The sequence below is a fragment of the Plectropomus leopardus genome, chromosome 7 (assembly GCF_026936395.1).
Source record: "Plectropomus leopardus strain MGB_pleo_1.0 chromosome 7, ASM2693639v1, whole genome shotgun sequence".
Lineage (NCBI taxonomy): Eukaryota > Metazoa > Chordata > Actinopteri > Perciformes > Serranidae > Plectropomus > Plectropomus leopardus.
Window position 1 is genome coordinate 33,772,650 of NC_142182.1, and position 237,351 is coordinate 34,010,000.

Consider the following 237,351-nt stretch of genomic DNA (forward strand, 5'->3'; position numbering starts at 1 on the left):
CATGGGTCTTCTACACAAACAAACAAGAAGACAATGGCGAACGCACGCACGAGACTACGACTTTGGCAATTCTTCAATAAAATGGAATAAATGAATAAAAAAAAAATTTGTCTCTCACAAGTCTACCAACATTACAGAAAGTGCAACTTCAAAATGTTGGAGTACCTTTGTAAGGATGCTACTAAACTCTGCTAACCACAATTACACATTTAAGGAAAAAAGTGGGACACTTCCAATGATCGTGTTTAGTGTTTGTCGATCTTCATGGTTCCCTATAAAATTACTTAAAATTGTCAGAACATAGTATTGATTGAAAAATCCTTGGCTCCAAAATGAGATCTACAATCTTTGGATTTCTCACGATAACCTCTATGAAGAAAAACAAAAACGACGCAGACACACCATGTTTGTAACAATAAACTATTTTTTTCAATATTTACATCTGTACCTAATGTGCAAATTAATAATTTAAAGTAGTGTAAAACTCTTAAAGGAATACAAAATCATATCTTACAGTCCTAACATGGTGAGAGTCCATGAACTTGTCACATAGAAACAAAGAGGAGCAACACTGCAGTGTGTACAGGAGAGAGGGAGAGAGACAGAAGCGAACCCAGGGAGCAGTGGACATCCTTGGCCAGGACACACTTAAGTTAAGGACAGCATGGTACATTATCCAAGCATCACCAGAACAAACAGCAACACAAACACTGCGTCTTTACAGTAGTCATGTCGAAATGAGCAGAAAGCACTTGGAGGCCCGGGGTTTCACAAACCCCACTGATTGGTTAAAGCACTGATGATCACAAAGGCTTGAGGTGCTCTTAGCAGCAGGTGCTTCTTTTTAACGGCCTCTAGATATGGAAGAAGAACAGACAATCTCACACTGGACCGGTGACACATCTATAATGCAGGTCACCACATAGTGCTAATAGCATGATTGCACACCGTGTTTTGTGTGTGTGTGTGTGGTGTGTGTGTTTGTGTTTGTGTTTGTGTGTGTGTGGGTATGTAGAGGGGAGGAGACACGTAATCACACGTCGGACAAATACGCATCGGCCTGCTCTCGCTACCCACTATTCTTCTCATCTAACACATTGACTGAATAGTTGACAGGCGACTCGGAGAAACACACCATAAACACTGCATATTTGAGAAGCAATTTGTCCTATGCACATTTTTGAAAAATTTTGTTGTTTTTTTTTGTTTGTTTTTTTTTAAACAGAAGCCAGTTGGCAGTGCTTGTGGTCTCAAGGAGGTCGACTACGGGCTAAAAATGTGAAATGATATCTTACACATTATTTTAAGTCCAATTCAGACACAGGAAAACCTTGTGCCGTGGTGAGAGCGAAGGTACACTTAACAAATGAGATTTTACATTTTCATCCTAACCTGACGTTACAATCTATAATGCTTACACATTTTTTTAATTCCTGTAGTTCAAATTTGTTTACAAAAGCACACCGTGACAATCCTTTACAATTTACAAGATACAGTTAACCTACAGTAACTATATTATTGGTGCATAGACAAAATTGGGAGAGGGTGTAGCAAAAATCACCAATTTATTGCTTTAAAGTCTAATATTGATCTCCCGTTAAATTTCTTTTGATTGCAAAACAACTACAAATTTTCCACAGAGATTTTGAAGAACCAAGCAGAGGTATTGCATTCAAACTGATTAAAAGAGCTAAAATGTTCCCTCCTGATGAACTCTTTTTGAAAAATAAACAACTTTCCCTCACATAAAGAAAGTTACATCACAGAGAGATGACTTTTACTCTAAAACAAGTAAAAGACTAACTTTGATGAGACAGAAAACAACCCCAAAAAACAAAAAATAGCACAATTTCTGGCCAAAGCTGCTCACTGTGTCAAGTTCTGCTTCCCCCATCATAAAGTAATCATCTTTACTAACAAGGGAAGGGTGACAGGAATACAAGAGCATTCTTCAACAAAATAGGAAAAATGTTTGCCATCATGTTATTCTAAATGCAGAGTGCAGATGGTGTCGTTCCCTCAAGTCTCCTGCGGCCTCGCTGACAAGTGGCTGAAGTGGCTGTGATGGCTATGCAGGCCTCTGCACTTTGCTCTCCCTCTCCCTGCGTTTCAGCTCCTCTCTGTAGCAGTAGGAGCAGTAGTTATCTGTCTCTGGCCTGCCGTAGAAGGAGCAGTTCTCCCTCTTGCAGCGGCGCTGCTGAAAGCAGTACAAAGGGCTTCCAGAGCTCCGCCCTTTGGTTTTGTCTTGGTTGAGCCAGGTGTGAGACGAGTTGTCCTCATCAGCAAACTCCAGGCAGTCCTGAATGTCTCCCGCATCGAATCCGTTGGTGTAGGTGTGGGACTTGTGTTCGCCGGGCATGTTGTAAGCCAGGGTCTCTATGGTGTTAACAGTGCGGACCCCCGACAGGCGAGCGGGGCTGTAACTCTGGGAAGAGAGTGTGCGGTTCTGCTGGGGGTAGGTGGCACATGTCTTTAGGGTGCCCACCACGGGCTTATAGGGGTCATCTTGGAAGATGGAGGATTGCATGTTGACATCTTGTAAGTGGATCACACTGTGCCTCTGGATGGGCGGTGTATGGCTGTAGTGGGCGGACACAGGAACGGGCCCAGGTCTCTTAGCACCAATACTGGGGGAGGAGTAAGGCGCAGGGGCTGGGGCTGGGTGGGAGACGTGGTGGGTTGGCGGGGTGGGAGGAGGGACTGGGACAGAGACAAGAGGCGCTGCAGGAGTGGGACTGTTCCTGCCCTGCATCTTGAGGCCCAGCGGGGGCTGGGAGTTGTGGTTGTAGGTATGGGTGTGGTGGGGTAGGACGGGAGAGCAGCTCTCTGGGGGTGAGCTGTCCGACCTCTCCCTCTGGAAGACACTCTCATGCTCGGGCTTCTTCGTGGGCGCCTCGGTAGCGGCGGGGGGCTTCTTCTCAGCCTCCTTCCTCTTCTGCTCCTGCTCCTGGCTGAAGCGCTCCTGGGCATTGGTCAGGTAGTAGCTGATCATCTCCTCGTGGAACTGGTGTCGATGGCTGGTGAGCAGGAGGCCTGCAAAAATGAACTTGCGCTCCCCCTGCATGGCGGCCCGCAGGATGTTGAGGCTGAGCTTGACATCGGTGCTGTATTTCCAGTTTTCCAGGGTCTTGTCTCTCCCTGCACTGTCCTGTCTCTCAGTGGGGGAGGAGCTGGAGGGTCTGTCTCTGTCTGTAGGCGACGGACTAGTGGCCTTCTCAGAGGAAGTGGAGCTAGCTGACTGGCCCGACTCCTCCTTGTTTCCCTTGGTTGTCTTAGACTCCTTCTTCTTTGTCTTTTCCCCTCCGTTTTCCCCGTTACGACCTGAGCCAGAGTTAGATTTGTTCATTTTGCCGTGCACAAGGCCACCCAGGCCTCCCATGTTCTTCTTCAGCTTGATTCCCAAGGTTTTGCTGAAGCTACCTAGTTTGTTGGCTACAGAATCAGCCCGGCTCTTGTCTTTGTCCTTGCGCTGCTTGTCTTTTTCCTTCTCTTTGCTGGGCTTGCTGTTGTTGACGTTGGAGTTGCTGCCGACAGACTCGCGGTCAGAGTCCATGGACTCAGCCAGGGACTGGACATCCTCACCTGCAGAGGCTGTGGGAGACTCTGGCTGAGCCAGGGGAGCCTGCACAGAGATACATGTAAGCAGCAATGAGGAAAACACAGCACAAGCATTAATGTCTCAGGGACATTTCTCAGGGACTGCCAATCTATTCCAGACAAATTCACCAAAACAACATTTAAAAACAGAACTTTGTTGCATGATTGCTGGTGAGTCATAATCAGTGCAAACACATGAATGCCTGGATTATTTCATCCTGACAGTAAATAAAACTGATTGATTGGACCCTGTGGTTTCAAGAACATCTGGACTGAGGGAGTCCCTCTAGAGCTAAATTAACCATGACGAACAAGAAACACATGTGAGAAACAGTTACCCTTGTTTCAGATGGAATTCGGATCCATGTTACATTCATGTAGTTGTGCAGCAGGTTGAGTTTGGCCTCCAGAGACAAGATGAGACTGTGAGAGAACATGTATCAACAGTTAACAACAAGCAGTTGTATTACACAGATGACAGTTGACAAATTTTCTTAAAAGAACATAATGGCAGGTATAGCATGTTTATCATAGACCGTATAATAAAGATGGACAACATTAAGGGAGGCCAATTATCTCGATGGCCCCCTGGTGGCTGCCTGCAGTATAGGTCACAAAATCTGCTACTCTAACTTAGCGGATGGGACATAAGCTAAACTAAAAACTCAAAGTACATGCCAAATCAATTTTTCCAGAGGATAGTTCCCGACATCTAAGGTAGTTCTTGTCACCCTAACGTTTTTTCAAGTGTTTATTTAATTCATGTGATGCTATTAAAAGCGGATATGACCTCATGATTGACAACTGTGTGTATTTATACGTGTAGCTACCACAGTAGCTACACGTTTAAATAAAACTGACAGTAAAATATTTTCTAAAAATCTGATCAGTGGCGCTGTTTGCAATTGGAGTCAAAAGCATGAACCTGCTGAATCTCACCACTTGTATAACGTAGAGCCCCTACATAAACTACACCTGCAATGCATCAAGGGTAATATAAAGAGTATTAGGTAGCGGCTTGAGCATCCTGTCTCTGTCTCTGTACATTGTTCATACTGCAGCTTGTTGCAGGCTAAGCTAAACCCCTGACTGGCAGGAATGTGAAACAGAAACCCTTACATAAACTCTTTTCTAAACTCAGAGAGGGTGTTGCTGCTTTAGCGAGGCCTTTCCTGGGAAACCCTATGGATGACTGACGTGACTTACAATTTGTTCTCTCTCTGCTCACGCTTTGAAGTGACCTGAGCCCGGAGCCCATGATCAGAGTTAAATCCCCCCACATACAACCTTGTGGGTAGACTAACAGAACTGCCCTGGCCTGCAGTTTTTACTCTCACACGCTTCGTGGGGCTGCTCTCCTCGTCAGTGCCTCGGTGTGCTTTGCTGATAAGCATCAACACCCCCGTGATATACTATACAGGACTTACTTGGCTAGCTTGGTATTATCATTGTCGTCCCTCCCCCACTCCCAGTCCCTGCCAGGGTCCACGGCAAAATGGAGTGCCAGCAGCTTGTGCTCCGAGTCGGTCAGAGGGATAACAGCTGGAAGAGAAGAGATTATCAGGAGGTTAGTTTGGTCTAGTTTTACTGCTGGAGACTAGGTTGCACGCTAGCTTTTCTCTCACAAGGCCACTGTGGTGTCAGAGCTACAGTGACACCATGATGACACACTAGAATAATGCCATGTTAATTATCCCAGATGCCTGTCAGCGGGGGTAAAGTATACTGTGGGTGCATTCTATCTGTCATCCATTTTTTAGGCAGAGAGGCAACTGTGACCAGTGAGCGTCACTCACGCTGACTCATCCAGACAGACAAGGGCCCCAGACGGCCCCTTTAGCTTTTATTTGTTTGTCCTCCTATAACACAGACTGGTCCCTATCCTGACTCTCCAAGCTACTGTAATGGACTGTCTAGTGAGGTGGAACTAGCCTATCTACCTTTTCCAGGTGGAAGAAAATTAAATTTTTGATATTTTTCAAACTGGACCCAATTTTCCCATGTTTTATGTCTGAGTGACTTATGGGAACAACCATTTTTTAAATTGGTCCAGTATTAAGAAAAAGTGTGGTTAAGACTGTTTTATAAACTGGACTGACATCAAACAAGCGTTTAACCCTCTGAAACCTGAGATTGGATTTCTTTAAAAAAAAAAATGGCAAAAAAAAACATGATGAGCAACTTGCCAACAAGTTTCCTGCAAGAAATTAGTAAATGGTGACCAAAACAATGACCAGAAAATTAGCTAGGGTTGATTATTTGATATTATCCAAAACCAGGGAAAAATGAGCAGAAAACTACATTTTTAAATGTTTTTTTGTTTGTTTGTTTTTTATTCTAATTTTCTTGTAAACTTTTACTCATTTCTGGCAAATATTGTTTGGCTTTTTTCAGATAATTTTCTTGTGACTTTTAATGAATTTCTCATGCAAATTTTTGGACCATCTATAGTTAAATTCTGCAAATTTAACAAGCCAATTTGCTTGGTTTTCAAAGGGTTAATCCTACTCCCGCTGGACTTCTGACCATTACCACCTGTTCCCAAAATGTGTGTATTCTACTCCCTTCCTTTGCCGTAGTTTGCATATTTGCATATGTATTTTTGAATCTTGAATATATTGCCACCCTAACCTGCTCAAATGCAAATGTTACTAACATTCTGTGTCACCTTTTCAGGTAAATTACACTTCAGAAATGGTTATCATTACTTTTATCATCTTTCATAGAGTGTGCATGGAATTTGCAACAGCTGACCTCCACCAGCACACAATAAAGGCCAGTAAAGACACAGGTTGGTTGTACTACAAGGAATCAGCAGTTTTGTTTTGAAAGCCTGCAAAGTTAAAACCATCCACCCCTGTGAGATATATTGTTGCATTTTGGGTGTACTTCAGGGCAATAGTGCAATGTGTGAGAGAAATCAAAAGTTTTTCCTACCATTCATTTGATGTATAGTTTCTTTGTTATTGTCTATTTGCAAAAACTTGGGAGACCTGAAAACAAGACTTCTCCTTGAGTGAGACTTTTTTTTCTATAATGTTGTCAGACACTTTAAACAACAATCTGAGCCTGTCAGTGTTCTCTGGTGATGCGGTATTGTCCCGAAGGATTACACTGCAGCCACTAAAACCAGCCACAAATATATGGGAAAGCAGCGCCCAGGGTGAAATATACATAAGTGTCCCTTTAAAGAAAAAGTCTGGTTCATTACAATTCTGGTTGTAGCCGCTCTGGAGCCTTCAGTTGTATCATATGGTACAATCAAAAGCTCCAAAGCGGCTACTAAATTGGACCTTGTGGTGAGACTGTTTTGCTTCCAGGGTTTTGCTTTTGTTTTGTTTTGCTTTCAATCTCAACTTTTGAACCTACATGGAGAAAATATCCATTAAGTCCTCACAGGAAAACTGGAACTTGTACATCAGCATCTGTGACAACTCCACTTAAGAAGCTCATGTGATTCAATGAAAGCTAAAGAATGGCTACTAAAAGGACCTTTTGGTGAGACTGTTTTGCACTGTTTCCAAAGTCAGTAATTAATTATTAATTCTCAAATGGGACTGACTTACATGGCCAACTTTACTATCTGCACTGATAACACTGTACTCACCAGAGACCTCGCTGAGATTTGGGAACACAGTGACATTGCTACAGCAAAGTCCAAAAGGGCAAGAGAAACGACAGGCTGTAAACAAGCCAGCAGTTTAGAGAGATTATCTAAACCACTTTATTTGGGGGTAAATCCAAAGTGAGGCCAGAAATAATCCCTGCAGAAAAACTATGCATGCACTGAGTATGTAGAGTCAAAGTTGAAGTAGGAAGTCAGTCTGTAAACCGTGATGAATGTTTAGAGCTGATAGCATGTTTGTCTTTGTTTTCTCTTCCGCGTATGCTAACCTTGGGGTCAGAATTCTCCTTAGCCATGTCCCAGACCTCTATAGTGGGTGCAATGTTACCATCACAAGTAAAAATGATGGCCAGCACTATAAAAATGGGTCCAAAACTGCAGCCTTTCCTTTGCTAACACTCAAGGAAATGGTGGTCTGGCATGATGCTGCTTGGATTTACAATAAACTGAGCAGCTCTACAGTTTATCAGGGCTGTACAAGATGATTTAATTTAGTACTAGAGTGCAATCAGACACAGAAAAAGAGGAGTGCAGAAATAATTTCATTCATACACCGCTGATATGATCAGCTACTTACAAGCAGGAAGAGGTTTTCAACATTAATCACAGCACACAGCACATAAAACAGACACCCACTCGGTGCTTCCTCTCGTGGGAGGAGGCGTGCTTACAGTACGTGCACAGCGCGGGCTTGTTCGTGTGTGGAGTGCATGGCTGCCTTTCAAAAAACAAGAGCGGAGAGGAGAACTAGCTAGACCCCACTGGCCCACATGACAGCTCTCCTCAGGCTGCCTAGTGTGGGGGCTGTTGTCCACATGACAGCAGAGAGAGGCAGGCTGTTCGGGCCGAGGACATTCCAGCCCTCACTGTCAGCCCCAGATGGAAGATACAGTCTCCTCCCTGCCTCATCAATTCTTCCACTGCCAATGGGCTGCTCTCCCCGGCAGGCTTCATAGCGACGCAGGCACCAGCAGCCACGGCCCCTCCTGTGTCCCGGATGAAACTGCAGGTCAAATATTTACTCTGTCCCCCTTGTGTTTTTTTTTTGAGTGCCTATGTGCAAGTGCAAAGTACACTATTAATCATGAGGAGTGTCAAAATAGTGGTGGTACATGCATAGTGGTGATAAGTTCATGGACCAGAGTTAGTGCAGCCACGCCCATGCAAGCACATTTTACCACTTGAAACCTGGATAGACATCACTTTTCTTGCGCTGCATTCAGACACCCTAACAAGTATTTAAACCTTTGGAATGAGATGAGCAACTTGGCAAGAACTGTTCCACCACCTGCAGGAAATTATAACATTTGGGAAATTATTTTTAAAGAAGCTATGTAAATATTTCCAACAACTATATTCATAATTACAATAATAAAATTTGCATAATATGTTCAAAAAAATTACAGAATTGTTATTTAAACACTTTATTCAGGATATTTTCTTGTTTTTGTTTTCTTTTGCTTTATTTTTCCTTTTTTCTAATTTCAAGTAATTTTCATGTCCTTTTTTTTTTTTTTACAAATTCTTTTCTAATTTTTGGGTCATTTCTTCTTAAATCGCTCATTGCCCTTCATCTATATTTTTGAAAGTCATGAAGCCAGTTTGCTCAGATCTCAAAGGGTTAAAACTGCAAACATGACCAATTATTATTATCTGACACCATTAGTCACCAAGCAAATAGATCTAATAAGCTGAGTAAATATATCACCAGCAGCCATGCTGGCAAACTAGATATGTCCAGAGAGTCTTAAAATGTCAAGGTTGCCTTTGCGTCATAACTGCAAATTGCAATGCATTCTACACCATCTACCTAAAAAAAAGCATGACTAATGCCTGTAGCCACAGAGACAAACAATAATGAGAGCAGTGGCATGGCAGCTCTGAAACTGGGAGGGGGAATAAAAAGAGCATTTTTCTTAAAGAAAGCGTCTTTCCTCAGACGCTCTTGCCCAGAAACATCCTGTCATAATCATAAACACACACACAGGACAGACAGACGGCAGTGAACCAGCTCCCACTCAGTTCCCACTCGGGTCATGCAGCAGGCAGCCGAGGTCTGTGAGGTGGTGTCCTGGCTCCCACGATGCAGCTGTCCTCCTTTTCTCGCCATTCCAAAGTGCTGTGTGTGCTGTTGTTCCCAGCTATGGCCCCGGTCCAGATTCAAAGATTCAACGCTGCCAATTGAGCTCTGGGGGACTAAAGTGTGCTGTAATGTATTTACTATCCCAGTTGGCAGCCTTGTTTTGTTGTCCTTGAATGACCGATTCCCATAGCTTATGCATAGATGACATCATAGCCCTCCGCGGTATGCGAGGTGTGCACTCAGCAACATAGCTGCTAGCCTGCCTCGCTCTCCTCAGTTTGGATCAATGATTCAGGCGGGATACAGGGGGACCTGGGTGTAACCTGTGAGGAAACAGCTGTTGGAAACGATGTAGATAACCTTTCTAAGCATGTATTCATATGATTTGATTAAACACAAATGTTTCTTTTTTTTTTAGTTTGTGCAGAATGAACATGTCAGGTAGATCATGCTTTATGTCATGAGAGCAGGAAGAGAGAGGGCCCGTGCTCCTCTTCCACCCCCTTTAGAGGACAAAGACGCCCGCTACAAGCTTTTAATTCATGGCAGGAACAGAGAGCCAATGTTTCCTCTGTTTGCAATTCAAGAACAATTTGTACCGTCTGGAAAATGCACAAATTTGAATTCCTGACTTTGGTCACTCTGCACAGCTGCAGTTTTAAAGGACCCAACTCACCAGAGTAAACAGCAGTCATGCATATAAACAAGCCGGAGTTTTTTTTTTTTTCTGTGCCACAGATTTTAACAGCGGAATCATGGTGGTAATTACAAGAACATCACATTTTAAGTAACACGTAAAACCACAACAAATGGCATTTTAATTCTGGCTGCCATATTGATTGAATTAGCCCGCAGCATGAGGAGTAATACACTGGCTGTCTTTAATAGATAGAGAAGTGAAAACCTGGCCAGAGCTGCATGGTTACACCGCGCTGTTATGTAGGTGGTCTTTGTGTAAAAGACGACTATTTACTTCATTCGAATGGGTGTTAGGGGGTTGATGACGGGATGCCAACGAAAACCTGGAAGTGTTTTGGTGCTGGGACCAGAGCTTGAAATAGCTCCGGAGTTTTCTTTAAGAGGGCCAGTTCATACTCATACATCGTTCAACCACAGGAGCACAAACAAGCTGATAAAAGAGATGGCCGACGGCGTGTACTGAGGAGCCAGTCATTATCACACAGCAGGTGAGCAGCAGTGGGCTGATGGAAAACATGTGCACAGGACTCTGGGTTCACCTGACTACCTTAAAAAAAAAGAAGCAAAAAAAAGCAAAAAACTTGACTGCTCTTTTGGGATGTGCTCAGACAGAAGAAAGAAAGTTTTGATCCTTTGCAGTAACCTCGGACTTCAGTCGCCCCTCCCTTGTTTTTTTTCAGCATCCACCATCAATATAGCACCGGCAGCCATGCCAGCAGGCCAGAAAAGGGTCAGTAGCGTGATGTGTCAGTGTGATTTAGAATCACATTACATAGGAGGGGGGTGGGGGACGGGACTCTGCTCTAGCCCCGCATACAGAAGAAAGAGCCAGTATTCTAACCCAGCCTCTGGCACCTGAACACGCACACGGCCTCTCGGATGCTCTTCCCCATGCTGAGGGAGACCAACCCTCCACCTGAGACATCTACACATTGGCCTGACTGTCAGCAGAGAGGGTTGCTGGGGCCCCCAGCCCGGGACCCTGCCCATATGTGGTGGTGTGGTGAGGGCTTAGGGGGCGGGCTGAGGCTACCCTGCCCTAATTGGCAGTGGAAGATTAGGTCTGCCTGTCTGTCTGACCCTCTGTCTCGCATCTGTTCACAGATATAAGCCAGTATGGCTGCACTGTACCACTCCTTAACCCTTTAAGGCACTGCATGGCTTTGCTCCAGACTACATCTCAGAGGTGCTTTTGGTTTATGAACCAAGAAGGCCCCTTATATCCTCAGACTCTTCTTTTTTAGTTGTTTCACAGAGTACAACTAAAACATTTAATTCTGCTTCTAGCTGTTATGCCTCATTAGTCTGGCTTTTATGTATTGTCTTACCATCAAAATTTTAAGATTTATACTTATTCTATTTTCTTAATATCCATTTTTGCGTATTTCATATGTTTTTGGTTCTTTAATCAAACTGTAAAGCACTTTGAATTGCATTTGATTTGTTTGAAAGGTGCTATATGAAAAAAATCTGACTGATTGATTGATTGATCAGATGCCACAAGCATTTAACCCTTTGAAAGACAAGAAAATTGATTGGATTTCTTTTAAAAACATGGTGAAAAAAACATTATAAGCAACTTGGCAAGAAGTGTCCGACAAAATTTTGAAATAAGTAAACGGTGACCAAAAAAACAGCAGCTGGTCTAAAAAAAAGACCAGCAAGTTAGCTTTTGGTGATTATTTGATATTATCCAAAAACAGGAAAATGCCTACAAAACTACATTATTTATCATTTTTTCTTATTCTAATTTCCTTGTAACTTTGAATTAATTTCTTGCAAATGTTGTTTGGCTTATTTTCACATTATGTTTTTGGAACTTTTTTTTCTTTAATTGCATGCAAATTTTTGGGCCATCTCTTGATAAGTTAACAAAAATATGTACATTACTATTTATATCATACAAAAACTAAAACATTTTACATACCCTAACCTTAACCCCTAACTCTTATTCAGGGCCAGCCCTAGACTTTTGGGGCCCTAAGAGGAGTGTGTGTTCACATTAAACTGAATTAATATGTTAATTCAAAATATTAGTTCATACATAATGTATAAATAATTTGTAAGCAATTAAAGACTCAAAGGAGACTTAATAGCAGTAACATAATCAAACACAGTATTAATTGGCAAAAATACAAAATGTCATTTTTTTAGGAAGATACTTTTTTGTTGTTGTTGACTCTTGTTTATTAAAAAAAAATACAAATTCTAGACCAGGGGGCCTTAAGCAGTTGTTTATATCGCTCAATGGATAGGGCCGGCTCTGCTCTTATTAATAGCATGCAAAAATGTAAAACCTCTTTCGTACATAAAAAGTGTAGTCAAACATAACAGGAGCAGCACTGCTGTATAATATGATTCATCCCATGACACACACACACACACACACACACAACACGCTACAAGTGTTTTCATAACATCCTGGAGAGAGAGAAACTGCAACAAAATGCACTCTGATCCTATCACAGGACACAGTGTACCAGAATGACAAAGTAGAGCCTTGCAGTGGTGTTGTGATCCAGCTACAGTGGGTTCTCTGGACATATGCACCATCTGGTGGACAAAACGAGAACCCTCCTCTGCCTCACTTAAAAAAAAAGAAGAAAAACTCAAATAAAAGTGGGAGTGCTGAATGTGCTGCGTGGAGCAGGCCAGCTTTGATGTGCTGCTGGCATTAAAGGCAATGACTCCAGGGCAGGGATCGCAGGTTAGTAATCATGTCTGTCTGCTAGTCTGCAGTGGTCGTACCCAGAGTTAATGACTAGGTTGGTGTTTACGCGCCGAGAATAGTAAGCTCAAATGCTCATACGAAAAAGCACGAGAAAAGTAGGAAGACACAGAGAGGAAGAAAGAAGCAGTTTGCGTAAGAGTATCTGTGTTTGGGGTGAGAAAAAGAGGCAGAGAGAGACGGTTGGCCGGCAGCCCACGCAAATGACAAGTCTGTTCCACCCACTGAGTCAGATACAGAGGAGCGCTGCGACTACTGAGGCTGGTTGTCAAGGAGATCCACTCTATTTGTCAATTAAAGGAACTCCATGTGAGGACTGCTCTGACCTCGAGAATAAGCGACGCATCCGGAGTGGGAGCGCTGGCATCTGAACATGCAAAACAAGACAATAAACACTCGGAGCTGAAAATTGACACTGCTTTGCCTCAACGTAACAGAATCAATATGCAGCACCACATCACACACTCGTGTGAGAGAGGGACACACCTACTGCAACAAGCTTAATTCAAACAGTGACTTCAGGGAGGGACAGTTACACGCAGGCTTGAGTGATGTGATCAATGCTCAGTTAGTCAGAAAGAGCAGCCTGCTGTCCACTTTCTCTGCATGTTGGCCACTCCCTTGTTCCTGCTGCCAAGCAGCCTTTTTTAATAATGGATCACAGGTAATTAGACTGCTGTCTCATACATTATTCACCTCGAAAAGGACAGGCAGACCTCTCGTCCTCATTCTCGCAATCTACCCACTTAAAGTTAAAGCAAAGACTGCCTAAATATTACCTAACTAATGCACATTACAGCGGGTGACACTTTGGATTTTTGAGAAGAGGAGGTCAACAAAAGGTTTGCACATCTGATGCCACCATCTTTTTCTGTCGGGATTATGTAAGTGGTTTTGCGGTAATGCGCAGTGGTATACCTTGCTCTCGCTGCTGGTCTCTCTGCTCCATGGACACCAGTGCGGAGAAGTGAGCCTGATCGTAGGCCAGGACCAGAGGGGAGCAGTGACAGCGGCTCGGAGGCACCTCCAGAGGCAGATAGAGCCCTCCGAACGGGATGGGAGCAAACGCTGGAACAACAAATCTACAGTTGGTACATTGTCTAATATACAATGTAACAGTGTTTCCCAACCTGGGGGTCTCTATGCCTACCAGGGGTCATCAACGCTTATGGGGGGTCTTGATTTTAAGAAAACTTAACCCCCTCCACCCCCCCAAAAAACAACAAAAAAACAACCCAGTAAGCCTATATTTCAACATTTCATTATTTCTAGGGAGGAAAAATTAATAAGATAGTTGTTTAAAATTTCAGGCTATTATTCAACACTAAGCAAAAGTAAAAGTAAACAATTAAAAAACCAAAGAGCTAGATGAACAATGGCAAAAAATCAGGGAGAAGAAAAAATTGAAATCTTAAAAAAAAAGAAGGAATGTGTTGGTTATTCTGGTTAACTGTAGAGTTTATCAGCTGTTCTTTATTGTTATTGCTATGCATTGATTATATTATGACGAATACACAAAATACTTAATAACTTAGTCAGGGGTCATGCGTTTACTCAGTGATAGAAAAGGGGTCTCTTAAGGGAGGGGTGTCCAAACTTTTTTGAATGGGGGCTGGATTAGATATAAGGCTCTGCATTGATAAGACTCTTAATAAATAATAAATAATAAATAATAAAATACACACCATGACACAAGTTGTGATTTGATATATTGCAGTAACAAGGTGATATATCGTGACATTTTTTAAAATCTAATTTTGAGGAAAACTATCATAAAGACCACTCCACCATAATGCATTAATATAAAATTGGTCCGAGGACCACGACTGGCCTCTGGACCAGACTTTGGACACATATGCCTTAACCCTTTGAAATCTGAGTGAGTGTCATAACTTGTCCTTGTGCTGCTTTCAGACGCTGTTCACAAGTATTAAACCTGAACAAATTAACTTGATTTCTTTCAAAAATGTGAAAAAAGGAAGGAGCAATTTGGTAAGAAATGCTCCAGAAATTGCGAAAAAATTTGTAGACAAATGCTGGTCTAGGGAAAATGGTCTAGGGAAAAACAATATTTAAAATTACCATAATTAAAATTTTTAAAATGATGTTGCAAAATTATTATAATTTTTAAGCACTTTTTTCTGTTTTTATATATATGAATATATATATATATATATATTTTTTTTTTAAATTGCAAAATTAATTGCTAATTTTTGTGTCGTGTCTTCTTTTCGCTGTCTTCTTCCCATGTTTTGAAAGAAATCAATCAATTTTTCTCGTGTTCCAAAGAGTTAAGGAAAAAAGGTTGGGAACCCGTGCTGTAGAAGATGATGGAAACATGAAGTGGGCCTACCTTCTCCTCCTGAGTCTCTGAGCATCGTGTCAGCCACCACTACAATGGGCCTGCGCAACACATGGGCCAGCACAAACACATGGAACTCCTCCAGACTCTCATAGACCGGATCCTCGGAGTTATCCACCCTGCAAAAAAACAAAACCCCATGTAACACAGTGGGATCATGGGACACTATGACAATTTCCTGAATTGGTATTTACGGATGCGAAAACATCTGCCAAAACGGTGTTAATCATGTGCCTGCGTAATCTAATCTGATCTATTTGGGTTCATTTTGTCCTCTGGCTACCTTTAACACACGCGTACAAAGATCCATCTGTTGGTACATGTGTTTGAATGAAAGAGAGTGAGAGAGAGGCAGAGAGGCAGAGAGAAGGCAGAGGCAGAGCTCTCAGGCATGCAACCACCAGGGAACCAGAGGATGTGCAACAATTAAGTTGTCAGCCACACAAACAGCCATGCTGCCAAATTCACTCTAATAAAGAGCCTCTTAATATGGGAATCCCACTCATCCTATTTAGGGGCTCATCTCACACTAGGACCATCAAACAGCCCTAACCTGATTACTGTATTACAGTCAAACTCAATGAGAGGTTCAACCACCAGAGTAAATGAGTAAATTATGCTCTTTAATGGAATATTTTCCTGTAATAGAGGGATTCGCACTGGTCAGCGCAGGGGAAACGCAGCTAATTACTGTGCAAATGTTTGCCACCGAGCAGGAAATGTCTGCTGTTAAGGAACCATTTGTTTGCTTGTTTGTTGTCTGCTCATGAAAACTCATTAGCTCCGTCTGCGTAGTTCCTTATTGGTACACGTCTACAAAGTGATCTGGCTTTATTAACAAATAATGTGTGGGGCCACATATAATATATTTTAAACAACAGGCCAAGGTCCGTTTAAAATTGGTCCAGACTTTGGACATGTGTGCCTTAACCCTTTAAAACCTAAAGGGTCAGAATTTCCCTTGTGCTGCTTTCAGATGCCTTTCGCAAGTATTTAAACCTTGAAACTTTGAAGAAATTGTTTTGATTTCTTTCAAATTTGAAAAAAGCAAGGAACAACTTGGTAAGAAATGTACCACAAATTGCCAAAATTACCATAATTACACTTTTAAAATTATGTTACAGAATTATTAGATTTGTTAAGCACTTTTTTCAAGTCTTGTTTGACCCATTTTTTTTAGTTAGTGTTTTTTATTTTTTTAAGTTCGATTTCTTTCAAAAATAAGGGTAGAGGGCAATAAGCAACTTAACAAGCCATGGACCAAAAATTAGTAAAGGATTTCAAGAAAATTACCTAAGAATAAGCAAACACAAAAACCGAAAAAAACAGACAATAAAAATGACCCAAAAAGTACAGATTTTTTTTTTTAAAAGTATACATTGTTTTCTGTAACATATTTTTAAATATATAATTTTAATAATTATTGAATATCATGCTCTGAACGTCTTTTCCTATTTTTTTTATTTCCCCCTTTTAAAATAATTATTTTTTCAGGTCTTTTTCTCATTATCTTTTACTAATTTCCTCCAATGTGTAACATTTTCTGCCAAGGTTGCTCACTGCCTTTGTCCCATGCTTTTGAAAGAAATCAAATCAATTTGCTACGGTTTCAAAGGTTTAGTCAGCTTGTAAAAAGTGTCTAAGTGCAGAATAAGGAAACTGATGTCGATCGAGGTTTAAAAGGGTAAATGTTCAGGTAATTTTCTTGTACATTTGACTAATATCTTGCTAACTTTTAGTCAATTCTTCTTTCATTGCTCATTTCCTCCTTAACATATTTTGAAAGAAATGAAGCCTGATTACTGTACTCCAGTTAAACTTAATACAAGGTTAAAACCACCAGAGTAAATGAGTTAATTATGCTCTTTATTTGAATATTTTTCGGTAATAGAGGGATTCGTACTGAACATGTTAAGGCTGGGGAAACACAGCAAATTACTGTGCACAGGTAACACAGAGACTGCTGCTGTCACATGAAAACAGCCTTTTCTTGATTTGTTGTGAGGCTTTTCCAATCACCACCGAGCACAGACAACGGGCTTTAATCACACTTTATGTAATTAAATAACATTTCAATCAACAGCAGACACCTCACTGTGTTTTTCTGCCCATCAAAGTTCTCCACCAGGTCACCTGCTGTGTATGTTTACTTCAGTCAAAATGGAAACAAGAGGCAAGCCACAAGGTTTCTGTGCGTAGGAGGAGGAGGAAACTAGAGTTAGTTTCCGATCTGCCTCTGTAGCCTGAGATAAACCCACTCTTACACTTGTTTATGCAACACGGGAGGGGAGGAGGGCGGAGGGGGAATCGCATCCCCTGCTGCAGCTAAAAGCAGCAGCAGCAGCCCCACAGCGGGGGGGTGGGCTGTTTCAGCAAAAATGATTCATACTGATGGCAGCCAGTAGATGGCACAGTATCACAAATTAAGGAGGCAATTTAACTCAATTTAATGAATTTCATTTCTTGATGAAATAAGGGCAGAAGGCAGTGAGCAACTTAACAAGACATGCCCCGAAAAATTAGTGAGAAATTAGTGAAATATTCCAAGAAAATTACCTAAAAATAAGCAAAAACAAAAAAAAAACCAAAAAAGTAATTAAAAAAACCCAAAACAGACAAGAAATTGACCCAAACAGTACTGAAATATGTAATAAAAAAGTAGACTTTTCCTGTAACACAGTTTTAAATATGCAAAAACCTTTTTCTGAACATCTTTTTCCTATTTTTTATTTCTCCTTTTCTAAAAACAAAACAAAACAAAACAACATAGCCCAAAAGTTAGCATGAAATTAGTAATTTATTAGAAAATTACCTGAAACTAAGCAAAAGCAAAAAAGTTAAGAAATGAAAGTCAAGAAAATGACACAAAAAAGTACTGAATTTTGAAAAAAGTGTATATTTTTTCAGTTTCATGATTTTTGATTTTAAATATACAATTGTAATAATTTTGAGAATAATTTAACTTAACACTGTCACTAATCTGGTTTTTTTTGTCACCTTTTACCAATTTTTTTGCAGTGTGTGGGGCTTTCATTTCCTGCCAAGTTGCTCACTGCCTTTTCCCATGCTTTTGAAAGAAATCAAATCTGCTCTGGTTTCAAGGGGTTAAACAACTTCTAAAAAGTTTCTGGACGCAGTACAAGAAATCTAATGTCGATCTAGATTTCCTTAGGTTAAAAGAGCAAATCGTGGGCCTGCATTTGAATGCACCGGACATTCAAACGCAGCAGGAGAGTTGTTATGTGAAATATGGGACGAGAGCTGCACAACTCGCTGTGCTTTGTTCCGCTCTCCATCTTTTACAATCATTATGGCACAATCATTGCTTGATTCTGGCTTTTCTTCTGCTGCTTTCAAACACCTTTGACAAGTAATTAAACCTTTGAACCCTGAGCAAATTGCTGCGATTTCTTTTAAAAACACAGGGGAAAAAACGGCAATGAGCAATTTGATGAAAAGTGTTCTACAAACTGCAAGAAAATGACAGATTTAGATTTAGAAAATCATTTTTAAGAAGCTAGGGAAAAAGTACTTTAATATTTTGTCATTAAATTATTATACATTTTTAAGCACTTTTCCCAGGTCATTATTGTGTTTTTGTTTTGTTTTTTAAACTTATTTTTTAGGTTATTTTCTTGTACTTTTTACTACTTTCCTACTATGTTTCTGGTCATTTCTTCTTTCGTCGCTAATTTTCCTCTTCCTATATTTTTGACAGAAATCCAGTCAATTTGCTCAAGTTAAAAGGGTCAGCATCCCTGAATTCACAGTTAAGATTGTTTTTTAGCGATCTGTAGGCCGAACAAGTATGACACAAAGGACAGTTTTAAGGTCAGTATCATTTTATACAAACTCAAAACTTCAACTTGTTTTTATGTTATACATTATTAAGTTAGCGCCACATAAAAATACCTTTAATTGTAGAAGCAAAGCTACTCAGTATAGTGTGTTTGTTGCACGTGATTTCATTTGAAGATTGATGCAAACTGTTGCATGTACTGTTTTTTGTTAAGCCGGAACATTTGTTTGTAGAGTGAGCTTACCCTCCACTGGTGTTGCCGTTTTTGCTGAGGTGAGTGCGAGGCTCACTGGAGGCCAACTTCAGCAGCTCGTTCCACTCTCTCTCCCACTCCTCCTCGGTGTACACCAGCCCTGACTGTACAAACACACGGATGGAAACTCTGATAAGCATGTGCTCGTGCTCACCCACACAATCCTTATTATTATTCATTTTAATCTGCATCTACAAGGTGATCTCCTGAAGCTTTATGCATCCAGACAACATGTGAGTGTTACATCTGGATGGTTTGATTTAAAAAAAATACAAAAAAACAGAGAGGAATTGGGGGTAATTAGAGAGAGGTGGATGACACGCAACAAACCAGGACGCTGCGTTTACATGCGCCTCGTCTTGGATCAGTGGGACACCAGCACGCCCCAGGCATTTTTAAAACATGAGCATCTGGACTACTTCTTTGCCTGAGCTATCTTTGGTGACACATTTTTTTCTAACAGATTGGCAAATACTTTAATCCACGAACATCAAGAGAAGGGAGAGGAAGTGCAGAGGATTTGACAGCATTAACACGACTACTAATGGTATCGTAGTAAGACTGTTTTCATGGCCACCCAGCGAGGAAGATAAAATCGACTCTTGTTAACAGATTTAAGGTGTCACTCATCCCTTCGCTTGCTCGTACGGAGTTATTGAAGTGTCATTAGAGAAAGAGGAAGAGATGCATTTACTCTTCCAACCTCCTTGTTCTGCTGCGTCTGCTGCCACCTCCACCTCCTCTTCAGAGCGTCTCTCTCCGCTCCGCTCTTCATCATGGTGTACAGGGATTTCCTCAGCATCAGGTCTCTGTCATGGAAGCCCCACATCCCTGAACGACACAGACGCAAGACACCGTTACTGCATGTTAAGACTGAGGACATAAAACACGGCCATTATGCCAAACTGTACAATCTTACTACGCTGTAAAGTTTGACAAATTTACTGTTAAAAAATCTAGGAAACATATTGCCTTAAAAAATTTAAGTAAATATAACTATTAGTCTTAATTTAGGATTACTTTACATTCATGTACATTCACATATATGCGCAAGCACAGATAGGTACACACACAACTATTCCAAACATATACACATCAGAGACAGACATAAAATATATGAAAACAATCACACAAGCACAGACACACCTCAGTATTTGCTCACTCATCCAAATATTGTTTCTGGTATTCTTTTTGTTTATTTACTTCTTCTCAAAAAGCTTTTTGTTATTTTAATGTCTGTGTGACTATGTATGTGTGTAATATGTTTACATATGTGTGTATACATGTAGGTATTACTGAGTGCCCTTTTGTTAATTTACATTATTAATACTTCCACAAATGTTAATAATGAATTACAAATTATCTCCACAAGGCAGCTTTCCTATAATAATCATTAAAATTTGTCCATGCATAACTACAGCTTATCTACGTACTTTTATTTTCTATATGTAATTAATCTGTTCTCAACCCAATTTCCCTATGTGTATGTCATCCTGCTGCCTCTGTCTTTGTTATTGCAAATAAAGCTAAAAAAAAAAATGTTCCCTTTATTTCTAATTATTAAGTTAACTTAAAATTTTATTATATTTACTTAATTTTGTGAACTTGTTGCAACTTAAAAATGAAAAGTTTAATTAATTCGACCCTTCTAAGTTTTAGCAACTTCAGTAAACCAAGTTTACTGTATTATATATATATATATATATATATATATATATATATATATATATATATAAAACTATATCTGTATTCTACTGGCTACAAACTACTCGATCATATTTGTATTTTCTTAAACATGTTAAGAAAACAGAACTTGCACATCTCCTAACTTCATCATCGGCAAAATCCTCTTTGTGATGATAAAGGTTTATTGAAGCTGCTAACACTCAGAAAGAACAAGGTCATTTTAAGTTGCAACAACTTTGCAAAATTAAGTATAATTAAATTAAATTAATACAGCTGCATTTAAGTAAACTTAATAATTAGGTATAAACATAAATTAAGATTAACAGTTCTTTTTACATTTCTTTTTCAAGGCAATCTGTTATAATGATTATTTTGACTATTTTGAAGATCAACTTGTCAGATTAAAAAGTGTAAGACGACCTCAGCTTGTCTAAAAATGTTTTTGGTCATCCATCAAAGGGCCTTAGTTGTCTCACTGTCAGTGTAGATTACATTAGCTCTGGTGCTCCAGCCGTCCTCACACTGGATAGTCAAAAATCTCTCTGGGCATGGACTTAGATGTGCTGTCAACCCCCTAAACCCTGCAGCTGACAGTCTCCTGCAATCTATAGTACAGACAGTTATGTCCCTCCCTTTCTTGCTCCCTTCGCTCTCTAACTCCTCATTTGTCACTCTGCAGCACCATTACTGTTATTAGACAGCGACTTGCACAGGTATGGATGATATGGTCATATTAGACATACTGTAGAGTACACCAGTGGCTCACCTAAAGAGGCAGCATGCAGAAGGCAGTTCCCGTCCCCTGTGGTGGCCAGAGGAAGCAGCTTCTTACAGCTGGTGCACATGGTGGACCACCAGTTCAGACGACCTGCACACACGCACAATATAATAATGAATTGTGTACAGAGGGCAGCAAACACAACATTTAGCTTAATTTCTTTTTTTAACCAATTCTTGCTTAATTTACTTTGATTGAAAAACACACAAAAGAACTGGTGATAAGATCCCACAGTCAAAATCATTTGTGTGGTCAAACATAGTGTGTCATTGGGCTTCAACAGCCCGCACTATTTATCGCTAACTCAGAAAACAGGAAATTGCCTACATGGCAAAGACTGTCCCATAATTTGCAAGAAATTAATAAAAGGTGACAAAAAATCACCTAAAAACTAGTTTTATAAAACGATATATATATATATATATATAAAAATTATATATATAAAAAAAGAATAACTTTATATTTACAACTATGTTACAGGAAAATAAAATAAATCTATAAAAGAAATACTTTTTTCAGCACATTTTAGGTTATTTTCTTGTTTGCCATTTTTTTGTTGGCTCCATTTTTTTCAGGTAATCTTCTTGTAACTTTTTTTTTTTTTTTTTTTTACTAATTTCTTGCAATTTAATTGGACCATTTCTTGTTAAGTTGTTTATTGCCCCCTCCCAATGTTTTTGAAAGAAATCAAACAAATTTTCTAAGGTTTCAAAGTGTGAATGTTTTTCAGTGTCACAGCACTGGTGCAGGTACCAGTGACAGCCAGCTGACAACAATTAGCCAACAAGCTTTACTAGCCTAAATAGCTGAACTTAGAAGGCAATAAATAACCTTTTGAAATGTTATTAAATTGGCTTGATTTCTGACTTTTATTTGCAATTGAATTAGCAAGAAATAAGTAAGAGTGCAAAAAAAGGAAGAACCCACCCCCGTAAAAAACAAGGGAAACAAGACTTGAAAAGTGTTTCGAAATATGATTATGCAGCATAATTTTAAATATGTAATTATGATAATTATAGATATACTTTATTTTTCCCCATAACATTTTCCCTTGCTTAAAAAAAACCAACATTTCTTGGAACATTTCTTACCAAGTTGCTCTTTGCATTTTCTCACATTTTTGAAAGAAATTGTTCCACTGTTTAAATACTTATGAAAGAGGTCTGACAGCTGCACAAGAAAAGTGATGTCACTCCAGGTTTTTAAATGGTTAATACAGGCCATCCCTCAAATATCCAGCAGTTTTTCCACGCACAAACAAACAAACACACACACACACACACACACACACACACACACACACACACACACACACACACACACACACACAAACCCCCTCAATATCTTCCTCCTCAGTGTGACTTTTACAGTATCTCCAGTTTCTGCTCCGTCACCGCCCTGCCAGCGTCCCTGAGGGAGAGGCTACTTCCTCACAGCCCTGAGCTCGGCACACTGCTTTACTGCAGGCAGCCTCGGCGCTCTGAGCCTGGGGTGATCTGACGGCATCATTTATTTAACAACAGTAAACACAGAAGAGGCTCTGAATGATTTACCCCTCAAAATGCAGATGCAAAATGCATTTCTTACTTTTTTTTAATGCATTCACAAATTAAATTAAATTTTCTGGAAACTACTATTACATCCCGTGTGTTTAACATCCAAGAATGATTTATATACTGGTTGAGATTTAATCACCTATAAAGTAAGGCTAATACACAAGTGGTTGTACTTTATTTTACCTTAACTGCAGAGATGCATATTTTATAGAGGAATTTGTGATGCATATAATTTGGATTAAATTTATGACAAGATTTTTACGCCTTTAAATCCTTCACTTCTAACTAGCACTTTAACAGGCAGGCACGTATAAATATTTTTGAAAATTGTTTAATTGCCATTTTCTTATTTATATAGGCTAAAATAACAGAATTTTATGATTTTTTGGTCCAAAATATGACCTTTAGTTTCATAATTGCAGTTTGTATCTCCCAAGATATATTGCCCATTTAAGGTATAAATCTAACCCCTTAATGAATAGTACATGTGCCAACTTTTTCAACATTTTATAAACAATTAATTGGCTACTTTCTGTCATGTTTTGCATTAAAAAAAATTAAAAGTGAAAAAAATCCTGAACAATTGCTATTTACATACACTATGTTTTCAACGATTGAAACAAATTTTATCTTTGAATAAACAACAACCTATTCAAATTTCTATTAACATTTAAGTCCCATTCTTATGCCATCATCTTCACTATGGTGTCCCTACATTAGCAATATCCTAGCCATGGAAAGTCGTGGTTAGTGGAGTGGTGAATTTCTCTGGTGCAGCAAACCAAATTGGTATAGCTGCCTTGAAATCCTATGGACCATCAGGTAGAAAAACAATAAGGATTCAAACCTTAATATTGATTGATTGCTGATTTTATACCCTTATCTGGGCAGCGTATCCTCCAGGATACAGACATTGAGTACTCAATTATTTAAGTTGTGATAATGCAAACCATTATTTTTCAACACGAACATATAAAATTACCCTTAAGACACATTTCTAAAACAATATTCCCCTCAAAATATAATAAACAAAAAAAAATATACCTTATGGCCAGTGACAAAAGATTACATTTTGAATTTTAATACCAGTGAGTATATTTTTGAATGTTGGCATATAGTCACATGACCTGAGCAGTTGACCTGTCTCCCCCTTCAGTGTTTCTCATGATAAAAAAGAGCACCAACCTATGGCCCCTCCCCTCACAGCCCGTCAAGTGACCGAATCTCTCAGGAAACAGAAACCATTTAAGGGCTTGAGATCAGATCCTCTGGTCACTTAACACTGTTAAAAATGCATTTATAAGACAGATTCCCTCCTATTTATGTTCATGAAATGCAAAAATATGAAGGTCAATATAGTTAACTGTCCAAATGTTCTTGGTTGACTGTTCCCAGATTTTGAACAGAATTAGGTGAGAGAGGCTTTACGATCTCTGCAGTCTCTGTGTGGGAAAATCCGCAGGAAGATTTGAAACTTCACTAACTAGTTTCTCCCCGTTAGTTCAAAGCTTCAGTCGGGAGATGAATCCTTTGGGATCCCGGATGCTTTGAATTAGTTGTTGTCGTCTTGCTTCCAGATGATGCTGCTTCTCTGATCTCTCCTCTCAGTCTCACCCTCCACGTCTCTGTCTACACTACTGGCTTTCACTGGCATGTCTCATTGCGGCTCCTTTGTGGGCCTCCTGCGTTTCAGCGTAATATAATTAAAGAACACACTGAAATGCATGAGATTCTGTTACATATCTCATATCAGTAGTAGGAGAAGTGCTGCAACAGAATTATGTGGCATAGTACTCACCGGCCTGCTCCAGAGCCATCATGGTGGACTGCTCGATCAGGTCTCTCTCTATGAAGCTCCTGAAATCCTCGCTGTAAACGCTGAGGTCCGGCAGCTGGAATGTGTAGATGGGCATCTCAAGAGGGAACTGCTCGCTCGTACACTCGTTGGCCACCTGAAGCCGCGCCAGGGAGACAATGGCAGAGCTGGCGTGGGAGATCCCGCGGGACAGACGCTTCTCTACAAGTGGAAAAGACAGGAGTGGATGAGTGGGAAGCCAGAGGAAAACTGTTGAGGTCATCGGTGGTGGCGACATAGCACTGAGACGGCCCCTCGTACCTTGTGCATTGTCCTCCTGCTTCTGTGCACACGGCCTGTCGATCTTGCTGACGTGGGTGGGCGTGTCACGTGTCTCTGGCTGCTTGTAGTAGCGGCCCTCATTGAAGACCTGCGGCAGGTTGGCAGTGTGGACCTGCCTGAGCTCCTCATAGTCATTCAGAGCAGCACTGAGGTCCCAATTTTTACCTGCGGAACACAAACAAAAGCTCTGGTTGCCTGCACATTCACAGTGATTATAAAAATCAGGAATTAATGTTGCTCATGGTGATTTTTTCTGATTTTCCCTTAAAAATATCCTGACTTGCTAAACAATTAGAGTGATGCACCACATATTATGTCCTCACGCATCAAAAAGTTGTTTTAATCAACAGGACACGGTTCATGGCTGTTTACAGTAAACATTTATCTCATGGGGAAAAACTCATAATATGCAACCAATAGCAAAAAGAGAAAAGCAAAATGGGGGTAAAATGCAAAAGATCTTTGCATTTTCACTGCATCTATTCCCATCTTTTTAAATACTCAGTATAATTTAGGACTGTCAAAAATCTTGTACGGATATGCTCTCAGCATGTGAAAACTGATGGACCAACAAATGACATAATAGTGGTTGGGTAGGAAGAGTGTAAATTAAATATTATGTAATATCATTGTGACCTGATGCATACTTACATATGAATATGTACTAGGGCCTTTCTCTCCCTTATTTTCTTACTTTCTTTTATTATCTTGTGATGTTTCACATACTGAGTTGATTGTAATGTATCATTTTCCTTTATTTGTTAAAAAAGACAATAAATACAGTTTTAAAAAAGTAGAGTTTAGCTGTATGAAGCACTTTGTGTGAGAGTTTGTTTGTATAAGAAGTGCTATACAAATAAAGTCTGATTGATCGATTGATTGATAAATTCACAGTACTTTAAAAAGTTTAAAGGTCCAGTGTGTCAAATTTAGGTGGATTTAGACTCATCTAGACTCATCTAGCTGTGAGGAGAGCAGATTACAACCAGCTGAAACTTCTCCTGGTTAGATTTCCTTCAGTGTTCATTGTTCAGGAGGTTTATATCTGCAACTGAATTATCCAAAGAATTATTTTCCTCTCCAAAACAAATGGACCAGGTGATTAAAACCTCCAAAAATACTGAAAAAATAAACAAATCAGTTTTTATGTAACAAATCAGTGTTCCACTCGTGTTGTTTGGCATGTCAGAGACAGACCACTAACCTTGCACCTGCTAATGTGTGCTCACTTTTTTCTCTGATAACAGAATGTGTGCTCACTTTATTTTATAATCCAGATGTTCAGGAGGTTTTAACTTTGAGCCAAAGTAGCCACAGAGGTCTCCTCCTCTCCAAAACAAATGTGATTGAAACCAGCAAAAACACGGAACAAATCAGCTTCAAGTTAAAAAAAAATATATTTGTTTTTCCAACGCTGCCATCGCGGAGAGGCTTCTAACTACAGTGGCTGATACGAAATTACCTTACCAGAGCCACTTCTAGAGCCAGTTTTTGGTTTGTCCATTCTGGGTTACTGTAGAAACATGGCTGGGCAACATGGTGATTAAGATGTGAACCCACTCTCTATGCAGATATATACGGCTCATTCTAAGGTAACAAACAACAAAAAATATTATTTTCATGTGATCATACACTAAAGTAAACATACTTATTATATCATATTCTGTTACAGCCAATATATCGCCCTAAATCCCAACTAGAGCATTAAATAATGAGCCCCAACAGTAATATAATATTGATATAGCTCATGTGTAGCAATGCAATACACTGCTGTTAAACTGCTGAGTTAAACTTGCTGCATCATAAGGAGAATAACTGGAGACTGAGGCTGGGTGGCGATAGCGAGGGGAGCCAGATCCTTTAGCAGAGTGACAGCAATATCCTGATGTGCAGGAGGGACCCACACACTGACTGGTAACACACCATCAACACCCACACACAAACAAACACACACAGACCCAGTTGTCTCCTCTAGGTGCATTCTCTCTAACAAAGATCCCTCCCAGGTCTAAAAGACACAAGCCACGCCTCATTCTTATTATATCTCAGCGTGTCTTCTCATGATGCCACAGGAACTAAACAGTCACTCCAAAACTCACATCGACTGCAAACATTCAGAGGCGTGTAATCTGAGCGTGTTTACCAGACAGGGTCCATTAATGGACTCCCTGTCTAAGAGACCTGGAGGAAGTTGTCCTCTTCCTGACTTCCAAACATGATGATTCTCGGCAGTCTGAACATGAGACCCGGCACAGACAGCCGCCATCTCTCACGCTGATCGATGCAAAACTGATTCGACTTTACTGAGCTGCACAAATCCAGGAATACAACTTAAGGTCCAGCAACAAAGCCACTCAGCACCTAATGCATGGTCTTTAAATGCTTCTGCATTAGCCTCCTATTACTGTGGCATTGGGAGGCGTTTCAGCTCCTTCATTTGTAATGGCTGTCGTCAGCAAAAGGAACACTGATAAATTCATCTGCAGTATGAACATGTATTATCCCCATCTATTAGAAACACAGCAGCTTCACTGGACTCCCTTCTTTTCCTTAAGGACTTGGAATCAAACCAGTTGCATAAGAAGGTTTTTACATACAGTGCAGTGACAGTAAAAACAGATCTTTAACAGATTTTAAATGTAAAGGTTGAGTGTGTAAGATTTATGAAGATATATAGGCAGAAATTGAATATAATATAATGACTATGCTTTCTTGAGTGTATAATAAACAAGAAATAACAATTGTTCTGCTTTCTTTACCTTAGAATGAGCTGTTTGTATCTACATAGGGAGCAAGTCCTTGTCTAGGGAGACCGCCATGTTGCAGCACCATATTTCTAAAGTAGCCCAGAATGGACAACCTGGCTTCACACGGGCCACTGTACTTAACGGCTCCTCTGCAACGAGCGGCTTTGGAAAGATACTGATTTCTTTAACTTGAAACTGCTTTATTCAGAGTTTTTACCGCTTTAAATCACCTGATCCGCTTGTTTCGGACAGGAAGAGACCTCTAATTAATAATAATAATAATTTGGCCACCAGTAAAAGCCCTCCAAATGTCTTAACTGATCTGAGAAAAAATGTAAAGCACACATTAGCAGGTGGTGGGTTAGCAGAAACAATGACTTGTAATGTGAGACTGATTTAGTCAGTGTTTTGACCACTTTAAATCACCATGTCTGTTTGGAGAGGAGATCTCTGTGGACGGTTGACTAAAAAACTCCTAAACATCTGGATCAGAAAAAGGTGAGCACACAATATCGGGTGCTTGTTGCAGACGTGGCGAACGGTGTGAGAGAAACACTTTTTTGAAACGTGAAACTTCATTATTCATTGTGTTCATCAGTTTTGATCACCTGGTCTGTTTGTTTTGAACAAGAGAGGGCTGCAGATAATTTGGCTCATGTGAAAAAAAATCCTGAATAATGATCAGTGAAGGAACCCCATCTGGGAGTTCACACATGAGAGAAGATTCAGCTGGTTACAATCTGTAATTCTCTGCTAGATGCCACTGCACACTTGCTCTATACACAAAATCACCAAATTATTAACCTATTCCGTAAGAAGTAAAAGCCATCACCCCCAGAGCAGAAAATGTCCTGGTTCTCAATAAATGTGACATTCTTCAGTACATAAAGCAGCCTCTAGAGGGCAGCACCACATGTGACGCTGTCACATTTCTCTGTCTGCCTCTCTGTCTGCTCCTCACACTGTCCTGACTCAGACCAGAGGGACACAGAGCAGCTGATTGATGCAGGGCTGAGAAGCTAAGCTAACACCAGAGAGAAGCAGCAGGCGTGATACTGAAATAGGACATCCAGGCCCCACGTCTGTCTTGTCTTGAGTGCAGTGTCTTGTTTGGTGTCTGTTAGTGTCACAAGTATGCCCCTGTGGCTTTGTGCCAAAGCAGAATCAGGAAATAAAAAATGACTGAGAGGCAGGGAGAGACAGACACCCAACACTTTAATTTTTTTATCAGACTAGACACCCAATGCATAATACACACGCAGAAACAAACAAAATATTCCGGGACACACTCTACGAGGATTTCATCCCCTAATGGAGGTCTGATTTGTGTGGAGCATGCTTTTATTCCTGGAGACAAAACTGCATCTGCATTTAGAGTTTAGCATCTCTTTGCTGCACTTTACTGGAATGCAACGTGAAGCAGTCTGATGCTGAAATTGCTACCGACTTGGAAACAAAAACACAAACATCATTTTTACTGTCTGCAGACATCGACGCCAATTCAACTGACCATCAACCAGCTTTCTGTTGCTGTGTGCACTTTTGCTCTCTTGTTTTTTCCCCTAAAGTGGCACTGTATGTAAGCTATACAAGTGCCAGCAGCACTCTCCTCCTCAATGAGTTCCAATGAATGGGCACAAAGCTCTCCCTGGGGAGTGCACTTGTAAAACCGTCACACTGGCCTCTAAATCAGCGAGCTGGCTCGCAGTTGCAGGCCCCACTCCTCTCCTCCCCTCCTTTGTTTTCTTTCTTTTCTTTTCCCCTCATTTCCTCTCCTCTTCTCCTCTTCTCTCCCCCTTTGCTCACTGAGGTGTGACTGCAGCACCTCAGCGAGCAGCAGATCAAAACAGAAATTCCCACGTATTGAGTCTACTACATGCAACAGATTGGTTGACAGTAGAGATGCAACGATCTATCGGCTGAAAATCGGACTGAGCCGATACTTGCATTGTTGACTGCCGTCGACCTTTTGGCAAATCAGATGACTCACTGATGACAGTGGCTGTTTTTTGTTGTGTCAGGGCTAAAAAGCATTGCTCGAGACTAACAGAGTCCCAGGGACAATAGGAAACGTGTTTGGGACGAGCAGAGATCCCAAGACGCCGTCAGGACAAAAGGAAACAGTAAGCTCACTCTCGATGCATCAGAGGACGCAGCCCATTGTTTCCCTGTTGATGCTACAATGGCAACATTCACATGAACACGAATATTCTTCTATTTTTCCAAATATGACAATATTCTGAATCTGATGCAGGTCCTGTAAACAACATTATCTGTTTGAATTTTCCAAATTAGGCCTTATTCTGTATTTAGACTTTTCCCTTTAAGAAATGAGGGATATGCCGATATTAGGTATTAGGTATTATTTAGGTCAGGACTACTGGACAAAGTTAAACTATAATGCTCTCATGATTTGTTCAAATGTGATCTTGTAAAATTTGTTTTTTGGCAAGAAACTTGAATAAACACACACGGAGGAGGAGTTTGTTGATATTTTCAACAACAACATCAAGAACAATATAAACAAATTTTAGAGAGGGAATTATGATATATTAAATACAGTAAAAAGGCAGTTATTTCAAGAGATGTTTTCCCAATGAAAACTTGTTTCATAAATGAGTATGATTGCAATAGCACTCAGAACTACAATTAAGAGCTACAGGACTTTTAAAAAGATTGGTGATTTCTTACTAAAGATTTTTTTTTGTTTTTCTGGCACAAAAGGGGTAATCAATAACTAAAAGTAAATTAATAACCAAAAAATATAATAATAAAAAACAGTCTATTGGCCAAATTGCATTGGCCCAGAATGTCACAATCGATGCATCCCGAATTGGTAAGCTCCAATCTTGCAGGTGCAGGACAGTGTTGGTGTCTTACCTTCCAGCAGGTCTCTTGCCAGACCCGGTTCTGCCCCCGTGGACCGAACAAAGTCTGACAGGACCGCGTCCATGTCCAGAGTCATGTGATCATGTGTGTGCGCTGCCCAAGGTGCAGCGGAGGCCTTGGTGGACGCCAGCCTTCACGTTCTCATCTGCAAAAACAGACAATGGTACTGTAAATCCATTTCGGCCACACTTTTAAAAACCCATCACTCACTAACCCCTGGGAGAACACAGAGAACTGGATTGTCCCTCTCTCGTAGTCTAATCCCAGCCAGCAGTCTGGGCCTGCTTGCACTGATGTGTAATGCTTCATAGGGCTGAGAGTTCATAGTTCTGTGAATAGCACTCCACTCCCTGCGCTCCTCCCAGCTCTTGCTAACAGTCATAACATAATATCCAGCAGCACAGATGTAATATCAACAACACAGCCAGAGGTCGTATCCAGGACACACCTGCCTATCTCCAAAGCCTTTGGCCCACCGCCCATGATCATAACAACACTAACCCTCTTCCTGCCACTGAGTGTCAACCAGGGGCTTCTGGGTATGATCCAGCATCTTAAACCACATCCGCACTCAAACCTGGACAGCAAGGAAGGACGCCTGACGACTGTTTGTGGAGCCGTTCTGATGTTATTTAGTATGAACAAATGATCAACAAGCGCTGCCTTGTTAGGTCATAAACAACACTTCTCACATGCACGAGCGCTCCCTCCCTCGGCCCATGGAATGAATGAGTCCATGCATAGCTCTCATTCCACTTGAGGCTGTGTGGGTGACGGAGGAACGGAGTTTGGAGCATTGTCAGTGAAGAAACAAACACCCACACGTTTGCAGCTCTGACAGCGGCCTCTGTGAGTGCACCGGAGGTTTGAAGGCTGCTCAGGTCTGTGGCTTTGACCTAAAGAGGAGTGATAGCCTGCTGGAGACTTTCAGGTTCTCTGCCCACGCCTGAGAGCAGTAAGCAGAGGCTCCAGCTCAGTGTGCCACATGACATGAGTGTCCATCAGGTTTTGGCTCACTGCTGTGAACCGACAGACACTCCGATCTGGAAACAGAGCTGATGCAAAACAATTGCTGTTGTGTTGTGTTCACTATAACAAATTTTCCTGTAAAATTACGAAAAACTACTAGCAGCTATAGTTGCCAGAATCCTACAGTTATTTTACAGTTATTTTACCATAAATGTAATCAACAGTATATTTCTGTTAAATTTATTTTAGTATTCTACAGATGAAAGTGAGGTAATTTCAAAAAACATTACATTACTGTTAAAAATTTGTATAATTTATACAGTTGTTTGTTGCACTAAACATTTCTGCTAAAATTACATGTAGTTGCTTAAATTCTTCTGCTATTTTACAGTGTCAATACCATAAATGACTACAACAGTGTATTACTGTTAAATTCATTACAATAGTCTACAGTAAAATGTGAGGTTAACAGTGTATTATTGGCTTTAAAGTGTATCAAGATTTATAGCGGTTTACTGTAATTTAAAAAAAAAGGAGATAACTGTTAGAATTTGTCCGTAATTTTTACAGTAGTAATAATGACTTCAAAAAGCATCAAGATTTACAGTTTTACTGTAATATGAAAAAACTGAAGACAACTGTTAGAATTTGGCTATATTTTTACAGCAGTTTGTTACTGTGTGTGACTGAAGGTGAATACAACATCATGAAATCATTAACTGACCATGACTGAAAAGTCAGTATCATCACATGAAAATTAAAAACTCACAAAAACAAAAAAAAGACTGAGCCTTGCTCAACTGTTTGCATCAGAGAGAAAAATATCTTTGTTCAAGACCCAGCAACTTTAGTCTTTATCATATGCATTATTAATGAGTCAAAGCTGCACTTAAGCTGTAGTTTAGCTGACCTACTTACTGTCAGCCATTTGCATTGTGTGGCATGTGTATTATTGTACTGTGAGAATCTGAGCATGTGTAAAGTACAGGAAACACAGGTTGGTCAGTAGAGCGGCAAAAGTTTGTCAGAGACCACGAGATTATGGTTGATGTATGTTGTGTTATTATCAGATCAAAAGTGACCCAAAATGTCTCACTGAAGAGGACTGTTGTCTTTCTAAAACATCAGCTACATGGCTCCTTATAACCTAAAAGAAAGTCCAGCTTGCTTGTTTCAACAGTAGCACATCTCTTACAGGAAATCATAAGACTTGAAAGTCAGTCTGTGAGATATTTGACTCCTTTGAAGAACAAAAAAGACAAGATATGTGCACATAATCACACTCTCTACAGTACAGAAGTTCAGCACAGAATAAGAGGCTGTCCACCAGGTTAGTGTCACACTATTGCAGCTGAGAGAACCTTGAGTCTAGTGGTGCGGAGCGAGACACAAAAATAGCTGAATATTAAAAGTCATGACCTCATACTTTCCCTTAAGAACAGCCTTATTCAGATCTGTTTCCCCGTGGGAGGTGGTTATGACTCAGAAACACCCCTATGCATATTTTTCTATCTGACGTAAAGCCTGGGACTGTCCAGATTCCCTTTAATCATAATGACAATATGCATATTTGTGAAATGCATGATGTATCGCACATCTATAAAATATAAAGGCATTATAGCTACACAAAGAACTAGACAAATATCTACTTTAATGGCGGAGGCTGACATTTATCTACTTTTTTTTCAAATTTTAATCAAATCCTACAAAAAGACCAGAACCAACAATGTGTTTATTCATCTATTAAAACTTTCTTACTCCCCTATGATGTCAGCTGTGCGCAGTCTCAAGCCTATTTCTTCCAACCAATGGTATCTCTTAAAAAAACACTATATAGTTTAATTTAAAAACATCATCTCCATAAACAATTGGGCAATGTAGTTTTCTGGATGAACCTGGAGCATTGGTGGAATATAAGTACATTTGATTAAGTACTTTACTTAAGCACAGTTGTAAGGTATTTGTATTTTCCTTTAGTGTTTTCATTTTATTTTACTTGTGCTCTACAATATTTTACAGGGAAATACTGTACTTTGTACTCCACTACATTTATTTGACAGCTATAGTTACTGGGGCAGGGTATAGGTACTCCACAACTTAAACCTTTAAACTGAAATAACCCAGCACCGAGTAGTATTGAAACTTTTCTTGTCAAACAATAACTGCTGTATATCGTTTTTATATCCACATCTAGAAAAAAATGCTTATCTATATGGTCTTGCTTGCAGCCAATCACTGCAAGCATTCTTCAACTTTATGTGACGCGTGATCGATCCACTCCCGCTGCAGCTACAACCCACTCAGTTTGTGATGTGGTGAAACTGAGCACGATGTATTTGACAGAGTTGGAAGCAAAGTGTGTCAAGATGCCACAAAAACATTTTAAAGTATGGCTGCACTACACGCCTCTCCATTCACATGATGGGTATCGAATGAAATAGAAAAACGTAAGGTATCAAATGAAGTACTTGGTACCAGTTTCATAATGATTAAGATCTTATACTTGCAAAATATACCATAAGCTCATAAAATAAGACACACTGGGCCTCATGCAGCAACATTCTCTTAAATTTCTCTCATATTTTATCTTAATTTTCTGGTAAGAGAAAAAAACAAGAGAAGTCAACTCCAGATGCACCAAACGTTCTGAAACTATCCAAATCTGCTCTTACATAGGCGTGCTCAATGCTGAATTCACACAGTTTTTCCATCTGACGTGCAGTGTTGTACAAGTGGGAAGTGGCATGAAATTAAAATATTTACGTAAAGTTAAAGTTCCTCAGATTTGTACTCAAAGACAGTACTTGAGTAATTGTACTTAGTTACAATTCAGTACTGGTCAGCAGAGGGACGCAAAGTAACTGAGATTACAGTCATTTGGATGAATGTATAGTAGTATTTCTTTAGCTCTGAAATTTAATAATCCAATCATTTAATTACCCTTAAAGGTTTTCTAAATTTAATGAAATGATACTAATGCATGTTCCTCAAGTATAAAACTTATTTTCCCTTGTGCTGGGCAACAGTTTGTGGTCTGTGAAAATGAGGTGTTTCTCTTATCTTGGTAAGCGTGCTCTGGACCAAAGTGGAATTGACCAAAAATAGACCACAGTGCATGTTCAATCATAATGAAGGAACATATCATGCAGTGCAGCAGTGAGGCCCATTTGTGTGTTTTTAATAATTTTTGGACAACAATGGAGATCTACAGCACAGAGTTATAAATCAGTCTCTGCCTCCACAAGCAACACTTGATGTCAGGATCAATTCATTGTTGGTTTCGGTCTTTTTATGGGATTTTTTGTTCATTTGTAAAAAAAAAAGAATACCTTCAGCATTATCCTATTTAAAGGTCCCATGTGTAGGAATTATGGGGAATTATTCAATTATTCATCTTTCATCAGTTTTAAATCACCTGATAATAATAATCATTGTCTTTTCATTCAGGTCCTCTTCTATGGAGGCCACCATGCTTCTTTACAGTATCCCAGAATGGACAATCCAAAAACTGGCTCGAGATAGGGACATTTGTGTTTTATGGGGTTTTTTTTTTGTTGTTGTTTGTGTGTCGGCCACCATAGATCTCCTTCTGTAACCTCACCACTAGATGCCACTAAATCCTCCACACTGGACCTTTAATGCAATTAAGCATCTGTCAGCTACACTATGGATGACTGTGATTTTAACTTCCTCCTGTGAGTTGTTACACATACTTTCTGTAATTTCGCTGAGGGTTGTTTAGAAGCCATCTGATGACCACGGGACTGTCAGGACCAGATGCAGCTCTAGTCCATGGCTTCAGGGGCAGCCGAGGAGAGGAAGATACCGGGGACTCGGAGAACCCTGAAACACAGAGCGCATATTGAAAGTTATCACCCTGACGCAGAAAGTCACGGCGTTTAGTTCTGAGTGACTGAGTTCAATTTGAAGATGCTGTAAAAAAACACGACCGACACACACCTGTGATTGCATTAGTTTTAATATGCAAAATTACCCCTCATGCCATTATGTTCATCATGTGTCATTTAAAAACCACTTGGTCTACTGACAATTCATCAAAATGACTCACTAACTGAACAGCCAACATTAAATTATTGATTGAAAATTAAAAACTTCAGTGTGAAAAAAAGTGTGAAATTACATAACTTGATGTCATGCTTGAGCACTTTTAGAGCCGGGTTTGACTCTGCCTTGTGATGTGTGTAACAACACCTGTCAGCTGTTATAAGATCCCACTAAAGCTGCTTCATTTCTTCTTTATTTCCTTAAACAGCTCAAACAGCCTGAAGTTTAAGTAGCAGCAGCATCACTTTTTCAAAGACTCCGCCTTCTGAAGGCGTAATCACATTTTCAGCTCCTCACTAAGATGCAGGTGTTCATGTGAGACCAACACTGACGCGGTTAAGAAAGTGCTAGCCTCACGATCTTTGCTTTTACGTAACAAACATGCTGATGCCAGTAAAAGGCGGGTAAGGTCACTGCTGGAGTTGTTGTGTTCCAGGAAGATCCTGCATGATGCAGAAGGTAGAGAAAATTTCATGTGTGGAGACAAACATACATGGAAACAGTGGGCAAACAACTGCACAGAGCAACAAAGGAAAGTCAGAGGATAATCTGCAACTGTCCCCAGTGGATCACACCAGTCGACCTTCTCTCCACCCCTTTCAGCAGAACACTGGCAAGTGCTGAGGAGTTAGCGTCAAAGCCTTCCTGAGTGGGACTGAAATATCTTTCAGTGGCATGCATAATTCACATGAACAGTAAAAATGTTCATATACTGCACGTGTCCTCAGTTTATCTATCACAGTAACTTTAAACAGCATTGTGCATTACCTTTAAAATCAGAGCAATTCCTCACTGAAAATGACAGCGAGTTGTACAAATTGAAATATAAATTTGAAAGCAGTGTCTCTCACTAGGCAGGTTTCCATTACAGATTTACACAAAACTTAAGCAATATTTTTGAAATGTCAATAAAAACACAATTGTGAGATGACTGCGTTTCCATTGAGTGATGTTATGTGACTTAATCTCTCGCAATAACATTCCAAGAAACATGGCGATTGATGTTGCAGAACTATCGAGATTCTTATGTTTTCCAACTGTAAAAGTTTGTACCCTCTACATCAAAAAAATAAAATAGTTTTAACTAGGGCTGTCAAACAATTAGTTATTTGAATAGCGATTAATTGCAGAATGACCATGGTTAATTGTGATTAATCACATTTTATTACATGCTTTCAATTCTACTGTTTTGCATTTAGAACAGATTTTTGAATATAATATTCCATTTCTGCCAATAGATGCCCCTAATTTCCACACGCATATGAATGCTCTTTTAGAAATATTAGTAATGTTGAAAGGCTATTTTAGACTTTATAGATGGTTACCTTCATTACAAGGCCAGATATGTAAGATTTCTTACTTAATTTCTTATTTATTTATTTATTTGCACAACTGTAAAACAGGCATTACTTCTTCAGCCACTGATGAACATGTAAGTGATGGTTAGAAGAAATGTAAACAGCGGCTGAAAATAACCCCAGAATATTCCACACAAGTAGAAGTTACTTAACTAATATTGCTGTCCAGTAAGAGTGAGATTACTTGTGCAGTAAAAATAATTATGCAGATGCTATAGAATAGAAAGCTTGTCTGGGTAACAGTCATCATGAAAGGCCCATGCAAATTTAAAGGTAAAATCACATTACACTTAGCAGATGCTCTGCAGGGAGCTCAGTGTGTTGCTCAAGGACACTTAGACACTCGAGGGGCTGGAGATCAGACGACCAGCTTCACAATGAATGGCCAGAAGTCTCCTGTATGAAATCCAATTCTCCTCGTTGCGTCAAACCATACTCTCAGTTGCTATACAATCCATTCATTGGTGAAAAGTAACTGATCACATTTACACAAGTCGTTATGTACCTAAAGTACAATCCTGAAGTACTTCTACTTTGCTGAGTATTTCCATTTCATGCTACCTCATAGTTTCACTTCCTTTCAAAGAGCACACTTGAACTTTTTATTCTGATACACTTATCTAAAAGCTATAGTTACTTTTTGGATTGAGCACTTTTACTTTTGCTACATTAAGTTCATTTTTTTAAATTAATGTTTTTATTTATTTAAATGTAAACAAACAATGTTATTATCTTAAGCTGTACAAAATCAAGAGGTCTGTGACAAATAAACATTTTTATAACAGCCCAAATAAACATTTCATTACATACAGTTTATAACTGGTACCTTTGTAAATTCACTTCAATGAAGTGTTGAGTGTGAGACTATTTCAATTCAAGTATTAATTAATAATAATTAAATCACTGTTACTTAAGTTAATGGTTTGAATACTTTGTCCATCACTGACTTCTTTTATTTTAAGTAAGTAATTGAGAGCAAATATTTTATATTGCAAAAATCTTTGAGGAAAATGAAGTAGAAAAGCAGATTTAAGAGTTTACCAAAAAAGTATGTAGAAATGCGACTTAATTATAAGTTGTACACACTGTTTGTACACCTAAAAATGACTCAGAGTGTTAGTGTGAACAGACAATGCTCACTGCAGGCTGCTGTATCTTTGATCCTGTGGTCACAAAAGCAACACTTGAGACGACAGGAGTACACGTGTGGCGATGCAAACAGTTACCGCCTCTGTCTCACTCAAGTTTCTGCTCTCTTACAATCTTTATTACACTGCTGAGCAGCAGATGTGCTGCAGTGGTCAGAGAGCAGAGTCAAATTGTGTCTTCTCCTTACTGTATACGCAACAGCACTCACACACTGCATCGTTTGCCTCCCATGGTCCACTGACCCATGAGCATTCTGCCTGCGGTCCCTCCATAACTGCAAGGGCCCGTTTGGGACACAGAAATTGTTTCTTAATCATCTGCCAGGAAAAACACTGGAGGATGTTCCACTGAACTCTCCTCCAGCAGCACTGGTCCACAGACACTTGCAGCCACACGGTATGCTCAAATCATTTGTAAAATCAATTTCAATTTCAATCAATTCAAAATCCAAATTCAGCCTCAAGCATTAGACAGGACATAAATGAAACGCCTGCTTGATACATGCAAGCTCAAAAGTGTTTTTTAAAATAAATAACAGCCATAATTTGGATGTAAGCACAAAAGCAGAACCGATTATCATAAATGAGCCCCCCAGGGAGCTGATGAATGTACCTCGCTGTTAGCGGAACCTTGCTGATGTTTTTAATTTTAAGGAACAAAAGATATATTTTTATTGTTTTTTATAAGTGATTTAATACCTATTACTACTATACTAAATCAGTTATTAGCAATTGACGATCAAGTTTTGCACTTAACACCACAAGACAACAAACCTGTGAAGTCTTGAGTTGCTGGTTAATATAATTACTGTCTTACAGAAAAAAAAAAACTTTTGTGGGCTTGTGAAACTATAAAAAAGTCTTACAACTACAGCTGTTTTTGATTTTGTTTAAAAAAGAATTAACTGCAAAACCACACTACACTATGCTCACTTATGCTGTACAACAACTCACCACCCACTACTTCCTTTTTTATCTTTAACGCAATTTGAAGCTTCACTACTGTACTTAAAACCAGCAGTTCACCAGTTGGCTGATCAGAAACCGTGGAAAGACTTACTGTGAGCAGATCTAAAGAACTCAACAATGAAAACTCAGAGCCTTAACTGCGTGAACACTTCAGAGTGCATCACACCGATCACAGGAAAGATGATGCACAATCGGTTCCCCCTCATCACAAGATAATGTCCATCTTTACATGCAAATGTGCAACAGGCTATTTTTCCATGATGTACGTGGACAGACGTGGTCGTTTCACAGTAATAGGCTTATTATAGTGATAGCTGAGATAATTTTCTCCATAGTGAGCTGTGATCACCCACATGCACAGCAGATACACAGCAGGTGGGAGGTGAACATACTGTACAAACACTCTACTCTTTGCATTGCCTCTCCTCTGTAATATGGTCTTATACGCGCACACCAAGGTTAGCAGCAGTGTATCGGCCTACATTTGCAGCTATTCTCCTAAATAAGCTTTTAAAGGGCAGCTTCTGTTTTGCAGCTGCAGTTGTGAGTCAAGATCAGAGTACACTTTAGTGCACGAAGTGGACTGTATGCTACAGCATAATGCTGCTAAGGAAAAATCCATCCGTTGGGGCAGGCATACAGTGTGCTAGCACAAAATTACGCTTGTGGTCAGTTTTTTCTGTATGATTGCTGAAAGGTGGCGCAAAATATCTATGAATAAACACTTCAAAGAGCCTGTTATGATATCACAACATGATCTTGAATTAAAAATAAAGTCCATAAAGCCTGCACTTGTCAAAATAAGTCACATTGTCTGGGCCACTGAATGAAAAAAAATGCAGGATATTTCATCAATAACAGTGTTTAGAGGTCGAGGAAATAATTGATACAACAAAGCATTGCCATATTTTGTGTGGTAATATTGTATTAATACAAGGATGCAAAGTATTGATTTGATTTTTAAATTGTAATTGCTATTATTGCAAATACGAAATAAACTTTGGTAGCCTTCTAAAATAATGAAATCAGCTGCTTTTTCAGCCCACTAGATACATTTTGCTGCAATAAAAAATGACTGAAGTAATAAACTTTATCTTTAATGTTTTTCTTTTTGAGAGAACAAAATTATTTAGTTACTTGACTTTTTTTCCTTTGGGGAAACTAATTACATTTGAAAAATTATATATATATACACACATATATATATATATATATATATATATATATTGGTTATTATTAGTAAGCCCAATACGCAGGGTATCGCAAAACATTTAAAATACAATAATATTGTATCGTGACTATATTATCTTAATAATATCGTGGAGCCTCTGCTGATTTCCACCCTATTAGAGTTTAAATGTTGTGGTTTTGAGTGTGTAGTCTCCATCTTTACATCAACTGATATATACAATCAGTTGCTGAAGTTATTTTTTTATTTACAAATTAATGGAGAAAAATTTGCACCATGAGATAAATAAAGTTTTTCTAATTTATATAATTTACATCCCTCATTATAAAAGATGAAAGTCGCTCACTAAATTCTAAAATGTAATGATGGTTTTTTCATCTACCATACTCTAACATACTATATTGTTGCTTTAGACAGAGAGACCCAGAAAAAAATCTTAAATAAAATCAGAGACTTACCAAAATATTGTTTTCTGAAGACCAAATCATCATGATGCTGCACTAACTACAAAAAAAATCTGAGTAGACAACTGGCAATTGATTTGAATTGCGGAGATATGTGAAATAAAAAAAATGTGTTTATTTGTATTTTGATTTTCAGCTGCATAACGTTTAAATATATATGGTTAAACAAACTGGTTCTATCAATCAGACATTTCTGCTGTGCTTATTTTATGCACTATGCTGCGTCACTGGCATCATTTATGGATCAAATACACCAGCACAGTAGCGAAAGTTAAGTAATGTACTGTGATGAATGGGCCCAAAGTAAAACGAATTTTAGCCACCGAAAAAAAAAAATCTGAATTTAGCCTTGCTCAGTGTTTGCTCAGTGTTTTTTTATGTTATGTATGTGACGTGGGGATTTTCTACTCAAAAGTTATTACAAACAAACACTGTGATTCTGTCTATATAATCACAAAAGACAAACTATGTGCTTACTTCTGGTTACTCTCTCAGCCAATCAGGAAATTACTAGAAAACAAACACTGTGGCTCACTTTATTTCAAATGAAAACTGTAACATGAAAAAAAGTTAGCTCTGAAATATATACAAATTTCTATGAACAAAGACTGAACTGAACTGAACACACAGCAAATCCTGTCATCAAACCCTCCCCTGCTGTAACACCAGCCTGTCTTGGTTTGTTTAGTGTGGTGATGAAGTGTACCTTTTTATGAAGGCCAGATGTCACACACTGATGAGAGCTGCTGAACCTGCCAGTGGCAGAACATCTGGTGTCTGCCTCTGACGCACCTCCAGCCAACAGGCTTCCCCACACTGTCTTATTTTCAGTATATACATTTGGACGGAAACAATCATTTGACTGAAGGAAGATTGATCTACGAACGTTCCGTTTTTGCTTTTCCTTTATATCTTATCAGTAATTGTTCTGGATTGATTGCTCTATATCATCAGATTCAAGCTTTTTGTTGATCTTGAATACATTGAACTATCTTCAGATGTGATCGTTTCTCTGCTGATTGCCGATTGTATGATGTATCTTCAAAAACAAAACTTACAAATCTCATGTGATTTCTAGCATGACGTTCACACAGGAAGCGGTGCTCGTTCAGATTTTTTTTTTTTAATGTAGCTTTTCACATTATCGTTTAAAATGTGGCCAATATCAGACTGTGAACTGGTCGTGGCCCTGACGTGGCCTGCATGCCCAAAAAAACAACAACAAAAAGACTTCAGGGGTTGTGTGTGCCACAACATTGTGCAGACCACAGACCTATATGTTGACCTATATGACTTTGCCAGAAATGCAAATGAAAAGGCGAAAAAAAAATCAGATTTCTAAAAACATAGTGCCTTAACCGCAGTGACAGAATTTAAATATAGCGCTTTATTTCTGTCATTTAAGCTGCGATTCCACCTTCGACCAGTGTGGGTTGCAAAGGCAGAGTGGTGCTGTGTTATTATTTATTGACTCCACAGGCAGAAGAAGAAGCAAATCAACGTAATTTATAATGTATTTTATATAAAACGCGCACAGGCAGTGGGTGAATGATAAAAAGTGGCTTCATCCATCTCTACCTATGTCAATTTTCAATGCCAATGTGCAATTTTAGATCGATTGGGCAACCCATCCAGGAGAAAAATGCATGCTGACAGACAGACAGACAGACAGACAGACAGAGACAGACAGACAGACAGACAGACGCACAGATGGACAGAGTTTTCTTTATTTTATAGTAGGATGTCGATCTTGAGCGACATAAAAGTCACATTGAATTTCGATATGGGTCGCATAGCTGTCCAGACTGAGGTCGCATTTCCAAAAAAAAAAAACAGCAGGCCCCCCCACAGGTTCAGCAGCACTCATCACTAGCACACATTCATACACTCACAAACACACAACAACCCTATGCAACTGACTAACTTTGCTATTACACGTGCCCCATACCATAAGGCCTTGATTGTCTTTGTTTTGTAATTATTTTATTTATTTATTTATTTATGTTTCCTCCCTCTTCTATGTTGCTCTCATTTGTTTGTGTTTGTCAGTTTACAAACCTGTCATGTCACCCAGTGTGTTAAGCTCTGTCCTGTCTTGTCTGTTCTCCCTGTCTTGTATTGCTTTACGAAATAAAAACAAAGATACATATATAAAAATCATAATAATCAGATCTGTATCTGATGTAGAACCACATATCAAAGTGGTCCAAATCTGATCTGAAAAGATCAGATTCCATGTGATTTGTGCAGTTCACAGTCATTAAACAATCACATCTGGGTCACAACAGGGTGAAAACATCAGATTTGGGCCACTTGGACCCGCAGCAGGAATGTAGTCTAAAGGCTTCATACTGAAACAGTACATTCATCAGCTCGTAGTGGTAAATAAAAATGACCACAGAATGTGGGTGATTAAATAAATGAACAACAAACAACATTTATGAATGACAGAGTTGATCTGAGTGACTGATTCAACGCTTATTGTGGAGGACGAGCTCACTCCACAGCCTCTGAGTTTAGTAAGTGGCACTGGTCCAGAAAGTCAAAAGGACCTTTGAAACCTGAGCTCGCTCTACAAAATAGTGGCAAGAGACCTGTCCAGCGAGGGTTGAAAATAAGATGTGGGCTTGTTGGTTAAACACAAATTAAGTTACTCAAACCTCAAGTGATCCTTCCTCTGCTGAACAGAATATTTTGGATTCTTCAAGGCAGGCAGAGAACAAAATCTGACATTCTGGCTCGGACACACGACTCTGACGGGCCAACTGTGGCTTCATCGCCAGCGTGTGAGCTGAGCTGCAGTTAGCCGGGCCAAGCACCGACAGGCTCAAACTGCTGTGTTCAACACTGGCACACACGCACACCCTATGATCCCCGTCTCTGAAGTGCGCGAGGGTGTAAATGAGCGTGCGTGTGTTTGCAAAAACACTAACCGTTGCATGTTCGCTACTCATTGTGCCCTCGGTGTGTTTACCACTCTCAAAGCCAACAGAGCAAGTGCTTCCACAAAGGGCTGCCAAAACACAGTAGACAGCTAATAAAAGATGGCATTCATTCTTATCCAGTACTTATTCACATGCCTGTGCGCAGCAAAATGTCAAACCACCCTCTCAGCTACGGTCAGAGAAGAAAAAGGCTGGATTCCTCGAAACAATGGCTATTTGCTATTTTAATACATGATGAGGAAACACTAAAACCACACAGTGTTGTTGCACAGCTGTTATTGATGTCATTGGATGATTAAAGGCAGAAATACAGCCATGTAAAAGCACCGTTAAAGCAGACTTTGGGTAATTGTGTGCCAGAGAAACAAATGAGCACAGTTCCACAGAAACACATCATTTCCACCGCGCATCAATACTGAGTAATCAACACAATCCATTAGCGTGCTTCATAACACAGCAGACTTAAGTGGCATGGAAAATTCATGTAATGGGATATTATAATGTCTTACCAAACTACAAACTAAGCACTTCCACTATTTCAAAGTCCTTGCTCGAGAGCACAAGATTCAATCAGTGAATTTCAATGCAGGGTGGAAGCACCACTTGCTATTCAGCCTTCATATCAGTCAGTCAGCCTCAATCTCTGGCCCTCCTCCTCCTCCTCCTCCTCCTCCTCCTCCTCCTGCAGCCACAATGCCAAGCTTGTACTCATGATTGTGTATGTGCCTCACCAGTGCTCAGGGCAGCTAACATGTGCGTGCTCATACGCCGCCATCTAGATGATGTTATAGGCCGGCCTGTGGAATGCATGACGTGTTTCAATCAGTGCCAGGGACGACATATTCAAGTTAGGGCTCTTCACCCCGCACCGGCTCATCAAGTTAAGCCAGTTTGATTTTTGAGAGCTCCATCTGCGTCTGTCTCTCTCTCTCCCGTAACCACCTGGGAGTGTGCCGAGTCCCCCTGCATCCCTCCATTATGCCCTATTCAGTGGGACTTCCCCTGCCTGCAGGACCCACAGACAGCCTTTATTCGCAGTGACCTCAGAGCACCCTGACACCCTGAGAAATCAGCTGCTGCAGCCCCAGCTTTCAGTGGAAAGGCGACCAACAGCGAGGAAGTCAAGGAGGTGGAAGGTCTAACTGCTGCATGTCAGTCAAACACTAACCACTTCTTGATGTGAGGTACGAAAGAGAGTGTAAGACTTCAAAGTCTTGACCTCTAGACGGAGTCTGAAATCAAGCCATGCACAAACGCTCACACAAATACTTTCTCTTTCTTCGCTAATCCTTCTCTAAAGTTAAGAAAAAGCCAGACGTCTGTGCAGCGGCCCCCTCGCATGCTGCGAGAAAGATGCTGCTGGAAGCAATAATGTCACTTTGCATCTCATTGCTGCTCTGCACACTGCCAGCACAGCATATGCATGGAGTGGAGAGTTGTTGTCAATATGCACTAAATGCATCATCGCATTAATATTTGAGGCAAATTTCAATTAATGCTGCGGTGGACAGCGTGAGCACTGTGCTGTGTATATACCTGAGGGACATCGGTCTTAGCATTTCAGCTTTTGTAAGAAAGTTTTAGAAACTCAGGCATGGGGGGGAATGTCCAGAAAGTATCAGAGGCCTTTTATCTTCACTAATTTACACCATAAATTGATGCAGAAAAGGCAAATATAGGTAGAATGCAGGAAATTAAGTGTTTGATGTAAAATGTTTTCAGACAATGTATTTGATTATTTACAGATACAAAAAACAGGTTTCATGCCATATTTCCTTGAAGCAATAGGGATATAAAATACAAGTTTCATCACAATATAATGTTATATTTTTAGGGCAATAACGCAATATTCACTGATAGCACAGGTGCAAGTTTGACTTGATTCAATTCAGCTGCCTGTGATTAATTTGAGACAATATTACTAAATATCCTCAATATCTTTGTCTTGGCTGCTTACTATTGCCTGCCTGTTGCTAGGCTGCTAGCACTGTTTGAATGTTTAAAAAGGAGGTGCGCTTGAACGAAAATGGCGACACAGATGCGTCATGAGAATTTCGAAATAAAATGCATCTAAAAAGATGACAATAAAATGTCATGATGTTGTTTTACTTTGTATCAATGAATCGCTATAATTATTTTAGTTTAGTTAATTTATCAAAAGGACAATGTGCAATGACATTGATCATTTACAAGAAACGCAACACAAAAGTCAGCACGGAAGACACAAAAACCATGGTTAAAGTGACCAATGACCAATACTATCCACTTTTTAACATCTCGAGAGCAACTGTTATAATCTGAAATACTTTCTAAATTGTTGTCAGTGATAGACAAAGTATGCAATTTTATTACTTGAGTCAAAGTAGGATATTCCTGGTAAAAAATTACTCCAATACAAGTGAAAGTTGCTGAGTCAAATTATTACTTGAGTTAAATCACTGAAATACTTGCTTTAAAAAACACTTCTGTATTCAAAGTACTTAGGAGACTGAAATGAAGTTTGTGTGCGGTACACAGAGCAAACATTTAAAACGATGCAAGTCATTATTTCTGGTGGAGAATCTTCATCTCCATCTGCTGCTGTAGCCATTACTAACACCTCATAACCAAATATAACCGCAGGCTGATGACCTCTCCTCTCCACCTATCTATGCCAATGAGCTGCCAACCTAAGCAGCAGAGAGGTACGCCATTTCAACAAACAATCCACACCCAGAACTGCATGATTACAGTTTATTGACTTTTGTGTGTAAGAAAAGAAAAAATCATCCGCTGACTTTAAAATCTAATGAGCAACAAGAGCCTTTGTAGAAATGTAGAGGAGTCAAAAGTAAAATATTTGTCTTCCAAATGTAGTGGAATCAAAGTATTAAGTTAAGTTAAAAAAAAATAAAACTAAACTGGTTTTGAGACTTTGGGTTTTTTGGGTTTTTTTCAGCATAAAATAATCAAGTAATTTAAATATACTGAATACTGAACTTCAGTAAATATACTTTGTTTGTCTTTGATTGTTAGGGAGCCTATTCCATTCTTTGACGGCCTTGTATTTGAAGGCTGATAGAGCGAAAGTGCAGTCACCCCCCGAAGCTGAGCTTGAGGCTCTGATCGTTTGATGCAGTTTGTTGAATTGTTACATCCCTAAAAAGCAACACTCAGTATTTAAACTACAAGCAAAAAATCCTTTTAACAAAGCAACTGATAATTCTTCTGTCTGACCTTACAGTCCAGTCAAACCTTCGGTTCTGCAGCTCAGCTGTGTGTGCAGCATGCACCCAAACAAAGAGCTGGTTGCTGAGGGGCACAGAACAAGATCGTAACCCCTTAAAATGTCAGTCCTTCCAGCCCCCCCCCCCAACCACACACAGCGGCCAATACTTCCTTTCCCAACTGGGACCTTTAGGACAGAATGCCACAAGCAGACAGCTGTGACTACAGACTAAAACCTCACCAAAGAGGAAGGTTCCTGCCTTTCTGCTGATTTGAAGAAAACAACAAAGAAAGCAAAAAAATCATGCTGTGGATATAAATTACACACTTCAGAAGCCAGTGTAAGGTCAACTCTTAAGGCCCGCTTTAATATTACTCACACTCGTATCGTTTAATTTTTCACCTAACATCAGTCCTAATCAGAAATTTCAAATATTCATTTATGTTCAGAATTTTAGCTGTTTAAATGCCAGGTTTTTCTCATGATGCCACTATTTTTTAGGTGTAAAAAACAAAAAAAGAATTATTTCCAACATAGTACATGCTAAGTACATTATTGGGGTGTTTTTTTCACATTTTTTTCAACAATTAGCATCTGCATTGACTGTTACAGTGTGCCTAGTGGAAATAGCATATATTTTCTCTATATGCCAAATATGATTAAAAAAAAAAGAAAGAAAAAAAAGGATGACACTGTGCGGCAAATAGTAAAAATTTCAAGGCAAAAGCCCAGAATTTTTTTAACACGGTGCATTTCAGACTTATTGTAGGAGCTGAACAGGAAATTCCAAGATTAAACAAAAATACTAAATTTATGCCATATGCATGAACACGGCCAAAATATTGAAGAATGAAAAGCGCATAAAATGTGCCAAACAGTCCCTGAGGGTTAATGACATAGATGAAAAGGGGGACAGAAGCTAGAACATACCCAGAAGAGACATAAATCTTCATCATCATCATCATCACCATCATCTTCAAATCCCACGTGAGATAAACAGACCAACTAGCTGCAGCCAGCTGGTGTTTCCTATTTGAGTTTGTGCTGAGGGAGGGTGTCTTCTCAAGTGTTGAACACACAGAATCTTTTGCTTGCTTCCACCGTCCTCGCCAGCTCAAAGACCTACATGTAGCTTGAAGATATCTCTGTGATAGCAGATAGGCTCTATCACCGGCAGGCCAGTGAGATTTAAGGGTCTGCAGTTATTGCACATGTAACCTAGATTTTTTGTACATCTCTGAGCCCAAAGGATGTATACAGTAGATTATAATGATTTCTCCTCTGAATCTACATTTCCTGTTTCAGCAGTGAAACACACACACACACACACACACACACACACACACACACACACACACACACACACACACACACACACACACACAGCCACATATAGCTAAGCTAAGCAGCTATACAGTACTTTATGTTCTCTTGTCAACCTGATTATTTCATTTTGGTACTATGAAGAAAAAAAAGTAATAGTACTGCAACGCACTGCACAATGTCAGGTTGGCTAGATCACTACAGTGCTAGCTTTTTTTTTTAACAAGCGTCTGAGATGTAGAGATATCAACAAACTAATTGTGTTCAGCTGAAACTGCTTCAATCATAGGGCACACGACACCCTACAGTGACCCCCAAATACAAGAATTTCATTATCTCCACAGATGCAATAAGAAAGGAAAGACAAGAACGAAAGAAAAAGAGATTGTTTTGACACCTGTTATAGCTCAGACTCTGCATCTCACAATACCTGTATTGTGCAGTGTTGGATTGACTCGGTGCGTGGGAACACTCAAGTAGGTGGAGAGGGCAATACCACATAACCTTGTTCTTCATTTAGTATCCGAAGAAAAAGATATGAAAAGCCATAAACCAGTGGGTTCCTGAATAAAACGTGCTTTCTGATTGTACCACAAGAATGCTGTTGTGATCGTTCAACACTTTTGTACCATAAATACTCAATGGTACAGCCCTTTTTCAGTAAGCGACTGCTTTTGGGGAGTACTTAAGTGAGGTGTTAGATCCACTAGAGGTCAATATGGTCAATGGGTAAGGCAGGTCTTTAGGATACCAACATCTGTGTGGCAATTTATAGCAGTGTTGTCAAAAACAGGATTTACGTATACATAGTCATTCTAAATATTTGAAATGGTAATATTGATACACTGGTCACAGCTACTCTTTACCACTCTTATTATCGATGCTTACTACAATCGTTCTGCTGTTTACTGCCACTTGCTGAGAAAAAAGAGACATTGTCATGTTATGGCCTTTTGATATTAATGATTTAATAGAAAAATGATTTTTTATGCCCCCCCCATGTCAATTTTACCCATTTTTAAGGTATTGTATCCAAATGCAGGATTCCATTAACTCTCAAATTGAAATTGTAAATATAAGATATGCCTCATGGAAACATGTCATTATCACATAAAAACTTTTACGCTTGCATGAGGTGGTATTTCAGGCAAATCGAAAAAGCATTTTGGCTTTTATAGATCACATGATGCTATGGCTATGTGCTTGTCGGTAGGAACCGGCTCCCTTGGCCATGATGCAGCAGGAGCTAAAAGAGGTGTTACTGCATCCCATAACTCTACAAAAGTTCCTTTGTGAAACTGTGGACCATCAACTCCCAGAAATCCCTCATATGTGGCCGCTCCCACATGTAAGTGGCTGGCCTTTCCATTATCGCTCACATAACACGCCTATGTCGCCTTGGATTGGAAATAATGACGGCTAGTGTGGAGGCTGCAACAGAAATAAACCTGCTAGTGTTTTGAACATCCATCACCATGCTTCTGTTTTGCAATAATAGAAATTGCATTAATTTATGGGTGGGTGGAGTTACTAACCAAGTTTCAAGTTTCAAAACGGGTGTGCCTGCCTTTGTTTTTCTCTGTAGTGTGCATTACTCAAATTAAATCAAACACATTATACATATAAATGCATATACACACCCTGCAAGCCATTTCTTCAGCAATATATTTGCTAACTGTAACATCTGTACTATTTGTGATTTTGATTATGCACTTCTGAGGTTGGCTGAAAGCGTATGAAAGAAGCCACTTGTTTTATGTACTATATCAACGAATTATTGTGTAATATAGTTTACTTGCATTTTCAGAAACATTTATGTTTACTGGCTAAAGGGGAAAAATCTATTTGCATTTTCCCTGAAAAGCAACTCCCAAGGAAACAAATTCAAAATCATTGAATAGAATATTAACCTATGACATTGCCTCTGGGTTTACTGGACATGCACAGATACACAGTTGTGCATTTATACATAAGTGAGGCACCTTTCCTGCTAAAAAGGAGCTTGAAATGCCTGAATTTGGAATCAACTCATCCCTTTTCGATTGAAAAAAATATAGTCTTTGTTTGGTACATGGGGATAATTTGAGAATATCCAAGAATGTCAACATCCAACTTATATCTAACCATGATCCGTGTATTCTCACAACAGAAAAATACTCTGAAGCAAAAACAAACAATCTAGCAGAGTACTTTGCGCAGACAGACAGACGGACTGGAATCTAAAACAATCCGAGCACTATATTAACACAGCTTTACCAAGTAAAACAACAGGACTGTGCACTTCTTAATTGTGTGGTCTTACATTTTGAAACCTTTTATGACCCTAAATTCAACCGCAGAACCCCAAGTGCTTCCGACACTTAGCTGTGGTCAGTTTGGCAGAAGGAACAACCATTAGCTATCCAAATGGAACTGATGCTAACTGCAAAATCCAAAACTGTGCCTGCCGAGGATACTTGACCTGAGCACAAGTCAGCAGTTAATGGAAGCTGCAAAAGAAGTATCAATACTATGTAGCTGATACATGTGACATTTACTCCCATTACCCAAGACCAGGACAGACTTTGAGACCCCAAGAGTAGCATTTATTCATCAGACGTCAGTTATTCTTTTGAGAGTTGAATGGATCCAAGCCTGTTCCACAAAATCACAAAAATCTTTGATATAAACTTTTACGTTGCCCTCTTGAATAAAAAAAATAAAATAAACATCTTGGGCTTAGTAACTTTGTCTATGTTCTCCACACTGGCCTCAAGTGCACCCACGGAGACAGCACTGAGTGGGAGTGGGTGCATTGCGGAGGAAAGATGTGTCATACTCAGGCCAGTATCAGCAACTGACATTTATTATGTTGTAGCGACTGATGATCCAAAACAAAATGATATTTCTTTTTAATGGTTCAAAGGATTTTCTCATGAAAAAATGTTATAAAGAACCATCAGAGACAGTTAGTTTAAAGGGATATTTTGCCAGTTTAAAACCGTAATAACAATGTGAGAGGTATGTGGAAATGAACTGTGGAAAGCTTCCTTTTATTTTACCAGCGAGTATTGCTTTTTTCTTGCCTAAAATGTTTTCAGAAACATATTTCAGTGCACTGTTCAGCTGTAATACAAAAATTTGTGACCAGAAAGTGGATGCCATACTGTTTGCTGTATTGTAAAAACTGAGGCTGAAAAAAACTTAATCTTAGCTTACTGTGAACTGTAACTGTAACTGTACAAACTGTTATTGGACAGAGCATTTGGGAGCATTTTTTGGTCAGGTGTGGCGCAGTGCATTCTGGTTGTAGTACGTTTGCTAAGACAATGAATGTTTTTGGCTACGTTCTGTGATAACATCTCCATGTAATAGTTCTTATTGCTAGTGGCAGAGTCCACCATTACAACTGCTGCTCAAGTAATGTTTACTGCCCCAAGAATTCTGGGACCTGTAGAACTAAACCCCACTTCCTGTTACAAAAAGTAACCATTGGTATTGCTCAACTACAGGTCAAATCTTTTGTAAAGGAACCTAAATGTTTTTTTGACCACAGCAGTTACAGACTTGTCAAGCTGAGCATGGTGTACCAGCGCATTCTTTCCAAAAGCATCGTGGGATGCAGATGCACTGTATGTTTTATTTCCAACATATCTGATAACATTAACATCAGTCAAGCTTAGAAATTTCCAATAACTACATCTACATGTCAGTGACCTCACATGGGGTCGGGACCCCACAGCAGAGAAAGTATGTGGGTGGAGGGATGGCCAATAAGCTTATGAAAGTGCGTGGGAGAGGCAAACAAAAAGGAGTGGGAGGAATGTAGCTGCAGGGTAAATAATCAGAGCAGACCTCCACCACATATTCTTCTGAAATAAACACAACTTTAAATGTACAATATGTGCAACTGCATGACTGCTAACAAGGGGTGACGTCAAAATAAGTTCCCTGCAAACCTTTTGTAAGATAGTGTACAGAAATATAGGCTAATGTACTTCTTGGCCCTCTTGAGTCATCTCACATCTTTTTGTCATCCTTTTGCCAGAAAGGAGATGATGGGATGGGCAAAGGAAGACTTAAGAAGGGCAAATTAACTCACGTTATGGGTTTTGTTAAACATTTGATGAGATGTGCTGCATCTTATGGAGTTAAGATAAAAGAGAGGGCAGTGACAGTGACAGACCGCGGAGCATTTATTTTCTCTACTTAAGAAAAGGAATGACGTAGGAAGCAAGAAGAGCGCCACTGCTCCCCTTTTCACAGGGTGGCGTCAAACCTGTGTTTCGCTCGTAATATCTCCTTCAACAGAAATAAACGGAGACAAAATGGAGATACAATGAGTTTCCACAAATGCAGCTGGCTTTTGCAGAGAGGCCTGACCTCTTTTTCTGAATGAATGAAAATGACCTACGCTGTGGGCCTGCATGAATCTAAATTGAGTCACCAAGGGTATCCTGTGCAACAGTGTTCTGTTTGATTTAGAAACTGCTCCCTTGCTGATTCGAGGCAGGACAGGGGATGGCTGTGCCCACTGGGCCTTGTGGGGAGAACGTTACAATGGCAGACGTCTCCAGCAGCCAGCCTGCTCCCAGACTCTGCACCAGCCACCAGACAAGTGGAGCAACACAAATGCAATTATGTGCAGGAGGCGCAGACACACACACGTGTGCACACGCACGTATACACAAGCTATGTCTGTCACAGACGACATCTTCTTGGCAAAACATCCTACTCCTGTTGCTACCTGTGTCACATTTGGATAAAGACTGAGAAAAAGCCGTGACACAGAGACACAAGCCGTGGTCTCTCTCTGTGTGAGAGTGTCAATAGGTGGGTTTCCATTAACCCCCAAATTGCGCAAATTGAAATTGTGAATATAAAATACCTCTAATGGAAAAAAACCCTCCCATTTATTACAAAAAAGTTTTTATCCTTACATGAGGTGGTATTCCACATGATTCTAAAAAGCCATATTTTGTAATACTTCAGTGGAAACACTTTTTTGACTTTTATAGGTCACATGATGCTATGGCTATGTGCTTGTCAGTAGGAACTGGCTCCCTCATGATGCAGCAGGAGCTACAAGAGGCATTATTGTATCACATAAGTCTTCAAAAGTTGAGGGGATCATCTGGAAGTTTTGAATCCAAAATTTCTCTGTGAAATCGTGGACTCCCGGAAATCCCTCATACCTGGCCGCTCCCACGTAAAAGAGGCTTGCATTTCCATTATCGCTCACATCGCATCGCCATGCTTCTTGGAATGTTATCCCAAGAGGAGAAATCACATAACATCACTCAATGGAAACGCAGTCATCTCGCAACTGTGTTTTATCGACATTTCCAAAATATTTAGTTTTGTGCAAATCTGTGATGGAACTCTCTCTCTCAGTCTTGATCACAACACCTTTGTCGTAGTTCACTGTCTGAAGATGTGCAACTGTAAAAAAAAAACTGTAAAACTCATCTCAAAATTGAATTCAATTTGAACTCCACTCGCCGCTATCTCTGTTACACAAAAATAATAACACATGTTCTATAGTGTCTTTGTAATACATATGTATTAAAGAGTCTTTATACTGCAATAAAAAAAAGCGAAATTTGAACATGGGCAGTGAGAGTTCATGTAGCTCTGTGGTGTAGCATCGTCTACTAAAAAAGCAGCATGATATTTTGTTAAAGAAGGAGTCTGTAACATTCAGGAGGATGTAGTGGTATCTAACAGTGAGGACTGCAAATAGCATCAAGCTGAAACTTCTCCCTGTTTGAATTCCTTCAGAGTTTTTTGTTAAGGAGGTTTTTAGCAGGAATTATCCACAGAGGTCTTCTCTTCTCCAACACAAAAGGGGCAGGTGATTTGAACCAGTAAAAACACAGAATAAGGGGTGCCCCGCAGCTCATCTGGCAGAAAGTGGGTTCAATTTCACAGTTAATAATGAATCGATTGCTAATTTTACCGATTAATCGATTAAAGAAAGTGCTTACTATTTGCAACCCTATTTCCAACCTGTAGCCCTTCGCTGCATGTCATTCCCTCTCTCTCCCCCTTTCACATTTAAGCTATCCAATATATAATAAAGGCAAACCACACCCCAAAAATAAAAAAAACTGAATGAAGCAGTATTATGGTTTAAAAAAATCAGTGGTTTTCTGATGCTATGGTGGCTGACGTGAAAATGCAAATTGCCTTGTCTAAAGCCAGTGTAAGGTTTCATTAAGGTAACGAAAACACAACAATTCTCATTTTCAGGTGATTATAAACTAAAGAAAACACACTTATCATAGTGTACTTCTGCCAATATATCCCCTTAAATCCTAAACACCAGACCTTTAAATGTAAGTTGGAAGTATCAGCCAATATTTAATTCAGTGGCTTGTGTTTAACAGGTGCATTTTTTGTCTCAGTGTCTGCATTCAACAACTTCCTCAAGTGTCAGATAAAAAACAGGACTAGACTATGCTCTGAGAGGTTCATTCCTACTTTTAGAAATCAAATAGCAGCCATTATGATTGATTTCTGAAGCCGGTACGCTTTAAAAGTGCCTTAGAACAGACTTCCTGTGATGAACGTTAGATACTGGCTTAGGGAAAACTGTGTGTATTCAATATTAATGGCAAAGAACCCATTTCAAAGGAGGATTTTGGTTTAGGAGCTAATGTCGCTTTCAGAGACAGCTGATTTAAAACATATTGTTCTTTAGGACAACGCTACGGGTGAACGAGGACCATGTTTGTGGGGGCGTTTGCTTGACTGACAGGTGTCTCGGCTTATCAGTCAGCCGCAGTGGTTGCCTTTTCCTTGACCCACCTCAGCCTCATCTGGATTTCCTTACTGTGGCTCAGTTTAGGATTTTCTGGCCCCAGTGACATGACGAAATGACAGCAGCCTAAACTCCAGCCATCCAAATGTGCTCTCAAAAACATATAGGTCCCTTCAGACCAAGCAATGTAGGATCCCTTATACCTCTTCGGTGATTCAGACATCACAAAGATTAAAAAACAGCGCAAGCTCTGGCCTTGCAAACACTGTCAAATCTAGATTCACTAAAACAAGGGTCATAAATCATGGTTAAACTGTTTCTGCAGTAAACTTATTACTACACTTCTGTGGTTGAAACCTTTCACCACAGCATGAAAGGGACTACTGGTGTAAAGATTTATTACAGCCCTATGGCACAAGGCTTACAACTGGGGCTGGGCAATATGTGCTGAAAACTACATTGCGATATTTTTAGGCTATATCTAGATACATGATATCTATGTTTATAGTTTTTAATCTCCTAAAAAGCACCTAATTCATGCAAGAACTGGGGGAACTTGGTGTTATTTGATATGATCAAAAACAAGAGGAAAATGTATATTATATGTCATCTTTTAATTAAATATTCAAAATAATATTACAGAAAGAAAAATCATTTTTAGAACTTTCATTGATGTCTTTTTATTTGGTTGTTTGTTTTTACAATACTTTTATTATTTTTTGCTTATTGTATGGTAATTTTCTTTTTTTACTAATACTAGCTAATTTTTGGTCCACTTCTTTTGAAGATGCTTGTCGCCCTTCCATGTTTTTGAAAAAAATTAAGCCAATTTGCTCAGGTTTCAAAGGGTTAAAAGCCTGTCCCAAAAATAAGCCTGTTGAGTTCACTGATTTAAGCAAATAATAGCTCAGGCTATTAACTGACGCTTTAATATAATATCTTTATATTGCCTAGCCCTACTTACAAGTTCATTTTCCTGTGATTGTATATTTCATGTACCGACATATTCACAAACCCATTTTAGAATAAACTGGAGACAATTTTACCAAAAACATATGTCCAACATCAAGGCCAGTTCACAGACTCACACATGACCACAGTTCAGTGACTCTGAACGGTCCACCCTCCCCTTATTTTGATGTGGGAGAGGAGCCCCCGTGCCTGCCTCCATGGCCTCCGGCTGACCTGCCTCTGCCTGTAGACAGAACACTTAACATTGTTACCCAACCTGTAGAGACGTCTGAAGAACGGGGTCCACTTCAAAGCCGTGCAGTGATTGGGCCATGATTACCATGGCACTTGACTCATTTCATCTCCTCTGAAGGACTAAACTTTGGGGGAATCAACCATGGAGACATGGAATTCTTTCCAAAGGGAAACAGCAGATTGAAGCCCTCATTTGCAGTTGCATTTCAGCTCTTGCAAGATGATTGATTTTGATCATCTTTTTTAGATTCCAATGATACAAGAGGAGAAACACACCATCGCAGCCGGCTGCAAAATATGTATAAATGTGTTATTCTAATAATGCAACCAGTGTTTTGACACAAAGATAGCTTTTTGAAGTAGCTAGTGGGCACAGATGTTTGCAAAGGAATGTCATTTTGAATCAGTCGAGAAGCACTTTGATAAAGCGGCACTGCCACACTGACATGAAAGCCCAACTGGGTTCAACAACAACCGTCATCTCTGCTCTGCTTTTCTGTAGCTAAATGCCAGTGACAGGAACAGAATTCACTGTGGTAACTGATCAGGTGCCAAGCGCCCTCTCCCCAGTGCCCTGCTGCACTGAAGCCCTCTGTGGAGCTGGCATGGCCTGGCTTGGCCTGGCCTGGCCTGGCAGCTACGGGGCCCTGCTTTGTATCTCTGCCTCGTCTATTCAAAGCCGTCTCCAAATCAGACACGACTACTGTCAGCTGCCCGTCTCGTAAGTGAAGCCTTTCGGACAGGGTTAATAGGTGGCGGCATAAGTTGTAAGACAGTTGATTTGATGGAAATCATCTTCCAAATGGCCAAAAGGGAAGCATGTTTATTTCACCCATGTTGTACCCAGCTCAGATATAATCTGATATTAATGATAGATTAAAGGTATTATTATGTAGGTCTTTGTCAGGGTGAGTATGGTTTTAAAAATATCACTGAAATGAATTAGTGGCCTCTCCATCTTTACAGGCAGGCGTAGTTGATATATTGTGAACCAGGCCAACAATAAAAGAAAGGTATGTATAGGCACCAGAATTAAACCAGTCAATGTAAGGCTTCATATATTTTAACATGAAACTGCTGTGATTTACTCTGAAACATATTTATTCCATCACCATCCTGCATGTTAAGCCATCTGCCCCAAAACACACTGTTGATGATTAATATTCAAAAGAAGCAGCCTCTATAGCCCCAATAAGCTAATTTGTTTTAGGATAAGCCACCATCACAAAAACATACCCAGCTGTCTCAGATGTATTTTAATTGCCACTGTATGTTCCCACATCACAAAGGTCTGTGACTAAGCATACAGATTGTACATCACATCCATGTTTACAGCATGTAACTCTCAGACCCCGGCTCTCACCCCGAACGATCGATGAGATTTTTGGGGCCTCGATGCATTTGCTGTCGACCTAAAATCCAAAAAGGTATCCGCACGGAACCTGAAGTTGAATGCATCGAGGCACGTACTCGCATAAAGGCAGGTGCACCTGTCTGCAGTGGTAGCCTATTGTGTTCACTATCAAATGAGCCATGAATCGGCCCGTCGCGCTGCGTGTGCAGAGGATAAACATTAAAAACAAGTCTGTCTCTTACCGTTCTCTTTTCAGTCATTACTCCCCATCCTCAGGTTTTCAGTCCAGACCTCTGACGAACCGTTAATTCCTATCAGGGCTGTCTCACTCTCTCCCTCTCTCCCTCGCTCATCCCCATGTCATATTTCTCCGCTGCAGCAGAACAAAGCCACGCCTCCTCCGACAGCCGCGTGACGTAAGCCGGCGGAGCCTTTTTGGCTCACGCCCTCGGATACACATCCGGGAAGCAGCCGCGAGAGGCCGCTGTGCCTACACAAAAACAAATCACAACAACTTGATTTTTGACCCGAGTCTGAGGCATATATGGCTTAAATATCTATAATAATAAAATGTGAAGAAAACAAATGCCTGTTATATTTTAGGTCTGAGTCTTAAATCACAGTGAACTGTTGAAAATGTCATAGCAACTAGCCTGCGGTGCTGCATTCATGTGATGTAGGAGGGTCGGAGTTTCCACGTTGGGAGGTCGTTCGTGTCCTTTGAGGTGGTAAAGTGGGAACAACATGGAAAATACACAGAACTTGTGTTGCATTTCAGTGCGAAAAACGCTCAAACAAGATGTGTTTCTAGGTTATTTATATTTTTATATATTATTTTATTAAATGTAGGTCACTCTACATGGACAGCAGTTAACATTGATACCACATTACGCTTTACATGTAATCAAAATTTGATATTTAATATGTGAATTAATAAAAAAGTTTCTTACCATTGACCAAACATTGACTTTTGGCCACTATGTTTATGCATGTATGATGCCAAGTTGTCAATTCGTGTTATATTATCAATGTTAGTATACTCGCTTGGCATGCTTTATAGTTAAAACAGTTGCTTGCTGCAGCTAATAGATGCCAAAATGTGCAACTACTTAAAGTAAATAATAGCACCAAAAAGTACGAAATGTATTTTTTACCGTCAAATGTTGACAATGTTTTCATGCATGTATCTATTATAAATACTTTCCGCCATTTCTGCTGCCCCGCAACGTCATTCAAACGTCACAACTCGGCAACTCGGGTAAAGCTCGGGTATCGTCGAAATATCCCAATATCCCACTCGGAATTAGGACTTTAGAGGGTCGTGCAGGTGCTCTTAACTCGTAAATTCAGCAAATACGATATTTCCAAACAGCACATGAAGGATGCAGTACACATTGTTCTTCCTACAAGAGATGTAGTTCTTAAAAAGTAGCTTAATGTTAGGGATTGTTCTTTATTTATTAGAGGGGGAGTAACTGGAGTGTGGCTACATACTTCCTTGAGGCCCCTAGTGACTGGTGAAAAATACAAGACCCTCCCTCCAACAGGACCCACAATGGGTTTTTTTTTCCTCATCCACTTGACCAGCATTTTTCAAAAATATTCAAATTATACTAAAACAGGAATTCAGCTAACTGGCATACATGAAGAAAGACAGAACACAGGGAAAAACTGAAAAAAAAACCCTGTATATAATGATAAAGAAAACATCACAGATCAATGAACATTTAAAATGTCACAGTTTAAGGTTACACATATGTCTTCTGACAAGAAATGTAGTCCATAATAAAGTAGCCTAATGTCAGGGACTGTTCTTTCTTGGCCCTCCCTGAATGACTGAGAGAATGACCTCCACTATAAATTTAGGGTTCCCACACATTTTCATGGACAAAATTTAAAAACTTTTCTATGACTTTTTGAGGACCCATAGGCTATTTCTTCCTCTCCCCACATGCCCAGCCTTTTTCAAAACTGGTAGCCTAGTGATTTTCACTGATTCCCTGACTTTTTCAGCCTGGGAAAATGTGAGTTTGGAATTCCATGACTTTTCTAGGTTTGACATGAACCCTAAACATTAGTTATTTGATTTTAAACTTACACTTTGATAACTGAAAGTTAAACTGGAAAGAATAAACAAAATGTGTAATGTTGAGGGGCAAAAAAAGGTGTTTCTCTCTCTCTTCTTTGTTGTGCATGCCAATTCGTATCAATTTCAACCTCAGATTTGGTTATGTGTTTTTGGTCCTCTGACACATTATGTGTTTGTCACACATAATGTGTCAGAGGACCACTGGAAAATTGAAAATGTGATCATTTCTGTTTTTGCAGTTTGTGGGCTCGGATAAATGTAATTTTGTAAAAAAAAAAAAAAATCAATACAAAATTCACCCATTTGAAGTTGTCCTTTGCTTAAAAAAACAACAAGCAAATGTCGTCTATGAAGTTTTTTTTTCTCCTTTTTCAGATTAAAGATTCCAATTTAGCCTAAAAGCAGACATAAGTTAGAACGGAGCGAACCGTGCATGATGGTACGCTACAATACACCTGACAAGCAGCATTTATTTTATTCTTATTATTATTATTACTAGAACTAGCCTACCTAAACATGACCTAAATATTAGTATCTTTAGTCTAGTGTTGCTCTATATCAACCACAGACATTTTGAAGCCTACCTGACAGCTAGTGGCAGGTGCTACAGGTATTTTAGTGTGTTATCAGAACCGGAACATGCCTTTCGAAAGCTAAAAACAGGAGCCGAATGATGTGGAAACAATTCCATCAACGCGTTTTGGGAAAATTATGACCGCTGTTATTGATTTTTAATGTAATCAATTCACTCTAAATAGTCTATCTATCTTTAGAAACACAGAAACAGGGCTGCTCTGTCTTTTTCCTCCTCGGATCATTCACTAAATGCTAACCGCAGTCCGCGCGCATTGTCCAGTGCTTCACTTGAGCGAACTGGTCCTGCAAGTACTTTGAGGGCTGGAGTCTCAGAGCTCCACATCGATCTTCCAGCGTACCTGCTGCACGGATTCAGCGTCTCTGGACACCGATTGTTGTTGTTTTTCTCACTTCCAGTCAAAGTCCTCGAGAACAGCCATGAGCTCCGTCTCCGCGTTCATACTCTATCTCTGCTGTGTGGGATTTATCGGATGTAAACCTTCGTCTCTCTGCCCGAGCGGACAGTTTCTGCTCAAGAACCAGTGTGTCCTCTGCCACCCCACCTGCTCCGAGTGCGACGGCCACGAGCTGTTTGAATGCACTACCTGTGGAGTTGGTAAGGAAAATTCCCTATAGCCTATGCGCACTTTAAACGCAGCATAAAACATGGATCTCTTTTCCAAAGGTAAAAAAAATGCGAATAATATATGTTTTCAATCTTCCTTGTAATATGCACTTGATTCACCCTAAAAGGGATTTAACAATGTTTTGCACAGCCAAATTCTGCAAGGACAGCACATAAATCACCACCAGCTAAACAAGGCTTTATCATAGTAAGACTTTTTTTCCCTTTCTTAATTTATACAACAGCCTGTAACAATAATCCACTATACAAGTTAGGTATACAAACAAAACAATAGCAAAAAGCCAGGGGGATATTTCAATTTAAAAAAGGCTATTATACAAATGTCAAGTGACTTGATAACCCTTTTGTTTGAGGAATCAGTGAGCAGTTTCAAATAATGTTCAATATCTTCCTGAAAACCGACAATATTAGGTTTTTGTATTCCTAAACTTATATTTCTGTATGAAGTACTAAAACCATTACCAAATTAATTATTAAAAATGCTTTGTCTTCTTTTCTTAGGCAACTGAGAAACCCAAACACTGAACTTTACCCAAATAATGTAAAGACAGACAATATCTTTGCCATCAAATGCCAAAATTCACATCTACATTTTTCAGAATTTCCATATGAGCTGTGCAAATATGAGCCAATGTGTTGTTTTGTTTTTTGTGTGATTGTTTGCTTTTTGGCTGCACAGATGCCTGATTAAAAAAAAAAACATGTCACAGTCTCATTAACGTGGCTGAGAGGGAGGTGGAGTTTTTTTCCTCCAGAGCAGCACTATTTAATGGTTACCAAAGCAAAGCTGTTGAAAGGCTTATGTATTAGATGATGGGCGTTCAGCTCTGGTTTACCCTTGTTAAACAGTCACGGACTGGCTGTAGCGCTTGTTGATTTTTCTGTCACAGGAGCACTTATGAAATAGGTAAGAAATGAAGGTGTGATCATATTTCTCCCGAGCTTTCACAATGTAATCTGATCATGTCAGAATGGGGCCTTTGTTAATCAGAGGGAAAGGAAAAAAATATCCCCTTGGGCTACAAGTATTGCTGTTGCAGTTCGTTGGGCTTAACCTGCAAAACCTGCAAGTCTCTTTCTCTCACACACACCCTTTTCTTTTAATACATGCATTTTGACACTCCCACAATAATGCATTTCAGTTTTTATTGACTCTATTTTAGTGTTCATTGCTGTTATACTTCCTTTGCTGAGTAGATTTTACAGCAGTTAGTATTTGATCGCAGTATGTATATTTGTCTGAAGTTCTTTGTGAAGCAACATCAAAAGCCAAAAATCTCTATCCTCATGCTCTTGTTTCTCTGCACGCTGAGTCTCTGGGAAGTGGAAGGGTTAGAGAGGCAGCAGCAGCTTGTGGCCCCTCTCCTCCCTGTCTCACACATCCTCTGTGCAGCACTGAGCAGATGAGACAATGCTGTAACTCAGCTGCTCGCAGAGATGCCTCAGGTGCCACAGCCGGGCTAGTCACAGGTGGCAGAGTATTAATCATTAGGGCTAACACAAGACTGTGTCTCTGCCCACAGCTCTGATATCTCCTCTCTGATTGCCCTTGTTTACATTAGTTGGAGCATCCTGAGGTGATCTCAGACTGTGATCTGTTATTTGTGGGCCTGCAGCAGTGGCATGTCCAGATTTTTTTTTTTAAACTGGGGTGGCCCAAGAGGGGCACTGGGTGGCATGAAGTATGTGTGTCAACGTAGCTTTAGGCCACTTTTAGAACTGCCCTTCTATAATGCAAACGTTTTTCCTCAGTGTTTAAAAAAGAATCCAAATTCATATGATACAATTGTGAGCAGGGCTGTATGCACGGTTTTAGAAACATTGAGCTGCCAAGCCTGCAAGGGGGGTTTCGGGGGCATGCTCCCCTGAAAATTTTCCTTGATTTAAATATACGCATTGAAAGACCTTTGGAGAGCAAAAATTGGATAACAAAAGCTTTAAAACCATGTCAGTGGGCAGTAGCATAAATCATACAGGATACATAACTTGTGGGGGGGTCTGAGGGTGCTCCTGCAGAGAAAAAAAAGTAATTTAAAATACATTTCCTGTATTTCTACACCACCTAAATTAGTTAGATGGAGGGTTCAGAGAATAGCATAATAATTGACCCTGTATGAGAAAATTAGAGAATAATCACAACCAGAGGGGGATTTTATCATTAGTCCCCCAAACTAAAGGGCCCAAACAGTTATTTATCTACTTTGATGGTTAAATGTGAAAAATACTGAATAGTCTTACTGGTTGAACTCACTGTTCCCCAAAAATAACAAACAAAATTCCCCTAAAGCTCCCTTTTAAACAAGACAACTGTACACTTGTGAAAAATACAGAGGTCCTGACCTTGGAGACCTCAAAGGTAGGTAGGGCCATGACTGTGAAAACGATCCTCGTGTGGATCTGTAAAAACAAACACACGAAAACACTGTAGTATGCATGCCAGGCCTGTAGTTGACGATGTAACTTTGTAATGACACACAGTAGAAAAACACCATGTGCATGTGCAAAGTGCCGCTGTGACGTCACCATTCTCACAGGATCTGCACATTGCCAGTTTACATGATGACAGAAAGGGTGGCGTTTTAAAGGATTACACCCTGGAACACAGTTATAAAAGTTTGCATTTTCAGGCCCCCAAAACACCGTTGTGGTGTGAACAAAATGCCAAACCGCAACAAAAGTTTAACGTTTCATGCAGTAACTGTTGCCGTGTAAACAGTCCCTTAATTTGCCATTTGTTTTGTCCCCACTGCTTTAATTATAACATAATGTCATAATGTTATTTCTGTGTCTTACATTCCTGTTTATAGTTTAGTTAAAAAAATGACTAGACCAAACACAACACAAAAGTGACACCACACAAATGTAAAATAAAGCTGTCATACTTTGTTCTTAAATTGTTATTCCAAAAGTAAATAGTAAAGTAGTGAGAATAAAGTGCCAACAAAATTGAGTGAACAAACAGTTGAATCAGTTTATTTGTATGTAAAATTAGTCAGGTTAGATAAGACTCCCATGTTTAGGACTGAATTGCACCTATAAAAAAATTCAGTTTACTGATCAAACAGGTCAAACTGACTGGTCAGACAGCCAGTCATAATGGGGTGGCCATTCAGATTTCATAAGTTGCCGGTGTTGCCCCATGTTGCTCCTTAGACATGCCCCTGACCTGCAGTCAACATCGTGGGCTGCAGACATCAGTTCATGTGGCTTTTTTATGGCTGTGACATCTATTTATTCAGCCACTATTGTCTGTCTTTAATAATTGCTCCTCAATCACATGTTCAGCCACATGACATTATTTCAATGAAACTGTTTTGATTTCTGCAACACGAGTTAATGCGATAATGCGTTGATGCCGCTGAACTTTCACACAGTTGGCAGCATGTCCTTTCGTCTTTCTTTCATCCCATGCAAACATCAGGCCCATTTGGCTCCTCCTCTGTATTTATATTTGAGAAAATCATTGATTTCCACTTTCATAAGAGTGCAGATTTTTGAAAAAAGGTTTTTTCCTGGCAGGGGTTGTGTATGGCTAATGGTATCTTCATCAGGAGGAAATAGAGTGGGCTCTATGTTAACAAGTCCCCTGTGTCCTCCTCCTCCTCCTCTTCCTCCTCCTCCTCCTCCTCCTCAGATGAAGATGGACAGGAACGTTTCCTCCACCAAGGTCGCTGTCGGACACACTGCCCCCGGGGACTCTATCCTGACAGGGGTCACTATGCCTGTCTGCCCTGCATAGCCAATTGTGAACTTTGCACAGATGGCAACATATGTGCCAAATGTCGGGAACACTACAAACTCCAGAATGGCGTCTGCCAAACAGCGTCCTGTGACATAGGTAAACGTAAAGCACAGTTTCAGAGTTGGTTGAAGCTCAAGGGAAAGACATTGAGTCTCATTTTGTTTTTGCTCTGTGTGTGTGTGTATATGTGTGTGTGTGTGTGTGTGTGTGTGTGTGTGTGTGTGTGTGTGTGTGTGTATATGTGTGTGTGTGTGTGTGTGTGTGTGTTTTTCAGGGCAGGTGCAGGATCCTGATACAGGGGAGTGTATTGACTGTGAGATGGGCTGCAAAACATGTTCCACAGGTAAGTCACACGTTGTATCCTGCAAACAACGTCAAACTGTTCCCATCCAAATGTAAAGTGGATCAGCTGTTTAAAAAAAAGTGGCTATAACAGTGCACAATGTAGTTTGTTTCTCATTTTGAGTCGTAATAAATCCCCTCCTTTTTTTGTTACTTTTGCACAGAGGACCCTGAGATCTGCAACAGCTGTGTGGAAGGCTACTTCCTGTGAGTTTTTTTAAAATAACATTTTAATTATCTTTCAGTAAGTGGACTTTTCTGTCCCTCCATATTTTCATCTGTAAAATCAAAATATCTTTAGGTATTATCCTACATAGCTAACATTCAATGTTAAGGTTGTCAATAACAATAATTTTTAACAGATTTTACTGTTATATTCTCAATTAACTGACAATTTGTTTGATCTAAAAACAGCCAGAAATAATAGGGAAAAAAACACTCACTGCAATGTCTCAGAGCATAATTTGTCATATTTTAATTGTTTATTTTGTCCAACCCTTAGCCCTAAATCCAAATTATGTCCATTTTCACAATCATGGAAGACTAAGAAACTAGCAAACATCCAAATTTCAGAAGGTTAAGCAAGAGAAATGTTGGGGGAGTTTTCTTTCAAAATAATTAACACAACATAAATCTATTATCAGAATAGTTGCTGATTAATTGTTTGTTGATTGACTAACAATTTCAGCACTATTTGCCACAGTAAAATAAATCTTTATTGTCTTTTTGACATAAAATTGACAGAATTTTGCAAAATTGTTTCTTTATTATTCTTTTTGCCACTTGTTGGACCTTTTTTGTTAAGTTGGTCATTGACTTTCCCCTGTCCTTTTGAAAGAAATTAAACTAATTTGCTCAGGTTCCAAAGGGTTAAACAGGTTTAAAAAGTCACCTGAATGCAGCACAAGAGAACTGATGTCAATCCAGGTTTCAAAGGGTTAATCTTGAAATTGTTTTGATTTGCATTGCCTTTGCCATGCCTCATAAAGAGTCAGGTAAATACATATACAGTATGTGAGGGCAATATATCAAACCTTTCCATAAAATGTTTCCTTTTTTTTTCACAGCACAAGAATGTACACCTGTATGTACCTGTATATCTGTTTACAGCAGATTATCACTTGGACACACTGTGTGACAGGCTGCAGAGGCAGAACAGACCTCCAATTGTGTACTTCTCCCCTGAGTTTAGGCCTGCTGGTATTGTGTGAGTCGGGTTACCTTCCACATGGAGTCATACATCCACTGTTACCTGAGCCTGGGTTTGAACACAGGAGAGTGTTCTGAAGTAGAGCAAGTATAAGTGGAGAGCACAGCCAGTATCGGGTGTGATTATATAGGGTGCACCATCTTGACTTCACTGACCGCTTGTGTGAATCACAGCGGAGGAGGGTTGAAGGAAAATCAGCTGCTTCACTGCACTCATGTCCTCTTACTGCTGCTATATAGGTTCAGTGAGATACTCTTCTGCGGTACTTGTGTTACTTTTACTTTAACACTAATGGTTTTAGAACAACAGGTCGTCTCTGTAATTTCTGCGGCTGCTGCAGCACCTATGAAAGCCAATAGAGCATGTGGCTGGTCATGGACTGCAGGAAGAGCCTCGGCCTGATAGCAAGTGACAGGAAAGAAAATCCAGTCCTGAGGTTTGCCTGTAATGACAAATGTTTAAGTCGGGCAGCTTTGGCATTACTGTGAATTTGTGGAGCCAATGTTGTTCTCGAAGAAAACCCTGCCCGTTGAAAAGAGGCACAGCATGATGGATGCTTGGTATTTAATGGCATTTATCTTCTTCTCTATGGGACTAAGTGCAGCTAACCAAAAAAAAATAAAAAATCACTCTCAGAATGGTTTTACCATGTTTACTCAAGCTCTTTTAACTTTAGGGACTACTATTTTATTTATTTTCTTTTTTATCATTATTAGCATTTTTTTTAAGTTAAATAAACAAATACATACAAACCAATAACATACAAAAAATGGTTAACCAAGACAATAAATAAATAAATATACATATATAGATATAGATATAGATACATAAAGAGTGATATAAACAAACAGACAACATAACAACATATACAAACAGACAAATAAATAATATATATAAATATATATATATATAGAGAGAGAGAAACAGGAAGGACAATAAATAAATAAATATGCATAAGTCAAAATAATAATAAAAACTCATTCACAGTCTCTATCACAGACAAATCATTCAAAATTCACCAGTTGGTAAATAGAGTAATTTCATGTTACAGGATAAGTTAATGTTATGTACTTTGTTATGTTACGTACCAAATTGGATATTATGAGTTAGCATGTGAGACAAATAGAGAAGAAAAAATGGGGGGAAAAGTTCTTGATATTACATGTTTTATGCATTTCTCCCATCTTTCATTCACAAGATCTTTGCATTTATGATTATTTAAGTTGTCATTTTTAAACCAATTTAGTTTTATTTGTTTAATTATTGCTACCCTTATCCTTATAAACAAATAGGACTCTATTTGATTTATTTCCTAAATAACTCAAAAGAGTAAAAATCCCAAACAAAAGTTGCTTTGGAAATGCTGATGTGCTCTCCTGGAATGGATAGTCTTAATATTTGCACAGAGGGATTCTTAAACATCCCGCAGATTCTTAAGCAGTGCACTGTTTCCAGGCCAGAGACAGAGCCTGCTCTGCACCAGCTGCTATTGTGAGAGGAAGTTGATGGATGCAGCGTGGCGCCTCCAGCTGTTCCTTCTCAAACAATCACCCGCATCTTAGCACCAAATCCACGGCAACGCAGCAGGAAGTGCAGCTCAGGCTGTCAGTGGTCACATTCTCCCGAGTGTGTAGGGAGGTGGCAGGAGAGACAGCAGAGGAGGTTCAACTATATAAGTCAGCGGCTTCTTGCTGTTTGGATTATTTCATTTAGAGTGTAAAGTCTGTAAAGACGGAGTTTAATGTTTAATGTGACATCTCAGTATCTTAGCTCCTTTCGGCTAGATTTTTTTTTAGGCCAGCCGTCTCATGTTTAATAGCTCAGTTAAGCCTCGGAGGAATGATAGGACAGGTTAATGACAGAAATCTGCCCATGCCTCTGGGCTACAAATAAAACACCAATTAACTTTCTGCCTTCAGAAGAGAATAGAGCCTTGATAAGCTTGAAGAAAAGCAGGCTACATTGTGTTTTTTTTCTCTCTGTGTGCTGTCCTTACTGATGTTTGACTGAGTGCACCTTTTGGCCGAGGACTCTATTGAAGTCAACAATGCAGCTGCAGGTGTGCTGCAGACTGGCGTGGTGCATGATTGCCTCTTGCATGTGGTGTGTTTTGTGTCTGGTTTCGGTTCAGCCGGCCGTGGGCAAATCCTGCAGCAACATCATTCTCCATTCACTGTAAAGCTTTCAAAGTGATGTTAAATCATTATAGTTTTCATCAGGTCTTTGATTTTTTTCAATTGCTTTGTTCTGCATGTTTGCTTTAGGAAAAAAAAGGCTTTTTTGTCAACCAATTATTGACTGATTTCACACACATAGATAAAGCCTAGTTTTAGATAAAAGGTTTTCTAATTGTTATAGATTATCACTAAATAAATACACTTAATGGCGTTTTGATTTCAGTTTTGAGTTGACCTTTTTTTTCCTTTATAGTTTCAGACATCAGTGTCGCCGGCATTGCCCCCAGAGCACCTATGAGGACTGGGGCAGGGGTTTGTGTCTGCCCTGTCCAACACCATGCACAGACTGCAGGAGTAACTCCCGCTGCCTCGCCTGCAAGCCTACTTACTTCCTCAACGGTAATATTTGCAAAGATTTATCATTTCTATGTATATTTTGTGGACTATGAGCATACAGATTCAGGCTTCAGACCCTCTTGTACACAGTACAAGTAGAGTTAGTCATTTTTTAATATACTCTTCTATCACTGTGTATGTGAGAGTGATCAGTCATTTTTGTTAAAGACGAAAAATGGCACTCTCAAGTCTTCATTTGGATTGCAAATCATGTCCGTGTCAGCAAATCTGTAACATGAGATATGCAAATGTATGGTTTATGCAAATAAGGAATTAGGATTGTGTTGTTAGGTTGTGTTCTGTATATGGGCATCCAAAACAAATGCTTGGAGACTGTGTGTAAAGCCTGGAGCTATTTAAACCTTTAAAACCTGTTTGATTTCTTTCAAAAACATGGGGAGAAGACAATATCAACCTTACAACACATGGCCTGATAATTAGCACAAAAAAGTAGTAAAAAATAATATGCAAGAAAAGTACCTGAAAATAACGCAACAGAAAAAGTACCAAAAAAAACAAAAACAAAAACAAACAAAATATATATATTTGTTCATGCTTTTTCTGTAAAATTATTCTAAATATAAAATTATTGTAATTATTAATCTAGTTTTCTGGGTATGTTTCCCTTTTTTTTAATATAATTTTCTTATTTCTCTCCCCAAAAAATCAGATATTTATGTAATTTTCTTGTCACCTTTTACTAATTTCTTGCAATTTTTGGGGACTTTTTTGTCAGGGTAGTCAAATCCCTTTTTAACCCATGTTTTCGAAAGAAATCAAACCAATTTGCTTAAGTTTCAAAAGGTCAAAGCGCTTGTGAAAGGCGTCTGTATGCAGCACAAGAAAACTAATGTTGATCCAGGTTTCAAGGGTTTAAAAAAAAAATACTAGAAGTGCACAATCACACTATCGAGGTGATTTTCACATGTACAGGTACATGCAGTTTCTCATGGGGATGAGACTGCACATTGTGTCAGACAGCATCTATCACAGATCATCAGCTTATTCCCTCGTCTCCAGCCATAAGGTCCAGTTAGAAAAAAACGAAAAAAAAAAAGGAAAACTAGGTCATTGTTTGTGCCTGGGCAGTTGGATGGAATTTAGAGAGAGAGAGAGAATGTGGACAGCCGGACAGAAGAGAAGGATGATAAAACTGTGGACTAAATGAAGCGATGAGCAGATCTTTTCAGAGACCACATCAGAGCCATTTTGCCACTTTGCATGTTTATTTCATTGGTATTTAATGGCATTTATCTTCTTCTCTATGGGATTAAGTGCAGCTAAACCAAAAAAAAAAAAAAAAATAAAATCAAATTTATTGATTTAAAAATCAATTTTAGAATGATTTTACCATGTTTACTCCAGCTCTCTTAACTTTAGGGGCTACCCATTTTTCTTTATTTTCTTTTTAATTATTATTAGCATTTAAGTTAAATAAACAAATACATACAAAACCAATAACATACAAAAATGGTTAACCAAGACAATAAATAAATAAATAAATAAATAAATAAATAAATAAACATATATAAATTATAAATTATGTGTGTATATATATACACACACATATATATATATATATATATATATATATATATATATATATATATATATATATATAGAGAGAGAGAGAGAGAGAGAGAGAGAGAGAGTGAGAGAAAGAGGAAGGACAATAAATAAATAAATATGCATAAGAAGTCAAAATAATAATAAAAACTCATTCACTCATCCAAAACAAATGCCTGGAGCTATTTAAACCTTTGAAACCTGTTTGATTTCTTTCAAAAACATGGGGAGAAGACAAGCTCAACCTAACAACACATGGCCTGATAATTAGCACAAAAAAGTAGTAAAAAATAATATGCAAGAAAAGTACCTGAAAATAATGCAACAGAAAAAGTAAAAAAAAAAACTAAACAAACAAAATATATATATATTTGTTCATGCTTTTTCTGTGACATTATTCTAAATATAAAATTATTGTAATTATTAATATAGTTTTCTGGGTATTTTTCCCTTTTTTTAAATATAATTTTCTTATTTTCTCCCCTTTTTAAAAAATCAGATATTTATGTAATTTAAAATATTGTCATATTTTAAAGGGACAGTTATTCTATTAAAATAACTTTCTTTTTCTTCTTTTCTTGCAAATTTCAGGTACTTTTCTTCATTCTTTTAAAGATGATTTCTTCTAAATTTTGGAGTAATTCCTTCTTTAGTTGCACTTTGCCTTCTCCCTGTGTTTTTTAAAGAAACTAATCCAATTTCTTCAGGTTTCAAATGGTAAAAACAATAAAATTTTACTACTTTTAAACTTTCTGTTACGCAAATGAGAATTTTCCAGCATTACCCTCCTGAAATGATTGATTTTTCAGTAACAAATATTGATCAGGTGTTCTTGCAAAAGATGCCACACTCTCACTGAAACTTCCCTAAATAAATACAGGTTAAAATGATGTAGTAGTAAATTATTTATAATCTGCTATATTGTCTCTGTTACATTTTTCAAGACCTCTATTTGCTTATACAGATGAAACGTTTTCAGAGAAAATAACTTCCTCTCTATACTTCTGTGCCGTGCCAGGAGGTGACTGTATCAAACAGTGCCCGCCTCAAACCTTCAGTGACTCCACTGGCTGGCTCTGCCAGTCTTGCCACAGCTCCTGCCAGACCTGCCATGGACCTCGGTCCACTGACTGTGACCTGTGTCTTGGTGGGAACTCTCCTCTGCATGGACAGTGTCCTCTGGTCAACTGCCCTCTGGGACAGTACTTTGATGGTAAGAGGGACAACTGTTATAAGGCCTCATTTCACTGTTAATGTTCATGATCTTTCTCAAAATGCTGTTTTTGATTTATCAGAGACAAGACAAGGTGAAAGTATTTAAGGCACATGTGCATCCGGTGACAGTGGAGTCACATGATGATACTGAATTACATGACTTGACTGATGGAAGTAATAGCTTTTCTCCTATGGGAGGTCAGAGCAGAGGTCAGTATGATGTCCCTGGAATTTAGAGCAATTCAGTTACTTGCTCAAGGACACTTTAAAATGGTGCTTGCCGCTGAGGTGGGGGCTTGAACCCTGCTGAAGGACATGTAGGTTGAAGGACGATCTCCAGCTCACTATGTCACCCTGCCGCACACTTACTGCGACGCTTCTCTTTCAAGAGCCATTTGAAAAGGCCTCTCTGCCTCAGAGCACAGCGCTCTTTAACTGCTCTGCCTTTGGTGTCCGTGTCAACAGCACTGGAATATAGCACACTCGATTGTTGTCATACAGACAGGGGAATCATGCTGATCATTTACATTTCTGCCTCATAAGTTTGATTATTTACATCGCTATTTGGATCAGTCAGTGGGCTGTTCACTGTCAGTTGTTATTCAGCCAAAATTTTTCTAAACTAACAATTGTTAACTAATTATAAGTATTTAATTTTTAATCAGATGAGCAATGTGTTGCACAAGCATAAGCGAGTTAGATGTTTATAAAGCCGTTTTATGCCTTACATGGATTGGTGGTAGTATTCAAGATCCTTTACTTAGGTAAAAGTACTAAAACCACCCTGTGAAAATACTCTGAAAAGTCCTGCACTCAAAAAGGAAAAAAATTCAAAATTTAAAATTATGATCAAAATTGTTTAAAAAACACCCACAAAACTCAATTTATTTTTTTAAAATCAAAGTAAGAAACATTAAGAAAAAAACACCAAACTAAAAATTATAATTCTAAATTAATTATTATTATTATAATTATTATTTAAATTTAGATGATACCCCCTGAAAACTCTGAATTATTTTTTTATTAATTTTATTAATATTATTATTTTTTTTAATAAAAGAAAGTAAAAGACTTAAATGTTTTTCAAAATAGCTGACAATTAATCTTCTGTGAATCAGTATTTTTATAAACTGTTTGGTAATTTAATTTATAACAAACATCCTATTTTATTAACGCTTCCTATATTTATGCAAAAAAACATCTTAATCTGTAAAGTAACTAAAGGTATCAGATAAATGTAGTGAAGTAAAAAGTCCAATATTTTTCTCTGAAATATTGTGGAGTAAAAGTATAAAGTAGTACGAAAATAAAATACTCCAGTAAAGTACAAGTACCTTGAGTTCATACCCGAGTACAATGTTTTAGTAAATGTACTTAGCTAAATTCCTTCACTGTTTATATGCAGTCCCTATACTGTTTATAGTTTTTACTGTAAACGGGGTATAACATAAGCATCAATAGTTTACATGCAATAATCAATCACTGTGGCATATCCCCTGTAAAAATGTATTTTATACCAGCAGTTAGCCTACTTAAACTTTTTATTTTGATAAAATATAAATAAAACATTTCTCACACACAAACCTTCACTTTAAACTAGCTGTAAACGTGGTCCAAGAGACACAGTAGCGGGTAACTGCAGGTGACACACACACCAGTGCATCCATCATCTGTGCCTCAGCAGCACTGTACTCACAGCTTATTATGCTTCCCTCTACAGGTTTAAGTGGGTAAACCTGTTCACAAGTGGGTGTGCACAAGTGGGTGTGCTGAAGTGCTCACAGGGTTTGGATATCTGTCTATGCTCTGTCAAGTGTGATGTGTTTTTATTGTATGAGACATGGTTACTCTGGTTTTTTTTATTTTTTTATTTTAGGGAAATATAGTGAATGCCACACCTGTGATGCATCCTGTAAGACCTGCTTTGGTCCACAAGCACTGGACTGTTCGACATGTTTCAAAGGTATGTATATGTAAGGTCATGACAATAAATTGAAACATTATTTCAGTTTATCAAATTTATTTATCAATAACATTAACTGCTGCACTTTTGCACACAGAATTTTTTATATACGACATCGTATTTATTATTCGATATTTTGAGTACTTTTTAGTATTTATATTGCATGGTGCAAGTTTTTTTTTCCTTTCGATAATTACAGATGTGCCTTGTTATGTGTGGTTAGCTGTGAATGAACTGCCATAACAAATGCCTGTGAAGGATTAATAAAGTATCTATCTATTTATTTTATCTCAGTTCTCTCTGTGCAATGTGTGTGTGTGTGTGTGTGTGTGTGTGTGTGCGTGTGCATGTGTATGTGTGTGTGTATGTGCATTTGTTGTGTCACAGGAAGTTTCTTGGGCCAGGACAGTTCTTGCGTAAGGCAGTGTCCATCTGGCTCCTTTGCAAACCCGGCCACTCAGCTGTGCGAAGACTGCTCGCCAAACTGTGAGGCGTGCGTGGACACCAGTGATAACTGCATCAACTGCTCCAGAGGCAGCTATAAACTTTTCCTCCACCAGGGGAGGTGCTGGTCAAACTGCCCAGAGTAAGCAGTTGGATACTTGCACTTTTGTGATGATGGTGTGTTCTTGTTGACTATATATTTCCCTTTTTTTATGCTTTAACAAATTTCCTAATTTCAGAGGTTTCTTTGAGACAGCAGAGGGGTCGTGTGAGGCCTGTGACAGCTCCTGTTTGTCATGTGATGGGATTAAGTCCCAGTGTTTGTCCTGTGCTGATGGCTACTACTTGGAGAGCGGATCGTGTAGACTCAACTGCTCGCTGCGGACGTATCCTGCAGATGACGGCACCTGCAGACGCTGCCCTCCCCACTGTGACGTTTGCTCAGATGACAGGACCTGTTTCAGTGAGTTATTGGCTGTGTGTGCAGCATATTCCGAATGCATCGCATTTTAAAATGAAATCCTGAAGATTTACACTTTAACCCCCCCCCCCCCCTTCAATATCATTTCAGAATGCAGTTTCCTCTACCTGATGTTGAACGGTGCGTGTAAGGCCAGTTGTCCCATGGGTTACTATGAGGACATGGAGGAGGGCCGCTGCAGTCAGTGCCACCCGACCTGTGGCAGCTGCTCGGGGCCCCTGGCAGACGACTGTGAGACCTGCTCGACCTTTACCCCCAAACTCTATAAGGGTGCATGCTCCAAAGACTGTCCCGTCGGTACTTACTATGAAACTGAAGCTATGGAATGTCAAGGTGAGCCTCACAAACATACTGCACGTGTGACTTGATTAGATTTTTAACCCTTTGAAACCTGGAGTGACATGACTTTTCTTGTGCTACTTTCAGATGCCTCACGCTAGTATTTAAAGCTTTGAAACCGAGCACATTGGATTTAAAAAAAAAAAACATGAGAAAAAAAGACAATGAGCAACTTGGTCAGAAATGCAAGAAATCAGAAGATTTAGAAATTTTTTTTTTTTTAAAACCTAGGAAAAAATTCCAAGGGAAAAAAGGAAAGGAGATGGGGGGAAAAAAAACTATATTTAGAATTAATATAATTATGTATTTACAACTTCACAGGTCATATCCTTATTTTATTTATTTAATTAATTTATTTATTAGTAATTTTCAGGTAATTTTCTCATACTTTTGTTGTACAAATTTCATGCTAATTTTTGAGTCATTTCTTCTGTCATTGCTCATTGCCTTCTTTCCATTTTTTTTGAGGAAATCAAGCCAATTTGCTCAGGTTTCAAAGGTTTAAGCAGTGTTGAAAAAACAGGATAACATTGTGTTTTTTTAATTATCATGCACTTTATGTCATTGCCCTTTTAAAGAATACTTCACCTTCAAAATAACCATTAACATATCAAGTTACGTGTCGCATTAAATTTGTTAAGAAAACTTCTTTTTTTTTCTTCATGAATAGAATTAAACAGGGTCTGTGTTTAACCCTTTGAAACCTGGATTTCTTGTGCTGCATTCAGACACCTTTCACAAGTATTTCAACCCTTGAACCCTGAGCACACAGATTTCTTTCAAAAACATACTGGAAAAAGACAATGTGCAACTTGGCAAGAATTTTCCTGCAAATCGCAAAAAATTAGATTTTTTTTACTTTTAAAAAAACGTGGAAAATGTCAACAGACATATATTAATAATGATCCTAATTGTATATTTAATTTTTTTGCAGAATTATTATATGTTGAGCGTGCATGTGTGTAGAGCTTCGCTTGTGCAAAGCTTTAAGTAAAAAGGACCTATTTGTAATCACAAGCCACCCAATTCAAACAAATAGGGGGGCAGTATTTCAGTTTTAATCTTGCCTCATCTCATAACAATAATGCCAAGTGGTTACAATAAGGTGAACTGGTCGACATTATTTCAGTCCATCTACTACTGTGTCAATACAACCACGATTTCCAAATAAATAGAGGCAACTCGTAACTGACAGCAGAGCAAGAACACAGCTGGTCAAAATAAGGCTGATATCTTATGATCTTCACTTTTGGCATTTGTGTATAGTTTACTTAGCTCAGTTTTAGCAACTACAGAAACAAGAAAACAGTTACATCACACCATCTGAAAGGTTTATGGTGAACTGTAAGCCTGCAGTTTGTGCTGTCAGTAGTTACAACTAAAGATCTGGTTTGGTAAATAACCAGCTTTTAAGATTTTGCTCACCAGTCCTAAAAGAAACGCTGTGAGTTCAGCATCAAACTGCATCTTCTTACTCTCCAGTGGTTGTAAGAAAAACAGAGCAATCAGCATTTAGGGTTTTATGGCCAAAAATCCAGATCCTGGATAGTGCTTAAGGTTAGAAAGGTACAAATGTGAGATCCAAAATCCCAGGTGTCCTTGCTAATCAGAAGCTATCGGGTGCAGCTGTGATGTTCTCCTCAGCTGCAGTAATCAGCCTGACTGGGAGGTTTTACAGGGAGGTCAATTTATAGGGAGTCACTTGCTTATGCGTCTCCAGAGAGTCAACACCTTCAGTTAGCTTTCTGTGTTTTTTGTTTTTGAGTGGAAATCTGGAATTCAGTTTCCCCTTTGTTCACTCCTGCTTCTCTTTGGTTTTGGGACCAGTTCTTTTATTTGTCTATCAGTTTGATTGAGTTTTATTCCCAATTCCACCTTTTAGAAACCAAAGGGCTTGATTTTACACCCTCATGAACATGTGTTAGGTTGGTTTCCAGAACCCTGACCCATGTTCTTCAGGTTTTGTATTTGTATTCAGGTTTACTATTTCCACTAGGTGCACTGTCAGTATCAATGTTGCTGCAAATCACTGACATATCCCAGGCTGCCCTTATAATTGCACTACAAAGAATCTACTTAGCATGAAGAAACTCATTTTTTTATGGGGATTTTATCACCTAAAAACACAGTGGCATCATGGCAAAAAATGGCATTTAAAGGCTTAAAATTCTGAAAATTAATAATATTTGATATTTATGATTAGAAATGATGTTGTTTAAAAAAATTAAATCAATGAAAGTAGCGTAAGTAGCATTTTGTATGCAGAGCAGTATGAGTGTGTATAATATGAAAGGTGGCCCTAAGGGTTATTTAAAAAAAAAACTAAAAAAAAGTCATTTTGAAAATATTTTGTGAAAACAGCAAAAGTCAACACTACAACGTGGCTGCAATATCGATATTGTGTTATTAAGTCAAAAATATTGTGATATTTGATTTTTTTCCACATTGCTCAGCCCTAGCTGAAAGAGATATGTATTTACATAAACTGAATCAAAGGTGGCAAATATAAAAATAGAGCACACTGAAAATACTCAAACCATTTTTCTAGAATGGAAATCCAGCATAACAGGAAGATTGTGCTTTGGCTTGTAAAGGTTTGATAAAACTGATCTGAAAAATCACTGGAAACCTTTGACAAAGATTATGTTCGTAACAGTCTGAAAGTTTGCTTATGCTTATTAAAGTACTAAATCACAAATGTCTAGAACCGCAACACTGCTGTGGATTATCTCTGAGGGCCATTCTGACTTAGACATAATAGAAGACAGTATTTGCTCAAGATGATAATCATTCCCCACTTAAACATGAAAGTAATCACACCTTCTTTAGTAAACAAAGACATCTAACTGACGCAGTCTGATTTGTTTGACTATGTGCAGAGTGCCACCAGACTTGTATGAGCTGCTCTGGCTCCGACGCAAACCAGTGCACCCAGTGTGAGAAGGGACTGGTGCTGGATCCGAACACGCTGTTGTGTGGTGTGACAGGTGACACAGACTGCCCGCCGAGGACCTACCTACACGACGACCAGTTCACCTGCATGGGTTGCCACCGGCACTGTTACTCATGCGAGGGGCCGGGTAATGACGAATGCCAGACGTGTGCCGTCCCCAAATACCTTCACAGTAAGCATTTTCTACCTGATCGTTCAGCTGCATGCTGCTGTGGTTCAGGGTATAAAATCAATGAAAATCAGCAGATAAGCTGATTTTTAAAAAGTGCATTTATCGTTTAACCATGTAACAAAGCAAAACTACACATCTCCGTACTATCAGCTCTTTATGGACTCAGTAACAGGTTCATGTTTAACTTTTATGACTGATGGAATTTGAGCTTTATAGTAGTTTTGTCAAATAGTTACTAGCCCTCAGTGCACCCTGAAAACTCTCTGGAAAAAGGCTAAACTGAGAATATTTCACAATTTCAGTCCCCCTTAAAAAGCCGCATTAAATTGATCGACAGTAAACAACAACAGCTGAATGGACTGTTGGCGGAAACACACATGTAAGGCCAAATTTATATATGCTCGCTAACATGGAAAATTAGATTTGAAAAAGTTGTTACAGTTTCAATTCTGTGGAGCCTCCAACATGTTTTGTACAGGAATAACTTTTGATAATAAGCTGTACGCACAGTTTTAGTTTAGTCAACATAAGGCTACTCAATATCATTATTACAAAACTCAAATTAACTCAACAGCGCCTTTAGGGAATTTAAAATTTAGGACAACTATCGACTTAAGGATGAACTGAATAGATTTTTGTGGTCATAGGCCAAAGTTCAAGATCACTGTGACCTCGTCTGTCTCATTATAGTGAAAGTGATATCTCAAGAACACCTTGAGGGAATTACTTCAACTTTGGCACAAACGTTCACTTGGACTCAACGATGAGCTGATTAGAATTTGGTGCTCAAAGGTCAAGGTCAGTGACCTTCCATTTGTCTCATTTTGTGCAATATCTGAAGATGGCTCTGGAGGACTGTCTTCAAATTTGGCGCAAACATCCACTTAGACTCAAGAACCAACTGATCAGAATTTGGTGGTCGAAAGTCAAAGGTCACAGTGACCTCGTACATCATGTTTTGTTTTTGGCCACAACTCCAAAAACCCTCAAGAACCACCTTGGCACTGTGTCAACTGAATAGATCTTCTGCTTTGATTAGTGTAAAATATATCTTAAATTTCCCTTGACTAGAATTTTAAAAAATCTTGAATCCAACCCTCTTTAACTTGTCAAAACCATGGTGTACTAATAGAATGGGAATGGAACTTTCCCTCTGTGTGCTTTTTTTTCCCAGACAGCACTTGTGTGAGTGAGTGTCCGGCCGGTACGTACGACACAAAGCAGGACGCTGATGGAACAGAGCTGGGACTGTGTTTACCTTGCGATCGCGCCTGCTCTACCTGCACCGGACCATCGTCTAAAGACTGCCTCACCTGCTCTCCAGGATACCTGCGTCTCCTTCAGCTCTGTGTCACCCATTGTCCAACAGGGTACAAAGCTGAAGGCTCCATCTTTGTATAGACCACACAGTATTTACTTAGTAATGAAATGTGACCTCTGTTAATGGTCTGTTGACTGTCTCCTCGCCCTTTATCCCCTGATACAAAAAACAAAGAGCGTGTATACATCTGTATACATCTGACTTGATAATATTGTCTTTTCTACAGGTATTACAGAGAGGGCTCACACTGTGAGAAATGTGACCAGTCCTGCAAGCTGTGCACAGGACCGGGGCCCGAGTCCTGCAGGGCCTGTCTGCTTCCTCTTCTGGAGCTGCAGGGCACTAAGCTGTGCGTGGAGGGCTGCCCGCACCGCTTCTATCAGCTCAATGACGTCTGCAAACAGTGCCACACCAGTTGTCAGACCTGTACAGGTACAGATAATGGTGCTCCTGTGTATAGCTCCGATATGAGTGATTTCTCAATCATTACATCTTGTCCACCTACAGTCAATATTCTTCCAGTGTGTCAATATTAAACGTTCACTTCTCATATTATGAGTTTGTGTGTGTTTGCAGATGCCTCACCTCAGGGATGTGTGACGTGCGACTGGGGCAGCACTTTAAAGGACAAAGTGTGCTACCCGCGCTGTGAGGAGGGGCGATACTTTTCGGAAAAGGTGTGTTCTCCACCACGAATCATTCACCATATGTTCTTACTCAGCTTCTTACCCTGGGTGTGCCAAACTTACAATAGTTTGGGTAATTTTACACAAGAAATTATTTAAGTTTTTTTCTGGGCTCTTTGGTTTAGACTCAGCTAGAAGAATTTAACGTCACTGGTCAGAATGTAGTGATATTTAATGATGATGTTTGCTTGTGTTGCCAGGCAAATGTCAATAAAATCAAACTGCAACCAGACATTTCTGATAATGCAAATCTACTTTGAAATCTAATTGGAAGAACTTTTTCAAATATTGACTAAGAATGTTTCTTTACCTTGAATTGATGCTCAGGTGATAATGAATATTATTTATAATTATCATAATTATGAACACAATAAATTACTCATAAAATTCTGATATTTCAACTAATTTTTCACATTATTTTAAAGTAATTTTAAAGTTTAAAGTGCTATCAAGAAATCTCTGCTCCAATCTGTCCACACCTAAAGTCTACTACTGCCATGTTTTTTCTTGTATGTGCCCAGTACAACATTTTATACATTTTTTACCACTGTAGGAAACATGTGAGCCATGTGACAGCTCATGTAGGCACTGCAGCGGCCCCAGACCTGACCAGTGTCTGACTTGTCACCGGGATTCTGCTCTCCATGCTGTGGAGAACCGGTGTGCCCGCTGCTGTCAGGCTGGAGGGAACGCCACAGACTGCTGTGTTTGTGACAGCCGCTCAGGTAGAGACCCTACCTGTCACAAGAAACACACAATTGTTTGGATGTCACCATGTACTAAACAATTTTTCTTTGGTTCCAGCTCTGTGTGTGGAGGCCCCCCAACCCAAGTCGGGAGACGATGAGGGATCAGACCTCACGATGTCATCCAGAGCTCTGAAGCACACGTCAGCTGGCTTGCCTATCGCCCTGCTGCTGGCGCTGGGGCTGGCTCTGGCTGTGTTTGCATTGGTCAAGGCCCACGCCAGGAAGAGGCTTTGCTGGGGCCAAAGCTATGAGAGACTGAGTGGCAACGCCAGCATCAACATGCCCCACGGCGTCCCTGAGCCGGACAGCGGGGACGAGGTGGACGTGGTGTACACCAGTAGAGGAGGATCGGTATATCGACGCTATAGCTTCATCCATGAGCAGGACACAGATGCGGACCAGGATGCGGATGAGAGCACGTGTCTCAATCAGTCTTAGATACATCCTGAGCTTACAGAATCTAAAGAATGTGTTGTGGATGCTCACAATATCAACTGACAGGTGCATTTCAAAATATCTATTGTTTAGGAGAGAATGTAGTAATATTTTGCTTTGTGTTGCTTTTTCAGCTCTGGCTACTCTCCAAAGTGCCCAAATCTGTACAATGCACAGTCTTAGATGAGGGATTTGTGAGTAAACAGTGATAAAAAAATACATATATGTGTATATGTATGTATGACTTTTCTTTTTTTTTTAAACTTGATATGAATGATATATTTGTTAAACAATGAACGATCATGTGAAATGTAATCGCCATGATTTGCTGTAAATAGGCATTTAAATGAAATAAAGTCTTTTCTACTTGATCTCCTTTGGCGCACCTTGAAAACTGGCTGCATTATGATGGTTGTCCTGAGAGGTCCAGTTTAAAACCAGAGTATCATAAAGTGATATAAATGGCACAAGTTTCTGCCGAGCAACAGATGGAGGCTATGATAACTTTATTTTTATATATATAGCACCTTTGAAAACCAAGTTTACAAAGTCCTTTGACAAACAAAGCAAAGCAGAAATGGGATATATAGATAGCGATACGGGATGCCAAAAAGCCCTATTATACACAAACAAGATGAAACAAGGGTAGGATAAAACTAAAACCAGAGGACAAATAATGCAAGATGCAAGATGTAAAATGTCAATATAATAAAATACAAAGACATAGACCAAAAACAACAACAAGCAATAAAAGCAATAAAACCACAAATAAAAGTAAATAAAATTAATAAAACATAAATTAAAAAGGTTAAATAAAAAAATATAAATATAAATACAAAGAAAAGAAAGACAAAGAAGAAAGAAAAAGAAGAAATTCCACTATTATGTTTAGCATGCATGATACAAAACATTCCATTTTAGCAGAAGTTTTGACTTTTGAGTGCTGGTTGCTCTACTTGCTTTTACACTCTTATTTTTTATGACTTTGCAATATGCTTTTATTTTGGTTTGTTTTTATCTGTTTTCAGTATTTTTTTTACAGTTATGCTTATATCTTGTAGCACTTTGAGATTTGTTCCAAATCTAACATTACAAACAAATCTATTTTATTATTATTATTATTAATGATACCAACTGATGCAAATTTGCTGAAACAACCCCCTTTGTTGTGTTACATCCTATTTAGGATACTGTATACTCAACACATTCCTTACACACCTTATGTTTGACACACCCACTCAGGGGCCGATTCCACTTGTGCTTATAAACGAGGTCGAGTCAATCTGTAACTTGCATTTAAGACAAGGCCACCTGAGCTGCAGTCGCCTCAAGAGAAGAAAAATGGCTTTTGCAAGGTTGTGTAACAGACAGATGTTTAGGACCCTCACCCTTGTCCTCATGGGTATGTTCCTGTCTTTAGTTCTTTGGGCGACTGGCTCTAACAAGCAGTCATTGCCTGATCTCAGAATACCACAGCAGTTTTCTGATGACCTGCCTGGCTGCATGGTTATCATCAGTGGAAACGTAGAAGGCAAAAAAGGTCAATTAGAAGCTCTTCTGGGATCCAAGAAAAGACAAAATCTTTTATTGAAGGATTTCTACTTGAATGTGACACAAGACTGCCCATCTTACATCGACAAGAGAGGATTTATTACAACACCCCTCAGTGAGGAGGAGAAGGATTTTCCCATTGCTTACTCCATGGTGATCCACGAGAAGATCGAGATGTTTGAAAGACTTCTGCGAGCTGTTTACGCTCCCCAGAATGTCTACTGTGTGCATGTGGACCAAAAATCCTCTAAGGAGTTCCAGAAGGCCGTGGAGGCGATTGTGTCCTGCTTTCCTAACGTGTTTGTAGCCAGTCGGTTAGAAAGAGTAGTGTACGCCTCATGGTCCCGCGTGCAGGCGGATTTGAACTGCATGAAGGATCTGCTAGAGTCGCAGGTCCAGTGGAGGTACCTGCTCAACACATGCGGGACGGACTTCCCCATAAAAACCAACAGAGAGATGGTTCAGATGCTCAAGTTTCTCAACGGGAGAAACAGCATGGAGACAGAGGCCACGAATGACTATAAAAGAGGCCGCTGGCTGTATCATCACAATGTGACCGACTCCGTCATCAGGACGGACGCAAAGAAAAGTCCTCCACCTATCAGCAGCCCCATGTTTACTGGAAATGCATACTTTGTGGTCACTAGGGCCTTCGTGAAACATGTCATGGAGGACAAAGAGGTCCAGCAGCTCCTGGAGTGGGAAAAAGACACATACAGCCCCGACGAGCACTTGTGGGCCACTCTACAGAGGATGCCCTCTGTTCCTGGGTCAGTGCCCGCCAACAGCAAGTACGATGTGTCCGACATGCAAGCCCTCGCCCGTGCTGTGAAGTGGAGCTATTTAGCGGGAGATGTAAAAAAAGGAGCGCCGTATTACCCTTGCACTGGTGATTACAGGAGGGGAGTGTGTGTGTATGGAGCTGGGGACCTCCCATGGCTCTTTCAACAGCATCATCTCTTTGCAAATAAGATGGATCCCGAGGTCGATGATATCGCTATCAGATGTATGGAGTCAGTTCTGCGTTTCAAAGCTTTAGGCCATGACCCGCTGTTAACAGATTCCAACGTTTTATAATGTTTATAACCATTTAAAGTGTGAAATATAGACAGTTTTGTTGCTATTCTTGCTGCTAGGGCAACAGCTTTGTGCCTTTTCACTTACTGTCAGCTGCCAAAGAAACTATAAGTATTTTTATAGTTAATAATTATAGTTTCCTTGTCAGCTACAAAGGAGAATATAATCGAACACTAAAGTCATGAGTCAGTGACAGTGTTGGAGGAGCGAGGCAACGAGGTGGGCACAGCCAGTTACACAATAACCCTTCAAATGTTTGTTATTTCTGAAAAAATCTTTCCATCAGATTTAAAAAAAAAACCCATTCAGTGATACTTACTGATATTTTTTTGGTAAATATCTAAACATGCACATCTTTTTCCTTGTTATTAGTCACCAAACACATCATGGCTCTGTTCGGAGATGAAAAACAAGGACGTATATATTCAGATTAAAAAATCATCAGTGAGCATCACCAGGGGCGTAAATATAGTCATTTGCACTGGGTGTCCAGAGGGTGAGGGGACCCATAGAGAAAGGGAACCCTCCAACAAAATGTAGAACAGTCAAAAGGGCATATTTTCTAATTCAGATTTAAGAAAATAGAAAGAAAAAGACCTGTGTTTAAGGAAAAACTCACACACATATTTGTTTTTCTGTAGAATATTCAGTAGCAATCCATGACAAAAAATGTTATAAAGCTTATTCTACATAACCTATAAATAACTGTTCAAGAAAATGAATTATTCTTTATTTTCTTTGGTATTTCTGTCATGTACATACATGCAATGATGATTTCTGGGTAATATGTTGGGATTTAGTGGGCCATTTATCTATATCTATTTTCTATATTATCTATTTGTTCATGTGACGAGACAATAGGGTTATACCACGGCTAGTTTAAGCATTAGTATAACTAGTAACCAGCATGCATTGGGGCCCATTGTCGCTACCTTATGCCACTGAGCATCACATAATGTGTGTTTTTTAATCTGGCGGGAGGATTTTTCACATAAAATTTAAACAACAACAAAACTTACACCAAGATATGGCTCCTTGAATGCTTTCGCTGACATCACTTCTTTCCGTTATATTTCTTTAGCTCCAAGGAAATTATAATAGATATATATTTATAGATCCCTTGGTCAGCTACTGCATTAACAACATTCCAACAGGAGATACATCTGAACCCAGTCAGAATGTTTAGATTGTCAAGTTTGAGATGATCTATAATGTATGACTTAAGTCAACAGTCAGTACTTAAGAACAGGTAAATATATAATAGTAATGTATTCTATATTATATTGTTATGGATTCTTTACTGGAATGTCTTGAAATACTGTTTTTTCTTTTAACCCTCTGCTTGATTTCTTTCAAAAACATGAGAAGATGGCAATGACCAACGGAAGAAAAACACGACCCAAAAATTAGCAAGAAATTAGTCAACAAGAAAATGACATTAAATTTATTCTGATTACTTGGAAAAAGTGCCTAAAATTATTGTAATTTTGTTATATAATTTTTAAATAGGTAACTGTGATAATTGTGAGTTTTTGAGTTTTTCCCCCAGCATTTTTAAAATCATTTTCTACATCTACATCTACTAAATTCTTGCAATTTGTGAAAAATGCAATACCTAAGTGCTCATTAATGATTTTTTTTTCTGCATTTTACTGAAAGATATCAACCCAGAGTTCAAAAGTTTATATACATGTGAAAGGCATCTAAAAACAGCACATGAAAAGTGATGCCACTCCAGGGTCAAAGGGTTAAGTTATTTTTTTAAAAAAGTAGTGTGGTTTTTTTTTTTAAAAAAAAAAAAACTGTGGCTACTGTTGTTAGCACATTGTTACAATCTTAAGTATTTTCTTGTATTCTTAACATTTTTATATTATTGATCAGGGTATTGATATGAATCTTGTAATTTCCCACAATATTCTTGTCCTTTATTTATGACTTCCACAAAATCTGTGTTTGTGGTGCCATCTTGTGGAAGCCATACAAAGCAAAGCTGGTGATTATTATTTAAATATTGTCAAACCATACTTGGTGTCAGGTCACTATATGTTTTCAGTACTGCCATATACATCTATTTATCTTATTACATGGGAAAACTGGTTCTAAATGTTATTAAAAAAAACACAAAACAATGATGTGGATCCATGACTTTACTTGGAGAAAATGTTACATTAAGACCTACATCTTTGCTTTAGATTGTTGCTCTCACAAATGTCCTCCCTCCACAGGTCAGAGGGCAAGTGAGGGGCAAAAACATAAAAACTTTATTTTCCCCAGGCAGGATTTTGATAGAGAACGTCAGCAGTGAACAGTGAAAAAAAAAAAAAAAGGTGCTGTCAAAACTTGTTCTATGAAATGCCATTCAACGGGTCAGAGACCTAAAATGCAGTTTTAAAATCAGAGCAACCATAAAAATATATTAATTTCTCTCCATTGTCACCTTTTGAATATAAATATATATTTAATGTAATAAAGCAGAACATGCATCGACCATTTGTAACAGAGTGCCTTAAATAACGTGTAGATAAACCAGTAACTAGAGAACACCAAGAAGCTAAGTTTGACATGATATACAGGCAGTAAATAATAAAAATAATAATAAAAAAAAAGATTAAAAACGTTTCAGACAGCATGTGGAAAAAACGCTGAAGATCAAGCTGTAAAAGTTCCACAATGTAACAGGCAGCACAGTTTCAAGAAGGCACTTTCTTGATGCAAAGGGCTGAGTCTCCAGTCATAAACACAAGAAACACTCTCCTCCATGTCTTGCAGTGCGAGCCAGGGTCACTCTGGAACTGCAGCAGCTGCGATATCCACTTTGCCGTGCATGTCCTGGTCGATTCTGTGGACAAATTTGACAGCCATCAGACATCTGTGAGACTGGGGTCAGCCACCTAACAGGGCTATGATATCTGATGACAAAATCAGGCTACTACACTACTCATATACACACTTATCACATAATAACATCCTGAAAAGTGATAATTACCTTTATACCATTACAAAGGCAATTCATTGTGTGAGAGAATATTTCTACTTCACTGACTTACCGGACTTATTTTCAGCATTCAAATAAATAAATGCGTAATTTGAAACACATTGTGCCTAACATCATCCATGCTCATTTCACTAAAAGCACCGTACATATCACCACCAATATCAGTTGTATTATTGTAGTTATTTCTTTCCTTGAAACCTTGCAAGACAAATGCACTGTGTACTTAATATGTACTGCTGAACACCAAAATACATGTAATGGCACAGGCTGCCTTATTACCACCAGCACACAGTTGTGAGAATACTGTATGTAGACTCTTTGCAATCTTTATATCTTAACAATAGCCATGTGATCAGTGCAACCATTGTGCTTAAAGCTCCAGTGTGCAGGATTTAGGGGGATATATTGGCAGAAATGAAATATTATATTTCCTTTAGTGTAGAATCACCTGAAAAGAAGTATAATTTAATGAGACGTTAGATGTCTAGGGAGCAGGTTGTTGTCCATAGAGTCCCTCATATTTCTACAGTAGCCCAGAACAGACAAACCAAACACTGACTCTAGATGTTTGTGCTTCGGCCCCTCTGCAACAAGCCAAACAGCATCGGAAAAACACTGATTTTTGACATTTTATTCAGTGTATTTACTGGTTTAACCCTTTGAAACCTGAGCAAATTGGCTTGATTTCTTTCAAATACATGGAACGAAGGTAATGAGCAATTTTACCAGAAATAACCCCAAAATTTGAAAGAAATTTGTAAAAAGCCCACAAAAGAAAATGTACTGAAATTAAAAGAAAAGTAAAGATGTAATTTTAGATAGTTATAAATAAAGCATTCTTGATATTTTTCTCTAGTCATTTGATGATTGTTTTAAAGCTTAAAGTTTTAGGTCATTTTCTTGTCATCTTTCAATATCTTTTTTTTTGCAATTTGCATTTCATACCAAGTTGCTGAATGACTTTTTTCCATGTCTTTAAAAGAACTTGAAGTTTTAAATATGGTGTCTGATTGCTGTGCAAGAAAATGTATGTCCATCCAGATTTTAAAGGCTTAAATCAAAGGAAGAGAACTTTGTGGATAATTCGGCTCCTGTTAAAAACCTCATGTATGTTTGGATCTTAACTTATCAGAGACATGGGCAAGCACACATTAGCAGTTTACTTTTTTTAATTTTATTATTGCAAAACTGCTTTATTTAGTGGTTTTAACGTTTTTAATCAGCTAGTCAGTTTGTCTTAGTCAGGAGACTTCAGATAATTCTGCTCCCAGTAAAAACCTGAACAGTGAACCCTAAAGCAATCCTAATTGGGAACTTACGTTTGGCACATGGGAGAAGTCTGCAATCTTCACTAAATCCGTTTCCATTCTGCTCCTTTAAAATGTGACATTTTTCCGGCAGTGTTTGAGGTTGTGGTGCATTTGTCTTGCAAGTTTGTTTATCAACTTAGAAACTCATGCACCTAACAACACAAGTGCAACTAATTGTGGCAGTGTTGTATTTGCACAATACCGAGTCTCTCCTACAGCCCTGTGGTTATTACTTTTCGAACATGCCACAATATTTCTGCACATGTACAACCACACACTCACTACTTATCAGCAGTGAGCAGACGATTTGTGTGTGCATGAGAGAGGCTGACGAAAGGTTTGTGGTCATTTCTAAACATCAGCAGGGAGTGGGTTTGCAGTGAGTCATGCAAAGAGCCGTGAGAGTGGACAAGCAGAGTGCTGAGGGGAACCATGTGAGGGCATGGTTACAGTGCGACCACAAAACCACAGTGACTAGGACCAGCTACTTCCCAGTTCTTCTACTTCATTCAGCAGCACAAACATGAAAACAACTTACCCAACATCAACCACATCAAAATCTAAACCTGTTTTTTAAAAAGGACACATGCATGTAAGTGCCACTTGGCGCCTCATGTGAAAACAGCACCTCAGGTATAAAATGAGCTTCAGAGGTACGTTTTAAACCACATACAGATAGCTGATATTATTTTGAGGTGATAAATAGAGAACAAAATTCAACAAGAACTGACTTTGAAATGAACTTCACAGAATTGGCTCAGAAATAGGATTCAGTTAAAACAATCACCAAGCCACCTATTTTTGGAAACCAATCAAACAGCTTCTCAGCATGCTTTTGAGGGAACATCCGAAATCTACTGAGAGGAAATGTGGGACATTTTGGAAAGGGAAAGTTGCTAAATTTGTGGCCAGAAGGTAACAGCAAATCGTCCAACTCCAAACACGCGGGACAGAGTGAGGTGTATTGGTGCATTTCTGGAAGCCAACAGATTATTTTGTTGTTAGTTTTGTGAAATGCAAAAAAGAAAAGAAAAGAAAAAAAAGCTGAAACTGACCCTGGGTGAAAGTGCATATACCTTTTACGGCTTTTCTTATTTTTTTCTTCGTCAAACCTTAAGGGGGGGGGCAGGGAAAGGGAGTTAAGGAAAGGAGAATTACACAGCCAGCAGCATCCAGACATCCAAAAGAGACAAAACATTTGATGAGATGCATTCGTGCTGATGTCTTTTTTTAAATGCCACGAGGAGATGAGAGCCGCCTCAGGTTAAGCCACATCACAGAAAAATAACAGCATGAGCCGTTTCTCAGCATGAGCTCAATAGTTCTGCACATCAGCAAAGGTTAATACAAGGAAACGATGAATGTATTCTTCAATAACTGATATAGAAGACGTTTCTCTCAGTAATGTTGACACTTGTTGAACGTTTTTAAGAACTTAAGATAGTGCACAAGACTATATTATACTCTAAATGTGTATTTATATTATGTTTTAATCACATTTTCTGCAAATTATGTTTATTTTACCTTGTTTTCTTATATTGTATGGTATTGTACTGTATTGTGAAACACTCTGTAACTAGTTTAGAAAAAGAAAGAAAAAGAAAATGTTTACATAGTTGTCATATGCATTTGGATATTTTCTGCTTCAGAATGCATACACTGTAAGTAAGGCAATTGTGTTCATGGGCAGAGAGTGTCCATGATTTAAGAAAATGACTGAATATTAGGGTTTTGAAAGAAGATAAATTGTGCAAAATATCAAGTGAGTCAGAATCTTCACCACCAACATCTACATCTACGTCTACACTAACCACACAAGAAAAGCAGAATGCTGCTGCAGCACCACCTACAGATGAAATGCAACCCCATTTTACAATCAGTCAGAGCTGATACTGAGTATGCACAAATTATTACTAGAATACCTACATGAAGCAATTAAAAGAAAAACAGGAAAACATATCAAAGTATATATTTTCTTCTTTTACGAATCATTGCTATTTTTTACAAAGTTTAATGGCAATTGGATGACATCTGTGAAAAGGAAGAAATGGAAGGTGACCTCTACAGGTGTGGTCATGGGTTATTTATTTCCTAATTCTAGTGAGCAGCCATGTATTGCTCCACTGCACAGCTGGAAAATCTGCAGTCACCTGGCCGAATTTCTATGGAAACAAAACAAGTCTCTCGTCATTTCCACCAAAGAACCACACTAATATGTAACATGAATTTTTAAGTGTCAGGATTGATCACTAGCATCTTTTTTATCACAAATCAGATAATCAGACAGTTTTGCCTTTTGTATGGACTTTTGTCCTTTATTAACCCTTTGAAACCTGAGCAAACTGGTTTGATTTCCCTCAAAAACATCACTGGAAGGTAACAAACCACTAAACAAGATATGGCCCAAAAATGGGCGAAAAAAATGTTAGAAAGTTACAAGAAAAATACCTGAAAATTTACTTAAAAAAGGGTAAAGAAGAAGAAAGAAAAAGGTAAAAAAAAAAAAGGTTTCATTTTTCCTTTTTTTAAAAAAAATAATTTTATATAAATAATGGTCCCTTCTTCTACTTCTTTTCACCTTTTATTAATTTTGTGCAATTTGTGGTACATTTCTTGCTGAGTCGGTGATTGCCTTTCTTCCCAGTGTTTTAAAAAGAAACCAAACTAATCTGCTCAGGTTTCAAAGGATAAAGCAGCACATAAAAAGCGTCTGAATTCAGCGCAAGAAAACTGAAGTAGATCCAGGTTTAAGAAGGTTAAAAAAAAACTGGAAAAGTGCAAATGTTTTTAAACAGAGCGTACTTACTGTTTGATACAATCCGGTATGGACACATATTCCATTGGAACCAGTTCTGCGAGGTCTGTCAAGCTGAACACATATTTGATTTTCTGACTAAATTTGGAGCTGTGAAAAAAGAAGCAAGGAAATGTCAGAATTAAAGGTTATTAAGGAAGATTTTAATGTCATTATTCTAGCAACTTTAAACATTAAAGTCACCTTATGAAAGGTTTTGTGAGTGCCAGCAGGGTGCGAATAAACCAAGAGGGATGGACTATTATCAAAGACTTCAAGTTCTTTCTTAATCTGTACAAAAAAAGGAGAGAAACCTTCAACAATTCTATTCCATGACCATCTGTTGCTTCTGTATCTTTTGTTAACTCACTCACCTCCTATCAATCTGCTGATAACATTTTCTGAGCCAGCCGACGGTTGGCATCTTTTTCCGAGAAGTCGCCCCATTCAAATACACAATCATATAGTTCTCTGCGACCAAAAGCTCCAGTGTGCCGATGACATACCTGCAGGAAAATTTCATTAGCGCTGCTCCTGAAAATGTTCGCTCATGAGGCCAGAGGAAATCAAATAAACACTCACTTGAATAAATTGTCCATGATGTATCTGTAATTTGGTTGATTGCTCTCAGGCATAAAGCACACAGCGAACACAATTATGGCATTCAAACCATCTCCATAGTAACCTGCAGTGGAAAAATCAAACATTAAAAACTGATGTTTCAGGAGAGAAACACTATTTTCATTGTCAGAATGGTTTTTATGCATCATATTTTGTGTAAATACAGACTGATCAAACACATGTGATGCAGCTTGTTCATGAAGGATCACAGATGTTCTTACAGTGCCTTGCAAAAGTATTCTATTTTGTTGCATTACAATCTGTAATTTATATGGAATTTTACAGTTTTAATTTGTTTTTTTTTTTGTAATGGACCTAACCAGAACAGTCGAAATTGGTGAAGTGAAATTAAAAAGAAAATGTTATTAAAAATTCTGAAAAATAAAATAAACCTTGCTCAGTATTGCTGCAAACTCTGGGGCCTTTCAGAACAGATGTATACCAACTAAGGTCATGTGACATTCAGATTGCACACAGGTAGTCTTTATTTAACAAATTATGTGACTTTTGAAGATGATTGGTATTTTTCATTTTTCATTATTTTATTTTTCTGCCTTTTTTTCCCCAACATGACCTTTTCATTTTACTTCACTAATTTTGATTATTCTGTGTAGGTCCGTAACAAAAAATCCCAATAAAAATCCATTTTAATTACAGGTTGTATTGCAACGAAATAGGAAAAACACCAAGGGGGGTGAATAGCTTTGCAAAGCATTGTACATAATTGTATTTGTATGTGTGTGCCAAATTTGACATAATGCTGCTGACCTCCATGGCTGATAACCCTTTTATAAGGTTCAATGGCCTTCATGTCCACTCTGTGTTCCTGGTCTCCGATTCGAAACACCCTCCAGCGTCGTCCCTCCTCCCTCTCGTCCGAGGCGGAGTACTCCTGCACTGACTCCACACCTTTCTGCAGTAGCTCTGTGGTTTTCGGCTTGGGAAGATCATCTAAAAAGGAGGGGAGGCAATATAAACTCACAGCTTGGATGCTACGCCCCCTGGATGTGAGGGGCTGTCTGGTGATGTCAACCTAAATCTGTTTTAATCAAATCATTTATTATTTTTAGATCACTCAATGAACTTTTCAATCACATGCATTTCAATCAACATGACATTTGTTTTTTTTCTTTTTTTTGTACCTGGACAGCATGCTTTCTCTCTCAATCAGCACCGAAAATCACATCTCAACTTCCATTTCTCCCGTCACTTAAAGTCAGCATTAACAGTGACCTGATTAAATTTCCTTGGGGGACACCCCTGCTACTGTTCCCCTCATGAGACACTAATGTGTCCAAAAAACACTGCTGAAATCCCAGTGGACCTCTGTGCATCTTTTGTGGATGTAAAGCTGCATGATGTGCACAATGTCCAATTCTGCACATCATGCAGACTTGAAGCAGTGTGGTGTACATCAAGCATGCAACAAACAGAAATTAAGTGAAGTGCAATCAAATCACATCAGAACACATTTAATGAGGATCTCTTAGATTTGGTATTTTACAAGAACAGGACGCTCACAAACACATTAATTACTTGTTGTTTCTTCTTTAGAGCACTGTATGATTTACATATAAATATTGAGCATGGGAATGACTAGTAAGATGTTTATGAAATCTGAAATCATCAATGAAATGAATCATTTAGAATCCCGCGATGTAAGATTTAAAAATCCAAATGTAATGTATCTCCAATTTAAGGCTGAATTCATGATGCTATGGATGAATTTATTGTGTCATTTCTTGTGATGCCTTGTAAAATCTGACACAATGAATGAGTCATTACTAATGACGTGTGTAATGTAAAATGTAAAACTGGCAAACATCTGAGAACTGTAGCATCACTGTGCAGATTAAACCACTTCTTAACTGACAAGTTGATTGTTTTCTTAAACATGGGAAAATTTCAAGGAAAGGAAAAATGACATGCACAAAAACGTCAACTGAAAATGAAGTGTATGAAACACAAAAACCTCCAAATGATTTGTTTGAACAACTGAAGACAGAACAGAATCTGGACGATAGGAGCTGATTGACTCATGGGTGGCAGAGTGAAACGGGGGGGGGGACACCTTACCACAAGGGAGACAGAAACCTGTTGCTGGCCTGCAGCCTGTTTCCAGGCTGAGAATGGAAACAACTCTTCCAAGTGAAAAAGAGGAAGGCAGCAGTGTGGAAACACAAAAACGACAAAGCACATTTTCACTACACTTAAGGCAGTCAGCTGACGACCCAAAGCTGTAAAGTCAAGAAAGGAAAGTGCCGATAGAAAACCACGAAATACAAGACTGTTCAGATAAAACACTTGCTTTATGTTAGAAGCCAAGAAATACACAAGTGTCAAACTTTTCATCAATACATCACACAGGTGTGGACTTCATGTGGGTCCAAACTGAAAGCATCTTTGCATCTCTCACTTCATCTAGTCAATCTAAACTTTACTCTTTGAACGTTCAGTATTAAAGCCTCTGGGAGCCCAAATCACAAAAATATAATATTAATTCTTATAAATATAAATATATAATATAATTCTTAATATCTAATTTAGGGTCATACGCGCATAACAAAAAAAGCATCAAAAGTTATCAGAAATTAGTCTCAATACAAATTTGAAAACTTTCAATTTTAGTTTTTTCACAGTTTTCTGAAGCTGGGTTGATTTGGGCGCGGTTATCCCCATTCATATTGCGTAATATGGATGTTTGTCGTGGAGAGGAGAGACAGTTGACAAAGATGGAATACAAGGAGGTGTCAATCAAATTGTGATCTGCCACGCCCACACAGTCTGGAGAAATGCTATTATCCTCAAAATGAGCTGTTTTCAACTTGGTTTTCTAATAGTTGGGAACATTTATTTTCAATCAGATTTTTGTAGATACTTAATGAGACACTCAACTATAATATAAAACGTGCATTCTTACTATTTCAAGCCACGTTTCCAGAGGCTTTAACAAAACAAACAGGTTAACAGGGTTAAATTAAACTACGTATTAACATTGTTGTCATTGTAATCACATGATATCAAGTTCTTACCTTCCCATTCAAACTCGTTGCTGTTGTCTGAAGGTGTGTCTATGTCATCGAGGTCCAGCTCTGTGCTTTCATCCAGCTCGTCAGAGAGAAGGGAACCTTCACTGCGGTCGAGAGTCAGACTGATGTCCGGAGCAGCCAGCTTCTTCTTCGCCTTCTTGCCGTGGTCCATCGCATAGCCTAGGAGAGATGCATAATCATGAGTGGTTATACTGTTAGTCTGAACAATTGAAGGTTAGTTTGTTTAAATCTATTATACTGTATTACAATAATCAGTAGGTTCTGCCAATACTAACATGAGGCTTCTTTTTAATTGGCGTTACAAAAGTTAGGTGGTATAAGACAGTACAGTCTCTCTGTACAAAATCCCCTCTTTGTGTTCCTGTGCCTCCACAGCAAAGAAAACAGTCTGAGTCTAATTGAACTTTAGTATACAGTTTCACTGCATTCATGTGATGTGGGAAGATCACAGTTTTGGTGTTGGAGAGTCATTTGTCTGACTTTTTTGTGTTCATGTGTTTTGAGACGGTACAGTGGGAACATGGAAGGTACAAAGAAGTTGCATTTTAATGCCAAGGACGTTTAAACAAGAGGTTGATAGCCGTTTCCAGTTTACTCATGACAACAAGGAGCAAATAAAACAGATAAGGGAAGCTGTGATTTTAAACAATTGTATTTTAAACCACTAAAATATAGCTTTACCTGAGTTGTTATCAGGGTTTATGCTAAAAAAATAACTGATCCAGGTCACTCTACATGGACAGCAGTTAACATTAATACCATATTATACTTAACATGTGATCAAAAATTGATATTCAATACCCTAATTAATAAAGAAAATTCAGCAGTGACTTTTGCCCACCACGTTTATGCATTTATGACGTTAAGTTGGCAAATCATGTTTTAAAATATCTTCGAGTTGTTTTTTCAATATGAGGGGCTATTCACGTAAGCATGATGCAGCATTATGCACAACAGAAATGAATGAAGAGTAATTACAGCAACTCTCAAAATACATAAACATTTGGGTTTTAGCATAGACTTGAAAAATGTGAACATGTCCTTTAATATCATGAGGCCATGCACAGTTTGCTATTCTTTTTTCATTACCTGGGTCTGTCTCTTCAGAGGTTCCTGCAAAAAGCTCATCTTCCAGCTCCTCTTCCTCGGGCAGGGGCCTAATAATCAAACAGCAGGTGATTGTGCCTTCAATGGAATTATGCTTCATGCAACTTTCAAAATGCAAACATGTGATACAAAGCTGTGACCAATGATCAATAATGATTTACGACATTATGAGCGACAATACCGTGGAAAGTCCTCATCCTGCCACTCTTCCTTCAGCTCGACTCCTTCCATTCGTAGGCGAGCTTCTGTTGTGGCCACTGACTCCTGGCGCTCCAGGCTAGTAATAAAAACACAAAGACGGTTAAGCCATTTTTTATGTTTAATGATATTTAATTGCTGAAAAGGCTCTCTTGTACTACGAGTGTATTAAGATCAAGAGCAGAGCCAGCAAAGATTATCCGTGACAAACAAAAACCCAAACACATAATAAGCTGTCTGACAACAGCTGCTTGTGACTTGTACAATCCTCAAAGGATTATGGGAGAAATGCAGACCAGGAGTCGAAGGCGATTTTTGTTGTTGGGTTAATTTGTCTGCATATAACACAAAGTTAGTTCGTGGGTATGGATAGTGACAGTGATGGAACGCTTTTAGTTTGTTTATACACTTAACTAAAGCTGCACAAAAGCAGTTATGCACTCTGCAAATAAGGTTGGGGATATCTGTGTTATGAATAGGATAGGCTATGTTTAGAAATTGCAACACAATACTGGAAAAGTGTATTTGATTTTAAAGGATTCAATGCCATTTTTATAACTTTCTCAATATTTGATTTGTATGAACTGTACTAATGTGTAATGGTTATAATTCATTCCCCATGCGAGGCCAACAGCAGCCTTCACTGAGTCTCTCTGAACCTTAACAGGGCTCCTGCAGCTTACGGCAAGTTGGATTTAAGACTCTTTAAATTTTTTTTAATGCCACTTGGAAAGAAATTTAAGACCAGTTTTCTATTACCTACCTTATCTAATTACCAAAACTGAAGGACAACTTTATTTTGCCCAAATGTTCTTTGTGATATAAAACATTGCATTTTTTTGCCCAGTGAAAAAGTTAGATTATCTACATCAAATGCTGAAAAAACAACCTTTTCATAATGGAAAACATGGAAGACAATCAACATATTATCACATAAGTATCTAGTTTAACAACAAAAGTGGGAAAAATCTGGCATTTCTTGGCAAATTTGTACTTCTCGCTCTGCATGTGAGATTCCACTGCTTAGATTCCCATCATGACAACTTCAAGGGGAGAAATTTATTAAATTATTTAACAAAAATGGATGTTACCAATTCATTTTGATGTTTTAAAATTCAACGTCAGAAAAAATAATTCTGTGGATCCTATTCCCCATGTACGAGCATTTTGAAGACTTCTGAAAGATCAACTTAAATTATTTCAATGCAAATTAAGGCCTTATTTTAAGATTGATGAATTTAATGCTTTTTAAGATACATTTCTTTTAAGGATTAGCAGGTACTCTGCCTTTATAGGTTTAAATAGGTTTATTAAATGAATGTAAACAGATTCAACACTTTAACCTCAATTTATGTATTCATCTCTCTACAGAAGTATTAGTCTAACAAGATCTGTTTTGCAGTTGTCAGAGATTGTGAGTCATGTTCTGTTCATGTCAATTGCCTAATAAGTTTAACGACAACTTTTTCCACAAAATACTCAAAATGAATACAGCTTACTCATCAGTTTGCATTACTAAAGCCTTTAGTCACAATGCACAGAGCAGGGCAGAAGTAACATGGAATTAAACATGTCCCATGTCACTATTGCAGGAACTGTTTGCGAATATAAACACAGTTTTAGGTGCATTTTTATCTCCACTGCTTGACACACTGTTGGAAGTATTAACTGCAATCGTGAACACCTAGCCAAAGTTTGGTGGAAAGGCTCCCTCTGACTTTAAAGGTGAACCTTAAATTCCAAAAGTTACTATATAATAGTGATTTGTAACAGCTTTTCAAGCACTGTGGTTAACCCAACCGGTAAACTTAATATCATATCAAGTCAGTGAAAAAAGTGCTTTTCAGTATTTTTTTTTTTAGTCATAAAGAGTGAAATGAAGTTATTGCATTTTTAAAGAAACCGAATACTTGATTTGATATGATTTTATATTAGCAGATGTGATGCTGTACACAGCATCTAATGTATGTCACACACACACACACACACACACACACACACACACACACACACACACACACACACACACACACACACACACACACACCTGTGTACATGATATGTTGACAGGAGTATAATGTACTGAATTATGGACCCCAGGAAGATTAACTGGTGTCAGCTAATTGCAATCCTTTTGAATAAATAAATAAATAAATATGTTGCAGCAGCTACTGGACAGGTGCTTTGTGCTAAACAAAATATAATTCTGTCCTGCATCTTAATTGAGAGTCACCTCGCGAGTTTCAGCTCACAGCTGTCCACATAATCAGATCACTGGCTCCTTGAAAAGCTTACAAGCTTGTGTTAAGGGCTTAGTTTATAAACCATAAGGCTACTCACTAATGCTGATCATGGTATCTGTATCTTTGCTGTACAGAGCTCCCTTTGATGCATTAATCACATACACGACTGTATTTCTGCTCGCAGACACAAAAAAATTCCTGGCATTTCGTACTCAACATTTCAAAAAGTTTAGCTGTTTGCTTATGTATAGTGCTAATCCTTACATTACATATGAAATCCAACTGAGAGAGGTTGAAGTGCCACCAGAATGTGGTTTCTTGAAAAGAGACTCTTCCAGTCAAAGTGCACTGGAGACAGAGCTGCATATATGTGGAATCAGCCACATTAGGTAGTAAAATGTAAAAGATCCACGACAGTGAAAAACTATTTCATAAAGTTCTTAGTGGTGAGTTGAATTAAAGTGCTGGTCAGACTGGAAATTTTCACCTACATGTTTAATTAGACGTTATTATTTATGGTCATCAATCTTGATGGGAATACCATTTCTTGTTAACATCTTTGCAGCATGAGTCTCTTTTTGTCAACAACTTTTTCAGTGCAGTATCCACCCCCACAAACTCTTCTGACATCCCATCTTTATGATGAAAAGGGAGGAGAACCATAACTATACCAATACTTAATTGCAAGCTGGTTGGACCCACAGCAAGAAAGCCTTGAGTTCATGGTCTTGTTTGCAACAGTCTCTATGATACGATAATCTGTCTCTGTAAGATAAAGATCTGGGTGGTCTGTTTTGGCTTGAGTGAAGCACTCTCCGAGTTTAAATTTCTAATTCTTCTGTCAATAAAACTGTGAATTACTCCATATGAAGATTAAACAGCAGAAACACAATACATAGAAACACCTTGCCCTTTCATACACAGATCAACACAGTGGGCATTTCCAGGCAGTTAACCCTTTGGAACCTGAGCGAACTAGTTTGATCAGAATCTGAAACATGGTAGAAGGCAACTAACAAGTAACTAAAAAAGACATGGCTCAAAAGTTGGTAGAAAATTAATGAAAAAGCTACAAGAAAATTATCTGAAAATAAGCAAAAGAACATAAAATATATTAAAAGTAAAAAAAAGAAAAAAAAAAACCCACAATAACAAAAAAAATACCTAAAAAGTGCCGGGGGAAAAAAATCAGTATTTATTTATTGTTTGTATTTTTTTCTGAGACATAATTTTAGATATAAAATGCCTGTAATTAGATTGTGCAGCTGATTAGATTAAATTGTGCAGCTGTCTGCAGCTGTTACTTGCTATAACCTACAGAGGCTTGAGATAATGGCAGTTACACCTGTATAATACCACAAATAAAAAAAAAAAAAAGATAATAGCCATGCAAAACACTACATCACAAAGGCTATGGTTTCCAATTTTTGTTTAGATTGCGCCTCTTAAGTGTTGATCTATCTCTATGGCAATTTTTAACATCGTAGTCTGTAACAAAATAAGATGACATTGTACTGGTGATCCTGTTATTGTGTCCATCCCCTGTACAATGTTCAGGAAATACATGTCATACCAGCCTCAGTCTAGCCTCTACTCTTCCTGCTTTTCTGGCTAAGCTACAAATACAGGAAAATGTTAAAGGGTTTGAAAAGGATATGCCCTTCTTTTTTTGGTATTAATGTGTGTTTGTAAGTCAAACTACAGTACTGCGATCACTTGTTGCTAAAAAAAAAAATCAGGGATGCTGCCTTTGTCAATTACATTCCCAGTGCTATAAACACTCAACCTATAGACATCGGAAAAGCCAGTCACCAAATATTTTTTAGAAGCTAAAAATGCATCTGTTCACTCAAGCCTTTAACTAGCTCTGACTTTTTGAAACTCTCCTTTTTACACTTCAGACTGCTGCAACTCTATTTTGTTGTATCTTTCTGGAATGTATGATTTATGGTGTTATGTTATGATTTAAAACATTTTTTTGTTTTGTTTTGAACTGTTTTAAGTGTCACTTTATGCTGAACTGCCTTGCTGGCCTGTTTTATGTTTGTCTATTTTCATGTGAAGTACCTTCATTGTAAAGCACCTTGTGCTGCATTTCTTGTGTGAAAGGTGCTTGAATTTATTGTTATTATATACTTGAAAGCCTGTGTAAAGTCATGTTAAACAGTTAACTGGAATGGAAGGTCTTCATTTGAGGAGCTGAACACAGCAAATGGTGGCAATTAGCACTGACTGGTGTTGGCAATAACACTGCTGGCCTTTCTAACAACTTTCTAATCCAGCAATGTGGAAAACACTGACAGACACTTGAACAGAGGCAGTCATCTTGCTCAGGTGCTGGAGTCTGGGAGTACAGCATTCTTGCAATTGAGACATGAAACAAGACACTAGCTTATATTATTGGGCTAAACATATTCATTATACAGACCTTCCGATAGGTCCCGGTGGTGATCGTGGCTGCAGGAGGCTCACCGGGGACGAGCATGTTGCTCCCGGCTGTGTCTGCTCATTGTCTGGAGTTGTCCTTTCCTGTGGCGTACCTCTTGTTTTGGTCAGACTCTCTTGAAGTGCCTCTTCGCCATTTTCAATTGTAGAAGCGGTGCTATTTTCCAATTCCTCTAATTCCTCCTCGTCACCTTCTCCAGACACTCCAGAAGATGACGGACTGGATGTCTGTCTGTTTCCCAGCTGCTCATGAGTCCTGCTGGGTGTGCCAAAATCTGAGCTGCTATTGTTCAAACTCATATCACCCTTCAGCACCGCTTCGCTCTCAATCACATCCGATGCCATGAGTTTCTCCCGATGCCCTTGTGGAAGAGCTGATCGGAGGGAAAGAGTCAGGCAACGAGAAGTTAAAACAGCGATTTCCTAGTTAGCCCAAATCAGTCAAAGAGCTGAATGTGAATTACACAACTTCTTTAAAAGTTTGTGGCTAGCCTGCTAGCTCTCGTCCGCTACACAGCCCAGCCAATAGGTCTTGTTATTGTTGACAGCTAGCTATGCCAACTAACAGCAATCTTATTAACCAAACTGTGTTAAATGTCACACGGGGTGCGCAAATAGTCACCTTTTCTAAATGCGTCACAGTGCGTGAACTCGGGAGACCAAAAAGTACGCTAGCTTTGCATAAGTAGCGGTGCGCAGTGATCCTACTTATCAATTTCCTCCCTTCCTTCCTCCAAGTCAGAATGTTCTCCTGCGGACGTAACGTTAGTCACGCTAGCTCGTGCGCTACAGTTAGCTAACTAGCTGGCTAACTAACTTAGCCACAGCAAAAGGCAAGCTAATGTTGTCCATTTAGCGCCGGCGTTTATCTATAATATCCAACCAGTTGTCAACTACGACCCAACGATAGCACAACCGTTCTGTGGACGTATCTAAAGTATGCAGTCGGTGTCCGCTGATTTAACAAGCCGGCTCCACAGATACAAGTCTCCTCAACAGAGGACTGCTGTTTGCTAATAATGTTAGCCGGAGAATTCCGTTGTTACGTTTTCAGCTAGCAGTTAGCAAGCTGTGGAGTTGCCAGTTGTGTTTCCCCCAGGTTTGTATCTGAACTTTTTGCCTTCATCTCTAAAGCACAAAATACACACCAAATTATTATGATACACTTTTATTTTGGTGCATTATTTCTACTGTCTAAATGATAATGTTTATGACTGCCTCATCTTGCGAGGCAAAATGTTATTTTACTACTCTAAAATTTCACCTCTGTTCAGTGTCTCATATGTTGAAACAACCAAAACAAAATTGACAAAGTACTTTTATCTCCAAATGTATTTAAAATGTGTCTTATGGCTTGAGAAAGAGGCTTTGATAAAGGTTAATAGATAATACACGAGTCTAATGTTTCTGAGTGCTCAATGGAAAATGAGCAAACCTGGCACCCCTGCCAGATTTGGCTGTTCCGTGAACTGCAGGGGTGTCGCTGCAGAATCCGTTGATGTGCTTTGCAGCCAAAACTTTCCATTTCATCTCCTAAAAGTTTAATTTACATTTTCAAGTTTTAATCTATTCAACATAATTTTCAGTTATGTCTGTATTATCAGTTATAGGCTACTTGTTGAAAGTTGTAGTGGGTGTGTTACAGAGGTGGACAATAATTTAAGCAGACACATTTCCCGAAGTAGTCTAGCCAACATAAATACAATGTTGATGTATTGTACATAAATACTTCATATTGTGCGTTTTATACTTGTACTTCATTTTATTCCAGAATGAGGTAACCTTGTGTAAATTTCACTCCACTCCATTTAAATACAAGTGACCAATTAAACCAACGATCAGTTTATAAAGTAGGCCTGAGATGCTTTTTTTGTTGATTAAACCATCCAACAGCTGCCTACACAGTAGACTTATATAAGAAGTGGAAATTAGCTCAATTTGGACAAGTTACAATCTTAACATGCTGCTTACAATTATTAAATCAATATGAATAAATAGGCCAAAATAATATTATAACATACAGAAAGGGTTTATTTTCCATAACAAATAGGCTACTTTTGCCTTTGGTATGTAAAAAACAAACAAAGCTTTTTCATTTATTCCACATGAAGACAACACATAAAACATAAAACACAGAGGAGATGCTCTCAATAAATTCACATACTAACTATTTATTTACACAGACTATTCAATGGTAATGTTACTTCCCAGAAAGTATTTATTGATTCAGTGTATAACTCCCACTTTGCCGTTTACTCTCTAAAGAAAAGAACACAAGAAATAAACAAGTATGACAAAAAATAGAATATAAACTCAAGTTGAAAACAAAAACAAAACAGAAAGAGAAACGAACCATTAAAAACAAACAAAAAGCAAAGCAAAAGCAAGGAAAAAAGAAAAAGTAACCTTTCATACTTTTATTTATAAATTCTATTGCTTACACTTATATGATTTTGCTTAAGTGTTTTTTATTTTAAATGCAGGACTTTTATCAATAAGTTTGCAGAACTGCTACTAAAGTAAAAGATCTATCCTAAGTATATCTTCTTCTTCCTCCATTGGTCTATTATTATGCCCGTCATCATTAGTAAACCTAGTTGTAGTTGTGTGTTTTCTCAACTTGCAGCAGCAGTCCAAAACATTTTTGCCTTCATAAGCAACCCTAGTTTTATTTTTATTATTTCTTTTATTAGAAGAAAGTGAATATAAGTGTCGCACTCCCAGTGTATTTTTTTCAAGGTACAAGGTACAGGGTAGATTTTTTTTGTCATTTTTCTTAAACGTGGTTTAAGAGGAAATTAAATTAAAGTTGACCCTAAATCCTGCTACATCTTTTTGGCGTTGAAGGAGGAATAGAGGAGTCTCACAGCCTGGGAAAGAAGCTGCTCTGTAGTCTGGTGGTTCGGCAGCAGATACTTGTGTATCTTTTTCCAGATGGCAGCAGGGTGAACAGACTGTGTCTATGCTGGCTGCTGTCTTTCAGTATTTTTTGGGCTCTGTGCAGACACCTCACTTCACAAAGGTCAGTGATGCTCTGCAGATGGGAACCATTGATGTTCTGGGCAGTTTTAATCACCCGCCGTAGAGCCTTCCTGTCCTGGGCCGTGCACTAACCATGCCAGTTCGTGATGTTTCCAGTCAGTATGCTTTCTATTGCTCCTCTGTAGAAGTTAACCAGGATGTTGCTCTAGAATTTAGCCTTCCTGAGTTTCTGTAGAAAGTAGAGCCTTTTCTGTACTTTTTTAACCTGGGTGGTGATGTGTGATGAAGTTCTCAGTGGTAGTGACTCCAAGGAACCTAAAGCTGTTCACCTGCTCCAACTCAGCTCCACTGATGTAGACAAGGGTGTGTGTCTTTGCCTCCTTCTTTCTAAAATCAACAATCAGCTCTTTAGTTTTACTAACGTTGAGCAGTAGGTTGTTCTCTGTGCACCACTCTGCAAGATTGTTGATTTTCTCCCGGTATGAACTCTCATCGTCATTTGTAATACGGCCAATGATGGTGGTGTTGTTCGCATACTTCACAATAGAGTTCTCCTGATGTCTGGGAGTGCAGTCATGGGTGCACAGTGTGAACAGGAGGGGGCTGAGCACACAGCCCTGGGGGGCTCCGGTGTTGAGCACTAATGTAGAGGAGGTGTGACTGCCAATCCAGATTCTCTGGGGTCTGCATGTGAGGAAGTCCAGTATCCAGTTGAAAGAGTTGTACTGAAGCCCAGAGTGTTAAGTTTTCCAAACAGCTTTATGGGAGAGATTGTGTTGAATATTGACCTGAAGTCAACAAACAGCATCCTGATGAAGCTGTTCTTATTCTCCAGGTGAGTGAAGGCTGAGTGAAGAGCAGTAGAAATGGCATCCTCTGTGGATCTGTTGGTTCTGAAAGCGTATTGGTGAGGGTCCAGGCTGGCATGGATGTCGTCTTTGATGTGCTGGAGAACCAGTTTCTCAAAGCACTTCATCAGGATGGGGGTAAGAGCCGCAGGGCGATAGTCATTAAGACTAGACACAGCAGACATTTTAGGTACAGGAACAATGATGGCTGTCTTGAGTCAGGAGTGAACAGTCTCTTTTGAGAGTTAGTTGTCAGTTGTCAGTTATAACAATTAACAACAAATAACAGTTGTAAGTGTGTACAGGTTGGTGTTATTAACTAGCAATTAATGCTTTTTAAGTGTGTGGACTTGTGCTGTCATTGTAAGTGTTTCATGGATTTTTTTCTCCCCTTTTCTTTCAGATGGCTGTGGATGAGCATGCACAGGTATGTTGTATGACGTGCCACATCATCACATAAGATCAAAAAACATATTAGACTTTATTTAAATACATGAACTACATTATTATTTGTGGTTAATTATACAGTGTCCATCAATAAATGGCAGATCAAAAATTTAACAATTAAACAATTAGCCCACCCTAGTCAGGTCAATGAATCCCTACTTCACCCTGCAGTGACTCATGTTTGCCACTAGATGGAGGCAGATGCCTATTTAAACACTGCAGTTTGGGGAGGAATTCACTGATCAAATTCCACCAGAACTCAAACCTTTGTGAAATGCAAACTGAATCAGAGTCTGAGGTGTAATGAGGAGAGGTTTTCCAAATGTAATTATAATTACAAAAGCCAAATTTGAAGTTTCATATCCAGATGGTTTCCACATTTTTCTGAATTTTGTTGTGTCTGGTAATTCAGGTAAAAATACAAGTCTTTTTTATATGGTGATATTCTCAAATTCATGTTTGCAGTCGACCCTCAGGGGAGGCCTTATCAATTAATATTTCTGGAGATTATAGAGCATGTCAATCTATTTAGTTTTAGGAGCTTTCAGCAAACTGAACTGCAACAAATGCGCTATAATTTCTCTTTTGGGGATAGTAATAATTGCCATTTTACTATCAGACCTCATGGTTTAAAAAAAAGAGCCATAGATTTAATATAATGATGGTGCCTGGTTAATACCTCCTCTGTGTGCAGCAGATCATTCAGTGTAATTTCTAATTAACACATTGCTATTTACTCTGTTGGATCATTAGGCCTCATCACAAAAGGATAATCCAGTCAAATTGAGAGTTTATGCTTCCCTTCCGCCTTCCACCATGGTGCTGTTTGCTAATGAGTCATGTTGTAATTATCTAACAAATTAAGACAAATGTTGCGTGTTTAGCCAAGACAAATGTATTGAGCAAAGCTTTATTCGCACATATATCACAGACAGAGGAATGTATCCTGAATGTTTCTTGTAAATTAATTCACATTTATACTTTATTAAGTGAAACAGAAAATACAGAATAACAATAGCATTTTTATCATTCATGATTTTTGATATACTTTTAATTTCTCCTTATCCTTGATTTATTTTATTTTGATTTATTTTATTTTGTTTATTTATTTATTTTGTTTGAAATTGTATGTTAGCAGGTAAAATATGATAAATGACAATAAGGAAACTTTTAGCAATAATTAATCAGAATAACATACTTTCAAGACCGAAAAAAAACCTGTGCAGTGTAGCTTTAGTGACATTTTCACAATTTGAATGTTTGTTTAGCATGGTTCATTACAATAAACCCTATTCATCAAAACACATTTTAGTGTCAGGGAGCAGCTGTTGTTGCTCATACAGTTCCACTGTAGCCTCAAAGTTGGTTTTTAAAGAAAGTAACATTGTCTGATGCAGGATATATATCTCCTTTTAAAAGTAATACAAGAACTCCAGATCTCAATGCACACGCTGTAGCAGACCCCTCCTTTCATGATGAAAGCAGGGATGAATGTTGGGATCAGAGATGGAAGCTGTAACCTATTTGTGAAGCCGAATCATTAAGGAAGGTTCTTCAACCAATTTCCATAAGTGGGGTAGCGGGATGTATTTAGGCTACTCGAAGTATATCACTAATGAGAAAAGACAAAAAGGATTCATGTGCATGTTTTATGCAATCTCTTTCTGGGTGTAGATGGATAATTATTTATGATTGCAAAGCCTAAAAGGGAGGCAAAAAAGATAGCAACTGCAAAGAGACTGGTAAAAAATTTAAAGAGGAAGTTAAATGAATATTTAAGGGAAGATGAAATATTTAATGGAAACAAATGAGCAAAACATTTAAAACGGTATGATAAATAGTAGTGAGTGCCATTAAAATGACCCTCTTAATTTGTGCTATTTGCTGCAGTAGCCACGAGGTCTCATTCAAACTCATAATGGTGCGAACTGAAGACTCCGACAACTGTTTTCAACACGCCAGTCATTATATAAGGACACTGTGTCTGTAACCCAGGGCTGACCTCATAGCTGAGAAATATTAGCCTTTGATTCAGTGGAGTTTGTATTGATGCCAAAAGGCAGAAACAATTCATGTTTTATTGACCTTCTTCAAGTTGAGGTTAGGGTTCTGAAAAAAATACACACATAATGACATAAATTGTGAATATGGTTGCATTTAATTTCTCCAGAGACATTCTGCATTAGGGTTTATGATAACATTAGTACTTAAGCTTGATACACATTTAGTAAATTTTCACCTGCCAACATCAAAAGAAAAAAAAATCTGGAGTATGTACCGGCATAGTTCATTTGTTTTCCAAATGCGAAAATGATTAAATCAGCAAACAAATAATTATTCAAGTCGATGAGGACAATTATCTCAAAGACGCCTCTGAGACTTGGATGTGCATACTGAATTGATTAATTATCCTGCTAAAGATAATTGAGTGGAGCCAGATCTTTGATTGCTTCCTTTCAACAGACCCTCGCCTCCATTTTGTTCTCAAGAAGAATATCATCTCCACTATCGTTCATTATAGGTGGTCTGTATGCTCACAAAAATTATGGCATATGACGTGTGTGATCTTCCTGTATAGGGGGTCATAGGTCAAGGGCGGCACCCAAAATCGAACATGACGGAAAAGTTATTAAAAAATCTAATGCCAACAGTCAGCAGGGGTACCACCAGTTACATCATTAGGCATGACGTCTGAGGCTTTAGGCACCAAAAGTTTTATAAATAGTCCTGGATCTAAATATATAGGCTATATATGTTTTAAAATATAAGAAAGGGCCTAATAATAAAAACATATCCTGGATCTAATAATCTGTCATTAATAATGTACTTAGTTACATTAAAATACATGATATTAATCTTTGAAACCTGGGTCAACATCAGTTTTTTTGTGCAGTGGTATGACGCCTTTCACAAGCATTTAAACCTTGCAAATCTAAGCAAGTTGTTTTGTTTTCTTTTGAAAATGATGAGCTACTTAGCATGAAATGTCCCGCAAATTGCAAGAAATTAGTAAAAGGTGACAAACAAATTATCCAAAAAAGAGAGAATGAAAAAAGTGATCATCACAGTCTGAACAGTGGAGTGTATGTTGAGAGCATTGGAGTTATAGAAAATGAAAAGGCAAAAGCTGTTCAGGGTGTAGTTAAAAAGAAAGAAAAAGGGATAAGTGGCATTTTTATTTATTGTTATTTTTGATCTAAGCTGTTTATTTCTTGTTTGTTCTTGTTTTTGTAAGTACAATAAATATAAAAGAACCCCCCCCCCCATCCCCTCCAAAAAAAAACATGTTGGGGGTGGGGGCCTGCTTAGGGCACCCAATCTGCTAGGTTCACTACTGGATGTGAGGGACTTTTAAAGAGCTGTATTTTAATTTTGTAGTTGTCGTGCTCTACTTTACTCCTGAATCATAAGGGACAAAAATTTAAAAATGTCCATGGCTAGAAATCAGGGGACGCTCATCTCTTCTTCTCATCTCATGAACCTCAGGTTTCTACATTATATTCTAATCTTTATTAAGCCCATTAAATGTATTAAAATATAGCAGCGGACTGAACTGCATGTCCAAGTTCAACTTTGTCAGTGACGCTGTGTCGTGCCCTCACTAACCCATGGGCAGACTATTACTTACTTCTGAGTCAGACAGAGATCATTACCTCTGTGAATGATGGCAAGGTAGCCTGAGCCCAACAGCTTTATTTCCCAGCTCAACTCGGCGGACGCAGGCCATCACATCCTGTTAACAATTCCATGGCTTCACCATAAAGATAAGCTCCCTCAATCAGCTCCGTCTGTCTCCATCGCCACTGAAGGGCCATCAGTCATCAGTGGCCGGGATGGGGCCCCTCCATATTCACTCGTGATTGACACCGTTTAGACGATTCAGTCAGAATCACTGGGCTGTTTATTTCCGCCAGTGTACTGTTTTTCCGATTAAGACCAGTTCATGAAATATTTATTGTTGATATCAGCATATTCGGCTTTGTGCGATCAGTCTTTTCACTCTGTGCAAATATTGGTCCATTTCTTGTGGAATCTCTCAAATGGCGAGATGAATTAAGTCAGAGGCTTTGACATTTTAATCAGAGTGAACATGAGGAGCCAATTGTCACTGTCAAACCGCATGAAGGTCATTTCAATTGTTAAGGATCTGCTTGCCATAACATTTAATCGTTACGTCCTAATGATTCGTTTACATGTGAGATCAGGTTGATATTTTATGTATAAGCACACATTCTATCCAAGGCCTTTTATTCTATTAACCTGTCCTGTCTTTATTAGATCCTTTCCAAGATAATTCCCATATGGCTTAGCCTTTGATAAATATGCTTTTAGGTCTTTCTAATTAATGCATTCCGCCGTGATTTTCTTCACTTGTCACCCACTCTTTAACCTGATAGCGGAGGAACAGACTTTTCCTACTCAAATTAAAGGTCCTCTGAGACGCCGTACATGTGTGATCTAATGATGTGGTGTGCTGTACAACCTGGTATCTTATCTTGAGGGCCTTGTGGAAATGTTTTGAGTAGACATGAATTATATGACCTCACTGTTATGGATTGTGGATATATTCCAAGCAAACATGTTTTAGTTTATTGTGTCTGTTCTCAGAAAAATTGCTTTTTTCCAGTTTGATTGCCTTGTGAATTTTGAGTTTTTTAATCAATGTCTGAATGTGTTACAATCAAATATAAAAAGCAGATATTTGCTTTGTGGTTAGGTTCTCATAGCGGCTGAAATAAAAAGTGTTTGTTGCCATACAGCTGATAGTGTTTGATGATATGTATCTGGAGACTGTGTCTCTTTACATTGATTTGAATATAATCAAACAAAGCCACATTTCATGCCATGGCCTGGTGTTGAGACAGCAATTCTGAAGGAACACAGGAGGATCGGCCTCCACTAACTAACTCTACTATTTCCAAATTAATTAAAGCAATTCAGCATTTTTAAGTGCACTGCTCAATTTTTCCTTTTACTGCCAGCATAATTGCAGTTTCCAGCCATGTGACCAAGGGACCATTCATAGGTATAATAAATGGGCTAAGGTGGTGATTAGCATTTACTTTTGGCCATTTTCAGAATTAAAGTTGCTTAATGAGAGAAAGACCAGCTCTACTCTTAAGTTATTAATTTACAATATAATATGTTGCATAACATCTATAATGTTTTTTATTTGACTTCATTTGCAGTAAAACTGCGTTACGCAAATGTCATTTGGTTTATCTAGCTGTCACCTATAACTGTAAAATGTCACTATGTGACTAAACAGGAAAATGGCTTTAAAGAGTCATTACAGGATTTGTTGTCCATTCATTCAACAAAGGTGCCTAAAGTCTTTGTACACATCCACACTGTAAAATCTGACAAGTGGATCTTACTTAAAATAATCTTGGAAACCACCACCAAGTAAATATAACTGTAAATCTTTATTTATGTTTACTTTATATCTAATTGTTATGTGTACTTGAAATGTATCTGTATTTACTTAATTTGTTAAAGTTGTTGCAACTTAAAAATGACCAGTAGACCTACCTTGATCTTTATTCTTACAAGGTAAAAGGTAATTTTATTGTCACTTTTCTTTAACATATTTTCAGAAAAAATTAGATTTAAAGTGGTCCAAAGTCCTGCTATATCTTTTGGCATCGAAGGAGGAGTTGAGGAGTCTGATGGCCTGTGGAGAGAAGCTACTCTGTAGTCTGGTGGTTCTGCATGAAACATGACATTTTTGTCGGGGTTTGACCTTTTTGTTCACACAAAGGTGTTTTTAGGGACCTGAAAATGTAAACTTTTGAAACTAGGTTGTAGGGTGTAATCTTTTGAAAATGCAATGGCGTGTAAACTGGCAGTGCACGGATCCTGTGAGAACAATGATGTCACGGCCACACTGGCATGCAGGTGGTGTTTTTCTGTGGTGTGTCATTACAAAGTGACACCGCCAACTACTGGCCTGGCATTCATACTGCAGCGTTTTTGGTTGTCTTTGTAGATCTGTGTACACGAGAATTGTTTTCGCAGTGTTTTCATATAAACAGATTTTTTTAAAAAAATGCAAAGGAAAGACTTTTCCATTTTTAGTAGGGCTATTCTTGTTTAAATCAAGTTAGTCTAACTTAAGTGGATCATCACAAAGAGGATTTTGCTAATGATGAAGTTTGGAGATCTGTGAGTTCTGTTTTCTTATCATGGTTAAGAAAATACAAGAAAGACTGGTGAGTTTGCAACTGATAGAATACAGATATATAACACAGTGTACTAGATTTACTGAAATTGCTAAAAGTTATAAAGATTGATTTCATTCAACTTGTCATTTTTAGGGGCCAACTTCACAAAAAATAAAATAAATATGTGTAAATTGTAGCTAAACTTTACAGTTAGATATAAAGTGAACATAAATTGAGATTAATAGTTACATAAACTTACATTTTTCAAGGCAGTTTGCTAGATGTTTTTCAAGTAAAATTAACTTTTGAGATTTTACAGTGCAGATCAAAGGTTGTCAGGGAGGAACAGCTCAGGTTTTTGGATGGCCTGTAAGAGTGTTGAATTTACTGACGAATAAGACAAACAAATGAGCATTTTATTGATTTTTATTCAGATCATCCAAAAACTGGAAAACAGATTTTTATTACAGCTGGCAACAAAGAATCAAATATGTAATTGTATGCATTTTACACCTGTCAGATACTGTAGGTTGGTGGTACTCAACTCATGGTCTGTATGCCTCATCTGGCCTGTAATATGATGCTGGCTGGCCAGCCGACCATTGTCAAATTTAGAAAATAATTTGTTTCAGAAGGGTTTTTATCTGTTTTGAATGTAATAAGGTTCCAAAGTGCATTAAAAACCGATCAAGAGCTTTTCCACATTGCTGTCCAAAGAGAGAGTGATAATAACATTTAAAGGAGGTCTGTTTATAATATGTCCATTCAAATTAGAGAAAAAAAATGAAACTGGGATTTTCCTCACCCCAGTTTGTATATCTTCTGATTTTATTGTTGCATCCCATTTAGACTGAGGGCATTCTGATTTGCAGCACTTCTGAGTAGGGGTCGACCAATATTGGTTTTTCAGAGCCGATACCGATACTATATAAGGAGGCCGATAAGTGATATTTGGAACCGATACGAATTAACAATACAAATGAAAATCTTTCCTTCAATATTTAGAATTTGGAATATATCAAACTCCAATACAAAACTTTGTTAAATGCCTTTATCAAATGTTTAATCAGAACTGAAACGTTCCACATCAAATACAGCAAGTTCCCAGCAACTTTTTTTTTCTAAAGTAAATATATGTAAAAAATGAATGAATAAAAAAAGCTCCCAGAGGTTTTTCAAAATAAAAGTTACTCCTATACTGACATTTTCTTTGCACTTTTTAATTAATTTTATCAGCGATCATTAAAATAAACGCCGATACAGATTAAAAGCAAAATGCCAAATATGGGCCCCAATAATTTATTCAGGGTAAGTTCAGTGTCAGTTGTGGTAATAGCCAAATTTTGGTTATGTTACGTTATTGTTACAATACTAAGTAACTGAATACTGCCGTAGTCACGTAGTCTGCATGATGTATACGGTATCATATTCCTCAAGGTACAGCACCATCGATACAATAACAGTAAATTTTCCGTTGCATCAGGTTCACCGAGGACACTCGTCATAAAGACCAGCACACTACTTATAATTCAATCAGGAGTTATCATATTATTTAGGCAAAATAGAATTTTGACACTTGACTGAGCTATCAAACAACCTTTAGTACACCCATTGTCAAAACGCCAAAAATGTTTCAAAGTCAAAGATTGATCAACCCCTCAGCCAACATGATACTCTTTGAAGCACCCTTTTTTATGTAGTGTGTCAGAAAAGCCTACCGGTAACTGTCAGTGCATCTTACATCCAGTGAGTGATGAGAAAAAGCAAAAACTTATAATTACTCTTTCTGTCACTTTTTTATGATAAATGTTTAAGTTACCATCCACACAAAACAATAAATATAGTGCACAAAAGCTTCTATTTTTCCCCCTCTCTGGCTCCAAGCCCTCTAAAGAATTTATTCACCATTACAGCCAAACAGTGTAACTACAAAAATACTTTTCCTTGTCTTTTAAAAAAGATGAAATATTTTCTCTGCTATGTAATTCTCCTCTCTGTATTTCGAGAGATACTGACCTAAAAAGGTTGATCAAAGACTGTTGGAACTCTACAGCCTGCAGCAACCAATAAATTGGTCCATTCGATGTTTTGCACTGACAAATTATTCTCCAGAGTACTAACATTCTTGGTAGCAACTCAATTAGCTAGAGACAGATGTAGCAAGAATTCACATTTATGTTTTATAGACCTTTCAATATTTTATTATTTCAGTGCATGTTGTCACGGACCCTTTTATGTCACAGAAATGATAACTATTTGCTAATTCTCACATAAAGTGATAGTTGTTTTGGTGCGTATTGCAGATTTGTGAAGAGAGAAACTGCACCCTGTTTAAATCCCTTCAGGCTTTTACACAATGTTGGAATGGCCTTGAGCGTCCATATGCTTTAAAGTGGCTGTTAAAAGCCAATATTTCTTATTATCGCTGAGGGGAGACCAGTCCCACTCGCTGTCAATGTAAAGAGAAATGTCGACAAAGGAAAGTGGAAAAATCATACCTAGGAGAAAAATCACTTATTAATGTAACACTTTGTGAAGTTTATATATTTAAACTTTATGAGTTCAGCTTATATCTGTCTGTCTTGTGACGTGATAGCTGTATTGTTGATAACTGAATGAAAGACTGCAAAAAATGCATTCCCGTTATTCCCATTAGTTTGAGCAAATAGTTCTGAAAGAATGACTTTTTTTTGCTTTTTTTAATGGTACCATTTTGAAATAAGTCAGTACTGCATATATTATTTCATATAAAGCAGATATAGTTGCTATTCAAATAAAATATTGTTTGAGTCACAGGACTAATTATCAACATTATCATGTTCTCTTTTTTAATTTTTTTGAGTGTATCAATAACATATTTTCTGAAGTGTGCATAATACAAGAAAATGACATTATTTGCAAAACATATAAAAAACAATCAATATCAATATCACTGAGCGAACCTGAAGAAGCTAAAGGCAAAACGTGTTGCGTCGTCTCTGAATAAAGTCACAGTAAACAGTGTGCACAGTGGTCGATTGTGTTTTTCATTTTAAATGGGTTCCCTTGTATTTCCTGGTGGAACATTTTGCAGTGTATTTGAAAAATAGAGCTTTTCAAATGATAGTGATAAACATACTGCGTTTGAACATTAAAACATGTTCTACTACAAACTAAAAATACAAGCATGAACTAGAAAATTAGTCTATTAGTGAGAAAAGACTGTAGTCATAGTGCATGAAAACACTGCATTTATGTTTTGAAAAGATCTACCTGGTTTTCTTTGCACAAGGGAATATAGTGACATTATTATGCATGGCTCCCTCTTGTCTATGTTTGGGCGTTTGATGTTAACCCTCAGAAACACAGCTGACCTTTTGCACCAAACCATCTGGTTAATAGTGAGCGATCTCTCTGCTGTTCAAGCATCATTTAACTCAGAAAGACACAAAAACAGCACAGTTCAATAAAGATGTGTAAAAGCATTCAGAAGAATTTGGTTCATAGAAGAGATTTGAATCTAGATATTTTTATACAGGCACAACTGTTTATAGATTTAACATAGTGGATATAATTCTTCAGTGTGTTGAGTGTGTACTCATCAACAGCATAAATATATGATTATACTCATGTTGTGCAAATCAAACATCAGGGATTACCACCTTATGTCAACTGAGTTTTGACACACTGATCATACATTTTTCTAAACATGCTGCACGCAGCGACAAAACACATGGCGAGCTTTCTGTTATGCAAATATGAAATGGAGCCAGAGCACAATAACAGCTTTATAGTCTCACTGTACATTTGCTCAGAACATCTGAGAATACCAGACTGCATAATTAACTGCCAATGAAAAATGTTCCCTCGAGTCGAGTCTTCTGCTTTATTAACAAAGTAATGCAGTTATTTTTAATTGGCCATTTCATTGTAAACCAAATTAAATAAAATGACACGGGCACATTTCTGAAGAACAGGACAGTGTTGTGTTCTTTTGTATTTCTAATGACATATGGTAATGCAAAATGTTCCTCATAAAACATAAAGAATATGATCTAAAAGGTATTGTTAATAACAAGTGCTGAAAAAATTACCTTTATCTCATATACACACAAATACAGGCCTACATTATTTTGGTGCATGACCTGTGTATTATTATAGATAGATTGTGTATTTGTATGTTATGGTAACACAGGAGTTTTTATCATATTTAGTATAAACGTGTAGATTTGTGTGACGACAGGGCTATTTTGTGTCTGTACACTAATATGTCATGAATATTATATATTTTTGAAGAGAATTCAATAATGTTTTTGATTCCTTGATATTGTGTATTGTTGAAATATGGGTGTTTTTTATTATGTTAAGTATAAAACTATTGATTTGTGTTGTGATAGGGCTTTTTGTGTCTGTATGGTGATGGGACATGCATATAGTTTTGGTGAAAACTCAGCTGTATTTTTAATTTATTTATAATTTCCCGAGAGGTTTAAATGGTTTAGTATAGTTCATTTGCAGACAGTTAAAAACTGCATACAGTCAGTCAGTCATTTTCTGTAACCGCTTGTCCTCGTAAGGGTCGCGGGGGGGCTGGAGCCAATCCCAGCCGTCATCGGGCGGAAGGCGGGGTACACCCTGGACAGTTCGCCAGACTATCGCAGGAAACTGCATACAATCCAGATAAATAAAAAAAACATAACATGTGTCAGGAGAGATCAAGAAGCCAGAGGCTTGTACAAACGGACCCCCCTCAACTTGAAAACAACAACAACCAGTCGGTAAAGATTATTCCAATTATTCCAATAAAAACCAAGAAGTACATAGAACCAATACAAAGTGTAAAGGAAAAAAGGAAATGTTTATATATATTCACAAATCCAGAAATAATTCATCATTATGAATTAAATATAATGATAATTTTCATTTAAATTATTTTTTAAAAATTATGAGCTCTTAAAAACATTCCATATCTGTACGCCAAGATATCTGATAGAGAATAATGGCCATGTTTGTTAGCTGTAATTAGTGCTTTACCATTTATTGTTTTGCTTGTGTGTGACAGTTTGATTTCACATAGATGCAAGTGATATTTAAGATGTGGTGGAACTATGTTAGCTATATTCTACTTAATTTAATGCACACCAGCTGCCTGCAATATAAAGTCACTGAGTGGCATTCAAAACATGATCCAACAGTTGCAAAAAGCGAGTTGCAGCACTCGTAACAGTTTGAGTTGGAGTTGAAACTGCTTAATAATTTAGATCAAAGTAAAAGTTAAAAAACTGAGAGCAGAAGGTGCCCTTTGTGGCACCACATGAAATCTTCTCGCAGCATAGCTTAAAGAAGACAACCAGAGGGTTGACGAGCAGTTGCGAGGACATCAAACACTTCTGCCTCCTATTGAAGAAATACCAGAGACTCTTTGGTTAGTGAGCCTGTCTTTTTAGCTGGCAGAGATTTCAGAGTGGGTGCTGCACTTAGCAGCAGGGAGCCACCAGTGGAGAACTACCTGGATGGCTTTTCTAACCACAGACCTCTCCCAGAATGGATCATTAGCATTGTGCCAAAGATGGATGGCAACTTTCTGCACGACTTGCTGGCCGCCAGTGTAAGAGCAGGGCGCAGGCTTTCCTCTGGTCCCTTGGCCTGCCTGCTGACCTGCTCCTGGGTCTTAGTTAACATTCAGGGGGCCCTGACCTGAAAAGCAGGCTTGGCAGCAGAACCAAGGTCCCATCCTCCCAAAAGAAATTAGAGGTGGTAATCTTTCAGGAACAACTTGCTAACCTTCCCAGACCATGTAAATGCAATAGATGCAGCTGATTGTGCTGCTTCGCTTTTGCAACCCCTCTGTGTCTCCCTGTCACCGGCCATGCCAGGTTGTGTCCAATTTATATGTGACAGTGCTAAGGTGACAAATGACAGCCCAGGCTGAAAGAAGGTTACATTTAAACACAGCACAGGTCAATGGGGTAGATGGCTGAATGCTAAATCATTGTCAGGGAAACTAATGATACGACATTATAAGACAACAGGGCGCGGTGAGAGATAAAGTGTGCGATGTCGTGCTGATGCTATAATCAACCAATGTCTGCTTCAGCTGCACATTCATCTTGATTTTGCATAGACATTCACATAGTCTGAGTGGAAACACTGAGGAATCCCTACAAATAGCTAGTTATGTAGCTGCATCTTTTTGTGTGGCTCAATAATACCATGACATTATGGTTCTCTGCGACATTATTATAGCCAAAAATATAACCACTCTAATAGAAATGAATACTATTGGGAGTTATTCCAGTTAATTAAAACACAAAATACACTTTGTAAAGCATAAGAAACAAATATTTAATTCGTTGTCTCTAAGAGCTGTTACACCTGCTGCAGCAATTTCAAAAACACACAGGAAGTGTGAAGAACAAACACAGAAAGAGCCCGGGAACCGAAGCACGAGTTGTGGCATCTTGACAAGTCTTTAAGTAATTCTTACAAGAACAAACACCCCTAGGCTCACTTGCTTCATTGCTTAAGTCAAAACAGAGAGTATATACAGCCACTCGGCTGCCACAGAAATCCGGTAAGGAGTGCCCTCTCTTTAAGAAAAAAAAAGAAAAAAAGAAAATTTAGGTCATTAAATGGTCACCATGAGGAAAAATATTGATTAATAAGTTGTTAAAAAGTCAATATGAATCTAATTATACTAACATTAAATTACATAATTGTATTATTTGGATTTATTTAATTGTAATCTTGTCATTTCCAATACAGTTTGTTTAAATGATATGAATACACACACCAAAAATGTTTTTTGAATTTCAGTATATATGCGATTTTTTTATTAAAAGGAAAAGACAATGCGGCAGCTAATAATAACCATTAGTACAACCTAACTCCATGTAGCTGGAGGTTATGTGGACATGGAGTGTCCAGGATCTCAAGGACGGCTCACACTCCCAGATTAAACAACATTCACTCTCTGTCAAATGCCCAGCTCCCAAAACTGCCAAGCCAGAGGAAAATGAGCCCCCACACGACCCTCGCTGTGGATGACAGGATAAAACACAAGACAGTTGTGCCTGAAGGAGACTGTGGATAACGAAATAATCTTTAATCTCTGTCCCTTCGAGGCACTTTCAACACCTGTTATTCTTGATGGCATTGTGAGAGAGGGCAGCTCGCAGATTCATTTTAAGCCTGGTAATTATTACACTAATTATTCACTTTGGTGTGGGGTGATTACCAGTCCTCGTTCAGGTGAATACACGTCCGCTTTGCACACCAGCTGAGGCCGGAGCAGCTCGGTGGAACAGTTGTTCCACTCCTTTTTCCCTTGCAGATATTTGACCTCTTGTCATGTTTGCAATCTGTACTTTGGGGGGAAGGGAGAAAAACAGCCAGAAACTTTTAATTGCTCAACAGAAACGGGAGTGAAAAGCACAGGTTTGGCCATCTGTTCAGCCCACACCATCTCTTTAGCAAAGAAACTTCCTATTTAAACAGGTTGCATGTTTCCACTGTCCTGTGTGATGGATCTATTGGGGCGTTTATAACAGCAGAGTTGTTGCTATGCTGTCCTACAATGAGACATTATTTCTCTTAAATTAATGAGTACCCATAGTATTTTTTTCCACCCTTTATCAATAATTAATGAATCAAGACATATTCTTTTCTTTTAACGGGATGCATTTATAATCACACCCCGGGGGTTCAAAAGCCTTTAAGACAAATATTTCTGCTCTTTGACTAGATTTAATTCAATTAGTAGAAATACAACATCAAATACTATGCCTCCATTAACAGATCTTTCATGTTAAAAATGAGTATCATGAATATTGCATCTGTGGTCATATGAAAACAATTATTCTCTCATGCTGTGGAGATACAAAAAAACTGCATAAGTAATTCCCTTGTATTGTAGGCAGTTTTTAGATGTGACAGATATTAACTGTGGGCTGTAATCATATATCGAAGGCTGTTTTAATATAAAATGGCACCTTAAATGTGTAGCACAACTATTAGATGATAAATACCATCAAAATAATCAATTGGGAGTGAAAACAAAGCATGTTACAGTTAAAGTTTTGGTGTGAAATGTTTTACATCTAGACAGGGCCGCCCATAAGGGGGTAAAAATGGAAAGCTTTCTGGGGCCCAGCCACTAAGGGGGGCCAGCATGTTATTCTCAGATATACACAATGATAACCTAATTTCATTTGTACCAGAATATTCACCATTACTTGCAATTTTTTGTTTATTAATTAACGAAGGAACAATAACCACGAGTCCACATTTAAACTAATGTAAATGCACCTGAGTTAGCTGGGGAGACGGTTTTCGTCCCTTGCCTGATGTTAAAAGGTATCCTAAAATAGTTTTCAAAAAAATACAATATAAAGATACAGTATGTGCAATGGTTAAGACAAACAACATTAAGATAAGAAGGCACAATGTGTAGCAAATGTTACTCAAGCATGTACAAATTAAGAATATAAAACACAAATTGACAATATGAGCTGATAAAATGAGAAAATCCAAATAGCAGATGATGCAGACAGAGTATGAGCTTAGACATTTTTACATTAGGTCAAATTAGCCTAAAATCAGTGCTGACATTGTTGGTCAAACGACAAAAAATATAGTAATGTAGTAAAATGTAGCCTGTGAAAATGGTTTGAGTCATTTTTTTCTGGGTTTTTTTGTAAGAAAAAGTTGCAAAAAACAACAACAAAACAAAACAAAAATGCACTGGATCTTTTCAGGGCCCCAGCCATGAGTGTGGGCGGGCCTGTTTCGAGATCATCATCTTGCTAATTATCAATATTCTATATTATTGTTATTGTCAGCAAATCCCAATAGGACCAAATCTAACAATGTGTCACGTAATCTTTTAGTAACTTCCCTATACCCTGTCTGTGGCCCTCATTCTCATGCCCATTCATTTGTAATGAAGAAGTAAATGTTAAAACAGGTCTCAGATATTAACTTTATTCTTTAAAAAGCTGAACATTTTGCTAAATCAGCTGGGCTCTGTCATGTTTTTTACTCAAACGGACATGAATTGTATTTTTCTTTGGGACTAGTGTGAGTCATTTATGGCAACTGAACAGCTGGTTGGAGTGACTCAAAATAAACTGCAGTCCCCATACGAATCACAACAAAGGAACCTTTAAGTCATAAAACCTGAACAAACTGGCTTGATTTCTTTCAAAAACATGGAGAGAAGGCAAGGCTTAAGGCAATTTAAGAGGAATTGACCCAAAAAATAGCATAATCCAAAAAAATTACCTAAAAAAAAAAGGGAAAGTTAAAAAAGAACAAAAAAGCCAAGGAAATGACCACAAAACAGTGATTTATTAATAATGATGATTTTGTAACATACATATATTTATAAACATAGTTTTTTCGTATAGCTGTTTTTGAATCAATAATTTTCTTAATCTACTAGTTTCTTGCACTTTGCTGGACATTTCTTGCCAAGTTGCTGTAGAATTTAGGGGGATATATTGGCAAAAATTGAAAAATATTTATCAGTATGTTCTGTTCAATGTATAATCACCTGAAAGTGAGTATTGCTGTAATTTTGTCACCAAGAATGAGCGATTTATATCTATATATGGAGAGGGTCCTCTCCCAGGCAGTCCGCCATGTTGTTCTGCAGAAGCCCAGAACAGATAAAGCAAAAACTGAGTCCAGATAGCGGCATTTGCGTTTTTGCGTCAGCCACCGTGTTTCTCCTACATGCCTGTCACATGGGAGAAGGTTCAGTTGCAATCTGCAACCCTTACTGCTATAAGCCACTCAATCCTGGATCTTTAAGCCCACAAGGGATGCAGTTTATGCAAAGATTTGGATTTACAGTGAAGTTAAGAATTGAAGCATAAAGCATCCACAAGTTAAAAAAATAGTAAAGCTTTAGGAAGGAAGGAGGGGGAAACGCTCACATAGTTTTTTCTTATTAAAACACAGTTATAATCAGCTGAAAAATAAATAAAATAAATTAAATCAGTGATGTGGGTGTTGATAAAGTCTTTTATGCAGTAAAAGTGTGAGAGAAATCTTATCTTTAAATGCATCTTTTTAAACTTGCATATTCAGTTTGATCCCTCTTCAGTCTGATCCAGTCACACTAAACCTTTGTACATAATGATTTTATACACTGTCAGTTTGTCTTGTTAATTTAACTGATCTGTTGTTACACTGTTGTTGTTTTTTTTAACTCTGCCTTGTAAGACCTTGAGCATTTTGAAAGGCGCCTAAAAATAAACTGTATTATTATTATTATTATTATTATTATTATTATTAAAAAAGAGTCGAGTGTGATTTGAGATTTAAGCAAATAGCTTTGCATCCATCTTCAAAAGCAGTTACATTTCTCCCTACAAAGCAAATACAGTCATTAAAATCATATAACTACAGAGAATGCAGGATACACTATTATTGATGGAAAATACAACTTGATGTGACACACTCACACATGATCTGACATCACACATCCACCTACTACTAACCTTGAAGAAACTCAATAACAAAAAAAAAATCTTTTAAAAGTTAGAAAAACCCGTAAAAAGAAATGTAATTCTTTGCCGGGCCTCCTAAAGGTCAGGTTTCACAGTCTCTGGAAGCACTGCTGAAATCTAAATGCTCTGCAGCACCGTGTCTGCTGATTGCTTTACTCTCTAGGCAATGTCAATTTTGCGAAAGTACTTGCAGATTAAGTCGGCAGGACGTCAAGGGCCCTTGTAGAAGCTGCTGTCTTGTCGTAGCGAAGGGTCCGAAAGCCCTTGTCTATTACCGGAGACACCCCAAGGACAGATGTTTTAGGCTTAGGGGGGTGATGGAGAATAATAGCACATTAGATTCCTAATGTCTCTCGGATGCAGGACTCGGGGGAGACAGAACTCCTGGGTAATCCAAATTCATCTCTCTCCTTTGCTCTGTCTCTCTCCCTCATTTCCTCCTTTACTTGCTTCTCTTTCTTCGAGTTGGGTCCTGTCTGCCTCTTGAGGTGCTGAATCTTAGCCCGAAGCTACAAGCTTACACAGTCCATTCATCAAAAGCATGACCCCTCTCCAGTGAGGGACAGGATGCTATGGACTAATGAACTCAGTGCGTGGTATGTGTGTCATATCTCTACATGTACATAAGGGAGGAATCCTTTATTTGTTACAGGCCATCGCAACACATTAAACACATAGGCATCATACTTCAACACAAAGAGGAGAGTCCACCTCTGTCTGGTGTGTTTGTCCTTGTGTTGGGTGTGAAATTAGTCCACAAAAATAGTTATGTTATGTAGTTAGTGTGATAGTTATGTCTTAACCCTTTGAAACCTGGGAAATTTGCCTTGATTTCTTTCAAAATCATTGGAAGAAGAAATGATCCAAAAACTAGCAAGATATTAGTGAAAAGTACCAAAAATACCTGTAAATTTGCCAAAAAAAAAGGGGGGGGGGGCAGCAACTGACCTGAAAAAAGTGCTTAATAAAAAAATAAAATAATTATAAATATATTATGTTAAATAGAAATATAGTTTTCTTGACATTTTTACTTGCTTTTTTCACATAATTATTTCTAACTCTACCAATTTTGTGCAATTTGCGGGACATTTCATGACAAGTTGCTCATTGCCTTTTTTCTCATGTTTCTGAGAGAGATCAAACAAATTTGCAAACGGTTCAAAAGTGTCTGAACGCAGCACAAGAAAATTGATGATGATCCAGGTTTTAAATGGTTAATGGCCAAAAGTATCAGATAAACCTATATGTTTTAGTGTGAAAAAGCTCCAGCAGGGACAGAACTTTTGTCATTTTCCAACTCTTTTTTCCTACAAGGTCTTTCAGCGTGGTAAATATATTGCCATAAAGCTAATATGTAATGAACAGCACTGTGGTAACATTCCCCTCTGGAGTTTTTTATTGTCATACATCATATGTAAATTGGGGATAAAGGGATTTTCATTTTTTTGTGCTGGCGTGAATGTACTAAACACATGCTCGTGATATGAAATCCCTGCCCCCACTCCCCTTTGCTCACCACCAGTGTGGAGCCCCCACCCCCATCTTCCAACCCCAGGCCAAGGGTACACCTTGATGAGTGAAGAGGGAGGCTAATTCAGTCCTCCGGCTTAATTAATCCTATGTCTTATTTGATGAATGGCTCCCAAATTGTGCTGTAATAGTGGTATTTTTTCGTGCAGGGGGCTAAGTGTTGACACGAAGCTAGGAGAAAGTCAAAGTCGGGACTTCCGAGAGGCTCGACTTGGGGCTTTGTTTGCAAAGTTGTAGTCCTCTGTGGACAGTTTAAGCCCTGTCCTCTGACGTCAGGCCAGCTGCAGAGTGATGATGTGCTGCAGGGAACGTGTGGATTTCTCCTCGCTAAGATCACTATAGGAGTCCACCGCCTTTGTCTCACGCTGGGTTTGTCAGTTTTGACAAACATGATTTGTTGTCTGTAAATACACACAGCGACGCTCTTTTTCTTCTACATGAATATCTGCCTCAGGGGGGCAACACATTACAATGATGAATCCCATGTTTGACTTTCTAATGAGAGGTGCCTAAACTATTGAAAACCAACACTTTTTCTTTATAACGAATCTAAATGTGATGCTAAATTGTCAGCAACTCAGTTGTTTGACCAAGGTTATAGCTGATCCCAGGCCCGATTCTAGACTGCTTTAAATGGCGTAGGAGATGTTGGTGGGTAATATGAATTATTCTTTAGGCATGCATACTGAACTGTTTCATGTTTTTTATCCAAAGCTTTCTAATAAACAAGCTCAATTTTGTCCCCTTTTATATACTGATACTCAACTTATGGCCCACTGGTCAAATCTGGCCCCCATAGGGTCAAAGGTGGCCGCCTAATAATTTTCTAATTCGCAGTAAAAATAATTGATTCACAGTGGGAATTGTTTCTGTAGTTTGAGTACAAGTATTAGAGTTTGTTTATCGAAAAAGTACCAGTGGAGGATCCCCCACGAAAAGTCCTAAAATCAGAGAAAGGTCCTAAAATTTCAGAAAGGTCATAAAATGCTTGAAATGGCCTAAAATACGAGAAATATCTGGAAATGGCCTAAAATACGAGAAATATCTGAAAATGTCCAAAAATCTTAGAAATGTACTAAAATCCTACAAATTTCCTAAAATCCAAGAAACATCCTAAAATCCTTGAAATGCCCTAAAATTCGACACAGTTTCTGAGAGAAATTTGCGAAAGTTCTAAAAATATCCTAAAACCCTAGAAACCTTGCTAAATCTGAGAAATGTCCTAAAATCTTAAAATGTCCTTAAATCCTACAAATATGTTAGGGCAAGTTAAGTTTTCTTGCTTAAGTGACAGCAACTGCTCAAAGTGAGAATTTTATGGGGCTTATCTCAGGGAGTGGTGTTAGTGAGGTACATGCAGATTTTTTTGGGGGAGCCAGTTCTCATACCTAGAATCGGCCTTGGATGAACCTGAGACATGCCATATGTCTGCTTAGAAGTAAATTTTATTGAACAATTTTACAATTATAGGCCCAGCACGACAATAACAATTATTGTGATATGTAAACAATTTTTTTTCTTTGTTGTAAACGTGCCGTCAGACCATATGATATCAGTCCGCCCTCAGATTCAGGATGCCTGCTTTTGCCCCGTTTAATATGAATCTTTTAGTCACAAAGGCTTCTGCTTTAAGTATGCATTGTCCTAACAGTGGTAGCACTTAAAACTAACGATGTCATAAATTTTTCTGCCTAATGTGGCAGGCGTAAAAGGGAGCTTTGGCGGGTGGGGTGAGGGTCTGGTGATTTGAGAGGAAGGATGATGAGATTCGGTGGCCTAGCCCAAGCAATGAACTTGATTAAACTAATCTCATCTCTATCAAAGCATCACTCTGATCCCCCTTGTCCCATTATTCATGGCAATGGGATAATTACACTGAGATGCATGGGGCCAGACAGACAGCACAGTGACACGGGGGCCCTCAGACCCTGGGCTATGCCTCCACTACTATGTGGCCTGTTCATTTTAAACACAGATTAATTATGGTCAATGGGATGGTTCACATCTGTCACTCTTAGTGAGAAAAATGGAAATGATTGCCCTCAAGATGATAAAGGATGTATATTAAGTCATCTGCTTGTTGGAGGTTCAGTAGGGATGAATACAATCAGCATTTTGATTTTGACATCAGGACCATGAGTGTCAAAATAATGTGGAAAAACGGCAGCAGTAGATGTGATAATGTCAATGTTTACAGCCGTTGTAAGCCAGAAAACCCACAACCCTGTCTCCGAAGACCAAAGTATGCAGAGATAATGACAACTAATATTTCGTGCACCTGAACATACTTTGTGCACCTGTGTGTGTATATATATCTACAGTTCTTTTTCTTCTGAGGTTAGATGTGAACAAATTTTAACTGAAAATGCCAGATCTAAATTCATATGTATTAGGTCAATTAAATACAACAGGTAGTGTTGCAGTAGTATCAGATATTTTTTTTACCATACAATCCTCTTTGAAAATATCAAAGTTTTACATATCCTGGTATTAAACTATTATTATTTTATTATTATTATTATTATTATTATTATTATTATTATTATTATTATTATTATTATTATTATTATTATTATTATTATTATATCAATTACATTGATCATTACATTTCTGGTTAATTTCCTGATTAATTTCCCAAAAGTTTGTGACTTTAGAGTCAGGAATTTGGGAATTTTTTTGCACAATTTCACTTTAAAAAGTGTACCTTTTTTGCCCGATATAAGACAGCATTGTCAATTTTTTACACTCTGACATTGCGTCCACTTCATGGACATATTATGAGACAATGGGCCCCTGGGCACAGACATGCAGAGGGCCCCTCCACCTTCCATACAGGAGCAAGACACACAGATTTTAAATTGTTGGGCCTTTTTTTTATATTTTGCATTTAGTAGTTACAACTCTCTGTGGTATTGTGTCTCTTTTAGTGATTCTGTGTCTCCTTGTAGGTCAGTTTGCATCTCTTTATGGTCGCTTTGCATCTCTTTGTGGTCATTTTGTATCTCTTTGTAGTCAATTTGCATCTCTTTATGGTCCCTTTGCATATCTTTGTTGTCATTTTGTGTCTCTTTGTAGTCAAAAAGGTAGGTCTTATGGCATGTTTCGGTTAAATGATGCCCAGATGATTGAGTTGTAATGAGACTGTTTTATGGATTATTTTAGCTTACTCTAGTGTGCTACAAAATGCTTCAAATCACTTCTCTGAAAAAATGACACAAACCATGCGAGAAACATGTGAGAACCATGAGAAATATGAGCTCCAGCATTACATGTTTAGCAGCTTTTAAAGAGAATCCCAATGCAATTGTATTTCTTAATTGTTACTTGTGTCTACAGTGTGTAAAAAATGTAAGTCCTACATTGAAAAGACAACAACATTTATTTAGTTTTATTTCAAACTTCATTTGGGGTCATTTTTGACTCCGAGCGTGCAGAATGATAATATCTATGTTTATGCTGCTAAAGCATGCTTCAATATATTAAACAAAAATCCTGTGATTCTACATACAAATATTTTCCTTTTCAAGTAAAATGTTTTTAAATTAATAATACATAAATAATTGAGTAATGCAATATTTATGTAATCAACTCAGAGGTGTTTGTGGTACAGCGCCAACGCCTACACACATCAGTAGTTTATACTGTGTGCAATCTTTTCAGGCACTTAGATTCACTTCCTCTGAGTGCCTTTTTTATTTATGGAGAGTGTAATAAAAAATAAAAAATTAAAAAAACAAGTGAGACCTTTTCCTTTACTTCAAAATAAATATAACCCAGAGCAGCTTAATTGCACAGAGTGTGTTTTAACAGGTTTTGTGTCTTTATTTTAGTTTTTGTTTGGATGGCTGCGTCAAACACACAACGATTCATTTTTGTTCAGCATGTAGTGAGAGGTGATTTTACTATGTTTAGGGTCCCCCGGGTGTACACACACACACACACACACACACACACACACACACACACACACACACACACACACACACACACACACACACACACACACACACACACACACACACACACACACTGAGTTCCGTACACCCCCAAGGGACTCCTGCGGGACAACAGGGAGGGCTGAATAGACACAAGCAACAGACACCCAGCCACTGTAATTGTCTCCTGGAGTGGTGTATGCAGTCAGTGAGCTCTGTTCTGCCTCGGTCAGAGCTGTGTGGCCCTCAGTGCTCGTCTGGAGGTTGTTTTTACCACCACAATGATTGGGCTTCTTCCCCCTGCAAGCCCTTAGGATGTTTTTCTCCAGTTCAGCCTTTCAACTGTGTCCCAGAGGACCAACATCAAGTCACTGACAAGTGACCATACCACTTGAAACTAACAAGATTACTGGCTGCACAGTGCACTGGCATTCATTTTCCATCTTGCTTATTTTTGAAGTCTCCATTACCTGAGAAGACATTGTTTTGTGGTTAGAATACAGATCAAAACCCGCTCCACAACAAGATGCGACTGTAAAATAAAGGTTTATTATAATAAACAGGCCATGCCCAGATGTGTGCAGACATGTTTATTCTCTTCTTCAGGGGTTTATGTATTGAATTAAAAGTGCATATTAATTAACACCCCTTTCTTTGTGCAGTAATTCTTTCTATTTGGATTTGGTCCAGCACAGTAAACATGCTCTCAGATGCAAATGTTTATTGCCGTGTTGTTTGTAATAGTCACCTTTCATTGAACCAGCATTTTACATGCTGTGACACAACAGTTATAGATTGCACATTAGGAATATTTTAACTACAGGAATTGAAACTTAAATGAGAAGTATACTTTTAATACAACATAAGTTTATTTTATAATTCCTATTGTCTGTTTCACTCAGGAGTTCTGGACACATGGCAGCATCACCAGAGGCTACTGGGACAGATGATAAGGTGAGTTGTAAACATATCACAGTTTTTACATTTTTTTTAACAGTTCATTCAGAAGTATACAGCATATTAATTGAAATTATTTCATTGTTCCATACTTCCTACACAGAGACAGGGATAGGCTTTAAGGGTAAACTTTAAGCTTTGTCCGTTTAGCAATTTGCCTCCCTGTATTTACATTTTTTGGCACTGTATCTGTGACATATACATACATCACCACACACTCCTAGCTGTTCATAAAGGTTGAGAAAATACAAGTTTCAGATGACTTAAATACAAGTCAAATCTTAACTTAAACATTAAAATTAGTTACTTGGCTTACTTGTCTTGATTAAGGACAGGTTTTGCATTGCAGAGATACACTACTTCTGCGTTTGACAGGCAGTTTACCGGCATGTCTTCCATTACAGATTTGCGCAAAATTAAGCAATATTTTCAAAATGTCGATAAAACATTACGTTGTGTGTGACTTTTCCTCTTGTGATAACATTACAAGAAGCATGGCGATGGATGTTCAAAACATTAGCAAGTTTATTTCTATTGCAGCCGCAACACTAGACGTCATTATTTACAATCCAAGGGCATGTAGGCGTGTTATGTGAGCGATAATAGAAAGGCAAGCCCCTTATAGGTGGGAGCTTTGAATCTAATATTGCCGTATAATTTCTTTGTCTTGTATCAGCAAATCTCAGTCTCTTCCTCTATTTACACATACTGCACCATGTTTTTTAGAATGTCACGTGACTCTTTGTTGTATATCATGTGACCTAGATATTATCAAAAAACGAGGGGAAAATGTCCATATATTTATAATTCTCTTAATCATATCTTTACAATTATGTTACAGGAAATAAAGAAAAAAACCCATTTCTTTAGCACTTTCTTGTGGTCATTTTCTTTTTTTTTCCTTTTGCTCATTTTCGGGTAATTTTGTTTTTTTTAAACTTTCTTTTTTTTTTCCGCTTCACTAAATTCTTGCTAATTTTTGGCCCATTTGTTGCTTAGTTGTTTGTTGCCCTCTACCTATGTTTTTGAAAGAAATCAAGCCAATATACTCAGGTCACAAAGGGTTAAGTAAGGGATGTGAGTACTTCTCCTGTCACTGCCTCTATATGTGATTTATTCTTTTAAAATGAATTTACCAGCTAAATCCCAGACATTGTGATGTTTTACAGCACTTTAGGCACATTGCATAAAAACCCACAAAAGTCCCATCACCGGAAAAGTGTGCCATTTCTATATTCATTCCATATTCCAAACAAGAGCAACAAACTCTCCTTCAGTAACAAGATGAGGGCTATGTATGATTAGCTCCACCTCAGCTATAACAGCACATATGCTTTTTTTTGGCTGGTTAAGTGTGCTGTACACATTTTTACTTAGATCATGTCTTAAGTAAATCAATATGTCTGTCAAGCATGGCCATTAACAGCAGTGTCCTTTCATTCCCTTTTTCTCCATCAAACCACACTAATCCTGATTTACACAGTTTAAAACCTTGGCCACATCCCTTACCTTCCAAGGAGATAGGGTAATTAAATTGGTACTTTTTACAAGTCGTACTCAATAAATCTGAATAAATTAACAAGGCATTACTAAGACTGCTACATTAAATTTGCATAGTGTGTTTAATGAATATGCAACTGCAAGTGAAAAGGTCTGCTACTGTGAACTCTTGAAATTAGCATAACTACTTCCAGCATGTTTCTTAAATAATGCTCTCATTTGCACATCACTGAGTAGGCTAATTCTAACTTCAGTCAGTGTAGCCTCATAATTAAGACTCTTGCTTTAATTTTTAATGAAGTTTATGTTACATCAATCCTGACAGTAATGAGAGGGACATGGAAACAAAAAGGCTGCTAATAATTAAATTCACCAACCAGTTTGAGGCGTAGTAATTCCTGAGGAGAAATTACATGACTAATTATTAATTTGATATTCATACCATTCCATGGGTAGACTCACATAACTGCTCATGCTGGTGCCAGTTATGCTGAAATGCAAAATGCCTTTTCACTGCCCCCGTGACTGGGAGGTCTCACATGGATTTTAGTGCACAATTAATCATGTTGACACTCACGATTAAATGCTTTTTTATTGGTCTCGATTTATTAGGCCATATTACCTGAGTTGGTTTTAACGCCTGTTGAAGTCTGTCAGTGAGATGAGCACATAAACTGAGTAATGATTGAATAACGGTGCTGATTTGAGAGCAGTTCAGTACGGGAGCTGACTTTCAGCACTTTGATTGAACCATGAAAATACTAACTTTAAAGAAGACTGTCTCTCCCTCCCAGTCATGGCTGTTAACTTTCAGCATTAAGAAGTTTGCTTAAATATTCCAAGACTGTTTGTACAAGACTACGTGACTTACAACTTTCAGAAAACTTTGCACATCAAGAAGGTAAGAAAAAAAAATACTAGTCCAAAATGCCTCAATAAAGAAACTGAGACCTAAAATGTTAACCTTTATTTTCTGTTTTTTTATTTATTGCTCCGTTTTCTGTTACTTTTTTGGTTAGAATTTTGGGATTTATTCTACTAATTTTCTCCCACCTGTTGGCCTAGAATGAGAAAAAAAATGAAATGAGAACGCACAAAAAAAAGTGCATTTTGAACTAGAGAAAATGTAATGGGTACAGCATAGGCTTTATTTACATGAAAATTATTAACCAGGATACCAGCAGGTGCATTTCTGTATTCCAACTAATATGCTCAATGAGTGATCGAATATTACAAATATTAACAAAGAAACCAAACTTGCACAAACTGCAAAACCTGACAGAAAACTAGATCCAGGTCTCAACAATGAACATCATTAACACTTACCCACTTGCCCAATGCATGTAAACTCTGAGTTGGCTCATGCAGTAGTCTGTTCAGGCAAGTGAAGGAAGGTAGTCTCCGCACATCACGTATAGGTGAAAGGCTACTGAAAAAACATTGTACATGTGAAAAAAAAGATAACGCCTGCACACTTACTCCATGCCAGACAGTTTTATTCAAGATAATGTTTCAATATACTTGGATCCTTGTCAGGTGTTTGAAAAGATGAAACCTCACCTATTGGGCTTATCAGTTCTACAGTGACAGGTGTGGTTAATCATCACCACTCAGGGTGGTAAAAAGATTGAAAATCAACATTAAACTAATCACATAGAAAACAGAAAAAGTACATAAGAAGGGAAAAACAGTGATATCAAAGCCAATTACAAAACAAAGATTTTTCAGTGGCTAAAAACAAATCTAGATTTTTTTTTTATATTAAATTTCATCTTTATATCAAAATACTTTATATTTTGTGCACAGGAATTACCTTTTCCCTCATGGTCCGGCAAGTGAAAAATAAATGTGATGTCTAACTTTAATGTAACATTAACTAGGGGTTCTGCCAATTTTATCACTGAAGCAGAGCTTTTCCAGCTTAGCTGCATGCCTATGGTTCACCACCAATCATGGAACAGCATGTGGGGCAATTGTATCAGTGTGTCCATGGCTACTGGGTGTCTGTGGCTTTTGCTGTTTTCCTTTAGCTACGGTGTGCGGCAGTTTGTATGATTAAATATGTATATATATATGTGTGTGTGTGTGTGTGTGTTAGGTATGTTAAAATACAATAAAAGTGGACAGGCAGGATACAAATTGTGGAAACATATGCAGAGGTTGTAGTTTAGTGTCAAGACTGTTAAGTGGATTAGTAAGAGATATGCAGTATTTGTCAGATAAAAAAAAAAAACAGCCTTTCAAAGAGAAAGTGGACAAATTTTTACCTACCCTCCAAATTTCCTGGGGATTTTTTTGAGATCAAAACATGATTTCAGTGTGTTAAAACATACTGTGTAATTATCAACAGCTATATGAAAGAGATGTAGTGAGAAACAGAGATACTTTTGATCAAAATTGTTCTACATGCAGATCCTCTCATCTTAGTTGTCAAGACAACTGGATATTCAGCTGAAAGTTAATTATTTGGGATTGTAATAGCTTTGGTTTAGGCAGGGGAACTGAACATTTCCCCAGCTGATAAGGCTGTTAATACTCCGTCTGTGCCTACAGTAGCTGTGACCAATAAAGATTTCTCCCGGCATGCAGCGGCACTTGACATTTCATTGGATTCTTCCTGCGCTTTTTCCATCAGTGCATTATAATAGCGCAAACCTCAACTCCACATTAAATTTGTTTGATAGAAATGTAATTGCATTCTTTTGTGTGCATGCAGTCTGTGTGTATTTCCCATCTGTAATTCAAATGCTTTGTCACACGTGGAGTACTTGCTCCTAAACAGGTCAGAGTCAACAACATTATTTTCAAGTGCAGCCCCTTAAGGGTCTAGTAATCATCACCACAGTTCATCAGCTCTATCTCTACTATCCTTCAAAAATAAAATACATCTTCTCGTATATCAGCCACAACGCTGATTCAAGAACCCTTAATCAACAGGATTTCAGGCACAAAAATACATATTTCTCTCCAGATATTAGCCATGCTTTCCAAGGTCTTTGGCCGCCAGCTAGGGGTTGCATCCTCACACTGACAGTGTCAAAGCAGTCTGGTGGAATAATGACGCTGAGTCTGCACTGTGCTCCTCCTAATGAGCATGCTTTTATAGATGCACAAATATTCAAGCCTCGCCTTAATTAATATGACAAAATCCTTCCACGGGGTTGTTTCCTGTGCCCTTTTGATTAGTTGTGGATTAACAGGACCTTTATGTTTTCCTCACTGCACTTGTGTTTTCAGCGCAGGTTAGCTCCCCTATTACTAAACAAATGAATTAGTGCCTGGAAATGTGTCATGCATATTACCTTTCAGCAGGAGGCACATTGAGCTGGTCAACCATAAAGGGGCAGTGCAAAGCGTACCACGCAACATCGCTTGTTTGCATTTCTCTTTAAAGCTCTTTGTGATTTACTGGGAGGCTTGTTTATGCTTAGCAATGCAAATGCAAGTCTTACAGCAGCATATATCACACACCAATTAAAATATATCAATAGAGGTGGCACTTGGTGATTGGTCATTGTGTTAGTCTCCCAGCAGCAAAGGACTGAGCGCTGCCTTGGTGGCTGCAGCCCTGTCTTGTAAAATGCAAACACTCAGGGCCGGTCCTAGATTGTTGGGGGCCCGAAGCAGGATTTGATTTGTGGGCCACCCTCATTGTGACATGTTGCCATTTCATATGGCACTGATTGTGTATTGTAAATATTAGTTTAAACATACATGATATACAAATAAGCATATAAAGGCAACGCCATCTTTAACCCTTTGAAACCTGGGCAAAGTTTCTTTATTTCTTTTAAAACATGGAATGAGGGCAATAAGCAACTTAAGAAATGACCAAAAAAAAAAGTAAAAGAAAACTACAATAAAATTATCTGAAAATTAACAAAAATGAGATGTAAAAAGTAAAAAAAAAAACCCAACAACAACTAAAAACACCAAAATTACCTCTAAAAGTGCTGAAAAATTGTAATAACCATTTAAAATAATTTTAAATATATAAATGTATTATAATAGGAAATATTGTTTTCTGGATATTTTGCCCTTGAATTTTTAGAAATAATTTTCTAAATCGGTTAAATTCTTGCAATTTGCACAACACTTCTTGCAAAATTTTCAAAAGAAAATCAAATCAATTAGCTCAAATGTAATAAATACTTGTGAAAGGTGTCTAAACATAGCACAAGAAAAGTGATGCTGATTTGGGTTTCAAAGACTACAATAAATACAGTATTGTGACTTGCTCCATAATTTTTAGTCACCCTGACACACATTTTAGTTTGTACACATTATGAAAGAGGAGATTCTTTGCTTCTTTGCTTAATTATATTTGTAGTTTTTGTACTTCAAATATAAAGCAAAATATGTCACATTACATAATGACCGTCATCTGGCCATAATTCTGAGAAAAGGGCCTTTAAAGTTAGTAGTAGAAACTCATTGGCCTTCCAAAGTGTGAGCGTATGCTGTCTCCTGTGGGGAAAATTACACAGAAAAGCTTGGAGATACTTTTATTTTGTAGCCAGCAAGATAGAGAAAACAAGCATACCCAACAACACAGTGTAGTAAGATGAGAAAATACTGTTTCTGTTGGAAGTATTATGGTCCATTTCACAAACAAAGTTAGCAAACACAGTTAGCAATGGACTTCACATAACAATATTCACAATTTAGAGTAATTTTATGAAAACCCTTTTAATTCCTTTAATCATCAGACCCTTATAGAATAAAGGAATAAATAATCTAGACAGGGACACATATTCAGACTTTATGACACCTTCAGATGTAGGGAGTCACTTTTTTTCCATCTCTTTTGTTTATCATGCTGGTAAATCAGAAAATAATTGTACTTTGGGGCTCATGGTTTTTGTAAATTGAACAGAACAATTGAATTGTAGAGAATCTATTCAAGCTAGCAATGTGTAGCCACTTTAAAATTTTCACTGGCCTCCGTGTCTCAACAGGTTACTAACCCTGTTTTCCGGCGCGTTTGTGATGATCAACATTACAAACCCCAGGAACAATCAATCTGAAAACAGTATGCACCGTTTTGCTTTGGTTTCTGGGTTGATTGACATTTGAGTTTTCTCTCGTGTTTGTGGGTGTGTCAGAAGCGTTACCCAATCAAGAGACGCTGTAAAATGGGTCAGGCATTTGAAAAAAAAGCAGGGGACTTTTGTTTTTAATTTTGGCAGAGGTGAGGGACATACAACTTGAAAATGTAGTATTTTATATTTGTTTTAAATAAAGAAGCCACGCCCCCGCTACCCCCCTCTTCTAAAGTACAGTCCCACGACCCCAGCAAAGAAGCTAAGTGATATACTGCTGTGGATGGGGCGGCAGCAAATCATATTTTAGCCATCAAAAACACAAAACAAAAAAAAACAATATAATTTTAAGTGTACACTATATATAAATATTATATAATAAATATTTTTCTTCTACAACAGTTGACAAAGGCAGCGGTAGAGCAGTGTACGATTCAGTGTAGTAAATTTTTCCCAGTGGAGTCTGGTGTTTTTGTGTTTTTGATTTAACAGCTTCAATCCCTGTCGGTAAGGGCTGTTTTATGGCAAGTTAACTGATATTGTTTTTTTTGTAGGTGGTTGGCGGTGTTTGGTTCAGCCATTCTGGGCTACTGTAGAATCAACATGGCGGACGCTGTGGAAGAGGACCCCCTAAACAGCTCATTCTAAGGTAACAAAAACACAATGATTCTTAGTTTCAGGTGATCATAAACTCATGAAAACATAGCTATGAGTATAAACTGAATTTCTGCCAATAGATGCCCCTAAATCCTACACACAGGACATTTAAAACAACCAACCAACATTTGCCTCTAAAATAAAAGCCACCTTAGAGATCAGATCAGGTCAGACAGCCCAATTTAAGCATTCAATTTTGTCTCTCTTTTGCTTTGACAACTGGATGTCCACACACAGATTACTTTAGCAAACTTTTTTATTAAAATTTCCTGTGATCTTTTAATTCCATTACCTTCCCCGTGGGTGTCCCCGGCATCAGCCGTGTGTTTTTGTTTACGTGTGTTGTAAACACTCCTGTATTGTTATTGTGTATTGTGTTGTTCTGGTCTTTGGCTGTGTTAGCCACATCCTTGGAGACCAGGCATTTCCCTGATGTATAAGATAAAAGCCAGAACAAAATGCCCCTCATTTGGTCCCAGTTGGTTAAGCGTGTTCTGATCACTGCCAAGGTCTGGATGAACATGAGCCACACAAAGGACCGTGCCTTCCAACCACACAAGCTCACAATGAAAAAAATAAAAAAAGGGTTTTGCCTCATTTAGACGTCTTACACGCAAACCCCCAAAGGAGAGACGTGTTGGTGGCGTTGCTGAGGACATGTCTAACAAACAACATTGTCAACTTTCTTTGAATTGATCCCACAGTTCAAAGCTTTTTATCCTCCACCATCCCATACTTAACAAACTTGTAATTAATGAGGCAAACAGTCAAAGTGAATCAGTGTTTTTCACCATTCATCCACCATGAAAAGATAATAGAAACACAAAGGGAGAGGTGAAGGGGTTAAGGTTAAACTGACAACACTGACCTCATCTTAAAGTGAATCAATATATTGATTCATTTATACTCCTCAGTTAACATGTTAGCTGTCATCGGGATGTGTTGTTTATCTGTGTTTAATTGCAAAGGAACTTTAAAAGCCTCTTGAACTAGAAATTTTTGGTTCTAAAAATGTTCTGAGAATGATACAATGTAATAAGGGTTGACAGATTTATCGGCCTTGCCAATTATTGGAGCTGACATTTGGCATTTTGCAGGTTATTTGTTTCAGCCATTTATTTTAATGATCACCAACAATATTTATAAATTAAAAAGTGCAAATAAAGCATCAGCATGGAAGGAACTTTTATTTTGTAAAACCTCAGCGAGCTAATTCTATGTATTAATTTTTATTCAAATGTTCACGTGTCTTTATAAAACAACAAAAAACTGCTGGAAACTTCCCTATATGATGTTGAAAGTTTCAGTTTTGATTAAACATTTGCTAAAGGCATTTGAGGTTTTGTTTTACTCCATATTCTAAATATTGACATAAATGTTTAAATTTTTATTGTAAATTCATATCGCTTCCAAATATCAGTTATCAGTCTCATTAACTACTAATAATCGGTATCGGTCAACTCCTACAATGCAATCTATGTGATCTTTTAGTAATATTTTCAGCAGAAAGTTTTCATTTAGTTCCCAGAATGTTCTTCCTAAATGTAGGGGTAACATTCTCCAGCTGAGCCACAGAGGAGCAGTAAGAGTTTCTTTCTCAATCTTTCTTTCTCTGCTCTCACACACAGACGGTGTGGCTTTTTGTGCCTCAGGGTTATTGGATATTAGTATTGATATTAGGCCTTTTGTCCCCGTCGAATGCTAACACATTCTCCATAAACATCAAAAAATGTTAACATTTTTTGTTAACATATCACATTACATTACATTTTCATAAAAAAATTGTCTGTAATCTCAGGCCTCAATAACAAGTTCTGCATGTTGCTTTGAAAATGTTCTTTCTTTGTTCCCATGTTGTTCTCTTAACATTGTGGGAATGTTATATAAAGAACATTCCATGATCTATCAGCTCTCAACATCACTAAAACATCCTCAGAATGCAGTTGTAATGTTACATCTTAGTTAACATTTAATCTTACAATAACATTATTTGAAACGATGGACATCCTTAAAACGTTCTTTGAACATTTAGACTAAAATGTTTTCTTTAAAACATTATTGCAACTTGTAGGTAAGGTTAGCCAATGTTGTGGGAACATCTCCTGCTAGCTGGGTCCCTCTCTAAGCTTAGTACACCTCCAATAACATGACTTCATCCTGTGATCATAGTTGTACAGATTCATGCTTATCCACCTCAAAGCCTCGCACCTCATATTTTATCCTCTGTGAAAGGTAACTCTTTGTATGTGACTGAACTATGTTAATTCTTTTTTTTGCATAATACCGCTTTAATCTTTCTGCTTCACGGTGAAAGTTCACTCTTCTGTTGAGTTTGTTGTTAATATATTATGATCTTACAATGCTTAACATTGCATTATTCTCTCATTTCTAACAATATATACAGTAACTGAGAATTATTGTTCATATGAAACTAGTTTATTATGCAGCGATACATAGTGTAGTTGTAAGGGGTTCTGCATTTTCTTCTCAATATTGAAATGGACTGTCATATTGTTATTCGCTTTCCTCCTCTCATCTTTCTGCCCAGCCACTTTCTTTTTCCTCTTTGCTCCTTCCACCCCCTTTTTTTTATATATATATATATATATATATATATATATATATATATATATATATATATATATATATATATATATCTGTCAGCTGGCTAAGTATCATGCGTAGTTTAATAGGATGATTTGTTGTTACGGAGTCATCTGTCACCAAAAGCCAAATGATGAAATGAGAGTGTGAGCGGCACTGTCTTGTCTGTAATGAATTATGCAGCAGGTCAGGGGCCTCTGTTTTGGTTACAGTCGACAGCACAAACACGGACCTCAGGTAGTACACTCATCAGTCGTGCTGTTTCTAACCATATGGAGTCAATGAACTGACACAGCCCTCCTACACACACACACACACACACACACACACACACACACACACACACTCACACACACGCACACACACACATGCACATGCTTCACATGCACACACACACGCACATGCTTCACATGCACACACACACACATATGCGCCTGCAGATAGTCTCTAGCAATACAGATAGATACAGTACCATCTGTATTTCTAAGGTACAGGATAGATAGATATGTTTTACATTGTCCAAAATTGTCAAATTTACTTTTTTTTTTTTTTTTTTAAAGGGGACTATTAGATATACTAGTAGATAGAGAGATGGATAGATAAACCGAGTATCCTCTTCAAGAAAATTTTGAACATCAAACACTTAATTTCCTACTTTCCAGAGAATTTATCAGCACCAGTTTATGATGTAAATGCATTTATACCTAAAATAAAATGAAATAAAATAAAATAAAAGATCTCCAATACGTTCATGTTTTTATATGGGGAGAGAGACAAATGCACATGCTCAAAATATTGAGAAATATTGAGTAATTGCTCTCATGCTACATAAGATTATATAAGATCATCAGCAGAAAAACCAAAAAAGAGAGACACCAGAGCCTGTCCCCATCTGATGGTCACGGAGTGAAACTGCTGCCTGAGAAAAAATGTCTAAAAAATAAAATAAAACAAAATAAAACAAAAATTAGAAACAAATGTGTCCTGTATAATAGTAACAAATAATAATAATAATAATAACTCAAATTGGGCCTATAATGGTCAATGTCTTCCCTTTTCATGTCTTCCAGCGTTTAATTGGATGAAACTATTCCCAGACAAATTGAATTAGATGTTCCCGCCTCTGTACAATTGAGATATCTGTTACAGATGATGTGCCGTATAATGAATGCCTAATTTATGTAATTAGACCATTAAGCATAATCCGAGCATATGTTGTAAATGCCCTGAGGTCTTCTTCCAGGTACTCCCTCTGATATCACCCAGAAACAGCTAATGGAGCGGGCTGCTGCGAGGACCATAATCCCGCTGTTAGATCAAATCAATAGAAAAAAAAATTACAAATTATGCTTTGAATCTGATTTTTCGTTCTTTTCTGGTCATAAATTCATATTCAAAGAGGGCAGCGTGAAGTTGGCCTTTAAGTAGAGCGAGCATCCCGTCATATAGGCTAAATTTGCTCTTGTGATAGCCCTCTCTGTCTGCTAATTAATTGTCATTCTGCTGAATATTCATACCTTATCATAAGCGCGTCCTTAATTGCACCGTAAAACATCTCTGGGGGCTGAAATCACCACGGACTTAATTAGCAGCCTATTGGTTGGAGAGTCACACAGTTCTGCAGCAGACAACAAACTACACCTGCTTTCAGTTAGCGTGTGTTTTAGAGGCCAGGTTAAAAAAATTAAAATAAATAAATAAAAATCCCCTTTAATCTACAGGCCTGCTCGCGATAATCTGCGTGACAACAATTGGAAATTGCGCTAATTTGCTCCCATAATTCACCAGGATTATAAATGTTTGTCTTGAAAATGCGAATTTGTTCACCTCTAGCAATGATTTGTCTATTTATGGGTTGATTAGTGGCCTAAACACACAATGCCTGCAGTCAGAGCTTCAAATATTCAGTCAGCAACCTGCTGTAAAACCTGGGGAAAAAACAGGTTTTTAAAATCACAAAATTAACATTCATGTTATCTTAAAAAACGTAAATAAATGTTAGAAATATTAAATCTTTTTTTTAAAAAAACATTTTTTAAAAAAAATTTCTATTAAATTATTAAATCTTAAAAAAGTTACAACCCAGTTTATTTATTTTTTTATTAAATTAACTTGAGCCCTTCCTAATCATTTAAATTTCTCTTAATCGTTACCTGAAAGGCAGATTTTTTTTTCTTCTTCATTTTTCCCTCCCTCCTCTTTTCCGCAGGTCTGGGTGGCAGCATATCTCAACTCGATTCAGTGTGACAATATTGTTTGGCTATCATTCGCTGCTTTAGGATGAATGGCATCGATCCTCTTTTAACAACATTTGTTTCCTATTGTGTTGTGGGGTGCAGCAGAGGAGGGCAGACGTGTGAAAGTGGCTGTTTGATTCTCTTTTTCATCCCCATGACCTCAGCTTTTGTGTCTCGTCACCCTGGGAATGTCACGCCTCACTACTCTACTTTAAGATGTTTCAGAAAGTGCCCTTTGTTTTCTCTCCTTTTTTTTTTTTTTGAAAGCTCACACAAAATTGTTCTTGGGGTCCCCCCTCCTGCTATAAAGGATACTTCAGGCTGAGGCACGGTTCACAAGTGCAATGCAATTTGGCTTATCCCAACCTTTGTTCGGGTTTCTACAAATGACCAAACATAGTGCAGACTTGATCTACTGCTGCTTGAACTCGGGAGTTTGGGGAGCAGCTAAAAACCCTATTCAGATTCAGAGTCATGGTGGTATTTTCAGTGTGTGCATTCGACGGGGACAAAAGGTCTACCAATATCCCATAACCCTGAAGCTCAAAAAGCCACACCGTCTGTATGTGAGAGCAGAGAAAAAAAAGAACGAGAAAAAAACTCTTTCGACTCCTCTGTGGCTCGGCTGGTTAATGCGAGTGTTGCAGGTTAACTTGCAAAGCGCTAACTTGGCGTGGCAGCAAGTTTGCAGTGCAAACATGAACAAATAAAAGTGACAAAGATCAGCCATTTGTATAGGAAAATCGTGCGTAAAAATGCTTTATGGCATTCAAAGGATTGCGATTTAAATTGCTCACATTAATCATATCAGAATTTTTGCACGTAAAAAAAACTACCTAGCCCCTTTGTGCACGGACATAGTAATGGAAGATCCAATAATATATATATATATATATATATATATATATATATATATATATATATATATATATATATATTTTAAATGAAAGAATGGATGTCAGAAGATGTTTGGCACTTGGCAGCGTGTTGTCATTATCCGCGCTGTTTGGGATGGCTGGACGGAGCCACTTCCTTTTGGACTTAAACCTTTTCAGTTGAACATTAATGGGAAATGACAGGTGTTAAAAGGCACTCTGCAGAAAAAAAATAATGAAACTGCAAACTGGAAATCTAAGACTTAACAAAATAGGCTTATTTTTCAGTTAGAATATATATTTGTAAACATCTGGCCTTTTATAATACAAAATGTAAAACTGTGGAATATTATAAAACATTTACTATATTTAAATAACATATTTTCCCTCTTTTTGTATTGATTCGGGGTTTGAGATTGTTAAACAGAGCAGGGAGGACGCTGTTCTTCAGCATGCTCCTGTTTCTGGGTGAAAACAGCTCGGTGTCCCCCCGCAATGCGATTCTTTTCGTAATCCGTCAGACCGGTGATGGGGTGCATTGTGGATTTATGGGGGGAAATTAGCATAAATTATGAGCAAATCTGCGTGTGCGTGTGTGTGGTCCCTGGCATTGCAAACCCTCCAAGCGGAAAGGTGGCCCTGGCCAAAAAGCTTGAATAGCAATAGCTCAAAATAGGCTTCCCATTTGGTTTTCACATTCATATAATTGACTTATGGATATTTTATACAGTTTTCACCACACCATCCTCAAGGGTTTATTTGCATTTCTGAAGTAGCTTTGGAATCTTCTTTTACATAAACACAATGGACCCGATTGCCTCATGAAGTTTGAGTTTGAACAGCGTTTGTTTGCATTGTGTTGATGTTTTCATATCGTCTACTTCCTCTGCGCAGCTCTGGGCGAAATTAGCAGAGAAAAACTAATAGTCGGCTCATCAACAAACTTGCTCGTGGCGAATTATTTTTGTGTGGCATTTGGTAAACAATATTAGGCTGTAATTAGGAGAGAAAAAAGAAAAGAAAAATGTATGTTCCCAAAATCAGTTTTCATTCAAATCCTCCGCATCACGAAAAACAGTTGTAGAATGGAAAACTGCACTTTTACGCACATAAACGGGTATGTTTTTAATATATCAATCATTAAAACACACATCTGCATTAATAAAAATGCCAGTTTGTGACAAAATAAAATCACAACATGCCGAATAATTTTTCATGTCCGTTCACATTCCTGTGAATTCTGCAAAGTCCTGCTGAAGAAGTATTAGCGCATACCTTCACACACTGAGTGCCATCGCAGTTCAATTCCGGTTGCCGAGCCTTTTCACCCCCTTTTTCTGTCTTCAAATGGAAATGATTTCCATTGGCCCAAGGTGTCCATGTAAATAGGTGTAAATGAAACCAGATTATGCCTTCCTCCCAGCCCCCTCCTCCCATGGCAATTGTCATGTGATAGCAAAGAGGTGGCACATTAATGGAGCGCCTCTACAGGGGTCTTTTCTGCTCATGTCACTACATAAAACTATCAGATGGTTAGAGGAAGGCCATGGAGGCATCCACTTAGCTCGTCTCGTCGAGGACGCCAAATGAAGTCTATTCAGCTCTGCTAGCGGGACAAGCTGACTTACTTTGCGAGAAAGACCCACAGCAGCCGTCACTCCATAAATGTGCACCGTCCGCCCGCCTGCACACCGCACAGGCGCCCGATCTGGCCGTTTTTACGCGCAGCGCAAGTTGCCGGCGTTGAAACTTTCCTCAGTTTTCATGAAGAGTGGCAAGCTTTCACCAAGGAATTAAGGGAAACTACTTTTTTAAAGTTGTTTTTTGAAAATATCGAGGATGCCTCGCCCTGGGAGAAACACGTACAGCGACCAGAAGCCCCCTTACTCCTACATCTCCCTCACTGCCATGGCGATCCAGAGCTGCCCGGAGAAGATGCTGCCTCTGAGTGAAATTTACAAGTTCATCATGGATAGATTCCCTTATTATAGAGAAAACACCCAGCGGTGGCAGAACTCCCTGCGACACAACCTGTCCTTCAACGACTGCTTCATCAAAATCCCCCGGCGCCCGGATCAGCCAGGTAAGGGCAGCTTCTGGGCTCTGCACCCGAGCTGCGGGGACATGTTCGAGAATGGAAGTTTCTTGAGGCGCCGCAAAAGGTTCAAAGTGTTGACTTCATCAGACCACTTGGCCCCGAGTAAGCAGTCGGATGCTGCCCATTACCTCCAGCAGCAAGCCAAACTGAGACTGAGCGCCCTGGCAGCCACTGGCACGCACCTTCCACAAATGTCCACCTACAACCTCGGAGTGTCCCAGTCCTCAACTTTTAAGCATCCGTTCGCAATCGAGAACATCATCGCCAGAGAGTACAAGGTGCCAGGGAGTCTGGCGTTCTCCACCATGCAGTCCATGTCCGCCGGGTACCCGCTGCACAACCAGCTGACGACGGCGTGGCCCCACATGTACAACAGCAGCGTGATTGACACGGCGGCCCCAATCTCCATGGCGAGCAGCGACTACAGTGCCTACGGCGTGCCCCTCAAGTCCCTGTGTCATGGGGGACAGTCCTTACCGGCGATCCCCGTGCCAATCAAGCCCACCCCGACCTCAATGGCCGGGTTCTCCGCGTTACCTCCACACATCCCCGCGTTTCTATCAAACTCTCCGCAGTCTCTGAGCCCGACGTCCCCGCAAACAGCGACCAGCCAAAGCAGCCCCGCGACCCCGAGCGAGACTCTGACGAGCCCGTCCACACTGCAGTCTGTGGCTGTGCACTGACCACATCAGCTGTCCCCCCAACACTGAACGAACTGCTGGCCGGCTCCCGGGCCTTCTTTACCAATCCCAAAGTTTCTATTTTCTGTCGTCGGAAACTATCAAGGCGAGTTGCAGTTGCATATCGAATTATTTGTGTATATGTGTTGAATGTGTCGCTTTAAATTGTGTCCTATAGGAGTCCAGCACAGAATCGCACAGCGAAGTATTGCTCTTGAAAAAATATAAATTATTTGATAGTTCTATTTTTCAGTTTGTTGTGAAATATAAAGCCACTGATGGGGATCCAGGGGACGGTTTGTTTTTTGGCACCATCAGCTCTGATTTGCTTGCAAATTCCCGTGGCAGTTTTTTTTCCTCTCCAGTTTTATCAAATAGCAAAACTTTTGCACCGTTTCTGTGTGACCACTGTAATGTCAATGAAATTGCGAGGCAATGGCTCTGTGTTTTTGTTTTTTCTTTTTAATTCCGGAATGATGGGTAAGGGTATACCAAATAGGAATAGGATTTAGATTTGTTCTTACCATCCCTGTAAAAACAAAACAAAAAGAAAAGCAAAATGAGTGATCAAATCTTTTTTCAAAATGGAAAAGTATTGTGAGACGTCCTCAAAATGCAAGATGTGAATATTGCAAATAACTGATACTGAAATGTTGTAAAATGCACTTTTTAGTTATACGTTTTTAGATATCTATTTTCCAGAAAATGTTCTGTGAAGCATTTAATTTAAAAGGCTGTGGTGACCATGTGTATCAGATGCTGTAAATTTGTATTTTTGTTTTGTTTTTGTTTTTTAGGTAAAGGCATGCATTCTAAAAATTTGTGTTGGTACTGTTGTTGTTATTGTTGTTGTTTTGTTTTGTTATTTTTTGTTTTATTTTATTTTTTGCAAGCATGCGTGCTTTTGAAAAGTGTGCAAACAGTCTGCAATGAATTGGAAAAAATGGTCATCGAAATATTTTCTCATTAAAAGTGAAGTAAACAATCAAAAATGTTTCAGAAGATTCTATCCCTTTTATTATTATTATTATTATTATTATTATTATTATTATTATTATTATTATTATTATTATTATTATTATTATTATTATCGTGTCTCAGATAGCAGTTATAAGGCTATTCAATTGGCAGAAAGTATTTTTTAAATCGGATATCACGTCCATTTTTCATACAATAATAATATTATGATGAAATGATAATAGTAACAATGATAATATTGATGATAATCAAATAGTCGTGTTGTATTGAGACCTGTAAATGATTTCAGAGTGTGAGAGTGGCAAAGCAGCATTGAGAAGAGAAACGAATCGTGCAGTCGATTAGGATGCATGGAGTTGCGATGCCATGGTCACAGCGCAGACAACTGGGCTCATTCATCAAGCTGTAGGCTAAACACAATTAAGCCCAACAATAAACATTTAGAAAAGCTGCACACAGTGTCCGAATTCATGTTGTTGCATATTTCCGACTTCAAATGTCACAGACGGCAATTAAACAAGTGCATGTTGATTTTTTTCCCCCCACTTTTTTTTTCTATTCGGGGGAAGTTTGTTCAACAGGTTTATAAATACATACGAAATTATCTTCAAAATGCAAATACCTTTATTATTTTATTCGATTTGTTTCCAGAATTAAATAATAATAATAATAATAATTACGCGCTTTATGTGGCTCCTCTGATAGAAAGCTGAAGCCCATTTCGGGGTATTAAACAAATACATTAGAATTCCGTCACTTTATGCAATCGAGTAGATCAAATAAAGGGTCTCGGGCCACTTCATTCTCCCTCATTCACTTGAATTGAAAGTGCAAAGAATAGCAAACTTAGACTGGGCCACCAATGTAGATTTAGCCTTTTTTCAGCGAGACAAAAAGACTGATTTTTCACAAACACATTGCTGACTGGGGAACTAGGAAACGAGCTGCAAGACCCTTTTGGAATTTAAATCCACCCCTCCCCCATGGACTGTTTGGACAACAGTGTTAGTTTTTTTTTTTCTTCTTCTTCTTCCCACTTTGCGCATTTGTGTGTGTAACATTAATTCTGACTCTGGATGATTAAATGTATTAAAGCTGCTACGGCAGATTACAAGCTTTAATTTTGAATCTGATTAATTTATTTCTGGCTGATCGTAAAAACAACATTTCAACCACATTAACAAACATATATTTCATTGGGCACATTAAAAAACCCAACAACTGAAAAAGAAACCTGTTATAACCATAGACTATACTACACATTTATACTTGTGCAATTCTTTTGTATTCATATGAATTTCAGTGTATCTCTGTCTCATTTGGTGTGTATTGCAGTTATAAATAAAATGTTAATGTAAAATATAAAGACTAATGTCTGAAAAGAGCTTTTGTGAATAGGTCATGCATTGTAAAGTCCTCCCAGAATGTGAAATGTAAAAAAAAAAAAAAACCCTAAGTTTTTATTTGTTGTATTATGTGCTACTCTAGAGCAGAAATATTAAATCTGCAACGTTAGTTATGTTTTTAAGACACAATGCACACTACCTTCAATGGCATGAAGTCTAGAAAAAGGGTGTCGTTTAGCTTTTGTGCTCAAAATGTTGAAATGAGCAAATTCATTTAAAAGAAAGAAAATGTGAAACCACAGGTTACAGGTGGGAGAGACAGGAAATACATATTATTTGCTATAGCTCATTTGACAGCCATGAAATCAAAATAAAATATTTGGAAAACTTGTTTTTTGTTTTCTAAATAAAACCTTTAAACAATATCTGTTTAACACTAGAAGCTTTTTAATCTACAAACACAGTCCTACAGGTTTTCCTCCAGGCATTTCTTTCCAACCATAATGCAAATAAAATGTATTCTTGTTATTTCAGTCCATAACACAGATGATATGTTCCATATTGTCAGTTGCATCACTTGTATAAACCAGAGTCTGCATTGTCCTTGTTCCCTCAACTATGTTCCACTTAGACAAAGAAGAAGGTCATCTCAGGCAGGGGATGAAATATAGACCACATGCAAAACCCCAATGTTGTAGTTTAATTAAAATAATTCATTAAAGTGGAGGCCCAAGGTAATTAGCATGTATAATTTATGATTTGCTTAATGCATTCAGGCAGTGGCCTCCGCAATAAACTCAACTTAACCTCAAGTAGGGAAATGATACGGACAGGGTCCTGTTATTTACTATGTGTTTATTGTTTGGATATTTGTCAAGAGGAAGCAAGTGTTTCATAAAACCCGTGGCCGTTATCTGGCTCCCACTGCACACAAACAACTTATTTGTTTATGAGTTTATCTTGTGGATTTATGCTCACTCATAAGAGGAGCTGTCACGTTGAAGGAGAGATATTGGGAATTGCCCTCACCTTTTTTTTTTCTTTTTTTAAAAAAATTTTTTTTGGCATATACGTTCACAGTCATCCTGCTGGTCACTTGGAAAAATAGTTCATGCTGGCTCTTTAAACTGACAGAATGAGGACGTGGACAAGGTAGCTCCTCTCCCCACAGCAGACAGACTGTCAACGCTGACTTTTAGAAGACGCAAAATAATCAGTGATAGACAAAACTTGCATTAATTACACTCTGCAAATGTGTCAATCCTTGACAAGCCGTTTGACATTTTGAAACATGGCTAGTGGCTATATTTTATTATTTCTTGCAAGTACATGTAGTTTTTTTTTCTATAAAAACAACAGAGTAAAACAAATATTTTCAGATGGAGCTGTGGATCATGGTAAACAGATTTATTTTAGTGGTAAATAGAGCAGCGCGGTGCTCTCCTGATGGCTGGAAAAAGGAGCTACTGAATGACAAATCCTTATTTTCAGACACTTTTATTTGAGAAACGATCCTTCTTTTGAAACCTGTTTTGATATATATGTTTTTAGTAAATTGTATCATTTATTAGATTTTGTAGCCCTTGTGTTTTATTTGACATAACAATAAATAAAATAAAATAAAAATGAAAATAAAGATAAAATACTCTTCTACAAGTGACCTCCTCACTGTGAACATCATCATTATGAGACTACATGGTTAACTCATCAGTCATAATGTGTGACTCCCAGGTTAAATACATTACATGGCTGTGTCAGAGGGCAAAGGGCAGGTATAGTGGGCAGCTGCAGGGAGAGGCAGGGGGATGCAGCCGCAGTATTCAAGGCTGGCTCAGCCAAACACCCATGTGTGCATGAAATTAGAGTGTCAACATCTGATTCATGCTGCTGGGTGGTGACTGTGAAACAAATTATGTCAGCGGGTGGCAGCGGCGAAATTCCACTGAGCTGCAGCAGACAGTGGCTGCCGTGGAAGTTACAGCAGGCCATAGATTGTGTTTTATAAACTGGGATGCAACTTTTTTTATGAGATAAATGCTCATGCTACAGCTTATTGCAAAAAAAAATTAATGAGAATATATTTTTTAAGGATTTGCAATGCATTTTCTGAGGGGCAGAGAGTGAGATTTAAGCTCTCTTAATGGAAGTGGGTGTCATAAAGGAGTTCTGCTGGTTCCAGGAAATGGGGTGATAATTGTGATTCGAGATAAGGATGTATATTGTCATTGACAGGGTGTGAGGTGCAAATGAGGGAGTTTCTACTCTAGCTATTGTCAGCAGCAAAACAAGTTTTTTAGATAAAAAAGGCACAGGCAGGAAACATTTAATTTCTTTATATGTAATTTTAAGAGGAAATACATTTAGCAAACAGCAAAACAGATGCTTCCTCCTTCTATTTCATCCCTTTTATCTCTAAACTCACATACATGTGGTACTCGGTTGCAAAATAGCTTGTTGTTCCACATTCCCCGATTCAGAACTGAACTAGGAAAAAATGCCGTTCTCTTACAGTGCACCTTATACATAAAATAATCTGCAAATCATTACAGCTATTTAAATGCCTATTTCAGATCTTGTTTTAGAGTATACATGTTTTTGATCATACTTTTAGACCATAATGTTTGTTATCCTGTAATTTTTTATTTAATTTTTTTTAGCTATTTACTTTGCTATTATTGTTTTTTGTTTTGCATGCATGCATGCATTTATTTTATATTTTAACTGTTATTTGTTTGATTGTTTTTAATGTCCTTGTTTGTGCTCAGCATTATTGCAAATGAGGCTCACCCTCGATTGATTTCCCGCGTCAAAAATAAAGTTTGCTGTTTCTCTTGATGTTTCTGTTTTCTTTCTTTATGTTCACTGTTTGGTGTTTTTCCCCAATCTGAACAGAATATAGAGATGTTGCACAGATTGTGATTTTAAACTGTATGAATTAAACTGACTTGACTTAAAAACACGAAATGTGATATTCTTCTGGCTGGTTGTGCAGCGACAGTCGCTGACACATTTTTCACCTTACAGTATGTGATGCAACACTTTGCTGTCTCTGTACATAGATGGATCTCTTGTTATTGGCTCCTGAGCGCTGGGCGGGTTGAGGCAAGGTGAGACAGACGAGCAGCAGAAACTCATTCATCAAATTATAGGCTCCAGAGTCTGTCAACCTCAACCTGCAGCCATCACATATGACATCTGACTTACACGTGCTTCATTTTATCTTAAAAGTGGGGTTAGCAATATTAAAATGTGTAATATTTGGGATTTTTATCCACATACTCTTATTCCATTTTTTAAATTACTGATCAATCTATTCCAGTGTTTAATTTGGCGTGCCTGTGAAGGGTGTGTTCATAGCAAAAGCGTGTGCTCCGTCCCAGCTTGTCCTGTCTAGTCTTGTAATAATTATGTTTAAATTTAAAGAAGTCAGAGTTCGACCAAATGCTTCTGTACGCAGAATCTCAGTGTGGGAAGCCGGCTAAATACAAACACGCTGCTTTAATGAAGGTACTTAACAGACTTGACACGGCAATGTTTTTGCTTCTCGAGTGCTTTAGCTGTTAGGTGTTAGAACTGTAACAGATTCTGTGGATTTTAGCAGCCCGCTGTTTCCCCTTTTAAATGTGGGACGAAAAGCTAATTTATCACCTTTCCTTGGGATCTTATCATACCCTCTCCAGCCATAAACTAACACTTAGAGAGGACTTCAAAGGTGTGCTAGGTAGCAGAGGTGAGAAAAAGGGCCCACATCCACTTGGGGCCAGTTCCTTCCAGAGATGAGATGGAGCTGATTAGCAGGAGTGTGCAGCGAGCCCCGTGGGGGCAGCAGCTGGAGGAGCACTCCCCACGGGAGAAGGGAGAGAGGTGTGAGTTTTGACAGCTCCTGTCTCTCCCCTCTGGATACTACAGGGTCAGGGCACCCTCAGCGGGCTCGGGCTCTGCACTGGATAGGAAGTCAGCAGTAATTGCCATTCAGCCAGTGGGACAGAAACAGAGGCAACAATAACCAGTGAAGAACACACAGCCCATTTCCTCTTTGTCTTGATGTGTTTGAGGAAGGATGCTACCTCCTCTTCTGACAGAACAAAGCTGTAATAAAGTTCCCGCAAATACAATCTTGCAGAAGTTGCAAGAGGAAGACGCATCTTGCTGGTGTTGCTGTGCACTAGGGGCCTTTTCCTACCCCGGAGTAGGCCCAGATGGCTGCTTGTTATTGCATAACAAGGCTGTATTGTCTTGTTAATGTAACTTCATGTGTCTTTGATGTAATCTCATGTTGTTGTGGCCAGTGTGAAAATCCCCTATCAAGTGCATGATCCAGCACTGCACTCATTGTGCTCGTGATAATCTCCTGCATTGAAATTCCACTTTGGTCCTTTGTTTCTTTGTTAGCGGACACAATGTGAGGTTAATTAGCAGCCACTGGTAACCTCTGCGTTCCTGGATCCTTCATCACAGCTGAAGTGTACTCTTTGCTGGCACTGACAAGACCAAACACAAGGCCTGGAGCCAAATGGAAGTAAGCAGAATACAAACGCAGCAGCAACTTAATCCCTTTCAAACTAACAGGCCATAGTCATAATATATCATATCATGGGTTGTGATTGCACTGATGCTGTTACCTGCCCGACGCATGCTACTGCTGCCATATTATAAGTCATACTTCTACTTTTATCACACATTCAATTATTGTTGTCACATACATGTACTTTAACATATGCATGTTAAATATATACAATCATTAACTACTCATATTAATATCTGTATTTGTTGCTGTTGTTACTGTGCATATCTCTCTAAGAGCTGAAAAAGTAAACATTTTAATAATAAAAAATAGTAATAATATGACATAGAAAAATGCCATAGTTTAACATGTAGAAAAAACTGATAATAAAGTCATAATTTCAAATATCAAAAAAGTAATTGTACAGTTTGTCAAAAAACGCCATACTATAACATGACAAAAACCTGTTAAAAACGTTCTAAAGTCGAAAAATGTTGTCATATAGCATATCTACAAAACTGTCGAAAAAGTCATTGTTTAAAATGTATGGTGTGCGATGTGAAAAAAATTGCTGGAAAAGTTGTCTTTTAAAATCTCAAAAAAGTCATAGTATTGTCTTTCAAAAAACGCCATAGTAAAGCATATAAAAAAAACCCCTGCTGAAACAGTTGTCCCATCAAATGTCAAATGAAGTCATGCTGTAGTATTCTAAAAACGCCATAGTATAAGTATGTCGAAACACAACTGAAAAACTCGACATTTCGAATGTTTAAAAGAATCACAATATACAGTAGTATGTCAAAAAACAGCATACTACAGTGTGTCAACAAAACTGCTGAAAAAATCAACAAGGCATGCAGACAAAAAGCCACAGCATATCAAAAAACCCTTGAATAATGTATCCTTTCAAGTGTCGAAAAAAGTCATAGTGTAGTATGTCGAAAAATGCCACAGTATCTCATTTCGAGAACAGTGTTGAAAGGGTCAATGTTTTAAAAGTCAACAAAAGTCATAGTACTGTATGTGGAATAAATGCCATAGTTATAGCATGTTGGAAAAACTGTTGAAAAAGTGTATGTTTAGAATTTTTAAAAAAAAACATAGTATATACGTCAAGATACACCATGGCATGTCAAATAAACTGTTGAAAAATGTAAAATTTAAAATGTCAAAAAAGGTTAAATGTAGGAAAAAGTCACAACATAGTATGTTGAAAAAACGCTAAAATAATTGTCATTTTGCATGTCAAAAAACGCTATGTTGAACAAACTGCTGAAAAAGTTGTCGTGCTGAAGGGTGAAAAAAGTCATAGTACTGTATGGCAAAATAACTGCCAAAAAAACCCAACATACCATACAATAGCATTTTGAAAAAAACGCTGAAACACTGGTTTTAAATGCCGTAAAAAAGTTATAGTACAATATAACAAAAAAGGCGTAGTGTAACGTGGAAAAAACTGCTAAAAATTTGTCCTTTGGATTGTCAAAAATAGTCATAGTGTAGTATATCAAAAACTGCCATAATGTAAGTGGTTAATGTTTCAAATGTTGAAAAAAGTCATAGTATAGTATGCTGGATAACACCACTGAATAACATTTTGAAAAAACTGCAGAAAAAATATTTGATTCAGTAATTGAAAAATGCCTCACCATAGCATGCCCAAAACGCTGCTGAAAAAAGTCATGGTATTAATTGTCGTGAAATGGCATAAAATAGCAGGTCAAAAAAACTGAAAAAGTGAATGTTTTGCATGTCAACAAAAGTCATAGTATAGTATGCTGAAAAAACTGCTGAAGAAAGATTTCAATTTTGAATGTTAAAAAAAACATTAAAGTGTAGTATATGGAAAAAAAACCATAGCATAGCATGGCGATGCTACTTCTGAAAAAGTTATCATTTCAAATGTTGAAAAAAGTCACAGTGTATTATGTTGAACAACGCCATAGTATAGCATGTTGAAAAAAGTCATAGTTAATATGTCAAAAAATGCCATAGTATTGCAAAGTGGTTCCCAGCTGGTCTTGCCAGTGTTGGGCTCCAAATTTTTCCTTAGTCATTAATTCAAGAATCACACATTAGATAAAGTAATGCATTTTCAATTTTATTACTCTGAATGCAAACAACACATTGGCTTAGAACACAAAGAAATAAAACATACTGCAAGAATACACAGAAACTGCAAGTCACAAAACACGCTGACTTTTACAAACTTGCCACTTTTTCGAGTCACAGAATGGACTGCGGCCAACCAGTTGGGAACCACTGGTATGACATGTTAAAAAAACTGCTGAAAAAGAGTTCCTTTCGAAAGTCCTCTCTCCTTCTCTCTATCATATTCACACTGCACATCACTGTTTGGCTTCTGTTCTAAATCGTCTTTGTAGCCTTTGCAGATGGATCATGGGTTGTGGTTGCGCTGATGCTGTCATCTTGCCCAACGCCAACCACTAATGCTAAGACTATTAGTCATACTTCTACTATTATTACACATATAGATATTATTATCACATATATTTTACTGTATGCATGTTTCATGTAACTGTCAATAAACTGCTATTATTAATATTCGTGTTTATATAACTGTTGTTATCATCATCATTGTTATTATTGTTGTTGCTGTGCATCTCTTACTCTCATTTTCAATTTAATTTAAATTTATATTACTTTTTAGTGAGACTGTACACAGTACTATGTTGCAAAAATATGTTAATATAATCCGTACAAAAATAAACATATATGTATATATACACACACACATATATATACACACGCATACATACAAACAAACATATTATATATGTCTCATATTGAATGTTGACACAAAGCATGTGTTTTGTGTTTGTTTCTCTCTCTGTGTGTATGTGTGTGTGTGTGTGTGCGTGCGAGTGATATACATCTGCTGTATAAGTAATTTAATATTCTGTAAGGGCAATGAAGTAACAGCTAACAACAATATATTGATACGAAATCAGACTTATCAATTGTAAATACATGATGTCTATGTATCATTTTGTCAAATTGATTACTATAGTTTTATTATTAAATAAACAAAGATGGCTGCCGGTAAGATGTCTTATGTTGTTCTGTTCTTTCAATCCGTCAAATATCTCATCAGAAACTTAACATCTAAGCAGGACAGAAAGTTTTTTAGCTTCACAAGACTATCAAGCTTCAAGTTGTGGGGTTATTTTCTGCAATTCTTGAAGTTTTGGACACTTTTTTATGATATGTGCTTGACAACAATAGCAATACTGGATTAACCTGGAATGTGAGTGAATAATCAACCAATCTGAGTGAATAACCAACCAAAAGAAATGGCAACAAAGAAATTAGCTGAGGACATGGAACAAGTGAAAAAGTCTCTGAACTTCATGTCTGAGGAACTGAGTAAAGTGGCAAAACAGCAGATGGGCCTACTGAATTTAACTGATGAAGTGTGTCAACTGAAGGCTGTGATCAAAGAATCAAAGACAAAGACAAGAAAATTGAAGAGGTTGCAAGAAGAGTGGAAGATTTGGAATGATATACAAGAATGGATGACTTGATGATATCTGGGCTGCAGACGACCCACCGCACCCACACACAGATCACAGCAGGTGATAAGGAGGGTGAGGATGCACCAAGAGGTGAACTGCACTCACTTGAGCAGCAAGTGTTCAACTTCTTCAACAACAAAGACATTCCTTTAGTCAGTAAAAATATAGCAACTTGTAACACCTTACCCCAAAAACAAAACAACAGGCCATACATCATTCGATCTTTGAGCCGAAGACACAAAATTGGTGTGCTATGGTTTACAAAAAAAAAAGCTGAAGGGCACAGGGGTATATGTGAATGAAAAAGTCAGCGTTTCAAAATGATGAAAACAGCCATAGTGTAGAATGTCAAAAAACAAAATTGAATAACATGTTGAAAAAACTGCTAAAAAGATGCATCCTTTGTAATAGATGCATAATAGATGCATCCTGTCAATAGGCATAGTGTCTATGATTTTTTTTATGTCAGTGTGGACAACATACTATACTATGGCATTTTAACACCTTCTTGGACGACATACTATACTATGATGTTTTGTATGCTGTTTTTGAATGACATTGTGTAATATTTTTATTACACATAGTATGGTATGACGTTTTATGCCATTTTTAAGCCGTACAACAGTATGAATGTTTAATGTTATTTTGAACGACATACAATAGTATGACATTTTTATGCGATTTGGACGACATACTTCAGTATGAATTTTTTCATGCAATTTTAGACAACATACCTCTGTATGTAGTTTTTATGGTGTTTTGGACAACATACTATGCTATGATGATTTTATTCCAAATTTTTTTTATAGTGCGACTGTTTTATGCTATTTTAGACAAAATATTGTAGTATAACATTTTTATGTATAGTATGTCAAAAAATGTCAAATTTTGCCAACATATTATAGCTTCTCGAGGCATGTCATAGTATACTAAGATAAAAAAAACAACCAAAAACGTCAAAATACAGCATGTCAAAAAATGGATGAAGACAGCATAGTATAGTATGTGGAAAAATGTCGAATTTTTAAATGCTGAAAAAACAGGTCAAAAGACATTTTATAATTTGTTGAGGTATTTCATAGTATAGCATTTAAAAAAAAGGCCAAGTACATCAAAATATCACGTGTTGAAGAAATGGCTGAAAACGAAATAGTCAACATGTCAAAAAAAGTAGATAAGGACCACATAGAATAGCATGTCTACATGTGCAAGAATGTTGAAAAAATGACCAAAAAAATCCCAATGTAGTCTGTCGAAAACAAGACTGAAACACCATACTAAAGTATGGCGAAAACTGTCAAAATATGACGTCCAAATAACAGCTGAATACCGCATACTATAGTATGTCGAGACACGTTATAGTATAGAATGTTGAAAAAATGTCCAAAACATAATTATATAGCTTGTCAAAAAAATAACTGAAAACGGCATACTAAAGTATGTCAAAAAATATGTAAATATGACATGTCCAAAAACCAGCTAAAGACCACATAGTATAGCATGTCGAGACAAAAACGTCCATAAAATAGCATGTTGACAAAAACGACTGAAAATGTAGTATGGTAGTATAACTCTGTAGTATGGCAAAAAATGTCAAATATGACAGTGTCCAAAAAAAGGAGGAAAACCACATAGTATAGCACGTTAAGACACGTCAAAGCAAAGCATGTCAAAAAAACAGCCAAAAATATCACAATATAGGACACTGAAAAAAGAACCGAAAATACCATACTATATTATGGCGAAAAATGCAAAAATGTGATATGTCCAAAAAACTGCTAAAACCACAATAAATAGCATGTTATAACACGTCACAGTATAGAATGTCAAAAAAACGTCCAAAAACATTCTTAAATAGTGTGCCGAAAAATTGACCAAAAACGGCACACGTATGTCAAAAAAATAAAAATGACATGTCCAAAGCATAGCTGAAAACCAAATAAAATAGCATGTTAAGTCAATATAAAATGTTGAAAAAACATTTTTTTTAAATCATAATATAGCATGTCAAAAAAGCACTGAAAAAGCTGTACTATGTATGTTGAATAATTTCAAAATATGAGGTCCAAAAAACAGCTGAAAACCGAAAAAACCCTACTATTGTATGACAAAAAAAAGAAAATATGTTGTCCAAAAATAAGATGAAAACCACATGAAATAGTATGTCATGACATATCATAGCAAAGGATGTCGAAAATATCGCCAAAACAATCATAAAATAGCATGACAAAAAAACAGCCAAATATGCCATACTATAGTATTGCGAAAAATGTCAAAATATGACATGTCCAAAAAACAGCTGAAAACCTCATTAAATAGCATGTCGAGACACGTCATAATGTAGAGTGTTGAAAAACGCCCAAAAACATTGTTAAATTGCATGTCGACAAAAAAAAAACCAACAATACCATGGCAAAAAAATGTCTAAATCTGACAAGCCATAAAATAGCATGTTGAAAAAATGGCCACAAAAGCAAGGCTATATTATGGTTAAAAATGTCAAAATTTTTATTGTCCTACAAACAGCTGAAAACCTTTTAATATAGCAGGTAGAGGCATGGTATAGTATACAGTGTTGACAAGATATTCCCAAAAGGACCCAAACCCCATAAAATAGCATATTAAAAAAATGACCACAAGAGCAAGGTCATAGTATGGCGAAAAATGTCAAAATTTCACATCCTACAAACAGCTGAAGACCATTTAATATAGCATGTAGAGTAATAGTATATAATAGTAATAGTATATAGAGTTGAAAAATCATCCCCAAAAGGCCCCAAAACGCATATAATAGCATGTTGAAAAAATGACCAAAAAAGCAAGGCTATAGTATGGCAAAAAATGTCAAAATTAAACATGTCTGAAAAACAGCTGAAAACCTCTTAGTATAGCATGTAAAGGCATGTTATAGTATACAGTGTTGCAAAAACTGCAAAAAAAAATGGCCCAAAACCCCATGAAATAGCCAAAAAAAAGCATGGCTATAGTAAAGCGAAAAATGTGAAAATTTCACGTCCTAAAAACAGCTGAAAACCACTTAGAATAGCATGAAGAGGCATGTTATATTATACAGTGTTGAAAAAACATCCCCAAAAGGCCCCCAAACCCATAAAATAGCTGGGTGAACAAATGACCAAGAGAAAGGTTATAGTATAACAAAAAATGTCAAAATTTGACATGTCCTATAAACAGCTGAAAACCACTTAGTATAGCATGTAGAGGCATGTTATACTATACAGTGTTGAAAACACATCAAAAAATGGCCCAAAAACCAATAAAATAGCATGTTGAAATATGACTAAAAAAGCAGTGCTATAGTGTGGCTAAAAATGTCAAAATATCACATGTACTAAGAAACACAGAAAACCACTTAGTATAGCACGTAGAAGCATGTTATAATATACAGTGTTGAAAAACATGCAAAAACGGCTCCAAACCCCATAAAATAGTGTGTTGAAAAAAATGGCAACAAAAGCAAGGCTATAGTATGGTAAATAATGTCAAAATTTGACATGTCCAAAAACCATCTGAAAACCACTTAGTATAGCATGTAGAGACATGTTATAATATACAGTGTTGAAAAAGCATACAAAACTGCCCCAGAACCCAATAAAATAGCATGTTGAAAAAATTACCAAAAAAGCAATGCTATAGTTTGGCGAAAAATGTTAAAATATGACTTGTCCTAAAACTGCAGAAAATCACTCAGTAAAGCATGCAAAGGCATGTTATAGTATACAGTGTTGTAAAACATCCAAGAACTGCCCAAACAAGCCATAAAATAGCATGTTGAACAAATGACCAAAAAAAGCAACGCTATAGTATGGCAAAAAAATGTGAAAATTTCACATGTCCTGTAAACAGCTGAAAACCTCTTAGTATAGCATGTAGAGGCATGTCTGAGTATACAGTGTTGAAAAAACATCCCCAAATGGCCCCCAAACCCGTAAAATGGTATGGTCAAAAATGTTAAATTTAAACATGTCCGAAAAAAACATGTTATAGTATACAGTGTTGGAAAAACATCCAAAAATGGCCCAAAACCCCAGAAAATAGAATGTTGCAAAAGTGACCAAGAAAGCAAAGCGAAAAATGTCAAAATTTTGTGTGTCCTAAGAACAGCTGAAAATCAGTTAGTATAGCATGTAGAGGCATGTTATAGTATACAGTGTTGAAAAAACATCCCCAAGGCCCCAAAACCCTTAAAATAGCATGTTAAAAAAATTACCAAACAAGCAAGGCGAAAAATGCCAAATTTATTCTATTTATTATTAATTTATATTGTTGAAAAAAACATCTGTAAAGGGCCCCAAAACCCATAAACAAAGCATGTTGAAAAAATGACCAAAACAGCAAGGCTATAGTATGGCGAAAAATGCCAAAATTTTGTGTGTCCTAAAAACAGCTGAAAACCACTAAGGGTTGCATTTAGAGGCATGTTATAGTATAGAGCGATGAAAAATATCCAGTAACGCCCCAAAAACCCATAAAAAAGCATGTTGAAAAAATTACCAAAACAGCAAGGCTATAGTATGGCGAAAAATGCCAAAATTTTGTGTGTCCTATAAACAGCTGAAAACCACTTAGTATAGCATGTAGAAGCATGTTATAGTATACAGTGTTGAAAAAACATCTGCAAACTGTCCCAAAACACTTAAAATAACATGTTGACAAAAATGACCAAAAAAGAAAGGCTAAAGTGTGGCCAAAAATGTCAAAATTTGGCGTGTCCTATAAACAGCTGAAAACCACTTAGTATAGCATGTAGAAGCATGCTATGATAAACAGTGTTGACAAAATATCCCAAAACAGCCCCAAAACCCATAAAAAAGCATGTTGAAAAAATGACTGCAAAAGCAAGACTATAGTATGGCATAAAAATGTCAAAATTTGACATGTCCTAAATATGCTGAAAACCACTTAGTATAGCATGTAGATGCATATTATAATATACAGTGTTGAAAAAATATCCAAAATGAGGCCAAACACCCATAAAAAGCATGTTGAAAAAGTGACCAAAAAAAGCAACACGAAAAATGTCAATGTCCTAAAAACAGCTGAAAACCACTTAGTATAGCATTTAGAGGTATATTATAGTATACAATGTTGAAAAAAAAAAAAATCCCAAAACGGCCCCAAACCCCATAAAATAGCATGTTGAAAAAAATGACCAAAAAAGCATAGCTATAGTATGGCAAAAAATGTCAAAATTTGACATGCCCTAAAATCTGCTGAAAACCACTTAATAAGTAGCATGTAGAAGCATGTAATAATATACAGTGTTAAAAAGACATCCCCAAAAGGCCCCAAAAACCATAAAACAGTATGTTGAATTTGACATGGCCAAAAAGCACCTAAAAACCTCTTAGTATAGCATGTAGAGGCATGTTATAGCATACAGTGTTGGGAAAACATCCAAAAAGGGCCCAAAAAACTATGAAATAGCATGTTGAAAACATGACCAAAAAAAAGCAAGGCTATAGTATGGCAAAAATATCAAAATTTGACCTATCCTAAAAACAGCTGAAAATTACTTAGTATAGCTTGTAGAGGCATGTTATAATATACAGTATTGAAAAATATCCAATAACGGCCCCAAAACCCCTTAAAAAAGCATCCTGAAAAGATGACCAAAAAAGCAAGGCCATAGTATGGCAAAATATGTAATAATTTGACTTGTCCAACAAACAGATGAAAACCACTTAGTATAGCATGTCGAGGCATGTTATAATTTCCAGTGTTAAAAAGACATCCCCAAAAGGCCCTAAAACTCGTACAATAGCATGCTGAAAAAAATGACCAAAAAGCAAGGCTTTAGTATGGCGTAAAAATGTCAAAATTTGACATGTCCTAAAATCTGCTGAAAACCACTTAGTATAGCATGTAGAAGCATGTTATAATATACAGTGTTGAAAACATATCCAAAACGGCCCAAAACCCATAAAAAAGCATATTGAAAAAATGACCAAAAAAGCAAGGCGAAAAATGCCAAAATTTTGCGTTTCCTAAAAACAGCTGAAAACCACTTAGCAGTTAGAGGTATGTTATAGTATACAGTGTTGGGAAAAAAATCCAAAAATGGCCCAAAAACCCATAAAAAGGCATAGTGGAACAATGACAACAAAAAAGCAATGCTATAGTATGGCAAAAAATGTCAAAATTTGACATGTCCTAAAAACAGCTGAAAACCACTTAGCATGTAGAGGCGTGTTATAATATACAGTGCTGATAAAACATTCGCAAAAGGCCCCAAAACCCATAAAAAAGTATGTTGAAAAAATGACCAAAACAGCAAGGCTATAGTATGGCAAAAAATGCCAAAATTTTGTGTGTCCTAAAAACAGCTGAAAAACCACTAAGGATTGCATTTAGAGGCATGTTATAGTATAGAGCGTTAAAAAAAAAAACATCGAAAATGGCCCAAAAACCTATAAAATAGCATGCTGACAAAATGACCAAAAAAGCAGTATGATGAAAAATGTCAAAATTTCATGCCCTAAAAACTGCTGAAAACCGCTTAAAATAGTATGTACAGGCATGTTATAATATAGAGTGTTGATAAAATATCCAAAAACGGCCCCCAAAACCCAAAAAAAGCATGTTGAAAAAATGACCGAAAAAGCAAGGCTATAGTATGGCCAAAAATGTTATAATTTGACAATGTCGAAATACAGCCAAAAACATCATAATATAGCATGTTGAAAAATTGAACAAAAACACCATAGCATAGTATGGCGAAAAAAAGTCAAGATGTGACATGTCCAAAAAACACCTGACAACCACATAAAATAGCATGTCAAGACACTTCATGGCAAAGGATGCTGAAAAAAGGGCCATAAACATCAAGATAAAGCATGACAAAAAACTGACCAAAATGCCACAATATAGAATGTCAAAAAACTTGCTGAAACAGCTGAAAATAACATGTTGAGACATGTATTAGTATAGAATGTCCAAAAAATGTCCAAAAAGATCATTATGTTGTATGTCGAAAAAAATCAAAATATGACATGTCCAAAAAACAGATGAACATCCCATAAAATAACATGTCCAGACACATCATAGTATACGTGCCATATTCAGTAATATCACAATCAGTGCCTAAACTGAGTGAACTGTATGTTTCAGTTGTGATCAAAGTGATGTACTGCATGTGTGTGAAATAAAGAGACCAAGTCTGTTTTCTGACATTCAGTGAAATGACTACTGTATTTCAAAATCCTCACATAAGGTATTTATTAGAAACTGCATGAAGACAAAAACGGACACTTGTTGGATGTCAGTATGAATCAATGCTGCATTGTGTCATGGTAAGTCTGCAACCTAAAAAATGACATAATATAGTAACTCATTAAATAACTAATTGATATGTTTGATAACAAAATATAGGCTATTATTCAGTTGTTACTTAAACACAACACACACAAACAAACAAAATAACATACACTTCAATATCAAAACATGTCAGTACTCTTTAATGGACAAAGTATGTTATTACATCACAGTTTTTTAATTACCTTAGATTTTACTTTTCTTTACCAATATTCCTTGATTTCGACAGACACATCTACAGATACTGGTTTTACCTGTTTTGGCACAGCTTCACCTGATTTATCGGAAAAAACGTCAACTTTACAGGCCTTAATTTATTCAGCAATATCACAATCAGTGTCTAAACTGTATGAATCTACACCCAAATGATATTTTATGGCATAAATAAAATAAAATATCTGCTGAAATATGTGCCTGCTATGCTGATATAAGGGCCATATGATGTTGAAACGGAAAATTCAGTATCGGCAGAAACGTCTGTTGAAAACACGACTAATATGAGTCAGGCCGATAATCTGCTAAGTTCTCGGCAGGGAAAATTCAGTATCGGCAGAGACGTCTGTCAAAATGCACGACTGATATTTGGGTCAGGCCAATAAATGAGGATATATTTTCTTGGAACAGATAAATCAATATCAGTAGAGACATCTGGCATTTTTCTGTTGAAGTTTCTTGCTTCATATTGACAGTTAAATATAGTTTAAGATGATTTTTTTCCTCACTTTATTTAACAGTGAGAGCCACAAAGTTCAACCTAATGGTGGCTTCATTCCGCTTCATCCTGTGGGGCTCATGTACTGTGTGTATATTAAAAATGTTTCCACAGTCTGTATAGAGGATGCTCATATGTTTCATTTGTGATCAAAGTGATGTACTGCATGTGTGTGAAATAAAGAGATCCAGTCTGTTGTCTGAATTTCAATGACATGACTTCCATGTGTTTATTTCAAAATCCTCATTTAAGACATTTATGAGACACAGCATGAAGACAAAAATGGACACTTGGGGAACGTCAGTACGAATCAGTGCTCAGTTGTGTCATGGCAAGTCTGCTACCTGAAAAAACAACATAATATAGTAACTCATTAAATAATTGATATCTTTGATAACAAAATATAGGCTATTATTCAGTTATTACATAAACACAACACACACAAACAAGTTAACAAAATACCACACACTTGAATATTAAAACATGTCAGCACTCTTTAATGGACAAAGTATATTACCTCACAGTTGCTAAATTACCTCAGATTTGACTTTTTTATTTTACTGGTTTTACCTGATTCAGGTAAAAAAACTCGACTGGTTCCCATCTGCAGAGCATCAGTGACCTCGGTGAAGTGAGGTGTCTGCACAGAGCACAAAGGATGCTAAAAGACAGCAGCCACAGTCTGTTCACCCTGCTGCCATCTGGAAAAAGATACAGAAGTATCCGCTGCAGAACCATCAGACTACAGAGCAGCTTCTTTCCCAGGCTGTGAGACTCCCCAACTCCTCCTTCAACGCCAGAAAAATGTAGCAGGATTTAGGGTAAAAAATAAAATAAATATATGTAAACATATATATGTATATGTGTGTGTGTGTTTGTGTGTGTATATATATACACACACGCACACACGCACATAAAACACACATATATACACAAAATATATATAAATAAATATATATATAAACATACATACATATTTTCAAATAAATGAATATATATGTCAAAAACATTGCTGAAAATTGTTTTATATGTTGAAATAGTATAGTACGTCAAAAAATGCTATAATATAGTATGTCAAAAGAACATTTGCTGTTTCGCTTGTCTGATAAAAGTAATAGTATAGCTCTTCAAAAAACACAATAGTATGGCATGTCAAATAAACTGCTGAAAAAGTTATGGTTTCGTATGTCAAAATAAGTCACTATATAGTATGTCGTAAAACACCATAGCAACTGTCAATGTTTTCTTCACATCAGTTATTGCTCTCGTCATTGTTTCCTTTCTCAGATGGAAAACACACAGAGGGGAAATTTCACGGCGTAATTTTCTGTTTCTTCTGTGCTGCAGAAGCTCTCAGCACAGTGCATTTATCTGCAATATTGCCCTTCCGCCACTTCACTTCTACCCATTCCCTGGTGGTCTAATTTATGTTAAGTCACAAACCTCCCCTATGGCTGTTTTGAAACGCTCAGAATGGAGACTGTGTGCTCCAGGTTTATGCCAGCACCACAATCCCCTGTATAATTGTTCTCTATGGGAAAGCACATCTCAGTGAAACCATCTGCAAGTCCATGGGGCAGTTTCCTAAGAATGAGTGGACTTCTTAGGGGGTTCCACTGCAATCCAGTTTCTCTTGTGAAGCAAGTAATTAATTCAAATCTCAGAAAGTCAATAGCTGCCCGGATCACAGGCACGAAGCACACAGCTGCTGATACCTCCGAACACACTGCTTGTCTTCTCAGGAAGTCGCCAAACAAAAAGGTCACAATGGGCGCACACACCCGTACAAGGCTCAGATAACACACGTTTTTTCACTGTGATTTTTGTGTACTCCCGACATAAGTTTGCACACTTCATTAATCCAAATTGTAGTGATGATAAGAGTCACCAATACTCTTGGGAAATGGGGTTCTTTATGAATGATGTAATATGCTGTCATTAAACACGCTTTCAAGGTTCTGTGGCTCCTCTAGCTACAATTATTTTCGCATGCATTGATTAGTTTGTTCATGTTAAGTATGCAAAACATCGGCATAGTCTTGGTTTTCTCAAATAGTTGATATCATCTTCACATAGGGCTGAGTTCCTCAATATTGTGTGCAAAGAAGCTCTACTTTTTGTGATGATGCATTAGAAAAAGTGGTGTTCTTCTCATTTTCCACTTTTTTTGGGTCATTACATTCATTAGCTAAAGCACAGAATGATGAAATGTGATGAAAGAGCCAGGGCAGCACTTTAAGAACCACAAATGAACATCACTCTCCTGCTGCAGCCATCTTTCTTTTTGGTAAGCTGTTAAAATAGAGGAATTATTAATGCTTTGTGTCTCCACATCTACAAGGTACAAGGTAGATTTATAAGTCGTCTTTTACACATAGTTTAAAAAATGAAATAAAAACCATATTAATACTAATTATACAAACATATATGTGTGTGTTTATATGTATATAAATGTATTATTTATTTTTGTGTATGTATGTATGAGATAGGTGTTTTATCTGCTATTTTGTAATGTTATTATTAATTTTAATTGTACAGATTGTATTTACATGCTTTAGCAATGCTGTATTGTATAGTCATGCTAAGCCATTTAAACTGAAACTGAATTGAAAGTAAGAGTAAGAGCAACAACAATAATAACAATGATGACTATACAATAGTAATAGAAATATGAATATTAATAATAGTAGTTTATGATAGTAACACATTACATGTATATGTGTGTATTTATAAAACACATTTAAAAACAACATAATTGACCATGTGCTGGATATCAATAAATCGATTTAAAAAAAAAAAAGTAAGCATAAATATTGTAAAACATGACATAACAAAAAGTTTACAAAAAGGCAATAAAACCACAATTGCTAATTGCAATTGCACAAGTGCTAATTCTCATACAAGTTCTGAGAAAAGCCAAAGACAACAAATTAGTTTGTTTTAAATCTGCAAAACTTTTTAAACGAGATTTTAAAAAAGGCAAGGGGGTTCTAATCACTGATTCTGGAAATTCCAAGAGAATCACTTGAAGGTATGTTTTAGAGCTGAAATCAGACCACCTGACTGTGATTTGCGAGCTGTCGTGCAGACATCAGTGGGACGGGACGGAGTAAGAGTCTCTGACTCACAGGCAGTAAACTTCCCTCTCCCCTTCTCCTCCAGACAGGGCAGGGCTGGGCTAAATGCCTCGCTGGGCTGCTCCCTACAGCTCATTGTTATCCTGCCTGTGGAGGAAGCCACTGCTGTGCTTCCAGCCTGTCTCTGACAACAAGTGTAAATAAGGATCTAAATAACAAACAGAGGAATGCAAGCCTGTGTGTCACAGTGAGCGTCACAGAGATCTGCTTTAGCTGCACGCTGGCCACCTTAATGACTCGGTCAAAGGGAGCGTGCAATGGTCGGCTAATTTCCTTTCTTTGGCATCATTAGATGGCACTGTAAAGCAGGGCCTGTGTGGGTGAGTGTGTGCGCGCGTGCGTGTGTGTGCGTGTGTGCGTGTGTGAGATGGATTACTGGCTTTGGCCTTGAAAAAGAAGAAAGAAGAAAATAAGCATGTTTTTTTATACATGTGATGGCATGTATGACATGGAGTGTGAATTTGGCTCACATATAAATCAAATAGGATTTTGCAACATTTAACACCTCCCTTCCAAACACTGCATTTTGTCCTTGTGTCGTTTGCTCATACCAGTTTTGATGATGAACATAAACAAAAAAAAAAAATGCCTCCATCCAGAAAGACTGACACTGTGTCTGGGCCCTGCGGCGGCAAATGAATTACGAGTCTTATTTACGATCCACGTGTGAAGTATCTCAAGTAAGTGTACAGTGTAAAGGTCGTGCCGGATTCATAGCTTTGTCTTTTGTTTCATTCTGTAATGGAGGACTTGCAAAAAGAGAGTTATGACTTGTGTGAGACATGTCCAAAAAACACTCTCCTTGCTGCCATCAGCAGCGATTTACAGCTTAAACTTCATAAAAAGACAAAAAACTGTGATGTCACGCTACAAACAACACTCACTAAACTCCTGGCAATTGATGTGAAATTAGCAAACTTGATTCTTTCTGTCTTTTTCAGCTGTAACTGTAAACTTAAAGATATATATTTAAACACAAAGGGCCCGACCTATCTGATGTTTCCCCTGTGCTTATTTTCTGCACTGCGTTGCTTTGCAAGCATCTTTTATTAACCAAATCTCCCAGCATGAAAGCTAAGCTAATGCACTGCTGTGGATGGAGGCTGCAGCAAAATGTATTTTAACCCTTTTGAAACGTTAGCAAAGTGGCTTGATTTCTTTAAAAAACATGGGAAGAAGGCAATGAGCAATCAAAGAAAAACTGACCTTAAAACAAGCAAGAAGTTAGTTTGAAGTACAAGAAATTACCAAAAAACTAGTAAAAAAAAAAAAGAGAGATAAAGAAACGAAAGTAAAACAAGAAAATAACTTAAGTTACTTAAAAAGTTAAGTTGCCTCAAATAATTTTGTAACATAATTTTAAATATGTAACGATGCTAATTATGAACATATAGATTTAAACCTTAATGGCTTCAGTTCCCCGTCGGAAAAGGTGGTCGGACGGCAAGGTACAGATGTGAAAATATTCTAAATTTGGCATATAACTGCTGCTGTTATACTGACTCGCTGCTCTGTATATAGCGTCCAAGTGGTCTTGCCTCTGAGCCAGGAACAGAGTTAGTAACAGTGCCGAAACGAGGTCTGTGTAAAACGCAAACTTGTAAAGATGTGACCATGGGCAACACTACTGTGACGCTTTGATGACGTGTTTTTGCCACAGCGGGAGATTTAAAGAGCCGCTGTTAGCATAGCGGCTGATACAGAAAGAAGACCAGCTACCATAAATGTCCACAAACTGAGAAAACAATGAGATTCTTGAGTTCCTTACCCTCTGAACAGAAGACAAGATCAGCTGTTATATAACAGAGAAGTTAATGATTATTATTGACGTTATGCCTTTGTTTTTGTTTGCCAACGTACATGTAAGATGTCACACTAAAGGTCTGACACACTGTGTTTAATGTCACGCCTGTCATGCCTCCTTTGATCGTGGGATGCCATGATGCAGTGTATAATCACACACTAGATCAGCATGATGCTGCTGTCATCTTTTTCTGTGTAAAAGTGCAGGGGCAGGATAACTGGGGGGACTTCATTTTGGCCCTATAACGGGAACTCTCTGTAAAGGGGCTTTCGACTTGTTAAGGTGGTCTTTTTTTAGGTGGCTAAAAAAGAAACAATTGAGGCAACGTCTGCTCAACGCTGTTCAACTTATGCGTGGTTTTCTACCCAGAGGTTATGGTAAACATTGTTATTAGTCATTATTGATGTTTATCCTAAGAGCAAAGTAAACTTTTTTGTTTGCATATGATTTTTTTGGCTGTGACTAAATCCCTGCTGGGTCAGCGGGGGCTCCTTCCACTTGACCTTTGACAGTCATGAGCCCCTTTCTTACTGCATCAAGTATGTGTTGTGCCGAATGACTGAGGGCCCTCGAGTATATCGGCGAGTTATGAGTCTACCTCCTTCTGACACCCTCTCTGGTTTGGCCAGAGTGTCGTGCAGGGCCTGGAAAAAAGGGCTTGCCCTTCTGGCCACAAATCAACCAGGGAGGCAAGCTTGTATCTTCAAAGGGTGGGCCCCCCCTCCGTGATTTACAGCCCCCACTGAGACGAAGTTAGGCACGGCCACTGTCTCTGCACCTGGGCCTTTATCAAGCAGCCAGGATGAGCTCTTTGCAGAAGACATTCAAATGTACAAGGAGCAGATTAGGCTGACTCAATCTTCTTTTGCTCGGCGAGAGAAAAAAAGAGAAAGAGAACTTCAAAAAGACCTCTCTCCCTCGGCTTCTTGAATGAGTGAAAGGAGTTGGGGAGTGAAAACAGCCTTGTGTATTCAAAGTGCTAATTCACAACTTATTCCTCTAATACACTCATGAAGCACTTTTAATTGTGTTAGTTCGCATTCCAAAGACATGTTTGTAGCTTTTAATTGGTGGTCTCTTTGAAATCATTCAAATGTATGACTTGTGGGGCCAACTTAAACAGTTCTCATGTGCTTGGCTTGGAGGGTCGCTGGCTTTCATTCCCAGGCTTGGGTGGCACTCAAATATTAGCTATTAGAGTAGAAGTGATCTAAATATAACATGTTGGGTTGTTTTTTTCTTCCATCATCATTATAACATGGAAGTTAGGTGAAAAATTGACTGGAAAGTTTGGATTATTGACAAAAACTAAAATATATACAATGATTAGTCTATTTTGACCTTTTGATTGGTCAATTTGTCCCTTAAACCTCTTTTCTCACATAAACAATTTAAATGATGCATAGGAGACAATAAAGGATGTTTGATTCAAAATATGAATTACTTCTATAAAATGATTGATAAAAGTCTTCTAAGTCATATTTTTGAAATTTGATTATTGATCATGTGTTTTTATGAGAACTATACATTGCAGCCTTCATGAATGAGCAATTGGAAAACAAGGTTTAATATCAACTTTAATGTAAACAGCAAATTACAGTCTTTAACCAAAAAACAATTGGATAAATTTTTAAATGCGGAACGTTCCAGTGGACTTTCACTTAATCGTCTTTTATTTTGCAATATTTTAATGTATGTGTGAACTTTTACCAAATAAAAAGCAATGGGAATGTGTGTGTCCTGCGTGGGAGGAGCGAGGGCTGTGGCATATTTCTCTGTCAATCTCCACACATGTCCACAGCGCTCAATACACTTTGGCAACCTCTGCAGGTCTCAGTTACTTTTTTCAGATAAACTATGGACTTCTTTCTCCCTGAATGAATTCTTTCTTAAGCCATTCTGCCTTCCTCTCCTGAATCATCCTTTAATCCAGAGAAAAAGGCCCCGAGAACTGGCTGTCATTTAATGCTGCCACTGCCAGGACTCTTAGCTTAAATAAAGTCAGTGTAGCATGAATCTAATTCTGTGGATGTATGGGCCCGGGACGGTGAATGTTGCGTCTGGAGAGCCAGTCCTCCTCAAAACCTCCGTGCGAATGCCTGGCGACTGCACAGTTACCCACAGTGAAAGGACCACCCACTTAGGGTTGAGAGGGGATTTGAAGCTTCCCTGCCTGCTCATTCCTTTTTCAGGCCTTTCTGATACTGTTTGCAGCTCATCCAATTGTGCCACTCTTAATGTTACTCTATAGCGCCCTGAAAGCAAGCTCCAACTGCCAATCTTTCTTTTCGGATGTGTGTGTTGATACATATTGAAAGGATTTCCTGAAGACCTTGAGTATGCTGCACTAGATCTTGTTAATAGTTAAGTTTATAACAAACAGGGACTTATCAAATATTGAATCTAGCGGGCACTTTCGATTTTGCAGCACAGAACATACAGTACTGATACAAATCTGAACTTAATTTGATAAAATGTCTGGAAAATGTGCTTTTTAGAAATGCATGTTTTTGTAAATGCCAAATACAAGACAGAGAAAGATTTTCAGACACTTCTCATACAGTTTAAAATCTAGTCAAAATATTAGGGGGTGGGAATCACCAAAGGCCCCACAATACCATATTATCACAATATCTTAAGTCATGATAAAATATTAGTGCGATTTTAAATGTTTTGCGATATGCTAAGGATTGCATTACAATCTTATTTGAATTTTGAATATTTTGCAATATGCTAAGAATTTGCATTGCAATATTGTTACAATTTTAAATGATGTTATGCAATAGGCTAAGGATTGAAATATAATATTATTTCAATTTTAAATGTTTTTTGATAAGATAAGGATTGCAGTACAATGTTACTGCGATTTTAAACATTTAGTGATATGCTAGGGATTGTAGAACAATATGTTGCAATATGTTGTGATTCATTACCTTTTTCTAACTATATTTCTAACTACATTTTTTTCAGAATATGCTTTATGAAATTAGCACATTTTCACTCTGTTCACCCCTCTTCAATAAATTATATTGCAGTGAAATAGTGAAAGATTTTATTATTCAAGAGGGCTACCAAAAGTTTTACTAAATTCACAATTTTTTTTAGAATTTGTTTAGCATTTGTTTCATTTTCACAAGAGTGCATCCAGAAATCTCAACATTAACTGTGAAAATCTTCAATAGTTTTCTCAATTGCTCCTGTAGTTTGAATTTCAATGCTTTGTACACAACGTCCCCGGGGCTTCTCTTTCCCTTTCTCTCTGCCTCTCTGCTTTTGCCAGTTTTTCTTTGAGGTCTTGTATATTTGGATTTCCCGCTTCACTGCTCCACCCCAACATGTCCATTTCCAACTGCCCATCTCCATTTACAACCTGTTTTTATCAACTTTTTTCACAAAGCACAACAAAACAGAGGGAGGGGAGCCTCGCTGCTTGTGGGGTGCTAAACACAGCCAGAAACATTGTCCATGAACTTCTCCTCATCTCCATCCCCCAGTGTTATAGACAAACAATCCTTTCCATATGCAGTGGAAGGGGTCATGGCGTTAACAGAGGGAGGAATGCTTTGGGGAGAAAATATTGTTCAGCAATGACACAGAAGTAATTTGGGTCTCACTGAGTGATTTCATCAGGGCCTTTTGTTGCCTCAAAGTGTTTGACCCAGAGGTCCCTGTCAGCCCTGTTGTTAATGGGAGCCAGAGCAGAGTGACAGCCCCAGAAAGTAAAACATTTTACTACTAATAGTGGGCCTCCAGAGGCTTAGGCATAAATATTTAAGCTCTTCTCCCTTGTCCCAAATACTGGGGGGTCTCCATGGTGCATTTATCTATAATGCAAGAAAAAGAGCAAATATATCCGCTAGATGCTACTATACTGGCTTGTTGGCGTTTATTTTTTTCTCTCTCTGAATTGTTAAATGGAATAAAAAAGTTTGAAATTGCACTGTTGTTTGTGGCTGTATAAATAGAAATATGAACTCCTATCACCAAAGTCTGAGCAGATATCCAGAGCACGGCCAAGCATGGAGAAAAGGTACTAGCTTTGGCCTATTTTTCAAAGTAAACTTCATTAAAAAGGCTGTGTGGCTTGTGAAGGTGGTCTGACGTGCCCTGAATGATGGTCTCCACAAACAAAGCTGCTACACAAGCCATCGAATTATCTCTGTCAAACTTTGGCGTAATCTGAGCTGATCCTCTTAAAAATATTTAAATGAAAACATTAGCACATCAATGGGCGCCATGGCAACCCTGTGTGTATTCTTCTTCGGGGGTGCCTCTTTAACACTGAGCTTTAGAAAAGCACATCTCCTCTGTTGTGTTGACAAACAACAAAACAAACAATATTAAACGGAGGAGCTGAAGTTTTTTCACATCGCTGATGGATAGAGGAATCTGAAAAGGGCTGAAGGGAGCCCGAGTTGAATGCACACTCAAGTTGGAGACGTTGGTAATTATATGATTGGTGCTTGGGGATGTGTCGTTATACATGGGCTATAAACCGGAGTGAGAGCGTTTTGAATAAGATGACCAAGGTTGTGAGAGTGAATCTAATGCAGGACTCTTCATAAGTATTCACTGAGCCGCCTCATCAGTACTTTACAGCTGCATATTATTGCTGTGCACAGTGAGACCTGTGAGGAGCGCCTCTCCCCCTAGTGGCCGAAAATAAAAACCAGCCTGTGAACTCCTCATCTCCCCTGCTCAGGCTTTTCACCCACACAGGCTCCTTCTGAATACATTATAACATAAGCTCGGGCATTTTTCTCGGGTGCAACTGCTGCAACAAAATGTGATTATGTTTGTGAAAATAATAGTGCTTCCGTGGTACTTCCTCTGCATTCTGGGAAATGGCGATGTATTAATATAGCTTGTGGCTTCATTGGGTTTTGGATGGTAGATTAATTAATTTGTGGCTAATAGGCACAAACATGAGAAAACAAACTTCTTTACTTTAAGCTCCGGCTGTACATGCATCTAAGTAAGTAATGTAAATTATGCAGAATGTGTTGATTATTCTGACAAAGAGGTTTTTGTAAGAGGTGCTTTAAAAGATTACTCCTTCCTGGCATTTTATCAATTGTACACTTCCATAAATAAGTTATGCAGCAGATTTGAATTATTAGTCTGCTTTGCTCTAACAAATATTGTGCAGTGATTAATGACACGGCTTGTTTATAAGTGAGTTAATATCATCAATTTTACAATACAATAGCGTGTAGGCTATATAATATACCACAAGTACACTCTGCTACCAGTTTGTTCAATAGAGTACTACAGTATAAATATGAGTTTTTAACCGGAGCACTAAAACTGTCACTCTTTTGGAAGTATCCAGACTTTCACACAATGCAGAACTTGTGTTTTAAAGCTAATTATACTTTTCTTGTTCTCTAAATCTGCAGTTTTATCTCCCCACAAAAAACTGGATCTGTGATGCAACACAAAAAAAGATGTGGGGGTTCAGCTAAGCCTTGTAACTCTGCTGCAATCCATGCCTGCAAACTGATAGCTTACAGAAATAGAGCCCCCCCGGTCCTCGGCATAAAAATGTGCTTTAATCAGCAGAACATCAATTAACAGTTGGAAATAAAATGTCACCTTGCCGTTTCAGGGGAGAAGACTTCTCCCCCCCGAGCTTTCATTTGGGAAACTTTTAAATTCTTTCTTATGGTAATTTTCTGATTGTGGCTGTGTGCTAATACCATTTTCATTTACTTGGGGTGTTAATTATATTTGCAAAGTTTTACAACTCAGCAAAGCAATTAGAGCCAAATACTTGTATCAGAAAATGTCAGTATTCAAATATGTTTTTCCAGGGTTCCTCTTAATCCAAGTTTTCTATGAGGAAATGTTGACAGAGATATTCTTTTGACACAACCAAGACTGATTAATTGAAAAAGACTAATTAGACAGTCTGCAGAATTTAATATGACTTTAAGGGGATGTCTATAAATGTTAAGATCTTAAACTACTACTGCTTTAAAATACTCTTTACACTCATGTACACACTCAAACAAAAATATAATATCTGTACAGAGGCTATATATTAATTATTGGGGAAGTATGTGTTGCATCAAGTGGTGGACCTAGCACATTCTGGGCCCTACGCAAGCATGTGTTTATTATCATCATCCCATCAACACAAATCTCGAACGATAAGAAATGAACAATAACAGTAATCATCAAACAATAGCCATTTTAAACAGATATCCCACTATGAAACCACAGAAGTCCCCCCTTAATGCCACCCCTGCACTTTTACACAGAACCAAACGATGGTGGCATTATGCCCTTTTAAGCACTTTTTTTTAGGTCATTCCCTTGTTTGTGGGTTTTTTGTTTTGTTTCATTTTGTTGTTGTACATTTTCAGGTAATTTTCTTGTACATGTTTTGGCCATGTCTTGTAAGTTGCTCATTGCCTTCTTCCTATGTTTTTGAGAGAAATTAAGCCAGTTTGCTCAGTTTTCAAAGGGTTATTAAATCAATATATGAAAACTTTTGCCTTTTTGGTGGAAGCATGCAAATAAATGTCTTCACAATTTCAAGTTAACACGGCAACTGCTTTACAAATGGTTATTTTATGGGTGAAATATTCCTTTAATACCACAGAGATCATGTTTGTAGATAGCCATATTTCTAGGATGTTCAGTTTGATAAAAATTCAATTCAAATTTTATTTTTTGTCAAATGAAGACTTCAATGCAAATATTTCAGGACACTGTACTACTGTGTCTGCAGACTTGGTCCAAATAATGGCTTTGGAACCCAAAAGACAGGACGGATGTGAGACTGTGCCGCGGTGGGACTGTGCATCATATATCAGCCGAGTCCTGCCTTTGTGATAATTCTCCAAAGTTAAACAGCCATAAAAGGCTTGAGAACTCTGACCTTCACAATCTAACTAAGCAAGAGAAGCCAATGATGTGGAACAGACCCATTGCAGCACTCACACGATGATAAACTATGCTCCAGCTTTGCTAAAAAATAACTGTATGTCTTCGATGACATATATAGCGCCAGCATTTCAATATGATCCCAATTTATTTTGCACTAAAATGGTTTATTGTCAGCTATAAAGCATATGCAGCAAGAGGCGGAAGGACGAGGCTGCTTCAGTGCAGCGAGTGTGTCTCAAAGGCATATTGTTCTCTGTGCAGCTCAAGAGCACATCTCCGTGATGTGCCTCGGCTCCGCGAGGAGGCCGTAAAAACTATCAAAACTTATAAACCTTATCATTAGTCTGCCTCTTGTCACTCATTCCTGCTACTTTACTCACAGTTAGCTGTTTTTGCTCGACGACTTTCTGCAAACTTGTGAAAAACTTCTATCGTGAGTGGGAATTTTGGCACAACAAAAACATAATTTGATCTCATAAGAAGTGCTTTATAACAACCTCCCGTGCTACCACAACCACAATCACATGCACAAATTCAATGAATTTACAGACATTTTATCTCCAGAGCAGTGTTTGTCACTTTGTGTCAAAAAGTTATCATAGAGAATAAAATTGTTTTTGTTTTTTTTTTTTTAAAAAAAACATCTTGTTTTTTTTTGTGCTTGTTGTGAGACTCGTGTCGTTATACGGGGTCATTTACAATCCTATAACATATTCAGACACTGAGCAGATAAACGAGCGATACATCTTTCACCATGCCTGCCCTTCACACTTGTCATAGCAGCGCCATAAACAGCATCCATAACAATTGAGCCCACAGAGGGAAAACCTCCAATATGCAGAGGAGCCTGGAGCTAGGGCACACTTTGCTAAGAAATGGATATGTTTTTCAAGACGTTGTGGAAATACAAAAAACACTGTTCTTATGACAAACGCTACAATCTCAGCACGAATTGTATTTTGCTGCAAACAGCCCTGTAATTAATGAATAATGTAGTGTTTAGTGAGAGCGTTCTATTATTTGTATACTTGGTAGAGGGAATCTTTACGGGAATGTAATTAATCATAATTAAGAAGATTTTGACAAGAGCTCAGGGATGGAGCAGACAAAGCCCTCTTTCTATATTCCCAAGGAGGGCACTGTGAAATGATGGGAGAGGTATGCAGGCAGCTAATGAGGTACATTTCCAGTCTTGTAGGTCTTGTTATGATCTTTGGTTTCCTCTGTGTTCAGGGAGATCAGTGAGGGTTATAACCGCTGGCTGGAGAAGGGAGGACGTATACCTCCTTGCTTCTCTTAACCCCCTCCTTAGATCTATTACAGTGCACTTCACAAGGCTAAGTACCATTTAATTTAGTCGCCCTCCCATATTTATCTTCTGCTTGTGATTTATGGGGTTCGAATGTATGCACTGGAAATGTAGGGTATGTCTTTACTTTGTGGCGCTCCACAGATTTTCAGAACATGTTGCACAAACAGTACTTCTTTCTTTGATTAATTGTTAACTGTAATGTAAATGTGCATCGTGATAATTAGATTATTAAAAGTGTTTTTTTTTGTGTGTATTTACATTGTTTCTGGTGAAAGGGATTAAAAATTAAGCATGCTAGCATAAAATAAAACACATTCTCATTCCAACTTGTCAAATATTGACGCTTGGTCAATAGCCCTACACCTCAAAATATGAAGCACTAGGTACCCTTCTAGCATCAATTTTAGATGCGCTGGTAAAGTTATTCATGCTCATTACATACTTTGGGCCTCATGCAGTAACATTCTTTTAAATTTCTTTCTTAATTTTCTGGCAAGAGAAACACTAAAAGAGAAGTCAATTCCAGATGCACAAAACTTTCTTTCCAAATCTGCTCTGACCAGGTGTGCACAATGATGAATCCAACTTGAACATAATTCCCCTCTTAGCGCAGGTAACACCACCTACACACTATATTAGGGCAGGTTTTGTGTCGTGTGCAAAGACTCTGGCGCAAAAACCAAGACTGGAGAGTTGACACTAAAATAGGGTATAAGAAGAAGAAGAACTAAAAGTGACATAATAAAGTAAATGTGATTTCAGGGAAATGTATAGAAATATTATATAGCCCTTTAGCTGAACAGATAATGCCTCCACAGATACAAGAAAAATAATAATCACATCATTACATTAAAAACACAGTCCAACCAAAAACAACGGTGTTCCATTGCACATAATCCCAGGTACACCTAACTCAATATTGTACACACATTGCACATAACACATATTGCACTCACCCAGTAATAAAAACACATACTGCACTCATTCAATGATAAAAACACCATGAGATTATATAGCACGCAACTCCTCAGGCAGCATTGTTTAAAAGTTTGACAGCAACAGAACAAATGAGTTTTTAAAAGGCTTGAGTTTGCAGTGGGGGACTCTGTATTGCCAGAAGGCAAGAGCTCATACTCTAATTTCTGTATTACTATTAAAGTAATAATCTGTAAAGTATCTAAAGCTGACAGACAAATGTAGTGAAGTAAAAAGTATCCAAGTAAAGAACAAGTACCTTGAATTCATATCTATGTACAGTACTTAAGTAAAGGTACTTGGTCACATTCCACTACTGAATTCTTATGTAATGCTCCAGACATATTCATGTCTAATGTGTATGCATGCATGCAAGTGTCTCTCACCAGTAGCCTTTTCACAGATGAGGCTGTGGGCAATGGCGGTGCATGGATTGACCCTAAGGCCCAACACCTGAGGATCCTCCAGGTAGGTACGGAAACCAGAGTCACTGGGCTTACCAGGCAGCAAGCACAGACTGCTGCTGGTGAAGGGTGACATGTCCTCTTAACCCCAGTGTGAAACGTTGATTTTCCTCAGGCCCGCCCAGGGAGACAGCCACTGTGGAGACATGGCAAAAGATTTAACACATGCCCATCTGATGAGTTGCTGGGGATTCAAACATGGGATAACAAATCAGAACTCTGCCTCCCTTTCTTCATCGTGCTGTTAAATAAATAAATGGCTACTGCATTTACACCTGCAAGAATGCTATCAAAAGTCTCCTGAATATAATATCACAGATGTGATTACTTATTTGCCTTCAGAATTCAGCTGGTAATGTAATGGGAACAAGATGGCATGTCAAGGTTCTGTTTGGGGCGAGATTAAAGAGTTTCAACCCAGCAGACTGACAACAGATGATATCTTCATGAACCGCAGTACTTCCTTACTGTCATGAAGCACATTGTCTTTGGTGATTTTTTTTGGATTGCCCAGCATATTACATATTTGCACGTGTGACTAATCCTTATATTTTACATTAGTCACATTTCACTTCACTTCTCAGATCACTTGTGTGTGACAAATGAACCTTTGAATCCTTGATAAAATATCTATCACGCATCTAAAACATCTTGTATTTTCTTCCTGAATATTGAATAAAAGTTAAATTGTTCTAGAAATAAATATTCATAGTACTAAAAAACAAAAAAGACAAGTTGTCAGCGATTAATCATAATTCAGCTATAACTAAGGTCAACTGAAACAGTTGGGTTTAGGCAACGCTTCCTGTATGAAACACACACCGCCAACTACTGGCCTGGCATGCATACTACAGCATTTTCTTTTTGCAGATATTGCAGATTTGTGTACACGAGGACTGTTCTCACAATTTTATCATATGAATGTGGATTTTTTTTAACTCTTTGTGACCTGAGCAAATTGTCTTGATGTCTTTCAAAAACAAAGGTAAAAAGCACTAGGCAAACTTAAGGAGAAATAATCCAAAAGTTAGTAAAAAATAGTACTAAAAAACAAAAATAGTACTTACGTAAATTCATTTAAAATATTTTAATAATGTAATTATAAAGATCATTTTTGGACAGCTTCTTTCAAAATACTTTTCCAAATCTACAGATTTCTTGCAATTTGCAGAACAGTGCTTGCCAAGTTGCTCGTTGCCTTTTTTCCGATGTTTTCATAAGAAAGCAAACCCATTTGCTCACATTTTGAAAGTTTAAATTCTTGTGAAAGCATCTGAACACAGCACAAGTAAAGTCACGCAGATCCAGGTTTCAAAGAGTTAAAAATGCAAAAGAAATACTTTTCTTTTTTTAGTAGGGCCGTTCTCGTCTAAACGTGACCTTAAACACACATGAAGTTCGAGCACACTCTGATGTACTTACAAGTAAGCAAGGTGTGAACACACTCTCAAATTAAACAACCTGAGAGAGAAACACTGATAAGACAGAGGTCAGTGGCCTCGACATCGAGGAGAGCTCTCAGGTGACAGCGGCTTGTCAGCACCTGCATGTGTCTGAGTGCGTGTTAAAGGTGTACCGAGCTGACAGTTTGATGAAAGTCCCGAGACTCTTTAAAGTCCGGAGAGTGTGAGATGAAGTGGCGCCTGTGTGACGAATGACCCTGTCCCTCGCTCCACCTCTCTAATTTTCCTTTTGGAGACTAAATGAACTTGTCTGTGTCTGCGCTGCCGGTTAATTGCTCTTCATAAAGCAGCGCTGAGAAAGTGAGATGACAAAGTGAGCATACCATCTGCAGCAGCTGCTTACTGGAGGCTAATGCCCCAAGAGCACGCATACTGTCCTGACACTGGTATTCCTCACTCTGTGCTGCTCCTCCGGTCAGGAGCAATAACACCTCAGGTTGAATAATTTAGCCAGCCATCATGCAAGGAAGACAGCCCCAAGGAAGGATGGCCTGGAGGCGACATAGTTCACACATGTTCCATTTGGTTTGGACGTTGTAAATAAAGCTCAAGCGAGAGATCAGTGAATCCATTCGACCGAGACAACAGGAATATGATACTTTTCATAAGATTATTATGAGCTGTGAAGAGTGGAGATTTGTTGAGTGATCTGGAGAGCTGTCCCACTTGGCGGAGAGCTGAATTGTGTTTGATTTCATAAATAATTGCAGTCATTGGGGACACACATTGTTTTAGGCTTAACCGTGTTGTTTACCCATGCCACATGTCTGAGGGAGAGACACTGTTGTGGATACACATCGCCCTCAAGGAATCTTACCAAGGGCCCACAGTTGGCAAGTGTATTAAAGGCTTTTTTCAGTGTGTGTGTGTGTGTGTGTGTGTGTGTGTGTGTGTGTAAGTGAGGAAGAGAACTTAAAAGGGGTGAGAAAAACAACATGCATCCAGTACTTGAGGTATTTAGGCGAAGCTGTAAGCAAACACATCCGTAGCTAATGAGGTCTGGCATATGGAGTGATGATTGGAATTCATCACAGCTCACTGTTGCTGCAGTGCAGAAGTGTTATGCTCCATCACTTAGACAACCACTAAAACAAGTAAAAAAAAAAAAAGTCTTTTTTTTTTTTTTTTTACCCCAGTGTTAACAAATTAACCGACACATATGTGGGCCAAAAAGAAAGTTGAAAAGAAAGGTGATTGATTGTTCCCTTGTTGCCTTCCTGTCAGCTCGCTTTCTGTCAGCGGAGGATACATGAAAGATGGAAAGCATCGATGCCTCTGGCCCAAATCCCACTTTGCACTCACAAACGTAGAAATTCTTCGAAAATAACCCAAAAAAAAGCAACAACTTTTCTCATCCCCGTGACCCCAAGAGTTTTCAGAATGAGAAATTCTTTTGGAAGAGGTGTGGCACTCACTTCTACATTTGCTCCTCAGAGCCTTGTGAGGAAGTCTCTGTGGTGGACTGTGTGTGAGTGTGTTATTGTGTACAAATGTGTAGACTTGCATATGTGTGTGTATTAAGAGAGCTGAGATGTGGAGGCATTGGAGGGCTGATTAAGAATCAGTGTTTATGCTTCCTCTGCTTGTGTTCGGAGCCGGAGATGAAAAGGAGTGGAGGTGGAGGTGTGGGTGCAGGTGCTTGTATCCGAGTGTCTCCCTGCACAGCAGAGGGACCGCCATGTCCCTATTATGGGTGAACACAGCGATCGCAACAGTCCCACCCCTCAAAAACAGCAGCGCAGTAAAAACTGGCATGGTGCCAATTAGGATGGAGTGAGCAAACATATGCCTCTCTCAAAAAAAAAAAAAAAATCCTGATGAAAGTGCATATTGATGTCATAAATTAGAAGAGCACAATAGATTGTTGGGTGTTTGTGTGTAAATGTTTAATTAACCTGCTTGCCTACATCACTGCTGTGCTTTGCAGCTTAGGAATCAATCTACTTAGCAACCCATTTAACAATACAAGGCCTGCCTTGTGTGACACATTCATTGGGGACAGCCGAGCAGTTGTTAATGTCTCCAAATTAACAAAGCCATTAACCCAAGTGATAATGGTCTGTTTCATGTGTATGTGCGGGTTGTCCAAGGACGATAACTCTGTATAAAACCCAGGTCTAATTTTCTTTATGGCTGTAGGTGAATTATCTGTGTTTTAATGATCGCATACACGTTTAAATCAGGATGCTAATGATCAAGGATGTCTTCAAACTGTTTAATTAGAAATGAATAAAGGAGAAGTGTCTGATAGAAATATTAATTAAAAGAGTTATTCTAGAGTGTGAAATTGCCATTTATGGTTCACCCTTATCTCTTAGTTTTCACTAAATCAAATATTTATCCAGTATTTCAATACTTAAGACGAATCTTGATTTTAACACCCATTAAGTTCTTCTCTTTATTTTCCAACAGTGGAACATAATAGTGAGCAGTCTGCATCCCCCTCCCTTTTTTTTTGCAGAGATCACAGAACACAGAGGGGGCCATGATGACCCCATCCCAGAGGAGCCTGCTGTTTTGCCTGCAAGGTAAAGAGCTGTGATGCAGAGGAGTTTTTTGATTTAATCACCGTGCTCCACAGTGCACAATGTGTACTAGGAGGAGATGGCAATTATAACGCCTGTGCCGGCCTGCTGTCCTGCCCGCGTGGTGATGTATTCCCCGGGGGCGTCACAGGGAGACTGTGGCGGCGAGAGGGGGGGGCAAGGCAACCATGAAAGAAAGCAGAAATCCCCCTGCAGACACACCAGGCTTATCACTCTACCACTAAGAGCCAATGACGAGCCGGATCACCGGGGCGTGCCACACTTAGTTAGCGCCTCCGTTTGAGCAGGATAAACACTTCAAAACAAGGTGCGGGGTATTTTTGTGTTTTCTTTTGTGTGTACTTTTCTGCCAATCCGCAAAATCGCGGCGCCGCAGTGACCCAGTTTACCTCCCTGCTTCAAATCGATTTGATTACACAGCTTTGTGTACAGTGGTTTCACATTTCCCCTAATCCTCATATTAATGCCATTCTCACAGTCCAGATTTAAAGTACCCTTTTGATTGTATTGTTTATACTAAGAGGAGAGGATACGGTATTATGATACAATATTGATATTTCCATAAATAAGTACTAGTGCCAGCTCTCCCACATAGTGCATTCGTCAGACTTCTCCGCACTGAGAGGAACTAGCTCAACAACTTTTCATATTGGATCAATCCTACAAGGAATATTGTTGTTTATTGGCAAACATCCTGACACATCATCATACACAATGAAGCGGGCATGAATAATTAATGTCCTCTCACACAAAATATTCACTCGCGCTCCAATGGTGTTTACTCCCCTGCAGACATCCATACTGAGGATAACCTCTGCTGTTTAGAGGAGCTCTGCGTCTCACTTCTCTGCTGCTGAATACTGAGAAGTTACAAGAGACACAGTAACAACATAAAAGCAGCGAGAAATAGATCAGTAAATACACAGCAGCGCTGTTTAAAGAGTGGCTCGAAAACACTGCGACTGTGTTTTTGGAACCAGGAAAAATAGTGCAGTGCAGCATTAGTGTAGCCAAGAACGGGTGACTGCAGAGAGGCTCTAACCTGTGTGCAGGTGAGATGGATATGAGCTTAATCTGACTTATGACATTTAGATAAAGAGAATTTTAAACCATTTACAACTCACTAAAAGGAAGGTTTGTTTAGCAGCCAATAAATCGGTCTGGTTTGAATTTGCCATTTGATCATCATAATTGCATTTTTTCAGTTTCTTGAGGCTACATTAGTTAACATAGCACTATCTTTGTTTGATGTATGTCCTCTGAGTGGCAACCTCTGGGGCTGTAAAATGAAGCCGATGAAAAAGTGCCAAAAATAGTTGTAGTTCCTTGATTGGCCACTTAAGGCTGGCTCCAAAAGTGAGTCATTCCCCATAAACCCTATAAAGACCCAATGTGAGTCCCTATGCAACACAAGGTACGCGTGTGCAGAAAGGCCAGCCATCTTTGACAGCTAGCTACAGCTACACCACTTGGATAAACCACATGTCATGATCTAACTGATCTAACTCACGAGTTTTTTACATTTTTTTTATGTAGATCCTGCGATTGTGCGATATTGTTTATTATAGTGAAATGTTAGCGTAGGTTAAGATATTGAATGCACTGAGATAAAACAGAAATATTATATCAAGCGCAGACTTACCTCATGGAACTTTTCTTCTGTTTTCAGTCGTCTTCTGGCCTGTTGAAATGTAATGGAGATGGTTACTGAGTGGACTGCTGCTCCTACAGCCACAATATTACTGTTAACTGGGATTCATTTCAATATGACTACTGTGCCCCTTCATCTTTCGCTGAAGAGAAGGCACAAATACACAACCTCAACACATTCTCACTCCCAACTCATCACATACTGATGTTCGGTCAGTGACCTTCCACATCAACCTATGATGTTTTAGGTATCCTTCTCACATCAAACTATGGCATGCTGGGATACTGCTATAGAAATACACGTGGTGGGATGACGCAACCCATTACCATGACGTCAACAAAGCATGTGTGGTGGGATGAAGGACATGGTCCCAATTCGCACAACAGCGCCGACTGTCATAATGGTTGGGATTAGGCACCAAAGTCAGGGATAGTTAATTTTAGGTAAAAAAAAGGGCACATAGGGAGGTGTAGAAAACACACACACACGAAATTTGGACACAAACACGCACACACACACACACAGACAGACAGACAGACACACACACACACACACACACACACACACACACACACACACACACACACACACACACACACACACACACATTCAGATGGGACTCAAACTCCAGACTCCCACACAAAAGTTGGTTGTTTTTGTGGCCCATCCACCTCCCCACCCACCCAAAAGATGCACTTGCACCCCTTAATGTTATGCGGTTATGCAACCTGTTCTTTCTCCGAACTCGTGACGTCAAAGCTTGATGAGGCGAGGATACCTAACACATTATAAGTTAACATGGACAGTCAATGCCCGACCGTCACCGTGTGACGACTTCAGAGCCAGACTGGGTTGACAAACTGTGTATGGTCACAAAGCTAATGAAATAAACTCAATGCTCAAATTCGCAACTTTTGTTGTACAACATAGGTAGTTCAATTCTATTTCAAAATCGCATATTCATCCACAGTGAGTGAAAAAACTAAGTTTAGACAGCTAATACTTTGAGTAGAAACTTAATTGCAGTTCAGATGGAAAATAGAAACACAAAAACAAACATTAATTTTAGTCACTAGTGCACCTTGAAAATGTTTTTAAACTTGCTACATAAAATGTACAAATACTATTCACCTTTAACATATTGTTTAAGCCTTATGAACCGTGGAAATAGCAGTATAAATTCACTAGTAACCTTCATTTAGCTAGCAGCCGGCTGCAGCCTTTAACTCAAATAGTGCAAAAAGTACAAAACGCAATTAACATTTTCTTTAACACACCATATTGACAAAACATGTCTGCTTATCAGCAGGATCTATTAAATTCATTATAGTTTCAGTTTTCATGTCACTAATACTGTTAGCATAACAACAAACGTTTGAAAAATCATCATATAAACTTAAAATGAGTTTTTCAATTGTTTCGTTAAGTTTCTTATCACTTCAATATCAACTCTCTGATCACCTCAAGCACTCAGCTCAGACTGATACAATACCCGTTGACCTTTACTAACAAGACCAGTCAGTGGACAGTAGGGAGGCAGGCTGAAGCATCTGATTGGCCACAATGACTATAAACTTGAACTTGAATGGTTTTTTTGCCAAGTTTGTCAACAGCAACTTTCCTTTTTATCTTTTTAACAATTTGAAACATATGAATTTATCATTTTAAACATCATTATATTTATTTAAAGCATATTTTAATTATAAGTGTATTTATTTCACGAGCAACTATGAAATGCTGCATATTAGTATGAATCGTTTCTTTCTTTTTGACTGTTGTAATTACACTAGGCTACAACATCCTGTATAAATGTTGTTAAATGTTGGGTAGGTCAGTCTGATTGGTGCAAGAAATCATTCTGTCAGGTACAAATATCTATCAGAATGGTGTACTTCCTGTATAAATGTAGTTAAATGTGGGGTAGGTCATTCTGTCATGTGAAATATTTAATTCTGTCAACTACAAATATCCTTCACAGTAGACTGCTTCCTGTATACATTTAGATAGTTTGGATGCTTTCAGCAGCCTCACTATTGTTATCCAAATCTTCCCTCTTTCCTAGTTTTATCATGCCGTCTTGTTTGGCACCAGCTATTTACACATGTTAAGTTTAGGTTTGACTTTATTGGCTCTGCAAATTTATGGCCATCCTTCTTCAGGATTTCAAAATTTACTTTTAGCCACATGAATTATGCTCCAGACAACTTACTGCTATTGTTAATACTTGTGCTACCATTTGAGCACATTCATATTAAAGTTAGTACCTCTGGTTTAGTCTAAAAACCAACAGTCTTACAAGTGAATTCTGTATACCTTAGTGAATCTAACCCAGTTGGGTCCTGTAAACCGTGAGCAGCTGAATATTAAACCAGTGACTGACTGACTGATGGAAGACGGTGCAGCCCTGGGGAGAAGTCTTTGTGGGAGAAATGACACTCCCCGTGTAACTGTCTCGGAAGTCAATGCTATCACACTGTCAAACTCAGAACTTGCTTCCCGCATTTCTTTTATTCCCCCCCTCTATCTCTGCATTCAAAATCATTCCCACAGCCTACAGCTATGAGCGCAGACTTTTAGTGCACGTCCGCTCTAGACGGGAAGTGTGGGGGACGGGGCGCATCCTGGGCCACCCTCACCAGGGAAAGTGACAGCCTGGATAATTGGCACTAATCAAGTGACTGCTTGTATTGAGAGAATGTCGCTATCTGCACAGAGAGAGGAACAAGGTTGACCCACAGAGGTAGTGCCCAAGGCCCTTACTCACCGACAACAGAGTCTGTCAATCCGCAGCGTGTGACAGTCATCATTGAGCAGCGCAGTCCCTCTTTGGTCAATATGCAAAAAAAAAAAAAAGAAGAAAGTCAGAGACAGAGACAGAGAAAGAAAGCGAGAGGGGGTGGCGGGAGAGGAGAGGGAGTAAGAGAGACGTTTCCTATTTCACATGAAAACTAGGATGTTATGGAGTGCATACTACATTATTCTTTTTTATAATTTCTCTTACAGCTATTGCTTTGAATTACAGAGGACTTTTTGTCAAGAGCGAGAAGGAGATGAATCAGAAATTCATCTGAAGAAGTTCTGCATAGGGTGAGGCGAATATACCTCTGGTGGAACCAACATTTGCAAAAGTTCTATCTCCTTAAGCAATTATTAGCGGTGATAGTTTGACATGTACAAGAGTTGTCAACAACTGACTTTAAACAAAGTACAAAGCAGAAGTAAACAGTGCCTTGGGCAGAATTAACTTGGGGGACTAGCCACCTCATGAATTATAAATGGCCATCTATTACTGCAGTGAGTGCTACTACCAGGAGGCTTCATTCATTGGAATAGACTAACCTATTTTCAACACATCTGAAAGTCAAGTGACAGAGAGGCACTAAAGAATGCAGTTCAGGGAAAAATGAGCCTGTTATTTAGTAAACGAGTTGTGTAATTTCTAAATTGTACCAAACTAACCATGGAATACCCTCAGGGGGGTTGTGTCATCTGTTATACGCATTTGCCTGCTAACTGCCATTCACTTGCAAATTAATTCCCTTTGCAGAGCACATTTTAATCCATCTAATTAGCAAAGTGGCCTATACATAAAAGCCTATGTTTTATCTTTTTTAATCCTCACCTCTCTGATGCTGTGTGGAAATAATTGAAATTATGTCAACTAAGATTAGATCGAGTCAGGATGATTCTGACAAACTGGACTTTGATTTGTATTCTTTTTCTTTGCGTTTAAATCTCAGGAAAAGGTGTGAACTCACCAACACTAAAAAAAAAAAAAATCCACAGGTTCAGAACATTTCATCTTTACATACCTTCAGAGTATTTCCTTTGTCATAATTCTCAAGGTGGGAACGTAGTACATCTACTGACCTGAGATGACAAAGAAGAGGGAGTAGGGAAGCTCCCAGATGCAGCTGTGCGGGAGCCACGAGGAGTCTGGCTGGTCAACATTGATAAAAGGCGGCAGCGGGTCCTAACCAGGGACTTGTGCCTGCTTGTGCCTCGTGGGCTGCGTCTCTGAAAGGTGGTGAGATGTCTGGATTGGCACCTCTCTGGATACACAGCTGTAACCACTGGAGAACTGTGAAGCCTGAACTGCCGAGGCTCCCTGTAGAGCCAGACACACACCAAAGGCTTCTTTAGACATGCAGAGAAAATAGATGCCGAAAGTCAGTTTAACAGCACTTTGGGTGGTATTTAAGAGGTATGAGACTTCTTTATCGTTGATCAGGAATTGTGTCCCACCCTTTTGTTTCAGGTGATTTTACAGAATCTTTATAAGGACAGTATTTGCTACAACTGCAGAGGGTGACTGCAGTTAAGCACAAGATGATGAAGTTGCAGCAGATCTGTGCAACTGAAAGGTGGGAATACTTTGCCTGGTCTGACTTTCAACACACATGCGCACACACACACACACACACACACACACACACACACACACACACACACACACAAACAGAAACACATGCACACACATTGTCCAAGTGAAGACTTCTGTTTGTAGTCATTTAGAAAAAAAAAATAGAATGGAAAATTGACTTCTTTCATAACATAGCAGATTTAAGACATGATTTTAGTATGTTTTAGAGCATGACCAAGATTTTGAACTTCAAAAATGTCCCCCTGTTGGCTGTTAAGTGTGAAATGACGGCTAGGTCCACTGTTCTATAGGTTTGCAACTACGTGCGCGCATGTGCACACAGACACAGACACAGACACAGACACACACACACACACACACACGCACACAAAATAAAGACACACTTTGCTTTTTTCTACCCCACATTTCCTTCTTCCTCTCCTTCTCCTTTTTGCAATTTGCCAGTCTTTGCACAGCATGTGCAGCGCCGCCTCATCTTCAAAAGACCAGTAAATACAATCTTTTCACACCAGTGGAAGTAAATACATAGCTGCATACAGTAGGAAAACAACACTGTGATCTAGCTCTACAAACACAGTGATTGGCAGGTGCATGGCACAAAGTGGGATTCAAGCACAACTTCACACATTAATTGTAGCTGCCGTTAAAGGATGTTAACCAATATATATTCAATGCTCCCTTTTTAGACTCAGTTCTGAGGAGTCACTCTTCAAGCATGGCAGTGTTATGTGAGCCGCACCGCTGTGGATTTCAGGAGACTTGAAATACCTTTTTTAGTCGGAGCGTCACTGCAGAACAACATTCCCCCCCAGCTGTTTATTGGCAGCAAAATAAACTAAAATAACTTCAGTTTGTTTTGAATTGAAAGTCTTCATAAATGAAAATAAACAGCACTGCAGCTATGTGCTGCCGCATATTCCTTCCCCGTAGAAATGAATATATGTTTACTTTGCTGCACCTTTTTCTTTCATTTGATTTTTGATTGTTTTGATGAGGTTCAGAATTATTTATCACCCTGGACACACTGTGCTTTCTGATTAAGGCCTTCACATACATGCTAATCTCAAGAACACGAGGGTTTGGTGCACAACTTTGCAGATGAAAGTGCTCTGATAAAAGCACAGTGAACACAACACTGCATAACATTAACAAGGTGGAGTTACTTCTGCAGACTCGTAATTGTCCAACATGCCTGGGAGATACACAGATGATTTCACGGGACATCCCAAAAAAACCCCTTTGTTTTGCATAATATTCAGCTTTGCATGGCAGCAGGGAGGGGCAGGTGCCAGTGATCTAACCAGTGTCTCCAAGTCATTTTGTTTATCATTCAAATGAAAACCTTGTTCCATTATCCATGAGGGAGCAGGAGTGTTAATGTCCCTTACTCACGGCTCGTCTTCTGGTCCAAGCTGACAGCACCACACCCGTCACACATGATGAGAGACAAAAAGCAGACAGAGGGCGGCGAAAACAGGTAATTACTTCATACCTACACATTTATAAAGGCCGACTCCCCTCAGCATTCATATTTCTGTGTATTATAATTAGGCCAGCCAGGCCACGGCGTGGGACACACACTTTGATGAACTCTGAGGTGTCAAGCAGACATGAAGGGACCTTGGCACTTGTGCCTTTCACTATGTCTTGTGTTTATGCTGCACGCAGTTAAAAGAGTCCTCTCATAGGGATCCTGTATCATGCTCCTATGTGATTGATTATTTAGTGGGAAAAACTCCACAGCTCAAATCAGTGTGCAGCCAGCAAATAAAGTCAAATAACAAGGGAGAGTGCAGGTCTGAGGGAGGGAAAGATCTCAAGATGTTTTTGAAGCGAGTCGGAGTAGCCACGGGCGAGTAGATCTTCACGCTTTCATATCCCCCCTTTTTAATATTTCTCCCCCGTTTTAATGATGTGCTTCCTATCCTTGAGTAAAGTTCTTCATAGCCAGTCTTTTTTGCCAGAGAGGATTTTTTTCTCTTTGAAATAAAATGTAAGTATATATTTAGTCTCCTAGTTTAGAGGCTTACAGGCCGAGGAAGAAATTCAAATTTGTGCTTTTATGAATAAGCATATTGACGGTTGTCTGGCTATTGCCGAAATGTTAACAATATATTAATAAACAGTGTGCGAGCGCTGCTGCAAAGCTTCGCTGGAGGAATATGAAGCTTCAGTTTGTAAATTAACAAAAATAATCACGTCATTAAAAATATGTTTGGCTCACTTTCATCATCTGTATGTTAATGAGAAAAAAAGACTACACAGTTTACACGTATAAAAACAGGACTAAGTGTGTACATGCATGAGGATGCAAGTGGGTATAAGGGGACTTTGCATAAAGAAAAATCAAATATTGATGATGGTGGAGAAACTTCCAACAGAAAAAAAAACAATGAAATCCAAAACAGCAGGCGGCTGTCATTACAACACCTATAAGTGTCTGAGGCTCCGATATCAAAGCCGTCCTTTTGATATAAGCAGTCTCACAGAGGTCTCCTCTCCTTTAAACATATCTATAATGAAGGCATCTCATCACACTCCGTCCGTCTCAATTATCAGCCAGAGCCTCGCACTTCTAGTCGTGAACCCTAAGGCTGAATGAATATACCTGCATCTCTTTTTCTCCCTGACTAAAAGACACTGGGTGCACTTGAAAGGACACGCAGCCAGTAAAGTTGGCAGATGTGACATTTTTTAGTCTGTATTTTAAACCACGGGTAACTAGCAGCCTGTGATGCTGAAATCCAAAAATCAGCATCATTGAAACACAAAATAAAAATGAGGAGAGGCATAATAAAACAACAAGGACATTTTGTGTCTCTTTGACGTCATTTTGTGTCTTTTCTGTGTCTATATTCATGTTGTGTTTCTTTGCTGTTTTGCATCTCTTTGTTTTGTTGTTGTGGTCATTTTGTATGTCTTTTTTTATCCCCTTTTTGTAGTCATTGTGAGTATCTACATCTATCTGCAGTTGCTTTGCATCGCTTAGTCATTTTGTGTCTCTCTTTTTGGGGAGGTTTGAGTCTCCTTTTAGTCATTTTGTGTCTCTTTGTTGTTTTCCTTCACTTTATACTCATTGTGTATCTCTTTTGGTAGTTTTGTGTCTTTTTGTATTCATTTTGTGTCTCTTTGTCATTCCCTTTCACCTGTATGTAGTTACTATGCATGTCTTTGCTGTTCCTTTGGTTCTTGTTGTGGTCATTTTGAGCCTCTTCCTGGTCAGTATCTGTTAATTTTGGGAACATTTGGCAAGTGAAAGCCCCTGACACTTTGGGCCTGTGCCCGGTAAGTCTGTTCAGTAATACATCCAAGTATTCGGGTATATCAACCTCTTTTTCTGGCCGTTTACAGTTAATCCACCTATCACCCAAAAACCCATTAAAAAAAAATATGGAAGAATATTTAATTTAATTTATTTTATTAGGACAATACACATTAATCAACATTTTTGTAAATGTGCCAGTGTGAGACCATCTGGCAAATTTTCAGCTGTAGTCCTTTAGCAAGAAACTTGTAAAATGATAAAATTCACTTAACAACAGCAGCAACATAACAACACCATGAAGACAGCAACGCCTTCAACAAATAAGAACACCCAAGTAAGAACACAAGCCATGCGAAGCAACAAGAAACAGCAGAACACCAGTACAAAACAGTAGCTCAGCAACAACATGTAGCATTTTAGCACAAAATAGCCACGCACAAAACATTAAGTAACAACATATAGCATTTTAGCACAAAATAGCCATGCAGCATGAAGCATCAACATATAGCTTTTTTGAACAAATAGCCATTCACACAGCATGAAGCAACAACAGACAACTACACAGAACATGCAGACATGCAGAGCAGCAATAGCAACAAGAAACAGCAACAGACAGAGGCAGTAAAATGTTAAAAAATGAAGTTACAGGTTAACATTATGTTATGCATGAAAACACAGGCAGGCCATGCATATACCCACCTCTTCCCAGTAATGTATACCCATCTACTTAAGCAGTACACCCACCTCATCAACTACCACTACACAACTGCAAACAATCCACAATTTGAAAGCCAATGAAGAATCCATCCACATGATTTATGTTTCTAAATACTGACCTCAGACCCTGATACATTATACAGGAGCCAGATTAAGATTATAGAGTTGTAATTATATACTTTTTATGCCAACATCAAGATGATGAGCCTTTCAGATACTAGAGCATTGACAGTTATAGTTTAACATGAAATGTTTAATAGAGTTGTTGAAGCTATTGCTCTGCTACAACATATTAACAACTTTGCAGCAAAGACGTTGAAAGGGAAATATGTATAGAATAGCCCGCCTCCTCCCCTCCACTGTCTTAAGGCAGAGATAGCCATTGAAAAAGTGCTGGTTCAGTCTCCCTCTGTCTCTGGGCATAGCTTTGATCAGTCCCACCTCAAGACTTATCCTGGAGGGAGCACTGCACTCCTATTCTCCATGGCTAATCATACTTCCTGTCTTTGTCTTTATGTGCTTTAGACAAGCGTCAGATAGAAGCACAGGAACAGATTTGCCCTGAGAACCTGGAGAATAAAGCCTCTGGTTGTGCTGCGGCTCGTCTTCTCCAGCGGATTTCCTCATGAATATTTCCACTGTTTTGGAGTGGTGGATTTCAACCCATTGCCGCTTTAAGAAAATGTGCTTTTGAGAGAGAGAGAGAGAGAGAGAGAAAAAAAGCCTTTCTGGGTTCAAGATGCCAGAGTAAATGCACTGTATGTCACCTGACTGGGGTGGATAGTGTATTTATAGCTGTACCTACAGTTACTGATGACAAAGGCCAGAGGTTAGATCGCGCTGTACTCTTAGCTACAATGTCTTGCTCACCAGAGGACACAAGCAGCGAAATGGTTAAGAAAATAATTTCACATGCACAGCATATTCTTTGGGCTCAGGCGATATTGCTCTGCCTGCCACCAGTGGCACTTTTCACCAAGAAACGAGCTTTGTGTATTTCAAGCAAGTACAGAGAAGACCATTTCTGCCAGGAGCCAAAAAAGAATGAAAAGAAATAGACACAAATCCTTTTTTTTTGCGGGGGAGCTGAAGGCTATGAAAACCATCTTGTGCTCTATTTTTGAACTGATTTCCATATCCATGGCCACCTGAGGGAGGTCAGGCTGCCCCGGCCAACTTCCTCGCAGGGAGAGAGACTAACGGTGACAGGGACACAAACCCAAGCACAAACCATATTCTCTCCTTTCCAACACCCACGCCACTCACTATCCTCACTGGCACCACCGAGACGCTCACACGGATAGGAAAACGAATCGCCATGGAGAAGCAGAAAACAACAAAATCATTTTTTCCTTTTACTTCTTTCTTGCCTTTCTTTTTTTTCTTCCTTTGGCTTCAAAGCCTGCAACTCGCTGCTGTGCCCTAGGGTTAATTAACATGAACCAAACAGTGAATGATCAGAGAGAATGGGAAATCTCCAAAGGTTAAGTGTCACATGGGAAGCGTGTTGTCAAAGGAAAGAAGGAAACTGTTTTTTTCCATGTGTTCAAAAATCAAATGAGAGTTGCACAGGAGAGAAATTTGTAGACACCTTTCCAAAACTTTGCATTTCTCCTGTCAGAGGAGGCAGAGCTTCACAGTCTGGCTTCAAACAATATCTGTAATTCTGTGACATTTTGATGAACAAAAGAACTCTGCAGTTTTCTCCATCTTGCTCATTTTTTAATGGATTTACTGCCCTTTTTTTGGAGGGGGGGTGGGGGGGGTGGGGGGTAATATCACAGAAGTACACACAACAGAATTCCATAAGCAAAAGGTTGCAGAAAAAAACACATCCATCACAAAGTTAATCACTGCTTTTAAAGACCTACTCATTGAAATTGTGTCTCCTCTTGGTTTTATCCCAGGAGGGGAATAAAAGAAAATGACTTCATGAGCCACAGATATCCTGGATAGCATGTCTTGCAGGTGGAAATGGTGATTTCTCTCTGTAATAATTAACAAGGGCTCCTCTTCTCTCCCTGTGGCTTGCCGCTGACATTTGGTTCATGCTCGAGTGTCTGCCTAGCTGATTTCAATCTCTTGCATGAAGGTGAGGCTGTGTGTGTGTGTGTGTCTACATGTGGGTCCAGTGGCCGGTCTGACAAGGACACTGGTGACAGGGCTCAAGTACATCAGTAGACGGGATTAAGCATCATGACAATATGGGATTAGAGACCCACTCAGTCAATCCCGAACCTCCAACAGGTTAGAGGTTGAAAGCCAAACGCTGCAACACAAATGAGTCTTGTCGACGTGTTTGTGTTCTTGCAATATTGCATTATGTAAAAGGTCGTATCTCACTCAAAGTCTGAATACATATTTTGACAATTCCCAAATTTATCACAGTGATCTCTATACATTTTGTCCGCAGTGACACGCCGTGTTGATTTACACTGGCGAAAACACCTCAGAATGGCCGCCTCATCCGCTGCTGCAACAAGCCTTATTTTACATTATTACATTATGTATGCAGGCTTGAGTATGGATAATGGATGAATCTAAAGCAAAGCAGTTTAATTACCCACCATCATTCTGTCTCACCTAGCTGCGGAGCACACATCTTATTAGCCATGGTGTAAATAAACATTAATATGCCAGCCTTATAAAGACTGTCCTCCCCTTGCAGTTTCTTGGTGTATTATCGCCATCGCTGCAAAGTACACACACCCAAACTGATCCAGTGGCATGTGCAAACAACGGAGGAGCTGCTGATGCTGGGGCCACACCATTACAACCACTTCACAGAAAATTATCATTAGTGCATCTGGCTGGAGGCCACACAGCTCCATCAAAAGATTAAACTGTACACACACAGTATGCATATGTAATAAAAACGGGAACCATGTGCTTCCTGTGTCAGACATTTGATCAAACTAAGATGATCACAACAATCTTTGCAAGTCTTTGTCAGAAAATTGCATGTTTGGCGGCGAGTGGCAGAATAGGCACAGGGGGGTGAGGGCCGTCTCTGTGGGCCAACTCAAAGAGGGGAGACAGTGGATATAGATAGAAAGCGTGTAGGTTAACCAGCCACGGGGTATTCTCACTCCTTCAGCACGCGGCAATAGAGAGGAAGCTTCAAGCAAAGAGAGAAGTCAGCATCCAATCCAGCCTTGAGCATCAAATAGTGCTGATGTGATAAACTATAGAAAAGTCTGCTTGTGTCCCCGGGCTTTTTAACTAACTGGATTGTGACTAACATCAGACGTGATTGATTTAATGCACAATTAATAACAAAAGATCACCTTTTTTAATGCAAATTGCACCTTATGTGTAAATACTGGCTGAGGTTAAGCAGCAGATTCACAGTGTGCATCACCCTTCTTGAGAATCCTTTTGGCTTCTCAAGATGACAGAAGCTGAACTCTTCAAAGACATAAATTGTGTTGCATGTACACAAAGCTCCTTTACAAACTTCTGTCTCTTTTCTGTCTGCAGATGGACTGACTGCAGCCAAAACCGAAAAAGAGACAGGCCTTATTCCGCTCTCTTATGTTGTTTCAATTACCAGTCTACTGTACAAAGGAGGCAGCCTGATGGCATGACGAGTGCACAGCGCTCCTCCGCCTGCGCTGTTGTCTCAGTTTGAGCCTCATGAAAGGAAGCAGGGCCTGACGATGCCAGAGGCTGAGGATCCGGCTCTTCGGTCTGCGCCGAGAAACATCAGCAGAGTGCCAGTCTTTTTTAGAAGGAGATGTCCTTCAGTGTGGTGCCAGCTCTCCCCCGGGGGGCGGCAGCATAAGACACAACCTCTTATTTACCATATACAGGATCTCTCAGTGCCCCCTAACGAGCCAGGATACCCAGCATCACAGACACAAAAGGCCACGCTTTCAATGAAGAAGCTGCGGTTTTGCTGAATTAAATAATGATAATTAAGAAAATATTAATCAAACTGCGGCTCTCTTGGCTCTACAGCTGTGTTGAGGGAGTGGCTCCTGCAGCTTAGCCTGTAGGAGTTCTCATTTAGAGCATGCCTGCGACCTATAGAGCTGCAGGCACACACGCACAAACACACACACAGATGCACACAATTAAAAGCAGACCTTGGTGGCCCTACTACTCTATAATTAAACACCCTTTGGTGCTCTGCACAAAAATTCTGAGCCGGGTTCAGATGTGTCAAGGAGGGAGAGCAGAAGCTGTCTGGTTCTCTCAGTTGCAAGTTCTGTTCAATGCGATGAATTAATAAAAAGCACAAACTAATACCTTCCCAACGTGCAGTTGGTATGTCTGGCGGGCCGGCAGCAGCTATACAGCTGTAGTGTGAAACTTTAATGCTGCTGGATGCCTGCAGCGCTGCCTGGGCTTTTGTCTCTGAGGTGATTGTGGGGGAGCTCTCCACATGTTCAGTCTAACTGGGACAAGTATAAGAAAAAAGGATGTTTCTGACCTTTGAGGCTAAAACCACCGTGATACAGCAGCTGGGAATGTTTCCTAATCAGTATCTTTGATTATTAAATACAAGCTTTTTCCACAGATAATTTTTTATCAGAAATCTCTCAAATTCAAACGTTATGAGGTGATTATGTGGTATTATTCGTCACCTTTTAGGCTTCAGAGTGCTTGTCATTTGGCTCTAGTTGTTATGGTAATGTGAGGTATTCCATCTCCTTCCCAGCATGCTCTGTGTTTGACATTCATGGGGTTAAAGTCCTCTGAATGATGAAGTGCCGGCGTTTGGGACAGTAAATTGCATCGTTTCAATTGAGAAGCGAGTTCCCCTTGGGTTTGCTAGAGGTCCCTACGGGCTGGCCTTGAACAGAACAGCATGTTGTACATCTATATAAAAAAGGGAAAAATATGGTGGTGCTTTCCTCTTTATGATGCAGAGATTAATCTGTCACCATGCTTGCGCATAAATCTCACTCACAGCTTTGGAAAATACTGTTTTACCTTACTTTACTCTATATTTTATTTTTTTATTGCCTATAAACATAAACCATCACAAAGGGCTAATGTTCTCATCAATATTATTACAAAATGATCATAAATCCAGCACCTTGTTAAAATTTGAAGCCATTTCTCTACTCAGCTACTCAACCAGTGAAAATATTAGACAGAAGCATTATTTTATCAGGCAGTTTCTCTCACAATAATAGATGATCCTCTATCATATTTGAGCCACCGTTTTGTTTTCATTAGATTATTAAGTCGGTGCCGCTTTCCCCTCACATCCTTTTCCTCATCGCTGTGTTCAGCAGTACTGATCTTGCCTTTTGGGGCCATTTTTTCTTATACTTCAGTAGAAATGCCTTGACAACACTGTGGTGGTTATTTCATCCTGAGAGACCACAAACTAAACAGCAGAAACACACTGTATAGAAGCTTGTTTAGTGCTATGCAAATCATGTTTGCCGGAGGTAAAATTAACATTTTTAATTAAAATATTAGCACCAAACAAACACAGAAAAACACACTAATGATTAAATCATCTTGATGGAACCTCATAGTGTTAAATGAGGAAGATTTTTTTTTTATCATAATTCTTTGTATGTAAAGACGCTGTGTGGATGATACATCACTGTGTTTTCACAGGTCATAAATCTTTAAGTTTGTGCAGTTGAAGTTATGAATTAAACATAATAATTTTGGTTATTTTTAAATTTCACAAGCAACAAAATAGTAATATTTTCATCCCTTGTGCAAATATATTGTGTCCCCTTTTTAGCTTTTTTAAAATTTATTATTACTTAATTTCCTACCTGTAATAATGGAAAATGATATTAGAATGTAAAAATGTATTTAGAGATCAAATATTTTATTTTTATAAAATTTAAGATCTGCATCTCATCTGCAGATTTCAGATATGATGAGGCCTAAGACACAGAGGAGCTGAAGCGCTCTGCACTTGCCTTTAATACGACTATAGCGCCCTCTAATGGTTATCTATGCAAACATCAAATGAGAGCAAACTAGATGGAATGCAAGGAAAGTGAGGGATAATACTCCAATGAAGTAACTTTAATTGCTGTTTTGGTATAACAAAAATATGCTGTAATACAGATATCTGGTTTATCATAAAGATAAATGTATCTTCTTGAATGCTGCATTAAAATGTGTGCAGGGAAAATATGACGAATGGGCTTTTGTTGCAGAGTTTGTTCCAAGTGTGATATTCATAAGCCCACCTCTCCAGTGCACCTTTCCAGGCGTTTTCATTTTTACTGCTCTGGTCCGCACAGGCCGAGCAGCACTTTCTGGTAGTCTCCTTTGGTGTGTTCCTGCAGAAACAGAGCAGGTTAGAGGATTTGCATGATAGAACAAGCCATACTGTAATTCAGTAACAGGCCAGGGGCAGACGTTATATTTCACTTACCATGATAGTCCTCTGCAGAGACTCTCCAAAGGTGGCTTTGTATTCGGAGCAGATCTTCTTGAGGTCCACCTCGCAGCGTGACACAATAATTCTGGTCACTATCTTCTCTTTGGCTCCTTTACTCTGAGCAGACAAGCACAAGTCAGCACTTACTTTATAGTTGCACATGCTTCAAACTTTAACTCCAGCAGCTGATGCAATGCTGCTGTAAGATAACTTCTGCCAACTTTGGATTCTGTGTTCCTGCAGCAAAATTGCACTTTCACAAGCAGATGTACTTCTTACATCTGTTCCACCCAAAAAAAGAAAAGAAAGAAAAAAAAAGTCTGGCCCTTAAAAATAGCCACATTTCAAAAAGAAGAAAGAGAAGAGCACTGAAACTACCTTCATGGCTTCATTCAGTCTTTTGGCAAAGTACAGCTGTTTGTTTTCAAAGCAATCAACTGAAAAGCAAAAGAAAAAACAAATTAATATCAACAATAACATCTTGTATTTGACTGATGATTTCTTTTGTTACTTTAAAGTGATTCACACAACGAAACCTCGTCCAAACGGTGCACACGTACTTCAAACAATTAATAAACATGGTCAAATACTAATATAAATTACTGATAACAGATATGCGTACCTAGCACCAGGAAGGACCTTTGCAAGTCTCCTTTCACTTCCTTCACAATGCTTTCCTGCATGTCGTAGGGGCTGTAACTCTTGTACCTCTGAAACACTAACAGGCAGAGAGACACCTTTAACTGACTGTTCATGAGAACACTTTACAATTTATTAAGGAGATTATAAAACCTACACAATGAAACCAAAAGAAAACAGGGTGTCTTACCTTTTTGCAGGTGGGGTACGCTTCTCTCAGACATGATGGAGATCCAGGTCGCCACATCAGTCCCCTTTATATTTACGCCAGCCTCAAAGAGTGCCTGTGTGGAATCAGCAACATACCAATAAACACTGCCGTGCTTTCTACTTAATGGAAAGAGGGTGGTGTCATTCCTATTCAATATTAAGGTACCAAAATTGAGTATTATTATCTAATGTATGCACAATTTCATCAACTGCACAAAGTTTTACCCAGTAACAGGGTTTTCAAACTTGGGATATTTGGCATTTTGCAGACTCTCTGTATCAATGTTTTATTTTAGTAAAACCTGATAAAATTAATTAATTAAAAAGTGCAAAGAAAGTGTCGCATGGGAGGAACCTTTACTTTGTAAAACCGCAGGGAAATACTTTTTTTAATTCCTTTTTTATTTTTACTTTATAAAAAAAAGTTGTTGGAAACTTGCTGTACATGATGTTGAAGGTCTCAGTTTTGATTAGACATTTTGTAAAAGCATTTAAACAAAGTTTTGTGTTACAGTTTGCCCAAATTCTAAATATTGACTTATATTGTTATTTATATTGTAAATGCATATTAGTTCCAAAAAATGGTTATCAGTCTCATTAACTACTAATAATCATTATCGGTATTGGCTTTGAAAAACTAATATCGGTCGACCCCGATTAGAAAGTCACTTGGACATTTAGGTTTTTCATTGTTGGACTGCAAGAACTCAAAATTTGTATTGAGATATCTTATATTTATTATGATTTCAAGTTATTAATTTTGATTAACTTTTATGCAGACAAAGTGAAAATGGACATCTTACTCTGGCATCCTGATCAATCTTCTCATAGTCTACCATAGCTGATGGCTCTTCTCTCTTGGTCTGCGCAGGAAAATGACATGACTCAGTTCACTTTGAACATTTTTTCTGTTGTGTACATAAAGCCAGACACTAACAAATCTCACCTGCACCAGAGCCAAGAGCAGCTTAGCAAAGTTCCCAGAGGTGTCACCTTGCACATCTTTGTCCAGATCCTTCTTGAACACTGTGGAAAATAAAGTTTTTTAAGGAATTTAACTTTGTCTACATAAACAGAGCAGTCACATAACTGTGTGGACAAAGAGAGCATAGGTTGTGCAATAGTGTTATAGTGCATGAAAAGCAGGTGAGGCATTATATTTTACAATGCATTTCCAGCCAATTATATGAAAACACTGGTGTTTTGGACTTACATTCCTTGTAGACCTTCTTGATCTCCACCAGCTCAGCATTGCTGCGGGAGCACAAAACTTCAATCAGTGTTTCTTCATCCGTTCCTAACCCCTGAAACAGACACAAATCTTTATTATTTTAATACACGTAATTGTAAGATATACACAATTACACAGACACCTTTTACAAGCATTTAAATCTTTGAAACGTGAGCAAATTGGTTTGACTTCAAAAACACGGGTAGTAAAAGGTGACAAGACAATGACCTGAAAAACAGCTGAGAGAGAACAAGAGAAAAAGAAAAAGAATCACTGGAGATTTATCCAAACAAGAGGGAAAAATAAAGGCTATTTTCATAATTAGCAAAATTATATAATTAAAATGGATTTACACAAATATATATTAAATTTTATTGGTATTATCATATTTTAACACTTTTAATGCTTTAAAAAAAATGATTTGGTTGGTTTTTTAAAATTCTTTTTTCATGCTAATTTTCAGGTTATTTTCTTGCAGGCCTTACTTTTTCTAACTTTTTTCCCCCTCATTTTTGGGTCATCTCTGAAGTTGCTAATTTTCTTCTTTCCATTGTTTTTTTTATGAAAAAAAAAGCCAATTTGCTCCTCTTTCAAATGGTTTAAAGTTTAGATTTGTGTAGCAAAAAAAGGCAAGTTTTGTCATTTGTCCAGTGGAGGTCAGTGAAACCCTGTAATTGAAGCCACTAATGCAAATTGCGTTTTTTACCTTGATAGATCCTCTGATCACTGAGGCATCATACTGGGTCGTGCTCTTCATCAGTCCGAGGATCACAGTTTCCAGAGAGCCAGACAGCGCTCCCTTCAGGGCAGAGATCATGTCCTGAAAATACAACAGTATTACCTGAATGTACTGAGTGTCCTTTACTGTCAAATCCACCACATCATCAGAGCTGTAAGGCATTTTGGATTTTGTCTGTTGAGGCCTACTTTACCTTCTTTACCCTCTTTTCATACGCAAAAGCTATGTCTCTCCTTTGTGCGTAGGTTCGCTTTGTCAGGACATCAATGATGGTCTGTTCATCCACCCCTGATGTTAGAGAGAAAATCAGACATACATGAAATACATCATTTGAGACAACAATTCAACTCCTATATCTAGTACATAAATCTACATGTAACACAGCTGACTCTATATGGTGAAACAAAGAAGAGAATATTAAGAACTAGATTAAAAAGTGATGTATGACTGGGCTGATGAATGGTTTACACATTAAAGCTGTAGTTGCTAACTTTTATAAAAATAACTATCATAATTGCTAAAACCATCCCCACAGTAGCACGTGTGATAGATGATCTGTGAAAAAAAAATCATGTTTCTCTGCCTTCTAATGGTGCTTCTAACCACCATTAGAAGGCATTGGATATTGGATACTGGATAAATATGAATCCAGATTCTGTATTTGCATTGCCTATTTCTCCCCTCAAATGTTTTTATTAACATATACCCAGCTACCAGGTAACGTTCTCACAACTTTGGCTAACGTTACCTTCAAGTTAATATTCAATAATATTTTAAAGAAAACATATTAATCTAATATTCATATGCTTAAAGCATGTTTATAATCTAAAATAATGTCCTTTTAAGTTTAAATGCTGACTAAGACGTAACGTTACAACTGCAACATTCTAAGGATGTTTTGGTGATGTTGGGAGGGGAAAGATCATACAATGTTCTTTTATAAAACATTCCCACAATGTTACATTTTTTATGAAAGTGTAATGAAGTGTGATATGTTAAAAAAACAAACAAACAAAAAAAAAACATTTTTTGTTGTTTATATTGAGTGTTGCCCTAACTTTAAGAACATTCTGGGATCTAAAAGAAAACTGGCCACAGAAAACATTACTAAAACATTGCATTGATTGCATTGTACCATTCTAATTACGTTTTTGGAACCAATAATTGCTAGCTGGGTGTTGATGTATTGTTAAGTAGTAAAACGAGAAAGTTTGTGACCCTTTGCCTTTGTCGAAACGGTTGAGCTGAAAACTAAATACAGTCCATCTGCTGGAGAGAACTTCATCATGTAACAACTAAACCGTACACTAACATATGTTTCTGATAACATTTGAGGCAAGAAATAGGAAATGCAGAATCTTGCATATCTGATCAGCGTTGCTGAGTTTAACCACAACGCAGGAGAAGCGATTAACATGATTAACAGCTGAGTTAGAGACTCCTTGGCTCAGATTGGCTGTTTTCCATGAGCCATGGTAGATTCTCTCCAATGGCATTGGAAGCATAACGAGTGGGAGGAGGAACATGATTTTTTACTGTGTGTATGTAGTGACAGTTTCAGGAAATATGAAAAGTTATTTTTATAAAGTTATAAAGTTACAATTTTTTTAAAGGGTGTTTCAAATTTGGTTAGGACAAAGATTTTGGCTGATTTATTTGTGATAAATCTTACAACTTTTACTGTTTAGTGCCAGAAGAAATGTATTAATTCTTGAGCTAGCTGCTTTGACAACAACATGAATCTATCTTTTACAGTAAAAATTTGAGCCATGAGAAATTCTGTGGGCTAAAATGTCCCATGCCGTGGGCCTGCAAATGCCAGATCAGGTTTGGAGTCATGTAACAAAATAATGTGGGTGGATTTAAGTGTATTTACACAGCACAAATATAAGAAGGGCTGTTAAGTCATAAGCTTGCATTAACGCATGACATGGTCACAAGGTATTTCCCCTTCTCATCACTACAGAAACATCACTCCACACAAACATATTCTTCACAACAAAATGGTGGACTGTTGAGGAGTTGGCGGTCAGACTGTTGCCAATAGCTCTGAGTCAGTGGCCAGAACAGAGCTCTGGCAGCACTGAGGCACAGACTTGGAGGTGTTCCCAGCATGGTCAAAACCTTTTAAGCCACAGACGGTGCTGACTCACAAATACCAGCTACTCATCTGTAGAGACAAGAACTGATTTAAAAAAAAAAAACTGGAGCAGAGAGTACAGTTCTTCAACTTGCCTTTGGTTTTGAGAGCAGTGTCTATTCTGGCAGCATCTCTGTCAGGGTCAAAGTCCACAGTGGGTACCACAGTGGGGAATGTGGGTTCACTGGTCTGAGGATCCAAAGCATATAAGAGTGAGATAAAATAGATGCTATCTTAAAAATATCTATGTATCTAAGGTACTGCATGAATTGTATGAAAGAAAGGAGACATATGACATTACCCCAATGTTGAGACACAGCTGTCCCAGAAACTCTGATACCATAGTCATCTTGTTTCTCCTGAAAAGGTGACAGAAGAATCAACACTTTACACATTTCTTGTTGTAACCCTATCACTGATGCATCTGGGCTGAATGCAATGTTTGTTAAAATCACTTGAGCCACTAATGCATTCTAAACAGAGGCAGAAAAACTTCAAATTAAGTCATTGCTTCTGGTACATCTGAATCACGAAAATCACTGCAAGAGACTTTATTTTAAAAAATAGATGTTTCTTTGTTTTCACTACTTTGCTTTATTCACAGTCAAATAGTTATACACTACGGACAATCCACAAACTCTGTCAAGTCCTTGTTCAGTCTGACACACATCCTTAAGCAACCCCAAAGAGACACACCCTGGAAAAAGTGCTACTGTACTCAAGTGTGGTAAAACAACTGAAGACATTTACCATGCAAGAAAACAGGTTAGAGAGCTCACAGTGGAGCGCAGGAATTCATTCTTTCTTAAGGAGGAATTCTCAAGGAAAGAATCAACAGAACATGTTTGAGCAAACTGAATGGAAAAAGTGAGGAAATCATTTTGGCATGACTGCAAGCTGGAAAATTTCCCTAAACATTGCAGTGTTAAGTTAAGTTAATCTCAGTCACATTTTCAGTTTAAGTCCATGTTAAAATATAAAAGTGAACTCACCTAAGTTGTAAAAGTTGAGATGATGCAGAAATACGTCCAGGCAATGTTCAAGTGGAACGGGTGTGGAGGTTTAACTTTTCTGTCATAGAAAAAGGCTTCCCCTTTCACCTCCCCTGACTCTGATTCCTCCTCCTCTTTCCATACACTTGCGACTCCACCCTACTCCACCAGAAGCCACTGGAGGCTCAGAGTTTAAAAGCCACTCACACTCACACTCACACTCACACTCACACTCACACTCACTCTCACACACACACACACACACACACACACACACACACACACACACACACACACACACACACACACACACACACACACACACTACTCAAAATCACTAGAGCATTGCTGCCTTCAGGAGATTTTCAAGGTTATGGTTAATCTTAACTTCAAACAGTCCAAACAAACAGTTGGACAAAGTTTATTTATCTGTTTTCACAAAACATTACAAAATTAAAAATATATATTCAAAAAAGTCTTCCAACAAAATAAAAACGTAAGGAGAACATTCAGTGAACTATCAAAGTGCTTCAGCATTCACATTTAAATTAAGAGTCGTGATATATTTCCAATATAAAATCATATTGTCAATGCTTTCCTTTCTTTCCTTACTTTCCTTCGCTTGCTTTCCACAGCAGTACAGATCCAGCTCCTCATCTCACTTCCTCTTATGAAATGAAAAGAATGGCATTTTTCTATATGGACTTCTGAATGAGCTTTTTGATATATTTGTTACGCCTGGCCGCACGTTTTTTTTGTTTCCTCTTCTTGTTGCCTGCGTTTGAGTTGTTATTGGACTGTCCAGCTCCGTGGGCGTTGGACTGCGATGAGCCACCTTTCTCTGTCTGGTAGGATAAATGAAGGTAAAAAGAGAATATCTGTAAATAACTGGGGCTAAATTCAAGTAGTTTAAAACATTATACCCTCCAATGATTTACTTGTTATCCTCAGAGCACAAACATCAGTGGCAAAAGTTGACAATCCAAATGATCAGATGAAAACGTACTGAGAGTATTTTTCCTTTGCTGTGTGGCAAGTTAAAAGGTGTGTTTGGGTCTTTGCTATGTGGTATGTTACACAGGCATCCGATGAATGTCTCAGAGTCTACACTGCTAACCCTGCTGAGCTGCTGCTGATACTGCTATGCTCTCTATTGTCCCTGATGTTAGTTTTGGGCTTATTGAGGAAAACTATGCAGCTGTGTGCTGGTTTAGCCTGTCTGATAAGAAAACGGCAGAAGGCTTTGCACTCACCACATCTGCAAGGGAGACTGCATTTCATTTATCTGGGATTTTTGAGAATCCCTGTGTGTGTGGGTGTGGACATCTTCTGCATTAGCCACTACACACTTCCTCCTATTTTATCTCACTTTCATTTCTTGTCTTGTCATGACCTCCAGCGCTACTAATTTTTTTTTCACAGGGCCATCTATCAATGTAAAAGAAGTAAATCAAGTGCAAACCTTTATAAATGGTTTTGGTGGGAAGGTGCAGGGGGCACGGCCATGCTTCTGATGGAAGGGCAGGACCACAGCGGGATCAACAGGTATCCAGGGCAGGAGGCCGGAGGCGGGGGGCTGTGGGACAGAGCTGTGGACCTGCTGCAGATTATATGCCCCCCGACTCACTTTCCCATTAGCTGCTTTTAATAAGGTCACAAATGGTTCCCCTGCTTTGTGCGCAATCAGGTACTGGCCTTCCTCTAACCTACAAAAACCAAATGAAGTCATTGAGGGTGTGTTGGGGTCAAAACCCACACACTGAAACATGTTTAGGCATTCTGAGGGGCTTTCTGCCAAATGACTGGTGCAGACGTGAGCAGAGCCTTAAGAAAGCAGAAGGTGACACATACAGTCTGCTGTTGAGTAACTGATTGTGTAACCCTCTGAAACAAACAGGGCCAAGGCTGTCAGACATGAATGTACTATTATCTTATCATCTTAGACAGAACATGAAGTCAGATGTGCACTGACAACTCTGCAGATGTGGCCTAACTACACAATAGAGTTAAAAGGGGAACACCACCTAAAACAAGAATTCCTATAAGTTATTTCCATGTCCTGATTTCAGTCAATATTTGTTAACACCAGTTTCTCTCTCTTTTGCTGAAGCCTGCCCTGATGAGACAAAATATTTTTTACAGATTGCTGTGTCTTAAAAAATGTTGCTCGGCAACCCCTGAATTCTTAGCTTAACCACTATTTTACTGAGAATCAGGCTCACAGATCTGTACCTTAAAATCTGCATAAGAATGGACAAGCAGAGGGCACCTGTTCTGACTCTGTTTGAGGGTGAGAGGCTGTTCCCATATTATATGCCAGACACAACCCTGTGGGTATATAAGACCCTCAGAAAGAGGAGAAATCACGGGAAGTGGTCCATGAGCCTCACCTTTTAGGATGAGTCTGGGACTTTTTGACAGTCTGCTGTCACTTGCCAGGCTTATTCACAAATCTTAAATCATTAAAAAGTAGTTGAGGTTGCAATGTGTTCAGATATTTTTGGCAGCTCGCCTTAAAAGTGAGCTAAAGTTAGCTAAACACAAACCATGTACTCTGCTCTGTTAACTTGATATTGCCATCATAAAAGGATCGCTTTCTGATTCATCTAATTGGATAAAGGGAAAAAACGCATGTGACGTCAGGGACTTTTTCCACTCTGAGGTAAAGTGTTTTTCAATTCGGCATTCAGTGCATTCCGATAAAGTGCAAGGTGGTGGTGCATAGATCAGAAAAATGCAAGGCGCTCAGCAAAATCCGAGTTCATTTTTGGACATTTACTCTCAACATCTACAAATAAAAAAAACAAAACACTTATTTGGATTACAGAGTTTAGCTGCTAGAAAAGCAAGGAGAGGAAATGGCTTTAGCCAGATGCTCCATCTGTAGACAGCTGGTATGATACCAGTTATAAAATCTTTGTAATGGAAAGAATTACCTTTTCAATGAAGTTTCAGGAAACTAAGTTCTAACTAACTATATTTATATTTGTATTTCTATTTATTTACCTTAAATGCTAAACACCCCATATATATATATATATATATATATATATATGGTTTGGTTTGGTTCTTGTTTGTGCTGCTGTTTCTACAGTGAAAAAAAGGAAAAATGGTTTCCTCTGTTAAAAATACTTAATTAAAAACAACTGTATAAGTGTTGCTAAGAAGTGAACCCAAATAAACAAAATGTAAAAAAAAAGAAAAAGCTCATGCTATCAAGAGCTTGTTATCCTTAGACAGTTTTTACAGAAAATTATACTTAAATTGAATTCACAATGTCTTCTTAATTCTTGACATGTGTAAGTATAATCTTTTCTGTTCTTATCTCTGCATTGTGTTCATTGTATTTCTTGGATTTTTTGTTTGATTTTTTTTGTTCACTGACTGGTTACTTTTTCTATCCAGTGTGCTCCTTGTCGTCATTTATCTTTTGTTTTATTTTTGTGTTTCATGTGAGTGTAGTCCTTTTTTACTCGTCACCCTTGTAAATCAAGCAGAGGTCCATTTGTATAAGCCTGTGTCTTCTTGACCTCTCCTAATACATTTTTTTTACTATCTAGATGTTATGCAGTTGTATGTGTGCAAATGAAAACTTTCTCTGTCTGATCACAGCATGACTTTTTGAAACCACAGAGTATTAGTTTTCTTTTCTGAACCCAAATTATTTTTTTGTAGTGTCCTCAGTTGTGAAATAGAAAATGTACCCACAGACTCGGAACATTCCTCTGGGTGTCCTCAGTGTCATCTAGAAAATCTTTCCCAATTCATTGTCTTTGGAGCAGCTCCAGACTTTTCACGTGATTGCTTCACAAATTTGAGTTTTAGCACTTAAAGTTTTTTGGAGAGTTGAGTAAAAATAACATGCATGTGTGTTCAAAATGGGCATAGTTTCCCTTGAGAAAAAGATCCACCCCTCCTCAAATTCTAAACTATGCATTTGATCAAACCACATTCATCTATATATGTTTTTGGTTGTTTTTACAGTTTTCACACACGAAATACGTTATGTGCTCAAATAAGGTAAAAAAACAAAACAAACAAAAAAAAAACAATCTGCCAGCCTGTAAACAGTCTTACAAGATAATATATTTGCAAAAAATGGGACTAAATGCAGGTAGAGGAGCTTAGCACTAATAACCTGCAAACAAATACATGAAGAAGAATGGCCTCAACAACTTACCCAGTTAGCTTTTTCAGTAGGTGGTGCAGGATATTCAGTGATTTGGATGGCCTGTGGATGGAAAAGAAATGTCATCAAGTTTCAGTCTGTCTACTTTGGAAGGAATTAAAATTTCAACACCAAAAGATGACAAAACCATCAGCGACGACCGTAACTGTTGTTGAAAAACCTTGGATTATTGATAAACTGACTGTATTTGGAGACAACAACATCTTAAATCATATAATCACACAGGGGTGATGAGGTTAATCCTCGTCATCTGCACACATCTGTTATAATGACACTCACTTGAACCCGCAGGAGATGTTCTGTTTCCAGTCGTCAGGCAGCTTTCTCAGCAGAGCTACTTTTGATGTGTGCGCATTGATGTGAGCTACAGAGACAGAACAGGAGGGCGAGAGATACACTGAGAAAAAGAACAAGAGCTAATGAGCGTGCACATCAAGAGCTGCACTTCATCATCAATGCCATTCCTGGTGCTTACAAAGTAATTAGTCCATGTTGATTTGCCAGCATTGTTACAAGCTTGAGTGGGTGGTAAGAAATGCTTGTTGGTCCTGTCTCCTTTCATGCCTCCCACTCCAGCATGTAATGCCAGCTTATTTCTACAGTGACTTCCTTCAATTATGGACTGTTTTAGAGCTTGCAGCCAAAGCCATAAATACACAACAGAGGACTGCCACATGATAATCACATGATGAACTAGGAACCACTAAGCAAAGACGGAAGACTTTTATCAGCTGCAACTGTTGCATAATATCATTAAGTGGGAGGTATTTTATATTGTTTCATATAGCTTGAATGTTATCACTGCTTTCTCACTGGCTATTTCTTTTCTTATTCAACAGAGAAAGAAAGATCAAACACTTTTTAAACTCAAACATCCTCTTTCAAATCATCTAGGGTTGCAGATGCCTGATAGTTACTGATAGTTTTTTGTTTTGTTTTTTTTAATCGCAATACTTCCTTATATCACTGTCTTAACTGCAATATATGGTGCAGTATTACAGCTACAGCACTCCCCTACGCAATATTCAAATGTGCAATATTCTTCCAACTCTTGAATGTAGGCCATATTTAACATGTTACACATTGTATATATTGCATATATCCCTATTATTATTCTTGCTTACATTTATCTTGTTGTTCATTGTTGCTGCTTTGCACACATATTTATATTTTTAACTTACATACTAGTTTTATATATTTGACACACCACACACTTAGCACATTATCCATATTATATATGAAATATTCACACATTAGTGCTAATTGTCTATTGTTTACAGTATTTCTTATATTTATATTTTACACACTTATAATATTAATAACTTTACACACTTACATATTCAGCATACTATGCATACTTTGTTTTAAATATTTACATATTTACATACTGTGCTAATTTTTTACTCTTATTGTATTTCTATTTTATATTTTGACATGCTTGCGCTGATACTTATTTTCTTCATGCTATAATTCTCCATGCTTGCATCAGAGCGACTGTAACAAACCACAATTTAGCTTTGCGCCTAAACTAGCTACCCTATTACCCACGACCTATAACACACAATCAAATAGACACTTGAGATTAAATAACACCAACATACGTAGTATCCAGAAATCATCATCACATATATGTATATGAAAAAAATGCCAAAGAAAACAAAATGTATGCATTTAATCGAATACTTTATTATGACATATTTATAGCTCATGTAGAATGAGCATTTATTTTATAACATATTCTTTATAGATTGCTATTGACCATTTTATTAAATAATAATTCACAGGGTGCATACTACTGTGAAAATATTTGGTATTTCAATCTGTGGTGTCAAATTATTGAATAGTTTTAAGGTAGCGTTAAAGCAATGTTCAAAAATGAACCAATTTAAAAATATGTACAAGAATATGATTTTCGTTAGGTACATGAGCAAAGAAGAGGTTTGACAGTCACCAGGTGTTTACAGGGATTACTGTATAATTATTTATTTTGTACCATTTTGAAGTATTATTTCCTTCTTCTATGGCTTTTTTTTCTGTAAATAACATTGTAAATATGTTTACATATAGTTATGCACAGTTTATCTAGTTTAACAAAATTCAATCTATACAAATATGGAAGGGGGTCAATTATTTTTCCATCACTGATGGAGATGGGGTGGGAAATTTGCACTACTTCCAACTCCTTTTCAGATATGTTTGTGTATGTTAATGTGTTCATTCTCACCTTTCATTTTTTGACATGTTCGAGAACATTTTTTAATTTCATTCATTCATTCATGTTAGAGATGGGTTTGCCTTTCTAGCTAATGACAATCCTTTAGATTTGTTGTGACTTCTCTAAACACAGGCATATTACTAAGGTGGCAACCTGAACTAGCACAGGGGCTTGTTTTCTGCTTGACATACTGTTGGAGGGCACACTCTCTCTATGGGTCCCAGTGCAACTGCCCTGCCTGCAGTCTATATTTACACCCCTGGCTTCATGTATGGACAGTGAAGCTGATGATCCCGCCCAGTATGTATAGGATATAATTTAGGGACTACTTTCTGCTAAAGCTCTACACCAGACAGAAAAGGTTAGATGATGATGTGCACTCCCAGTTAACACCTACACGAGTCAACAAATCAATGCATGTTGTAGAGAAAAAGGATTGAGTGTTTCCCTGAATCTGGGGCTACCGGTAAGCAGAACATGTGAGAGAGAGAAAATATGCATGAAGGGAATTCAATTATGGGAAGTTCAAAACATCATTTAGCTGAGCTCTGCACACTGCATTCATTGTAATTCCCCACAATCACAGTGTGGCTGTAGTTATGGCAACAAAGTAAACTTAATCACTACACAGTCACAGCAGGATGGTGAGTCATCTAAAGACTATTCAAATGGTTAGTGGGAGGATCTGCCATGTGGACTCTACTGAACCCTCTGAGGGAGGGAGAAGAGAAAATTCTCTTTTTTTATCCACATAAATATTACTTTGACTTATTTTCTTGGCAACTCTGTTGAAAATTAAAGAGTAAAGGGAAACTCTGCATTATATTAGATCTGAAAGCATTTTGGGAACTGTCCTGTTTTTCCACTGAATTTAGAAAGAGCAAGATTGCAGGTCAAAGTGATAAAAGTTTTACCAATGTATGATGCAGTGCTGGAGTGGAGCAATGTCTCAGTCCACAGCTGGCAGGCCTCACTGCTGCTGAGACACTCAACGCCATAACTCAACTGGTACTCCAGCTTTGGCAACACATGCACTGGCACTAACTATTAGGGCAGAAAACAAAGGACAGAAAGAGGTGTTGTTGTGTTATACTTCATTTATGCTGTTAAAGAAACTGGAGGATGTGTTTAAACCAACTTGTATACCTGGTTTTGGCTGGTTTGGCCCACTTTTCTGGTATGGGTCAGTAAGACAGAGCTGCGCACCATGAGCAGCAAGTCCTGCAGACTGTAGAGCTTGTAGAGCAGGTTGCCTTCCTCTGGAGCTTTGTAATCTTGTTCATCTTCCGCACCAGCCTGCAGGTCCTGTGACAGTATCTCTGCATGGGGGAAATAATATTAATTATAGGTACTGTAAAACTTCAAATAAAAGCCTGTCCCAATTAAACACAAATTTTGACAAATGACGGCCTGTCTCAATTAGAAGCCCGGTCTGGTTACCATGCAATACATTTTTATAGAAGTTCTTTGGATGTATAAAACTGGGTAGTTAGCTGGAGATAACCATAGTTAGCTGCTTAGATCATGCCTACAAATATAAATGTTTAAAATTTGGTCAATATGGAAATGCTACACACGTTGAGCTCAGTAAGATTCTCCACAATCCAGTCATTTAGTTAGTTTTACTGAAACAGTGAGCATCAAATAAGATGGTATTAGCAGCATAGTAAACAAAAAAGAAATTAGTAAATGTAGAGGACTATTTTTTTTTTAAGCCAGGGGAAAAATGTCCAAAAAACTATATTCATTATAATCATCATTATATATTTAAAATCATTAGAGTATAAATTTTTTTCAGGTCATTACTTACTTTGGATTTTTTAGTTTTACTTTCTCAGTTTGTTTGTTTGTTTGTTTGTTTGACTGGATTGGTGTTTTTTGGCAAATTTTCAGGTAATTTTCTTGTACTTTTTACAGATTTTTTTTGCCAACCTCTGGGTCATTTCTTCTTTTCTTGTTCATTACCTCCTTCCCACATTTTTGAATAAAATGAAGCAAATTTGCTCAGGTAATCTTTGCTGAGCAAGTTTTGTGTGAAAGGAATTAAAAGCCGGCTCCATATACACATCTGTACCAAATAAAAGCCTGTTGAGTTCAGTAATTTAAGCAAATAATAGCCCAGGCTATTCATTTAAATTTTACAGCACACACTGTATTATATGAGACCTATTGCCCTCTAATGGCATTTGCTAATATCTACCGCAGCTAACAGAAAACAACAAATCAGAGTCAAGAGGTCTGTTACGCAGCTGTTAATTACTGCTCATGAACTACTGTCAAACTACCAAACTTAACAGCGTATCAAATATGAATCAAGATTTTGGTATTGCATTGCCTATTATTCAAATGTTTTCAGAAACATATATTAAATGCCCTGAGTGCCACAGGTTTGTGACTCGGCCGTCATGTTGAAAGCATGAAACAAAGTACCAAAAAGTACACTAAAATGTTTTTGAAAACATTTGAAGTAAGCAATAAGCAATGAAGTAACAGAATCTTGATTCGCGTTTAATCAGTGCCGCCTAGTTTGACAGTTTGACCACTGGTCATGAGCAGCGACTGGCATGACTGACAGCTGTATTCGAGACTCCTTGGCTCGGTTGTTTTTCAACCATGTGGGGCGATGCCATTGGAAGCACTTTGAGAGGGCAGAGGATTTTTTTCCACAGATCATCTGTCTCATGTACATCTTTTTGAATATATCGAAAGTTTCAGCAATTACTAAATGTTATTTTCTAAAAGTTACAAACTACAGCTTTAATCCACAGATTGAAAATCAATCTGACACTTACTTCTGTGCTCTGTAGTAGTAACGTTGCCCGCTGGTGCAGAATCCTGAGGAGAAGCGCAGGTCTCTCCAGCCTGGCTTCTCTCCAAATACGAGGACACGCAGGGTTTGACCAGAGACACTGGATGGGAGTGAACTGAGGGTCCAGTAGCTCGGTTGGGTGAGGTTGTCTCCTGGGATACAGTGGAGCTTTTGGTTGTGTCACTGGCAGAGCTGAACATGGCTGTCTGCATGCGCAGGATGTCACTCAGCTGGTCGCCACACACCTTTGCTCTTTTGGGTTGTCGCTTCTGCTTTGTAACTTTTTGAGGGGAAGAGGACTCTGGATTTCCAGGTGCAGACTTGGAGACAGGGGTAGCTGGGGGGTCTGGGGGGCTTGGTGTGGTTTTAGGCTTACATTGTGTTGTTGGTGTTTTAGTCGGAGAGTCGTCAATGACCAGCTTCTCCTCATCTGAGTCTCCAACAAAAGGTAGGTCTTTGTTACTTTCCTGAGAAGAGTCTGGTCTCTTTTGTTCAGTTTTTGGTGTAATGGTTTCATTCACAACCGGCTGGGTTCTCTCCTCTGTTACATCATCCATATCTGTCAAGGAGGTGTTCATCTCTTCTTGTGAACTGCTGCTGGTGTTTACTAGATTCTCAGTAGACCTTCTAGTCTCACTTAAAGGTGGAGATCTTGAAGATTTTTTACTTTTAACACACGTCTCTCCAAAAGTCTCCAGGTCAGTGAGGTCCACCTCAAAGTCAAGACCATCGTTTTCAAAAGGTACCAACTTTCTTTGTGGGCTCTCCTGCTAATACAGCAGAAAACAAAGAATTAGTGTTCCAACAGTGTTACATGATATCATGCATTAGACTGTGTGTATTTGTGTGATTACATACCGGTGAGATTTGCTGCTCATCCTCAAGAAGCTCGGTCATCAAATGGAACACATTTTTCCTTTCGTTCCTCTTGAAAGAAAGCTTCAAACTCTCCTCGTGGTAGATATGACTCCTCTCTCTCACGGTCATTTCTGTCCTTAGAAAAGGTGAGTCTATGTACACAGTCTTCTTCTGACTGCTGCCTGTAAGTAAGACAAATACATTAAAAGATGAGTGAAACAGTGCCACCATGAGGCTATTTGAAGTCAGTACACACTATGATTTATCTTCAATTTCTTGCTGCATTTCTTTTTCAAGCATGATTAACAAAGTCTCAAACCTTTAACACAATATCAGAAAACTATCTTGCAAAGCTTTAATATGTACTGCCAAGCTGAAAGTTTTTTTAATGCAATAACCTTGTAGCATATGTAAATATAGTGCTTATATCTTTGTATTCTAAAACAATAACTTCAAAAAATCATACTATAGCCAAGTAGAAATCCTATTCTTTCATATTCTGCAGCAATTTAGCACACTAAAATCCCATGAGTAGATTTTATTGTTGCTCTGAAAAACTGAAAATCACAGATAGATTTTTTTATTGTTGCTCTGAAAAGTTAAAAATCACTTATTAAAAAGAAAAATAAATAAAAAAAAACTAACATTGTAACTCCTCATGTAGGTTTTTTACTAACTTCTCTGAATACACACACTGCAAACTGTGTAATTCTTTGGCATCAATGTGGCCAGACTAATCTGGTGGTCTTATCTCACTGTTGTTTAGGTAACTGTATGTAAATTATTCTGAACACAAATATGTATTCTAAAATCTGACTTCAATATGATTAAATAGCATGATTATTTAAGGGCATTTTTTTTATTTTATATTTTAACTGAAAGAATAATGCAAGGCATATAAATCCCAGAGCACCCAAGCATTCTGCCATTTTTTTTCCATGTTACCCTCCTTAACCTCCTGCCCCCCCAAAAGAGACTGTAACAGAAATAAAAAACTTATGGGTTGCAATGACACGAAAATTGCCAATGCTTTACACACATACAATAAGAAAATAATGAAGACAAGAAGTGGGGGGAAAAAAGGAGAAAAAAAATCAAAAGCAAGAAACAAACTAACAAACAAGGAGGCTCAGTCATCACAACCAGGCAGGGAGGTCAAAGAATCAATTTCATTTAGGAGGTCTACACATTTTTTCAAAAGAATGAAGGGAACCTTCCAAGGAAAATCTAAGTTTGCAGGAATTTTTGCCATGATTTGACAGCATGTGAGCAGCCGCACAAAGAGAAGAGAAAGAGAAAAAAAGAGATGTATTGAGATGTGTTGTTGGAAGTAAAGGCTAAATAGACCCTTATTAAACTACCTTCCACCATAAACAAAGTTTGAATGGCCGAATGATGATACTTTACCTTTTCCTGGATTTGATTCAATCCGAACAGGCAGCTCCCATTGCTCTCTGAAGTCAGGGCCGTGGTTGTCTAACAGCCTGACCAGAGCATCTCGAGTCAGACACACATGAGGCTCATAATGAGCACTCAGGCTCTTCGCATTACTGTCACCGCTGATTGCCTGTGGAGAGAAAACAAGACAGGTTCACTCTACCAGAACATCTACAGTATCAGTCAAAGAAACACAGGTGACCACAAAACTGTCTACAATGAACTGGACTTTGACGGAGCTGTGTGTGAGCGGGCATCTTTGAGAAACACAATTAGCACTGGTTTTGCTGAGCAAGACATGAACACCCTCTGGTGTCTTTTTGTGAAAACTGCAAGAGCTGAAGCGGAGTTACAATAGACCTGCGGTCATGAATCCCATTCTAGCAGTAAAACATCTTTGCGACTTACTTTATTGGAGTAATTAAAAAAGCGAGACAATTGCTTACAGCGTGCATGTCCTTGGCTTTTTTAGCTGGAGGATTCTCTGATGAAACACTCTGATAATCCGATGCAAGCTGCGCATCAGCAGGCACTATCTTGTGGTCGGTAATATCCACACTGCCCTGGAGAAATAAAGGGTACAAATATGGAAATAGAGGAAGTGAATCAACAGCAAAAGACTGATTCTGCAATTCAACACTTCAAGTTTTGAAGGCTGAATAGAAAACTGGACGATGGCGTTTGTGAACAACCTTAGACTGTATAGAAAGATGGACAACATGACAGTTCCCCCAAAGTGTAGCTTTTCAATGTTGATCACCCTCTTGGTGTCTGTCTGCTGTATAGGTCATAAATCCCTCCCCTCCATGTTAATGGGACAAAATAAAAAACTCAAAGTACCCACCAAATAAATTTCTCATCACCTTGATGTTTGTTCAAGTGATCGTTTTTATGATATGTTCAGTTTTAATGAGTTATTCGATTCTAGAAAAAGGGTATTTTCTGCCATGATTGACAGTTGTGACAGCCAATACATACGCTTACATTCAATGGGGCTGCTCACAACTGGTTGGACGGGTGTTTTGGCGGGAATTCCCCAACTGCAGAGATCGCTACAGCACAGACTCTGGCTCTGCACCAGCGCAAGATGGCAGCGGTCGGATCCGGCACATTTTAGCTTTACTGAAGCACGGTGGGGATAAGTGAAGGCGCATCGTCCATCTTTATATACAGTCTATGTGAACAACATATATATGAAGTGGTAATCCCACACATCTATGAGTAAAACAGCTACTGAGTGACAGTAACACTTCAAAAGTACATTACCATGATCAACAGCTGTTTCTCAAAGGTCAGCGTCAGCCCTGGGTTGAACGTTCCACCTGTCAAACTAGTCATCTCATGGATCTGGTAGAGCTCAGGAAATGTCTTAATATGCTCCAAACACGCCTTGAAGTACTCCTGAAAAACAAAATAGGGCTTTACATTTTAATATCTATGAACATACATCTCGCAAAGCTGATGACAGGTGCAATCCTTGCAGTATTAGTACCTCTGAATACTGCATAGCTCCCTGTGATATGAAGTTGTAGTCGTCAGCACAGATTTTGGCCACATCTTGCAGGTACCTGGTGAACTGCATCACTTCATTGTTTACTTGTGCCTGCAAGCGCTGAAATATAAGAGCAGATTGTTTGAAGAATCATTGTTAAAAGGACTGACTTGATTAAAATACCACTGAGGAGAAAATGTGGGTACCTGTGGAGGATGCTTTGTTTTCTTATTCGTCAAAACGCCAAGATACGTGATCTGGTCTTTGCTGGACAGGCTGGACATACAGGGGTAGGGCAGTCTGGGTTCAGGATAAGCAGCGCTTGCCTCATTCTCAACCTGCATGAGCTTCTCCCTTGATTTTTTAGTCTCCATACATTCCTCTGCACCTCCCACAGCATCGTCTCCACACAGATCATCGCTATCACAGCTGTCCCAACAGGACTCGTCTTTGCTGATGCAACTGCTGTCTTTAAACTCTGCTGCTTCTCTTACAGAAGAGAAGCAGGAGGCTTTTGCAGCCTCAACATCACAGTCCTGTTTTATGTTCTCTGCAGGACTTGGAGAAGGAGAAAAAAATGGAGGATGAAAAACAAGCCAGATATACACTTAGTAGCTGGCCTTTTAAACACAACAACATTGCACCTGCACTGATCTGTCCATTTGCTTACATACCTTTGGAGAAAAGCCCATAATTCTCTGATATTAGGTGCGAGTGAATATTTGTCATAGAGATCTCTGGTAAAGAAAGGACCCTCAGGGACTGGAGGATCCTCCCTAAATTAAAGTAGAAAAGTAGATTGGAGGACGAGTGTTTTACCCAAACAGTCACAATTGGCTCTGCACTGCTTTTGTGCAAGAACAGACTTATATTTCTTTTGACATGCAAGACAGAAGAACCTAATCTGTGCCTTCAAGTTGTTGTTGTAGGATAGTGCACATTATAAATTACTATTGCTCTATGTAATGGATGACTCAAGTGTAGTCGCATTCTTCCATTTTCCAAAGTATACCACCACAGAGTTTAAGTCTGTCTAAAAGTGACGACTTAAACATAAAATTAAACTTCAGAAGCCTGCAACTCAATTTGAAATGTTAGTTATAAGAAAATAAAATACAAGATAAATTTGCTATTTCTGGTCTTGTCTAAACTCATCTTGCTCAGAGAAACAATGAAAGGCTCACTGCTCACTGCTCACTGCTCACTGGCAGAAACTGAATTTAACACTTAGGGACTGTTTGTCACATTTTACACACTTTTCATTCTTCATTTTTGGATAATTTTGGCTGTGTTCAAGCAAATGGCATACATTTGGGCAAGATTGTGTATTTTTGTTTGATCTTGGAATTTCCAGCTCAGCACCTACAATAAGTCTAATATCCACTGTGTAAACAAAGTTGTTACATTCATAATTTCAATTGTTACATTCTTACATTCATACTTAAAACACAAAAAAATTAAATGTTTTCAGTATACTACATACTAAGTAGATTACATTTTTGATAATCATAGCCTAGAATATGTCAATGATTAGCAGCAACATTGACTTTTATACATTAGTACTTTTTGTGTAATGTCAAATACTTACACTCATATCGCTCTCCACAAAAAATGCACTTTTCGAAATGAGACTATAAAAAATATTACACATTAATATCAATTTCTACTTTCACCAAGTTTATTTTATAAGCAATATCGGTCCTAATCCTAATCATGAAAATATTCATTAACTTTCAGAATTTTAAGCCTTTAAATGCCAGATTTTGTCATGATGTCATTAATTATTTCATAGGTTTCAAAACATCTTGCCAAAGGACTACAGTTGACAAATCAGCCTGATTGTTAACACTGGCACATTTGTAGAAATGTTGATTATGTGTTGTACTTCTAAATAAATTAATTTTTAAAAATGTAATTATGTTTTATTATGTATAAGAAAAATGTTTTCTCAAGATGTTAAATATGGAGAAAATATTTTCTCAACTTGCCAAATATGGTAAAATGACTAATTCCAAGGCAAAAGCCCAGAATGACACCCACATATAATACATGTTTTTATCCTTTGATGGCTGTGGGATCAAAAAGTGAAGCTTGAATGGGCTTCAACGGTGCATTTTTTTCCCCACTTAACAGTATGAATGTAAAAACACTACACTAATCGTAGAAGCTGAGCTGAAAAATCACAAGATAAAACAAAAATACACAATATAGCCAAAATGTATGCCATATGCATGAACACAGCCAAAATTATCCAAAAATTAAGAATAAAAAGCGCGTAAAATGCGCCAAACAGTCCCCAGGGGTTAATGTCTCTTAAACAGGCTCTAACTCTGTTTAAAGGTACAATCAAATTCACCCCTCAGCTAACTATGATATCGAATTTAAACGTTTCCATACTATTAACCGTGATAATCAAGTAACAAAACTAGCTTCAAACTTTCACGGATGTGGTAAAAAAAATGTTTCTAGCACCACACAGCTTCAAGTCAGCGAAAACACATAACGCTACAACTTCCTGTTTACCCTTCAAAACACAAGCTAACGTTAACGTTATCTTGACGTTATGATTCGTTAACGTTTTAGCGTTAAGTCACGACAACACATAGGTAAGAATGCGTCCTGCAGCAAATAATAATACGGATAATAACTACAACAAATGCAACATAACGCCCATGTTAAGCACGTTTATCAAACAAGTAGCTAATGCCTGGTTAGCATAACTAGCTGACAGTCAAAACACAACTCCGCTGTGCTAATTAGCTTGTTAGCTAACGTTAGCTTGTCCAAAGTTAATGTAGGTTAATTTGTCGAATCGTTTGGACCGATATGACTTTCTGAATATGCTACTTACCATACCAGCTCCATTATGGTCACTGGTAAGCGGTCCGCGGAAATGACAACATTTAAGCAACTGTAAACATATCGGTTAGCACCAGGTTAGCACGCTAACAAACGCCTGACAGGTGACTTCTTCTTCTTCTGATGAAATTCTGTTGACATTAAACCGCTTTGTGCGCTTTGCTGTCCCCTTCCGGACACTGACTAGAATCAATCTGTATTTGAATCCAGGTCCGTGAAACAAAAACAAACTTTGCAGCTTGACTTTGGTGTGCAGAATTTGTTCTGTAGTCCATCTAAAGAGAACTAAATGACACTCATTTGTGTTTCCACCAACAACATCTGGCCCCGCAGATCACAACATCTCAATGCAAGATTAAACAATACTCTTAAATTCAATTCTCCCCAAGTTTCGGCAAAATCTGAAAAAAAAAAGTTGAGATGTGATTGCCAGCTCAAGTGCAGACACTTTATAAACACATGCACTATAGTTTTGGTAAATCCTATTTAAAAAATAACCAGAAAATAATATTCCAGGAACAACAGCATTATGAGCATTGTCTGGAAACCTCCTTGCTGGTCTTTCTGAAAATGATAAGAATATATACATTGTGTTGCATTTGGCTAACAATTTACCCTCTTGAATCCTGGAGCACGTTCACATTCCATGTGCTGCTTTCAGCTGCTTTTTTAAAAAGTATTCAAACCTTTGAACCAGCAAATTAGTGTGATTTCATTCAAAAGTATGGGGAAAAAAGGCAGTTAGCAACTTGGCAAGAAATGTTCCACAGATGAATTGATCTATTAAAATCTTTTAAAATGACTAGGGAAAAATGTCTAGAGAGAAAAAAGAAAAAGCTAGGGGGAAAAAAAAATTATATTTATAAGCATCATAATTCCTTATTTAAAATTCTATTACAAAATTTGATTTTTTGGGGGGGGTTTCTCGGGTCATTTTCTTCTTTTTTAACATCCTGTACGTTTCAGTTATTATTATTATTATTAATTTGGGGGTTATTTCTTTTTACTTTGCTCATTACCCTCTTCCCATATTTTTTTAAACAAATCAAGCCAATTAGCTCTGGTTTCAAAGGGTTAAAATCTAACATCTTTGCAGATATTCTAAACTGATGTGCATGTGGACTACTTTGTTTGAATTTTGAATTGTTTCTCCACAACTTTATCATAAAGTTTTACCAAAATGGCAGAGGTATTCCATAGGTAAATGAGATGAAACATAAATGTTAAGAAGCTGTTCTTCGCAGGGAAATTGAGTCATTTATTAAAATAATATGCTTTAAATAATAGACTTTACGAAAAAACCTACAGAACTACATCCAGTCACAAAGTATTTACCAAGTTTGTGTCATGTATTGAGAATAATGCTGAAAGTGATACTTCAGGTATTTTCTGCTGTTCCAATTGTTTAATTTAACATTTTGAAGTTGGCTTCCTTTCAAAATTCTCTGATTGGACAGAATTGCTCATTTTCTCATCAGTGAACACATTTTAATTGATGAATCTTGTGACAAAAACATTAATGTCTGGCTTTAAATATGATATGTGTCATCACTAAAACAATCAAGTTCTATTCTGCTTAAATGGGTTTGAAGCTTAATCTGTATACACCAAGGGATGCACAGTATTTGCAATATTAGAATTTGTTTGATATATAAGTTTTCTTGAACCAGATTTTAACAAGTGCTTGTTTAAAAAATTGTCACACCTGTGTTCAGATTTGCATTGCGACCTGCACAGATTGATATATAGTTATGAAATTAATTTAATAATTTCATTTGTTACAGATTTTTTAAGAATCCACTGGGGTGAGGCTAGTCAGGTAAAAATATTTGCTGCAATATTGTGATTATTTTAGAGAGAGAGAGAGTCAAAGAGACAACAGAGACACATAAACAGTCAGGAAATAAAAGCCCATTACAAGCGGTAAATTTTATTATGGGATAACAGCACATAAAGCACATCTAAAATCGATGTGTCCAATGCACTTTTAATAAAGGTAATATTAAAGGTACAGTTTCTAAGTACAATATAACAACATTCATATTAGAATGAAAAGTATTTAAAAGACAACATTAAATTTCTTATTTTTCTTTACAGCTGTATTTACAAAATGAATCAAAATACTTATTTTCATATTTAAGAATCAGACAAGAAGGAGCAAAACTACGTTTGTGAATAGACTACCTGCTAAAGAGAGTTCAAAAGAGCTGGATAAAAAGGTACATGATCATCTGTCCCCATTTTTAACATCAGTAGCAAACGTGTGACTTAGAAATTTGTGACAACCACACACTAGTTTCGGCTTTTCCCATAATTTTGCGCGGCTTTTTGCATGGAAAAAGAATCCACCCCCTGCTCCGCCCGCCCTTCATGTTAAGTTACCCCCCAAAACCGACTGAGCGCACATTGAACACAGAACATTAAAGAAATCCAGATGTGTTTGTATGCCTCTTTTACAAACTCCATATACAATGCATTAGTAAATCTCAGTGAAAAAAAAGTTGATAAAAAAACAAACAGAAAGTGAAATGTGGGTTGTCTGTTTTTTGCCTGATCAAAAAAACAGGTGAACTTTTCTGTCATATTGTCTGCGAGCCGTTGAAGATCAACAGGAAACAAACTTCCCAGTCAAAAAAATAAAGGTGCGGGGGTGACACTCTAAACAGACCATCTAACACACTGAAACCCTTTAACATTAAACCCACGTGAAAATGATCAACATCACATGAAGAAAGAATCTGAAAAAACAAGTTGAAGCGTGTGACAAGCTGAGAATTCACCCTCATGTACAAAATACATTGTCACTTCGGTACAATGTCTGGAAAAACCACAAAAAAAGAGCGACAATCGAAACCATGTATGCATCTTGTTACACCGAGAGGCACTCAGTGTGATACGTTGTGTATTATTGCAAGCATATTCCCACTGATATTTGCTACAGAGTGGAGAGAAAAAAAGAAAGGTCAACTTTGTCCTTGAATGGCAATTCTGTCGTGTGAATTTGTAACACTTCATGTGGTGCGAGAGGTTTTTAAGCCACTGGTGTGCAGAAACCAGTGTCGGGATAGTCTAAAATTGGGGTAATAACAAAAGCATACAGAGGCTCTGTTTAATAAAATCAAAGCACCACTTCCCTGCATCAGGTGAAGAACTATGCAGACACAAGAGAGGTAAATATTAAGTATCTTAAAACCTGACAAACTATAGCCTCAGTGAGTGGTTTTTTTTACAATCAGACAAAGAAAAAAAAACACAATACTGCCGTTTCAGTTTGAATATTATCATTTTTCCACAAACCAGAAAAGCAACCTTAAATAGCTTGTTAATTAGCAGATACGAGCTTTGCTATAAGTCAGAAGGAAATAAGTGCCTTATCCCAAGACTAGCACACTGATACAGGTACTGGCTGGGTAATTTTACCACTATAATTTTCATTATCATTATTATTTCTTGAGTCCTAATATCAATAATACATTAATATGCAATGAAATGAATGGACTAATAAGGGCGGCCAGGCTTAGGAATTAATACTTTTGTTCACAAAATTAACTTACCTAGCACCACACAATCAGGGCAAACACAAAATAAATGTCAGCACACCCTATCGCTATCAAACTAATCCTAAAGGAGGGAAACTAGAAACAGAGTTATCGTACAATATGGTGCCATTGATAAACAGATAAATAGTTTCACTGGGTAGGCCTTAGTAGCAGTATTTTCCTCTTACCTATACAGACAGAAATTACAAAGCTACCTTTATACACGTGATCAATAATAACATTAAATATGGTGAATAAACGGCCGAGAATGAGGGAGAGAGAAAGAGCGAGAAAATAAAGATATACAGCATACAGGCCATGTCGAGTTCTTAGTTCTCCACCCGGGAACAGAACTGGTCAAATATACAGATGAAACATAAAAACATCCAAACGCAAAATAAAACAAAAAAAAAAAGAGAAAAAAGTGATAAATAAGAGGTGTATTTACATGCAGATGTTCAAAGACTATTATGCACAAAAGAATCAAAAAAATAATACACAGACATATATTATTGCTTGACATTCGATTATGGCTAAAAGTTTGCTTTTCATTTTTTTTTTTCTTCAAACTATATTCTTAATTTTAATCGAAATCCTTATCAGCTGTGCTTTGGAAAAATGAGTTCTGTTAAAATGTGATGACTGACTCATAATTCTGTGTAACACATCGACACTCCAGCACAACTTGGAAGCATGACATAACACTGATCTTTGCAATTTACGGCCAAGAAGACTTTTTTTCTTTCTTTTTTTTCTTTTTTTTTCTACAATTTGCAAATCCAGAATTAATTTTCAATTCATTGCAGCTCAGGCCGCGCTGTCCGAACAATTTTTGTTTATTTTTTTTGCTGAGAAGCCAGTCAATGTTGCCTCACAGCGTCCTGCAGGCCGATGAATTGTTAAAGGCATTATGTCATGCTTTTTAAAAACCTACACCTATTATGGATGGATCAAGCTCAGCATCTCCAAAACCTTATTTTTTTCCATTTATTTTTTAAAAACAAAATCCTCATCCACATAACCCTGTTCCTCTGTAATTATTAAAGCCTTGTCTGGGGTTTATTTTATTCACACACTGTGAGAACAAACACATACATACACACACACACACACACACACACACACACACACACACACACACACGCACACACACACTATTGCTTTTTACAAACAGACAACAGAGCAGAGACAGAAGGACCAGCACATTTTACTGTATACTATACACTGATTGAATAGCACACTTAGCATCGATCCCGCACTGCAGATCGGGACATCTCAAGTGAGAATATACAGAAGGACATCACTTTACAGGCCCGTGTGAAGGCGCACTTTATAGTTAGACACAAAAGTGTGTTTGATGACCATTTTCTGCTAATCCTGCCAATATCGCAGCCATAACAAGTACATGAGAAGATGAAAACAAGAGCGATGGGGCTTTTTTTTGTTCTGGACTGAGAGTAAACGTCATCAAGTTGAATGAATAAAGTCAATTCAAAAAAGGATGATGACTGCACTGTAGAGACCCGTAATAGTAACACAAGGCATATTGCTTGTTTTTATATTGTAGAACACATTACATGCCACTCATTTCGACTTTAAAATAAAAACATATTTTCACTTTATGAGGACCGTTTCGGTAGTTAGCTGATCTTTTTTTTTGAGAGAAAAAAATTGATTTGACCATCAAGCGACTATTACAACAGCTTCAAAAATCATTTTCAAGAAACAAACTTTTTTTTTTTTGCAAATAAATAACAGGATATCAGCCAAACCTCCGTGTCTGAACAGTAAGTGCTGCACTGCTGCATGTTCAGTGTGCTACGCCACCTCCTCTCATCAATCGAGTGCTGTGAAGAGATTTTTTTTGTTTTTCTCATAATTCACATAATCATCTTGTCCAGAGGAAAGCGAGCTGCTTATTCGGTCTACCTGTTAACCTCCCTGAGCGTTCACACCTCATTCTCTTCTCGCATGCTCTTGCCGGGGGGCCCGCTGCGGCCTCTCAACCTGGATTGTCTAGCAGTGTTCCAGACTGGGTTTTCTTTTGCTGGGAGACTGAGGTTTACTAGTCGTAGAGGGCTTGTGCATATCCAAATAGCATTGGATCATAACAGAGATTATTACTTAGGTACAGCATATCTACTACAACCCCAACACAACAGATTAAGTATTGCATAAGAATATTTGGTTTTTCTAACAAAGAGGGTTATCATTTTTTAAAGACCCTGATGACACCGTTTGAAACCAAAACTGATTTTTTTTGTGTGTGTGTGTGACAGGAATATGCTGATAAAACTGTGGTTTGTAAATGTGATGGGGGACGGGTGTTTGTTGTTTTCTTGACCGTAGGGGCACATGATCTTTGAGTGGCTGGGGGGGCCCTTAAAGGACAAAAATGTAAAATTCTGATGAATATATCTTAATAATTTCTCATTGAAAACATCCCTAAAAAAATGTAATGAGTACAAATGTCCTCTCAAAAAACAGAAAGCGCAAAAGAAACTCTTCCCTGAGGGGTGACAGCACGAGGCATTAACACCTCGCACAAATTGCACGGCAGAGGAATGATAGTGTGCAAACAGAAAACAAAAGACAAACAACTGGATTCTATGTTACGGTTGGTGACAGATGTATCAACATGCTTTGTTGGGTTTCTAAAGGGATATCATTTTTTTCCGTCTTTTTTTCTTGTTTTTTTCTCCTTTTTTGTGAAAAGATATTTCTAGAAGCCGCTACTGAGATTGCTGGAATGTCTTAGAATCCATTCTACATTATAGACGAGTAGACTGGAAAGCGGAAGCGACGACTACTGTTTGGCACATCCAGGGTTTTGTGTTTTTTTTTTCTTCTACCATTTTACTACCACACTGACAAGAAAGACACACTCAACGAAACAGAAGCACAACAACAAAGCATTCTGAAAATAGCACTTGTCCTACCATTTTATGTTTCTCCCCTAATCATACAAACAACAGCTAGTCTAATTATTGCAGGAATATAGTTAAGTGCTACCTGACATCTTTTTCTCTCCCTCGTTCTCTTTCATGAGTTTATTAACCAAAACATGTTACAAAAATAGAAGCTTTAATACCAGACAAGGCTTTGAATATTCACTTTCCCTTCACTGTTCCTTCTGTGTCCTGTTGTGGCGTTGCTGAGGCGGAGGCTGTGGTGAGAAGGCAGGTATAAAGTCGCTCAGAAAATACTTTTGACGGAGGCTCTTGAATGTGCTTTAAGGTTTAGACCTTGTGTCTCTGTCGTTCACTTGCGTGCTGTTTCTTTACCTTCCACTAGATGGAACAATTGGATTACAGTGTGTGTGTGTGTGTGTGTGTGTGTGTGTGTGTGTGTGTTTGTGTATATCTTTCCAGTCTGACCACACAGCTATTTAAAGTTGTTAGACCTGGCTGGCATAATGTTTGATTCTGATGTTTCCTTGTGGCCTTTTTTTAACATAAAAGGTGAGGTTTTTCAAACTAAAATTAGTACCAAATATTTAGTAGCTAATGCAAATGATATAAAAGCCACCATGTTGCAAATGTGTCACAATATAATACATCTCTGTTTTCTTGTTTTTAAAAAGGTTTAATGGGATAGTTCCATTTTTTTGAATTGGGTGTGTGTGGAGTACGAGGTCATAGTCAGTGGATTTCATAGAAGTCAGATGGCCCCTAGTTTGGATAAACAGGCTGAAATGGAGGCTAAACAATCTACTGCTGTGGGGGGTGCAGCAAAATCTATTGAAGCCACCTAAAAAAATGTGAGTTTATGCTATATTGAGTATATTTTCACCCCTTTACCTTAATTACAGACAGTGCTTTCCAACTGGAAAATGAAGCCGAGGACCTAATAATTTATGCTGGAAATGTGAGACAGAAATAGGAACATTTCTACATGCAGTCTGGGAATGTAAACTTGTTAACCCATTTTTGGACAAAAAATAAGTCAGAAATCACATAAGGAAGTTGTTAGGTATGACAGCATCTATATCACCAAATCACAAAAGTGCCAAATGTATCAAAATATGACTTTGTTGTGATAAAAGTAGGAGTTATTACAGCTACTCCAGTGATCCTCAGATTCTGTAAAAATACATCCCCTCCAGATTTTGAAAAATGGAGGAAATCTATGTTAGAATAAAAGAAAACGGGGTTGATACATTGCTCTCTCTTTAAAGCCAGACTTCAATAAGAAAAGCTGTCATTTTAGCTCGCTGAGCACAAGAGCTGCTGCTCTACCGCTTCTTTCACAAGTTAGTTAGTTTGTGTTATTGTGTGACTTTGGGTGTTGAAAAGGGTTAGTTTAGATTTACCAAAGCCACACAGTAACACAAACTAACTGACTGGTGGAAGCAGGGATAGATAGTAGCTCCAGTGTTCAGCGAGCTAAAATTACTGTTTTTGTCAATGGAGTCTGGTGGCTTTGGGAAGAACGTAGATGGGAGGCTGTGAACGGCTTCTCCATCCAAACTGGATGTTTGGCGGAGAGGTAAAGCAGTAAAAATACTCTCAATATAGCATACAATGAAACAGATATTGATTTTTTTGAGTAGGACTTTTTTTAGGTGGCTAAAATACATTTTGTTGCTGAAAACCATCCACAGCAGTAAATTACTTAGCTTCTGTGACAGACTCCAGCCTGCTTTTCTAAACTGGGGGCGTGCCAACTAGTATCTACTGTTTGTAATAAACTGACTATGGATTAGTACCCCACACACTTCATAAAATACAAATTATCCTGAACAACAAATGCCATTCAACCTCCATCCTTCAAAACAAAGATCAAGAAAGCCACAACGCTGTAATGTCACTTGTATGTGTGCATTCTCGCTGAAAGGAGTATGCAAGCTACATTTTGACAGGTGTCGTGCCGGCGGCTGTTGAGGTAACAGGTGACGGAGCTCCCCTAACCTGCCTTCTCATGCATGCCTCTTTGTTCACAAACCAGCGGCCTCGCCAGCAAGCCTAACAGACAGCCCTTACACTTCCAGACCAGTATCCTCTGCAGCTCCCAGGACTAGCCTCCATGACCATGGTTCAACTTGTATTTCTTGTGCACATGCAACACATCACTAGGTAAATATACAAGTCTTAAATTAAAGAAAGGTGTAAATAAAAGTGCCTTATCAATTCAACAATTAAGAATGGTCTAACTACTAATATCATACATGTTATTTAAAATAGATTCTATAAACATTACTTTTTTCTGTATAGTAAGTACTTATGACCATATACCCTGTAGTACATTATAAAACAGGTGGAATGGACCCTTTTCATTGTGTTGGTGCCCTGTTGCTTCTCCAGGGCACCTGTCCAGAGAAGGATTAATAGCAGATGGCCTTACATGATTTCACTATGCAACAATGGTGGATGGAGTCTTTGACAGCTAAAATCATTGCAATTTTCATTAGAATTACCAGAATTCTATGTTTCTTTTTTTTTTCCTTTTTTAAACGATTGTCCACAGAGAGGTGCCGATTGCATCACCATGCCGACAGACCCTCCCTCAAAGTCGCTGTGAGTTTTCATTCCAAGAACCGCGTCCAAAAAGATACGACCGAACACAAGAGAGAAAACAAGAGCCTGAACTTGACCAAAATGTGCACATTTGTCAGCTGTTTATTTCAGTTTGGGCATAGAGGGATACCAATTTTTAAAAGTTTTAAATGTGAAAATACTGTTTTGAGAATGTAATCTGAAAATAATAACACCAGTGCTGATTTATTATCTAATTGAAGACGTCTTCAGCTGTTTCAATCAGTCATATGAATCACATTAAATACTGGTGAAAATAATGACTGAAATTTTGCAAATCAAATGCGCAAAAGAGGGTCAAGTTCAGCCAGACAGAAATTATTTATCCCTATCTCCTCTTCATGTCCCATGGGGTGTTGGGTCCCACAAGTCTTCCAAAAGAGAACTCAAATTCAATAAAGTAAACCTTGAGAATCAACTCCCTAAGCCCCCCCCCTCCGATGTAAAAGAAGAAGAAGTTGAACAGCGTGCCATCTGTCCGCTCTGGTTTGTGCAGGGCACCAATAAAGTGTCTCAGATTCCTCCTCCACATTCCCCTACGGTGGGCACACTGGCACCTGGCTGGGCTGCTACCCGTCAACGGGCATGGACTGCTCAAAGTCTGATCCGAACAGCTCCTTGTATAAGGGGGGGAAGTGGGCACGCACAATGTCTGGGTATATTGCTTTGAAAGCTGTAAGCTTCTCTGTATGCCTACTGCACAGCGCTCGCAGTGTCGACACTTTGCATATCAACTGTGGAGAGAGAGGAGACAGGCTGTTTAGATTCACAGGGAGGCAAGGACATGGAGCAATGGTAGCGAAAAACATTCCTCCCTACAGTGTATTCCCTCTCACACAGGGGCAAACAGACTTGTAAATATTGAGACAAGCGCTCAGGCACGAGGAAAACTTGACACTTCATATTACGGAGCCGGCACAATTGATGAATTGCCACTTCTCTGCTGATAAAAAGGCATTCCGTGTAGCATTATGAATGCTTCCCCTGAAATCTGTGTTAGTTTAATCTAATGCACTAAAAATGGTTGATGGCGTGTGGATAAAGATCCTAAACAGTGGGAGATTACGCTGCTACAAGCGTCTTTAGCAGACAGCCACTTTTCAGGGATAAAGGATGGAGTGTGTGTACCTTTGTAAGAATACCATCCTCTCTGTGGTTCTTTTGCAGGACGTGCTGGAGGGCCAGTTGGATCTTCTGCTGGAGTTTCTCCACTTTCACCTTCTCCTGGAGCCAAGATCGGTCTGTGAGGTAAAAGATCACAACTTTTTGTTATCAGAAAGGCCCTTTAACATCAGCCTACAAACGTAATAAATCACAAATGTAATAATTTCCCACAAACGTAATAGCAGTTGTAATGTATGAAAATGGTGACATCTGTAGTGATTTGTCATGTTTGTGGCGTTTTGCTTATGTAAAAAGAAAACATCTATTTAAACAAGATATTGACGTGCTTTAAAACAGTTCTGTGAACTGACAAGGAATGATGAGGCTGCATGCATGTTTGAGAGAGAGAGAGAGAGAGAATGACAGGAAAGTGGAGGAGAAGGTAGTAGATGAACTTGTTAATGCACAATCATTATTGCACGTCGTGCATCTGTAAGTTATTTATAACTTATTCACAGAGCTGCTTTGACACCTTTTGAACCGCTCTGCCTAAATTCTGTGATATTTTCTAATGAGCTGACTGGAATCCATTGGCAGGTGAATTAGTAAATAAACAAACAACAATAACCACAAAGATCATTTTTCTTTTTCATACTACATTTATGGGAAGTTATTACAATTTTGAAAGCTGAAGATTTTCACCTTCCCACAAATGTAACAAAGCCTTGCATATGTAATAGCTATTGTGTATTATGTTTGTAGTAGGCAACGGCTATTACGTTTGTTGGAAAGTTATTACATTTGTGGGATTATTACACTGAAAGCTGCAGATTTATATTAAGTTTGTAGACTATTATTACGCTGGCAGATGTTACAGGCCCCTTAACTTGTTAAAAAGAAAATGATGCAGTGCCACTAATATAAGATACTAATTGACAGAGAAAAACAGGAGGGCACCAGCGTTCCTTGTTGTGGTGAATGTGCGTCTCCCGTTTTTTTTTCTCTCTTTGCACTGTGAGTGACACCTACCAGCAGACATCAACACAAAGGCGGAGAACAGGGCGATCTCATCCTCAGACAGGTGCATAGAACACAAGTTTTTCCCAAACTCGAAGACGGAGCTGATCAAGTCGTCACAGCCTGCCACAGCAAAGGACACAGAGAGAGAGGGCTTAGGATGAGGAAGACCAAAGAACAACATTCGCTCTTGATCTTTATTGGGAGAGAGGCACACGGGGAGGGGAGAGGAAGGGGAAGGAATGAAAAAGAGCGGCATGCTGACAGCACATGGGAGCGTCTTAAGCAGAACAGGCAATGCTTTTACTGAGTTTTGCCTCCCAGACGAGTCACTTTTGGCAGTTGGGTGGTGTTATGCAAGCCAAAATGAGGTCACTATTGAGGCTTTTAGTTAAATCAATTATCGGGGATAGAGAGAGACAGGCGGATGCCACCACGGCTCGGGAAGCACATCACTCTGCCTCCCCCCGCCACGGACCCCTCTGCACACAACACACAGGACACCGGGACTCTCATAGTCACTCGCATACACACACAAACAAGGGATGGCAACACCAAGAAATAGAATTCAGCATTTTTTACCGCCACCGTGGGACACATTTACATTTTTTTCCGTCAAAAGACAGTCGAAAATGCGAGGAAAATCCACGGTGGAGAGTCTCACTAATGTCATGGCAGTCAAACACGAACGCTATTTGCTTTCACCTGAGATGTTTTATATCAGACTATCAATGATGGTTTTGATAGCGCTCTCCCTAAAGACACTCCGTCTGCCTTTATTTATTCCGCAGTTACAGGAGCCATATGCAGCAGAGCCTCACTAACATCTCTGTTCTACCATAAATAACCATTGCAGAGACAGCAATGCCAGGTGAGGCAGGGATGAGTGCTCAGTGTTTGCTTCCAGCCCTTCAGCGTTGTGTAGAACAGAACAGCAGACTCTAATTTTGGCTATTACACCAAGGGAAGGAGTGAGACACTGTAAGCAACAACACACACACAGACACAGCATATACACACATACAAACTCATTCAAACACGCACACACACTTCACTTACCTAATGACTTGAACACATCAGGTCCGGCATACTTTCCATCAAAATAGACTGTGTTGTTTTGCGAGTCAAAGGCACGGCACATTCTGACAAACACGACTTCCAAAGAGCCTGTGGAGACAGACAGGAACAAGATGCTGAATCTGAGTGTTGTTTCTTTTCGTTTCTCTAACAGTTACACATCAGTGAGGGGATGCAAAACACATGATTGTGCTTTGTGCTATTCTTCAACGATATGAGTAACACACGCACTTTGAAATAAAAAAGCCTGCCGTCAGAGGGAGGGGAAAAAAACACCTTTGCAGATGATAATATCATAGACAGGAGGCTATTCTTCCGTAATGACATGCCAGATAAAAATTGCGCTTCATTCAGTGGTGACAGTGCTTATTCATTCAACCTTTATTTAGCAAGATAGGTAGGGAATTTATTCTATCCTGCAATTTTGCACCACTCTGTGGGAGTGGATAAGAGGATCAAGAAAATGTAACAGAAGCCATTACTGCCTCTGAGGGAGATGCTACTGTTTTAAAATGTCATGTCTGACAAGGGATCTCAGTCTTTATTTCATTATTCATATTGGCTGTGCTAATGTAAATAAAGCTCAGGGAGAGACCCAGGGGAGGTGTTTGTTTGCTGCATGTGCTTGTCTGTGTTTAACCCTTTGAAATCTCAGCAAATTGGCTTTACTTCTTTCAAAAACAAGGAAAGAATGAACAGCAATGAGCAGCACCACAAGAAATGACCCAAAAATGCATGAGAAATCAGTAAAACGTCACAAGCAAATGACCTGAAATACACAAAAAGTAAAAAAAACAAAAAAAAAGGAAATGACCTGAAAAAGATGCTAAAATAACAATAACTATAAATAAATACATATTTCCTGTGACCCAATATCAAATACAAAGCTTTTTTGATATTTTTCCCAAGTTATTTCATCAATTTCAAATGATTCTCGCTCTCTCTTTTGTTTGTTTTTATTAAGCTCATTTTTGGATAATTCCCCTTTTACTATTTAAAAAAAAGAAGTTCAACATTTCATTCCAAGTTGCTGACTGCCATTTTTCTCATGTTTTTGTGAGAAATCAAACCAATTTGCCAAAAGGTTAAAGGTTTAAAAGCTTTTGCAAGGCCTGTGAACTCAGCATGGGAAAACTGATGAGGATCTAGGTTTCAGAGGGTTAAATATAGGTGACTGTGTGGAGAGCCATTGCTGCATTTAATATTCCGCAAGTACGTCTTCATGAGAGCAGTCTGAATGAGCATCTGAGGGAAGAAAAAGGGGAATGGCTGCCGTTATGATAGGTATTATCTGAGCTCACGTTGCATATCTAACGCCACGTCCATCGCCGCTGTGTATGTAACGAACGGATGGAAAATAGAGAGCGACAGAGACAGAGAGAGGAAGCAGGCAGGGTGGGGTCTCCTCTCTGTGACACTGTCTGTGCGTGTGAAGGAGAGGGCTTTGTGCAGTCAGGTCAGCTACGCCCTTGTGACAATGCCAGAGGAGGAGGTGGTGGTGGTGGGTGAGTTTGACGGCAGCAGGCCATGTTGACAGGCTGTCATACCTGCTTTCAGCAGCACTATCTGATCGTTCTGACACAGCTCCATGAAGCCGTCGATGCGCTTGGCGAACTCCACCACATACTGAATGGCCTCTGTTATTTTGATAGCACACAGCTGCCACATGACTTCCCGGGGCTACGAACAGATAGGACAGAGAATGGGTTATCTGCTTTAAAACAATGCATTTGATTGCTGGAACAGGAGGCCGGCATGGGCCCCGGCTGTGGTCAAAGTACCTTGCTCTGGTAGCTCTCCACCTCCTCCTGCAGGAAGGCCTGCCAGGTCATCTGCTGCAGCTCCTCCCTCAGGTACTGACATGTCTCCATGTGTGACTTGGAGATGTTCTGGGCCAGGTGCTCTGCAACACAAACCATCGTCACCAAAGCCACAAGATCACATGTGAGATCTGGATGTAACTCAGTGAAAGTGAAGACCCCGCTGATGAAATATGCCACAGGAAAAGATTTATTTACTGAGCTTTCAAAAAAAGGAGGAGAGGCGGATACGCGTGGGCTTTTTTTTGACTGGGAAAAGGCTTGTTGACATTTCCTTTAACTGCCTGCAGGAAGCTCGTAACTTAAGGTTGAGGCAAAGCCAATCTAGTTGTGACACAAATGCGTGGAGAGGAGGAGGGGCGCCGCGTTGCTCTCTGAAACAAAGGTCACATTTTCTCTGAGAGAAATATTGAGTATAAGAATTTAAATGGTTTTGAAAACACATCTGTTAAAAGGAGTTCCTAGGCACAGGGGAGCCTAAAAAAATGATTTCCCCAGACGCCTGCCCTGCTGGATCCTGATTGGCCCTAATTAATGGAAACTAATTACAAAAAAGAGGCTCTTTTAATGAGTGTTGGAGATGAGTCTCCAACCTCCTGCTATTTTAAGCAACCTTTGTGTCGTTTGCCCCACGGTTGAGTTGTTCTCCCCCCTCCTCCATTTTTCTATCTCTCCGCTCGTCTCCCCCCCGCCTCTCTTCCTGCTCCTTACCTAGTTCAGCCATGGACACGGTGGGGGAGGTTTCTCCGTTGGTGAAGGAGCAGTAAGGGAAGAAGCCAGAGCCAGGGGCAAAGTCGCAGATGGGCTCCGGCTTGATGCCGTTGATGTCCAGGCCTGACTGGTCAGGAGACGGCTGGATGTCCAAGTAGAAGCTGCTGACCGCCGAGTCTGGTTTGCTGCCATCGGGAGTGTGACCGTCCATGTAGCCGCTGAGGTCATCGTGGAGCTCTGTGAGGCCATTGGCGGAGAGGCCATAGCTAGGTGTAAGCGGCTCAGCCTCTCCGGGCTGTTGTTGGTGGTCACGCTGCTGCTGCTGCAGCCGGTGCTTCTGGACCTCAGCGTACAGGCTGTCTCGCTGCTTCTTGGACATGCGGCCAAACTTCACCGCTGTGATTAGCAGGACAAAAACGATTGTGAGGCCCGAGTGAGACATCAAAAACAATCAATTTGTACTCAAAGTACTGTAAAACTTCAAATATAAGGTGTGGCTACACATTTTAACAAATAAGCACCTGTCTCAATTAGAGACCTGGTTCCCAGCTAGCAGGGAACGCTCCCACAACATTGGCTAACGTTACCTACAAGTAACAATAACGTTTTTTAAGAAAAAAAGTAATTTAATGTTCAAAGAAGATTTTAAGGAAGTTTTTCATTTCAAATGATGTCTCTATAAGGTTAAATGCTAACTAAGACGTAACATTATAACAGCAACACTCTGAGGATGTTTTGGTGATGTTGATAGGTGACAGATCATAGAATGGTCTTTTATAAACATTCCCATGATGTTACATGAGAACGAAGGAAGAACATTTTCAAAGCAACATTCAGAACATGTTATTGAGGCCTGAGATTGCAGACCACCAAAAAACATTTTTTTTTATGGAGAATGTTTCCCTAACCCTAATTTTCTAAGAACTAAAAGAATCTTTTGGCTGAAAACAAAATATTGCATTGGTTGCATAGTACCATTATCATAACATTTTTAGAACCAAAACTTGCTAGCTGGGTTACCATGCAAGTTCTCTGGATGTATAAAAGTGGGTTGTTGGCTATCTGCTGGGGCTTAGTTAGCTGCTTAGGTCACACATAAAAATATAAATGTTAAAACTTTTGCCTAAATAAAAATGCTACACACATGGCTAGCTTGGTAAGATTCTCTACAATTCAATCATTCAGTTCATTTGGCTAAAATCATGAGCACCAAAAAACAGCAACGCCTGCTTAATAAACAAGGAAGATGCAAAAAAGAGGTTTAAGTAAACAATTTGATTGTATTTACCATCTCTTCTGAGCAACAGTTTTGTGAGAAAGGAAATAAAAATATAGACACCTGTCCCAAATATGAGCCTGTTGAATTCATTAATTCCAGCAAATAATATCCTAGTAATTGAAGTTTTACAGTATACATGTATTTAAATACCATTGCTATTTTACTGAGCCATTTTGCTCATTTTATTGTTGAGCCTTAACATTTTACCCTCCAATAAGTAATACCATCTCACCAGTGGGGTGGATTACCAACATAAATAGGCTTATTTCAACAATTTGCCAGATACTGACAGTCATGTCTAGCCTCAAACGGTGGAACTGCTCTGAGAACAAATTGTATTATCTCACACTATTGGCTAAATTCTTACTCCTTTAACAAAATAATGGCAAAAAAAATCTTTCCTTCTGAGTTTGAGAATTATTTAGATAAGAGAAAAGGATTGCATTGTGAATTTTTTGGGCACATTAATTCCCTACTTGCTATAAATTGTGTGCCACGTTCAGAGATCATTTGTCAGTTTGTGCCCTCCCCTGACACCGTAACACAACACAAATTTATGTCAAAGGCATGTGTTAACTGTCAAATCCTTGTATTCTGTTCTTTGTGTTTGTTCTTCTGTTTCATGTGAGCGTCTTTTAGTATTTTGTATTCTTTCTTCTTATTATTATTATTCATTACTATTAGACAGCAAGAGGCCTGCTATTAGTATCCCATAGACTGATGTAATGTGTGCTATAGTCTTGATGAGAAATAAAAAAGCAGATCTCCATATTTTCGGATGAATCAGTAATAGCAGAGATTATTACAAAAATGAGCAGCTTCATAAACACAGAGGCAGAAGTGGGAAGTGACTAACAGCTTACCAGCCACTCAAACATGAGACAGGCTAAGTTGCTGCCTCCTGTTTCAAGGTTTCCAGACTAAACAGTGGTGCTGAGAATGAGACTCCTTGGCTAGAGTTGTGGCGGCCTGGCAGTATGTCAGCCGGTCACAGTTTGTGTGTGTGTGTGTGTGTGTGTGTGTGTGTGTGTGTGTGTGTGTGTGTGTGTGTGTGTGTGTGTGTGTGTGTGTGTGTGTGTGTGTCTATGCACAGTGGAAAGTGAGTGGAGCGGCGAGGAGGAGAGCGCGGGCAGATGGGCTCTGGTGTGTTGAGTGAAGGCAAGAGTCACCTTCGTCCGTCCTGAGTGTGTGTATATGTGTGCATGTGTCTGGCTATGCAAAGGCACTCATAAGTGCTAATGTACTTCTGTGTTCATTCACTGTCATGAATATGTATGCGTGTGTGTGTGTGTGTGACTACACTGAAGCTAAGCAGTGTGCATACAGCCTCTGTGCATGTATGTTCTGTTTTTCTCATGTCGGTGGTAATTCTTGTGTGTGTTCTACCAAAAAAACCTCAAAAAACATCATAGATCTGCTTTGTTTTGACATAATCTGTTCAACTCAGCCCAGTCTGGACCAGTCCAGTCTGGACCAGTCTGGCACAGCAGGAGCCCTGCAGCACACATTCCCACCTGTGTGCTCCCATTACAGCATCTCAGCTGCAGCAGCACTAATGACAACCTCTAACAACCTCCTATTTCATCAAACCTAGTTTCTATCACAGCAACAAATTAGTCCCACAGACAAAGCACTCACCTGCTACTGGCACACAGTGAACACAGACAGACGTCTTAGCATGTGTTCATGTCGTGATTTTTCCTGGAATATGTCAGTTGTGTCTCTTTGGGAATAATGGCTGTCATTATTTGTGTGTGTGTGTGTGTGTGTGTGTGTGTGTGTGTGTGTGTGTGTGTGTGTTTATCTCTTAGTATACAGTACTGCATCAATAAAGAGCCATGGATAAACATGATTATGATTATGTTATGGAGGCTTTTTTGTCACTGATTTTCTCTAAAAATGACCACAAACCAAAAAGTTACATTTTCTGCTGCAACAAGATGCTGACTGGTAGTTTACTGTAAACAATTTCCTCCTCCATGTTGTGTAATTGCATTTTTGTCTAGTTTTCACTAGTTCTTTTAATAAATGTCCCCTTCAACATCACTGCATTTTAAAGTACATGCAGAACATGATAACTCTCCTAAACCCAACCTACATAACTTTATTTTCCAAAGCACAGCTTACACACCTTTACTTCTCTAAACCTAACCTACATAACTTTATGTTATGAACCTAGCGTGACGATGGCTGACCGTGATTTTTTTCCTAAATAACCCGGTCTTACTCCGAAGTCGTCACATGGTGACGTT

General features: G+C 38.4%; 8 protein-coding genes and 3 long non-coding RNA genes across 23 annotated transcripts in view; 5 read left to right on the top strand and 6 right to left on the bottom strand.

The window, feature by feature from the left end:
• Positions 1–401: 401 nt before the first annotated feature.
• otud7a (OTU deubiquitinase 7A) lies at positions 402–61,009 on the bottom strand. Of its 2 annotated transcripts, none has more exons than XM_042495979.2 (14): positions 60,904–61,009; positions 58,122–58,369; positions 35,622–35,751; positions 30,931–31,084; positions 25,283–25,468; positions 24,965–25,183; positions 21,599–21,700; positions 19,841–19,977; positions 19,138–19,250; positions 15,086–15,213; positions 13,651–13,800; positions 5,025–5,139; positions 3,936–4,020; positions 402–3,622 (listed from the first exon to the last, which is right to left on the bottom strand). In XM_042495979.2, exons 4-14 carry the CDS (start codon positions 31,013–31,015, stop codon positions 2,069–2,071), a joined length of 2,874 nt encoding a protein of 957 aa, XP_042351913.1. In that variant the 5' UTR covers positions 31,016–31,084; positions 35,622–35,751; positions 58,122–58,369; positions 60,904–61,009; the 3' UTR covers positions 402–2,068. The 2 variants fall into 2 exon arrangements, with proteins under 2 accessions (XP_042351913.1, XP_042351915.1); XM_042495981.2 differs by having other exon boundaries at positions 19,850–19,977; positions 60,904–61,008.
• On the top strand, positions 11,960–17,176 carry LOC148189243 (uncharacterized). Its single transcript, XR_015777100.1, has 2 exons — positions 11,960–12,711; positions 15,022–17,176. It is a non-coding gene; the product is annotated as an uncharacterized LOC148189243 (long non-coding RNA).
• On the top strand, positions 60,591–81,752 carry LOC148189244 (uncharacterized). The gene is made up of 16 exons (XM_088080572.1): positions 60,591–61,160; positions 64,825–65,028; positions 65,207–65,275; positions 65,439–65,481; positions 68,915–69,060; positions 71,642–71,836; positions 73,715–73,801; positions 74,189–74,387; positions 74,485–74,708; positions 74,817–75,059; positions 77,945–78,190; positions 79,365–79,560; positions 79,738–79,943; positions 80,088–80,188; positions 80,751–80,922; positions 81,002–81,752. The coding sequence occupies exons 1-16, from the start codon at positions 60,983–60,985 to the stop codon at positions 81,382–81,384; spliced, it is 2,892 nt and encodes a 963-aa protein (XP_087936698.1). The 5' UTR covers positions 60,591–60,982; the 3' UTR covers positions 81,385–81,752.
• Positions 81,753–82,215: 463 nt separating this feature from the next.
• On the top strand, positions 82,216–85,793 carry gcnt3 (glucosaminyl (N-acetyl) transferase 3, mucin type). The gene has a single exon (XM_042496888.2). The coding sequence runs from the start codon at positions 82,603–82,605 to the stop codon at positions 84,007–84,009; it is 1,407 nt and encodes a 468-aa protein (XP_042352822.2). The 5' UTR covers positions 82,216–82,602; the 3' UTR covers positions 84,010–85,793.
• A 348-nt stretch (positions 85,794–86,141) lies between these two features.
• Positions 86,142–101,781, bottom strand: bnip2 (BCL2 interacting protein 2). Of its 9 annotated transcripts, none has more exons than XR_015777094.1 (12): positions 100,756–101,780; positions 96,068–96,163; positions 95,869–95,936; positions 94,762–94,938; positions 92,498–92,680; positions 91,691–91,793; positions 91,483–91,614; positions 91,313–91,399; positions 91,121–91,219; positions 89,370–89,426; positions 88,324–88,880; positions 86,142–86,848 (listed from the first exon to the last, which is right to left on the bottom strand). XR_015777094.1 is itself a non-coding variant. In XM_088080573.1 (12 exons), exons 2-12 carry the CDS (start codon positions 101,115–101,117, stop codon positions 86,791–86,793), a joined length of 1,422 nt encoding a protein of 473 aa, XP_087936699.1. In that variant the 5' UTR covers positions 101,118–101,146; positions 101,395–101,781; the 3' UTR covers positions 86,142–86,790. The 9 variants fall into 9 exon arrangements, 5 of the variants coding, with proteins under 5 accessions (XP_087936699.1, XP_087936700.1, XP_087936701.1 ...); XR_015777095.1 differs by having other exon boundaries at positions 89,391–89,426; positions 100,756–101,779; XM_088080573.1 differs by lacking the exon at positions 88,324–88,880 and having other exon boundaries at positions 100,756–101,146; positions 101,395–101,781.
• Positions 101,732–153,755, top strand: LOC148189245 (uncharacterized). 2 transcript variants are annotated; one of them, XR_015777099.1, is made up of 6 exons: positions 101,732–101,871; positions 104,590–104,740; positions 105,006–105,029; positions 128,074–128,125; positions 135,225–135,319; positions 150,538–153,755. It is a non-coding gene; the product is annotated as an uncharacterized LOC148189245 (long non-coding RNA). The 2 variants fall into 2 exon arrangements; XR_015777098.1 differs by lacking the exon at positions 104,590–104,740.
• On the top strand, positions 141,161–148,980 carry foxb1a (forkhead box B1a). Its single transcript, XM_042513920.2, has one exon. The coding sequence runs from the start codon at positions 142,883–142,885 to the stop codon at positions 143,822–143,824; it is 942 nt and encodes a 313-aa protein (XP_042369854.1). The 5' UTR covers positions 141,161–142,882; the 3' UTR covers positions 143,825–148,980.
• A 19,478-nt stretch (positions 153,756–173,233) lies between the features above and the next one.
• LOC148189246 (uncharacterized) lies at positions 173,234–186,673 on the bottom strand. Its single transcript, XR_015776897.1, has 4 exons — positions 186,346–186,673; positions 185,240–185,299; positions 182,467–182,505; positions 173,234–176,951 (listed from the first exon to the last, which is right to left on the bottom strand). It is a non-coding gene; the product is annotated as an uncharacterized LOC148189246 (long non-coding RNA).
• A 10,159-nt stretch (positions 186,674–196,832) lies between these two features.
• On the bottom strand, positions 196,833–203,314 carry LOC121949842 (annexin A2-A-like). The gene is made up of 13 exons (XM_042495634.2): positions 203,160–203,314; positions 202,469–202,526; positions 202,263–202,356; positions 200,221–200,315; positions 199,995–200,108; positions 199,271–199,361; positions 199,004–199,083; positions 198,861–198,920; positions 198,038–198,131; positions 197,831–197,926; positions 197,587–197,645; positions 197,203–197,325; positions 196,833–197,107 (listed from the first exon to the last, which is right to left on the bottom strand). Exons 2-13 carry the CDS (start codon positions 202,514–202,516, stop codon positions 197,048–197,050), a joined length of 1,014 nt encoding a protein of 337 aa, XP_042351568.1. The 5' UTR covers positions 202,517–202,526; positions 203,160–203,314; the 3' UTR covers positions 196,833–197,047.
• Positions 203,315–203,530: 216 nt separating this feature from the next.
• Positions 203,531–219,169, bottom strand: ice2 (interactor of little elongator complex ELL subunit 2). 2 transcript variants are annotated; one of them, XM_042495630.2, is made up of 15 exons: positions 219,011–219,169; positions 216,834–216,935; positions 216,366–216,717; positions 216,160–216,279; positions 215,934–216,068; positions 215,114–215,230; positions 214,638–214,797; positions 213,231–213,412; positions 212,356–213,139; positions 210,710–210,882; positions 210,478–210,607; positions 207,628–207,712; positions 207,340–207,390; positions 204,622–204,865; positions 203,531–204,004 (listed from the first exon to the last, which is right to left on the bottom strand). In XM_042495630.2, exons 1-15 carry the CDS (start codon positions 219,022–219,024, stop codon positions 203,855–203,857), a joined length of 2,799 nt encoding a protein of 932 aa, XP_042351564.2. In that variant the 5' UTR covers positions 219,025–219,169; the 3' UTR covers positions 203,531–203,854. The 2 variants fall into 2 exon arrangements, with proteins under 2 accessions (XP_042351564.2, XP_042351563.2); XM_042495629.2 differs by having other exon boundaries at positions 212,356–213,142.
• A 1,759-nt stretch (positions 219,170–220,928) lies between these two features.
• The window catches only part of roraa (RAR-related orphan receptor A, paralog a), a 251,931-nt gene continuing 235,508 nt past the window's right edge, over positions 220,929–237,351 (bottom strand). For both annotated transcript variants that reach the window (XM_042495631.2, XM_042495633.2), the window contains 7 exons: positions 233,821–234,216; positions 233,071–233,192; positions 232,837–232,969; positions 231,272–231,379; positions 230,225–230,335; positions 229,220–229,332; positions 220,929–228,825 (listed from right to left, as the gene is read on the bottom strand). In XM_042495631.2, coding sequence (XP_042351565.1) covers positions 228,661–228,825; positions 229,220–229,332; positions 230,225–230,335; positions 231,272–231,379; positions 232,837–232,969; positions 233,071–233,192; positions 233,821–234,216 — 1,148 coding nt within the window. In that variant the 3' untranslated portion in view covers positions 220,929–228,660. The remainder of the gene's footprint in view (positions 228,826–229,219; positions 229,333–230,224; positions 230,336–231,271; positions 231,380–232,836; positions 232,970–233,070; positions 233,193–233,820; positions 234,217–237,351) is intronic.

Coding starts and splice junctions, on each gene's coding strand:
- otud7a (XM_042495979.2), bottom strand. CDS start 31,015: ATGACTCTGGACATGGACGCGGTCCTGTCAGACTTTGTTCGGTCCACG. Junction 25,469..30,930: donor GGCAAGAGACCTGCTGGAAG/GTAAGACACCAA, acceptor TGTGTTCCGCAG/GTAAAAATTGGGACCTCAGT. Junction 21,701..24,964: donor GATGGCTCTGGAGCAGGCCG/GTGAGTACTATG, acceptor GCGTGTGTGCAG/GTCGTCTGAACTGGTGGTCC.
- LOC148189244 (XM_088080572.1), top strand. CDS start 60,983: ATGAGCTCCGTCTCCGCGTTCATACTCTATCTCTGCTGTGTGGGATTT. Junction 74,388..74,484: donor TGCTGGTCAAACTGCCCAGA/GTAAGCAGTTGG, acceptor TCCTAATTTCAG/AGGTTTCTTTGAGACAGCAG. Junction 78,191..79,364: donor CGTCCCCAAATACCTTCACA/GTAAGCATTTTC, acceptor TTTTTTTCCCAG/ACAGCACTTGTGTGAGTGAG.
- gcnt3 (XM_042496888.2), top strand. CDS start 82,603: ATGTTTGACACACCCACTCAGGGGCCGATTCCACTTGTGCTTATAAAC.
- bnip2 (XM_088080573.1), bottom strand. CDS start 101,117: ATGGCATCGGATGTGATTGAGAGCGAAGCGGTGCTGAAGGGTGATATG. Junction 96,164..100,755: donor CCACCGGGACCTATCGGAAG/GTCTGTATAATG, acceptor TTTTATTACTAG/CCTGGAGCGCCAGGAGTCAG. Junction 95,937..96,067: donor CAGGATGAGGACTTTCCACG/GTATTGTCGCTC, acceptor TTTGATTATTAG/GCCCCTGCCCGAGGAAGAGG.
- foxb1a (XM_042513920.2), top strand. CDS start 142,883: ATGCCTCGCCCTGGGAGAAACACGTACAGCGACCAGAAGCCCCCTTAC.
- LOC121949842 (XM_042495634.2), bottom strand. CDS start 202,516: ATGACTATGGTATCAGAGTTTCTGGGACAGCTGTGTCTCAACATTGGG. Junction 200,109..200,220: donor ATGAAAAGAGGGTAAAGAAG/GTAAAGTAGGCC, acceptor TTGTATTTTCAG/GACATGATCTCTGCCCTGAA. Junction 198,132..198,860: donor AGATTGATCAGGATGCCAGA/GTAAGATGTCCA, acceptor GATTCCACACAG/GCACTCTTTGAGGCTGGCGT.
- ice2 (XM_042495629.2), bottom strand. Junction 216,718..216,833: donor TTATGGGCTTTTCTCCAAAG/GTATGTAAGCAA, acceptor TCCTTCTCCAAG/TCCTGCAGAGAACATAAAAC. Junction 204,005..204,621: donor CACCAAAACCATTTATAAAG/GTTTGCACTTGA, acceptor TTATCCTACCAG/ACAGAGAAAGGTGGCTCATC.